Here is a 283,355-nt window from a genome sequence, read left to right as displayed (position 1 = left end):
GCCTAGACAGGTGAATATTTTCCTCCAGTTTGTTTGAAATAAAAAATTAAAAAATAAGGAGCTGCATATCTGTCTCCTATTAAAATGTAACTTCTCCATCAAAAAACCAAGAGAAATGTTTGACAGTTTTGTAAACAAAAAAACTCCGAAAACTATTTTTATTCTTTGTTTTTTTTAAATACCGGTAATGTTTTCAGTTTCTAAAGAGAAATGAAATGAAATCATGAGGATAAAGTTCTCCATGAACTGCTTTGACTCAGTAGGAAAGGAATTTTTCTGTGAAAGAACGATTCTCTTCATGAGATTAAAAAAGGCCTGACATGGAGGAGCACAGCGTGAAGCACTTTAGATTCATGTCGTGGTGAAATGTTCTTGAACCCTTTGAGGTGTCAGTCAAATGTAAAGTGCATATTTATTCAAACCTATCATTATTATTGTTGTTGTGGTTATAAAAGAGCCACAAAAAGTTATGTGTTAATTATCTTTGAAGTAACTTTGTATTTTTATAAATAAACAATACTTCCAAAACTTTATTTAAAAAAAATGGAGAGCAAAACTCTTATTAGTCCGTAAATATTTTTTCTTCTTAGTTTTGGCCAGAAAAATTGTTCGGTATTTTATAGATTCCAGCGTGTTCTTAGCTAGACACTTATTTTCCCATGGTGCACCTGTCAAAGTATGACTGGGATAAACAAGGGGCCAGGTAAATAGAAAAAGCAGAACCTTGCTGAGCTCCACCTTCAGGTTGTAGGGGTCGCTGCCGAGTTGGAAGAGGGATTTTTTGAACTTCTCAACGAGGCGCCTTTCGATGTCTGCAGACGGGGACGGCGGGAGCTGCGAATGGAGCAGACACTGTTTCACAAACATCGGCCTGCATCCACAACATCACAAACATTTCTCTAGTTTGACTGCAAAGCCTTTGATCGTAACAACAAATCTACTTGAGTGATGAAGATGACTTTGTGCAGCTGCACCAGGAGCTTCTGGATGGGGTCGTGAATCTGCCGTAGCATCTTCTGGGACACGCAGATTCCTGCAGATGCTGACATCATAAAAAAAGACATTTTATGGGAGGGGTTTCTGTATTTTCTGCAGATTTGGGTGCAGTACCTGGTCTTGGTTTTGCACAAGAATCCATCCTGTAAAATGACAAAATAAACAGATCATCAGCTCAACCTCTGCTCCTAGGAGAGAATTTCAAAGTAAAACTGCACATAAAACAGTCCCAAAAGCTCAAAAAGACGTTCACTTACGTCGCCACATTCTCGTCAGGTCGGACACAAGAACTGGACTCAACATCTTTAAAAAGAAAACAAATCCAACCAGTAAATACAAGATAAAGGATACATGAGTGACAGCGACAAACAACAAACCTGGATGTTTCTTTGTTTACTTTAAAAACATGTCAAAGATAACTTTTCCTTAGTAAGCAGAGCTTTTGAAGGCAAAGGGCAGTCTAGAAAAAGTTCAACGATGAAAAAAAAAAGGCTAAGAATAACTCAAAACTTAAAAAAACGGAACTCTGAGCAAGTCAAAATGGTAAAAAAGCTCAATTACCTGCTGAATGTTAAGCTGAACAGTATAGACAGGATGACGACTAATGCCATCAATGAACGATAGAAAAGCTAAACCAGGTACAGAGGCCAATGAATATGGAACAGAACCAGGAAAAACTACTTTAGAGCTGTGTCTGAATTCCTTCACTACTCCCCAGTGGCGGTTCTACACTAACTTATCTCTGGGCCCTGCATCATTTTTAGCAATATTTTCTTGGTTTGTGACGTCCTGTGTGAGTCTTTGTGAAACATATCAGAGGGATTGGATCGGAAAAACACTTATTGCAAATACTATTTTTAGGTCTTATAAAACATTACAAACTAAATCATAGAACTCATCAGTGGGATTAATCCAAAAATATTTTGCATTTCCCTAATTTTGTGCAACACCAACAGTAGAAATCCTCCCCAAACCCTCCCCTTCCCTCTGACACACGCGACTCCGTCTCTATGACGGGAGGCGCAGCTGCGGCCCAGAGTTGATTGTTAGAGTGAAAAAGACTCCCAATCACCTGTGAGTGTGATTCACCCAGCCACCGATGAGTTTCGCCCCCCTCTCCAATTTTTAGATTTCCAAAGACTACCGCGAAGAGGTGTGGGCGCAAGTGTCTAGCAGCAGAGGGCGGTGGTCACGTGCGCGTTGGGTCTGCTGTGTCGGAGCGGAGAATTGTGAAAAATAATCCCCATTGCCTGCTCTGGTCGAAATTGGGTTTTATGTTTTTAATAAAAAACAACTAAGAAATGCAATTTTGAGCTTAATTTTCTTAATATATCTCCTCCATCATCAGAAAAATTGAGTTACCAGCACTCAATTCTGACCCTTGACCTCTGATTTGAGTGAGGACTTCTGAGTTTATGTCTTTTAATGCAATCAATAAGCATTTAATCTTTGTTATTTGATACTATTAAGACTCATAGATTTGATACTTTGTCTGAACTTGGACTGGTAAAGTATAAATAAATCGTTTTATAATTTCTCATAACTAATATTTTGATGTTAAATTATCCTAAATTTGATATGTCTTTTTTTGACTATATAACTGCTGATCATATTGTTTTGTGCATTATTTAAGTTTTGATTGCTTGAAATAAACCATCTTAAATCAAATAAAAAAATTACAAGTTACAAATAAATATGCAAAAAGTAGGTGAAATAGTGGAAAAAAAATCGTTTTGGGAGTGGGATTGATGAAGTTTTCTTCCTCCTACTCCTTTATTATTAAGTGTTTAAGTACACATGTATTTATTTCTATAATTCTATAGAAATAGATATATAATTCTTTCGTTTGTCTTCTTTAGTATTTTTTTGCTTTGATTGCTTGAAATAAATAATTTCAGTTAAAAAAATCGAACATTTCTTGTCAGCTGCTGCAGTTTTAAGTGAAGTGAACAGATTTTCACATCAACCTGCAATTTTGGCTTCACAGGCTTTTGGTAAATTCCTCTGCTTCTGGAAACCGTTACCTGGATTTATTTCCCGCTCGCCGTGAACGGAGCTGCAAGTTACAGACGAGCTGGGAGTCAGAAGATCTGCTCTCACTGGAGGGTTTTCCTTAAAAAATAAAAAGTAAAAGAAAAACATTACATATAACAGCTTTTCAGTTCAGCTTTGTGTTTCTACATGCAGTTATACCTGACGTAAGTAACAGCAAACTGTCTCACTTGCCTGCTTTCCCATGAAACACTTCTGTGCTCGTTTCCTGTCTCGCTCGGCTCGCCGTTCTAAGGCATTGTGGGAAGTGTAGAGTCCATCCATGAGCCTCATCATCACGTCTGAGATCCTGGAGCTAACCGCTACAACATCCGGTCGCCGCTCCGCATCTGGGGCCAAACACCTGCACAGCTATTTGTCAGGTAAGAGAGTCAGAGGGACGAGCGGCCCAAATTCAAGCCTCACCATCGGATCATTTGAGGGACTCTCTCTGAAAAGGCTCCTTCCTCCACAGGCTCATACTCGGCCTCCACGATCTATCAGCACAAAAAAGGAGGAAAATTTATCATGGGATTGATGGTGTTTACAGTCAAGGGAAACCTGGAGGCTTTGGTGTGTTTCTGTCACCTTGCTGGCCAGAGAGAGCATGTTGCTGCTGTAGAACGGAGGCTTCAGAGTGGCCATTTGGTAAAGGATGCAGCCCAAAGCCCAGATGTCGGCTTTCTCTCCGTACGGCTCATTTTTTACCACCTCTGGGCTGTTCACAGGCGTCATCATCATCAAACCACAAGTCAGTTGGAAAAAGCTAATAACATCCTCAAACAGACTCGCATTAATATACATGTATATAGATATTCATTTTGTATTTTCATATTTGAAAAATGTTGGCGTTAAAGAACTACGGTACCCTGCACAGGTCAAGCTTTTGTCACACACGTTTGACCTGTACGGGTGCTGCAGGTTTTTGGGTTGTCTGGGTGGAGCGTCATAGAGAGGCGTGGCTGTGTCTAAAGGGGAGCGCAGGTGTGTTTTGCAGTTCCCTTGAGGCTAGCATGGTCACCTCAAAGGACGTCATGAAAATGGAACGGACCATTGATCTTACACGGGGTAAGTGTATCGTGATGTAATCGGAGGATAATGGAAGTTGCACGCACTCATGATGTATGGTTGATGCTGTTGTCTGGTGCCCTTATGCCGCACTCTAGTCGTCAGTAAGGTGCACACACCGACTGCACACAAATGCTGCATGCATGGGTTGTGCACGTGATACACCTGTAGGATGTCCTCACAAATGCCATCGATTGTCTAATTTCCTCATTTTTAACAGTCAGGCCGCACGTAGTGAGCGCACTTATTACGCAAACAGCCTTGACGGGCTCCCCGTGCAATCTGCAGGATTTGGGAGGTTGAAAAATGGAAAATCCGTACGACACGCCTGCGCCTCACCTACTTCACCCTCACTCTCCCTTACATGTTGTATAGGTGTTCACTATGATTTGTCGCCCGCAGCATGCCCATAGAAAAATGTGCAGGAAGGTTTTCTCTCTACGGGTTTACTGAAGCAATCTATGGCCTTGTTATTTTTCGGGTTAGCAGTGGCTCAGGCGATTGAGTTGATTGTCAGTAGTTATGCTGATGATACTCTGCTTTAGTTTGGTATTAAAACTGGTAAATGCCGTATACTTATACAGCACTTTTCTACCTTCTTAATAGGCTCAAAGTGCTTGACAGTCCCAGTCCCATTCACTCACTGACCCATTCACCCATTCACACACTGATGGTGGCTATGCTGCCGAAGACTGGCGCCAACCAGGTTGTGCAGCTTTCCTCACAATGCTCCCTTACACTCCACACAAGGATGACCTAATTACAGTACCTAAAACGTTGCCTCTTATTCTAATATCAGATTGTTTTCCCTACTAAAAGAACAGAATTAGACTAAATTTCAACTTCAATTTTTAATGATTGAATCTGTTTTCATTGATGTGTCTTTAGATGTTTGCTGCCTGTTAAAACTGCAAGTAAATTGAATTTAACCTTTCACCGACGCACTTAAAAAAAAAAAAAACACCTAAATGTTGAGAAAATCTTCTCACCAGGAGTACACGATGGTGCCGACCACAGATGTTAATTTGCTGTTCTCCTGTTTCTGCTTGGCGAGACCAAAGTCAGCTTCAGGCGGAGAAAAGGCAGAAATTCCCATCTCAGCATAAGACCGAAATGTGATGTGAAGGAGGAGGAGATGTCAAAAAGGATAAACACAGACTCACTTATGGTAACTTTGTCTTTCTCCCCCAGCATGATGTTGTTTGGTGTTAGGTCACGGTGGACGATCCTCTTCTCTTTATGCAAGTACCGCAAAGCCAGGCATATCTAAAACATTCAAGATGCAGATAATACAGCTGTGCCTATGACTTTACATACCCTGGAAGAAATTATGATTTCTTGGTCAGTTTTCACTCGTGGTTAGTGGTTGGGTGAAGTCAAAAAATTCTCTTTACCCTTTTAAAATCATAATAGACACCCCTCAAATGAGGTTTCAGTCACTAGCCCCCTAGTGGCAGCACAATGTACAGACAGCTATTTTATTATTCAAACAGGTTTCAGTTTGGAAGTCAGGAGGTTGGCCACACATCACTCGTCTGAGTAAAATGGTTTGCTGTCTTATCTTTGTCAAAGATCTAGGCTTGTGGGTTAACCTGTTTATTTTTTAAACCTGCAGCTTTCATTTTCGTCTTGTTGTTCTGAAATGCCTCTCATTTGAGAGCCTTTGGTGTTATTTAGTGTTTATTTAGATTTAGTCAGGGATCCAGCCGCCTCCCGGCGCCCTGGCTTTGCATCGTGGTGACATCAGGGGACTTTACCTGAATGAACACATTCCAGATTCTGTCCTCGGTGAACTGCAGCTGCTTCTCCTTCAGAGAGGTGAAGTGCTCAGCCAGAGAGGTTCCCTCGATCAGCTCCATCACAATGTAGAGCTTATCACCTGAAACAGAGGAGAGAGGGCTGCAGCTTTTTCTGCTCCTTCACCAGGAGTTAGTGTGGAGGAACTACACACCTTCTAAAAACGTTTTGTAATATTTGACAATGTTTGGGTGCATCATCTGGAGAGGAGACAGAACCAGCATTACTTTATTGTAAAAAGTAAAGTTTTTATTAAGAATAGAAAGACTCAGTGCCTGTTCTTTGATGATGGTGAGCTCAGAGATGATCTTCTCCACGTTACTGTCTCTAGACCTCTTGTCTTTACCAAACGCCGGGTTGTGCAGATTCACCTCCTTCAAAGCCAGGAGGTTCTGGCCGCTCTGCTTTTGGACCTAACATCAAAATAAATGTTACTGAAGCTAACGAAAGAAATCAATGGCAGTATAAACAGAGGTTTCTGCACCTTAAAGACACTCCCAAAGGCCCCAGTGCCCAGATGGTCCAGAATGGAGTAACCACTGATGACTTTGACGGGAGGCCGGCTCTGATCCACAGACCTGATGCCCTCTCTCAGACCCTCCAGCTTCTCCTCCTGCATCAAAGTCTTAGCGGTTCATTTCGGCGAGTCCAAAAACGCAGCAGTTTCAAGGCGAAGCCAACCAAACAAACATATTTGCAGCTGTTCTCTCACAGTGTAAAGCGAAACCACAGTTTGCAGCTCCTCGTAGGCCGCGAGGTCCCGCACGTAATGTCCAACATCAATAAACATCTCAAAGAGGTCTGTGGGAAAGAGCCTGAAAACGATGGATGATAATGAGGTCTGCGTCTATGCCAAACATTCAAAATAAGCCAGTTTCAGAGCATTTATGCAAAGACAGCCCCCTCCCTATTTGCTCTGGGAGGGGGTTGTGCTAAAGTTTTCATCACCTTTTAAAGAGAGGTCTGTTTCTTTCCATGCTGAACAGAAAGCGAAGAGTCCGGAAAGCGTAGCACTGCCAAACAGAAAAGCAGCATCGTAGTTTCTGGCTGTTGTTGTTTTTCTTTTTCTTTAGGCTTATTTTTGTATCAAGCACCTGAGAAGCAGCCGTAGCTCCGCCCTCCTCTGGTAAAATCAACTTTGCAATGACGTACACGCCATTCTCCTGTGAAAAGAAAAGTCACTGACGCTGTGTTTTGTCACCAGACGAGGAAGAGCATTTACCTGAAGGATGTGCAGAGCGGAGGAGTCATCCAGACTCATCTCGGTCAGAGCTGTGCAGCAGGCTGGAAAAGGGCGTAGATGTTCAGTAAATGACCGCAGACGTCCGAAAGGTCATGCTGGCCGTGCCATCGAACAGGTGGGTTCGCTCATCATGTTGGCGTTTACTGCAGGAGGCTGACAACCACTTCCCTTAAAACTGTTAAAAGTCCAACTGCTTTGCTTCAGGAAGGCTGTGTTTACTCTTTCAGGTGCTGATAAGACTCCCCTGTGGGAGGAATTATCATCAATGTCCGGTAACAACAACAAAACATTCGCTTCCAGTTTTCACCCTTTTGCCAACGATTTAAGCGGAAGAAAGCGGAGAAGCAACCGCCGTTAACAAACGGGTCCATCTAAAAGGACAAAACGCAGACGAAAAGCAGACCAATGTTGTCTGTGCTGTTCTAAATGACTGAGAATCCTCACAGACAACCCAAGAAACACGGAATACAGTCATGAACCTGATCCAAAATGTGCAGACAGAGTGATGTCTGACCTGACTTCAGGGCGGTGTTGTTGTCCAACTCCTCAGGAGGCCTCGGCTCCTCTTTGATGCTGCGGCGGTCAGAAATGTGCGACCTGTCACTGAGACAGTCAGTTAGTCCGGGTATTGCAGCGTGAAAGACTCTGCTTTCAGGGCTTTATATTGACTAAGATTTCAAAGACACAACATTTACAGTATATATTTGATGATACTGCTCTGTCGTAGTGTTGCTAGGCAGCTGCACCCCCATGACATCAGTGGCTGCATTTATACTTTGATGCACCAAAACGCATAAAAAAACAAACTTTGTGGACGTGAGCTTTGGCTGTAAAGACCCACATAGCTGAATCTGTTAGTCTACAAGTGGATGCATCAGAATGGAGCTGTATTTTCTACGTCACAAGTAAGATCTTTTTTTTGCCTGCTCCTGATTCACAACAACTTAAATAGAGAAATGCTCAGAAATGCAATTTGAGTCATAATTTTCTTTACATATGTTCTCCATCATCAGAAAAATGCCTCAAGAACATGATAAAAACACCAAAAACACCTTTTTTTTTTTTTATCGGAGTGGGTCTTTAAATCTACTGATTTCCTTCCTCTTTAGTGATCTCAATCCAGAGACATAAAATGTAAAAAGGGAATTAAATATAAAAAACTGTTTATCCATGGATCCCTCAGCAAAAATGTCAGGAAATAATAAACGTTTTGACTCTAAAACATCTGGTTAGATCAGCGAGAAAGTGAAAATATATGATGCTGTCCCATGGAAATACAAAAGCTAACATAAACATCGGTTGCTATAAGGAAATTAGAATGTGTGGAGCTGCGGTGCTTTTATGAGGAACAGTAACATTTGGTCCTTCCAAGTTCCAAGTCTGGAGCAGAAGGTGAGAACTCGGCCCTAAATGAATACTTTCTAATGAACAGAAAGGTTTCTTCCAGTAGAAAAAGTGACAGCATGGGTGGGGTATTGCGGGAGTGAACGGTGGTTCTGTTAGTTTGGCTGCTTGAATGACCTGCTGAGCAGCCGCAGGAGCTGCTGCACTCCTCCCCAGCTCCGGATCTCCACCCTGGCTTCAGGATCTTCACAGAGCTGCACCAGGACCCAGGTAACGGCCCACAGCAGCTTCACGTGCGGACCGTGCAACAGGCTCAACAGCACCGGCACCCCCCCCAGCTCTATCACCTGGCTCCTCACCTGAGGCACCGGCGACAGGAGCCTCAGCAGCTCAGCGCTCATTCTGCAGGAAAAGTTTGTTTCAAATACTTTCAAAACCTCAGTTGGGGGCGTTTCCACCAACAATACAAAGAAAACAGCTCCTAACTTTTTTGACAGTAGGTCATGCTCCTGCAGGATCACAAGAAGAGTCTCCACTACCGGCAGCTCACCGATCTCCTTCCCGCATTCTGGGCTGCGAAACAAAATTCCTGCTCTGCAAAATAATAACATTGAATTTCTTCTGTAGCTGAATCCTTTACTTACCTCTGAGCCAGAGCCGTGAGGGCCAGCAGGGCTCCCTGCACCACACTGCTGTCTCTGGTGTAGAGGAGCTTCACCAAGCTCTGCAGAGCAGAAGAGGAACTTTATCTTCTAAAAACCACAATACGGTTCCAAAAAGGTAATGTGGAAAACGTGTCTGCGCAGAAAAATGTTTACACAAATAATTGTTTTTTAATTGAGCAGAAGTGAACTGTCTCACATTAGAAGACGAGAAAGCAGAAATGTATTTTAAAAATCCTATTTGGTACAAGTTGTTTAAGAAGGTCTGCTCTTGATGAGATAGTGGTGTAGCGGTCAGCGCCTCACAGCGAAAGGTCCTGGTTCAAATCCCAGCAGTTTCTGTGTAGAGTTTGTGCATTTGAGGGTTTTCTCCAGGGTCTCCGGCTTTCTCCCACAGTACAAAAACATGCTTCATAGGTTAATTGGTGACTAAACTCCCCTTAAAGATGTCCACGTGTGTGAGTGTGTGGCCTCCAATAGACGGGAAAGCTGTTGAAGGTGAACCCCACCTTCACCCAGCACTATCTGGGATAGGCTCCAGCAACCCGGTGACCCAACAGTGGGTTCAGAAGTTGGATGGATGGATTTTTGGAAGTAAAATCTTTGAACAATGTCATGAAAATGTGATTTAAACAAAAAAAACACACAATTTGGCTCATTTATTATATTTGATTCAAGCCTTTATGTTGGAAACTAACCTGGTAAAAATAAATGGAATATTTATCAGCAACTACAAGGTTTACTTGCTGAAAGGAGGCGTCAAATGTAGAATTACCAACTAAAGTACATGGATAAGTACACAAGAGAAAGAAAAGAAAAAAAAACTTTTAACCCATAAAGTCTTTTTCAATATAGGCTTTTACTAGCATAGCTCAGATTTTGGTAAATTGATCACGTTTGAGTTTCTTCCAGCCCTAAACTACAAATCTTATTTTTAGTGTGTGCATTACTCTACATCTGTTTGCTCCTGTGCAGATCCTGTGTGTCACAGTTCGCTGCACAGCAGGTTTCCACTGAATGATTTGAACAAATGACACCTTCAGAAGGATGAAAGGTTCATATTGAAGTCCTTTGATGCAACAAATAATGAGAGGGACTTGTGAGAACCGATGAGGCTTCAGGTTGTAGAGGTGAAGAGAGGATTTTAAGTACAGGGTCGGCTGTTTAGAACAACATATTGTGTGGAAAAAAGGGTGAAGACAAGCAGGCTGGAAAGCCTCTGTGAAGGACCTCAGTCATCTAAGTCCGGTTTTCACTGGATTCTGTTCTTCGGATAAACGTTTAGAGTCCAGTTTGAAGAATAGAATTGTGTGTGACATTTGACAAGAGTCTTGGGGGAAAAACAAGAGAAAAGATGTAAAAGAACAGGAGGAGACTGGACACAGCAGAAGGTGGCAGATATGAGGATGTCAAAGATCCCTTTAGGACAAACAAAGATGGAAGGATTATAAGGTTAAATGAAAAGATTGTAAAAAAAGAAGATGACAAATGAAAAACAAGGAAGTAGAGATTGTCACAAATGGCCTCTCTGGTTTGATTTTATTTCAACTCCTCCTGAAAGATAACTGTTTTCTGTTTTTAACAGAGACTATATGCTTTGGATTCAGGTGGAGTTTTACTTTTTTTACTTTATGACGGCGAAGGAATGAAAATCAACCAGATCAAAGAAAAACAAGTTCTTCCCGCTCTTATTTTGGCTGGCACTTAGGTACAGTTTGAACACAGAGCGTTCGTCCTCACACAGCGAAATCTGAGCTCCCATTTTATTGCTGGTTGATAGTAGTCCTGACGTACGGTGGCCCTGAAGTACAAATCACACCAACGAATCACTCAAGGCAAAAAAATATTAATGATCACAATGACTATTAAAAAAGCAAAAAAAAATTATATTTTAGAAATCAAACCGAATTCCAAGAAACCAAAATGTAGAAAAACATTGGAGAAAACAATTAAATGATAGGCAAAGGTAATATGAAACAAAATAAGAAAAAGGTATTACGGAACATTGCTGATTGGATGATGACATTTGATTTTCGAAGAGGAGGGGAATTCAGAAGGAGCTTTTGCCTGAACTGGGGTAAAAAGTTGATTGATCAGTCACTGAACTTTTGCAGTGGGCGTGGCCTGAAGATTAAAGAACTATATTTTGTCAAAAGACATCGCCATGCCTAAAGATCTCATGCCGAAAGGTGAATAAAGATCATCCTCTAATCAGCAATGTCCCATCATACAGACCTTTTTGGTTTCTTATTTAGTTTTACTTTTTTCAGCATTTCATTTTTGATTTCTGGAAATTACTTTTGTTTTCCAAAACATTTCCTTTTTTTGTTTGTTTCTTTTTTTTTCATTGTATTTTTTGAAAGATACTGTTTGGTTTCTGGGATTTCGTTTTGATTTCTAAAATAAAATGTTATGTGATTTATTGATGCGATTTGAGCTTTAGGGCCACCGTAGTTTGAGAGTGTTTACAGCACAACCATTAAGAATAGAATAATCTTTATTTGTCATTGCACACTTACAGTAACTTTAAGAAAGCAATCCCTTTTTCAAGTGCAGAAGGCAATATCAATAAAATATGAAATAAGTATAAAAACAAAGTGCTAATAAGATAAAGTTATATTTCTATTGACATTTTTGTTTAATTGTTGTGTTTTGGTGGAAACAGTCATCCCACCATCAGTTGAATGTTGCAGAAGAACGTTAAAAGGCTGTAAAAAAACCACACAGCATTGGCGTCTGACTCACCCTGTGAGCGCCGCTCTCGATCACCCAGAGCCTTTGATTCTCAGCGGCGGACAGCTTCTGGAAAATATCTGAACGACGATCCACAACATTTTGGTCTAATTATGACGGATCCAGTCTGGGTTATCCGACTTTTTCTGATTACTTACAGGTCATCGTGACAAGACTCTGAGATTCCAACCCCTGCTCACCACAAGACAAATACCGAGTAGCGACAGACTCCATATACTGAGGGAGGAAGAGGAGGATGAAGTTATATGAGGATTGGTGGGACCTCGTCAACCACAGGAATGAGATATGGAGGGATTTACCCTGGCAAGGAAATCGATGCCGTGGAGCTGATGAAGAGTGATCTAAAGAATATCCAATAAAATGTTATTGTTCCCATCAAACAAAAGTAGTTTAAAGTAAATATAAACATGCTTTAATTGTTTGTACCTGATAGTTTGGATCTCTGATCAACAGCCGCAAACAGACAATAACTCGAAAGATGGACTCAGGCGGCGCGCGATCAATCCACTCACTATTTCAGGATATAATATTATCCTAAGTATGTTTTTTGTCTGAGATTACACATAAATGTATACATGTGATGGGCGTTTACCTGCAGAGTCGATTCTTGATCAAAGTAGTAAGGATGCCAGAGAACAGTTTATCCAGAGGATGGTTGCTGAAGCACCTTTGGTCTTTGTATGTTATGCTAGAAAATCAAATATTTGTGAAAAATTATGCATAAATGCCACAACTTCTGTCTTCAGAGCAGCAGGTGTGTTTTCTAAAAGTAGATAGGGCAAAGAATTGATCAATCTACCATTTCTGAAAAGGTTGTCCTGATCTCAACCCTTCACGCCGTTAGTCACTAATTCACAACGGACCAATTACTCCAGGACTCTGCTTGTTTTAGGATCATTGTGAAAAGAAAAAAGAAGTGAAGAATATTTTTTATTGTTTGAAAATAAAGTCAGTCATTAAGAGGTTAAAGATGAAAAGCAACCCCACACCATCACACTACCACTACCGTGCTTGACAGTTGCTTTGATGTTCTTTCTCTGTGAGCTCTCTTTGTGCTTTTCCTTCATTTTAGTCGAGTTCTGTTAAGAGTTGTCCTCCTGTCACACGAGAATCAAGTTAAATATCCGCAGCTGTTTTCCTTTCTGTTAACTGTCACACAAGGGTCTGATTTTCACTTCTTCATTCTCAGGTCGTTGGCTTTGTCACCTTTGTGTTTCTCCTTTAGTACATGGGTTTTGACATGTTTAACCCTTTTGCTATCTTAGATGACCCCATCCTTACATTGATGTGTTCTCCCTACCATGACAAAGGTGGATAAAGGTGGAAAGATTTCATGTAATCCATGGACACCAGTGAAGATCACAAATCATTGAAGAAAAAAGGTTCAGCAAACTGTCTTGTGGGGTCTAGATGACCCAACTCCCAATGTTAAAGTGCCTTGGATAGCACAAGGGTTATGTGTATTTACGGAACCTTTGAGTTTCTGCCACAAACCTGACCTTGTCCTTATTGGACCATTCACCACCGGTTCCTGACAATTAGTCCAGAAACTCTCTGGATCAATCAGATCTTTCTCTTTTCTTGTTGCTCAGCAGAGTCTTTCTCCTTGAACTCTCCCATGTTTGTCCAAAAGTCTCTTTCTGACTGTTGGATCATGAACTCCGACCTGAACTGAGTCCAGTTAGGCCTGGCTGTCTTATAATGTTCTCCTGCTTCTGTAATGGTAAATGGCGTATACTTATACAGTATAGCGCTTTTCTACCTACAGGGACAAAGCGCTTTACAGTCACAGACCCATTCACCCAGGCACACACTGGTGGCCGCTCCACTGCCAAACACAGGCGCCCGCCTACCACCAGAGGCAAGGTGGGGTTTCACTGTCTTGCCCAAGGACACTTCGACTCATGAGTGCAAGGCGGGATTTGAACCTGCAATCTTACGATCATGGGTCGACAGCCCTACCGCTGCACCTCGGCCGCCCCATGATTATCTTCTGGATGAACGCTTATTTTTTTGGACTCATTTTGATCGGTCAGTCCTGGAAAGGTTCTTGTGGCACAGAATCAAGCAGTCAAAGGGTCGAAGGGTCTTTGGGCTGAACTCCACATTTCCCTTGGTGGTTAGGGTTAGGTCACAGGCACCCTTATGGGGTTGACCTGCACAGGTTCTGCAGGTTTTTGTGTTGTCCCATGGAGGCTCATATAGAGAGAACTGGCTGCATCTTAAGGGGAGCACAGATGTGTCTTGCAGTTTCCTTGAGGGTCGTACGGCCACCTCATGGGACATCATGAAAATGGAACTTACCATTGTCATGCGTGTGTTAAATGCATTATGAAGTCTTCGTAAAGATTATGAAAGTTGCTCGCACTTATGACGTACGCTTGATGCTATCGCACGGTGTTCTTACACCACACTCTAGCCCAGGGGTGGGCATTGAGGGTTGCATTCCTGCTTATTTTCAAACATACCATGCTCTTCCATGACCTAACTGGCTGGAGACACCTGACCCAGGTAATCAGCCATGAGCAGGGTACAGATATCTAGAAAACATGCAGACACATCAGTGCTTTTGAGCCTGGATCTGCCCACCCCTGTGCTAGTCATTAGCAAGGTGCACGCTCTGTCTCATTATTGACCTCAGACGAGTGTCGCACACATGGGGTGTGTACCTGATACATAAGTGTCCACACAAACTACACTCTCTGATTGTCTATTTTTCCTCATTTCTAACAGTCAGGCACACAAAGAGCACACATCACGCAAACAGCACTAACTGACTCCTAGCGCAGTCCAATGGATTACTACCCCTTTTGCCCGCAGCATAAGGGAAGGTATGACTGAGACTATAGCCGCCGTCACTGTGGAAATGTTTGTGTGTATGGGTGAATGTGACTGTCACCGTAAAGAGCGTTTTGGACTTTAATGAAGGTTAAAAAAAAAGTGCTGTATAATTATTCATCATTTTCCATTGAGGCTTTTTCTTCATTTATGGATGATGGCTCCTATACTGGAGTCTTTTCACACTGATATGGGCCTTTGTGATCCATATGATTTTTAGATGGCAGCACGACAAGATCTGTGTTCACCACTCAGCTGTTCCAATTATCCAAACAGCTTGTAATGAATAGATTTGTTGAGATAAAATGAATGGCAGTGACGAACTCTTAATTAAAACAATTAAAGCTATCCATTTGGTTTTTTTTTCAGTGTGTAGGGTTATCTTTGTGTGGCTTGATACAAGGTTTTAGTGGATGTAAACAACACAAAATAGTGAAGGTAGGAAAATGCATTTTTATATACCAGAGCAAGTTAACGTTTTTATTTTAGTCTGAAGTATTTTGTGCATTATGTTGAACAACATGTTTGATGAAGAATATTTCAAATTTGGACCTATTGTGAAATAAATTAAAGGAAATGTGTGTGTGTTTTTTTTTTAAATGAAGCAACTGTAGATTTCTCCACCTCTAAGAATCCTTTAGGTGGACACACCTGAATTTCTCCAGTTCGGCTGCTTCACTGCTGGTGTTGCTCTCAGTCCTGAGTTTACCGCTGTGTTTTGGAGAAGATCTGCTGGCTCTGCTGCTGCTGCCGCCTTCACCATGACTCAGGTCTACCACCTGCAACACAGAAAGTCCAAGTCTGCAACACACCGACTGCTAGGCGTGAAGAAATGAAGCCAGTGTGTAGGTTGTCAAATCGTCTAGACAGCCAACGTGGCGTCATGTGTTGCTCTTCACCTCCCGTCTGGAGCCGCTTTTTGCAAGCAGGGACTGGAGCTTCCTGAGGTCGCTCGACGCCCTAGAAAACAGGCTTATCAACTGCATCCCTTTAAAATATATTTGCATTGTGCAAGAGATGGTTATCAGATGTAAGGGCGAGCTCGCACACTTTACCTGCTGGGAGTTCCTGCAGGTTTGAGGGGGGTTTTGTTTCCTGGTCTCACCTTAGTGCCTAAATTGGACATTTTCAGAGTTCATTTGAGTTTCCATTGAGGGTCTGTAAAACAAAACAACACAAATTTCTAATGTTTATTTAAAAAGTTCATTGAGAAAAACAGCAGCAAAAAAAGTAGGGAAACATTTTAATGGAGCTCCAAAGAAGCTCTGAAGTATGTCAATGTGTTGCCAGAAGCAATAGATGTGAAGTCTTACCTTCTTTTTTTCCCATTTGTGGTCAAGAGTAAACTATCGTCTTTCAGGAATCCAAAGGTAAACGAGGTTTTCCTGCGCAATGCAGACGATTAGCAAATAAGAAGACGCAATCTTCATTTTTCATCCTTTCTTAACCAATCCTGGGAAGTAGTGTTGTGCTGTCTCTGTTGCTATAGTTACAATAAACGCCACTCAGCTGTCAGTGACCTTGCTTTGACTAAAAATGAATTAAACAGTGGTTAAATATATATTTAAAAAAACTTACAATAAATTAAAATAAATGTTAAAGAAACGAACAATTTGTGTTCACAATATGGGTAAACTGTAATTTATTCGTGGATTGGTAGATTAATATTGGGGTTAATTACATAAATATACGATTAAAAGTGTCTTTAAGCGTATTTTAAACTCCAAATTTACTAGACACGTCTATTTTATAGATATTTCTGAGAATCGTCTGACTTCAAATTATCGCGAGTACGAGCCGCCAATAAATTGCATTCTGACGTATCGCGAGACTACAGTAGTCGAGATTCACGTACGTGTTACGTAAATTCTGCAGCGTAGCGACGTCGAGTTTGTGTGACGTTCCGTGCTTCATTGTGAGTAAGTCGAGGAAAAGTAGCCAGAAGGGGGAATGTCGGTTTGTGAATGATCTGCGTCTGAGGCGGCGGGGAGAGTTTTCGTGATGGGTGAGGTTACCGCCGTTAGCCGTTGTTACAGCTGCACGCAAACGCCTTTCACCCCCCATGTTTTAGCTAACACGGACGGAGATTTTTCAAACCATCTCGTCGCTGATTAGCTTCAGCAGTTGAGCAACCAACGCCCAGTCCGCCTCCATCTGGATGGCTAGCTAGCTGCTAGCTTCTGCTCGTTAGCATGCCGTCCAAACTAACGGGAGTGTCATTTCCTGCCGTTAGCTCTTTAGGAAAGTATTTCACATATCGCTTCTGTTTGTTTTACGAGCGGTTTCTGTTAGCTGCCATAAAACTCAGCTTCGCTCGCGCGCCTCTTTTGAGATTCGATCCTGAAAAAACAAACCGTGATAACTAGCTTCATTATTGGCGTGTGTCGTATTAAGTGCTCAGATAAAAGCTAATTTTTGTGTTTAGTTGCAAGGAAATGGCAGGAAACGTTTGTTTTAAAGTCTTAACGGCTGCTCCGCTAAAAAAGCCTTTGACGTTCTTTTGTCCTAATTTTTAGCTACCAGTAGTTTGTGTGTGTAGCCTGTTCTGGCTGTAAAATGTGGTCTGGTAGTCAAAAGGCAGACTTGAGACAGCACAGGTTAGACATAAGGAGGCTGCTTAATCTGGATTATTAGATTGGATCTGGTTGCTCACACAGATCGAGGATTCAGATCGTTGTGACCTCTAAATCTAAGCGTTGAACCATTCGCTTCCTCAACTGACACAGACTGTTTTTTTTTCTTTCAACGCCAGGGACACGTTTTACATTTACATAAACTTCCTGGTAAAATCAGTCACCTACACTTCCTTTAGCAGATTTTTTCTTTTTTTTTTCTTTTTACAGTCAGTGCAAAGGAAACACACTAACTGTGATTAGTAACTGACAGGTTTTTTTAATGGGACACAATATATAAAGTGTTTGGTTAAAAACCAGTCGGATAAAAGGTTTTCATGAAGATACACATTCTTGTACTACAGTTAAACTGCACACCCTGAGGGAGAATCAGCGTATCTGGCATGTGGGCCGGTGTTGGCAGGCAGAAGATGCTATGGCAAAAAAAAACAGAAATACTCTCCCATCCACAGGCTTTAAAAACTGCTCCAACGGTGGATGAACTTTGCTTTTTGACGCTGCTGATATTAAAAGTGGAGTAAAAACCCACAAGGTCCACTTGTCCCCTGAGGATGTTATTTGGAAAGCTGTTTTTAAATATGGAGAGTCTGAAGTTGATTTGAAATTTTGTATTGATTTCTTGTCTTTTCCAAAATTTTACGTTTTTTTTTTGTGACCGTGGAAATACTGGATGACCTCATTTTGATCATCGAAATACAGCAGTAAGTACTGACATTATTATAATTATTTGACTGTTTATTTTTTTTTACACGTTTATAACTGTTTCAAGACAAAAAAAATGGAATTCTTGTTTTAGATAAATGTGTGTGACTTCTAACAACAACCATGTCAGAATGAGAATACAAGGACATGTTTGGAGTAAAATTTAAAAAGCATCATACTGCAGCACAGGTGGTCAGAATGTCTGGACTGTTTAAGATGCTCAAATCCTCTGCAGGGGTGGGAGGGTGTTATAGAATGTATTTTATTTAAAAAAATATATTTTTTTACAGCAACAGAAAAACCTTGAGGGATATGTCGGCTTTGCAAGCCTCCCGAACCAAGTTTACAGGAAGTCTGTGAAGAGGGGGTTTGAGTTCACGCTGATGGTTGTGGGTAAGAACTCCCGCTGCTCCTCTTTCCATGTGCCGTGTTTTGCCTGAATCCTTTCATTGTGTTCGCTGCGGTTGGCATTTAGAGATCCTCCGTGTGGTTTGTTTTTGTGTGTGTGTGCAAACCCATATTTACACACAGGGGACAAGCCCCCAGCTTTGTGGTGTTAATTGCTGACTCAGAGCTCTGCATTGTCCCGCTTCTCCTCCACATTTCAGATCAGTGTCAGGCTCTGTGTGAAGGAAGAGAAACATTTGGTTTGGATTTGTGTCAAACTTCACCCAAAAAGACAGATTTGTTTTTTAAATACTTGGGTAGTGACTGTTGACTCTGGGCCAGCATCACTCTCGGCTGGTCAGACATTGTTTGGAGGGAAAACAGTACTTTCTGTGGCGGGTTCTACAAAAGTGCACGCAGCCTCTAAGCGTGGTTTGTGTAACCCATAGTTGTTAATTATTTTTATTCCGCTGTATTAATCATGAAAACCGTTTCCATCTGGGCTGACAGGATTGAGGCAAAGTCCTTGAACCTTTTCTGCATTTTTAGAATTTTTGTTTCAAACTGGAACTCCAGCGAGGACCGAGTAGACGCTCCTCTGAGAATTGTCTTTTTTTTTTCTTCACATGCTCTCACACAATATTCAGCTGTTCTTGGCTCTGATTAGCTACAGGCCCACATGTCCCCGCGGCGCCCACATGCCTCGCGTTGCTCGTGTAGATGGAGGAAGCGAGGATGGCGTCGCTGTCAGTGGCTGGCACGTCTATCCATAGAGTCCGGATCATGAGATCCAACAACCTGTTTGCACGTTACAAAGCCGCACCTTTCAGAGGCCCACATGCTCAAAGCAGGAAATAACTGAAGTTCACGTTTCCATACCTCACATGTTGCACTGCAGGAGTCACATTCTACCAGCTGACTGCAGCTCTGCTGTAAATGGTCGCCAGTTCAGTATTGACCTGTGGCTGTGGGCCAAGGTAGGCAGTGCCAGTGGTCATTTCCACTAATGATGCTTTTTAGCAGAGCTTGGAAACAGGGCACACAATGGGCATCCAAGCTTGAGAAGTGTCCCGGACCCCCAGCCAGTCAGCTGCACATAACAAGAGCCATTGTCCGCATTGTTTCCGCAGCTTTTGAGCTGTTAAACACAAACCGATTGATTTCTCTCATCCCTGAAAAGACAGCGTCGTCTTTGACCGTACAACTTCTCTTCATAAGAGCCGTGCACTGCTCTTGCTCATTCTTAGAGTTGTGTTAATCCATTTGTGATAACACTGGTATGCACTTTTACAAGTTTAAAATATTATCCTTGGATAAAAAAATGCATAATACAGTGGGTGTGTGGGACAGATTAACGAGCTGCGATGAAGAAAAGTCTAAAGCGAAGAGAGTGAAACAACTTTGTGATGATTTAGTTCCTAAAATTGAGCTTCTGACTGTGGTTTGGTTACTCAGGTCAGACAAACCACCATATAAAAACATGCAGGGCAATTGCAGCAGCTAAATCCGTTTCCTTGCTTGAAGCAAAACACCGAACAACGTAAGAAGAAGTAGAAGGTGGTTTCTGGTGACCCGAAACCCAGACTGAGCCCGGTGAAAAATCTGGATCCGGCCTAAGTCCTGAGAAAACAATGTCTTTGAGTCTAACCTGAAAATAAAGAAGACTTGCAGCAGAATCCCAAAACCTGATGCTTGACGGTTCGGCAGGTCAGCGACCGCCTTTAGATAAACGTCCCCCACCAGAGCGCACTGTTAAAATACTGCAGGTGGTTGGATGTGTGGAGGAGCTCAGCAGGTGTGAAAAGACTGTGAGACAAAGGTTAGCGCAGCGGTTAGCTCTGACTAACCTGTTTTTACATCTGCACATCAGTTCATGGTTCAAATATGTGAAGTTTGTCTGTGGGGGAAAAGGCAGCAGGTGTGTAAAAAAAAAAAAAAACATCAAATAAAGACTTCCTTTATCTGGGAAAGAAAAGTTAGCTTTCTTTCTGTCTTGTTCTATTTCTAGTTATTGAAGTTCCACTAGAGGCTCTGATCTGATCTCTTGTCTGCTGGGTTTCTCAGGTGAATCCGGTCTGGGCAAGTCGACGCTCATCAACTCGTTGTTCCTAACAGACCTTTACTCGGCAGAATATCCCGGACCTTCACATCGAATCAAAAAGACTGTACAGGTGCGTGAAGTAAAAGGTCCGAGGTTCTGCTGTGACCCGTACTGTTATGATCCAGTCTCTGTCTGCCCTCCTGTCGGTTCTGGTTTGAAGAAACGACCCTTTCTCCCGTTTGTGTTTGATCCATCGACTGTGTATGAGAATGATGTTCTTTCAGTCGCCACGTTGGAGCCAGACCTCATTAGTAAGCAGTGAATGGTCTGAGTTAATCTGAGTCAAAATCTCTATGGCAACCATTCTCTCCAATCAGAAGTCAGCTTGTTGGAAGGTCACATCCCTACCACTTGTAAGTAGGCTACACGAAATCTATCAAAGGTTTTGAACGTTGGACGTTTAACATGTTAAAAAAAAAGGTATCCAATCAAGAATGGTTCTACTGACCAATAGACCGAGGAACAGCTGCTTATTTTTCTATAGAAGTCTATAGGATTTTGGCTTCTTGGAGCCACTTCCTGTTTGGAACGCCAGCGGGGAGGGGCCTCTCAGTCCAGTTCTCATATGCAGTCATTGGTTTGGACCAAACGATCATTCTTTGGTGAAATGTCAGATGAGGATCCCTCTGCTGAACCGCACAAATGAAAGGCATGAAAAACGGCAGACAGACGGCGTTTAGCTGTGGCTGGGAACGCCATTAAATGAAATATGAACAGTTTGAGGGACACGCCAGCTCCGTATTTCGGAGACCGGTGGAGCTGGAGCTCCAGTGCCCGGCTTCACAGCCTTAATGTCCAACACAGCTGGAGTTTGATAAGCAGAGGGGGTTCGTAGATTTTGTGCAGAACTGCTTCAGTGTTTTTTGTTTTTGTTTTTTGGTGTCATGTTAGAAATTAGTCAGCTCCCATCTTTCTGTTTCCAAATATGGCTGTGAGGCTCAAAGGCCTCTGTCTGCCTTTTGAGTGACAGCAGTCTGCCTCCACTTCAGCAGCAGCAGCGTTTCAGGTGACATGTTTTGGCATGTTAAGCTCTCCCAAGTGTTTCCTTCTCTGTGGGATCTCTGGCATTCACTGACAGCAGCTCGGCTCCCTTCTTTCCTCATCCTCACTTCATTTTTTGTTTTTGTTTTGTCACCATTTGAACCAACGTCAGAAGAAAACGCCTTCTTCTTCCCTCCCGTCAGGTGGAGCAGTCCAAAGTGCTAATAAAAGAGGGCGGAGTCCAGCTGCTTCTAACAATAGTTGACACCCCAGGATTCGGAGATGCCGTCGACAACAGCAACTGGTGAGGAAGACCATCACCTCAGCCCTTGCGGCTTGATTTGAGCGCCGCATTTGTTTCCACACTGAACTGACAGCAACGTTTGTGTTGTGCAGCTGGCAACCGGTCATCGACCACATAGACAGCAAGTTTGAAGATTATCTGAACGCAGAGTCGCGGGTCAACCGACGACAGATGCCCGACAGCCGGATCCACTGCTGTCTGTACTTCATCGCTCCGTCAGGACACGGGTGAGTCTGCTGCATGAGGTGGAGGGCTCACCCCCTCCTGCTTTAGAGAGGAAATGCTGCGTTAGCAGAGGAACGCGGGGTCAGCTGGATCCCAAAGGTCGGGGGGGGTTGTGCTTTATCGTGAAGAACAGAAAAGGATGTTTAGGACCTATTTCTTTCTTTGCTGCGTGGTAACAGGTCCTGCAGCTTCCAGCTGTGCTGTTTAGAAGAGCAAAGCAGTTAAAACGCTGAAACAAGGGGAGTTCGAAGCTGGGAAAATGCTCGGCTCGTGGTCCCGATCAGGAAAAGTGTTTCATAAAAACACGGGCGTGTGGAATTTTAATTACAACGTTGAGTTTTTCACGAGCCACCAGCTCTGCCCCGTGCGTTGGCGGCTGAGACGGGCTGATGCGGCCTTTCCCGCTCAAGCACATTGGATATTCTGGGAGCAGAAAGCGTTTAAACGGACAACTTTAAGGGATTTTCTCTTAACCGTAAAAGGAAAGAAATGTTAAATAGGCACTTGAAACCCAAACTATCTGTCCTCCTAACGTGAATCCTCCTTGAGAATGAAGACACAGCTGTGTGTGCGTGCTGTGGGGCTGCACATATCTGTGGCGTGTTCACACGCCTTTTCACCAGGATGTTGTCGTCTTCTGTCCTTGTTTTTGTCCCTGAGTCTGTCTGCTTTCATGAAACTGGGTGAGGATGCAGATCTACAGAGTAACGGCCGCTCCTGCTGGGTTTTAATGACCGTTACACGCTAACGTCCGCTTCTGGGCCGGTCTGGTTTTTGTGACATGTTTACACATCAGTTTTTACCACACACAAGCTCAGAGTCCCCTTTTTAACATCAAAATCATCACAAACTCTGATGGCATCTTGGTTCTCAGTGTTTACAAGATAAGAGAAGAAGCTTTTAAAGTTTAACGTTTACATATCCAACACTCACGGTTCCTATAGTCTGCACTTATGCTGTGTAATGGTTTAAAGACCCACTCCAATGAAAGTAATGCTTTTGGTTGTTTTTCACATTTAATGTAGCATTTTTCTCTTGAAGGAGAAAATATAAAATCATGTCAGATTAAAACTGCAATTTCTTTATTCCGATGAATCAGCAGCAAATCGTTTGAAATGCTGTTTGCAAAAGCTCCCAGTTGTGTCATAGAAACTGAAATGGGCGGGCCACAAGCTCCCAGCTCCGTTCCATTCTGATGCATTCACTTTCAGACAAATGGATCCATGAACGTCTTTGTTTTCCTGGTCTGAGCTGGAATCTGGATCTGAACTGGACGGCTGGACATGTCTGATATCGCTCGCCAGTTTTGTTGCACCGTTAATGTTGGCTTGAGGTTGTGAGTGGCTGTAAGCTAGCAGGACAGCCTGTAAACAAAAGGATGATGGGATATCGGTGGAGGCTGACTTCTGTGCCAACAGTCCCGTCCACGACTTGGTGGCGAGTTTCTGATCAGCTCATGCTGCTCAGCACAATGTTTGTTCAAGAAAATGACTTTTTTTGGGGGTGCCTAAAAATGGCATGAACATAAATAAGAGCACACGGAACACTTTTACAACAGATCTAAAGATGATTGGAGTGGTATCATTCGGGCAATTTTTTCACAGACCACAACCCAATAGGAGCCACAAAGGCTATGCACACTGCAGGGCCCAATGCTCGATTCCGATTTTTTTTGAAAAAAATCGTGTTTTTTTTTTTTTGCAAGGCCGTTCACATTTCCAATTAGATGTGAACTTTTGTGATCTCCTGTGTGACCGTGAAATGACCCAGAAGTGACCCGGATGCACAGAAGAGTACACAACGGTGAATGTCACTCGTTGTTTGCGGAAGTAGCTAATGTTAACAATGGATGTCAACAACAGTGTTGTCAACAGCAGATCCTTTTTTGCATTATTACATTTATTTTCACAAAGGAGCCAGCACAATTACAATCTTCTCATTTTAAGAAGGCATTGGAGCCAGGATCGTCTGTACCCACTGTTGTGGAATGGGGATGTGTATGTGCTGGGGCCGCACACGTCTGTGTAAGAGACAGGAGAGAGCGCGTGCAGCGAGGTAGGGAATGAGGGGGGCTGTGTGGGCGCGCATTCATGTTGTCTATTAGGGAGGAAAGAGAACAGTAATAAAAGAAGGCTTCCCCCAGCAGAACTGCTATTGCCCCTTTATTAACCCGCTCTGGAGAATCTGAGGGTCCGAACGGGGAAGTGAACCCGGGAGGAGGATCCGCTTCTGACCGCGGTCGGAAAGGGGGGAAAAAAAGTCACCGCGGGGAAGGTTCAACGCCACGCTCGGCCATTTCGCTGGAAATCTTTTCAAAAACCGCCCGGTTGTGATAAGAGCCCTTGAGTTTGGCCTGAATAGAGCTGTCACCCCAAAAATTAATCCAATCGGTGACCTCGCTTCCCTTCCACTGACTGGTCTCAGCAGCATCGTCCGCCATGTTGATGTTTATGTTCTTGTTTCCGCCTACTTCAATGCAGAATGATGACGTTTGTAGCGTATCAATGACGTACGGGTCGGATTCATGTGGCCTGGCCGGTCAGACGGAGGTCGCATTTCAAGAGATCGGATACGTATCAGATTCAGCAGCACATACCCACGTGGTCTGGGTCGCATTTGAAAAGATTGGATTTGTGTCGTTCAGACTGTCATGAATCCGATACAGGTCGCATAGGGGCAAAAAAAAAAATCGGAATTGGGTCGTTTCAGCCTGCAGTGTAAACGTAGCCAAAGTCTTCTTAGTTGTCCCACACCTGGGTGGTAAATTTTTTCTCCGCATTTGACCCATCCCCTGGGGGAGCAGTGATCTGCAGACACGGGGAACCGGTGTCGGAGGTTTAGCCCCCAACCCTTTAATGCTGAGTGTCGAGCAGGGAGGCATGGGTCCTATTTTTAGTTTTTGCTAGGACTCAGGTATTTGAACTAGTGACCTTCATGTCTCAGTAGGGACACTCTACCACAAGGCCACTGAGACATGGTTATGTTATTGCTACTATGATTGTCAATATAAACAAACTGTCGTCTTTTTTTCTTTCTTGGCATACATACAAAATAAAATGAAAATAGCCTTGTATTTTTTTGAAAACTATGAAATATTTGTAAAACATTTTACAGAGGTTCATAAGACTTTCTTTCAAAATAAGACACCCTGTATCACATAGGACCATACTAAATGTAGTATTAAGTTATCTAATGTCAGCAGTGATGTAAAAAAATATGTTTATTTTGTCTTTTGTGGGACTTTTGAGCCAGAAATGAGTAAATCTGACAAAAAGTTAAATCAGAGCTAATTAATCCTTGCTGTAATAACTGGCTGAATTTTTTTACTGTGGTAAACGGCGCACAAAAATCAGTTTTAAAATGTTTGTGCATGTGCATTTTTTTTAAACTTTAAACGTACTTACTTTTTAATTTACAGTTACTTTTAAAAACTAAAAACGTTTTATTTTTTGTTAACCAGAGAGCCTCAACAGAGGGGCAAAAGCAGACCCCTGGTTTAAGGCTTTGTTTATAAATGAGCTCAGTCAAAAGGTTTTTATAAGTTTAAATAAAATTTAGTTTAAACTAGGGCTGCACGATATGAGGAAAACTCTCAATTTACGAAATTAGTGATCATTATTGCGATGACGATATAACTTGCGATGCAGGAAAAAATAGTAAAACAACCTAAAAGATCCTTGATTTAAACAGGATTTAAATCCTGGTCAACATGACTTAAATTAAAGATCTCCATCTGATTGGTCAACAACGTGAAGGCGTCCATCCGAATGGTCAAATGCATAAATGGATATATTTGTTTCATTAAATACAAGAACCTTCCATAAGATTAAATTAGCACATTTAAGGAAACCCATTTATTACAAATTTCGCCGTCTTTTGCGATATGAGTATTGGACAGCTTGATAAAACGATACATTTGCGATTATATTGTGCAGGCCTAGTTTAATCCCAAAATTACGTTGTTTTTTTTAAACTAACTAAAAAGGAGGTTTTTTAAATCAGTTTGTCATCAAATCTTGAATCTGGTTTAGTTGTAAATCACATGAATGTGTACTGAACTGGTTCGGGGTTTTTACAGAAAACAAAGCCTCTCTGTTCCAGTTTGATGCAGGAACTTATGATTCAATCAAAAACCGTGGAGGCACTGAAAGTCGGCCTGTTTTTACGTTGATGTTGTTGAAGGCGGCTTCATCTCGTGGCTCTCAGGTCTGTTTTTCCTGAAGGTTCATGTTGTGATGAGCTCAGTGTTCCTCCATGGCCGCTTATCTGCTCAGGAGAGACGGAACTGCTGCTTCTGAGGCTTTTGACTTCAAATTCCACGCTCTCGCTTCTACAAGCTTCCTCTCATTTAGAGCCGTCTGGTCTTTATCTGTGCAGTTTCCTCCTCTAACCCACACAGAGAACCACTTTACGACTAAACTTCAGGACTACTCTAATGAAACAAACCCAAAATTCTGCATAAAACAGAGAAAAACAGTCGCTCTGTAAGCACCACTGTGTTCTACTTGTTGTATTGATTTGTGCATTGATTCAGTTCAGCTGTGGACGATCAATGGGCATCATCGAACTGTGAACTGTGCTGGTTTTCCTCGTAAAACGTGGTCACATAACATGTTTGTACCTCAAATTGTGTCTTTAGTCTGCAGGGTGCCTGAAACTGTAAAGGATCCTGAAAGATTTTCACCAAAGTGTCTTTTATTTTAATACAACACTTAATGGAACTGTTAAGATGGAGAAAGCTAGCAGCAGAGCTGCAGCTCTCTTTAAATGTTGTCTTTCCTGCTTTTTCTCATGACTCTGAGGTCATTTTCTTAGACATTACCAACATGTTTGGGCCGTCGCACATTTCTATATTTAGTTCAGCCTATTTTTATCCTCTGAATCGCCGCTGCGAACGCGCAGAACAGGTGAGAACTGCCCCGCTCTGAACGTGCTGTGGTTGTCTGTCTGCAGCCTGAAGCCGCTGGACATCGAGTTCATGAAACGGCTGCATGAGAAAGTCAATGTCATCCCGCTGATTGCCAAAGCAGACACCCTCACCCCAGAGGAATGCCAGCAGTTCAAGAAGCAGGTCAGTGGTTTCCACAGCCGCAGCCAAGAGGACGTCTACATTCCTGTGGCTATCGGCGGATGAAGCAAAGCTGCCAAGACATTATCCTCCCATTATCTCTGTTGACATGAGCTACATCTTCTTCTCATTTAGCTCATGTAAATGCAGACAGGAAGTAGCACACAGCTCACTTCCTGTTTGTGTGTTTACATAGTCTGTTTAAATGTGAGCAGAGGAGCAGTGGTAGATAGGTGCTGAGACCTTAATGGTCAAAACTCTGATCTGGATTGCTGTGTTAAACCTCCAGAACCGCATTGATGTACAAACTGTTTTAATGCATCCGGCTGGTTTTTTGTCTTCAAGAAAAAAGTGAAATCCTCAGATGATCGGCAAATACGCTTAAAAATAAAAGCAAATTTAATTTCTCATTTCTTTTTTCTTTCTACCATCACTGTCCTAAACAAAAATTATATATTTAGACCAAAACCAATTAAAATGGTGTTTAAACCTATTTCTGCTGATGAAGGACAAACATATAAAATGAATCGTAAAGTAGCATTTCTGAGTATCTCTTTAAATTGTTATGAATCAGGAGCAGATGAAAAAAATGCCTTTTGAAATGGAGCTTATATGTTGTGTAGGATTTACGCTGGGCTCTGCTCCATTCTGATCCTCGCTCACACTCAGGTGTAGGTAGAGCAATGATGGAGAATGAACCCCTGTGGGCTGTAGTTCTAGGTTCTAAGAAGAAATGTACAGATGTTAGCACCTGGCTCAAAACGTTAAGGCTGTATAGCTCCAATATCAATACCGTTTTTGTTGCGCCACTAGTTGGGTTGGAATTTGAGGGGCTGACGGGCAAATGTGAGAGAGTGTGTAGACAAAGAGCTCTCTGCAACCAGGGGGGCAAGGGGGGGGCCAGGCTTACTCCATGCCAACGGCGCCGACCACTACTCAGGTGAATTTCTAATAACCTCCTGCCAACACAGAAAGGGAATTCTGTACATTTATTTAAAGGTACATGGAAACTCTCAGACTGGAACAAACTCCTGTCTTTGATTTAGACCCCCCCTGGGGAGGGCACCGTCCTCCTTCCTTCCTGTCCCGGTTCTGTTCTGTTGCCCTGCTCTCCTGTTTTCAGACGTTCACGCGCTTCTGCTGTCTGTCCAGATCATGCGGGAAATCCAGGAGCACAAAATTAAGATCTACGAATTTCCGGAGACGGACGACGAGGAGGAGAACCGGCTCGTGAAAAAAATCAAAGTTTGTGTGTTTCTTTTCATCTGCACGCCGCGAACGAAGGTGTGTTTGTGTGGGGTTTATCATGACGGCCGTTTCTGCAGGACAAGCTCCCGCTGGCTGTTGTTGGAAGTAACACCATCATCGAAGTGAACAGCAAGAGAGTCCGAGGAAGACAATACCCCTGGGGGGTTGCAGAAGGTACAGTTTCATCCTTATGAACCACGGTCAGGTTCTTGTTTGGGCCAACTGATGCCTTGTTCTGTCTCATAGTGGAGAACAGCGACCATTGTGACTTCACCATCCTCAGGGACATGCTCATCAGGTACTCCTCCTCCTCCTCCTCGTTGCTGTTTTCGGAGGGAGGTGTCCCCAGTTTCACCTGGACGATGCTCGTCTCCCCACAGAACTCATATGCAGGACCTAAAGGACGTGACCAACAACGTCCACTACGAGAACTACCGCAGCAGGAAGCTGGCCGCCGTCACCTACAACGGACTGGACAACAACAAGGGCAAAGGACAGCTCTCCACCAAGTAAGACCCAGGGGTGTGGGGGTTTTTTCTCTTTCCTCTAGAGTCTAAATGAAATCAGGCTTTTGTTTGATGTCAGATAAAGATGACAGCCGGCTTTATGGAGCTCGACTGCGGTGATTACAGCAGCAACACATTTTCTGTCTGCGCTGCTCCGAGTCGGAAAACATCTCCGGCGTTAATCATCTGAATCACAACAGTTTGACCGTTTAACACAACCAGGAGGCTAAATGACTAAGCTAACAGAGAGACGTCTGATCACTGCAGCTTCCCTCAGCCTCACCAATGTTCATCTGCATCTAAACATGTTTACCTGGTTGTATTGGAGTGCATGAGCTCACCATCGCATGCTGTCTGTCTGTCTGTCTGTGTGTGTCGCTCGTCTTTTTCTTTTGTTTTTTAGACTTGACACAGTTGAAGGAAAGTAAGTGATCTTTTTTTTTTTTTCCAAATTCGCTCCGCTCCTCTCCTCCTCCGGGGATTCCTCTCCCTTTGGGTGAATTTGGTTTTTCACGTCTTTGGGAGGAAAACCTGGTCTGCTTCCAGTCCCCCAGATTTACGAATCCTTTCCGCTCGTAATGTCGACTCCACCTGAGCAGAGACCTGTGCATGAGCTGTTTGGAGCGGTCACCGTGGCAACGCAGACAGGGAGCATAAACGACAGATGCTGGAAAAGCAGAATTTCTGCTTGCAACTCTTTTTTTAAATTTTTTTATTTTTTAGCTGAATGTATTAGGAAGAACAGGAATAGACGATTGTTCCTGTTCTGTTCAGGATTTCTGTGGAAAACATGGTCTGAAGCCGCTTTTCTTCAGTCCACAAACTTTTCATTTGAAGGAAGTTCCTGTTTGAACTCCCTGCTTCACTCAGCTGAGGAACAAAGTTTGATGTCTTCTGATGTGACTTAACTCCTCACACTTCATGACTGGTGTCTGCTCTCTGCAAAGTCTTCACTAATATTTAACCCCCCCGTATTGCTAACATTTATCCTTTCCTGCTGCCACCTTCTGGTGTTTGTAAAGGTTTCTGTTTGACGCCTGCAAGTTCAAGTTCTTAAAAAAAAAGTTTCATAATTCAGTTGTTAATCATCCAGAAACGTGTATATTTTAGAAGAGCGTTTGCTGTCAGGGGAGAGAAGCAGCTCGTTTTGCTCCGATTGTGTGTTAAGGTGCATGAAATGTGTGGTGAGCGGAGACAGGAGCATTAAAGATAGATGCGTTTCCGTAGTGCTGCAGCTGTGAGGACGAAGAGGAGGAGGATGAAGGCAGCATCAGGCAGGAACGTAGCTCCAGAGAAACAGGAAGAGACAGAAGTTTGCTGCAGCAGGCAGGAAAATCTGAGCTTCAGCTTTGAGGGAGTAGATGGTCCGAGGTGAACATTCGGAGCAGAAGAAGAGACGTTCAGCAGATCTGCTGTTCGCTGAACGCGCTTGATCTCAGAATAAAATCAAATGGTCTCGTTAGTAGCTTTCTGTGTGGAAGCGCAGAAGTTGTGGGTCCGTGTTCTAAGTGTGTACTTGCTCCGGCTTCGGCGCCTGCTCCTCCTGCAGGAGCCCCCTGGCCCAGATGGAGGAGGAGAGGCGAGAGCACGTGACCAAGATGAAGAAGATGGAGATGGAGATGGAGCAGGTGTTTGAGATGAAAGTCAAGGAGAAAGTGCAGAAGCTGAAAGACTCTGAAGCAGAGGTAACACACATGCACACACACACACACACACACACACACACTGCAGAGATGTAGAACTTCCTCCTGTGCTGGTGTGTGCCTCTGGGTAAAAGCACAGGAGCTGATTGGATGACATCAATCTGGATTCGGTTCCTGCTTCTGTGTTCGTATCGATCAATCTACTTAATTTATTTCTAAAGCCAAAGCAACCAAAGTGCTGCAGTAAAACATAACCATAGAAAATAAAAAACTAAACAATATTAATACAATAAAAGAAGAAAGTGACAATAAAAGGTGACATGCTGGTCTCACTAGAGTTGCTGGAGCTAAAATGCACAAAGATGTTTCTAAAAGTGACTTAATTCATGGAGGAATCTGACGGGCAGCAGGAGACCATTCCACAGCTCATACCAGAGTCTTTGGAACCACTAAGGGCGTCTCCAGATCTCAGGGCTCCACCAGGACTGCCGACCATTCAAGCCTTCAAAAACCTGAAGTAACATCTTAGAAACAATTCTAGAAGACACAGGCTGCCAGTGAGCAGAGCGTAGTTTAGGTGTGACACGCTCACACCGTCTTATCCCGTTAAAAGGTGGGCGGCTTCTAGTAAATATGGATCCAGTGTTCCCTCGTTTATTGCAGGAGTTGCGATATAAAATAATTTGCGATAGGTGAAATCCGCAAATAGTTATGTTTTTTCTTTTTTCAATGTTTTCAGACAAACATTTTCCCTCGTTTCTCTCTTGTTTACTTGTTTAAATTCTCTAATTTCAAACAGTCATAGAAAAATAAGTATTATGAAATGAAAACAAAGATCTGATCACGATTGAAGATTTCTTCAAATCTAATAAGTTGAATGTATTCTGTTCAGGAGGCACAACGCGGAGGAGATTGATTAAGTCTGCAGCCAATCAGGGCGCAGAACACAATCTGATAAAAATAAACAAAAAAACTCATCAGGCCGAGCTGGATTGACAAAAGAAAATCTGCGGAGACCACAAGTGAAGTGTGGTATAGCGAGGGAACACTTTTCTGAAACTATCCAAAGATCTCTGAGTTCTTTGATGGTTAAAATGAGGATTTCATGTAATGCAGGGAAATCTCGGAAGCATCTTTGAATATAAAAAAATCACTCAGAAACCGTTGAGGAACAAAGTTTCTGACGTGTTTCAGTCTGAAAGGATCACAAAGACGTTCTTACAGCTTTGAGACTTCAGAGAACCACACCTGGAGAACACCTGAAACAGGAAGAACCTTCACAAGAAAGACAGACTGACCAGGAGGAGTCCAGGAGCACAAGGACTCCTCCTCCTCCTCCTCCTCCTCCTCCTCCTCCTCCTCCTCCTCCTCCTCCTCCAGGGGGTCTTCAGAAGACCACAGGGCCTCTCTGGACTCAGCTCAGTCAGTCAGACTGTTGGACAAACTGCTGAGCAACAAGAACCCAGAGGAACATCTACATGGTCCACAAGAACTTTTAAACATCTGGACTCAAAAGCCAGTCATGCACGGAGGGGGTAGTTTGGTGGTGTGGGCTGATTTACAGCTTCAGGACCTGAATTCTGTTCCCCTGTAGAAGGTCTTCCATCACATCTGGGTTCTGCAGCAGAACAACGATCCAGGCGTCAGCAGATCAGACGTCCGTGCAGGTTCCTCCTCAAATGTCTCTGAACCCAGGCAGCTTCATGAAGAGCAGATGAGAGGAGCGCTGACAGCTTTCCCAAACTTTTAATTACACATTTTGCCGCCAAGAACCGCTCAACCAGTTATTAGGTGTTTTGTTTTTCAAGCAGAGCCAGTGGGATGTTAAAGCGGTGAAAGGTTCTCAGTGGTTTGACGTTTTCTCTGTGCCTGCAGCTTCAGCGGCGTCACGAACAGATGAAGAAGAACCTGGAGGCTCAGCACAAAGAGCTGGAGGAGAAGAGACGTGTCTTTGAGGAGGAGAGAGCCAACTGGGAGGCTCTGCAGCGCCAGGAGCAGCTGAAGCAGGAGGCCTCCAAGTACGAGCAGCTCTCACCGCTCACTCGGGGTCCGGGGTTTGACTTTAAAGCAGTTTACAGTCACTGGACTCAGGCTAAAAACACACAGTTCTCATCTTTGTGTGTTCCCCACTCAACAAATTAGCTTTCATAAAATTTTAATGAACTTTATTTCTGCTTGAAGAAAATGGATGGACTTGAAACTGTTTGTTTCCCGGTTCTTAGATTTAACTTGGTGCACAAAAATGACGACATTAGGAAAATGTTAGTTTTGTCTCACTGCAGGGCTGCTCCTCAAGATCTACCACCCTGCAATGTTTTCTGCTGTTACCTGGATCAGGCGTGTTCACCTGAGAGAACCGTAGAACAGTCAGGGTGGTAGATCTTTAAGAACGGTCTTTAAGGCATCTCTGTGAAAGACGTATAGCAGAGAGAACGTGTGAGAAATAACGACATGTCAGACTCATTGGGTTCAACATAAAAGTCAGAATGAAGTTCAGATGAAGTGTGGACAAAAGTCATTGACTGTATCAGAGAACTGGACTGAGTGACTCTTCCTCGCTCCAAGAAGCCAAAATCATATAGAGCTCTATAGAGAAATAAGCAGCTCATTCTATTGGTCAGAATAACCATTCTTGCTCTGATACCTTTTGTTTCTTTAACACGTTCTTGAAAACGTTCATATTTTTTATTCCTTCTGTAGTTATAAACTGAGTAATCAGATGCCTCAATATAAGTAGGTGGAGCCTGCTGGACCCCTACGTCCAACGTTCAAAACATTTCATTGACAGATTTCTGTTGGGGTGTGGCCTTCTATCAAGCTCACCCCTGATTGGATAGAATGGTTGCCGTAGGGATGTTGACTTGGACCAATCCCTGCTTCTCGAGGACGTCTGGCTACAACATGGCAGCGTTCGCATAGGGGAAAAGATGGCGACTGAATTGACTTCATTAGTTGGGGCTGGAGGTGAAGCATTTTGGATGGGTGACGTCACACTCGCTCAGTCCAATCCTCAGACACAGTCTATGGTTAAAAAACACCCTCCTGGAGTTCAAAAACATGTTCTTTAAACCTTTAAATCTAACAGGAGAACCTTAAGGAGGCTTCTTCACGTTTCCCTTTTTAGTTTGTGTGTGTGTGGTTTCAGACCAAAGAGCAGCAGACTTAAAACATTAGATTAAAAGACAAAAACAACAGACTAAGCTGAAAGTACAAAAGAGTTCTGTAAAACTGTGACCATTGGCTGCGGTCCCATGAGAAAAAGATCTTTGATTGGATCAACGATCGGGTTAGAATTGAACTGCGTACATGGGCCCAGAAAAACCTGATCTGATTAAAACAAACATTTACATACGTCACATTTTTGGATGAACAAATCATTTGGACACGCGTCAAACTCGCTAAAATCAAATCAAATCTACCTTTTCATTTCGGGGACATGTTGTCCTGTCCAACAGCTGGGCAGGCAGATGAGAGCTGAGGGCCTCTTGTGTTGGACATATTTTGCTTTAACAGGAGGGGTTATTAATCTTCAGACAAACCAAAGGTATGTCTGAATAAACCCCTTTTGTAATTGAGGCAAAACTTTATTAATGTTTGAAAATCTTTGGTGTTGGACCGGACGGAAAAGGAAAGAAGGGAAGAAGAGAGAGGGACGTTAGAGAGAGAGAGGGGGGGGGGGGGGTAAGAGGGTGATAATAGGAGGGGGGGGGATAAGACCATGAAGCTGCATAAAGCAACAAGTTTACTGGTTGTTTATCATTACGGTAAGGTTCAAATGTAGTACAAAAAGGGCGGAGCCTGTCCACACACACACTCAAATGTTATAAACACACCTGCTAGCTGCAAAAATGTCGACATGTACACAAAACAGATAGTGTTCACACGCATACTTATGCCCCACTCAATTTAACGGAGTACACTACCACAGGACCCCCCAGATCCGATCAAACAGTCAGACCCGGGAGATCCCACTGTAGTGACGCTGTTCACGTGATTGTTGACACTGTTTCTCAGGACTGCGCAGCATTTCTGCTTTGGGAAGCCGCCTCCATTAGCTCACACACCGTCCCAGAGCCGCTCCTCTGCTCGGAGAGACGGTTCTCCTGAGTCCGACAGCTCGCTGTCTCCGGAGCGCACAGCGTATCAAAGCACCCTCCCCTGCCCGCAAACACGAAGCTACGAGCTCCACACAGTCTAAGCATGACGTAAAACCAGAGCAGTAGTGACCCAGGATCAGATTAAACAGTTTAGATGCACCACGATCGGATCAATAACCAGCAGAACCCACAAATCTCCATCTGAAGGAAATCTTGATCCAAATGAGCCTGATCGGAGCAGAATATTCCGGACGGCATGTTTACATGACGCATTTTTGTTGTGATCAGGCGTTCTTTCTGATTACTTTTCTCCATGTAAACGCAGCTATTGTTAGTGTGGAACCACCAAACCACGGCGCCTCCAAATACTGCAGCAGTTTGTATCGGCAGGAGTTTCACTGCTTAAATATCACCCCAGTCAAAAAAGTTCTCCCACACTCTTCACAACTGATAAGCGACTACAGCTGTGTCCAAATCCGGGTGCAGCGTCCTTCCTGGGATGCAGGTGTCTGCCGCTTACATCACGGCGCCACCACAGGTGCTGTCCAAATTCAACCACTACTTTAAATGCAGCCATCTTCTCCCCGATTTCAAGGAAGCATAAAAGGTTTATCCTTCTATGCTGTCCACATCCCAAGATGCATTGCAGCCAAACTCTAAGATTCTCTAACAACAATGGCAATGTGCTACAGTTTACAAAAATGTACTTTTTAGTAAATGTTTTCTCTTCACTCACTTCCTCTTGTGCCCAAATGTAAAAGATGAATTGGTTTTGATTTGATCATTTACAACAGTGCGGTAAATGACGTTTCCATCTGCCAAACTGTGGAAAAGCTGTTAAATACTGTGAGCTGGACAGAAATGAGGAAGAGCTACCTGCAGGGGTCGGCTCTTCATCCTCAGGACCTTTCTGTTCCTCTGTACTCAGCATTTGTGTCAAATGTCGTCTTTAAGCGTTGGTGTCGCTCCGTTGCAGGACTCTGGACAAAAACAAGAAGAAAGGCAAGATCTTCTAAGCACAGCCGGCAGATCCGCCTCCAGATCGGGGTTCTGTCGCTTTTCCAACGATGTCAGGAGACGAGCGTACGGCGCCAACACTGCACCCATCTCCTCCTCTTCCATTTTCCTCCTATTTTTTTTTCCTCCCCTCTGTGCTCCTACCACCCCGTGCCAGCAGAGGGAGCTCTGTGGACAGATTTTTTTTTTGTGGGGGGAGGATTCCATCCCTGCAACGGGACTCATCATCAAAAAATGTTTACCCTAACGAAAGGAAAAATAACCCACTTTTAGAAAAGCCAAACTTATATTTTAATTATTCTTGATGTTATTATTATTATTGTTGTTGTTACTGTTATAACTGAATACTGTCCTCAACCTTCCAGCTACTGCTGCTGCCCCCCCCCTCCCACAGGGTGGCTTTGGGCACGATGAGACAAAACTATTGTACAATCAGTTTTTGGTGCAATGTCAACGTTTACCGAAAGACGACAGCGTCAGTGTTTGAACGTGAGCTGGTGTGTCAGAGAGAAGGCCTTCAGTTTTCCTGCCGCCCTCCTCACATCCAATAAAGAGAAACCCTGAAACGACCCCGCCCCCCTTTTTTTTGTATACTCCTTTTTCTGTTCTGAAACTTTCCTCTGTTTTTCTAGCTCTTTCCACTAGCATCGGATCACCATTTATGTCATAAGTGTTATACTTCACTTTAGTTTATTTTTATATATATATATAAATATATTTACCAAACCAGCTGAAGTACTGACTTCTTTTGTATGTTTGGAGAAAAAAAAACTCAGACTTGGCAGCATCTTCATGTTTAGAAAAAAATAGTTTCTGAAAGTGTTTGGAAAAACGCGGATCAGTGGAAAGGAAGAGTCAACAACACATTTTTGCTTTGGCTGTGTTACTCCATCTGTATTTTTAATTTTATTTTTCATTTGTAATGTACAAAGTCACTTAATAAACCTGTGATGGCATTCTGGGGTGAAGGTGGTCTGTGAAATCCATGAGCCTGTTTCTGTTTTCTGCCACTAGCTGTCAGTGTTGATCAGAAACTTTAGAAAGGGGCGGAGCCTCACAGATCTTCAGCGCACCCTTGAAGCTCCTGCAGGGATGACATCAGCAGTTACCAGGTAGATATAAGCAGAAAATAAGACATTGTTGGCATACCTTGATCATTTTCCCTTTTACCCATCAGGCCCACGAAAGTGTGAAATGTATGCCCTGAAAGAAAAAGAAAAAAAACGTTAATGCAAACCTTTTCTTGAATTTTTATTTTTAAAGGTGCTTTAATTTATACATAATTGTTACCAATTCGTTTTCCTGCTGTCTGTGTTTTACCTGTTTAGAAAGAAACAAAAAGTTTTTTCTTTCTTATAAAAACATGTATTACTTTTGCTGTTGGTTTCTATGAAGTCTTACTGGTTGGTTTTCTCCCGGTCTGTCCGGTAAAACACCGGCACAGTTTGGGTTTTCTGGCCACCCTCAGTAAAACTCGCTGAAGATCCTCCGAGTTTGGCCATTTCGTCTTTTGGCGTTGGAAATAATTGTAAACCAACATTACCTTAATATTTGTTTTTTGTCTTTAAATTGACTGTGCAGTGGTAGAAAGATGACCGCATGATTCGCCAGTCTCACCTCCTCTGGTTCTCTCCTCCACGGCCCCAGCTCCGTTTCTTGGCTGAAAACATGTGACAGAAGCAGCAGCAGCAGAAGACCAAGTTTATCCATCTCCATCACTGAAAGGTGCGCGGATTTCGATTCCAACACGTTCTCATACAACTTCTGTCGTTTATGCTTAAACTCCAGATGATGATTAAAACGGAGCGGAATTTCTTCCCGTGGCTCTTTGAGGCTCCTAACTGTGCGCTCTGGGGACCAATAACGCACCATTTGCGCGCTTTTACGCACAGCCGTGTGGGCTGATGTTCTAATGGGGCCGAAATTCTGAGTTCAAGTTGGTGAGTAATTCATCACTTTCTGTGCTGGTACATCTACACAAATGCTTGGCTGATGGATTTCTCCCCGTGTGCCATTCTATCAAGTTACTATTATTTGTAATTTATCTCAGGTTTAACCAAAAATAGATTAAAAAAAAAGAAGACATTACTAAGTCAACCATAAAATCACGATTTTATGGTTGACTTAGTAATGTCCAGAGGATGAAGACCAGAGTTTAATCAGGTTTATTTGATACAAAGTAATTTGTAAAAGGTGATCACATTTAAATTTTAATAGCTCGTAAAAAAAAGGGGGGGGGGTTCGTTTCTCTGCAGCGACAAAAACGTTTCAAATTAGTGAAAAAAGTAAAAGTTTTATGCAACAAACCTTATCATTTATCTGCAATAAACAACATATTTACTAATTTGTAATAACTTCTATCACTGTTCTTTAAACTTTATTTAAAAAAATATAGGTAACAGAAAACTATACTGTGCCGCCTGCAGTCATCACATTTGCTGATGATGGTTTTCTGTCGGCCGGGTGACGTCTTGAAGAAGGAATCAAGGCATCTGGACGGTTTGGTTATTTTAGAGTTTATTTTTTTGGACTAATGACAGGGCACCATGGAAGTATTATGTCTGGGGTACCTCCCCAAGAATATGTAATTAAGTCCTGGGGGGTTATTCCTCCTGTGTTGCGTAAAGGACTGACCTTTAGGAACCCATTTGTTCCCCTTTAATGAGGTCATCCAGCTGCAGGAATGTGGGTGACTCACATGGTAAGTGTGGGGCTTGAACCCACCACCACTTTAGACCAAGAACACTACTGAATAATATGTTTCAAAAAGAGAAGACATCAATTCCAGACACCATCACTCAAAAAAGTATTTTAAAATTCCAATAAAGTCATTTTTAGATTATGTAATACATTTTTTATTACATAATTGACGTCGCTAGTGACCTAGCTAGGAAAACATAACATCTACCTTTTTTGTTGTTTTCCTCTGAGATTCCTTTTAATCATCATCATGTTATCTTGATTGTTTTAACAAGCGGGATACCTCTGATTTGTTCTTTTTGACCTCCTGGGCTCGCCGTAGGCGGCCTTTCTGCCCGCCTTCCTCTTAAATGTTGGGCTGTCAGATGAACGTGAAGTTAGTTCTCCTTTTTTGTGAAAGTGAAACAGTTCTGCGCTCATTTGGGGACAAACTGCGCAGGAAAGCGGAGACTCGGTGGCCTGTGGTGCGTTCACGGCCACCGGAAACATGGCTGCGCTGCGTTCACTGCTGCTGGGCTTTGTGATTGTTGCGACGGCTTCCGCTAGAGCGCCGAGGCGGCGGGTGACCCTGAACGAGGGAGGGTCGCCGTGGGGTTTCCCTGACAACGCGGTCGGTTTGATCAACGTCCCGACCTCACAGCCGGGTCCGGAGCCCGGAGACCCCGCTGATGCGTTCACGGTCCCGACTCTGGATGGGCGGTTCTCCTACCAGCCCGGTGCTCTGGAGGGACCGGTGGTCATCCACGCCTTCACCAACAAGTCCGGGTTTCTGGAGGCTATGTGGAGCTCCGAGTCTTCGCTGCGCCGCCTGGTGGACGGTCTGCCGCAGAGCACGCGCGTGCTGTTCGTGTCTCTGGACGACTCCGCGGTCACCGACGCGCTGTGGATGAGAGAGCAGCTGCAGCGAGCCGCCGTCCGCAGGTGACCCTACAGTCAATGCATTAAAAAAACTTTATTGATAAACATGTAAAACAAAAGTGTGAATGCCAGGGAGAACGACAGAAAGAAATATCGATGCATACAGTCATAGTACAGAAGCATCACATAAAAAAAGTTTCTGCAGAGCAACTGGAGTTAATCAGAACTTCACCTCTGATTTCCCGTCACCCACAATTGAGAGCTCTTTGTTTACACTCTCTCACACTAGCTTACAGTTCTGCTCACCCCCAACCTAACATTAGGAAATCAGCAAAAATACTGAATAGCGTAGACGTTCACGTATCTGTTTGTCTGCAAGTGAACGCATCGGAATGGAGCTGAGCAGGAAGCTTGTAGTGTAGTTTCTGTGTCACAAATACGATCTTTTTCCATCTGCAATACTGCAAAAAAAAAAAAATTTGATATATATATTTGTCCTCTAACATTAAAAATGTGTTAAATTACATAAGAAAAAAAGTAATTGTAATGAGTCTTTAAAAATAACACTTAAAATTTGATTTTGATTCGATTTGAAATGGTTAATTTCTAGCAATCAAGGAATAATGCGCAAAACAATACAATAAGCATTAATACATTCATACAATGATGTATCAAACTTAGGATAATTAGATAATAAAATGAAAAAAAAACTTCATGGAATGGATACTTTCTTTGTCCCATGAGGGGAAATTAAATTGTTGCAGCGTCAACAAAAGTCTTATCATTCATAATTATTATATTCAAATCCAATTAAGTCGGATACAACTGAAGGAATCTGTTTGTTTCAGTCCACATAACAGCTTTAGACTAAAGTAAGCGCATTATTTAAAAAAAAAAAGGTTTTGCAATGTGAAGGAATGAGTGCTTGGTTTCAGGAACATCCCAGAATAGTAACAAAACAAAAAAAAAAGCAGATTTCCTGGTTTTTCTGGACGTAGACTGAAAAGAGGAAGTGGGTCCAGATCTTTCATGGGTAGATGTTCCGTCAGACGAGACGATCAGCATCTGTTTCCTGGTGGACTTCTGTCGTTTTGAAAATGTGACGCCTGCCGTCTGTCACCTCTCCAGGAAGGAGGTTCTGACCCGGCTGCATTTCTCCCCGGTGCCGGTCTTCGCTCTGGGTAACTGGATCCCCAATGTTCTGTATTACTGGGGCTGCTCAGGGCACAACTGTGGTCTGGATCAGGCCGTCTTCACGTCTCAGGGTAAAAACATCTTTCTGTTCAGTCTGTCTGAAGATGGAAAAGTGTTTCTGAAAATGACATCAAACCGCAGGATGGAGGATGCCCATCATCGTCAAGAGGCTGGATGCCAGATACGATTGGCTGATGGGACGCTGGGGCGCAGGGCCCTATAGGCTGTTGGATGCAGGAGACGCGTGCAGCCCTTCGCCTTCAATGGCGGGGGCTGTAGCCTGGGTGTCTCAGGGCAACTGCTCCTACTTTACAAAGGTCTGTTGCTCTACGTTTTTTGTTTTTTTCTTTCCTACAGATCATCAGATTCATCTTCTCCCACCTGAAGTCCCATCAGAGATGATCCGTGTCTGGTTTGACCTCTGCAGGTCCGGAACATGGCCAAAGCCGGCGCCGCAGGTGTCCTGGTCTACTCCCTCCCGGGTAACCCCATCCAGGACATGAACTGCGTCGAGGATGAATGTTTCCAGGAGCTCCGCATCCCGGCTGCCATGGTGCACCTGGAGGTCGGCGTCGATCAGGCTTTGCGGTTAGTCCAAAAAGACCTTCTTGTGCCGACCTTTTACTTTTGTCCTCATGCGCAGTGGCGTTCAAAAGGTTTCCAAAGCCCCCAGCTAGCCCAGTCCCCCTCAAAAAAAACAAAAGTAGCAAAAAATAAAACAATAATAAATAAATTTTTGAGCAACAAATTGTTTCAGACAGCTTAACAGCTAAACATTTAAACTCTTTCTTTTTTTTTTACATAGAACCCATTTTGTTGCTCATCTCGTAATTTTCCAGCAAAAATGTTTTGTTTGCCTTATTTTGTTTTGCTCCTTTTGCTCAAACTCCTCGCAGGCTGGGGAAGGCCGTGGACGTGTCCTTCCAGAACACCCCCTCTCCGAACTTCTTCGTCGGTATTGACCAGCAGGGGGCGCTGGCTGAGATGGGTTGGTTCCTGTACCCGAGCCTCAGATTCATCAACTGGCAGGCGGAGTGGTGAGGAGTCGGATCGTTTGAAGGGGTTTGCTTTCTTTGTTGCTCTAAAGTCACCGTTTGGGTCTCCAGGTTCGATTTCTCCGCCAACCTGCAGGTCAAACTTCGGCGCCCTGCCAAAGTGGTTTCTGTGTTTGCCAAAGTCCAGATGCAGGGAGAGGAAGGAGCCGTGGCCACAGTCGACCTGCCTCCCGGTAAACAAATCAACGGTATCTGGAAAGGCAGTGATTGAATCAGCTGCTGTCTGGAATGTGAACGGCTGTAGACGATCCGCTGTCGGGTTAATCTTAAATTATGCATCACAAGAACACAGACTTTGGTATTTTCCTCCTTTAGATTACAAAGATGGCAATTTTTGCTGTATTAATATTTAGAAAAATGTAAAATAATCTAATGTGACGTCTGATTCGTGAATCATCTTGTGCGTTACTATGTTGTGTGTTTGTGTGTTGTGGGGGGCTGTGAACATTGCATGGGTTTAATTAATTTAATTTGTGTGTGTCTTCTTTTTGGTTTTTGAAATTGGATTAAGTTTTTATGTAAAGCACTTTGTTGGAAAAGTGCTGTACAAAGAAAGTTTGATTTGATTTGATTGATTGCTAAAAAGGCACAGCAGGGAGCCCGTCGGGTTGGTGGTTCTGCTGCAGTGTCACATTTTTATCTGGAGACTTGTCCTGAAATCAGACCATCAGGCGGGACAAAGAAGTGTGTCAGACACTGTTTATTGGGGTCGTTATGACCCGTCGGTCTAAAGTCCGAGGATCACACCTCGATTTTTCAGACTTTTCCACATCAAGTCCCAGGACTTGATCGTCTCTCATTTAATAAAAACTCTAAATACCATTGAAATGCTTTTAGAGTCAGACTAAAAGTGTGTTTGTTTCTGCTGTGGAGAATTACATCCGTGTGTTGCAAGGCCCCTAGTGGTAACTTAGTGAACTTCACCCTTTTCTGGGTTTGAATCCGCTTCAACCTGGAAGTGAATGTTTGATCTCCAGTTGGGGGAGAGAACCTAGAATGTCTGTTAGGAGCAGAAACACAATAATCAGAAAGAATATTTGACAAAAAAGATTAAGCAAAAGGTTTTCTTTGAACATCCCTGACAATAGTTGTTGAAGTTGTGGTCTGGACTGCAGTTGTTTCACGGTTTCGGCGTGAAATCTGTTTTTGTACCGCTGATTGATGGACTCGGTTCCTTCGTCTTTCCTCCAACCCTTTCCTTTGCAGACCTCTGGGAGTTCAGGACGCTGGAGCTGGACGCCTCGCTGTCGTGTCCCGGCCGGAGAGACTCGTCCTGCCCCCCCTGGGATCACACTGTGCAGCTGTTTGTGTGCTGCGATCGCCTCAGTCCGTTCTGCAACACAGAGCTGGGCCGCTGGATCACGGCGTTCCGCAGGTTCTGCTTTTGGCTTCAGGATATCATCACGTTTGCAATAAATTGTTTACAGTTTAAATCTAAAAGAGAAAGTCGATTCAAAAATGAAATGTTTCATGGACAAAAACAGGAGTGTTTTTCTTTTTGAAGGACTGCTTTTTCCCCCTCTTATCTTAGATGTGAGGGGTAATGCCCGACGAGGTGTCCATTATCAGACATTCATGGACAACGCAGAGGCGGCAACAGTTGCTGGCGCCAAGTTTGTTCATTTCCGATGACGGACACCTCAAAGGACAATATCCCGCTTATGCAGATCACTTACGAAATAAAAATAAATACTAAATCAATTATTAGTACTTTAATGTAGTTTTGTTTCACGTTTGAAACAGTTTTCACAAAAAGTAAAGAGTTTGGTCCGTGGCCTGACTCGTTGTCATGGTAACGACTATGGATTGGCTGCTGGGTTTGCTTTAAAAGGTTTGATTTGATTTGATTTGAAATGGTTTATTTCAAGCAATTAAGTAGAAATAATACACAACAGCAATATAAACATCAGTTATACATTCATACAGTAACTAATCAAACTTAGGATAATTAGACATATTAATAAATATTGGTTGAAAGGGAGTGGGAGGAAGCGAACTTTTATAATCCCACCCCGTTATACTGTAACCATTTTATTACATGATTTATCAATATCCGGTTCCCAGTTTTTATCAGACAGAATTAAAAATCATAAGATATCGATAAAGCGCATGACAAAGATGACTTACTTAAGTATTACGTCAAAAATAACTATTTTAGAAATCAACATGGCAAATGCAGATCAGTCATCTGAAATATATGCAGCTTATGTTACTTATAAAAGCCATTCATATGAATAAAACATAATACTATATTATTAAAGCAGACAACACTGTTTCAGGAATTTTCATAGCAAAAATTTCATCAAGTATCAAAAGTTAAAAACATGTGCAAAATTATGCTACATTAGGAAAGATTTTTGAATCAATTTATCAAGTTTTGGAGAAAGTGTAGTAATATCATTAAAAGTCAATCAATTTAACAATTTTCAATAAGTGATTAATCATTTGTTTTACTTTTTTTTTAAATATTTTTTTTGTATTTTTTATTTTATTTTATTTTTTTTTATAATAAGGTAATGCCTTAGGGGGAAAGTAAAAAGGGTCCATAACTGTCGATTGTCCAAGGTTGGTATTTCTTCTTTTACTGATAACAGCTGATCTCCTGGGTTCAAAACAGAGTTTATAGTTCTCTTCGATGTTATGTCTGCAGACATTAGATTCAGGTCCATATCCTTCTTCAGCTGATATCAGCGACGGTGAAAGTTGAGGTCAAGTTGTCTGCAGGTCAGAACTCTGCTGTTATTCAGGTTACGTAAAGTGATGAATCCACGTGTCATATTTCTTGAAATTATTTGGCTCTTTGGTTTATTACTCCATGTTGTTTCAGACGACCGTGATCAAACACTTTTCAAAGTCTTTCATGGTGTTCACAACCACAACCTTGGACCGGTCCTCTGGACCGAGCGGTTTGACATAAATCCTGCAGCCTTTAACCCAAGTGTTCTCAATCTGCTTACGCTTCCTGAGAAGCCGTGCATGTTTTGAGATTTCAGCATTCCTTCTGGTCAGATGGTCGTTCAGATAAGCAGCCGAACCTTTCAGGTGTTTCCTTTGATTCATCAAAGCTAGCTTGTGTTTGTGATTCACAAACCTAATGAGGATCGCTGGTTTATCCGTCTCCTTTCTCCTGGGGAGCAGGTGGCAGGTCTCGATGGTATTGAGATCCAGGGAAATCCCTTTAGATGTGAGAAATGAATGTATTTGCTGATCCAGAGACACAGCACCGATCTCCGTATTGGCACTGCTAGCTACGCTAGCGCTAGCATTAGCAGTGCTAGCTCGAGGCTTGATTGGTACTCCAGTGAGAATGACATTATTCATCCTTACTTGCTGTTCCACATCGTCCAGTCTTTTCTCCAGAATCTCGACCTGGTTTTCTCGCTGCTCGTTTTGAGCCCGAAATCTTCGGAACTCTTCCATCATCTCCCAGAGCGGTGTTAGCTTAGCCGACACTTGTTCCATAAAACTTTTCAGCGTTTCTTGAATAATGTCAAGATTCTTTTTGAGTTCTTCATATTCCTGGGGTTTCTTCGGGGGCATGGTCAGCTCTCTTTTTTGAAAATCAACCTTTTAAGTAATTTGAAGATAGTTGTATTCGCAGAGAGGCACGCCACGCGTCCTGCCGTGTAACCCGGAACCGGAAGGTGATAATGCAGTGGTTCTCAAGCTGTGGGAGTCACCTGGTGGGACATTTTTCCTACTCCAAGGGCGGCAAGAAGAGAAAAAGTTTGAGAACGCATGCCTAAAAAAAGAAGTTCCGGTCGTTCTGTATCACTGCGCTGGCCTCTATAAAACTTTCTTCTTCATCAACCAAGCGGTGAGAGGTGAACCTTCTCTCTAAACTGATGTTTTATTTATCGTAACCATCAACAAATACATTGCTTTCCTTTGCCGCTGCAGTCTAGGTCCGCGCGTTGTCACGTTACAGTGATAACGCGCCGCACCACGTAACAACTAGTCCGCTTTTTGTGGAAAATTGATATAAGCCGAACAGATAACAAGAATAAAGAACTAAAAAACTGATTGAATATGTATTTATTTTGTACGTGACCATGGTATAAGCGGGTTAATGGCCTCTGCTTCACGTCGGATAGTTCAGGCTTCCACGGCGTGCGTTAATTTCTGATAATGCACACTCCGGCCGCTGTTAACTCTTACTTAACGCACACCCAGCAGCCAATCAGAATCGAGTATTTATCCGGATCATGAATGTTTAATCTCCATAATGATCTGAAGAGCTTTTTGAATCTTTTAGTAAACAACACTGCTTTATTTAAGTTTGTTGTTGTTTTCCTGGTATTCATGCATATATCATAGATTGATGCATAGATGGATGAAGCATAACCCTTTTATACCGTGTTTGTCTCAAAATGTCGAGCGTTTCTTTCAATTCTCGCTCAAATTTAACAAAAGTGATTTTTACCATTTTAAAGTTTATTTTAGCAAAGCCTACTTTCATTAAGATTTTATTGATTCTTTATTGATTCTTCTTATGAAGAATTGAAGTTTGAAAAGGAAAAACATAACAGAGAACAGAAACGTGGCTCAATTTTTACTTTTTAGTTTTTTCTAACAAATGTTTTGGTTATGGAGAGTTTAGGCTTTTATTACAGCAGGTGTGTTTACCTGTGATGGTCAGGTGAACCGGGTAAACCCCGCCTTCGCACCATCCCTGTGACCCCAGACGGGGTCAAAGCAGAAAACGGATGAATGCAGGTTTGCATCCAACAGGTCTCTCTCTCTCTCTCTCTCTCTCTCTCTCTCTCTCTCTCTCTCTCTCTCTTTCTCTCTCTCTTTCTCTCTCTTTCTCTCTCTCTCTCTCTCTCTCTCTCTCTCTCTCCCCAGAGGCAGCGGCCGCTGGCTGACGGACGTCTCCCCGCTGCTCCCCCTCCTGGACGGCAGATGCACCTTCACCATGAAGACGGTGCCGTGGGCCAAACCCTGGGTCGCCTCCCTCAACCTGAGATTCAGTGACAGCAACCAGACGGGTGAGTTCTGAGAAATACGCTTCCTCTGTTCTTCTGCTGGTACTAATGTGTGAGGCGCTAAAAGGTGGATTTGTTCAGAGGCGTCACCTTTCTTCCCAAACCGTGACTCTGGAGCAATTTATGTGTTTTTTCTTCTTTATTATGGATTTTTTTGGCTCCTGTTACTTATACTCTTTACACTTTTGTGACCTCAACACTGTATAGAAGGTTATTTTTTCATTCTTTTTTATTTTTCATACTGAGTCATCAAACGTTCATCATATTTTTATATTTATTGGTCTTGGTCCTGGGTGTGCAATACATTTCACTACCTATTATACTATGTGTGTGTATATGTGACAAATAACATGAAACTATATTTGAATTCACAACCATTTGAATGAAAGAAAATACTCAGAAATGCAGTTTTAATCTTAAAGTATTTTAATAATGTCCTCCATCATCAGAAATATCCTACAAGAACAACAAAAACGAAAAAGGAAAAGTTGTCTGTTTGTCTGCAGAAGAGACGGTGGAGAAGCTCCGCCCCTTCAGGGTTCTGTCTCTGTACGGCGGAGGAACGTTTGACAGAAACTACAACAAGCGGTTCCGGCCCATGAAGTTCTCGGTGCCTCCATCAACCAGAAAGGTACCGGGGATGCGGGGGCGAGGGGGATGGCGGTGGACCGCATGGTCTGAGCGCCTGCTGTTCTGCTCACAGGTGGAGCTGCTCGCCACCATCACCGGGCACGGCAGCGACGAGAACGGCTGCGGCGAGTTCTGCGTCACCTCGCATCACTTCCTGATCAACGGCGTTCACAACAACAGCCGCGTGTTCGATTCAGCAGGTGAGGCTCCAGCTGCTCACGTCCCAATCAAACAGTCAGTCAGATGTTAGAGTGCCGTAGTGGTTAGCACTCTCGCCTCACAACAAGAAGGCACGGGTTCGAATCCCTGCTGGGTTCTTTCTGTGTGCAGCTTGCACGTTCTCCTCATACATGTTGGGGTTTTCTCCGGTTCCGCCCAAAAACACGAGTTCAAAGTTCATTGGTGTCCCTAAACTGACGTGTCGCACAGCCACGACGTACATTTTGCTCACTTTCCACGTATGAAATGTCGGTTTCTTGTGATCCATGCGTGATATACGTGATTCATACGTGTTTCTTGCGTTCGTCGTTCGTCGACGTGCGCAGATGTCCGCTGAGGATTTCATCCGAAGCGTCTTTACGTGAATTCAGTTTTGAGCTTTTAAAAATGTTCGGTCAGTTAAAACCATTGAGACCAACTTTAATTACACAGTTTAAGCGTATTTTAAAGAGTTTATATGCAATTGTTTTGTAAATACTTTCACCTAAAGATAAAAACCTCACCTTTTTCCCCGTATATTCACGTGTGACCAATTTTCCTCCACGGAGCATAGACAAAATGCAGGTAGAGGCTGCGTGACACGGCCTGTAAATGTTGACGACTGCAACAGTCTGACGACCTTTCCAGGGTAAGCTCCGCCCTCAACCAAAAGCGTCCTTTGAAGATAGATGGAGGTTGGAGTCTCCAATACAAGCTTAAAGCCAGCAGAGATCAACACCATCCCTCCATGCAGCTGAAGTGAAAGACCATGAGGTCTGAGGTCCAGAAATTCTCTCTGAAGCTGAAAGTTGTGTGGAAATTTAAAAGGAAGAAAACAAAAAATTTCTGTAGTTTCAAGCGTGTCACTTTCTATTTTTGCTAAAAACAGACACATGTATTACAGAAGCAATGTTTCTTTTGAAAATTAACCCTTCATAATTAATTCGATTTGTTAGAATTTCATCTATTATTTTTAGATGATAGATAAGTGTCCAGTTTATTTTTCCTGCTAATAGTTTTCTGACTCAGATTCTCTCACAGACCTCAGTATAGAATATTTAATCTATTTTCTTTTCAGATTTAAAATGATCTCTCAAGTTTAGTTTTTTTTAAATTTTTGTCATCTTGTTGGACTTACAGGGTCCATTCTGGGCTGCGCCCTGCGGGTCAAAGAGGGGGCCGTGCCGAACGAACACGGGACGTGGCTGTACGGGCGAGGGGGCTGGTGCGACGGCCTGCAGGTCGACCCCTGGAGGACGGACGTCACCGAGCAGGTGTGTCTGCGCTCCAGAGCGTCCGCTGCCAGGGAATCTTTTGTTTTACACCTTTGTCACATCGAGAAAGGAAGAGAAATAATCTCAGAGCTTCACCTGAGCTTCACCATCAAAAAAAACTTGACTGACCTTGAGATCTTCTGTGACCTCACGTGCCCTCCACGCTCTCTCCAAATTCAGCCTGACATTAAAAGGTCATCGCCCCGGCAACAGTAGGTTCACATCAGTGGCGCTTGACAAATATTTTTCAGTTTCACTTGTCACAAAACAGCCCCCCTGTTTCGGAACAGATCCTCTAGAAGTTTTTCTGGAGAACCTGAAGAGACGAGCGTTGAAGGAGCGTTTACTGTGATGACCCTGAAGTGGGCTGTTGACCCCGAAGGCCCCTCAAACCGCGGTTGTCATCACGAGCGCTCTCATGTTGCTCAGCAGCTCACAGGAAGTTCAGCCAGACTTCCTCTGGGACTTGTCAGAAGTTCACAGCTTCACATCGCTCTTCCTTCTAAACGTCAGCTGGTGTGAGACTAGCGAGTTGAATTAACTTTTATTTTGAAAGGCGATCTTTCTCAGGCTTTTGTGCAGAAACTTCAGAGAGCTGACAATCCATTTCCACAATCGGGACACAACTTTTACAAATCAGTAACTGAATCTGTTGTCCCTGTTTAACGCTTAGATACACTTTGGAGCTGTTGTTGTTGAGATGTTTGGGTGTTTTTTTGTTTGATTACAATAAAAAAATCCCCTTTATGACCTGCTCTCATTAAAAAAATGCTTTTAGTGTTTTTAACATTTTCTTGTGGCATTTTTCTGATAATGGAGGACGTGTATATTAAGAAAATTAAGCTCAAAATTGCATTTCTTTATTCAAATCCTTGTGAATCAGGAGCAGAAGAAGAAATGCCCTTGAAAAAAAGATCAGACTTTTGACGGAAAATATTGGACCACAAGCTCCCTGCTCCGCTGCATTCTGATGCATCCACCGTCAGACAAATAGATCCATCAACGTCTTTGTTTTTCTGGTCTGAGCTGGAATCTGGATCAGAACTGGACGGCTGGATAGCTCCAAAATTGCTCGCTATTATTGTCGGACCGCTAATGCTAGGTTGGGGGTTTGAAGGTAGTGGGAGATAGTGTAAACAGAGAGCTATGTTGGGAAGGGGGGGCGGCGTTGCTTTGCCCCACAGCTCAGAGGTGATTTTCTAATGAACTAGTTGTCTTAGAAAACCATACAGATATTTTTTTATTTTGGCTCAAAACGGCTTAATCATAATGGGAACGCTACTGTATGGAAATTAACAGCCGCTTTGGAAATGTTAATTAAGAAGCCGACTTCAATGCTGCTTTACTGGGGGTTCCAAGTATTTTTACAATATATTTTTTTTACATTTCTTTAATTCAATTTAATTTAATTTTTGTTTAGTTCATTTCATTTCTTTATATTTTATTTGTAATTATTTTTATTGTTTTAAATGTATTTGATTTTATTTGTTATTTTTACCTTTTATTTTATTTCAATTTTTTAAATGTAATTTAATTTACTCAAATTTTTGGTTAATTTAAGTTGGTACCTTTTTTAACGTTATTTAATGTAATTTATTTTTATGCCGCACGTTGAGTAAATTACTCTGAACAATCCAAAACAAACTTAAAATACAGGAAAAAAATGTGTTTGTTGTTGTTTTATTTTTAGTAATGATTGTTCTCTTTCTAGATAAGGTTAGTGCCTAGCCTGTTTCTTAGAACGAAACCCCCTTTTTTTAAACAAATAATTAGAATAAAGATCACTTGTATCTTTTAATACAATACACTTCCATATTCATCTCTACATTAAATGAATTTGCATTCTTCACATAAATCCTGGATAAACTCTACATGTTGGTCATCAAATTCTTTGCCGCTTCCTTTTAGCCACTAGATGGCGCTGACAACGGGTGTTTTTTGATTTGCACACCACCGCCACGATGTTAAGTTTCTACGGAAACAGAGTCCTGTTTCCTGCGGTTAGACTTACTGACGTGACTGGAGAAAAGGAAAGCGATTAGGATCAGCGATTGGGAAGGTTTATTTGATAGTTTTGTTATTTAAATGTTTTTATGAATGGTTAAATTCTTTCAGGTGGACCTCAGCGGACTGGAGTCCAACACCATCATCTACTTTGGACTGTTTGAAGGAAAGGATCCCGATCCCGCTCAGGAGCCCGGATACATCATCATGTCTTCATTTCTAATCTTCTACAAATGACGCTGCTTCAGAATTGTCCATAAATGTTGCACTGAATGTAAATTAAACATTAAACTTCAGTTTTTTTAAATCTTTATTCAGACCATGCCGAAGCCATTTTGCTGTGTGATGAACTTTTAGAAATGCTCTGGTCAAAGCAAGAATTAGTACCTTTCTTTGGGGTTTTCTATGTTCTGATGATTAATTTTCCTGAGAGCATAATGACTCGCTCTCATGCCCACTTGACGCTGATGATGGAGGTCTTCAGGGGGTTATGTCCCTCGTGGGATTCAGTGAGGAGGTGAAGAACTGACCTCCGGCAGAGGAGCATCTGCCTTTTCCTGGATCTTAAAGGATCTGCTCGGATGGATCACATTTGTATTTTTTCTACTATAAACACTCACGTCCACTTTATTAGACACACTTGTCCAATCAGCCAATCGCATGGCAGCAATTTAATGCATTTAGACATGTAGACGTAGTCAAAATGAGCATCAAAATGGTGATTGAAGCGACTTTGAAGGTGGCATGGTTGTAAGTGTCTGAGTATCTCAGAAACGGCTGATCTACTGGGATTTTTACCCGTTACCATCTTCTACAGAGAATGGTCAGAAAAAGAGGAAATATCCAGAGAGCAGTAGTTCTGTGGCCGGAAAATGTCTCGTTGATGCCAGAAATCAGAGGAGAACAGCCAGACTGGTTCCAGCTGATAGAAAGGCAACAGGAGCTCCAAGAACCACTAGTTCCTACCAATGTCTGCAGAACAGCATCTCTGAAAGAACAACACGTCCAACCTGGACGCAGATGGGCTACAGCAGCAACGATAGAAGATTGGAAAAACCTCGTCTGGTGTCTCCATTTCTGCTGCCACATTCAGATAGCAGGGTCAGAATTTGAAGTCTTATCGTGTAAGTATGTTCTTACACTTTTGGCCCCTTAGTACCAACTGAACATGGTTCCAATGCCACATTAAATCTGCTGACCATGTCCATCACTTTCTGACCACAGTGGACCATCTTCTGATGCTACTTCCAGCAGGATAAGGCGCCGTGTCCTAAAGCTGGAATCTTCTCAGACTGGTTTCTAGAACATGACTGAGTTCACTGGACTCAAACGGCCTCCACAATCACCAGATCTCAACCCAACAGATCAGGTTTGGGATGTGGTGGAACGGGAGACCGGATGGTCAGGCGACAAATCTGCAGCAACTGTGTGATGCTGTCATGTCAGTATAGACCGGACTCTCAGAGGAATGAGTCCAAAACCTTGTTGAATCGATGCCACCAAAGATTAAGGCAGTTTTGAAGGTAAAAGGGGGTCCAACCCGGTACCAGCAAGGTGGACATAATAAAGTGGCCGGTGAGTACAGTTTCCCATTACACCTCTTTCTTTGCCTTTGAAAATCTGAGACGCCACTAAAGGTCAATGTTTGCTTTTTGCTATGAGCTCAATGTAGCTTTTAAATAAATACATTTATCAGAAAACTAAGAAATGAAAAAATCAGAGGCTTGTTAACATCCAGAATTACAGACGGAGGCTTTAGTTATATGAGGGAGGCATCAAATACCTTTATTGGTAGGTGGGAACATAGAAATGATCCTGCTCTGAAACAAGGGGCTTAGAAGAAATGTTGCTTCTGCAGTCATCATTGATGCTTCTTCGTGGTCAAGTTTAAAAAAAAAAATACTATCATATGCAGCACAGATTGTTGTTATGAAGAAAAAGTTGCATTGCTTTACATTTATTTAGAAGAAACTTAACTCTAATGTTCAGTACAATGACAGCATTATTTCAAAATGCCCCTGAAATGTTGGATTAGTTACAATTACAACAGCTGCGTTTAACAACATAAAAAAAGTTTGTATCCATCTTTATCCACAATACAAAAAAGATAAAAAACACATTTAATAGGAACTAACTTAAAACAGTTTGAAACCTAAAACTGCATTTTGGTGAGATGCTTTTCTACTAAGACAGAAGATGAAAGTCACTTTTGTTTTTTAGTTTTTTAGCATTTCCTTCCTTTGCACTGGTGTTTGAGACTAAAGGATGTGGGCGTCAGAACTTCACGCAGGTCTCTCTGCAGCTCCGCTCACTGTCAAACCGGTTCTCGTTTCCAAGGCAACCTCCGAACCAGAACTGAGCGCAGGAGTTGGCTATGGCGTCGTAGTACCACTTCACCACGTACTCCCGACACGGCCCCGGGTCCAGGGTCTGGTAGCAGCCGTCTGATGGAGAAACAGAGAGATGAAGTCACCCTGAAGTTACAGCAAAGACACAGACGACCCGTTTGGAATTTATTAGTGTGTTCCCCTATCAGATTAAGTTTTGGTCTTAATTTAACTCTGAAATGTCTTTGGCTTTTTGGATTAATCAGAATAATTACACATATTTAAATGGAACATTTAAAAAAAAGATCTCTAAAATCTGTCATAAAAATCACAATTTTTTTTTATTTAAATAAATAAAAAGAATTTGTGTTTAAGAAAAAAAAGGTGCTAAAAAAAAACATGATCTTTTTTAAGTATAAGGCTATGTTCCCATAGAATTCCCACCCTAACCCCTATATAGTGCACTATATAGTGCGGTTGCCGTTTTGTAGTGCTGTCCGAATCTACAATTCCCCAATCCAGTGCCCTAGAAATTTTCTAAAAGTCTTTGCGAAAAACCATCGATGCTCACTACATCAGCAAATATAGACCACAATGCATTGGAACAATTATTGCCAAAAATGTAATTAAATGTATTTTTTAAATAAACCATCAACTTTTTTATCTTCAAATGACCGTGGACTCATAAATAATCATCGTGAAACGCTGATATTAATTCGATTTTTAACTCCATGAAATTGATTTTGGACACAACCTAAATGATTAATAATAGATTACACAATAGATTAGAAATCCTCTAATTTTTCATTTTTTTTATTCAAAATTATGGATTTAATTTTATTTACAACTGGTATAAAGGAAAATAACAAGTGACAGGAAAAAAATGTTTTTATTTAAAAAATGTAACGATTATTCAATTCTGCAAAACTAAACAACATCTATGTAAAAAGTCTATGATATCAAAATACTTTAGTATTACATAGACTTTACATTGAAAATGGCCTAAACGCGAGGCGGCATGGCCGATGGGTTGGTACCATTGACAGTAAATAAGAACTGGACTGAGCAACCCCTCCCTCCCTTGTGTTCCAAACAGGAAGAAGTCGCTGGTTCAATAGAGAAATATACAACTATTACTCACTCATCATGTCCATTCTTCCAACATTACGGAAAAATGGCGCCTGACTGAAATGATTTCATTTGGTTGTTAAATATTATTATTATTATTGTTAAAAATACTTTATTGATCCCGAAGGAAATTACATGGGAGTCCACCGCTGCACACACCCATCAGATATCTCTCACGGATTAAAACACACATTAAAATAATAAATAAATAGGAATATGTTAAAATGTAATAAAGAACCCAAATACAACAGTTGGAACCGGAAGTAAGGCCATTTCTACGGTTGACGGCACACACGACCCATCCATTTATGATAAACAGTCAATGGTAGGCGCCTCAATGCTCAACGGTCAATGGATAATTGTTTCCTTTTGCAACCTGCCCCCAGTGGTCGTTAGAGGAACTGCAACATTTGGCACTTCTTGTTTTAAGCTGATCCAGGAACGGAAGGCGAGACTTCATTTTGGGACAAACTGGAAGACCTCCAAAGCTACGTTTTAACTCTACTTGTAAATGAACACCTGCGCTGTCGCCGGCGACACCTAAATAACACAGGCCCTTTGAGGTACCATAACTCTTCAACTGTTTCTGCGATCAACGTGAACTTGTCACTTCCCTGGTGTTGCATATCAGTGCAAGGCTGCTGGTTGGCCTCCTGGATCGCTCTGCTTCAGAACCCGTTGGAATGATGTTAATTGTGCAAAGGGTTGAAGGGATACAATAGTCAATAGAACGAATATCTGCTGGCTCCATTTCTCAGGGTTACCTGATATGTGGGTGTCTGAGGACAGAAGAGCGGAGGTGGACGAAGACGGCTCCGGGATCCCCTCATCGGGTCGGGCCCTCAGCGTGGGGCCGACTGCCTCCAGCAGTCCGTTCATGAGGGGTGCTGGATTGTTTATTTCAAACTGGGGGAGGAACTCCGTGACCGGTCTGAAGGGCTCTCTGTCGAACGAGGGCAACCTCTGGGTCTTTGAGGAGCTCCTGCCATTCTCCGTCTTTGGTCTCTGCAGAATTACAGACTTCCTGTCGGATCGGGACGCTGGAATGTCGGGCTGTGGGAGAACAGGAATGGTTTTCTAAAATAAGTTCAGGAAATAAAAAATCCCAAGCGTCAAAAGTCTATGAAAAGTTGCAAACAGTCTAATCCAAAGGCTAACATTTGTTTCTCAAGGACGTTCTTCCTGTCACAAATATGCAGAGAGAAACCACACTGTCCAGATCTTCTCACCAAGTTCCGGATAGTCCCGAAGTCCTCCATGAAGGTCGGGGTTTCTATCCTGAACGGAGGATTTCGAACAACGTCGGAGAACTCTTGAAACAGGATTGGGCTGAACAAGTTGCTCTGTCCTGGTTCCAAAATGCAGCGCATCAGATGTTTCTCCAAGACTGAAAGAACAACACACAGCTCACAACAGCTGATCAGAGTTTCTGAAGATGATGGTGCAAAGTAGAAACATTTAGACTTGTTCTCAACATTTTCCACTTTTCTCCTAGTTTATGGAATTTTTAGTTTCCTCTCAGTACATACTTTTTATTATTTATTTTATTGTAAAATGATCTCCTAATGACCCTCAAAAAGGCTCAATTATATATATTTTCCTAATGACGTTATTTTAATGGATGTTTTAAATATTAACTTAATTTTACTTTCAAATAGTTTTGTTATTTTTGTTTTTCAAACCACCAACTGTATTATGATAAATACTTAGTCTACTTTTGATGGTTTAATTTCATTTTAAGGGGAATCAGATCAGAGTCCACGTCTCCACTGAAGCCTCTCAGAAGTTGGGCTTGTCACCTTGCAGTGTCTTGAAGTCACTGATCAGGAACACGTGCTCGCTATCCGGATCCGAGGCGATGAAGTTGAGCTCCTTCTTGAACTCCTCGGACTGGGGGTCGCTCTCGTTCACCACCCCGATCACAAACCTCTCGATGTTGTCCCTTTGCGCCTCCGCCACGGCGCTCTCCAGACTCACAGAGTCTCTAGTGTCCGCCTGTCCGTCAGTGATGACGATGGCCACCTTCCTCACGCCCGCCCGCGCCGCCTTGAACATCTGGTTGGCCTCCTGGATGGCGCTGCCCGTGTAAGTGCCCTCACCCAGGTAGCTCATGGAGCGCACGGCGGACTTGACCTGGTCCTTCGTGGCTTCCTGCATGAGGCTGAGGACCACCAGGTTGATGTGGCTGTACAGAACCACGCCGATGCGCGTGCTGTTGCGCCCCACAGATGTGCGGTCCACCACGGCGTTCACAAAGTCTTTGATCAGGTTAAAGTTTTCAGGGCCGACGCTCTCGGAGCTGTCAATCACAAAGATGAGCTCCAGCGGTGTGGAGATGCATTCCCCGCAGCCTGGAGGACGAGATGGTTTTCAATCAGCTGTCAGATATGGAAACTAGTCTCAGGTTCTCCACAGAGGGAAAACTTACGGCAAACGTTCCTGACGATTTCGATGATCTCCTCCCGCTGAGAAATACAGTAAAAAGTTATTCACTCTTGAATGTTTTTTTTTTTACCCCAAACCATGATTGTCTTTACTAAAGCCTTAGTCCCACGCAGCTGTACAGGTGCTGTGGGGTTTTAGTGTTGCCAATGCCCGTGAAGGGGTCGTAGAGAGGAGCGACCGCATCTTAACGGGAGCGCGGTCTTACGGTTCCCATGAGGTTCATACGGACACCTCAAGGGATGTCACGAAAAAGGAATGTACCATTTTCGTGCAAGTGTATTGTGAAGTATTAGTAAAGCTAAAATGATGTATGGGTGATGCTGTTGTACGGTGTCCTTACCCCAAACTCTAGTCGTTAGTAAGGTGCGAGTTACTGACCACGCAGGGATCCCACATGCACGGAGTGTGCACGTGATATGGTAATGTCCATGGGACGCCCGTAGGATGTCCACAGAAACTACACTCTGTCTAATTTCCTTATTCATAAAAGTTATGCTGCAGCAAGGAGTGTGCACGTCTTACATGAACAGAACTAACAGGGTCCTTGTGCAATGGACAGGATTTGGGAGTTCAAACAATAAAAACGGAACATTTTGTCTATAGAGGTTCATATTTCCTGTGGATCATCCTTGTACAGGTTAGACCATTTTTCATCTGCAGTCAGCCCGTAACCACCGTAAAGACAGTTGTGACTAAGGCTTCAGTAAAACTTAAAAAATACTCACAAATTTAGCAAATGTTTCTACCTCCATTAAAAAAACCTTTTTTTTGCATTTTTATTGTTTATGTTTTCATCTGATTGTCAACCTCTCGATGCCTAAATTTAGTGGTGGGGCTAAAACATTTTATTTGGGAGTGGGAGGGGGCAGAGGGCTCTGGAAGAGGGAAAATGAGAACAGCACAGTGGAAGGCCATAACAATTACCTCAAGTATTTTAAATTTTACAGTATTAGAGTATTTATTACTAAAGCTTCAAGAAGCTTGTATTGATGATTTCTTAACCTTTGTCAATAATGATACTACTGACTCAAAAATGGGGGAGGGGGCCCCAGCCGCACCCCCCCTTGCAGCCCTGTAGTTCCGCCACTGCCTAAATTTATTTGCTGCTACGAAAAAAAATCACTTTACATGTTTTTGCTTTCAAGTAGATGCTGTATGAAGGTAATTTTGGAGCCAAAGTGGTTTGATGCCCATTTGTTTCTATTGGCATCAAGGGGATAAAGAAGTTAGAGTTTATTTTTGAAGACGTGAAGTTTAACCGTTTCAATTTTCTGTGAGAAGATCTTTGTACTCACTGTAAGTCCAGGCTCTCCTTTCTGTCCCGTTCTGCCCTGCCGTGCACCAAAGGAAACATTATTGTTAAATTCAACCACTGACAGATTTATGAAGCAACAATACACAAAATAAAGGAATTCAGCTTGTGAGGGGCGTATTCCAGTTTGGAAAAAGACAGGGGGTACTTCTAAAGTATTATTATTTTTAAATTAGCTATCACATGTTCTGCTTTTAAAGCCAAGCCGATAAGGTTTATTAGAAGCGGACAGAAGAGTCCAGCAGTACCGGAGGTCCGACGGGTCCCAGCAGTCCCGGTTCCCCTCTGTCCCCTTTCTTTCCTGTGTCACCCCTTAATCCTCGGTCCCCCTGCAGCAGAAAGGTGAGAGTTTTCCTTTCTTCATAACAAAAACATCGGATGACTTTTAACGTGACATCACCTTGTCTCCCTGCAGACCCTGACCCGGAAAACCTCTGGGTCCTGGAAGCCCCTGAAATCCAGGATCCCCCTGTTCAGCATAAACCAAGTTAAAAGCTGAACCGGCAATGCTTTGAAAATGGATCAAACGATGAGCGGAGTGGGTCTTGAAGTTGCTACAGAACAAGGACAGCTGCTATGCTAAAGGAGAATTGGCAAACAAGGGTACCTTTTGCCCCTGGATGCCTTCTCCAGGTAAACCTGGAGGGCCTGCAGGTCCCATCTGACCCATTGTACCCTGCGGACCGAGAATATTTAAGATGTACACCTTCGGACTTCAGACGTTTCAACACCAAACACTAAAGCACACGTTTTCTCTTTTGGGAAGCTGATTACCTTCGGACCAATCAAGCCGATCCCCGGCGGCCCGGCTGGTCCAAGAGGTCCTGGATTTCCTCGGTCTCCCTGTCAGACATTAGCAGAAGCTTTATGTTTAAACAAAAAACACAACCGTGCCACTAAGACAAATATGAAACAACAATGAAATAACGATAAAACAGGAGGTAGGATTAAAGTTGTGAGCGGCATGGTTTGGCCCGCCGGTGCTACCCCCACTAGTTGCCCTCCATAGACCTGCCCTCACTGGCTGGGCAGTTTCTACATGCCCCTCACTTTCTTCTTCTGCCTCTTGCCACCCTGGTCAGAGCTGGATGTGACAATTTTGTTTACAAAAAACTCACTTTTTCATAGCAACCATTTTATTTTTCGGTCGCCTGAGGACAACGAACAGGTCTATGTAATTTATAGATGAATCCGTAAAAGCAATTTTTTGGATTTCCTTAGCAACTGAGGTTTTTATTTAACCACGCCCACATTCCTAATATGTTTACATCTTATGTCACATGGTTTCGTCCAGAACAATGACTAATATATTAAATTTTCACAACATTCCAGTAAAAACAACTTAGCGGAAAAGTAAATTTTGTAGTTTAATGATTTTCTTTCTTACTTTCTGTCCAGGTAATCCGATACCATCTTGTCCGGTCTCTCCAGGCAGGCCTGGGGGCCCAGGAAGTCCCTGACACGAGTTTTTTTCTTAAAGTGATGTAACTAAAAACAAAAGTTGGAATGAAGGAAGCGTCTGTGTCTCTCTGTACTCACTGGAGGACCGGAGAAGCCTTCACCTTTCAGTCCAGGACGCCCGACGGGGCCTGGCAGCCCTCTGTCGCCCTACCAACCAGAAATGGACTGATTTGAATCTGTTTACTCTGAAAGCAGGTTCCTGTAAACCTGAACTGAGATCACCTTGGGTCCCATTAAACCGATCCCCGACTCCCCCATGGGTCCAGCAGGACCCGGCAGACCCACATCACCCTAAAGACAAACACGTTAGAGGCAGGGAACAGAAACTTCAGGTCCATGATCCTGGCTTACCTTGGCGCCAGGGATGCCCCTCCCTGGGGGTCCCGTTAATCCTGGGGGCCCGATATTTCCTGGCACCCCCTAAGACAGACAACACACACTTGACTGACATTTAACTATAAAAAAAAAGGGCTGGACTCAATTTTAGTTGAAATATTTTAAACTTCTTTGCTGTAAAAAGTCATTTACTAAATCTTTAATCCTAAAGTTACATTTACTGTCACATGGTGAGTTTGTTCTACTTTTATCATGTTTGTGTGCAGCTTCACCTTTTGCCCCATTGGCCCCTGTGGACCTGTTGCCCCTGGCAATCCTCTGCTCCCCCTGTCTCCTCTGTCTCCCTGCCAAGGTAAGGCAGCTGTCCAATATAGAGCAACATTTTATGGTAGAATAAAAATGAACTAAACTTTGCAGGAACTCTTACCTTCTGCCCGGGGGTCCCTTTCCCTGGAGCACCGTCAGGTCCCCTGGGCCCCGGCAGCCCGATGTCCCCCTGTGGTGATTTCAAAAGTGGTCAGAGAAGGACAGCATGGATGTACGTAAAAAGAAAATCAAAAAATGTGTTGACCTTTTGTCCTGGGATTCCATCCTCTCCTGGTTGACCTGGCAGACCCACCAAACCCGGAGCTCCAGGATCCCCCTTTAGGAGACGTTTGAGTTGAAAGTTCACCTCAGAAATAGTGACTGAAGAGGAGCGCAGCAGTTCTTACTTTAGGTCCTGCTTCTCCCTTTCCTCTTTCACCTGGCAGACCAGGCTCACCTGGAGGGCCCTGATCCCCCTGAGAAAGACACAACCACCGTCTCAGAGATTTAGACTCCACTTCACACAACAGATGCGTTAAAAAAATCCATTACTGCCTCTGAAGTTTCTTGACAAACCTCTCCGTAACATTTAGGAATTGATTTGCTGTCTTCATGTTTTAATTAGATGATATTTATCTGAATTTGCTTTAAAAAGAAATGTTAATAACCATTTAACCTTTGTGCTATCCTATGGGGTCAAGATGACCTTTGACGTGTTCTCCCTACCATGAGAAAGGTGGATAAAGGTGGAAAGATTTCATGTAATCCATGGACACCAGTGAAGATCACAAATCATTGAAGAAAAAAGTTCAGTGCACTGTCAAGTGGGTCTAGATGACCCAACTCCCAATGTTAAAGTGCCTAGGATAGCACAAGGGTTCTAACTTCAATTCTTTCATTCATCTTCTAAGCCGTTTTTGTCCCTTTTTTTAAACATATATTTTACTACATGCCATTAAAACAGTTTGTGGTAGACAAAAACTGGGACTTGTACTTTTCTTTTTTTGTTTTTGAATTGTTCTTATAGTTTGTTCGATACTGGTGAGTCCAGAATGCATAAAAACAATCCTTTAACGTTTCTCGTTGGCCTGTACGTTGCCTTCCGTCACGAGGTTTTCTTACCTTGGGTCCTGTTATTCCCACACCTGGAGAACCTCTCGGTCCCGCTGGTCCAGGTGGACCCTGGTTTCCCTAAGTGGAAGAAGAATTCAGTTTAAAAAACATCAGCAAATTAAAACCACAAAGCATGGCGGTCCTTCACTGCACTCATCTCTCTGTCACCCATCTGTGGTGAGGAATGACTGGAAAAAGGCTGCAGTCTGTGAGTAGAAATTACCTTCTACGTCTGGCGATGATGATCGTATGTAGGAATTTTTGCATTTTTGAATTAATTTTTAAGTGTGAGTTTTGAAAAAGCAACACTGGTGGTCGTTCAACACTGCAGATTATCTTTAATCCTATAAAATATCAACATTAAAACCAAATCAATCTGCCAATTAAAGAAGATGTCAAATATTTCTAAACTCAAATGATCAAAACTGTTTTCCAGCTTCTGATTTCTTTCATTTCTAATTATGAATTATAATATTTAATAAAAAACGGATGAGTTTTTCATGTGTAATGAATCAAATGTGTTTCTTTTGCCTTGTCTTTAGAAGTCAGTCAATGTTTTATTGTAAAACAGGCATTCATCCCCAGCTCCCAATTTTGAACATTTTTACTAATTCTAACTAATTTCTGCCTTTTTCCATGTATTAAAACAAACATTGTACTTTACATTATGTGATATTTTTAAATATTTTCTTCCGGTTTTGATTGAAGAGAAGCAATTTAAAAAAAAAACGTTTGAGAAAATCTTTACAAAAGATTTATTTTTGTCAACTTCAGTAAAACATTGTACATTTGAAGAAATGAAATAAATAATTTTTCCTTTTCCATGTGGTTTTGCAGTAAAACCTGTTTGCTCAGATAGAACCAAAGATTTTGTGATCATAAAATGGTCGTTCGGTTTTTCACCTTTTCTCCTTGAAGTCCAACCCCAGGTAGCCCTATTGGACCCTGAACCCCAGGTGGCCCACGGATACCCTGAGAAAAAGCAAGAGGCCCAGTTTCAATCATTTGCGATGATATAATCTACATTTCATCCTTAAAGTGAGCGGATTTCTCACCTTGTCACCCTTAACCCCAACACCTGGAATCCCACGAAGTCCTCGTGGACCTTCAAATCCTCGATCCCCCTGAAATAAAAAAGAATAAAACATTCCATCACTGGAAAAACGTCACATTTTTTGTATTTTTAAGATAAAATCCCTACATTTGAATCCAGTACTTAAAAGGTACAAACTTATTTGATACAATAATCTGTCCAAATGTTTTAGAATGGCTGGTAAACTATGAAGCATTATGGGTACTGTAGTCTGTAAACTGGCAGAGTGATATGTCCTATTCCTTAACATAAGTAAGTGAGAAGGGAAAGTTAGGTTTTTCTGTCATGTTTTTTTCTCTGCAGCTGATAATTGCAGATGAAAGAAGAACACAGCTCACTAGAAAAAACTTCCCATCATCTCCTCTGACAAATTGCCAGCCTTTTGGCCCCTTGATGCATTCTGGGTGGTGTAGTTTAACACATTGTATGACTGTTTTGATTGCTTAATGCGCCTTATGGTATGAAAAATGCAGTAAATCTTTATTCCATGAACTGTAAAAACATGGACTCTTTCCCAAACAAACTTTTTCAGTCCAACATGGAAGAGTAAATAATATTTAAAGTACAGCTGACTCACTTTAGGTCCTGGATAGCCTTCTCCTGGAGATCCAGGGCTGCCCTGTGTTCCAGGGGGTCCCGGTGGTCCCTGAAGAATGGAAGTACAGACATGAATTTTTACAGAGATCTGCATAAATAGCTGCAAGTTAAATTCGTGTTCAATGATGCTGGAACACTTTCAATTCACTTCGCCGAAAAATGCACCAACACTTACTTGTAGTCCTGGTTCTCCTGTTCCAATGGGACCTGGAGGACCAGGTCTCCCCTGAAGACCCTTTTCCCCCTGCAATCAGGAAACAGATTACAAAGCTGCATTTTTTTCTTTAAACTGTCCTGTTCATGATTACACTTTGATTTTTGTTGAACTAAATTAGCCTAAAATGTGTTTGATCTTTAAATACGGTAATGTTTGCAAGAGTTGACCATAACTCATGGAAAAAACATGAAGTAAAATTGTATTATTATTAGTGTTTGTTGTAGCTTTTATGCTATTATTGTTAAACACATTTCAGCAAAGAATTTCTGCAAATGTGATGAGCTCATTTAGTTATTATAGTGTTATTTAGCCATGTTTTCTGTCTTTTCTTCTGTTTGTTAAACTGATTTAGTAAATATAATAGTTCATTTATATTACCGCCGTGCATAATTGAATTAGTTTTAGTTTAATTCCAAGTACATTTTACCAGTATTTAGCTGAGTTAAACTACTTTAGCGCCTACTTTTTACCTTAATGATAAAAATGTATATATCAACATTAATCAATAACAATTTAAATAAATTATAAAATTATTACTCTTTAATGTTTTGGTTAATTTTGTCAGTTCTACTTTGTATATATCTGCATTCTTTAGTTAGTTTTTACATTTGAACATTTTGGTTTATTATAGTACAGCTACTTTGGACGTAATAATGTATAGTTAGCAATCACAACACTTTTGCAGCTTTTCATTGACTGTTAAACACATCATTTTAAATTTTTATAACAATATCAAACGATGAGAAAACATCTTAAGCTCTGCGACCTGTTTTTTAAACACTTTAGCAAAATACCCCAACATTTTAAGATAAAGGACAAAAACTGTTAAGGAAAAACAAAACAATAAAGTTCTGCACAAGACAAATTTCATGGGGTAAATGTCAATTTAAAATCAGAAGATAATGAATTTAAAGCAGGTTATACACCTTGTCTCCGGGGAATCCAATCCCGGCTTCTCCTGGTGGTCCGGGTGAACCATCAGGTCCTCTGTTACCCTGCAAAGACAGAGGAAGTTTCAGGGCTTTCATTATTTAGTCTTATCTGCTGGTGTGTTTTAAAAAAAAACTTCCTCATAGTTGAAGAAGCCAGAAGACAAATATCTTTTTTTGTCATAAAAGGTTTTATAGTTTTGGGATAAAGCTGCTTGAGAATCAAATATGTCAAATTAAAGTTAAAAATGTAGCAAAAGCAAAAAAAATGTCTAACAGCATCTTTAGCTTGAATTTTTTAACAGACAGTGCATATTTTCAATAAAAGAATCCCAAATTAAAAACAAAAGAAAATATATCTAGCCAAAACTAAGGTGATCAAATGAAAAAGAATCAAACTAAAGTGAAATCTTGACGGTTTTTAAACAAATGAATAGTTTTTTGTTGTAATAATGTAAGGGGTTTAATGGTTTTTACTGTATCAAACACTAGAAAATATTCCCCTTAACTATCGATATACTTATATAAAACTGCATTTAAAAAGTTGGATGTATAAGAGAGATTGAGTAGAGCCTTGAATCTAAAGCAACAAACGTGGATTTCTGCAAGGTTGCATTCTGGGTGGTGTAGTTTATCAGTTTTATGTTTTCATCATTGACTATAAAAAAGAACTGGACTGAGTGAGAGTGTTGTCATCCATAGAGAATGATTTACTTCCAGCTCCAACCAAATTAGTCAATTCAGTTGCCATTTTTTTTGATACGGACGTCGCCATGTTGGAGTCAGACGGCATCAGTAGCGATTGGTCCGAGTCGATCTGAGTCAACGTTTCTATGGCAACCACTCCTTTACCAATCCCTTCAAACCCTACCACTTGTGAGAAGGACTACACAAAATCTTCTTTTTTATTATTATTTTTTTATTTCATTCTTTTTTACTGATTTTTTATCCTTTCCTTTTTTTTCATGCTTTCTCTTCTTCAGCAGCACAATTCTGTCCAAATATCCTACATTTTACCCCACACAAAAAGTACTTATGTAGTATAAAAAACCTATTTTTTAAATATTTCTTTGACCTTTTATTCCTGATACAATAAAATATCTACAGATATTTCTCCATGGAGACGTTTGACCCCCTCAGAGCTTTGAGTTCATTCATCTCAGTTGTGTAAACATGGAAACAGTCCATGTGTGCTCCGTTGCCAAGACCTAAATGGGTTTTTCCACACGTGTTGAGTGGACACAAGGTTACCGATTATCTTTGGGCGTCATGGAGGGGGTACTGATGTGTGTCACAACATGCCTGCACTTTGTTTGACTGGAGGTGTCACCATGGAGTCTGGAGGAGCTATAAGTACAGCAGAGCTCTGCAGCAGCGGCAGATTCCTCTGCAGGTCTTCAACATCAGCGGCAGGATTTGCAATCATGGTAAGTGTCTGCATACATGAACTAGAGCGGTTCAAGAACGATCTGACTTCACCAACGCCTTTCCAGAGGGAGTGCATCTCCATTCACATTGGCCAAGCTGGTGTCCAGATGGGCAATGCATGCTGGGAGCTCTACTGCTTGGAACACGGAATCCAGCCGGATGGTCAGATGCCCAGCGATAAGACCATTTCAGGTGGAGACGACTCCTTTAATACTTTTTTCAGCGAGACCGGAGCTGGAAAACATGTTCCCAGAGCGGTGTTTGTCGATCTGGAACCATCTGTTGTCGGTAAATCCACGTAATGAAACAAAATTTTGTTGGTCTGTTTGAGTTTGTGGAGACAGCGGCTTGTATTTTCAGATGAAGTCCGTACAGGAACCTACCGCCAGCTCTTCCACCCGGAGCAACTGATCACTGGGAAGGAAGACGCAGCCAACAACTACGCCCGTGGTCACTACACCATTGGTAAGGAGATCATCGACCTGGTTCTGGACAGGATTCGTAAACTGGTACGGTCTTCCAAGTTGATTCTTTCGGTGACAGAACATCTGTGATCATGCCGGCTGAAGGAATGCTTCGTTTCCTGCAGGCTGATCAGTGCACCGGACTGCAGGGCTTCCTGATCTTTCACTCCTTTGGAGGAGGAACCGGCTCCGGCTTCACCTCTCTGCTAATGGAGCGCCTCTCTGTCGACTACGGTAAGAAGTCCAAGCTGGAGTTTGCCGTATATCCAGCTCCTCAGGTCTCCACTGCGGTGGTGGAGCCCTACAACTCCATCCTGACCACCCACACCACCCTGGAGCACTCCGACTGCGCCTTCATGGTGGACAACGAGGCCATCTACGACCTGTGCCGCAGGAACCTGGACATTGAGCGTCCATCTTACACCAACCTGAACCGGCTGATCGGGCAGATTGTGTCATCCATCACCGCCTCCCTGCGCTTCGACGGCGCCTTAAACGTAGACCTGACGGAGTTCCAGACCAACCTGGTTCCTTATCCTCGCATCCACTTCCCTTTGGTCACCTACGCCCCTGTGATCTCCGCAGAGAAGGCGTATCACGAGCAACTTTCCGTCGCGGAGATCACAAACGCCTGTTTTGAGCCGGCCAATCAGATGGTGAAGTGCGATCCTCGCCACGGCAAGTATATGGCCTGCTGTCTGCTGTACCGCGGCGACGTGGTGCCCAAAGAAGTGAATGCCGCCATCGCCACCATCAAAACCAAGCGTAGCATTCAGTTTGTGGACTGGTGTCCCACAGGGTTCAAGGTGGGCATCAACTACCAGCCCCCCACCGTGGTTCCCGGAGGGGACCTAGCCAAGGTGCAGAGGGCCGTCTGCATGCTCAGCAACACCACCGCCATCGCCGAGGCCTGGGCACGCCTGGACCACAAGTTTGACCTCATGTATGCCAAGAGGGCCTTCGTGCACTGGTATGTGGGGGAGGGCATGGAGGAAGGGGAGTTCTCCGAGGCTCGAGAGGACATGGCCGCCCTGGAGAAGGATTACGAGGAGGTGGGGACTGACAGCGTTGGAGAGGGGGAGGAAGAGGGGGCGGAACAGTGAGAAACTCCCCTAAAAGCTTTTGTATGTCATCTAGCTGCAATGTTTATGTACCTGGACACTAAATTCTATCTGATGAAGGATTCATCTGCTTTCTTTACTGTGAATCTGCTTAAAAAAAAACTCAGAAGACCTGCAACCAAATAAAAAGCCCTGAGGCTGTGACTCATTCATCACCTCGTAGGTTCCTCTGCTGTAAGGCATGCAGGAAGTCATGGTTTCAGTCTTGATGACTACCCGATGAAACCAAACAATTAATGAAAAACAGTCGTTATAATCGATGAATAAAAGCTTAGAAACATATTTTTGAAATGATTTACTCTCCTGTTTTATTTTTTTAACTTGTCCTGTCCAACAGCTGAGAGCTGAAAGCCTCGTGTTTGATAAGAGGTGCAGTACATAACCTCCCAATTCCTAACCTCTGTAACAAAAGGTGTTATAAACCAGATGTATATTTGAATTAACCCCTTTTGTAATTTAGGGATGTTAAAGAGGGGGGGCAGGAGGGGGATTTTAGAGAGGGGGGGGGGTAAATGTTTAATTATAAGTATTACGGTCAGGTTTAGAAGTAATACAAATCTAAATGGGGCGGGGCCTGTTCACACGAACACTCAAATGTTAAAAACCATACCTGCTGGGTCCAAAAATGTTCCCATACAAACATGTCAACATGTACACAACACAACTAATATTCACACACGCATTCAGACCAACACATGTGAAACATTTCCTTCAAGTCACGCAAACTATTTGTGCAAAAGTGAGATGGCACCTGTGCTCGAGTGGGTGTTGATGGCGAAATGTAAAAGGAAGGAAGGACAGTGCCCAGTCATCCCCACACCAAGACCCCCGCCGCAGCGGCAGCCAGGACCCCCCCCCATAACCCACACGGTAGCAGATAGAGAACTGTCCGCCGAGCAATCACATCCGCCACCCCAAAGCCAGACAGCAGGGAGGCAGACAGGGACAGAGAGTGCAAGCCCCAACCCAACCTGAAAAGAGGCTTACTTTAGGTCCCGCAGGCCCTTCAGGACCAATGTCTCCAGGTGGTCCCGCTGCACCCTGCAACACAAACGTCCAACTTTTCATTGCTCAAAATCAAGACAGACCTTCAAGCATCCATAATGTTCAGGATCTTACTCTAAGGACTGCCCAATTATTGGGGATCAGCTGCAGGTCACAACCGAACAAAAACAGTACAGTGGGATTAATGTCAACCTGCACGGCTGCCATTCTGCTGGGGTCTCAGGCCTTGGTGGCTGAATAACACGGGTAGCCAGACAATGTCCCACGCGCACAACAGAGGAAGAGTGGCAGCCTGTTCCCTGCACTAATCCCTGACACACAAAGTCTGGTCCTGCAAAAGAATAATATCCTGCAAGCCTGGATTCACAGCTTTGGTGTTGGGATTACCTGTAATCCAATAATCACATTCCATTAGTGCAGCGTTGAGCAACACTTCCATTTTTTTCTTTTTTTTTCATTAGACGGAGTACAGGAGTCGCTGAATTCTTCATGTCTGAAATGTTAATGTGGCTGGCGGCGGTAAAGTGTATATTCAGGGGTGTGAAGGGTCAGACGTGACGGCGATCTGATTTTAAAGAGCATGGGGGGGGGGCGTAGTTTGAAGCAATTTCATTCTAGAAAATTTGTTTTAAAAATCTGTTCAAATTCCTGTACCTTCTCTCTCTAGAAGACAAAAATTCATACTTGGTATCGGCAGAAATCAAACTTGTTCAAACTTGAACTTACGGTGGCTGTTAAATGATTTACCTGTTCTCCTTTTGGTCCCGGTGGGCCGGATGATCCCTCAGGTCCCTGCAAAGTATCATGTAGGTCATCCAACAGTACTGTAGGGAGATTTTTAATAAGAAATTAAGTTAATAATAAGCTCACAATGTCACCCTTAGCTCCAGGAGGGCCACATTCTCCTCTTTCTCCCTGCAAAATCCAACACATTTCCTCACCGACTGAAGACTTTCAGTGTCGAAAAAAGACGACAAAATTCTCACCTTGCTCCCTTTATAACCTGGAGGACCCTGGAAAAGTCTCAAAGTTAGTTTTTATATCAAAGAGAAGTTGTGCAATAACAGAGGAAGAGACTTTTACCGGCGGGCCGTCTCTTCCAGGTAGACCATCGAAGCCGGGCTCCCCCTTGGAAAAGAAAAGAGTCAAACGAGATTCATCTAAGATCTGAAGAAAGGGCCTCAGACCAAACAAAAGTATTTCTCACCATTATTCCCTTTTGACCCGAAGGCCCTCTGTCCCCAATGTCTCCCTTCGGACCCTGGATACAAAACAGGACGGCCGATGGGGAAACTGCAAACTAAACCTGATAATTCAACAGGTTCACCTTTAAAAACTCACAGGGTCTCCAGGTGAACCTCTTTCTCCTTTTTCACACAAGCATTTGGGACACTGGAGAGAGAAATAAATGCCAGTGAAGCCATTTTTTACAGTAGTTTCAGAGAAAAGACACTTAAATAGAAAAAAAGTTACCTCTTTTATGGCAACTGTACCCTAATAGAGAAAACATGGAGAAAAAACAGAGAAGCTTCAGTTATGCGTCGATGACATGGTCATTTACGTCTACAGAGCAAGCAAGAACTTAGCATAAAATGTAGAGAAATAAGTTTGTTGATTATTTATTGTTGTAAAATTGCTTTTGAGCTCCAGGTTAAAACTCTCTTTTTGTTTTGTTTTTCTTACTGGTGTTTGTCTTTGTGTATTTTATTGTGCGCGGCTAATTTAATGTATTTTATTGTACGGATAGTGGTTGGTGTTCCTCTGCATTTGTTTTTGTGTTTATGTACAGCACCTTGAGCTGTCTTTCTTGTCATGAAAGCTGCTATATAAACAAAATTAATTTGAATTTGAATTGAAATATTCTGCTGTTGTTTCCCTGTAATTGGTGTCCCATTGGAGAGGAATATGGAAAAGCAGAGTATGGAGTCTAGCTGTCAACACATTTCGTGACTGAGGAGCAGGTTGTCTCTGTATATGACCTGGCAACCTCTCCAAGGTATAAGCCGCCTTCTATGGAGTGATTTTTGTGCCATCATTCCAAGCACAGCACTCACTGTTTTGAGCGTAAGAATTAGACTATTATTTTGCACTTGAAACAGAAAAATGCGCTTGAAATTCAAAAATACGGGCATACAGAACAATTTTACTACTGAAACTCATACTGACCATTATGTCCATGTCGGTGATTGGCTGGCTTTTGTGGCACATTTGTACATGGTGCCCTGCTGTTTGAAAATTGAAGTGAAAATTGTTTTGTTTGCACCTATTTTTCTGTTTCAAGTGCAAAATACTTTTTTGAGCACACAAACTTTTAAAGTCTTACGCTCAAAACTGTCAGTGTTACCCTTGATATAATGGCACAAAACAGGGCTGTGCCCTGTGATAGCTGAGGTATAGTTTCCACTGACTGCACAGGAGAAAACAAACAGAAACAACAGCTGACTGGCTCCTCCTACTGGTCACAGACTATACCTGCAGAGAAGACGGATGTGGTCGTACGACTCATTGGTTCTGAGTTGGGTTTAACCTCACTTAATCCTGGTCGGTCGGCACATAGGCAGAGCTGAATATTTGATGATCTCTTGTCCATAACCGTTTACAAATCAAATACAGACTGAGAATAAACCCGTCTGCCCCCAGTGCAGTATCGTAAATACACAAGCTGACCTCGAAGGTCAAAAACAGATGATAAATGGGATGTTTGTCAGCCTGATTTCCAACTAACCTGTTCTTGAAGCTCCTTTTTGGCTAGACACACCTGATCTAGCAGGGTCTCCAGAGAACCAAACGGGAGGCCGGCCCTTGAGGCCTGGAGTTGGACACCCCAGACCTAGAGTTTTTCAGAGTGGGTCAGAACTTTTCCATATTTCTGGAGGCAGTTCCCGATAACCCCAGCTCTGTGGGGCCTCACACCATCATGGTGTTTGACTCCACACAGCAGAGATAAGGGATCACCTCTTATCTACGCTGGTTCTGCTTCCATTGATTGAAAGCTGTTGTGGAGATGTTCTGCATCATCCCAGCTTCTTCTTCCTGCTTTAAATTTGGCGTCTGAACCCACAGATATTGAAAAGGCTTCCTACTCAACACTCACCATCTCCCTGAGCAGCTTCTCCTCCAGCTGGGGGTCCATGAGGCTCTGCACAAACTGCTGAGCGGGCGCACTGGCGATTGCCCGGAGTTTGGCGTTATTCTGCCTCTGCTGGGCGATGCTGGACAACCCGATGGCAAAGATCTTGATGCCGTAGCCTTTGGCCTCTGCAGCAGCGGTCAGCACGTCGGGGTTGCGGGGATGATCGACCCCGTCGGTCATCAGCACCGCCACCCTGACGCTGTTCTTTGGCGTCTCCTTCACCAGCATCTGCGTGGTGTTGGTGATGGCGTAGGTGGTGTAGGTGCCGTGCCCGATGTAGTTCATGGCGCTGACCTTGCCTTGGAAGGTGTCCAGGTCTTTGAAGTCGGAGAATCTGTGCTCGATGTACACAGAGCTGCTGAACTGAACAACAGCCATCCGCACACGCAGCTCAAAATCCACCGGCAGCATGGCCAGCCGGGTGCTGAACTTCAGCACGAAGGCCTTCTGCTTCTCGAAGCAGCATTTGGAGCTCTCAGAGCTGTCCAAGATGAAGGCCACCTCCAACGAACATGTCAGTTTGGAAGAAGGAGCTGTGGAAAAGGAAGCAGGGGTGAAGATCAGAAGTGCACGAATGCTCGACAGTACAAACAGCTTCTGACTTTATCCAAAAATAGACTCATTTAGCTTTAAAGGGCCTATATCCTGCTTTTCTTAAGCCTTTCAGAGTAAAGCATATCCATATAAATGATAATATATTACCTTTACAAGCAGATCCTCAAACGACATTCATAATAAAATCAACGTTTTGAGTTTTTCAGTGTTTTATAATCTTCATCCGTCACAAAAAACAACCCCAAAACAGCAATTTTGATCCATTCACGATATTTTTCTCGTACCGTATATTTTTAGAGGCATTTTGAAGTATTAACTAAAGAACGATTTTTTTATTGCCATAAGAGTTATTTTTGCAGCTCATTTTTAACGGAAGTAAGACTTCAAATCTCTGAGGCTCCGCCTTTCTCTCCTTGTGGGTGCCGCCCATTTCATGACATCATCCTAGAGCCGGCCTCGGCAGCTAATCTGCGTTTCTCACATAAAGAACAAACAACATCTGAACTTCTGCAAAGGTGGATGTGCAGATTGGCCATATGCAGGGGCGCAACTACCTAATTTCATAGGGGCATGTGGGCACCTAAAAAAGCCCCCCCCCCCCAAGTACACACACAAACACACAGACATAAATGCACATAATAAAACGTCCCATCCACCCCTCCTAAAGCTATCTAAACATCCACACAACAACACCTTGTTTAAATGTATGAATCTCTTTACTTCTTTTCTGATTATGGATTTGACCCAGCAGAACATTTTAGTGAGGTATTTTCAACCGTATATTCCCTCAATGATTCCCCAAATTTGTGAAGTAAAGGTCATTCAGAAGGATCTTCTGAGTGTTGCCTTTGCCCCAGCCCCCTCCTCTGTACCTCTCTGTTCTTCTCCCTCTTCATCATCAGCTGATCGTCTCTCTTTCTCTCTATCATCATCATCATCATCATCATCTGAACCTCTCTCCTCGTTCTTCTCTGTTGACTGACTTGTCATGTAAGTCTGCACTTGTTTTCCCAAAATAAGTGAACAGGTGATCCGCAGAAGTTCAAACTAGAATGAGCATCTAGGTTTTTGTGGCTTTAATAGTTTAATGATTCCCCCCTGAAGTCATCACTGCTCTCTTTTCTATCAGATGCATCACCAACCTCATGTCTGTCTCCTTCACCTCTTGCCTGTGTTCTTCTCCACTAAATCGTACGGCCAAGCAACAATTATTTCATGTTTTAAATAAATTAAACATCTTGCTAATGCATGTTATTTAAAAAAAGAACAATGACTGACTTGGTATGAACTGGCTTTGCCCTGAACGTCCACCATCAGTCCTAATTCTCTCTTTTCTCGTCTTTCTCTCCATCCTCACAGCTGTGTTACATAAACTTTGTGTTAGGAAGATTTTCAAAGATTAAAAAGACTAAATGTAAAAATAGAAACATTTTATATTTTAAATTATATTTGTGTTGGATATCACTTAGTGGTGTAATAGAATAGAATGTATTTCTTTATTGTTGTCAAAAGCAAAAAAGCGGTAAACGAAATAGTCACTCAAAAAAAATAAATCCAAACTTTTAACAATATAAAAAGAAACAAAAACACCATCTAACCCACCATCACACATACTTCTCCCTACTTCTGCCCATAGGAGCAGCTTTTATCATTATTTAATGTTGTTTCAGTCAAAGGATAAAAACATTTTCTGTGTTTTGGTACATCTAGTTAAAGAAATTATTTATGTCTCTCTGAAACAATATCAGTAAAATCAAGCTCCTTTATTTTCTCTTCATGATCAGTGATGCTGTAAATCCTGCTCAGTACAGCTGCAATTCACTTGTGACCATAGTAGCTTTAGCCTGTGTTTTAACACGGCTATAGCGTACCTGCTGTCTCTCAACCATTTAGAGAAACTTTTTTTCATTCTCACCACATCTTTGTCCCCTTTACATTTCCTGTTTTGAGCCCCCATTTGTTTTTTCTTTTGCCTTTCCATTTAAAGCACGCTGTCATCGGATGATCACACAATTCAAATAAAAAACAATCAGACGCGCGCGAGGTGAGAGCGCGCTCCAGCACGTTCGATTGCGTTCTCTGTTCAAGACCCGAGAGAGGGAGGAGCGGCGGGGGCCCCCAATCAGTAACGATGTGCTTCTGATCATATCATGTAAATATGTGTGCACAAACAGCTGTGAAATTAAAAAATACAGAATTTAAATAATTTAAATAATTGTGTGTGTGTGTGTGTGGTAGCATGTGGGCGGGGCTGACAGCGCAGACTCTTCCTGGAAGGGGCTGTTCCCCACTTTTTGATGTCACCATGTGAGAACCCACTCGTTTTCATGAATTGGGAGGTGCTGGTGCTCATGGAGAAGGTTTTAAAGCAATACTCGCATGCTTCTTTCATAATGTCATTTCTCTGTGTCAGTCAGTCAAAGAGGGAGGGGCTTAAATGCTAATTAGCAGATCATTTGACATTGATTCATAAATTTGAGATGTTGATCTAAAAATCTTAGTTAATATTTAACAGCCTAAGAAGTTTCTGTTTTACAATGCTGTTTTAGTAAATGAACAAGTTCCATCCATCAAGTTTCTGAACCTGCTGTTTCCTTTTCAGGGTCATGAAGCTGCCGGAGCCTAACCTGGCTACGGTTGGGTGAGGGCGGGGTTTATCCTGAACAGGTCGCAAGACTGTCACAGGGCCACAAAACACACTCTCAGTCACACCTATAGGGACAATTTAGGGTCACCTATGAAGGATGATTGTGGACTGTGGCCGTAGAAAACCCACGCATGCGCAAGAAGAACACGAAAACTCCACACTGAAAGGACTCTGCCGAGATTTGAACCAAAACCACACAAAAAAAACTGCAAATGAAAGTAACGCTGATGGAAATAAAAGAAAAATTTCTGCAAATCAAGCAGACCGCTGTACTTGCTTTTTTTGCTGCGATGGCGGGTCTTGGCTACCGTTCTAACCACTGCACCTCTGTGCAGCCCATGTTCTTAAGGAAAAAAATTAAAAAAAGTTTTACACCAAATACATTTTTAAAATTTCTATTTAACACAAATAGTGAAGCAATTGCACAGTTTTATTCTATAAGGGTATAGCAGGTTTAACATTGTCGATTATATGGAACTTTAAACACTTTGGAGTTCCATATAACAGGTCTTTGTTTAAAATTAATGTATGCAAGACTGAACCAGACCGGTTCTGGAAAACCCGACAGACTTGATGCAACGATCATCAATTGTTACTGTTATTTCAAGAAAATGACATTTTAAAGAAACACTACTAACTGATGCGGAACAGAAACAAAGTCTGCCACTCTGCCACACTCACAGCAGCTTGAACAAAGACTTCAAAGTGGGGGCTGGACCTCAGAGGTCTTTACGATACGCCGGTATGTGCTGGAAAAACAAGTCTGGTCCACAGAGGCCCCATTTCAAAAGAAAATGCTCTGATGCTCCCAAATAAAGGATGTGATCGTCCCAGTTCTGCTCTTCACACCACACCTGTTTGGTTTCTGCATTTGGGACGAGTATTTTCACAAAACCAGAAGGAAGATTAAAAGATTTTAGGGAAAAGATGATCTTTTTTTTGTTCCAGAAAAACATGTTTGGGGTCTAAAGTGCTCAAAAACTCGATATGGATTTTTTTTAAAAAAATTAGACATTTAATGGAATTTAAAGCAAGTCAAGTGCTAATTCCTCCCCCCAAAAAAACATCTTTCTGAAATACATGTTCATTTTAGCTTACTTTAATATCTTTTTTTTTTACTATAAAGGTTCCCAAAGGACAACGTTTTCATGTAAGAATGTGTGCAGTCTGCCTATGTGAAGGTAAAAACAACAAATGGAACACAGAGGAAAACATAAACTCTTGTTTGAGCTCAATTTTATAACCAAAAACAAGACCAGGTGTTGAAAACGGAGCCTTTAGAAAAAGATATTTCCTGAAAAATTCTGAATTTACATGCTTTTTGATGTCAAAATGAGTGTCCGTTTTTAAAAGCTAAAGCCCTTTGACGCTGGTCCTCACCCACTCATTCATACAGGAAAAGGCTTACATATAAAATAATGGAAGGGGGGGTGCAGTTGAACAAGTACCTGGAATCAAACTACCAATCAGACAGGAAGCTGACGGCTCATCTCCCAAACAACGTTTGTTGAGCGAATTTTAAATTTTTCTGATGAAATATTTCAATAGCAAATCAAAACTGCTCAACTAAAACCTGTTTTTCTTTTTGTCTTTGTTTACTGAACTGATTTTTGTGCGTTCAAAGCCCGCAGCGAGGAGACATGAAGGCGTTCTGCTGGGAGTAACAAAATTTGTTATTTCAGCTGCTTTTCCTGCTTTTTCTCGTCTGTTGTTAACACGGATTAGTTCCCAATCATCACAGTCCAAGGCTTTATGCTGATAAGTCTCAGTTTATCAACCTTTTTATTTACCAATGTTTTTTTTTTAGGTTTTATTACTTCACTGTCTTGCTCCTGTTTTTTTTTTGTTGTTGTCATGTCTAGGTTTATTTTTTTAGTTTTAGCTTCCATCAACACATTCTTCTTCGCCATTTAGGTTCTCCACATCACCTATGCCCAACACTCTACACCTTCTATACCTTTTTATGAGAAAACCTTAACAGTTTGTTTCGTCACACCAAACTAAGTCACATTTGGCTGCTTGTATTTCAGTAGAATTGGGTTTAATTGACACATTTATTAGGTAAAAATAATTAAATAATAAAAAAGAAACTAATTATTTTTTTTGCAATCACTACAAAAATAATACTGAATTGTGTAACTTAACATATACACTTGTATATATTGTAAGGAAATGCTGCAAAAAAATATTTATTTTATATGACATGAGTTTGATTTTGCCAGTTTTTGGACAGACTGTGGATTTTGAACCATCAAAGTGTTCAGATTGGAAAATACCTTGTCCTTCCTCGTTTTGCAGCCTGTATTGGTTCCTGCCGGTTTTCTTCCTCCTCTGGCCTTTAACCTCATGCATGAAAGCCAGCAGCAGCAGACACAAGACCAGTCCTTTTCTTTGGGTCCTTCTCATAAAAACGTCCATCCTGATGGTGGCAAATACAAACAACAAAAACAGCGGGCGGGTAGTTAATATCTAAACACACAGAAATCCTGAGTAAATCCCAGATATTCCATCTGAGAAACATGTAAAACATTACTTTAACAAGAATCTGTGTAGATTAAAAGAAGTTGCAGGTAAATAACATCTAAAGTTCCACAGAGTTTTAGGAGTAAAGTGACTTTACCTCATTGAGTAGCAGTCCGCTGTGGGCGTCCAGTCAACTCTGGCTCTTTTGGAGGCATTTCTGTCAGCCTGACCGGTTCTCTATAAACCGGACTGAGATAAACCAGCAGATGAGCCGAAGCGCCGGGCGCGTTGCCAGAACTGCAGTTCAGGAGGGGCGACTTATCCTGTCTGAGCCTTGAAACTACAGACGTGGATGTGAGCGGGCAGCCCAGACCAGCAGTTTGCCAAACAGCTCGGACTATTCAGCGTCCATCAGGCCTGTTGAAGCTGCAGTCAAGTGCAGCACCGCATGGGGAGTTCACCGTGGCGTAGGCTGGCATGTTCCGCAAGCCGGCTGCATCCCAAAGGAGACGAAAAAGAGGCATCCCTATTGAGTGATGAGCAATAACTGGTCAAACTAAAGGCATGTCACAAAGCCATTATGTACATTTTCTTTGGGCACATATTTCATTTTCACTTGATTATCTTGAAGAAATCCAAGCAATCTGGAAAACGTTTGAGTCACACTTGTTGAAGTTTTGGCTAAAGATGTCCTGAATTGATTTTAGGTCCGTGAATCAGATCCTCAAAATGAACAATTTTAAACTACATCCTTGTTAATATGAATTGTTACAGCACTAATATAGATAAAGACTGTCAAGAATCAATCTTGACTGTAATTAAAAATGTAGATGGTGCTTTGTGGAAAAACTATTTGTATTGATGATAGTGCTAAAGAACTTGATAAAAGCAGAAAATTCACCTCCTTTCTCACTTTTCCTCTACTAATTTCAGTTTGTACATCTTCATCCTCACTTGCAGTCTTCCTCCTGAACAATCTTCCCTGCATTGTTCTTTTTTTCTATGACTTTTTCAAATTTAAATTATGGGTTGACTGCTATTAAACATTCAACCCATGGTTTTCCTGTTTCTCCTTCTTTATAGCATCTTCTGCCATTTTTTAGCGCTTAACTCCTACAATTTTTCAGCTATTTTAACCATTCAACTATTCAAATGTTCAGCTTTTTCCAGCTATAACTTCTGGTCCTTTAAATCCTTGAACTTTTTACGATATTCCAGGATTTCCAGGATTTCTGCCTCCTCCATTTCTTTATTTAATTTGTGCCAATTATTACCCTTTAAATTTCATTGATATTCAGCGATATCGCACTCAACCCTGCATTTTCTTCTGGAAATGCAGCTCCTTCTACTTTTCTTTGCTGCATGTTTCCCTTCTACCATTGCATTGGGTTTTATCTTGAACTGTCAATCACAATAGTGCTCAGAAAATGGTACAAATCGTGTATTGTTTGTTTTTTTTGTCCCCGTTGCAAACTTATCCACCTCCAGCTTGCACATAGATGAGCCTCCTTGACTGTGAATGAATTGAGCGTCCTCGCAGAACAAATGAAAAGGTACCCTATGAGTTGCACATGCTCAATGTGCTTGTTTAGAGAAGTAAGAGAATTAGCGTGAAAATAGTGTGGTCCCTGTCTGCTTCATCCCTCCTCCTCCGCTTATCTCAGTGTCAGAATTTCACTTTTGGATGTAATAATTTTTCTTTCCAGCATATCTAGCATAAATGTTACACATCTTAAAATAATAACCTTTTCAAATTAGCAACTCGGCACTTGTATCCCTTCTCCCTCCCCTTTAATAAAAAGAATATGTATATATATATATATATACTTAAAACACAAAATGTAACAAATAAATAAAAAATAATAAAAAAACAAAACAAAAAGGGGTTCACATAAATTCACACCCTGGTTACGATTCATAGCCTCTTTTTGTGATAGTAAAACCTGTCCAACTCAAAAAGCCTTCAGCTCTCATCTGTTCGCTCAGTTGTTGGACAGAAAAAGTTAAAAAAAAAAAAAGAAGTAGAGGTGGTCCCACAGCTGATATTCCAGGCGGTATGGTGTACGTCCACAAGATCTTATACCAGTACCAGTACCAGACTGTACTGGCTTACTTTCAGCCCTGGTTAGAAGATACAAACGTTTGGACTCTGCCATGTCAATGGAGGCTGAGTCAGTGACCTTCATGCAGACGTCACGGGAGGATTTAATTTATTTACTTCCTTATTTTCATGTTCATTTGTTTTTTTAACCAGTTATTTCATTCTCATGGGTGGGAGGGGGGGTTACTTTTGTTGTAAGCTCATTTGACAGCTTTGCATGGTATTTGCATATTTTTTACTTCATTGTTTTATATCAAAGTCCAAGTTTGGGACAGAAACTGAAGGCTAGGGACCTGGGAAGGACAGGGTTTGGCTCCTCTTTATTGACTTTAGGGTTAGGATCTAGTTCAGGTTAGGACATGACAAAGACAGGGGGCTAGGGAGGACAAGCTACTCCTCACTGACCCTAGGATTAGGAGTAAGTCCAAGGATAGTAGGGTCTGGTCCAGTCTAAGTAGGGCTAGATACTTAAGTCCAGGAGCCTAGGGAGGGCCCTCAAGGGTGAAAGAGCATAACATTGGGGCCAAGTGGATGAGACCTATCTTGCGTAGTCATTCAGTCCCTCATTGTCCTATGGTCTGGGTCCAGAGTGGGTTACTCTTCAGGACCGAAACTGGATGTGGGTCTCACCCGTTTGTCCAGAAATGTTGGATCACATAAGTGAGTGTTTTGAACGTTCAGGTCTTAGAATGGTCAGTGTGGCTCTGAAACCATAGACAGGTTTTTGTCAGTCACATGTCTTTGTGTTCTTGGGGAAGACGCTGAACCCTTCAGCAGCAACCTCTTCTTCATCGGTGTGTAAATGTTGGTGCAAATGTGCAGATGCGAAGCTTTACCCAAAGAAAAAAAAACACAGTATACACGTTATTTAAACATTTATGTAACATTCATTTGCATTTTTAATTTCTTCATTTCAATAAATTATAGTTAATTAAGATGTCATTTTACGCTACTTAGACTTTCTGTTCACTCCTGATGTTTGTCACAGCAAAAGAAGCGAACATCGTTGAGGCTGGAGTCATCCAGGCCAAGCTGGTACTCCTCCATCTTGGTTTCAATGCCGCAGATTCCTCCCCCCACACAGTCCTGGCTCCAGTGGCCGTACTCCCCCCAGCTCATGCCGGGAGCCTCCAACATTGGATTGCTGCTGCAGCGGAACTTGATGTTGTTGACGGCCGTGTCGTCTCCGAAAGGGCCCTGGTGGGGCTCCACGCGCAGCTGGAAGGAGGTGAGCACGCCGCTGGGGCAGTACTGAGGGTGGGACCACTCACCGAAGCTGAAGATGCATGCAGGAGGATGAAGAGTAAGACAGGACAGAGTTTAGGACAGAGCACAGCTGCTATTGAGACCCGAGCTGAATCTTACAACATTTCAGAGCAAAATGTTGCTTTTTTAACGTTATTTCTTTCTCCAGATCTTAACAAAATATCAAAATGATTTTAAAACAATAGAATAAAGCCTAATAACTTCTATTAAAGTAAAGATGAAATCCAAATAATGATAACAATCCTTCAAACCACAGCTTACTGTCCAGTGTGGGATTCGACGTAGTACAGGAAGTTGCGGTTCTCATCTTTGGAGCAGATGAGGCGGATCCCGTTCAGGGCGGTGTCGTCTCCTCCGTACTGCTTGGACTCCACCTGGAGAAAGAAACCCTCGCTTTCATGGAAAGTTCAGACTGTGGACAGGAAGCAGCACCATTTGAAGATCTGAAGACAGAACGTGTTTTTGTTGTACATTTGCTGTATTTTTTAGATGTTTTAGAAGTATGTTTGCCAAGAACAGTTCTAGAATTGTATCTCTAGATCAGTTTCTAGAGATACAATTCCATTCTCATCGCACTTCCTATGTCTAATCAGCAGAAAATGTTTTCCTCAAATATCTTAAACTAAATAAAATTAACTAAAACCTGTGGACAAACTTTTAAAAATGTGTTATGTGAGAGAAAGACATCCCCTTTTTTAAATGGCCTAAACAAAATACCAACCATTGGATTTTTATTTGAGATTTTATCAAGACTGCAACTATTTTTTTATTTTTGTATTTCGTATGATACACCAGTTACATAGGGAGAAAGAAAAAAATATAAATGTATTATTTAGGATTTATTTTACATTTCAAGAGACCTAAATGAACCGAAATAACAACAAAAATATGTTTATTTGAATAAAAAACAACAGATGAAAACATAAATACAGCAATAAAAGCAACTTTTTCCATAAAGTTTTCACAGCTTTTAGTGTTTAAAGAAACTTTATTAATCTTCCAATCTTTCAAGTTTTCATCATTAGTTTGGGTTTATGACATCAAGCTATGTATTATTTTTAAAGCTAAATAAAATGTGCATCCATCTGTTTTTCCAGTTACCCGAACACTGAATCCAACAACAAAGAAGTTTTCCGGACACATCTCCGGCCAGGTCCAGCTTCCGAAGCGTTCTCCGTTGGTCACATCCAGCACGGATCGGTACTTTCTGCCGTTGAAGGTCGTGCCCGCTCGCTGTAGGAAGACCTTCTCCCCACAAACCCCGAGGGACAGCACGGCCAGCGTGGCCACGGCGGAGAGCAGACGCCACATTCTGACTCCACAAACTGTAAGGATCAGGGCAGCACCAGTTTCGAAGCTCTTATGAGACCCTCGTTCATGAGAGTGGTTCATTTACAGAGACACGCCCCTGAAGGACATGGGAATAAACAGCTGGGGGGGGTTCGCAGAAGAAAGTGTCTGTTCTGCAGAGACCTTCACAGCGGAGCAGCAGACCTCGTCAACCCAAAGCACAAAATCTTCGACCTCAAAGATCCATGAAAGGTGTTTGATGTTGATGCTGCAAAGTGTGCTGACCTGAACATCCAGAAGGAAAGATGAGGTCTCATAATCAGAGATACACATTTCACTGTCATACAAATCAAAAAGACGATTAAACCCATAAAACAAACAAGTACCACCATCTTCCTGTAGGAAAGCTTCATGAAAAGATCAGCAGCAGCAGAAGTGCCGAATGTCCAAATCAAAAGATGTTTCGGCAGTTTTCTTAAGGATCTTTTATCTGTGCCAATGTGACCTGTGGAAGGAAACGCATCTAAAAAAGGGAGAACTTTCCAAAAGTCTGGAACTTGACAGTGCGGCAAAGCCCAACGATGCTAAGAAAGCGGGTTTAAGGGACTCTTACAAACAAGTAAAAATATCATAAATCAATCAGATTCTCCTCCATGTTGGTTTTGGCTACTGATCGGGTCACCAGCGCGTCAAAGCTGAGTTCCTGATTGGTCAAGACAAATGCTTCTCCAAATTCCAAACATTTGTTGCTGACCTTTCAGCTTCTCCGATTTGGGATTGAGCTATCCAGCTGCTCACCAAAGTTCAGATATTTAAATATCGAGCTGAAAAACTTTCGGAGTGCTGCCCAAAACACGCTTCCACTGGAGAATCGTCCCGCAGCCGACGCTCAGAACTCACAAGCTCTGATCGCATCTGCTCATTGACTTAACACTGAAAACAGACGCTGATGCTGTACAAATGGCCTTCGGTGTGAATGCATCTCAGGATTAGGGCTACAAGCTGTATTATGACACCTGTCTGGTGTTTGAGATTAAAGATAAAGAGCAGAGATTTTTCTTATTTCACAGGCAGTTTTTAGAGCATCTCAGGCCACTGAAGGGTGGAGGATTGTGTGAAACATGTGAGGTTTGTTCTCCTTGTGAGGTTTGCAGAGGAAAGTGTCTGAGTGGGTGGAATGGTGAGGAAGACCAGACCTGACAGCTACAGTTTACTGCAAGTATTCAATGTTCAGAATCCTCTCAAACAGCATCATGAGTCCTTTCAAGAACACAAACCTCATTTTATACACCTTTTCTTTCTTCCAAGATCTTGAATGAAGAGAAGCGGCGTGTCAGGAAGTGAATTTCACAGCAAGGCAACAGCATGTGACCTTCCCATGCAGCCGTTTATCTGCAGTATGTCTGACTCACTGTATGCACGGCTGAGGCTGCTGTTGCAACATCTGGACTAGTTTTTCTTACAGAATGAGAGAGGGGTAAAGAGAAAATGTTTGCAACAGCTAATTATGGCCCGCACCAGTCATAGACTGCAAGGACCATATTGTAACTGGTACAAGGGTCGAACACTCAAAAAGGTCCAAAACGTCAAAAAAACGCGTCAAAACGCCAAAAAATGGGGTCAAAAGTCGCCCAAAGCACACAACGACACGACAATTGTGTAACGCAACAAAAATACACACACACACGCACAACACCAACGCAAAAACGTAAAAATTGTAGTCGCAAAAATGACGACAAAAGCACAAAAAAGCCCCAAAAAGCCCTCAAAAGACAGGTATAAAGCCCAAAAGACATGCCCAGCCTATAGTAAAAGACAGGCCGCATTGAAATACATAGGCCACCTGACTGTAAAAACTTCTATATTGTTTCTGCTTTGTTTCATTATTATTATTCTTCTTGTCCTATAACGGCGTCTTTGAGCTTAATTTTGACCCCCGCCACATACCCGAAAACTCACCAAAATTGGCACACACCTGGGATAAATTGAAAATGAATTTTTGGCAAAGAGAACGCCACCCCCCCGAAGTCGATGACATCACGGCGAGCGATCCCGTAAAAAAAATGAATGGGCCGAAAATCGCTTATGGCGCCAAAAAAAAATATTTTGAAATACAGTTACGAAACCAAAACACGCGTGTTGGAGATATCCCAAAGAAGTTATGAAATCATTATGGGATGCCCACACGACCTACGGCTTGGCGGCCATTTTGTGGCGAACTCAGAGAAATGGCGATTTTCGTGTTTTTTGACAATATGGGAAAACTATACTTTTGTTATAGCGATTTTCACGAAATTTCATACACATGCCACAAACACGATTCTACAACTACCAAAGAAGTTTTGTTGACCTTTGACCTTGGGAAGGGGCGGCCATCTTGAATTTTCATAAAAAAGCACCTTTAGTAACGTATACAAACGAAAACTCGTCCTAGGGATTTTTATCGATCTTTTTGAAACTTCTCAGGCATCAATGGCAAGCTACTGTGGACAAAATGTTGGAATTAGAAGTTGTAGAATTTGGAACGCGTGCGCGTGGCGAATTCGCAACCGTCGCCATTCTAGCTAGCTCGCACATATTTTATCGGAATAGCCTGAAACTGAAATATGCGATACCCTGGCCCACACTGAACAAAACGATGTCACATACGACAAAATCGATAAAGGAATGTGGCCGTGGTAAACAAAAAACCGTCGCAAAAAAAAGTGCTGACTCGGCAAAAAAAAATTTTTTCGGATTTTATTTTTAAGAATCGGCTAACGAAACCCAGATAACTTTGTCGGGTATATCCAAAGAAAGTCTTGAAATCATTACGTGATGGCCACACGACCTACGGTTTGGCGGCCATTTTGTGCCAAAATCTGCCATTTTGAGTTTTTCGCGTTTTTACACGATATGGAAAAATGAACTTTTTTTCGAGCGATTTTCACGAAATTTGACTCGCATGTCCCTAGCGTAAGTCTACAATCACCTTTGGAGTTTCGTCGACCTTTGACCTCGGGAAAAGGCGGCCATCTTGAATTTTCTATAAAAAACACATTAACCACCAGATTCAAACGTAAACTTGTCGTTGGAATTTTCTTCGATCGTCTCAAAACTTTTTGGGCATCAATGGCAAGCTACTGTGGAAAAAATGTTGGAATTAGAAGTTATAGATTTTGAACGGCGTGCGCGTGGCAAGCTAGCAAAGTGGCGCACTGTTATGACTCCCATGCATTTCAATACAATACAGTGAAAATTGAATGCATGCATTAATGCCTGAAACTGAATACATTGAAAAACACTGGATATGGACATATAAGGAATGTGGGCGTGGTTAGCATAAAACCACTGTTGCTAAGGACGACAAAAAGTTTACTTTTACCGATTTGTCCGAAACTGACGTCAATCTGTTCGTCCTCCCGAGGGGACCAAAACATAAAATGGTTGCTATGGAGATAAAATCAACAGAAAAGCCGCCATTTTGGAAAAAGTGGGCTTTTTAGTAACTTATGACATATAACTCTCACCAATGGAGGAATGTGTTTTTCTGAGTCAGTTGATGATGCTGATCGCTATGCTAGCAATTTTAGCCACATTAGCATAGCTAGCATAGTTAGCATAATTAGCATTTTAGGTAATGTGTTTTTCTGAGTCAGTTGATGATGCTGATCGCTATGCTAGCACTTTTAGCTATGTTAGCATAACTAGCATAGTTAGCATAATTAGCATTTTAGGTAATGTGTTTTTCTGAGTCAGTTGATGATGCTGATCGCTATGCTAGCACTTTTAGCCACATTAGCATAGTTAGCATAGTTAGCATAATTAGCATTTTAGGAAATGGGTTTTTTTTGAGTCAGTTGAGGATGCTGATCGCTATGGTAGCACTTTTAGCTATGTTAGCATAGCTAACATAGTTAGCATAATTAGCATTTTAGGTAATGTGTTTTTCTGAGTCAATTGATGAGGCTAATCGCTATGCTAGGACTTTTAGTCACATTAGCATAGTTAGCATAGTTAGCATTATTAGCAAATCCAGCCTTGACTAGCTTTTAATTTGTGGGCGGTGAGGGCGGAGAGGGTTGACGGTGGTGCGTAGAGTTGGGCGTGGAAAGCGGGTTGCGTCTGCGGGCCATACAACGCCGCTTGCGGCTTTAATTATCATTTTAGCCCGAAGTAAATGATTCCATGCAGGAGGCTTTGTGTTTGTGCCGTAAAGTAAAATTCCTAACTTTCCTTAGCAACCAATCTTTCTGCTGGCTACACCCAAATAATTTGCATAGCAACATCAGAAAGCAGACAGATGAGTGTATAGTGCGTAGTGGTTAGCACTCTCACCTGTATGCATGTGTGGATTTTCTCTGTGCACTTCAGTTTCCTCCCACAGTCCACAACATGCTTCATTGGTTCATTGATGGGTCTAAATTGCCTCTAGGTGTGATTGTGTGACCCTGCAACAAACAAACCCTCCGTCACTTAGCACTAGCAATACGCTCCAACAACCCCGTGACCCCAAAAGAGTTTCATCCGGCTCTGAAGATGGTTGCATGGATGGATGGAATCATAGTCCTAATTAATATTCACTGAACAACCTTTTTACATCATAACTACTTGGATCATAAGGAAAATCTCCTTATGTCTCTTGTCACTGCTTTATGGGGCTGGATGTTAAAGAGAAACAAGCTTAAGGTTCCCAAAAAAATCTGGGTTATGGTAAATTTGATCCTTTTGCATTATGTAAAATGCATTTCTGTGGTCTGTAGAAGCACATTTATCATGTGATACATCACACCCTAGGCCCCTAGCCTTCGTTTGAAGTAAACGAAGGAATGAAGTAAAAATAAACAACAGTGATGTATCTGACTGACGTTTGAGCATCATAGAAGCAGACAAGTGAAGTGGTTATAATGACTCATCCCAAACTGTACATGGAGTTTATTTGTTAATTCCCTGATGTTTCTATGATTTCGTGTTTTCTAACGAGGGATGTAACGAGTATCTAAATATGTGGGCGCGGTCTGTTCCCGGAGAATCAAGTACACATTTTTATTACTAAAAATACACTTCAGGCAATGTAATTATGGCTCTTAAATTGCAAATTTACATTCATGTTGGACTTTAATTAAATTAAACCAATTAAACAAACCCAAGGTTCTTGTTTTCAAAGTGAAACGATCAGTGTTTTTTTGCAGATTGTAGCTCATGGGGCTCAGACATTAACAGAAAAAGTGACCATATGACTATTATCCACCGAGTGATTTAATGTAAACATTAACCTCCATCAGAGGAAAAAATTCAGGGTAAGCTTCCAGAAACTGCCACTGGTAGATTTTCAGACACCACACATTCAGTTCCCACATTTCTTTGTCACATTTCAAACGTCCTTGGGAAAAACAGCCCCTCTACCGCTGCTGTGTGAATATCAGTGTGGAGCATTTATCCACCTCTGGTTGTCCGCTGTTGTGTCAGAAACAGCCTCAACGTGATAGGAAACAGGCAAAGCGGCAGACGGATTTTCTCCAGAACTAACAGTTTTCTTGATTAGATTTCAGCATATTTTTACATCAGTTTTGCAGTTTTTATACTCCAGAGATTTACAGTAGTACTAGTAGTGCATTCAGTGGACTAGTGTGAGGGTAGAGTTGCCTTTTTGTGTTGTGTTATCTAGCCTTAAATTATTTCAACTAATTTCACTGCTTTTTTTTTTGTATTATATTATATTATATTATATTATATTATATTATATTATATTATATTATATTATATTATATTATATTATATTATATTATATTATATTATATTATATCTAACATTAAATATTGTGTATAATTGTGTTGTGTTTGCTTTTCTAAATATGCGACTAAAACACAAATTCTGCAATATTGTAGTGCATGTAACATGTCACAATGACACTAAAGTCTATTGTAATCTATTCTATTCTATTGAAAAAGCAGTTTTCCACATTGTCAAACAAATGTATTTTAAACTCACAACTGTTTGGAGTTTTATTCCTAAATGGTTTATTTTCCTGAGTCACATTTGTGAGCGATAGTTTGTTTTCTTGCAGTAACACAGTTGAACACTAGATGGTGCTTTTGTCCAATTTAAGTCAATATTTCAACCATCTCCTGCAGGTTATTTGTCTTTCTTTTTTTTCTGGGGATAAAACTGTGATTAGACATCCTTGTGTCTCCACAAACCAAACAACATGTGGCTCAGATTTAAGCTGTTGAATGTAATTATTGAGTCTGGAAATACTTTCCTTTGTTTAGTCTTGGTGATGAGATAACAGGGAGGAATGTTAAAGAATGACAAGTAAAGAAGGACACAAATATATTTAAACTGACTTCAAGTATTTCAAAAAATGTCAAGTTTGCCGCAAAAGTTCCAAATAAAAACTCATCAAATTGAGTTTTATTTCATTTTTAACACATCCGTAAGTTAAAAATAAAAATACACTTATCTCAGAGACCTGCTATTGTTAATCTGATAAATGTACGTATATCCAAGGGAGTCATGGAGACACCTGCCAGATTTCTCCCTCTCACTGAAACCGGAGCAGGTGCCTCCATTCTTCTCGCTGATTCATGTTTGTTTCACAATTGATCAGCAAACAGAGCAGCTTTAGGCTCAGCCACAGGTATGTCTGTGTTTTTGTGCGCTCACTTCTGAAGAGTGATCTGTTACAGCGCCACAATAACCGGTATTTAAGCACAACGGCGACGTGCCAACAATGGACGCCTAAGCTCTCTTCATCACGCTCAACTTCAGCTTCTTTGAGAACAGTGGGCAGCTTAACTAATTTAGGGTTTTTCTATAAAAGCGTCTTTTTCAGACGCATTGTGTTGCATCGAGACACTTCATCCACAGCTTTTGGCATGAAAATCTGTTTTTCACCCACCTTTTTTTCTTGTAAAATAACAAGGAGCTGTGCTCTGACACGTTAGATAGATGCGAAAAGCTTTAGGGGTTTTTGTTTTCTCTGTTTGCTTTTATGCTTCGAAAATCCAGGTTTATACTTTAATCTTTTACGTTTGTGCAGATTAACATGTTGGGCTTCTGTGTCTCATTTGCTCAGGTAACCACAGGACAACAGGTGTGGCGGCGGCTCAAGCCTTAGTCACAACCCCCCCGAACAAGTGTAGTGGGTTTTGGGTCGTCCGGGCCTGTGAAAACCCTATCCGATCATCTTTTGATCCATTGGAAATTCCCCTCTGAGACTGTTAGGGTGGACTAAGCCTGAGAGGATTTCCCATCATCCCTTTGTTGAAACTCTCTCCCACTACCTTACGGCCCACCACACCCCCAACCTAACATTAGTTTTGCAACAAAAATGGCGAGCAATATCGGAGCTATCCAGCCGTACAGTTTTGAGCCAGATTGCCATCTTAGACGAGGAAAACAAATTGTAAATTTTACGTAACAACTACAATCTTTTTCCAACTGCATTTTTTTCATCTGCTCCTGATTCACAGTGATCTTAACAGAGAAATATTCAGGAATGCTTTTTGAAGTTTAATTTTCTTTATGTGTCCTCCATCATTAGAAAATGCCACAGTGTTCTTTGGAGTGGGTCTTCAAGGTGTGACAGAGTGAAAAGACAAAACCTTCAAAAAACTGTTTTTTTCAAAAAAAAAAAGTATAGATGCGAACCCTCTGTGTATTGCAACTTTATTTTTCAGAGTGCATGTAATGTAAGAAAGTAATTTGCAACATATGATGCTATGAGGGATTGGTATGTGGGAACAACAACTTGACTATTGGTTTATTCTGTAAGGATCAGGTTTCTTACTTTTAAGACAAAGCCTTATCCTCGATCTCCTCGATTCCACCTTTCTCCCTAAAGAAACTTCCCAAGGCCCTTTTTTTATGAACTCTGAGTTTTAATTCAGTGGTCGGAGCAGCCACGTAACTAAGGTGAACAAATCAACATGCATCAAAATTGAGTCATTGACAAGATCTGGTAGTTCTCCAAATTATAACTTCTTCTGAATCAGAAAATAAACAAAACTGAATTACCAGTTATCTAAATTACTTTATTTATTTTATTGTATTTTTTTGACTGTGGCCCAGTAACAAGTGGCCAATGGACCAATACCGGTTCGCGGCCACTGCTGTAACCCTTGTGCTATCCTAGGCACTTTAGCATTGGGAGTCGGGTCATCTGGACCCACTAGACAGTGCCCTGAACCTTTTTTCTTCAATGATTTGTGATCTTCACTGGTGTCCATGGATTACATGAAATCTTTCCACCTTTATCCACCTTTGTCATAGTAGGGAGAACAAGTCAATGTGAGGGTGGGGTCATCTAAGATAGCACAAGAGGTAATGGACCAAACTGCTCAGAAGCATCACGCAGTTCCCAATGGTGCTCATTTGAGGGCGCTAGTGCTAAACCAAGATGTGGGAAAAATGGGAGGAAAAAAACTCCCACTAATCTTCTACAGATCAGGAGGTGCCTTTATCTCCTTTCCACACCCTGTTTACAGTTTTTTGTGTAACATTTGTTACCACTTTAATGGTAAAATAGTAGACAGAGGGAAATGTTTGATTCATACAAGGTTTTGGTGAGTAACCCTTGTGTTATCCTAGGCACTTTACCATTGGGAGTTGGGTCTTCTAGACCCACTAGACAGTGCTCTGAACATTTTTTCTTCAATGATTTGTGAACCTCATTGGTGTCCATGGATTACATGAAATCTTTCCACCTTTACCCACCTTTGTCATGGTAGGGAGAACACGTCAATGTAAGGGTGGGGTCATAGGATAGCACAAGGGTTAAGGACATACACGTGTATCGGCCATTTTCTGATTAGGTCAGAGAGCGATGAAGACTAACAAACAACTCAAAACAGTCTGTAACTTTGCAAAGGAAATATTATGCTCCACCCACATCACCATGGCAACCAGCTGTCCCTGAGCACCAGCAGACATCTGCAGTACAAAAACATTTGGTCCACTGAGTTCGTGTTGACTTAGCTTCGTCTTGTGTCAGACAAAAGATCTGCTGGGTGCTCTGAAAAACAATCTAGACTGAACCAAAGATTAGGAAAATGGGGGGATGCTTTCCATTGCTCTGGAGAATTCTTGTTACAAGAGGAACAAAATACCTGATCTCACATCCAGAGTTTCAGATTTCACCAAGAAGTTAATGAAAGCGTTCAATTTCCTTTACAATGATTGAACATTTTACGGTGGCAGAATCTCAGCAAAATATGGACCATGTTGTGTGGAACATGAGTGTTTTTGGGATGTTTGCTACCAACCAAAATGTGTTTTGTTCCTTAAAAGCTCTATTTGCTAATCTGTTTGAGACGTTGTGTCATGACTAGCGTCTACCAAAGGTCATTTACCTCGTTTCAACTCTTGAAAAGGAATTATGGGGTGAAATGTCCAGATTACAAAAAGTTACAACTCTCCACACAAAATTAGAATGATAGTAAACACAGTCAAGAGCGGCACACCTTGGCTTCCTATAGCTATTCTTTTTTTGTTGTTTTCTCAAACAAAAACTGCTTCCGCCGGGGTGGGTTTTTGAATAGGAGGAGCTTGTACAGGTCTCTGTCTTATTTGACCAGATACAGGGTTAAGAAAATGTGACTTTTTCCTCTCAGAATCTGCTGATTCGTGGAGGCTGAATCGAGTTTGAGGGTCAGAATATATTTCTGCAGGGCAGACGAATCTTTCGCTGTCTCGTGATGTTTTTCTGCGTTCCTGAGGTCACCTGATGGGCCGCGGTCAATGCAGGGCTGTGCTGTCGTCATTGAAAAGTAATTCCATACTGATTGAAACCATCACGTCTCCTATTCAGACGCCTCAGGTCAGATGGTCCTCTAACCCACCTGGGCGTGGACTAAGGACATCCTGGAACCCAGTTCTCAAACAGGGATGGGTGAGATTTCGTGTGGAGACTTTTTAAAGCAAAGCACCTTTCTTTGTATTTGCAGTTAGACAATATCCACAACGAAATAACCACAAAGGAGAAAACAGATGGAATGCAGCTGCAATTTAGGTAGTTTGTACAGTTCCTGAGCTGGCTTGCTTCCAAAATCCATTAGGCTATTTACACATCAGGTATTTGACCATGGTTTAGCCCATGATGTTCACACTAGACCACTGGTCCCCAACCACCGGGCCGCGGACCAGTACCGGGCCGCGGGACACTTTGCACCAGGCCGCGGACCGGTAGCGGGCCGTGGGAAATTTTGGCACCGGGACGCACAGAAAGAAAAAATAATTTCCATTTTATTATTTTTTTTCCGAAAAAAACGTTTTTTTTTTAAAAAAGTGACCGGATTCTCTCTGTTACATCCGTCACACTTAACACACGTCAAAGTCGCGACACTAAACATCACATGATACACACCTTGCTTGCACCTCAACTCCCCCCCACCGGTCCGCGGTAAACGTGCCTTGCGTTGTACCGGTCCGCAGGGACAAAAAGGTTGGGGACCACTGCACTAGACAATCAGGGAGCAGCTTATTCTGCTATTTACTTGCGCATATCCTTCACCTATGCTTGGAATAGGTTTGGTGTGAAATGTCAAAGCGGTGCAAATCTTTCACAGCTCTATTCCGATATATGACTGACATGGTCTCATAGATTTCAGGCCAGACAAAAACGGCCGTTATTCATTTCTCCTCCATGACCACTTGTCAAATTGTTTGCACTTCTGTAAATTCAAAGGGACAACCTTTTATACGTCACTACCAATTCGAGGTCCTGGTTGGACCTGGTTTAACTTTCAACACCCACTCAGTGGTCATGCCTTTTGTACGTAGAGCCCAAAAACAGTTGTAGACATTTGTGTAGCAATGCAAGTGTTTTGAATAGGGAAGCCCAAAAGTGTTTGCACACTTTTACATAGACATTTCATTGGAAGGGGCCGCTTGAACACGCTTTGTTGAGGGGGGTTAGCTTTAGCCTGAATAGCTTGATCCTTCTATTTTACACTTAAAAGCACGTTGGCGTACCAACTTAAAACTTCGAAAGACGGGTCATCAAAAAGCGGTTTAAAGGAGTTTACAAAGCACTAAAGTTCCAAATGATTTGGGCCCTCTACCAGAAGCCTGTGAGCTTGAGTGTTCTCCACAGTATCTTAGCTGTTCCCAACACTGTACCTTTCTGGATCTGTTGTAGTCAGCCATCTAGTTTAGGGGTTACTGCCCTGAGTGTCCAATCAACACAAGCACCACTGTCACGTTCACCTTCAAGGTCTTCTCCAGTTCTTCTCTGAGTCCCTGGTATTTCTCCAGTTTCTCATGTTCCTTCTTCCTGATGTTGCCATCACTTGGTACCGCTACATCCACCACAATGGCTTTCCTGTGTTCTTTATTCACAACAATGTCTGGTTGGTTCTCCGTTATCTTCCCTTCAAGTCCCACAGGATCTTCACTCTCTCATTCTCTACCACTTTGACTTTGCGGTTTCCAGTTCATATTCTGTACACATCCTCCTTTACACTATTCCAGCCATTCAGTTGTGACGCTCCATGCATGTTTCCCCTGCCATTATCTTACACCCATTGACTGTATCAGAGAACTGTGTAGCAGTGCCTGTCTGTTGGGATAATACCAAGGTTATAATAGTTTCGGATTTTTTATTAGTTTTAGTTTTTATATCGTTTTGAATTTTTGTTTTTAAATTTATTTAGTTTTTTTAGTTTTTAGAGGCTGCTTTACTAGTTTTTATTAGTTTTTATTTTTTGAAATTGCTTCGTTTTAGTTTAGTTTTTATTAGTTTTAGTGTTAGTTTTAGTTTCTTCTTTTTTTTTTTTTGTAAATTAGGATATTTGTCAGGTGCATGATTCAAAATCACCAGAATAAGTATTTTATAATAAAAACTCATTCAAAGATACATTTTGAAACACTTATTATTCAGAGGACACAAGGACAACCATCTTTAAATTAAAATACAACAGCCGATAACAGCATTACGTTATCTGCTCTCGCTTCTATTTCGGGGGAGGGCGGGCGACAGGCTAGCTTGTCTAGTTACTGTTGATTTGCGTTGTTGTGTGCGCTTTTTAAATGTACTTTTAGATTCGTAGGGTTTTTCCCTTTGAAGAGCGTTCCACAAATGTTGTCTCCTGCTTCGACTACAAGGCACTTACTTTAGTTTTCTATATTCAAAAAAGTCCCAAATAGGACTCTCCCGCTTTCTCCCAACTTTTAATGCAGCCATCACGCTCATGTAAATGTCTATGACTACGCTAGCCGGCAGTGTCTGATAGACATCATGTGACGTCACAGACTACGTGATGCCGTAAGGTTCAGAAGATACACAGTAATACTAGCAGGGTGAAGTAAATAGACTTTATTTCAACCCAAAAGACTTATGTATTAACAAAGACGAAAACGAAGTATTTTTTGGGGTTAATATTAGTTAGTTTCAGTTCGTTTTATACACACAACAAACAGTTTTAGTTAGTTTTTCGTTTTTTTTTAAAACTCTCGTTTTTATTTTTATTTCAGTTAACGAAAATGGTTTTTCAGTTCTAGTTTTAGTTTTTTCGTTCGTTTTCGTTAACTATAATAACCTTGGATAATACACAGTGAATGCATTCCATTCTGAAGCCACTAGTATTATTAACAGTCCAGTATAATTTTCTTTATCACGTACGCAAACTGTGGTTTGATTTTTATGCATTTGTGTTTAGACTGTTTATGTTGTAATTGAGTGTTTTTTGGACTACAAATATGGCAGCCAAGAGACTTCCTGCCGGTGACTTCCTGTCTCTCAGGTGTGTGGCTGATTAAAAACTAATTACAGCACAAGGAGGAGAGAAGCCAAGAGGAGGAGGAAGGAGAAGCAAACTGACTGGGGTGAGGTTTGACTGCCGCTTGAAGGATGGATTAGCAACGGATAGTTCTAAGAATTAAAAAGCTGAGGAATATACCGGAACTTCCTGCCACCCTTCCTAAGGTCTTCCTTCACCAGAAAGTCTCAAGATTTCCATCACAACTGATCCGGTAAGAAGCCGTTGACCATCAGAACGCGGACGGAGCGTCACAGGCCCCATTATATTTGAGACTGCTTTGTCCAGAGGGACAAAAGACGCCAAAGAAACTTTAAAGTACTGTGTAAATAAGAAAAAGTCGGGGTGTATTTGGGTGGTGGTTTCAACTTAGGGTGAGGTTTTTTGTATATATGTATATTTCAAAATAACAACGTAAGTGGGAGACATCATTGTGTCATGTTGGAGTTGTTTGGTGTAAAAAGAAGAAAAAGAAACAAACACAATTAAAGAAAGTAAAACCCTGATTATTTTTTGTAAATACTCATATTTAATGCTGAGTGGTATAACTGGACTGAGTGACTCCTCCTCCCTGGCATTCCAAACAGGAAGTTTGCATTGATTCCAAGAAACCAAAATACCATAGGCTCCTATAGAGAAATAAACAGCTGTTACTCAGTCATTCTATTGGTCAGAATAACCATTCCTGCTGTGCTACCTTTTATTGACATGTTCTTGATAATCCATGGTTTTTCTGTAATTTAAGTTATTCACGTTATAAACTGACCAATCAGATGCTTCAATAAAAGTAAGTGGAGCCTCCTGGGCCCCATGTCCAACGGTCAAAATATTTGACAGATTTTCAAGTGGTAGGGGTGTGGCCTTCCGACAAGCTCACTCCTGATCGGCCAGAGTGATTGCTGTAGAAATGATGACTAAAGTTAGACCAATCACTGCTGGCAGTGTCTGTATCACGAAAATTGACATCTGAATTGACTCATTTGGTTATAGCTGGAAGTAAACCCTTTGCTTCGGGTGACGTCACACCAGTTCTCACATACAGTCAATGCTTACACCCTATAGTTATGTGCTTGATTGTTTCAGGCGCCTCTTTGCACAGCCTTCACTTTTGGTCCTATTCAATTCAATTTAGTTTAAATTAATATAGCCCAATGTTACAACACTATTTTACAAAACATAAAATCGGTTTTAAAATAAACTGGGCATCCTTGCCCTTACACCCTCCTCGGTAAGAACAAACTCAAAAAAAGAAAAAAAGATTCCAGGAATACAAAGAAGAAATCTCAGGGATGTCCACATAGAGGAGGGATGTTCTCCCAGGAGGGACAGGCGATGTACCAGGACTGTTAAAGAAGGGTTAGTTTATCTAACTCTACAACTACATGTTTGAATAGTGTGGCAGATGAGCTCCATCCAGATGGAACTGGGGGAGAACTGGGGGAGGGGAGTGGGAAAGAGGTGCAACACATGATTCTGCACTGGACCAAACAGAGACATGGCGAACTTAATGATAAATGATCAAGAATTAAGGAGAGGATGTGGAGAAGTACATGAGAATAGTGGACAGAACCCCAGTGCACCATACTTTATCTAGTGTGGTGGACAGCAGAGATACTCCAGTCCCCTGAAGCTCCTGAGCCCCTCGCAGAAGTCGTCTTCTTCAGTTGCTAATTTTCCTCTTTTGTCTCATTACAGACATTGCAGTGTTTTCTAAGTTTCTCTGTCTCTTTCCTGTCTTTCCAGACCCCAAACTTTTTCGCCTGCAGACTGCCTGTATCCTATGAGAGCAGTTGTGACTATTCTCAGTATGAGGCTGTCAAGGTTATTTTTGAAAACACCACACAGTATAAAAAAACAGAGCCCAGTACGATTTCGAGCGAGGAGAGCTTGAGACCGACAACCGTTCGACACCTCTGCTCCAAAAAGCTCTGTGGATGTCTGTCCCAGCTCGCATCTTTAGTCACAATTAGGTTGCCCTGGTTACACGAGGAGTGAAATACCTAAAGGTTTCAAGGTTAGTGGTTATCAGTATTCTGTCGTATCTTCTCGCTGCACCCACGGGAGGGTCAGTCTGTTTAATCAGCTTGCGTTCCAGTCTCTCATTTCTTTCTGGTGACGTGATCTTCTTTTCTCCAGACGGCACACGGGAAAACCCCACCACAGCAAATGTAATTGTGGAAGACAAACAGAGGTTTAAAAGATGATATAGAAGATAAAGTATGTTCATCCAACAGGGGCTCACATCAGTAAACATATGATTTGGACTGAGTTTGACTTTTAGGGTCAAAAGAGTTTGGAATTACTTGGATGATAAATATTAATAGATTTGAAGTTTCTTTCTTTCTTTTTTATTAACACCTGTTCACAATTTCAGTTGCTTTCTAAATAAGGCCATTTAAGTTGGAATAAAATCCCTTGTGTCACCTTACCTGATAGGGTTCTGGCAGGGTCCTCTCATCATTGGTTCAGTTTAGACCCTTTCTGCGTTTTTATTTATTTAATTTTGCTGTTATTATGCATCAGAATGCCAAATAAATCTGATTACGTGTTCTTCAATATTGAAATATAAGAACGAGGAGAAGTTCTGACTTTTATTGATGTCAAAGAATTCTGAGAATAAAGTCAGAATTATTTAAAGACGAAAAACTCAGTTTCTCACAAACTTGAACTTGAACTTTGAACTCATTCAATAAAAATAATTAGAAGGTGAAAAGAACATCTTTTTGTCCTGTCTCGGCGTGCACATAAATGCCTGGGTTTATATATGGACAAAATATATGACTTATTTGTTTTTGTTCCGTTGCGAACTTTTTGGAAAGAAAATAAACAGTAAAAAACAACAACTGTTAAATTTTCCTGTCTTTTTACGTATTTAACGTCATAAATACAATTTATGTTCTCTCATTATGATAAAAAAAAGTCTAAAAACTCATGGTTAAATTCTAAATAAAATATGGACTCTTCTGTTGCCCCTCCTCAAACGTCTGGGGTAAACGCAGCAGGAACACAAACGTTTGTGCTCCAAAGATAGAAAAGCCACAACCACATGATTACAGAGCTGCATGGGTGTTTCCAAATGACAAGCATCCATTTCCTTTTCTGTACGGCGCTGCGTTCAGACCAGCTGTTCCGTTAGATTAGCCTTAAAGCAGCAGAACCGAAACAGATCATTTCCATCTGAAAAAAGGCGTCGGTCGCTCGAGCCTCACATGGTTCTGGTTTCCAGAACAGCTTTGGGACACAAAATTAATCAGACAATTAAGGGAATCAAGGTTCTTATTCGATAAGGCAAATTAGTAACCTTGACAAAACAGAAAAAGAAAAGATATTTTTATTTCCTGTCAAGAATTTCATAAATAAGACTTAAGAATAGATTTTTTTTTCTTATACTTTAATGGAAAATGGAAAAAAATGTAAATGAACATGAATATGAAAAAATGAAATGAGGAAACATATTTTAATCCTCTGAAGATGACCAAGTGGATTAAAATCATTAACAAAAAGACACATTTAAATATCCCAGAAGAAGGTTACTTATTACAATTGAAAAAATTAAAATTAAAGAGCAAATGTTTGGCTTCTTTTCAAGCAAAAATTCAGTTTAATGTGTAGAGAAGACCTTTGTGTTTTAACATTTGATATTTCTATTTCACAATTTGCTCTAATAATTTATCATTAAAGACATTTTTTTGGCAATGCTTGGCGAACATTTTGTCTTTTTATTTACTTCAAAATATTCACAAAAGCGTAGAGAAACATACAATTGCAGTTTGCGTCCGGCTGGAATAATACGGCACCGAATCTTTCATATATTGGAATAGAGCTGTGAACGACAAAGCCTTTTGATTCACCAGATTGACCCCAGCTTCATCATTTCCCATCAAGTCTTTTCTAACTGCAGGTGGTGAACATGCACTAGTAAATAGTAGGAAAAGGAAAAACCCCTCCCTGGTTGTCCAGTGTGAACACCATGGACTACACGTGTGTTCTTGAACGTGAGTCACATGCCCAGTGTGAGCATCAATTTAAGGCAGAATATGGAAAAATAATGGATGTTTGCAGAGTCGTTGTATTTGATTCTTTAGCAGAAAACAGGACAAAAAACAGAACCAATACAGTTCAGAACCGTTTTTTATTTGAAATCATTTTTAATAATCAATCACAGACACTTACTGGAAACAGGAAGTTTGTTCCTAAAAACAAAATTATTACATTCAAACAAATGTGGATTAGTGTTTATTTCAGTTCCTGCATTATAAAACAAAATCTGAACAAAATAACATGCAAATATTCTTATGATTTATATATATATATATTGTTTCCAATCAAATGAAGACAAACGATTAATAATAAGTAATTTGATCAAAACATCTTAAAGCAAACAGACCCATAAACTAGTAAAGAATAAAGTGACAGTTCAGTTAAAAACCATTTTCAACCTTAAGAGCAAAACAGAGATTTTGAAAGCTCCAGGGTTAAAGGAAACATTTATCTCTGGCAGAACTCCAAGAGTCTGTGTCCCAGAACCCGCTCCCCTCCCGACATATTACACTGAAACAATATAACCCCTACATGGCCGCTCATGCCAGCGTCTGTCCTGACATGTCGCCTAAAGGAATGCGTTAGTTTTAGGAAATCAGTGATGTGTGTGTGATCTTTCTCTCAGAGGAGAATAATTCCAAAGAATGTAACTGGTGTTTGTCTAAAATGTGAATTTTTCTTGTGAAGTTTAAACAACAGAAAGAGAATTATGTTTCATCTTTGTCTTTAAGCGGAGTGAACACAGACGTGCAGATTTTTATGCTCCTCCCAGTAGTGCAGGTCGTCAGTGAAGCTCCAGGAACAGACCAGATCTTTGCTGGATTTGACTGTATGAACCATGCAGTCTCCTGGTAGTTTCTCAAAGAGATTTTCAGCTACGTTCTCCACTGTGGGTTTCTTCTGACTCTGGATAAGCTCCTGGATGAGGTTCTTGTCCAAGGGCTCAGGAGAAGCGCTGTAGGACACCCAGATGTTGAGTTTCTCGTTTGACGCGGTCACCTGGAAGCGGCTCTTTCCCGTTGGACAGTCAAATTTCTTCTTGGTGGGCAGGATGCTGGATTGCGATTTGTAAACACGCACAGACCAGCCCACCCAGTCGTACTTCTTCTTCAATATCCCTATGAGGGCATCAGCCAGCTGCTTGTTGTCCAGACCCTCCTGGTCTCTGACCAGTCGTTCACAGTCAGTCTTGGCTTGATTTGGGAAGCTAACGATGCATTCTTCAACGACAGCGTTTATCTTCTCCTGGACGTTTGTCATCTTCTCGGCCCACTCTTTCAGGAGCTCTTCACCCTCATTAAAGCCGTCCACTGCAGCGTGACCCAACAGTGCAATGATCCCGATGCAGAACAGGTTCTTTAGCCGGGCGCAGTACTCCTCAATCGGACGTCTGCTTTTCTCCTCGTAGTTCAGGATGGTCACAAGCAAAGGCTCCCCAAAGAAACCATCTCCAACCACAACGCTGTAAAGGCTGTGAAGGTTTTTGTTTCCACCACTTTTGGAAAAGTGTTTAAGGAAATTCTGTTTCTTGACTTCTGTGAACTGGGGTTTGGCATTTAGGATCTCCATGTACTTCCTGAATTGATTTCTGATGTTTTCCTCAACAGAGAAAAATTCCGTATCTATCCTGCTCTTCTTGATCTCCTCGTTGATGCGCTGAATCTCCTCTGAGACCACATCCAGACGATCCCGGACCTTCTGAAACTGATCCTTCATGAACGCAGCCTCGGAGCTCTCCACGTTGTCCAGAGCCAGTTGGACAAGTGGAGCAGCGACGGAGAAAATGGGGAAAAGATCCCCAGCGATGCTGGCTACCATTTCAGCCCCTTTCTCAAACACGTCCATCATGTCTTCAACAACATCCTTCTTCTCTGAGACGATCTTCTTCAGCTGCTGATTCATCTTTGCGTGTAGATCTTTTCCACTAAAAAAGAGAAACATGTTTTAGTTCCATTTAGTGAAGAAATGCACCCTCAGCATTTGGACAACTTGTAAACATGAATTTATGATTTACATTATACACTAACGATTTGCTGTGAGGTAGTAAACGAAACTTTTGTTTGTTGCCAAAAAGTAACCGGATACTTTTCAGTGTTCGACATAAGCGGTTATCCGAGACAACCAGATTTCACGGAGGACAACCAAAATGAACCTGATGGTTGTCCGTGTGACAACCTGGTCTTTTATTTAACATTTTGGTATTTTTCGACTATTTTTCAAGTTTCAATGGTTAGTTTTTGGCAACCTCTGAATTGAGACGTATGCAGCAAATTCTTTCCACTGACAAACGAAGTGTGTGCATGCGAGCGAATCCTTTCTGTTTGTACATGTGCACTTTTCAATAAAGATTACCGATATTCAAATACGTGTTGAACAACACTACCTGGTGCGACCGCTAGAGGTCTCCAAAAACACACAAAAAGATTTAGTTTCAAGTTTTTGGCAATACTTTGTGTAACCAGATGCTTCGATATTTAGTAAAATGTTTGTTTTTAATATTTAAAGAGTTTTTTAAATGTCCATCAAGAGGCAGTTGATATTTGATGTATAGAAGAAATAAAGATGTAAGTACTGACATCTGAGTAGGTTTCGTCGCTGTTGAATATTGGTATAGAAGGAAAACCAAAAATTGGGGAGGACAACCAAATATACTTGCCAGGTTGTCCAGAGGACAACCATTTTTTTCCCCCTTATTTGTAAAGGCCTGTTCACACCGGAACGAATTTCGCGCGCGATATTCGCTGACGTTTAACGCCTCGTGACTAAACAAAGGGCACCAATGTGAGTGTGCACACCGACGCGAAAAACGCCACGTGTAAAAGCGTCATTTTTTAAAAAACACCTCGGGTTCGTTTTTTTGGTTTGACGCGCCGCTTCAAAAACTATACGACCAATGAAAATGGCGCTTTTGCACACGTGTCTGGAGCTTCTGAAGTTACAGTAAAACACAACTTGGGGGCCCTAAAACACAAAACTGTCTTGCTGAGCACCACAAATACGCAACGTAACGACGAAAAAGATATTCGCCAAGAAGCGTATATCCAAAATCATCTCTGTAACTGGAGCTGGAGCTACTGGTGCTGGAAATATTCATGTTTTCTTTGTATTATTCTGACAAGCGCGTAAATACTTGCTCTCTTCTTCTGAGTGAAAAGCGACTTTGAGAAGCGTAAAGTTGCGCAGCGCCACCTTGTGTACAGGGGTATTTCTGTTTTACATTAAGCGCCATCTAATGTCAGGGAATGAATTTGCATGTTCGCTCGGCTCATCGTCAGCGAAGATCGCTTGGGTGTGAACACAAAAAACGTGTTGAAAAACGCTGGCGAATAACGAGTGCCAATAGTAGTCCCGGTGTGTACTGCCCTTAACGCTGTTTTTTCACTCACAGACGGACAAATTTCACTGGTTGGCGGCTACATTTGCGGCCCCTGGTAATGATCAGGTTTTTACTTTGGCAAAGGAGTGATGTCATATCTAGAGTTAAAAAAAAGAAAGAAAAAAAGAAGTGAGCATGTGTTCAAACTGCATTAAAATCAGGGCGCTGGATAGTCCCGCTCTATATAGCCTTTCAAAGAGAAGTTGGGGGACATTGAGGAATAGGACTGCACGATATGAGGAAAACTCGCCATTTACGATATTAGTGATTAATATTTCGATGACGATGTAACTTGTGATACATAAACAAATAGCAAAACAACCAAAAACACAACGGTTTATTTGAATAACAGTCAACATAATTTAAATTACACTCCAAATGACCTTCGTCTACATAGGAGAGCATCTGACATATAGGGGCCCCATCCGATTGGTGAACAACGTGAAGGGGTCCATCATTCTTCAAGCTGCCATAAGATTGTTTTAGCACATTTAAGGTCACCATTTAACACAATTTTTGCCGTCTTTTGTGATATGATTTTTGTACAGCTTGATCTTGCGATAACGATACATTTATTGTGCAGGCCTAGTGAGGAACTTTAGACATAGTTAGTGACTGATAAGGCTTTTCAACTCATAAGCAAGAGGCCTTCAAGAGTTCACTACATTTATACGGTGAAAGTATAAACAGCTCGAACTATGTCCTGGACAAGTCCAGACACGTTGGTCTGGAGACCAGGAAACAGGAAATCTTTGAGGAAATGTAATTATTTTTACTAGCGCTCTGTGGCTTTGAGTCTCACTGTTCGGGCCTTCATCACAGCTCTCCAGCATTTTGATTCAGGCGAACTCAGGGAGTTCACAGGGAATCTGCAGCCGGAGGAGGAGCTGCAGCGCTCCCTCCCCATCAGCCAATACATAAGAGCAGGCGTGGGAAGTGATTAAATGGAAGAGGTTAAACTTGCTGGGTGAGGGTGCATTTTCCAGTAAAACTCAGCAAGTTTCCAAGGCAACAAGACAACGTGGAAAAAAAAAAAAAAAAAACCCCGTCAGCTCATTTGTCTGTCTGGCTCACTCCCTGTAGGTTTCTGTGCGATGCAGCTGGCAGATAACACCCATATCTCACCCTGATGCTCTGCAGTTTTTCAGACGAGTCTGCAGAGCGAAGCTTTTAATTCCATCACAAGATTAAAATGCACACAAAGCTGTTTTGATTTTTCTAAAACGTATCAGATCTGCAATTTTCATGGTGTTTTCACATTTAAAAAAACCCTCACTTTGGAAGCTGTACCTCAAAAACAGGAAGCATAGCCGTGTTTTTGAAAGAAACAAGAAAAGCAAAAGTGCATGAAATTCCATCAGGATGTATCTGATTAGATTTTCGGCTAAACATGTACGATCATATATCTCCGCCTCTCAGGGTGCAGCTAGTGCATAATAGATCTCCATTCCAACAAAAACAAAAAATATAACATTTTCTGAGGCTGCATGCATTCACTACAAAGGTAGTTTGTTTGCTCTTTTAAATTCTTTCAGGTCGAAAAAAAAAAAGATGCTTCTTTGCAAAGATTTACCTTCTGACATATTTAGCTGTAACAGTTTTAAAGGATGAGTGTAACCACAGATTTGGCTCAAACGACCACTAAAAAGTCCATTAAATTCCAATTCCACTAATAGCTGCTAGGCCACAAAACTTCCAAGAGAATTTATAATGGACCCGTATTACAAATTATCACGTTAAACATGATTTTCCCAACGATTTTTCTGTCCGCAATAAATCATAATAAAAAAAAATATATTTAGAATCATAAACTGCACAAATATAGTAAATGATCAAACATGTTTTTCAACAAACGTTAACAATAATAATTCATGTGTGTTTATTATTTCAAATCTGAGGAAGATTAAACATGTTTCAAGTTAAAATGTGTTTTCTTATTTGTTAAAATATATAAGTTAAAAACCTGACAAATGTTTTCACATATGAATAATTTCCCTGACCTACAAGCTGATCAAGGTCTTTTTTTCTGTGCGGATGGACATATCCCCCCGCCCCCTGTCAAGTTTAATTCCGCCATTGAAGTGCGGTTCATGTTACAGCCTGACCACAGCAGTGGGATTAGTCCGCGCCCAGTTAATGCGTCCTCTTAATGTCGAACACATCGATCCTTCCGCGGGCAGCGCCTCTAATCAGATCCATTTCAAGTGGAGGCCAAAATGGACGTTAATAAATAAATAAACAACCAGGAAGTTTGTTTTAACTCCGCATTTCTGTTCTGACCGACCAAGTTAAAAACTGACGGGACAAACTAAGGGGAGCAGTCTGAGAAGTCAGAGGTGCCAACCAACGCCCACCAGAAAAGTTTAGTGTTTGTATTTAACTGCTCTATTTTCTTCCTCCAGCTGTGTCAAACACAAAATAGGTTGAATTTGAGCTTTTCCATCATCGCTTTCTTACAAGCGCGTGATACTTTTTTTGTTATATCAGAAACCGACTCACCTCGAAGTTTGCGGAAGAAATCCAAACTTCCGTGAGTTGGTCTTTCCTTGATTCCGGTCACGTGACATAGGACGGACACCACCCAGCCAGACGGAAAAAATTGGGTTGTGATCGACAAAAAAAGAGAAGAACAAGGCGGATGCTGCAAACAGATCAGTCTCCACCCTTTGGGTAAACATTTCCAGCTCGCGACGATTAAAAAAAGCGTATCTAATCTAGTCCCTAGGTAGAACCAGACCTATGACTTACATTTCCCCACGATCATAAAGTATTTTTATGAACGAAAAAATAAATCCCCTTTCTGAGGATTATATTTTTTGTTATACAGGAGGTTGCAGAGATATTCAGTTCCACTTTAAGAAGATAAACTATGTGAATTTTAAAAGACCTCATTATTATTTTCATTTTTTAAATTTATTTTTAATCTGGCAGATAAGAGGGACACCTCAGGGTAAAGATCAGTCACATATAAACAAATCATGTTTGTTCTGTATTCAGAATTCTATTGTACATTAAATGTGCATAATTGTTGTATTTTCTTGTTTTGTATGTTGCAATTGTTCAATAAAAAAAAAAAAAAAAAAAAAAAAAAATCTTTCAGGCTCCTCTATTTAAGTGTGACCATAACTATTTATTTAACTCAATCAACCGGAATGTTTACTTTTTTATAACCTCCATTTAATCAGCAAAGACCTATTTAAAGGTATTTTTAAGCAAGATAAGCAAAAGCAAACTAAAACACGATAGGTTATGACTACTAAAGGTTTATGTCATATCAGGTGTGTGTGTGTATGTATATATATATACTCTTTAATAATATATTCTTTTTCATATAAAGTTGGATAAAGGTCTCCCGATCTCATGAATGGAATTTATTATTAATAATTATGATTATAATTATTCTAATTACTACTTTATTATATTATGAAAAAGAGCCCCAAAACGCCCTCAGATATTTTTTTGAGTGTAGCGTTAACCTTCTTTTTTGTAGCATTTGCACACGAAGTGGTCCCACCCAATGAGTTATAGGCTACAAATGTTACACTAGCCTGTTACCATTGCTTTATGTACGTAAGGAGTGGCAGTAAACAATGAGACACGGCTTAGCAGATACAACAAAATGACCATAAAATGCTTAATTTTGGTTTGATGTAAAAAAGAAAAAAACTGATCATCACAAAAATATGACCCAAGCTATTAATGTTTTTGTACAAGATGCAACAGACGAACAACATTTCAAATGTTTCTATAAATAACACATAATTATTTAGGAAACAGTGGATACCGGATGCAGGGTTGTGGTTATATTTTAAAATTTACATCTAAGATTTACACACATTCTTAAATTCCTTGGTCCGTGTTTCAAGATGAGTCTGGTGGGTAGTTGACATCACCGCAGAACTATTGCGTCCTGGGCGGGGCAACGGGGTTGGAGTACACTGGTAGCAGTTTGTCCCTGTCGACAGTCGCACCGGAAGTGGGGGGGCCCCATCGCTCCCGCAGACAGGAGAGAGGGCGCAGTGACCACTTAAGTCTACGTCACTGGTGCGGCAAGGTCTAGGTGGGAGGCGTTGTTACCCAACCGCACCGCCGCTACCCCTTTTGATGGTCCTGCCAGAAAATGAGGAAATAATGCGAAGTCTGATGCTTCTATTGACTTTGAATAGGCTACGGCCTAAACGTTCTTAGTTCCAATGGTAAAATCACTGAAATCTTACTAAAATGTATTCTATAAGTTCTGCTTTGTTAGCTGAAAGTAATAATTTATTTGTGGAAAGTCCCATCCTTGTTTTTACAGCTCTGTTTGTGCAACTGCAGCTTAGCAGTGAGCTGGCATCTGGGCCTTTCCTAAATGGCGTCCAACTTTGCGTATCTACAAGCTAGCTCAGCGACTGTAGCCCACATAGCTCAAACTCAAATGTCGACTTTACATCAATGCATCCACCTGCCTAAATATTTACATTTACTTGTGGTTTTCTTGCACAAAAAAAACTGCTGAAATCAGTTACAAATCTAGAGTTTGTTAGCTAGGTTTTTCTCTCTCACATAAATATTTCCAAATAAAAAAAATATTTTAAGAACAAATGCAATTGTAAATCAGTTAAAATTCTAATATGTGTTCTGTGCACTGGCCTTAGTTTGAAGAATCAAGGATCGTAACATGTTTATAACAGGAGTTGTTGCTGACCACATCAATCAATCAATCACATCAATTGACAACATTTTGTATATGATTTTTAATTATTTTAAGTATTAAAATTTTTTTAATGTAAAGTTTCTTGTCTTGTTTTCTAAATGTAATGTATCTGGATTTCTACAAACATAACCTCATTAAAAAAACACTACTTTTTCTAAATAATGTAACAGACAATTAAAAATAACATTGACAAAAATTTAATATTTGATTTATTTGAAATAAATGTAAAATACACAGGATCATTTTAATATATAAATCATGATTGTGTTTGATTGCAGATAGTTGTCTTTTATGCCCCCGGTTACCATATCACACCCAAAAGCTGAATAGTTAATACATTTCATAGTGTGGTATACCCAAATATAATCATACAGTAAATATAATGTGTAAAAGTGACTAAATAGTGTAATTGAACAGGTCCAGCTAGTTGTAAACATCTGGAACATTTGATGCATTTTTAACAATCCCTGTCAAAAAAATAGTTTATTTGCTTTGTCATTAGAGGAATATCAATGTTTCCATTATTCTTAATATGAATCGGAAATTCTGATATGGTTGTTAAAAGTCAGAATGGAAACAAAGTTAAACAACCAGCTGTAGCACTTCCAAAGCTCATCAGCTACTTGGCTGTTGAAGACAAGAAAAACCCGATTTGCAGAACGGGACAAAATGTGGTTTTTCAGGAGGTTTTGAGTAAAGACTGTTTGAAGTTGTGGTTTATATCTAAAGGTTGGACTAGTACACCATATGATCGTTTAAATCATAAGTTTTTCTGTTTCTTTCACCAGCAGTTCCAGAGTTTTACACTTGCTGGTGGGATTACTTGAGTACATTTGAGTAGTTGTGACTCTTATTTTCTGCAAAACAAGTTTTGGTAGCGCAAACCAGCAATTAAGCCATGTTAAGCCAATGCACAAATATTGCTAAGCATCTGCTAATGCAGTGAAACTGTGTTTCTCACAGAATTTTTAAATCAACCAACAGTGGGAATGTCGCTAGTAAGTCACCAGCTGCTACTTTTTTTTTTTTGTCAAATCCAGTTAACTTATCTAAAAGACAATAACCAGATGGCAGACACGTTTGGCTTTTACATTTCTAGATATCACTTAAAAAAAGACACATGTACCGTAAACACCGACAAATAGGAATAAAGATGACTAAAATGTATTTGTTTTAAGAAGCCACCCACTGCACTGATGTTATTCAGGATGGATGAACAGGTGGGCTCTTTTGTGTTTTCCAAAGTAATAACAATCCTCATTGAAGCTGTTGGACTCCACTACTGCTTTGTAATGGCTGACGGCGTGGACCAGGCAGTCAGGGAAGTCCTTTCTCAGAGAAAGAGCCACTGCCATCATGTTCCCCTTCAGCTTATGCTGCTCAATCTTCTCCTGGATCTGACCTTTGTTGATGGGCTTGGGGTTGACGCAGAATGAGATCACCACTTTTATCTTGTTCTTGGTCAAAATGTCAAACCATTTGGCTCCTCCGCTGCCATGGTACTTCTTTCCTGCCAGCCAGTTGAAAAAGAAAATGGTCTCCCTGTTTTTGAAGGCCCTGACAGACCAGCTCACCCAGTCATATTTCTTTACAAGTGACTCCAAGAGAGAGTTGGTGAAGTCCTTATCAGCTGGACCAGGATTCTCCTGAAGCAGGTGCTCCATGTCTAGTTTGGCTTGATCTGCAAAGTTTTCCGTGCAGTCGTCTACAGCTGCTTTCATCCGTTTTTCTACGTCCTCCATCCGAACTTGCCACTTTTTCACCATCTCCTCCTCGACATTTCCCTCTGTAAGGGCGGCGTAGCCCATGATGGCAATGATTCCTATCATGAAAAGCTTTTTCAGCTGAGCACAGAAGTCTTCCACTGCCCTTCTGCTTCTCTGCTCTGTGGCAACTACAACATCCAGCATCGGCTCTCCTGACATGTTCTCCCCTGTGACAGCATAATAGAGGGCTTCCACGTTCAGGTCCCCATCGGTATTCTCGTATTGTTTGAGGAACTTCTCCTTCTTCTTCTCTCTGAACTTTGGGTTGGCATTGACAAATTCCTGGAACTTTTCATACTGGCTAATCATCTGAGCCTCCTGGTCAAAGTTCTGCTTGTTCAGAGATGTCTTCTGCAGCTCCAGGGCGATCTTGTCGATTTCATCTTGAATTCCCTCAAGTTTCTGATTGACCATGTCAAACTGCTGAGTCAGGTAGCGAGCTTCTTTGCCCTCTGGGTTGCTCAGCAGCTCTGCCGAGGCCACAAACACCGCCTCCAGGATGGGGTGAAGCTGGCCCACAGTGGACGCCAGCACCTCTGCAGCCTGCCCCATAATCTCTATGCCCTTCTCAATCTTGTCCCTGTTCTGAACAATCCAGTCTGCGACGGTGGCCATCTTTGGGTTTAGTTTGTTGCAACTCAATTTGATTTCCAAACACAGAGCTTTTGATGATGTCTGAAAGGAGAAGAAATACGAAAAAACAACTCAAGTCTGTAACATGTGATTTAAGCAAATTTCAGAAACACATTTGTGCTTTTTATCTTTTACAAAGGTGATCATCTGATTCACAGTAAAGCAGCCGTAGGACATGTCAGCACATGTATCCAGTTTCATGCCGCACCCTCACAACCTCCGTTAATGATAGGGACCTTTTTTTTTTCAAGCCTTAGTGGCAATAATACCAAGTGCAAACAAAAGATCATAAAAGCACACAAACTAGGGACTCTGACAGCTATGTTGGGTAAATATTAAACACGGAATCTGTCCTGGTGAAATGTGACGTCAGTTATTTCACAACCTTCCAGCTCTGGTCTTTTGAGATGCTGTTTTGCTGCTCTAACAATTGCCAAGACCCAAAGCAAACACAGATGTTCACAACATGGGTAAAAGCGGGGCTTGCTTCCGCATTGAAAGTACGCGTTTCAGTTTGCTCTGGAGGAATGACCCAAACCCTCATTTCACTGGAGGCCGAGAAAGAAGGCACACCCAAGACTGAGGAAAGAAAACCTCCACCGCTGCACTTGTTCATAACTCACACTTCTCACTCAAACCCCATATGATTTATGTCCAACCCCTCCTAATGTCTTTTCAGGTTTTTCTAACGGTAAAAGAATTTTAAATGCACAATGACTTTTTTAACAGACATCACAATTATTGCTGCAGTGATGAGATCATTGGTGTCATTTTACAGTCCATCATAACAATGTGCTAATTACATTTGCTTCTTTAGTTTTCCACACATGAACCAACTGATGAGAGTAAATAGAGCAAAGGTTCAGCATTTAAATGTAAGCTTTAAATGACAAAACTGTTTACATTCTGATCCAGAAACGCAGAAAAGAAAAAAAAGGAACACTCACCATTAATGATTTTTGTCAAATCTTTCAAACAAAAGTCACTTAGCAAAAGAATGCTTTTTTTTTGTCCCCCCCAAACCAACCAAACCCAGCTCAGAATGATCTGCTTTGACTTTCAGCTTCAACTGAGAGCTAATATGCAAGTTTCTCACCAACCACATCCTCCTCAAGATTCATTTCCACCCCAAAAGTCACACATTTTCTTTATTGCTCAAATGATAAACCCTAAAGACAAGGAATTAGAAATGGTAACTAATATTTTAACTTTTTTGTCTTTTTTTTGGTTTTCAAAAATAACAATAATAATAATAATAAAAAGAAAGCAACAAATGGAATATAATTAAGGAAAGAAAAAAACTCACCTTTTTTTTTTCTTTTGCTGAAATTACTTCAGTCCAGTTATGGTGGAGTCCAGCGGTGCCTGTGAGAGCCAGCCTCCCCAAGATAAACGTCTAAGCACTCACTTACTCTCTCTCTCTCTCTGTCTACATGGCTCTCACTCCTCTGTCGTCACTCCCCCTTTGGAACTCCTCCATCCTGTTCCAGCATTCCATCCAAACCCTCTCAGGAGGGATGAGAAACCAGCACTGATACAGATAACATTCTGTAAGTACTCCCCCATGCAGGGACACCATGGAGGAAAAAAAAGCCTGAGTGTCTATGTGCGTGTGAGTCAGACACCCAAAGAGAGAGAGAGACAGAAAAAAATCGCCGGCCAGTGGCAGCAGAGCTTGAAGTACTTGCCCATTAGGACAAAACCCTTCTTGTTGTGGCTTGAACTTGTTGCCATGGTCACTGCTGGCCTCTGTCACTAATGTGAGGCTGTGCACCCTCCTGCACTCCAGACGTTTGAGACCGTTTCGCTAACTGTGACCCGATTCAGTGTGATTTACATTATTTGAGACCAATTTCAGAGGGATTTTCCCTGCAGCACTTTCAGAATCAGTCCTCCATGGCACAGAAAGACCGCCGTTGTGTCAGGAAATGCACCATGATAGCTTCAGCTCTCACATGAACTTTTTGCTTCGTATTCAACCATGCACTATGATGGAGGGGGAAGTGCTGTCAGATCGATCTCAACTCCAGCCATTAGATTTGAAAAAGCAGCAGAAATGGGACATGAGCTCAGGCAAACATCACCCACATCCCTGTCCACTGAAGTCCTGTCTCTATGATCCGTGAAAAGCACAATTAGTTGGAACGTTTTGGTTCTTTGTTGTTGGTGGTTTCATGCTCAGCAGGGGAAAAAGAGACTGAAATACCTGAGATAATGATAACCAGCTGAAAAGAGACAATGTGTTAGAAAAGCTAACCTGATTTGAATATCAATTATCGTATTTTCACGACCATAAAGCGCACTTAAAAGTCGTAGAACAAAATTCTGAAATGTACGGAGTGCTGTTTTGGTGCGGTGCGCGTGATGCGTTGTACCGTGACTTTGGTAAAGAGGACTTAGGAGAGGACAGCATGAGAATGGTAAGGAGGGAAGTGTGGACGTGAAGACACCCCCCCAAATAGTACAAAAAAGCAGGTATGTGCATTATGCAGAACAACGCCGTTTTGGCAACCCTATGAGCACAGTTTAAAGTGCAAGCTAACAGCTACGTGGAGAACCGTGGGAATCGAGCAGCTGCGAGAGAATTCAAGATTAATGAATCCATGATCCGCAAGTGGAGGAAGCTGGAAAACGAACTCCGACAAAAATGACTCGAGCGATGGATCAACAATGAGAGAAGAGCTGAGAGAAACATCTCTACAGTCACCATTCCTCTGAAGGCAGTAATGCTTGCAGAGGAAATGAAAATTGAAAATTTTCCTGGAGGTTCTTCTTGATGTTTTCGTTTTATGAAACGGTGTCATCTTTCCATCCGGGCAACGACTATGTGGGGCAGCAACTTCCAGTGGATTACAATGAAAAGCTGTCCATCTTTAGCTCCTATTGGAGTAAAAAGATTGCCGACAAACACCTCCAGCCCAGCCACATCACCAACATGGACGAGGTGCTGCTCACTTTTGACATCCCGGTGAGTCACACTGTCGAATGGTGGACACAGTTTTACTGAAACTGTGAGGCAGCGGAGGGCGAGTTCACAGTTTGTGAATGCATTGTAGATGCTTGGGCTAACATGTCTGCTTGCACTGTTGTTGCAAAAGCCGGCATCTTTCATGAGGAGCCGCACGGCAACGAGACAGACTCTGACGCTTACCAAAGGGAAGCTGCTGTGTTTGATAGAAATTTAGTCCGGCTGTTCATTTCAGATACAGAAGAGGGCTTTTGGATTTTTAGATGCTGATTGATGACTGAAAAAGTAAAAAATGAATCTCAACAACTCAGTTTTGCTCCCGCTGCCTTTTTTAAAACACACTAGCATGCATGTTTTACCGGTATGTGTTAACTGCCCGCGCCTTAAAACCCAGTGCCCCTTTTGTATGTGTTAAATAAAGAAAAAGCACCCATAACGGAAACTGCACCCATAGCCCAGTGCGCCCTATGGTCATGAAAATACTGTAATAAAAGTGATAAGAAATTAAAATGTAATAATTGTAAAACTTCTGATTTTCAACAAAAGTATAATTTATCATTAATTTAGTCAATCTTCTTCCTTTTTAGGACAAAGAAACAAGACATATGGATGAATAATTCATCTGAAGGAGAGAGAACAGATAAACATTGAAGTCTACAGCCTAAAAGATTCTAAAATATAAAGCTTGTCATGGTAGTTGTGTCTGTTTGGAATCTGAAAAGATAAATAAGTCCCTTGCAGGACTGTGTTTTGTCAGTTTGACCTTGATTCATGACTCGTATTTCCTTCTCACCACAACGTTTCCTCAAAGCTCACAGGAAAGACTCGTCCCATAACAGAGAAAAGAGGAAAATGACAGTTTTATGAGTTTTAAAAACAAAATCATGTAAAAAAAAAAGTAACTTAAAGAATAAAGGAATATTCGTATTTGATAAAATTTGCTATTTGATGCAACATCTCTGAAATGATTGAGTTTTAATGTTGTTTTTTACTCTCAAGAAAACAAATAATTTCTTTGTTTTTCCTCTTTACTGTTAATATATAAAAATGTTTATTGGATCAGTTTATGATGCAAACAGAAGAAAAACTAATACAATCTCTAGGTAACAGGTTTTTTTTCCTCCAGTTAAAATTTTATTGTCAACAAGAAAATAATGTTGGTCATTTGTATGTGAAATTTAAAAGCTGTTATTGAATAATTGTTAACATTTACAGTTGCTCTTGCACAAAACTATACAAAAATACCTTAACCTAATAAAAATCACAGCCGTTGTGTCAGCAAACGCACCATGACAGCTTCAGGGATCACATGAACTTTGTGCTTCACATTCAGCTATGTGTTTGTTGGAGGTGAAAGTGCCGTAAGATCGATCTCAACTGCAGCTAGTAGATAATATAAAGCAGCAGAAATAAGACTCAGACAAACATCACCCACATCCTCGTCCTCCGAAGTCCTTTCTCTATTATACATAAAAAATGCAATTAGAACGTTTTGGATCTTTGTTGTTGGTGGTTTCATGCTCAGCAGGGGAAAAAAAGAGACTGAAATACCTGAGATAATGATAGCCAGCTGAAAAGAGGCAAACAATGTGTTAGAAAAAGCTGACCTGATTTGATAAAAGGCCTCTAAATGTATATAATTTATCAAAGTAATAAATAAATGAAAATTAACTGATTATACAAGTTCTGCTTCTGAATAAAAGTACAATTTATCAGTAATTTAGTCAATCTTCTCAGTTTTTTAGGCCAAAAAATTAAGAAATCTGTATGGATGACTCAAGTTCAATATGGTATAGCCTAAAAAAATCTTGTCATGGAGTTTTTGTCTGTTTGGAATCTGGAAACATAAATGAGTCTCTTGCAGGACTGTTTTATCAGTCTGACCTTGATTCTTGACTCATGTTCCTTTTCACCACAAGGTGTCCTCAAAGCTCACAGGAAAGACTCGTCCCATAAAAAGAAAAGAGGAAACTGACAGTTTTATGATTTCTGGGATGAGTTTAAAAAAATGCAGCCTAAAGCAAAAAAAAGAGTAGTATTTAGTAGATTTTAGTATTTGATGCATCACTTCTGAAGTTATTGAATAGTTGGTTAATTTTTTTTTACTATCAAGAAGTAAAATGCCTTGTTTTATTCTTCTGCATCATCAGTTAATTAAGGAGTGTTTAACACTTTATTTACATATTTCCAAAACTGCTGGTTGCAAAGTCAGTGTCAGTGTCTGACCTCCACAACAACCTTTACTCTGGATTTGACAGATTCCGGACTGACAAGCTCTCTGATTAAATCTCAGATGTACGTGCATCTTGAATGTGAAGCCAAGGTCCTCATGCGGGGCTCAAATGCTCTTTTGCCCGGGGGGGCCACTAGTCATTGGCAACTAAGATTTTGAGCACAGACTATAATCTTGTCAATTTACAAATTTACACGCTTTTGGGCAACATGCCTCCCAAGAAACCCAGCAAGGCCCCAGCGCCTCCTGCTGTCATCCAACCACAGCAGGAGTCTTCATCGGATGAAGAGCATCAACACATCAAAGCAGCATTAATGCCGTCTACTCATTAAATGCAGGATTCACGGTGGCCGGGATCGCCAGGTCGAGGTCCGGCCCATGTCAACAGCCCTCGTCGAGGGCCCGCGCTACCACCGTATGATTTCTAACAATCGGACGGTTGCAGTGGGGCGGCAGCATGGGGGGCAGGGTGGGGTGGCAATCTAAAATCAGCTGACCATCATCTTTCTTAACCTCAACCTTAGTTTGACTTAACTATTGGCTAATTAATTTCTATAGAAACTAATAAACAAAAGCAAAAAAAAATAGATTAAGCATTATTGATTTTCCAAATTTCATGGAAAACAAAATACTTTTCAAACAAAATGTTTAGTATAATTAATAAAAAATAAAAAAAACGGTGTAACGATGTAAAATTTACTGAACAATTCAGATGATTTAAAAAAAAATATTTCTATTCTTTTATCTTAATTTTCATGTTAACAGGGTTAACCGTGTTCGTTTTCACAGAGAAAATCCTGTCGTCTGTATCAAGCAAATACATTGCAGGTAATAACTTAAGGGTCTAGTTGGTGTTCGGAGTAGAGTGGAGATTTCAGAAGACTAGGTTAGATGAAGGAAGCTGATTCTGTGTGGAGACCCCTGAAGGGAAAAGCTGAAAGGAAAAGCAGAAGAAGATCTGAATATTCAGAGCTTTTGGTGATAAAACAAATCAGCTTGAGTGATTACAATCCCAGTGAGTCAGGAAATGCTGACTGTTGTTGGCTCGCATTTTGAAGATGAAAGACAAACTAAGCTAAATGTGTCCTCAATCAATAAGCTGCCTTTTCACTAACCTTTGTCTCTTTCCTCAGATCTTACATGAGTTTGGATTGATTTACAGGAACGTCGGATGGGCTTGACTGTTAGCCTGTAAGCAGACTCCGGTCAGAGTTCTGGTGCGGATCTCAGTCTCAGCTGTGTTCTGCTGGAATAACACAAAAGTGGTACACAGACAAAACTAGGTGTGGAACTATACTATCAGTTTATTAAGCAGGATGTGACATCAGTTAACCAATTTAGGATTGTCTGCCCTCAAATTGAAAGAAGTACAAAATCCAAATGAGGCAGCGAACCTCAGAGCGTTGGTAAAAGGCCAAATGTTGACAGAAAAAATAAAGGTAGTAAATCAAACCCAATGACAGTCTGGTTTCATTTTCCATGAAACCAACTTTGCAGCAATCTCAGCACCGCTATGGCTTCATTAGAGCTAGAGATCTGCCGTAGACACTTTGTTTCCCAACAGGAGTCACTATTATTATGATGGTTACACAATACTTTACCACCAACCGTTTCTCAAAAAGAAACATTTTAAAAGAGAAAAAGTATAGTAAACTACCTATTTTGTAAAAGAAAAGTTAACTTTTTTAACTAAAACTTGCTTTGACTGAAATGTGTGTTAAAAACCTTTACAAAGGCATCAAACAGCAAATTAACATTTGATCCGTTTACAGAGCTGTGTGAAAAAAAGTTTGCTTCACTTCCAAGATGTGCTTTCATTTTCCCACCTGAGCTGTAATGACGGTGTTTTTCAGGTTCCACACAGCTTTATTTTCCCAAAGGTCTCTGCCAAATCTAGAGTGACGATTACAAAATCCTGACTTTCCCACAGACAGTTTCTCATAATGAAACCATCAATCAAACACTGCCGATACACCGGTAGTTCAGTGGAAAATAACATGAACCGCTTATTTGTCTATTTGATAATAAATTGGATTAACCATTACCTTATTTTTAAAGTTGAAAAAAACTCATCTGAGAAATAATAAAATAGTCAGCTTTAGTTTTTTCTGCTGGGAGACAAGTGATTTCTGTGATTTTTGTGGACATCTAGTGTTAAAAAGTAGGAATAAGCCGTTAGGATCAAAGTGATAAAATCTAGTTGGGGTCTCAGTTATATTTTTTAGACTCCCACCATACACAGCCTGCAGGACTATTTTAAGTTTGATTTCTGTTATGTTGAATTTCTTTTATTTATGCATATTTCTTACTTTTCTGTCCTAACAATTCAGAGAATGAATGCGAAGAATGGAAAATTTGACTTTTATTTATTTCAAAGCTTTACGGTTTTTTAATCAAATAATATACATTTAGGGACTTTTAATATATAAAAGCTGCTTTTATAAAACATTATGTTTAGCTGGTAATAACTGACTGCTGTAGGGAAAAAGATTCCTGGCAAATTTGTCTGCAATAATGTAAATCCTAGTAAAACAGGTCAGCGTTTCTGAAATTGTCTCAATAGTCGGACCTGAAGCTCCAAACAGTAAAGGATGAGTTTTTTTATTTTTTTCTGAGGATGCACAGCTTCACATTAATGACTAACGTCATGCTGGGGGTGGAAAGGAATCTTGAGGGGGATGTGGTTTTGTGAGATGCTTAAATACAAGCTCTTCAATGAATCTGAACAGCAAAGCAGATCATTTTGACCAGAGTTTGGTTGCTGAGATTTTCTCCTCTTTTATTTTTTGCCAAATAACTTTTTTGTTTAAGAGTTTTCTCTAAACAAACAAAAAAGTAAAAGCAAAATCATCACACGGTGAGTTTTCTTTCATTGTTTTTTTCTACTTCTGGAATGGAATTTAAACGGTTTTGATGATAACCTTTGTAAAATATAAAAATCACAAATGTTTTTCTGAAACTTGCTTAAATCCAACAGTTTTTTACAAATCCACATTTTATTTCTTTAAATTGTACAGTATTTTAAGCTGATTTTGATTTGACCCCACAAAAAAAGCTCTGTGTTTGTTGATTAAAATTTAATTATTTGCTGCAAAAAACAAACCCAAAGATGGCCCAGACTGGATTGTACAGAACAGGGACACGATTGAGAAGGGCGTGGAGATTATGGAGCAGGCTGCAGACTCAGAGGTGATGTCCACTGTGGGCCTGCTTCACCCTGGAGGCGGGAGTTTATTTGAAATGACAATTTTAATGATTTTGATAATGTTTATTCAAATATTCACACAACAACAGCAGTCTGTTTTAATGATAGATTTGTTTAAATCCAATAACATGGAAGCCCCACATAATCCCACAAACACCACCATGTTTTACCGCTGGTAGACAAGCACCTACCCTGGCCAGTTTATCGCTGGTACAGGGTTGAACCCCCTTCAGTCTTCAGAACTGCCTTAATCTTTGGTGACATGGATTTAACAAGGTACTAGAAACATTCCTGAGAGAGTTTGGTCCACATTGACATGACAGCGTCACACAGTTGCTGCAGATTTGTCGGCTGACCATCCATGATGCCGATCTCCCGTTCCACCACATCCCAAAAATGCTCTATAGGGTTGAGTTCTGGTGACTATGGAGGTCATTTGAGTCCATTTAACTCATTGGCATGTTTAAGAACACAGTTTGGGACTTTAGGACATGGCGCCTTATCCTGCTGGAAGTAGCCATCAGAAGATGGTACACTGTGGTCAGAAAGGGATGGACATGGTCAACAACGATAGTCAGGGAGGCTGTAGTGTTGGTAGTAATGCTCAATTGGTACTAAGGAGCCCAAAGTGTGCCAAGAAAATACCCCCCACTCCATTACACCCCCACCAGCAGCCTGAACCGTCGATACAAAGACGTGTTGTGCGTTCAGAGATGCTCTTCTGCACATCTTGGTTGGAACCAGTGGTTATTTGAGTTACTATTGCCTTTCTGTCAGCCATTCACCTTTGACCTCCAGCACCAACAAGGCATTTCTGCCCACAGAACTGTAGCTCACCGGATATTTTACCCTAGAGATGGTTGTGGGTGAAAATCCTAATTTTTGAAATTCTTAGACCAGCCCGTCTGGCACTAACAACCATGCCACGTTCATAGTAACTTCAACCACCTTTCTTCCCCGTTCTGATGTTTGGTTTGACCATGTCTACCTGCCTTAATGCAAATGTTGTTTTTCTCTTATTTAGCGTACAAGATCTACAAACAAAAAATGGAAGATCTGAAGAACTTTCTGTCAGAGAACAAAGAAGGGGTGAAGAAGATGATGGACATGCTTGAGACTGGAGCCAACAAGGCAGCCACCATCATTGGGGATTTTTCCCCTATTTTCTCAGTCGTTTCTCCCCTTGTCCAACTGGTTCTGAACGATGTGGAGAGCACAGAGGCTGTTTTCATGAGGGAGCAGTTTGAGAAGGTGGGGAATCATATTGAAAAGGTTTCAGAGGATATAAATCGCATCAATAAGGAGATTCGGAAGAAGGCAGTAGATAACAAATTATTCTCAGTTGAGGAAACAATCACACATCAGTTCAGAAAGTACATGGAATTTCTCAAAGATAATTCTGAATATAGAAAAAATGCATTCCTCGAGCACTATAAAAATAGTGGTGGTGAAGAACAAATTGAGGAGCTTTACAAGATTGTGGAAGGAAACTATTTCCATGGTGAACCTTTGCTTAAGGTCATCCTGAGTTATGAGGAGAGCAGCAGACGTCCAGTAGAAGAATACTGCAACCAGTTGAGGTGTCTGTTCTGCATGGGGATCATTGCTCTGTTGGGTCACGCTGCTTTGATGAAGTCCGATAAGCAAGAAAAGCTCGTAAAAAAGTGGAGCGAGACGATGAGAGTTGTGCAGGAGAAGATGAACGCTGTCATCACAGAATGCATCGTTAGCTTCCCAAGACACGCTAAGACTGATTGTCAACGACTGGTAAGAGACCAGAAGGAGGACCTAACCAACAAGCAGAGGGCTGATGCCCTCATAGAGATGCTAAAGAAGAAGTACGACTGGGTGGGCTGGTCAGTTCGTGTTTACAAATCTGGCTCTTCTTTCTTTTCAATCAAAAAGAACTGTGAATGTCCTACAGGAACGAGTCGCTTCCAGGTGACCACAACAGATAAGAAACTCAAAATCTGGGTGTCCTACAGCACCTCTCTTAAGCCATTGAACGAGAACCTCATCCAGCAGTTTATCCAGAGTCAGAAGAAACCCACAGTGGAGAATATAGCTGAGTATCTCTTTGAGAAACTACCAGGAGACTGGATGGTTCATACAGTCAACTCCTGCAAAGATCTGGCCTGTTCCTGGAGCTTCACGGATGAGTGTCTCTACTATGAAAAGCGTAAAAACCTCCACGTCTGGGTTCACTCTTTTTAAAACTCAAAGCAAAAAATTAGAAATGTACCAACAATGTCTGTTGTTTGATCTCAACAGGAAAAAGCCTTAAATTTCAGATGAACATCAGTTTCATTCTTTGGAATTATTCTCCTCTAAGAGAAAGATCAAACACACATTACAGGTTTCCTGAAACTGACACATTCCTTTAGGCGACATGTCAGGACATACGCTGGCATGAACTGCCATGTTTTCCGTGACAGTTGAGATTATTTTGTTTCAGTGTAATATGTCGGGAGGGGAGCGGGTTCTGGGACACAGACTCTTGGCGTTCTGCCAAAGATAAAAGTTTCATTTAACCCTGGAGCTTTCAAAATGTTTTCGATTCTCTATTTTGCTGTAAAGTTCTAAAATTGTTTTTCACTGAACTGTCACTTTATTTTTTACTGGTTTTTGGGTTTGTTTGCTTTAAGATGATTTGGTCAGATTAATGGTTATTAATCGTTTGTCATAAGAATATTGTTTATTTTTTCCAGATTCTGTTTTTAACGCAGGAACTGAAATCAACACTAAACCATATTTGTTTGAGCATAATAGTTTGTTTTTTAGGAACAAACCTCCTGTTTGCAATAAGTGTCTATGATTGTTGATTATTGAAAATGATTTAAAATCAAAGAAGGTTCTGAACTTTATTGGTTCTGTTCTTTTTTCTGTTGTTTTCTGCTAAAGAATCAAACACGACTCTGCAAACATCCATTTTTTTTTTCATATTTTGCCTTAATCTATGCTCACATTGACGCACACTTAAGAACACGTTTTTTTATGTTGTGATCAAATTACTTGTCTTCATTTCATTGCCAAAGTAAATAGGAACGTTTGTTTGTGGGTTTAGATTATTTTGTCAGGATTCTGCTTTCATGCAGGAACAGGAAGTTCCTGGTCTCGGTTCGTTTCCAATCGGACTGAGCTTCTGTTCTGTCCAAGTTTCCTCAGTCTGAATACTATCCATCCTTAGAGCAGAACAACCGTAACGTATTCAGACTCCCTTTTAACCGGACATTTCTGTTTCATATCAAAGCTTGTAAAAAAATAAATAAAAACACATGACTAAAGATGATTGCTCATTGAAGGTCTGCAGATTTCAGAGTGAATCAGCAGCCAGAGGAGGAGCTCTGTCAGGACATACGCTGCCATATGCAGCCAATCCATAAGAGCAGGCGTGGTAAGTGATTAAATGGAAAAGGTTAAACTTGTGGGTGAGGGTGCATTTTCTCGTAAAACTAAGGAAGTTTCCAAGGCAACAAGACAACGTGGCAAAAGGAAAAACCCACGTCAGCTCATTTTTCTGTGCTGAGATCGGCTCACTCGCTGTAGGTTTATGTGCAATGCAGCTGGCAGATGAGCCACTGCTGTCCTGGGGCAAACTCACAGAGGTGTGGTTGCCAGTATGCGCCTACAGCCCCAACGGCTCAACGGCTGTTGACTGGGGTGAGTGGGGATCGAGCCACCAACCCTTCGATCGTTGGCCGACCCGCTCAACCGCCTTAGCCATTCTGCACCTAAAAGTAATGATTACAATAGTAAAAATAGTGAAATTACTAGATCATTGTTTGAATTATTTCAAATCTAAGTAACATTAAATGTATTTCTAATACATTTTTTTGGTAAAAACAAAAAGATCATGGAAGATGACTAAAATACCACCAAATACCAAATTAAACCACCAAATGGTTCCCGAGAGCGGCTGTGTCTGCAGCTCACCGCTCCCTCAGGGGATGGGTCGAATGTGGAGAACAAATTTCACACACCTAGGTTTATAATGGGACTTTACTTTAACTTTGTCTTTGTAAAAAGACTGAATAGTCTCAATAGATGATGCTGTTTAAATAAAAGCTCAACAATGATTAATAAAATAAACTGTTTCATGGTTTTTTCCACTGTCTTATCAGTTTATGAGGAACTTCTGGTGGGAAAGTTGGGATTATGTAACCGTCACAATGACGGTCATCCTGGATTCAGGGGAAAGGCCCCATTAGAACAGCTCAGGTGCAAAAATGAAAGTACATCTTGAGAGTGAAATTGCAAACAGAGACAATTGTTATTTGTTTAAAGACTCAAAGTTTTTGTATGATTAACATTTTTTTTCAATGATTTAAATTTTTAAATAATAATCATCTAAATCATCATTTAAATTTGAAATAATCCAAACCGCTGTATTTTTTCGTATGTCCTGATAAATTACAGGGTAGGCAGAAGGGTAAGGTAGCACTAAACTCTGTCTCACCTTAGATTGCACAATCCCTTGCAAATCAGGTTAAGCGTAGGCCTTTTGCTTTCAAAACGAAAGTTTCAGCCAAACTGTAAGCACAATTTAAAGGTGAAAGTGTCAACTGAAGGCTAACAGACAGTGTTCCCTCATTTATCACAGGGGATACGTCACATAGATAAACCTCTATATAGATGAAATCCACAAGAAAGTATTCTAGATTTTATAATTCCTCACAAAACATTTTTCTCAAAAACAAGAACATTTTCACACTTTTCTGTCTCGTTTAAACTCTCAAAGTTCAAACCTTCATAGAAAAATAGGTCCAGGATTATAGAATGAAAGCAAAGATCTGATCACAATTAAATATTAAATACTCAGTCCAGCTGCAAGTGCAGCTCTTCTTCTCTGAATGGAAGACATCTTCTCTGCACGGAAGAAATTGATTGACAAGATCAACAGCCAATTAGGATCCAGAATTGAACTGTCAAAAGAAAAAACAACGTGAACTACGGCATATTGGGGAAACACTGAATCCTTCTAATGGAATTGTTTTGAGAAATGTCGCACAGCAGAATCTCTAGTCTATTTAAAAAACATCTTATAATCATTTTGCTGATCTGGTAAAAACATAAAGAACCAACTGCATCAAGCCAGACCGTATCACCTAAACCTACTTCCACTTGGTTTGTGAATGAACCACAAACTAGGTGGACCGCATTACGCATTTCTGATCTTTTTCTGTTACACTGATGTCACCATGGGCTCTTGTTGGGTAAGCATTGTCTCCAGTTCCAGTTAAAGAAAATTTGGAGCTGGTAAAGCCTGACTGCTGTGATTCCCTCCCCTTTTTTTCAACTCGGGACATCTGTCAATGAAACACTAAGGTGGTGGTCAGTGGGCTCCCCAGGCTTTTACTGAGGCATCTAATTGGTTCATAACTTGAACCAAGTTACCTAAATTAACAGCAGAGTTTTAAAGTTGAGTGTTGCTTCTTCGCTTCAGACCCAATTATTGGAGTACTGACATTGGGATGTCATTCTGGATCGCCACACTTTAGCCCCCTTAGTACCAACTGAGCATAGTTTGAACGCCACAGCCTACCTGAGTATTGTTGTTGACCATATACCCACCCTTTCTGACCACAGAATCTTCTGATGGCTACTTCCAACAGGATAAAGCGCCATGTCATGAAGCTGGAATCATCTCAGACTGGTAACTAGAACAGGACATTGGGTTCGCTGGACTCCAATGGCCTCCGCAGTCACCAGATCTCAACCCAATAGATCATCTTTGGGATGCGGTGGAACCAGAAAATGGATGTGCAGCTGAAAAATCTGCAGCAACTGCAATGCTGTCATGTCAACGTGGACCAAATTCTCTGAGGAATGTTTCCAGTACCTTGTTGAATCGATGCCACCAAGGATGAAGGCAGACTACGGCAAAGGAGCTCATGGTGAACAGGTGGGAATGATCACATAGGTGAGTTGCCTATGCCCTCCAGTGTACAGATGATAAATTACATCATTTTTCTATTTTCATGCTCAGGATTTACCACTAGAGGGCAGAAAAGACTCTACAAAGGGATTGATTGATTTTTTGTTTTAATCCTTGTGCTATCTTAGATGACCCCCCCCTTACAGTGACGTGTTCTCCCTACCATGACAAAGGTGGATAAAGGTGGAAAGATGTCATGTAATCCATGAACACCAGTTAAGATCACAAATCAGTGAAGAAAAAGGTAGGGTCTAGATGACCCCACTCCCAATGTTAGAGTGCCTAGGATAGCACAAGGGTTAAGGTAACTCTGTTTTTTGTAAAATGGAAAGAAAAAGAGTGTTTTGGACATTTTCGTTGCATCAATTTGTTTTAAATTCAAACCAGTAACCTGTTGTTAGTACCCCCCAAAAAGGCAAAGTTGCAGGATTTCTGAAGCAATCATGGGAGAGCCTGTCCTTTAAAATAATACCACTCTGTTTGTGCCATTATGGTTTCCCCATATTCCTGCCGGGTGAAGCCACCAGAAAACAAAAAACAAAAAAAACAAAAAAAAAAAACAGACTCTCCGACATAGGAAACCGAGGCATTCTCACAAAATATATGTTTTTTTAGCACCTGCTCCTGCAACTTAGGAGGACGAACGACAGGAGTTGCATGAGCAGCATTAACAACAAGTCTGTGATCCGGCTCAGTATTGGAGAAACTTCTGGCTGCAGTCTGCAGGCGGGGTAGTTGGACTATTCTGGCCAAATTATGCAGCCATCCAGCATCTGATGCTTTAATCAAGGCACTCATTACCATTGCTGAGGACTGTTTGATGCTATCCTCACCAATAAAACCCTGTGCTGAGCAACATTTGCAGCTTGACTCAACTTACAGGCAGTCTGAGCCTGAACTCACATTTCTTCTTCTGGTGGTTTAAATGGCAGCAAGCACTAATGACAATACCGCCACCTACTGTATAGGAGTGTGAGACTACCTAACTAGTCTATTAAAAAATATTTAACAATAATAAGAAAAATAATAATACTATAAATGATCATAATTAGAATGCATGAAGACACTTTTGTTCTATTCTATGTTAAAAACTGCAATCATTTAGTATTGATGCAACTTTTTTTAATACCCCAAATTTAAAAAGTAATGAACAACTAATGACTTCTGCTGCTTTATTTTTGGTTTCCAAATACAAAACACAGCAATTAAAGAAATATTTGAAAATGAAAAACATATAACTGCCTGTTTGCATGGTGGTTTTTGGTTCCAAGAAGAAAATATTCGACAATTATTTTTGTCAATAACTGAAAACCCTGTATCTAAAAACGAAAACAGTTCAAACCAGCTCTCTGTTTTCTAATTTGCAGTAGCATGCATAGAAGCAAACACGATGCATAAACACCATAATAAGAGGAATATAAATGAAAAAGCCTCCAAAGATTTTCCCTTAATATCTTCTGCAGCAAAATGAAACCTGGAGATCCATTCAAAGACAAATAATTATGAAACGTAAAACATTCAAAACCTGTTAAGTGTAGTAAAGCTACTGGCTCACTGAGGAATTGCTGAAAAGATGGAATGAGAAAAAAAGAAAAGAAAAAAATGATGGTTTAGATTTTCACACTTCGCTGTCATCGGCCCTTCAATGCCTCTCTGACTAGTTGCAGAAAAAGTACAACGTTTTTAGAACAGCAACATCTGAATCGTAGAGTTTATGGTATATATGTTTGTATAAAGTACAATATATGAGGCACAAAACTCAGATGCTCAATCATCACACGGAACACGACTCACTCCTGCAGTGTACTGGAAAGTAAAAAAACAAAATATTTATTTCTGTTTTTGTCTTTATGTCAGTTGGAAACGTGTTGCAAAAGTTGACAGTAAAGTTCCACCAAAGAGAGTTGGAGTCTGGAAAAAAAAGTCAGCAAGTTTTTTAGATTTGTGTCAGAAAGCCTTTGATTCATCATTTAGTGAAGCCCTGTGGAGCCAGAGCCCATTTCAAAGGGGCCTCAGGGGCCAGTGCATCCACACTTTGTTCCCAGATACCTTTGCTCTACTCATGTCTGAATAACTGGATCAGGTGTATCTGGCCAATTAGAACATGGCAGAACAGGATTTGTCACAAAACAAGCAAGAATGCAGTTTGGAGTTTTATAGCTAACAAATAACTAACAGGTGTTTCTGGTAAATGCGCACAGACCTATCAAGATGAAGAAAGCTCCCTATTTGCAACCTTCCAGAGCTTTCTCTATCTCTTTGCATGCAAGATGTAAGTTTTCCTCCCACTTTCTCTCCTCGTTTCCGCCATCAAGGTTAGCTTTGGCTATCACGGAGACACAGCCGATGCAGAGCAGGTAGAGCAGTTCGTCGCAGAGCTGGAACATGGTGTCACGTTCGTTGCCTGAGTACTCTTTGTACACCTTCAGGATGGGGTCAGAAGCCATCTTATTTTTTCCCATCACGCTCTCATACAATGTGTTCAGACGCTGGTCGCCCAGCGTTTTATTGCATACATCCTTAAACTCCTCAGCTTTGCTCTTCATCTCTTCTGGTGGGGCGTTGATCATCTCTTCGTATTTTTCGTACTGCTGCTTGATAACGTCCACCACTTCGCCGAATTGTTCGTCACTTTTCTCCTTCTTGATGTTTCTTATCACCTGGTCGGCCTGCTCTGAGAGGTCATTAAGGCCATTGTGAATCTCCTGGAAGTTCTTTTGAAGCTTCTCCAAGCTGTCGTCGTGGTCGACAAAATTCAAAATCACCCCAATCAAGGAACTGGCAATACTTAAAGCTGGGCAAGCTTTTGATGCAGACTGAGCAATGGACCGTAGAACTTTCAAGCCCTTGATGGCAACTTCTTGGAGCTTTGCTTTGTCAACTGCCATGATTCTGCTGCTGATCTGTGAAAGACAGGGGGAGAAATTTACTGCTGAAAGCCCAAAATGCAAGATACAATTCTAATGTACCGATAAAATCAGAAAAACATTTTATCACAAAAATGCAGTTTGAGTCATTTCCAGGCAAATGTTTCTGTTTTATGTAAAGAAATCTGCACTGTTTCCTGAGCTGAATTGAAGCTTCACTGAGCATGCTCAGATCTAGGCATGGGCAAAGATAGGCAATGCCCCTCCTAAATGCCAGGACTGCCCCTCCCCAAGCGTGAGGCCATGCAAACGGTCCAAATTTCAAAAATATTTAAAGAAAAACAAAACGATTTGATCACTCCTTATTTCAAGTAATTCTTGTCCTCTATCTATTAAATTCTTTGTTCTAGGCCGCTGTGGATGATGTAGATTTAGGCTTGAACACTTTAGCACTGTTAAAACCCAGAGCAAAGCTTGATGCATTGGGGGGGGGGGGGGGGGCAATGACAGAATTTTGGTTTTTACAAAACAAGGATTTACTAATTGGAAAACTGCACTGTAAAAAAATTCATGGGTCTCACAAAGCATGCATCAAGTCAATGTCACATAAAAAAAAATGCAAAAACCTGGTCCCAAAGACAGGGCCACAGGGGAAACCATTTGTAATTTATTAGGACCCAAAAACAATCATTATAAAAAGTATTGAAGACGTAGTTCAGGTCCTTGCAGTAAATGAACTTCCACTTGGTGGCAGTGTGAAAAGCTCAAGTGATGATTTTTCTGCAGGACTGTTTTAAAAAATGATTGATTACAAACTGACAAAGGACCGCAACATTAATGAAATAAACAAACATACACCACAAAATGCAAAATACACCTCTCACAACATCCAAGATGAAGTGATTGAGACATTGGCCAAAATGGTCATAAATAAAATCAAGGATAATTGTGACAAAGCAGATTCTGCTGGGTTTGCATCAAAGGTGATGGAACCATAGACAGATGCAATGTGGAGAATCAGTCAGTCAAGATTAAATTTTTCTCCAAAGGGATTCCAGAGGAACACCTGATTGGTCTGCTTGACCTCAGTCAGTTAAATGCAGAAGTTATTACCACCCAAATTCTTGAGCATCTTCCCTTTCTGCTTCTGGCTATAGAGCAGCTGAAATTGTCGGTCAGTGCTAAGATGAAGCTTCTGTCATGAGTGGGGTCACGGGTGGTGTTCAGGCCTTGCTGCAAAAGATGGTAGGGAAGAATATACCACCAGCATATTTGGCAGTGGTCCATGCAAAAAACTTTTTGGTTCTATCAGGATCCCGGCACTCAGTTTTTTCATCGCCATTATGAGCCTCAGAATCCTGATGTTCCCTCCCATTGTGATTGGTCTACTTTCTCTACCTTGTCTCGAGTTCTTACCCCCTTCTGCTGCACCGTGCTACATGAAAGAAAACTGCAAAATGTAGTCATTTCAGCTCATGAGAAGGCCATAACAAGAAGCCTGGATATGGACTTGTTTGTAAGGACTTTTGCACAAAAAACCAAACGAATAATTCTGTAATGACTGACAGAAGCAATGCTCTGTGTTCAGAACTAAATAAACTGAAGTGACAAAAAAACATAAAAAAGAAATAAAAGACAAAACACAAAAAGAGATAGACACATTTTAAAATAAGTAAATAAAAAAGTAACAACAATACATAAGAATGAGTGAAAAAGACATAAAAACGAAACCAAAGATAAACTTAAAAATAAATAAATAAAAGTGAGACAACGTATATAATTAAGAAAAATAAATAGATGTAAAAAAATAAAAGAGAGAACAGAGATGGATAAGCAGACAAACAGGCTTAAAGTAAATACTGTTAATAAAAGCAACTAAAAATCACTGACTGACTGACTGACTGACTGACTGACTGACTGACTGACTGACTGACTGACTGACTGACTGACTGACTGACTGACTGACTGACTGACTGACTGACTGACTCACTCACTCACTCACTCACTCACTCACTCACTCACTCACTCACTCACTCACTCACTCACTCACTCACTCACTCAAAAAAAATACATCGTCCCAAGCCCGTGTAAAATGGCGTAAATGGTAAATGGCGTATGCTTCTATAGCGCCTTTCTTCCTACAACGTCAAAGCGCTTTACAGTCACAGACCCATTCACCCAGTTACACACACATTCACACACTGGTGGCGGCTCCGCTGCCAAACACAGGCGCCCGCCTACCACCATGCAGGTAAATGCAGAGGGTAGTGTCAGGAATGGCATCCAATATAAAACCTTGAAAACAGTCAAGTGTTTGACAGGAGACAATAGTTACAGCTCAGTCAGCATAGTCTTTTATGCACTTTACACCCCAACCTCTCAGTAAACCCAAATTTGCAGCTTTGGTACATTCATATTGAGACTTACATCTCAAAAGCAGTTTTGCTGCTTTTGAACCAGATGACTCCTGAAAGATGGACAAATGTTAAGCTGATTAAAAGAAAACGACTCAGTGCAGCTTCTTCTGTTTGAGCTGAGCATCCTCTCTGTTCTCTATGTTCAGCTGCTTATGTCTCCACTTTTATTGTTGGAAATCCACCATTTCCCCTTGATCCTCCCTGCTCTCAACAAAACCACTAAAATAAATAAAAACCTCTATTTTCCAGCAAAATCTTAACTCCAGAGTTTCTGGCTGAGAGAGTCTCATTGGCCCTGACAGAACAAAAAAGAAGAAATGATCTCTCACCTTTTTGACAGGACTTGCTTCACCTTTCTCTCCAAAGTCTTGACTTCCGAAGCAGTCAGCCTCTTCCTTTTTATTATGAATGCCTGCAAGAAGGACACTCCCACTTGGTAAATATGTGGGGGTGGTCAAGTAGGGAGGGAAAAACACAGAAATGCACAGCACAATGGCACTTATTGTAATTAAAATGTTAATTGCTTCCTGAGAATGCAATTTGGGTTAAACTGTTGATTTAGAAACAACGTAAAATGCAAAACTCCATCTTTGTTGTTGTGGAGCAAGTGGAAAGTTAAGTGCAACAATATTCCAGCTGGCATTAACACATTTCCAAGTCCTTAAGCATCTAAGGAGCACAGATGCTGATCGATCTACCTACCGACCGACCGACCTTCCATCCATCTCTAGGGTTTACAGAGAATGGTCCAGAGAATTGTCCCAAAAAGAGAAAATATCCAGAGAGCGGCAGTTCTGTGCCTTGTTGATGCCAGAGGTCAGAAGAGTAAGCCTTCTTTAATGTGCTTTCAGTATAGGAGCTTCTTCTTCTTTTCTTTTTCTACTGTTGACTAACACGTGTACTCACAGTTAGAAGAGGCTTGGTGCGAAATGTCAAAGAAGATATATCTGGAATATTTCTTTTTCTTTCACAGTTCCGTTCCAATGTATTAAAGACTTGGTGTCAAAGAATTTCGGCCGGGCACAAACGGCAGTTATCAATTTGTCCTCCAAGATAAATTTTCTAAACAGTTGGCAATTCAGTGAATTAAAAGGGACGCTATCCATACATCACTACCAAATCTGAGGCCCTGATTGGTCAAGGGTCGACCTGGTTTAACCGTTGACGTAGATGCGGACCTAGAGCCTGAAAACAGTCTTTAAGGTCTCTTGAGTGATATGAGAATTTTGAACGCAGAATGCGCATCTGTTTCATCGGAAGTGGTCGCTTGAACGTATGCCGCCGAGGGGGCGTGAACTTAGCTTCAGTCACAGATCAGCAGCAGAATCATAGAGGAGAGGAGACAATCGAGAACCAAAGTGATGAGGAACTCTCCAAGCAGAATCAAGATGAAGCTCAGTTCAGTGAGGTGGAGCTTCAAGCTGGAGTATATAAAGTTCTGAGATGATCTTTGCCCCACCAGAGCAGATGAAGATAGAGGAATAAATACATAGATGGAGGAATGCAACAATAGCAGGGACCACCAGAATCTGTTCACGCTGTATAGAGGCGTGAAGGCAGATAGCAGGAACTTTGGCAAAGCCATCCTGGAGAATAACAAAAAGCGCTGGCACAGAAACCTGACGCCGTGACTAAGCTCAGCCAGGAGCTCTTCAACTTGGCATCAGCTGCACGCCTTGATGGTCCACGCCTTCCATATCAGAGGATGTGTGCTCAAAGAGAAAGAACGCTCTGGGCGATTGCCACTAAAGATCTTTCTACATGTTGAGAACTCTGCCCACACTTGCCAGGCATACCTGTCAGCAGAAACTAACATGAATTGTTGTACACGTTTAGCCCAGGTTCACATTCCTCCTACTTCCTGCTGTGTTCTGGTTGACCAGACACACCTGTCCCAGGTATTCGGTCATGAGTAGAGCAAGGATATTCAGAATACATAAAAACACGCCAGCCCCTGAGGCCCCTTTAAAAATGAGCTCTGACAGCGTGCTGCTTCACTAAATGATGAGTTCGATGCTTTCTGACACAAACCAGCAAACTTTCATTTTCAGACTCCAACGCTCTTTAAACGTTACTGTGGACTTCTGCAATATGCTTTGTCCATGTATGGACTGAGTATCAGTTATCTCACTGTTTAAAACATCATGTTTCTTTTTTATTTGCCTTCTGATCTGCAATTTCTCAGTGAACCAGTTGCTTTCTGAGTTTTCCATTTCTTTCATGATTTAAAGAAGATTGTTGGAAATGTCACTTCTAATTCAGAACTAGATTTTATTTGCGCATCAGATAAAAACAACAAATGCGGGTGGCGGAGCAGGTTTTGTTTCATCAGTATCTGCTTGTGTCATGAATGGATGGTTAGATCTTTGTGTTTTACTTTGCTGCATTTAGGGAAACTCTTTGGAGGCTTTTCAATCAAATCATATTTGGTTCCATGCAAACATGAAAGGGTTCAAAGTGGTATTTACCTTTTTTTTAAATCATTTGTAATCAGTTACTGAAAAAAAAAAACAATTTTCAATCTATTCTTGAAAGTTAAAACCAAAGAGATGCTAAATTTGGTCAAATAAAGTTTTTTATTGCTTCATTTCGTGTTGGAAACTAAATTGGATGATTAAAAATGTAATTTTTTTTTATATTTAAAAAAATTAAACAGTTAATGAGTTTTTTTATTTGGGGTAATGAACATATTCGCTGTCTTCGCCCACAAGTAAGTGATGCTAACTTTTCGTTGTTTCCTAATAAATGAATAAGGCAGAAGATCTTATGCATCATTATTACAGCATGTGTTCTCATCTGACACTTTATTAGCTGCACCTTGCTAGTACCGGGTTGGAGCCCTTTTTCCTTCACGTTTGCCATAATCCTATGTGGCATGGTTACAACAAGGTGGTGGAAACATTCCTTTAGAGAGTTTGGTCCATATTGGCATGACAGCATCACACATTTGCTGCACATCTATGATCTTATGAAAACACAAAGCAGATGCTAAACCAGTTCTTCTCTCTGTTGACTCAGACAGACGTTTTTCCAGCTCAGCCAGTCATGTCATCTTTCTTCTGCCACATTTTTGTACGCTGCAGATGAATATTTTCACATCCGGCTGCTCAAGATTCTCCGGAAACACAAACACCAAGAACATACTAAACCAGTTTTCCTCTGAATCTGCCTCACGGTTGACTCACTGAGAAATTTTTCCAGCTCAGTGACTAGTGTCGTCTTTCCTCTGCAATGTGTCTTGTTTTTTACACAATCATCAGTTCTGCTGGTTTGTATGAGGAGCTGTGAGGAGCTGTAAGCTCCTCCATCTTCAACTTAATATCTGTCCGTTCAGGAGAAATAAAACTCCATCTAGACATTGGTGCAAGTCTCAACATGAGTGCGGCAAAGCTGCAGGTCGGTTAAAATAGTTGTGAGTTTTCTGCTGTTCAGACTGTGACAGACTGAAGGAACGGGATGCAGTTCGAGGCCGCTCCACCACAGCTGCTGCCTATGACTTGTTTCCGCAACCTCCTCAATAAAAGCCAACCAAGTCTTAACATTTTCACAAAGAAAATGAAAGTACTCTGTTGTAAAACCTGAGATAAAAAGTTACTTTTTTTGTGAGAGTATTGGAAAAACAACATTCCTCGAAGTCCACAAACGTACAGCTGATCAGACACTTCTAACCAAACTGAGAACAGGTTAGGATTTGTTCAAGTATTTTATTAGTCAGAATAATATTCTTCTTAGTCCATTTTTTGCTGTTTGGAGTTTTTTTGCACATTACTCAGCTATTTTCACTTAACAGTTTTTATCACGTCAGTTTTGTGGATTGTTTTTAGTAGATTTATGTTCTCAAAATGAAAATGCGTTGTTTGCCATTGTTGTTCATTATTTGATTTTCGTTTTCCGTCATGAATTCCTCTTTGGTTTTGCTGCTGGCGTCTTGGCGTATTTCTCCAGAGTGGCTCCTCCCCCTGAATTCTTCTTGAGACAGATGGCTGACCTCAGGCCACGTCAGGTTTCATTATTATAGGACGGACAAGTCTTTCGTTTTCTGTTTTGGTGTGTCTCATGTGTCTTATTGGGTTTAGAAGTTTCAGTTATCGTTTTTATTAAAGACCCATCTAGTCATGTTCTGATCGAAGTTTTCTCAGTGTACTTTTAATTATGTAGGTTGTTAGCCAAAAAAAACCCCTGTGTTGTTTTCCAGCTCCCACTTATTTCCCATCATCTCTTTGTTTACACTCTCCTGCTAGCTTACAGCCCCTCACCATTAAAGTGTGTGTTTTCACACAGACAGACGAGTCCAGCTTTGTTGCTCTGGCCTAACTGGGTTGGCCTTTAACCTTGGGCATGGATTCTCACTCACAGGTGTCTCAGACTGGTCTTCAACATGTAAAAATTGTTACATGTTGTTTCAATTGTTACAATTGTCCTCTAGCGACGGATCCATTTACTCCAAACAACATATATTGTTGCATCTTTTCTCTTTTTTGGAAAGCTTATTATCTTTTCTACTGTGATTTTCCAAAAGTCACATATAGTTCCATGTAAATAAAAAATAATTACAACATATAATTTCTGAAACAGCCAAACCAGTTTACTGTGGCACATCCCCAAAGTTACAAAAACAAGAAGCTTTGTTGCTTTCTGACACATCTCTGCAAACTTTCATTTTCAGACTCCAACTATCTGAACTTTGCAGTGGACTTTTGCAAAAATTGTTCTTTGCTTTTTCTTTTCAGTACACTAGATAGAGGAGTTCCAATCCCTACATTGACGTGTTCTTCCTACCATGACAAAGGTGGATAAAGGTGGAAAGATTTCATGTAATCCATGGACACCAGTGAAGATCACAAATCAGTGAATAAAAAAGGTTCAGAGCACTGTCTAGTGGGTCTAGATGACCCAACTCCCAATGTTAAAGTGCCTAGGATATCACAAGGGTTACACAGACTTGGAAGTGTTGTCATTGTAAGACTTCATCAGAAAGAGGAAGAGGTTGTGGACAGCTTTGGAAGTAAAAAATTTAAAGAGAAAAAAAAAATTTAAAGAGAAAAGAGAAGCAAGACATGAAAGAAGAAAGGAAGGAAAGAAGAAATGTGATTTTTCTGCAGTTCAGATGGTCCTCTACACGTCTCGCTTTGCCCATTTTCTCTGAAAGCATAACCCAAAATACAGACAATCAGTTTGTAAAAGGATCTCAAAAGTGCCCCAAACAGACTTTTCCGGAATTGTAGACGATATGACATCTGCTGTCCATAGATCATCACATGACTCAAGCAACCTTCACACACTGAGATGAACGCTGCAATAATCATAAAGATGGTTTGAGAAAATGTAAAAATTATGAAGTGATAACCAGGTGAGCCAGCTTCTATCAAACATCCAAACCCAAACGAATTTAAGATTTTGGTGACATGAAGTTCTTGTTTTCCTAAATCAGATGTCTGCAAACTGAAAAGTCCAAAGTCCTGCTTTTACCTTCATGTTAGCAACCTGCCTGTGCGGACATAAAAGCTCATTTTCTTTTGCCAGAGCTTCTCTGATGTTATTCCAACATCAGCTGTGAGGATTTGTGTCTGGAGAGTTCAGAAAGTCACTCATAGTTCAGTTTCCAGCATCCAGGTGTGTTTCCATGAAGAGAAATGGATCCAAATTTAGCATTACAAACTCAGGATTTCAAGTAAATCATAATGGAAAAAACAGCCTAAAAACAGAAATGTAGGTATGTTTTCACTAACAGTACAGAGGGGGCGCTCTTTTCGGCACAACACCTGTCCTCATCTGTTGCCCCCATTAGCAGCATGGGGGGCGGGGTTTGTTGGCGCATTATCGTTATTTGAGGGTTTATTTTCCTGTTTTTTTTTTTTTATTTTTATTTTTTTTTTTATTTTCCTGATAGACGAGATCCAGACCAACTTCAAGGCTTTTAACCTGAATGTGACAAATGACTCCATAACGAGAACATTTATAATTATTTATAAATAACAACTAATCCCAAAAAACAATGAAAAGGACAAATCAGTCTCAATGCTTGCAACATGCTCGTTTTACCAGCAGGGGACAACAATGCTCAGCTAATGTTTACAATTTAACTTTAGTGTTTGTGAAAGTACCTGTAAAGTAATTGTTAGATATATGGTTCCTTTGTGTCTCTTTCCTTCTGATTGATTTTCTTTATTTTTTTATTTTTTATTTTTTTTTAACTTGTCCTGTCCAACAGCTAGGCAGACAGATGAGAGCTGAGGGCCTCTTGGGTTGGACATATTTTACTTTAACAAGAGGGGTTATTAATCTTCAGATAAACCAAAGGTATGTCTGAATAAACCCCTTTTGTAATTGAGGCCAAACTTTATTAATTTCAAACATGTCTGAAAATCTTTGGTGTTGGACCGGACGGAAAAGGAAAGAGGGGAAGAAGAGAGAGGGACGTTAGAGAGAGGGGGGGTAGGGGGTGATAATAGGAGGGGAAGGGGGATAAGACCATGAAGCAGCATAAAGCAACAAGTTTACTGGTTGTTAATCATTATGGTAAGGTTCAAATGTAAAAAAAAACAAAAAAAAAGGGCGGAGCCTGTCCACACACACACTCAAATGTTATAAACACACCTGTTAGTTGCAAAAATGTCCACCTGTCGACATGTACACAAAACAGATAGTGTTCACACGCATTCTTATGCCTTAAAACCAACTAGTGTGAAATATTTCAGTCTGTTGAGCTAACACCTGTGCTCAGGTGAGTGTTTATGTTCTTCTAAAATGGATGGTGGAACGTGAAAAGAAGGAGGGAGAGTGCCCAGCCATCCCCACCCCAAGACCCCCACCGCACCAGCAGCGGCAGCCGGATTCCCCCCAACGCCACACGGGAACCGGCAGGGAACAACCGCCGCCCGGGCGACCAAGCCCGCCACCCAGGCCAGGGCCAGCAGGGCCGCCGCAAGGCCCCCAGAGCCAGAGAGCAGGGAGGCACGGAGGGAAAGAGGGCGCCGCCCCAGCCCAACCAGGAGAGCAGCCCCCCCGCCGCGCCGGGAGAACCCAACGCAGGGCCCCACCGGAGAAGGACGCCCACAGCCCCAGACGAGCACCCCACCACCACCCAGGAGTTCCGGGCATCCCCCCGCCCCAACCCCAGGTACAGGCCAGGACCCCCCAAGGGAGACCCACTCCGCACTCCAGGCAGCCACCCGCCCGGCCCACGGTTGGTCCAGGGAGGAGCGAGGCAGGGGCCCGCCGCCCCCGCCCAGAAGGGGGGAACCCCGGGGAAAAAAGAGGGCCCACAAGGGGTGTTGTAAATATGGCCCGACCAGGCTCGGCCACAGTTGGAAATTTGGCGGGGCCCAGCACTCAGGAGCAAGGACCAGAACCCACCCCCCAGGGACACGAACACCCCCGGCTCAGATGTAATGTGAACCCCCCCACCGCGCGGAGAGAGCACCGCCGGGCCCAGGAAGCCAGCACCCCGGGGACACAGCCGCTGTTGCAAAGGGGCCCGTACCCCCCACCAGGGAAGAGGCAGGGGACAGATGGTCCTAGGTCCCACCTTCCTTGCAAAATGTGTGTGCGTGTATGTGTGTTTGAGAGAGTGTGTGTGTGCATGTGTGTGTGTTTATGTTGGGATGTATATATTGAGGGGGGAGGGGTGTGTGTACTAAGGGGGGTGCGGTTAAAATTGGAGGGTAGGGCACTAAGGGGACATCTCCTGATTACTCACAGTGACGTCCCCTCACCCTCCCCACCAAGGGACCCTAAATGTCTAAGGTGCGGTTAAAATTGGCGGGTAGGGTGCCAGGAGGACATCCGCTGCTTGCTGGCAGTGATGTCCAAGCACCCCCCCTACCAAGGGCCCTACATGTCTAAGGTGCAAATAAAACCGAAAGAGGGGGGGCCCACTCCATACGGCAACCACAGGAGGGGGGTCACTGCCTAGTAAACCCCCCCCCCCCAAGGCTCATCGCAGGCTAAGCCCCCCACCCCCTCACCCTATTATGAGGTTATATGAGGAAGGGGGTAAGTTGGGGACAGATGAAAGACTGTCCCCCGGTGGTCAAACAGCCGTCCCAAATGACTCCATAACGAGAACATTTATAATTATTTATAAATAACAACTAATCCCAAAAAACAATGAAAAGGACAAATCAGTCTCAATGCTTGCAACATGCTCGTTTTACCAGCAGGGGACAACAATGCTCAGCTAATGTTTACAATTTAACTTTAGTGTTTGTGAAAGTACCTGTAAAGTAATTGTTAGATATATGGTTCCTTTGTGTCTCTTTCCTTCTGATTGATTTTCTTTATTTTCTAAAGGTAATGTTATATTTCAAACTGAGTTTATAAGTTGTTGACCTTTTGGCACACACAGTTGGTTTGGCAGAGATTTTAACTGCGGATGCGTTTCCTGACACAGCATTGGCTACACAGTTAGGTAGTTGCTCGAAAGGTGTTGCTCAAGACTGACCCACGCTGGATGAAGCTCATTTCACCCCTGGGAATCGAATCTTGATTTCCTGTGTTCCCGTCCTGCACTTAAACCAAACTCACGACCACAATGAGGATTATGAGTGATTATTTCCTAGCCAGCAAGGTCAAGTGGGCCCCATAGGGTCAAAAAATGCAGGCCTCAAATGGGTTTATCTGCTGTTTCCATGGTGGCCCACCTGTGTTATTAGCCTTGATGATACCGTTGAACCTGGTTTTGGATTTACTTGGATTTAACAAAGCATGTTGCCCGGTCTAACTTCCATGACAAACACGTTCAACAACTGTCTGGGTTTTTAATTCTGCTTATCTCACAGTTTTTTTTAGAAAAGCTAGCAGTCACATAGTGCTTTGAAACAAGTGATCACATCCACTTTCTGTCTCTTTTGCATTTATTGTAATTACTGCAACAGGAGCATAACAGGAACCTGGAAAAGCTCCAAAGTCAAAATGAAATAGAAACACATATTTATTCCTCATAAAAACAAAACTTTAGGTCAAGTTACAAATGATAATATGAAGCAAGTGTGAGATGAATGATGTGTGACTTGGATCAGGTAAAACCAGATTTAGCAGATAATTATAATTGATGGTAACATGATGGCAACAGTTTCTCTTAACAAAACAATGTTTAAGTCTGCTGATAAACTGACAGTTTGGAGGGCAAAACATTTTTTCATTTTCATTTTCACTATTTTTTGTCTTTGGGCCCCTTGTCTTACCACCACAGGCCAAAAACTTTATGTGAATCAAATGTGTCCAGTCTGAACACACCCTTAGTCACACACACTTGTATAGTGGGTTAATGTATGGGTGCTGTGGGTTTTTGGGTTGTCCAGGTCCGTGAAGGGTCAGAGAGGAGTGTCAGCATCTCAAGGAGGAGTGCAGGTGTGTTGTGTAGTTTCCTTGAAGCACGTGTAGCCACCTTAAACAACGTAATTAAAATGGACCATAGGGTTGTTGTGAGTATATTAAGTGTATCGTGAAGTATTGGAAAGGATTATGTAAGTTGTTGTACAGGTGATACTGTCATTTGGTGCCCTCACACCCTCACTCCTTACCAACATCAGGAAAATGCTACACGCACAGGGTATGCAGGTGCTAAATAAGTGTCCGTAGGACAGCAGTAGGATTTCCACACATTTAATTTGCAGTCAAGCTCCGCCACAAAGAGCGCACACTTAACGCAAAAACAGCTCAAATGAACTTCTTGTGAAGCATACAGAATCTAGACGGGGTTGAAAAATGAAAAATCCATTTGGAATGCCTGTGTCTCACCTACTTCACCCTTACTTACCCATATGTGTTGTATACGTTTTTGCTACAACCAGTCACCCAAAACATGTCCAAAGAAAAACTATGCCAGAACAGAATCAGTCTTCGGGTTCACTGAAAGGTCCACGACCTTGATATTTTGTCCAGGTTACTTGCCTGCTCCAAACACATTTGTCCATCATTCACCGGCACACAGCTTGTATCAGGCCTGAGTTGTGGCTAAGGCTTAACACGGTGACCAGAACTAATCTAACTCTGTTTGTATGATTCAGTCCCTCCACGATTTTGCAATGTTGTGATCACATCAATTCCTGCAACTTTTTGTTGACAGTGCAACTTCGTCCATTCCCCATAACTTTGGCCAATTGCTCTCATTTTAAACAAGTATTTGTTCTACTACTCAAGAAGCCTGGTGCAGTCACACATAATCTCAATAATTTCACTCCTATTCTTTTCCAAAATTCTTGATTTCAGCTCATTGCCTATCTTCTCTCCAATAATTTGTAACAGATGTTCCAGTCTGGTTTTGGCCACTGAAATTGATTTATTGAAAATAACCAATGAGATACGTCTTTCAGGAGATTCTGTCCTCTCAATTCTAATCTGTCTTGATCCAAGTGCAGCCTTTGTTTCACATTCCATCCTTTCGGATAGACTCCTGTCTGTTACTCACACATCTCTAGTCCTTTCCCTTTAGCTGTACTCCATTCATTCAGGTTAAATATTGTAACCTCTGATGTATCCTAGGGTTCAGTTTTGGTCCCAATGCTGTTTATTCTCTACATTCTCCCTCTTGGTCTATGTTCCTACCTTTCCCACCTTTGTTATAAGGAACCAAAATCCACAAAAATCATATACACTGAATGCTGATGGATGCTGCTCATGAACCCACCAGTACTCCGTGAAGAGTCTGTTGTGTTCAGCTATTGTTATAGCACGTGACGCCACTAGGCGGAGCAGTGAGCAGGAGTTACGACTGAGGAAGGAGAAGAAGAAGGGAGTGTGGAGTTGAGCTGCTGCATGTTGTAGTGAGTTGAAGCTGAAAATAAAGTCCAGAAACAAGATCCGTTTTGTGGATGATTTCTGCCGCCGGCTACACAACAAATTGGCGACGAGGCGAACCTACAAGCATAGTCTGCAGTGAAAAAAGATGGCTTCAAATGTGCCGTTTCCAGACGTTTTTCTGCCGTGCCCGGGAGAACCGATTATGCAGTTCAAGACGTGGATTCGGATGTTTGAAAATTATCTTCTAGTCATCAATGCCGGTGGAGATGCATGGCCAGAGATAAGACTACGTGCTTTACTACTACACTGTCTGGGCTCCGAAGGACAGCGGATTTTCCACACATTACCAGAGACAGGTACCACGCTAGCTACAGCCATTGCCGCGCTTCGCGCGCATTTTACGCCTACAGTAAACGTGGTCGTGGAACGCCACACCTTCAGAAAGAGAGTGCAGGGTGCTCAAGAACCCATACTACATTACATTGCTGCCCTAAGAGAACTTGCTTCAACATGTGACTTTGCTAATGCGGATGATATGATTCGGGACCAGCTGGTGGAGCATGTTGCTGACCCCCGCATCAGAGAACGGCTCCTGCTTAAAACTAACTTGACGCTAGCAGATGCTATCACGTTAGCCACTCAAGCTGAGTCCATTAATGAACAAGCTAGGTCAATGGCGGGTATCCAGCAGGCACCTGTGCAAGTTGTAACTACACAGAAATCAGCATGCAGGCGTAGACAGCCACGCCAACATTTTCCTGCAAAGCACGTACAGAAATCTAATTCTACCCCTTCTACACGCACATGCTTCCGATGTGGATCTGAGAAACACTTGGCTAACTCAAGTGAATGCCAAGCAACCAAAGCAACCTGCAGAAACTGTAACAAAAGAGGCCATTTTGCACGAGTGTGCAGATCTTTGCAGACACATACAGTTAAAGAAGTTGAATTACCAGAGTACACACTTCTGTTGGTGGACAGATCAGTCACTTCAGGTGGAATACAAGTTACAGTGAACATCAAAGTGGCTGAAAGCTCACAGTCGATGAAACTGACTGTGGATACGGGTGCTGCCGTCTCCATCTTGCCACTCTGCATATATGAGGAAAAGTTCAAGGGCGCTCCGCTTCATCAGCCCACTGTTCAACTGGTGACCTACTCCCGAACATCTATTCCAGTGATAGGCTGCATGGAGGCAATTGTGCGCATACAGAACCTTGAAAAACCTGCAACATTTCACATTGTGGACTCTGGAACTGCACTCATGGGGAGAGACTTAATAGCTGCTTTCAATCTGCGCATTGAGGGCAACGCTGCATACTTGCCATCCACACATTTTCTGTCTTTACCCTCTGCTGCTCTAATGGAATGCTCTGTGTCTCAGCCAGCTGCCCCTGCAACCCTTGGATGTGCTGTTGGTTTCATACACAAGGTGAAGGTGCTGCAAACAGCTGTTCCGGTGCGTCAAAAATTGAGACGCCTTCCCTTTTCTGTGCGGTCTGCTGTGTCAGAGGAGCTGAACCGCCTCCTCTCAGCTGGTGTGATTGAGCGCATTGATGCTTCTCCCTGGGTCTCGCCAATAGTGGTCACACAAAGGAAAAATGGAAAAATCCGAATGTGTGTGGACCTGCGAGAGCCTAACAAAGCCATTGTGGTGGACAGTTTTCCTCTTCCTCACATGGAGGAATTACTCTCAGCGCTAACAGGTGCAACACTATTCTCAACCATCGATCTGGAGAGCGCATACCACCAAGTTTTGCTGCACCCTGACAGCAGGGATTTAACTGCTTTCATCACCCATGAGGGACTGTTCAGGTTCTGCAGGGTTCCTTATGGTCTTGCCTCAGCCCCATCAGCTTTTCAAAAGCTAATGGCGACAGTGCTGCATGGAGTGCCAAATGTACAGTTCTACCTCGATGACATAATATGCTACGGGCGCACAGCACATGAACATGATGCTGCCCTAGAGACAGTCCGACAGAAACTCAAAACAGCAGGCTTGCAGCTTAATGACAAGAAATGCCACTTTCGACAGACGAGCCTGAAGTTCCTGGGACATCTAGTAACCGCTGAGGGAATAAAACCAGACACGGAGCACCTGCAGGCCATCACACAGGCCCCAGCTCCATCAGATGCTGTGAGCCTTCGCTCATTCCTGGGAATGCTATCCTGGTATGGAAAATTTATTCCTAATTATGCTACAGTGGTGGAGCCTCTTCGAGCCTGTCTACGTCAAGGCACACAGTTTGTATGGACTGAAGAGGCACAGCGATGCTTTCTAACTGTAAAACGTCTACTCCTAGAAAGCCCTGCGCTAGCCTTGTTTAACCCTGAGCTACCAACCATAATCTCCACTGATGCATCTGATTATGGTGTGGGTGCTGTATTCTCCCAGCTGCAACCGGACAACACTGAAAGAACTGTTGCATTTGCATCAAGGACATTGTCATCCACTGAAAGGAAATACTCCACAGTGGAAAAAGAAGCTCTTGCGTGTGTCTGGGCTGTAGAAAAATGGCGGACATACCTGTGGGGACGAAAATTCACACTGCGCACAGACCATCAGGCCCTCACAACGCTTCTGACTACAAAAGGAGCTGATCGAGCAGGGATGCGCATTGCAAGATGGTCTGCATGCCTTCTCAGCTTCACATATGACGTCGTGTACAGAGCGGGGCCTCTGAACCAAACAGCTGACTGCCTTTCACGGTTACCTCTGCCAGCCGCTTCTTTTCCTCCTGAGGACTCAGAACCTGAGTTGGTGGCTTTACTAGCTACAACTCCTGTGTCCGTGACAGCCAAAGAGTTTGAAGATGCTTCATCTTCTTGCCCCGAGCTTTCCTCCTTGCGTGTGCAGGTGCAACAGCGGTGGCCACGATCTGCTAAATCAGTAAGTCCTGTTTTGCAACCCTATTTCAAAATAAGGCATGAGTTAAGTGTGCAAGACAGCCTGGTGTTTCGGGGATCCCGTTTAGTGGTGCCAATTTCCCTCCGCTCCACACTTGTGGCCCTTGCTCATGAAGGTCATCAGGGTGTGGTGCGAACAAAACAACGTCTGAGGGACCTGTATTGGTTCCCTGGTATGGATGCATTAGTGCTTTCCCAAGTGACCGAATGCTCTTTGTGCCAACAAACTGACAAATCTGCCAAAGTTTTTCAGGCCCCACTACAACCGGTGCCCCTGCCAGAGGGTCCCTGGGAAAAGCTAGGCCTGGATATTGTCGGACCCTTTGAATCTGCTACATGGGACTGTAAGTTTGCAATCACTCTTACTGACTATTATTCAAAATGGCCTGAAGTTGCCTTTGCTCCTTCCGTGAACTCTGAAACTGTGATCCAAATTCTTAGTGGACTTTTCAGTCGCTATGGCAACCCAGAGTGTTTGGTCACAGATAACGGACCGCAGTTCACATCTGCTTCATTCTCCTCTTTTCTGCGCGACAAAGGAATTAAGCACACAAGATCATCTGTGTACCACCCTTCTTCTAATGGTGCAGTAGAACGATTTAACAGAGTGTTTAAAGGTTGGATTCAAGCTGCGATCATCCAAAACAAACCTTGGAAAAGTGCAACATCCTCTTCTCTTCAAGCTTACCGTGCTACGCCACATGCCATGACTGGTGTGTCACCATTTGAGCTAATGCACGGACGCAAAATGAGGACAACACTAAACATTCTTCCTCCTCCACCACTGGAACAGCCTGCTGTCGACCTACGTCACAGAGTGTCACTCCGCCAAAGTCACGTGAGGCAGTATTGTGATGCTAAAAGAGGTGCTCGCACTCCTCTCTTCAGAGCAGGTGACAAAGTGCGTGTACGGAAACCTGTTCACGTGCAGAAAGGTCAGCGTCAATTCTCTGCTCCCATCAGGATCAAACAGCAGGTGGGCCCAAGCACTTACATCTTAGATGATGGAAGGGCCTGGCATGCTTCCCACTTGGCTTCAGTACCAAACAGGCTTCCTGTATGCCCTTCACCACCAGAGGCCGGTACTGAAAGGGTTGAAATGGAGCCTAATCAAGATCATCAAGCCCTAAATCGCCCTGTCAGATCACATAAGCCACCAGGTTGGCTTAAGGACTTTGTAATGTAAAAAAAAAAAAAAAAAAAAAAAAAAAAAAAAATCTACATATGTTCAATTGTTGTGAATTGATTCTTACTTGCTCTTTATTCTGTGAGTAATGACATTACTTGAAATATGCTGTTGATGCACAAAGGAAATTGCATTAAGAATTAAATTCAGGGATTTTTGTGACAGCACAGGTTATCCTTAAGTAAGGGGGGGATGTTGTGTTCAGCTATTGTTATAGCACGTGACGCCACTAGGCGGAGCAGTGAGCAGGAGTTACGACTGAGGAAGGAGAAGAAGAAGGGAGTGTGGAGTTGAGCTGCTGCATGTTGTAGTGAGTTGAAGCTGAAAATAAAGTCCAGAAACAAGATCCGTTTTGTGGATGATTTCTGCCGCCGGCTACACAACAGAGTCCAGTACTTGTCCACTTTTTCATGACTAGAATGGAAAACCGCAATACAGTGTCATGATGTAACTATGACAGTACTTTCTGAATCTGTGGTTCAACTATTGGCCGAACTGTCCTACCATTAAGTAGACAAATTTCTTTTTTTGTCTACTGTACTATAAGTTTATTAGTAGTGTTTAACAGATTGCTTATTTTGAGAAACTGTTGGTGGAAAATTCTGTTTTTTGTCATTGTCACAATAATCGTCACTTTGGATTTGGAAGGTTCCTGTTGGAAAACAAAGAGTTCATGACAGATCTCTGGCTGTAATGGGAGTGCTGAGATTGCTGCAAAGCTGGTAATATGAAATATTAAACCAAACTGTCAATGGTTTCGATATTCTAGCTATGTTGTGTCAACACTTTGCTCTTTGACAATACCCTACAGCAGCGGTCCCCAACCCCCGGGGGCCCGGGTTGCACAGAAAGAAAAACAACTTACATGACTTCCCTTTTACATTTTTCAGAATCTGAAAGATGTTTTATTTTGAAAAAATTGCCTGATTCTCTGTTACATCCGTCTATGTCACTCTTGACGCAGGCCAAGGCGCTCTTCTCGGTCACGTGATAGGTTACCGTGAAAAAAAAACATCTTTGGAAAGATTCTTTGCCAAGGGGAAAAAGCGCAGCCAGGAGTCAGAAGAGGAGCCTTTGACTTCTGGAAAAAAGAAAGCTATCAGTATCAGGAGTCCTGCTTAAATATAATACAGATTTATCCCAATGGGAGATTCCCACGCACCAAGCCCACTCTGCATAATATACGGCAACCGGCTGTCCTATGAGGCAATGAAGCCCTCAAAACTGCTTCACCACTTGGAGACCAAGTGAATCGGATTTTTTATGCACTTTTTATTAGCGGTGTATCTTATTTTGAAGGCATGTTTAAACGTTATCATAGCGACCAGAGAGTGTTGCGGGCAGAGAGGACGTTGTTCATATCATAATTCGTGTTTATTATTATGTTTAGAAAATACCACAGTTTTCATGCAGGTCATATCATATTATTTTATTGTATTGCAGTGGTGGTCATGTGCACGTTTGCTCCGGGAGGCAGCACAGGGAATTGTGGCATACAATCCCCTTTGCTTGCTTTGGTCAAAATAGGGTTGAGCAATGGTTGAGCAAAACTGTCCTTTCATCGGACAGTTTTGTTGTACCACCCTTAGTTATTTCTTTCTGTTGTGTTTACTTCTTTTTTGCACCATGAGTGTGGGAAGGGGAGAGGATGATGAGACCCGTGTGATGTATGTTGTTGTGCGTGTCAAAATAAAAGCACTCTGCTTCCTTCATCGTAGCATTGCAATAGTATGAATCCGCCTCATTTTAAAGACTAGTTTGTAAAAATATTGTCTGACATGGAACCAGTCCATGGCGCATGAAAGGTTGGGGCCCACTGCCCTAAAGCACAGTTGAAAAATGCACCTTATCAAGGTAATCAGCAGTAGATAGGTACAGTAAGTGTGTTTCTACATAAACTGGCAGAACGTTGGCCCTCACACATCATTCACGTCACACTTGCTTCATATTATCATTTTTAACTTGACCTAAAGTTTTGTTTTTATGAGGAATAATTATTTCTTTCTTTTTCATTTTGACTTTGGAGCTTTTCCAGTTTTCTGTTATGCTCCTGTTGCATAAATTACAATAAATGCAAAAGAGACGGAAAGTGGTGGCCCCATCCGTGTTTGCCCACAATGGCCTAAGTGGAAAGGCTCACTACATTAGCCAGCCGCTGGGTGGACAATATTTAACCATTTTAACGAACCTCCTTGCTGTGCAAGACGACCGTGGTTCTGAATCCTGGCTGCTTTCTTTCTGTGTGGAGTTTGCATTTTTGCGTAGGTTTTCTCCTGGCACCTGTCCTCCTTCCACAGGCCAAAAATGTGCTTGGTAGATTACTTGATTACTCTAAATTTTCCTTTAGGTGTGTGACCTGACCGGGGTGTGCCCTGCCTTCAATGGTAAAGTGCCTAGGATAGAACAAGGGTTACAAAAGAACTGGATGACTGCACTTGACTTGCTAGCATTAATTCTATTATTCTTTAGCTGCATTGTCACAATCTCTGGGATCACCAGCCCCCTCTGCCTTGAGGCAGGCGTACAGCAGGCCTCACCTAGTGTAATTCGTGCATATTTTTTGGATTAAAAATACTAAATGGGTCACAGACTGGAACAAAATAGCCAGACAGTTGGCAAGAAATAAAAAAAAATGAAGTCATTAAAAATGAAGCGTCTTTTATGATAGAAAGTCTGAAACAGTGAAGGGGCAGTTCCAGTCAGTGTGTGCGCAGCAGGTTGAGTGCAGGTGAGGCACGGACTTCTGGTGCCTCACCTGCCACTTTCTCGTGTATTTCAACAGGAAATTCATACATTTGCTTTTGTTTCTTTTTCCCCTTTTTTTTTACTGAAGAAATGTTGAAAACCCAAACAGAAAAAAGTAGTTAAAGAATACATACCTGACTTTTATTTTTAAATTTAAAAAAGCAAATCATATTGGTTTGAATGTTGCATGAGTAAGTCTCCTTCACACTCAAGTTGTGCTTTTATTTTTACACCTGAACCTTTTGAGAGGTCTTTCTGTTGCGCACAAAAATCTGCCAAATCCGGTTATTGCGACAGTTTCCCTTCTCCTGAATTTCCTAATGACAGTTTATCATGTTGAAACCACCTGTTAAAACATGCCAGATAAGACATAAGCCATGTCAGATAAACTGACAGTTTTAAGTAAAAATGACAAGCTGTAGGTTTTGGATTTTTTTACTTTTCTTCATGTTTTTCTTCAGAGAAATGCTAAAATCATAGAATTATTTTTTTAATCAAGTACTATACATTTACAGACATTTAATAACTTTCTGATCCCCTTCTTTAACACACTGTGTACCCCTAATCCAGTTAGTTATTATTGAGCGCTGTGGGAAAGAGGATTTCTGTCAACTTTGTCACAAAGTGTGAATCACAGTGAAGCAGGTCAGCATTTAAGAAAGAGTATCAGACTGGAAGCTCCAATCAGAAAAAAAGGGTTTGGTTTCAGAGGATGCAAAGCTTCACATAAATGACAGAAGTCCCACTGTGGGTGGAAATTGATCTTGAGGGGGATGTGGTTTTGTGAAAAGCTTAAATACAAGCAGAACAGCAAAGCTGATCATTCTGAGCTGAGTGTTTCCTGAGACCTCTCTTTGCTATACAAATATATACTTGTGCGTAGAAATTAACATCAACACATACGGTGAGTGTTCATTCATTGTTTTTAGTTTGCTTCTGGATCAGAATTTAAACAGCTTCAGGTTCAAATTTCAATGCTGGACCTTTGCTGTTGTTACTCTCATCCGTTGGTTCATGTATTTAAACTAAGAAAGCAAATGGAATCAGCCAGACTGTGACTGGCTGTACAATGATACCAGTGCAGCAGCAATTGGGGCGTCTGTCAAAAAGGTCGTTGTGCTTTTTAAAATCTTTTTCAGTTAGAACATCTGCAAAGACATTAACAGGAGTTTGACATGATTTATATGGGGGTTTGAGTGAGAGGTGTGAGTGATGAACAGGGCAGTGGTTGAGCTTTTCTTTCCTCAGACTTTATTAAGAACAACTGGATATGGTCTCTAATGAAGTAAGGCTGAAAAAAGCTGAACAAATGGATAAGAGCAGTATTTAAAAAACCCTTGTATCTGAGGATAAACCTTTTTTAAATTATATTTATATTTCTTCTTCTTTCTCTTTCGGCTTTTCCCATCAGGGGTCGCCACAGCGAATCATCCTTTTCCACCTCACTCTATCATGAACATCTTCTACCCTAACATTAGCCAACTTCATGTCCTCTGTCAAGACATCCATGTATCTCCTCTTTGGCCGTCCTCTTGCCCTCCTGCCAGGCAGCTCCATCTCCAACATCCTTCTACCAATATATCCACTATCCCTCCTCTGAACATGTCCAAACCATCTCAGTCTGGCTTCTCTGACTTTGTCGCTGACACAGGCAACATGAGCCGTCCCTCTGATGTACTCGTTCCTTATCCTGTCTAACCTGGTCACTCCTAAGGAGAACCTCAACATCTTCATCTCCCTACCTCCATCCCAGCCTCTTGTCTCTGTCTCACTGCTACCGTCTCTAACCCATAGAGCAGAGCTGGTCTCACCACTGTCTTGTACACCTTTCCTTTGAGTCTTGCTGACACTCTTCTGTCACACAACACTCCTGACACTTTCCTCCACCCGCTCCAACCTGCCTGCACTCGCCTCTTCACCTCTTTTCCACACTCCCCATCACACTGAACTGTTGACCCCAAGTACTTAAACTCCTGCACCTTCTTCACCTCAGTCCCCTGTAACCTAACGCTTCTACCTTGATCCCTCTCGTTCAGACACATGTATTCTGTCTTACTACGACTGACCTTCATGCCTCTTCTTTCCAGAGCAAACATCCACCTCTCTAGCTGTTCCTCCACCTGCTCTCTACTCTCACTGCAAATTACGATGTCATCCGCAAACATCATTGTCCAGGGAGATTCCTGTCTTACCTCGTCTGTCAGCCTGTCCATCAGCATAGCAAACAAAAAAGGACTCAAAGCTGATCCTTGGTGTAGTCCCACCTCCACCTTGAACTCCTCTGTCTGACCTACAGCACATCTCACCACCGTCATACTTTTCTCATACATGTCCTGAACTACTCTGACATACTTCTCTGCCACTCCAGACGACCTCATACAGTACCACAGCTCCTCCCTCGGCACCCTGTCATACGCCTTCTCTAAATCTACGAACACACAATGCAGCTCCTTCTGACCTTCTCTGTACTTTTCCATCAACATTCTCAAAGCAAAAATGGCATCAGTGGTGCTCTTACGGGGCATGAAACCATACTGCTGCTCACAAATCTCCACCTCTTTCCTAAGCCTGGCTTCCACTACTCTTTCCCACAGCTTCATTGTGTGGCTCATCAACTTTATTCCTCTATAGTTGCTGCAGTTCTGCGTGTCACCCTTGTTCTTAAAGATCGGAACCAGAACGCTTCTCCTCCATTCCTCAGGCATCTTCTCACTCTCTAGAATCCTATTGAAAAAACTCGTTAGAAATTCCACTGCTGTCTCTCCTAAGCACTTCCATACCTCCACAGGTACGTCATCAGGACCAACGGCCTTTCCGCTCTTCATCCTTTTCAGAGCCTTCCTAACCTCATCCTTTCCAATCTCTGCTACTTCCTGCTCCACAACAACCACATCTTCCTCCCTTCTTTCCCTGTCATTTTCCACGTTCATCAGCTCCTCAAAATACTCCTTCCATCTTTTCTGTACACTCTCCTGGGTTGTTAGCACCTTTCCATCTCTGTCCTTAATCACCCTTATCTGTTGCACGTCCTTCCCATCTCTGTCTCTCTGTCTGGCTAGCCTGTACAAGTCCTTCTCTCCTTCCTTTGTGTCTAACCTGTCATATAGCTCATCGTAAGCTTTCTGTTTGGCCTTTGCCACCTCTCTCTTCACTCTACGCTGCGCTTCCTTGTACTCCTGTCTACCTTCCTCAGTCCTTTCTACATCCCACTTCCTTTTAGCCAACCTCTTCCTCTGGACGCATTCCTGTACTTCCTCATTCCACCACCAAGTCTCTTTACCGTCTTTCCTCTTTCCAGATGACACACCTAGCACCTTCCTACCTGTTTCCCTGATAATCTCTGCTGTAGTTTCCCAGTCATCTGGAAGCTCATCCTGACCACCCAGGACCTGTCTCAACTTCTGCCTAAATTCCTCACAAGTTTCTTCATTCTGTAGCTTCCACCACTTGGTCTTCTTTTCTGTTTTCCCTCTCTTCTTCTTCCTGACCTCCAGAGTCATCTTACACACCACCATGCGGTGCTGTCTGGCTACACTCTCTCCTACCACCACCTTGCAGTCATTAACCTCTCTCAAATGACCTCGTCTACATAGGATGTAGTCCACCTGAGTACTCCTACCTCCACTTCTGTATGTCACTCTATGTTCCTCTCTCTTCTGGAAGTAAGTGTTGACTACAGCCATTTCCATCCTCTTCGCAAAGTCCACCACCATCTGTCCCTCCAGATTCCTTTCCTTCACACCAAACCTGCCCATCACCTCCTCATCACCTCTGTTGCCCTCACCAACATGCCCATTAAAGTCTGCTCCAATAACAACTCTCTCTCCTCTGGGGATACCCTCTATGACCTCATCCAACTCACTCCAGAATCTCTCCTTCACTTCTAACTCACAGCCAACCTGTGGCGCATACCCACTGACTACATTCACCATCACCCCTTCAATTTCTAACTTTAGGCTCATCATCCTGTCTGAGACTCTTTTCACCTCTAGAACACTGTTTACAAACTCCCCCTTCAGAATCACACCTACCCCGTTTCTCTTCCTATCAACACCATGATAGAACAGTTTGTATCCTCCTCCAATACTACGTGCCTTGCTGCCCTTCCACCTTGTCTCCTGCACACACAGTACATCTACCTTCCTTCTCTCCATCATGTCTGCCAGCTCTCTGCCTTTCCCTGTCATTGTGCCAACGTTAAGAGTCCCTATTCTCAAACCTATGTTCCTGCCTTTTCCCTTCTCTCTCTGGCCACGGACCCTTCTGCCTCCCCTCTTTCTTCGACCAACAGTAGTCAAATTTCCACCGACACCCTGTAGGTTAACAGCATCGGTGGCGGTCGTTGTTAACCCGGGCCTCGACCGATCCGGTATGTCAAAAGTGTTGTGGATGATTCGCATGGTTATTTTGGCAATTTTTACGCCGGATGCCCTTCCTGACGCAACCCTCTCTATTTATCCGGGCTTGGGACCGGCACAGAGGCAACTGGCTTGCAACCCCTGTGGCTAGATTAAATTATATTTATATTTACATAGTTATATTATGTTTATATATTACTAATTGAAGACTGTTATTCAGCAGATGATGGAAATTTGTTCCAAATTTGCCTAATTTGGGAAAACAATGTTAACACTGACATGAAGCATTTGCTAAAAGACAAACAATATACATATTTATAATTTTCTAAAAATTTTATTTATAAAATTCTTCACTTTTATTTATGATACATTAACAATTAATTTTACTCATAAATGCATTATTGTGTGACATGAGGATTATCAGAGAAAAGGAAAAGTACTGTTTTAAATGATTATTTTCATGATTAAATTAAAAAAGTACAAACCTGTCAGGTCCTGGTAAAAAAAAAAACAGCCTGGTCCTTCACCTCTGACCTCATATCTGCCCACAGAGAAAGTCATTGTGTTTAATTTTCTTCACATATTAAATAGGAGGTTTTCCTTAAAATGTTGTTTTCCTCTTTTTTAGCATAAAAGATGGCTGAGCTGAACAAGATTTTGTCAGACGCTAAGAACGCGGTGGAGACTGTGATGGACATTTTTGAGAAAGGATCTGACATTGTAAAACTCTTCAATGGGGAGTTATTGCCTATTTTCTCTGGCGCTGTTCAGATGGTGAAAGATTTGCTGAATGGGGTGGAGAGCACAGTGGCTGATGAGGTAAAGGGGCAGTTTGACAGGTTCTCCAAGCATCTGGATGTGATCTCAGATGATGTGAAACGCATCAACGAGGAGATCAAAAAGAGCATGCTAGATCTGGGTTTTACCTCAAAGGAAGAAAACATCAGACATCAGTTCAGAATGTACATGGAATTCGTCATTGCCAAACCTGAGTTCAGAGAAGTCAAGAAAGAGCAGTTCCTCATTCAGTTTTCCAGCAGCGAAGGGGAGAAAAACCTAAACCTCCTTTACAGCCTTTTGGTTGGAGATTACAATGGGAAACCTTTGCTAGAGACCATCCTGACCTACGAGGAGAACAGCAGGCGTTCAGTTGAGGAGTACTGCGCCCGGTTGATAAATCTGCTCTGCATCGGGATCATTGCACTGGTGGGTCACGCTGCTGTGAGTGGCAACGGCGAGGAGGAAAAACTTCTGAAAGAGTGGGGCGAGAAGACGACAACTGTCCAGAAGAGGATGAGTGCTGCCGTTGAAGAATGCATTGCTAGCTTTCCAAGTCAAGCCAAGAGTGATTGTGAGCGACTGGTGATGCAGAACGGGGACAGCAGCCCACAGCAGCTGGCTGATACCCTCATAGAGATGCTAAAGAAAAAGTACGACTGGGTGAGCTGGTCTGTTCGTGTTTACATCCTCAATGAGGGATTCTTCGAGAAGACAACATCTGAAGAAATCAAAGGGCAGCATTCCTTCCAGGTGACGGGGACAAAGGAAAATACCAAAATCTGGGTGTCCTACAGCGATTCTCCTGAGCCCTTGGACAAGAACCTCATCCAGCAGCTTATCCAGAGTCAGAAGAAAGTAGCTGAAAATCTCTTTGAGAAACTACCAGGAGGCTGCATGGTTCATACAGTCAAAAATGGTAAAGATGTGGCCTGTTCCACGAGCTTCTCAGACGAACAACACTACTGGGAGAAGCATAAAAATCTCCACGTCTGTGTTCACTCTGCCTAAAGCTTAGAGACACACTCTCTATTGTTTGATCTTCACAAAGAATTCTTCAAATTTGAGATAAAAAACAGCTTCATTACTTAGACATGTCAGGACAAACGCTGGCATGAAAGGCCATATTTTCCGTGACGGTTGGAACTGTTTTGTTATAGTGTAATATGTCGGGAAGGGAACGGGTTCTGGGACGAAGACTCTTGGAGTTCTGCCAAACATGAAAGTGTATTTTGACTCTGAGCTTGACAAATATTTAAGTTTCTCTATTCTGCTCTAAAGTGTCAAAATTGTTTTTCACTAAACTGTCAATATATTTTTTACTGGTTATTTGGTCTGTTTGCTTTAAGATGTTTTGATCAAATTATTTGTCATTCATCAGTTTTGTTAATTTAATTGGAAAAACAAAAAATATAAATCAGAAGAACATTTGTTTGTGGGTTTGGGTCGTTTTGTCCAGATTCTGTTTTTAATGCAGGAACTGAAATAAACAATAAACAAAACTTGTTTGAATGTAATAGTTTGTCTGTTTTTAAGAACAAACCTCCTGTTTGCAACAAATGTCTTTGATTGTTAATGAAAATGAATCAAAATGAAAATGTTCTGGGTTAAAATGGTTCTGTTCTTTTATTTTTAAAGTTGTCCTGGGTTTCAGAAGCTTTGCACTTTTCCTTCAGTGTAAAACGAGAAATTCCAACAGAAATTATAATTTGATGCAACGTTTTTTTTCTTTTTTTTAAAGAAATATGGGTAAGAGTCCACTTTATAGTCGTTCTCACTGCATCATAGTTTGGCGTTCTTGCAGTCATGTGTGTAAATAACAATCTGTAAACATCTAACAGTGTCAGTCAACAGAAACTTTACATGAAAGACTGAATACGGTTGTTTAAAAACATTTTACTTGTCATTTTTAAAAATGTATATCTATAAAACAAATGCAAGGATACTTAAGATCCTAAAACAGAGAGCATACCAGAAAAATGATAAAAACCTCTAAAGTTTTAACTCATATAAAAAGTTGTTGTTCTCCTTTTAGCATATCCCTTCAGGCGTCGCTACAGTTGGTGATTCTTTCCACCAAATGGCCATCCTAACCCAGACGTGGGCCCCTTTGTGGTTACATTGCTAGGCAGCGGCACAAAGGGTCTTGCCCAAGGACCCAGATTGGGTGAAGCTGGGAATCCAACCCTGATTTCCCATGTGCCAGTCCTGCACTCACGAAATGAAGAATACAACCGCTGCAGAGTCTGCCATGTTACTGCTCGTCTGGGGCCCCCGACAGGCTAAGTCTGCCACTGAGCAGCAGCAGCAGCAGCAGCTGTTACGGTTTTAGTTTCTTTGCTTTTGTGTTTTGGTTCTCTTTTTCTTCTATCATGTTTTGAGTACAGTTTCCTGTTTTATTTTGTAGTGTTGCCCTCATTGTTGTCACCCGTGTGTCGTCTCTTAGGGGCCTGTTTAAGTCCTGTCTTTACCTTCCTCCTGTACTGCTGTACTGGTCGATATCATTCTGTTCCCCTGTTCCAGTATAGTTTGATGTTTCCCCAGTTCCTGTGCCTTGTAGTTTTGAGTTTTCCTGCCTGCTGCAGTGGTGTTTTGTTTAGTTTTTGGACTTTTGGTGTTAAAGACATTTTGCCTGGATCCTCATGCCTCCTCCTCTCTGCACTTGGAAACTTCCTCATCCCCCGCCGTAACATTATGGAGCACTCAGATTCACTCGTCAGGTCCAGGTAACCTTGGAGTTGATAAACTCCATCAGATGTGCTACAAAAATTATCATGCGTAATCATTCTCTGAGGTGAACCACAGTTTCTCTAGACTTAAAGTCAGTAATGTGTTATTTACATTTAAGGTTTGAGTTTCTGTAGTGAAAACAAAAGAGAAGATGTGATAACACCCCCCCCCCCCAACTCAAAAAATAGAAGAAAGAAGAGCTAATACCCCCCAGCTAAAGCTCCAGAGCTCGATCTAGTCTAAAAGCTGAAAGCTGGCCTACCTGTGTGTTTTGTTCCACATGGTGATAGTGCCCTCTGCTGGCAGAGCAAATTCAGTGCTGCTTTCTCCTCATCATCTCTGTGTTACAAAAAACCACACTTTAGACCTCAAACCAGCCAGGATTGATGGGTTACCGCAGCCAGAGCCTTTCATGCAGGAGAAGACCTTCTTGGATCAATAGCTGTTACCTCGCTGAAGCCCACACAACCACTAATGAATCCAGCGCCTTAAGTGCAGGAAAGGATGGAGATAAACTGATGAAATGCAAAAAATAAGGTTCAAACAAACAAAAAATTGATTGATTTTGCTTTAGGATCTAAATCCATCAGAGATAAAAACTGGATTTAAACAAATCTAAGTTTTCAGCACAATTCTGTTTTTTATAATGAATAGTTAATATATTATTTAATTGCATTCACTTGTTTCCCCCAAAAATATTGTAAATGTATTCCAAGAAACTGACAAAGGCGCAGTCTCTGTGAATCAACTGAAGGAAGGATGGACGGACTTTTGTGTGATCCCACAGAAAAGATAAAAGACACAAGATCAAAATGTTAAAGCTGCATAAAAATATCTTGTTTAAACATTATCCAAAATGGTGGACATACCATTGACGTGGTCAGTTGCTGTCATTTAGGGCTATCTTTATTATTTTCTTCATTGATAAAAATGATGTTTTATCTCGTATATTATGTGTGATATTAAAAAGAGCTATTATGTATTCCATTAAAATTCAGACTATTAGTGAGCAGTAAGCAAAAGGGATATGCAAAATGGACTAAGTTTAAGTTTACTTACAGTAATTCAGTAAGTTGAAATTTAAAAATAAAATAAATGTAATATTTAATTCTCCTGACAAAATATGACCAGACGTTTCGTAGTAAGTTGTGTCTTGCTTATATATTATGGTGGCTTCTGCTGCATCATATCCCTGGTCTGTGTTTCACAGAAACACTGCATGAAACCTGACAGGCTTGAGTTATGAGTCCGAAGCCAAAGACCCTGCAGATGCACTGAGATGAGGAGCGATGAGCATCGGGACGGCAGCTCCTCAGAACATTTGGACAGATACCATCCTGCCAAGCCAAGCACTTTGCTAACGGTTATTCATGAACTCTTAAACCTGGGCTGCAGCAGAAAATGCTGACTTCTCTGTTAACTCTAATTAAATTAGTTGCAGTCTGTGTTGCCCCAGCTTTTTTTAAACACTAACAGCACTGTAGTAAATCCCATTTGTACCACCGTCATCAGATTACTCTTGTTTGCACGTCCAGTTGTGGCAATAATTATTATGGAGGATCACAGACCACTGCCTGGACTGGTTCTGCTGAAACTCACATGAAGGCAGAAGGAATCGAATCTTTTTACCCACTTCATCCACCTCAGCTTCAGCAAGCCCTGCTTCCTCAGTAGCATGAGTGTTGGATTGAAAGAGAAGCAAAAGGATGAGATGCGATTAGAGTTCCTCAAAGTCCTTTTCAGGATGTGATTAAATAAATCCCAGAGATGCACACTGCTCAGAAAATGTTAATTTTTGTCCACAGTAAAGTTTCATCAAAGAGAGTTATGAGCAGGTTTATGTCAGAAAGCATTTAATTCATCATTTAGTGAAATGATACCAGAGCATGTTTTAAAGGAGCCTCAGGTTTGTTCTGGATATCCTAGCTCCATTGTGAATCAATACCTGGATCAGGTGTATCCAGCCAATCAAAAGATACCAAACAGGATATGTTGGAAAACAAGCAGGAATGCGACCCTGAGGCTTAACGTTCACAATATTTCAAGGTTGATTTCAGCTAAAAGACATCTAACAGGTAACTGTAGACAGAGCTATGAACACAAAGTAAGATCTTCTTCTTCAAAATCCTCCAGAGCTTTCTCCATCTCTAAGGTCACACGCTTCATCTTCTCCTCCCACTCCTCCCTCCGGCCCTCCACGTCGTCCCCGATGAGGACGGCGTGGGCCATCATGGTGATGCAGCCGATGCTGAACAGGCTGAAGAGCTCCTGGGTGAGCTGGACCATGGTTTCCCGGTTGGTGCCCGAGTGCTGCTTGTACACCTGCAGGATGGGTTTGCTGAAGACTTTGGGCACACCGATCACGCTCTCGTACAGCGTGTACAGATACTGGTTGCCCTTCCCGTCTTGATATCCCTTCACAAATTTCTGGCTTCCCTTCTCTATCTCTTCTGGTGGGGCTTCGGTCAACTCCATGTACTTCTTGTACTGATTCTTAATCTCCCACCGCACTTCGTTGAACTGCTGGTCCGCCGTCTCCTTGATGATGTTCTCCATCGTTTCATGGCTCTGTTTGGAGAGCTCATCAAGGCGGTTGTGGATGAACTTGAAATCTTCCTGTAGCTCCTTGAAGCTCTTCTTCTTTTCGACAACATCCAAGACGGACTCAATCAAAGAGCTAACGATGCTAATGGGCGGGAAGAATTTGGAGGCTATATTAGCAGCGACATTTAGGACTTTCAGGCCAACGATGGCAGCATCCTGGAGCTTGGCTGCAGTCATTTCTATGATTCTGCTGCTGATCTGTGACACACAGGAGAAGAAATTTACTGCCAAACCGTGCAAGACAACATTTCAATTTAACAATAAAATAAAGAAAGCATTTTATCCCTGACATTAAGAAATAGAAAACTGCAATTTCAGTCATTTACAGGATAATTCGGGCTCTTTCTTTTTAAAGAATCTGCAGTTTCCCAGATTGAAGTAAAGCTTCTCTGAGCTTCTTCTGCAAATTTGAATTCCCATATTTATTAAAAGTTTTAAATGTTCTTTTAGCAAGTGGAAGATTGTTTTAATGAGCTGAATTGAGCAAAACCATACATAAAGTGTAGGTTAAACAGTTGAAAAAAACAAGTTTCTTAAAGCCTAAATATTAATTTTTTTTTAAATTGTAAAACGTACATTTTTGTGCTAAAACCAGCAAAAAAAATTTTTTTAAAGAAATGTGGGATTAAAAAACTGGACATAGAATGTCAGCATAAAAACTATTAATATAATTTAACAAGTCATAACCTGTTCTGAGTTCAGTTAGAATCCATGTTCCAGAGCTGTGACAGTTTAGCATCAAAGCTGGAGTAGTTTTAGTGATGAGATATTATTTATAAGTGCAGACAGATGAGAGAGGAACTGAAGGTAAAAACATTTTAGTGGATGTCTAATCTGTGCAGGGCTTTTATTGTGAAGGCACGAGCAGCAGCTGCAGTGGAGCGGCCTCACACTACTGTCTGAACTGCAGACAACTCCAAATGCACGATTGCTTCAACAAATGTGCAGCTTTGTTACATTCATGTTGAGACTTGCATCAAGTTTTGTTGCTTTTGATCCCGGCGACTCCTGAAAGAAGGTCAGATGTTTGGTAAAAATAAAAATAAAAGGTGGCTTCTTCACAAGCCTTGAGCTGAGCTTACAGCTCCTCATGCAAACCAGAAAAACTGCTGGCGAGAAACATGACAGAGGAAAGTTGTTGAGCTGGAAAAGTGTCTTTGTGAGTCAACAGTGAGGCAGATTCAGAGGAAAACTGGTTTAGCATCTGATCAAATATTAAGCAGGAAACTCAAAAACCCCACACAGAGTCTGATCATGAATCCAACTACCCTACCTCTGTGGGACTTGAAGTTTCACTTCAACAGCCATCATGTAAGCATCTTCAAAATGTAGAATAACTGACATTGAGATCAAATCTAAAGAATGATTCTGAAACGTCTAAAGTGAAAGTGTTCCTTCAGAGCTCCTAAATTTCATTGGGATTTTGTTTTCTGAGAATCTTCAGCATGATGTCCAAACATTTATCTGCAGCAAACAAAAAAGCAGCAGAGGTAAGATGATCGACTGAGTTGGCAAAACCTCTCCCTGTAAGTCAACAGGGAGGCAGATTCAGGATAGAACAGGTTTAGCATCTGGTTGCTTTTTTGTTTCCAGATGATTTTTAGCAGCAGGGATATTTTAAACAAGCTTCCATCAAACTGAAGGACAACTAAAGGTTGAGAAATTATTTCTTGATGAGATGATACTAATGATTATTAGGGTTCCTGATGCAGTCAGGGAGCATCCTGAACATTAACTCTGTTAAAGTGGTTCTGTTTGGGGAGTACCACCACATCTGAGTTGTTTCACACAGAGACCATCTTGGATCTGGGCTGAGCTCCTTCTGGCCAAATCGAAAACAAAAAGTTCATCTCCACTTTCACACAACCATGATCTTTTTTCAGAGCTTTTCTCTGCAGCTGCCTCTGGCATCTTTTACTACCCCACCCTGTTTCCTTGTTGGAGCTCCATCATTGGGCCCTGAGCCTCCCTGCTCTCAAATAGAAGAGATCCACAAAAACTTTAATTTTTCCTGCAAAATCTTAACTTCAAAGTCTCATTTAGCCTCTTATCCAACATTGGCACCATTGGAATCAAAAGAAGAGATAGTTTCTTACCTTACAGGTCTTCTTTCACCTTCCTCTTCAGTGGTTTGACTTCGAATGGCGTCTTCAGTCTCCTCCTCTTGCTTATATATTACACCAAGGAAGAGACTTCCATATTTGATTATGGGGGTGGTCAAATTATGGGGGGGGGGGGGGGGGAATAAAAGTACAGCCCATTTAAACCCATTTTAATTCAAAATGCCATTTGCTTCCCAAGAACCCCCAACATTCACTATTGGATTGGAATGTCAAGTTAACAATGCAAAAAAATTACAAAACCGTCTATGTCAACTTATTCTGTTCCAACCAATTCCAGTTTTTGCCGTTCACCAAGCGAAAGTTAAACTAAACTTTTGAGACTTCCAGCTGACATCCGAACAATCCTCTCCAAGCCCCGGAGCATCCAAGCACCACATCAGATCCTCCATTGTTAGAATTTACTGATAAGAAGTATTATTTTTGAGTGAGTGACTTCCAAAAACAGTGAAAAATTTCAACCTCTTCCCCATTAAAATGGAGGAGGAAAAAGGAGTTCTGCGTCAAATCATCAGCAGCCAGTGGTTATAGTTCTATTACACCAAACAGATGATTGTGTTGGCAGCTGTCGTACAGACCCCTGAACCACTTGTGTTTAAACGGCTGCAGGGAGGTGTGTTTTGGTTCACGATGGTGTCCGCCTCCTTATTTGTTCAATGTGGCAGCCGTCTGTCTGTGGGGTAAAAGAAAACGTATTTTCATAGACAAAGTTGTGCTCACTTTAAATGAAAAAGGAATAAACATGTACAGATGAATACGTGAAGCCAGTTGAGGTGACTCAGGCTTCTGGATCCAGGACACGTTGGAGAGACAACGTCTCTCGGTAGCCTGGGACCGCCTCGGAGTCCCCTCAGAGGAGCTGGAGGAAGTAGACCAGGGAGTGCGGGGGTATCTTTGCTTAGACTGCTGCCCTCGTGTTGAGTGGAAGAAGATGGATGGATGGATGGATATACAAATACAGTTGGTTTTTCCTTTGACATGTCTGCTTTGAATATGACTTTTCTTTTTCTACTAATAAATAAATAACGTGACTGTCATGAAAATCCAGAGGAAACAGCTACTGGAGCTTCATGTACGAGTTTCTGAGCTAATGAAAGAAAAAGGGTGACTTTGACCCCTGAATGACCAACGAGAAAACAACACTGTTATACCCAAGAATTGAATGGACGACTTGGAACAGAACTATAAGATTTGTAAGTAACAATGTACTCCTGAAAGAAATTTCTGTACAAGATTGTGTCCAAACAATACAGAAATAAAGTACATTTTTAAAATAAAGTGCTAATAAATAACTACTTGCTATGATACCTGTGTAGCTGAAAGTGATACAACTTTCATTGTTGTCGACATGAGTTTGTTTACTTTGTCAAGGAATTGGAAAACACTGGAGGCTATTCATGTTGGCACAATAAAATGGACTCTGAGAATGTGCACACAGATGCTTCATCTCCTGCAATCGATCCGTTTTCTTAACCTACTATATTCCCTTCGGGATCACTGGGTTGCCAGAGCCCATCCCGATGGGCGATGGCAGGGCTCACCCAGGAGAGGTCACCGGTCTGTAGCAGGGTCCATGGGGTTGGGGTGAACACGTCCCCCAGGAGGCTGGTTGGTGGCCAGATGGGAGACCAGCTGCAGGATGGGGAGGCCTCAGCTGCTCAGGCCTCCTGAACTTGATGATATTCTTCTTATTTTCTTATTTATTTTCTTATTTTCATGAACCCAGACATGGAGACGTGATCACCAATGCTTTTGTAAAATTCTTCAAAATAAATGAACCCGATCTCTAAACATCCTCTGTATTTTTCAGTCATTGTAAATGAGATACACAGACAACGCTCCCATGTAGCGATCAGGCTAAAATCATTTGGCGGGGTCAGCTCCTCCCACATGCGTCAGGGGTGTCAAGCTTATGAGCAAATTTTTGGACAGGCGTCGAGTAGCAAACCTCTTGCCTCTCCAGTGTATTTTTTTTTACGTCCATCACTCACAAACTTCTCAAAACCTTTTAAACTGGACGTGGATGCCTGCTCTGCGGGAGCCGGCACATCCAGGAAGTTGAGCACCCTGTTCTTCACTTCTCCTGCAAGTGTAACCCTTATGCTATCCTAGGCATTTTAACATTGCAGATGGCTTATGGATCATTGTTTTCTAAATTTCACTCTCTCTTCTGCATTTTCTGGATATGTTGTTTTTTTTTATTTCAACAGTTGAAATCCTACTCCTCTTCTGCTCTATACCTAGTGCTGGGACTGCCCTCTGCTGATTGGAAGACCCTCCTGCTGTGCTCCTGGCTCCCGTCTTGATTTTCTGTCTGTACGCGAGCCTTTAAATCCTTCATTATTTTCTACTGTTTTATTTGGTGTTACAGAAAAAAACTTTGTACTGTTTCTTGTCCGTATCTGGCCTCATGCTCTGCATCACTGCTTGACACGCGGGTCTGAATTTCTGAGTGAATTTGATTGGATATTTTTAGCACCTTTGCTGTTTTTAAGTAATTATATCTATGTACATCATCTGTCTGTAAATCAATGTATGATGGAATAAAAAAGTCTTGGGAAAATGTCTTTTTTATGGTACAACATTAGGGCTGGAAACAGCCAGTGAGTTGGCCACTGTTGCTCTTGCCCCCCTGTTGGGATTGTGTGGTAACTGAAGACACAAGCAATTTGGTTTCTGCCATCTGGTGCTGTGAATCCATAGGTAGTTGGACAGCGCCAGTAGGGCAAGCCAAATGCCTCCTATTGAATAACTCTGTTATACTGCATGATTTATTGCAGGTTTTATGGAAGGATACAATCTGTAGATGTGGACAGTCGGCTGAGGGTTTAGTTGTTCCTCTTTAGGTTTTTTTTTTTCAACATGCTTATTGTGCCTCAGACCCAGGGTGTAATTTTGTAACATGTTTTCACTGCGCTGCTCTGTTTATTGTGTCATCAGCTGAGTGGGAATTTTGTGCTGTCAGTGTTAGGATCTGGATCTGGATCTGAACCCCAAATGCAAGAGGCCAGGTTTGGTGGTAAAAGCATTTAACTTAAGCATGAAAATAACTGATAAGGAACTAAAAGGCAAAAAAAAAAGATGAGCTAAAGAAAACGGACACTAAAATAAAATGAATATGATAGACTGAAATGGAGACAGCTGTGGATGATTATATACCTGAACCCAGCATAACTGACAGGAGGACAACTAAAACCAAAACATGACCAAAACTAATATTTTGGACAAAAATGCACAATCCTCACAGTCATCTGTTAAAGGACTCCAAACATCCTGCAGGCTCCCAAATTAATGGGCTTAATGGTTTGATTTGTATTCAATTAGTTTTAGCTAGTTCATTTAAGTAAATGTGTTTAGTCATTTTACTTCAAAGATCTATTGAGAACATGTACAGTGTTGGACACTCTGTATTTTGACCCTGGTTTTGAATTAGCTGCTTTTTATGGTCACCGACAGAGTTCTGATCAGGAGAGCAGACAGACAGAGCATGACAGAGAATGCTGAATAACATGACGGGCACTTTGAGGTACAACAGATTCAGTGCTTGGGACAGTGACGTTTCCTTGTTTAATATTAAATCAAACATTCATAACTTCAGAAGAACACCCCTAGTTGTAGGTTTGGACCTGCAGCCAGCCTGAACAAGTGTTTTAAAGCTTTTTATCAGATTATTCGGCTCGCAGAGCAGCAGGTCAGTCGATCTTTCCACTCAGACTGATGGGTAACAGAGTTATCCAGCAGCAGGCGGGATTGGCAAACCGTCCTAACATTGATTGGTTCTCCCCTCTGATGCTCTTCTCCATCAAGTCTTTCGTTTGTTCATGAAATATTGATATTGGCAGCTACCTGCTCTTAGACAACAGCAGATTCAGCCTGATGGAAAGAAGGATATCAGAGGCTTCCTGCCACTATGATGTATGTTATTTATCAGCTTAAATGTTCCCTTTCTATCATGACAGCATGATCTGAAAGCTGCACCAACTGTCTCTTCAGTTCTGCATGGTGACACTGCCCTCTATTGACATAGCATTTTCAGTGCTGCTTTCTCCTAATCTCTGTTAAATAAACCACACTTTAAACCTCAAACCACAGACCACTGAAGCTCTGGCTTTTGCTCCTTGCAGTAGATCTTTGCACACACAGCGCTTAAGCATTCCAATAATAACAGCCAGGATTGATGGGTTACCGCAGCCAGAGCCTTTCATGCCGGAGAAGAGCCTCTTGGATCAATAGCTGTTACCTCGCTGAAGCCCACACAACCACTAATGAATCCAGTGCCTTAAGTGCAGGAAACGATGAAGATAAATGGCATCAAAATGATGTTAAAACTAATCAGAAAGTGATTAATTTTGCTTTAGGATCCAAATGCATGATGGAGACAAACTGGGTTAAAACAAATCTAAGGTTTAAGCATTTTTCTCTTTTCTAAATAAATAATTATTGGTTTATTTATTATATTCCAAGTTTTTTTTTGTTCTAAAAAAACTGAAAATGTTTCAAATAAGGACAAGACGCTGAGTGTCTGTGGAACAACAAGAGAAATTAAAGCAAAAAAGAGGAAAAAACAGACACAAAAGTATTTTTTAGTTTCATTTTCTTTCTTATCTCTTCCATAATATTGACATGAAAAAAAGTTCTTTAAGTCCCTGTTTAAAACATTGGAGACCTTAAAAAAGTTGAACATTAACTCTGGGAAAATATGTTTTCCCTCCTTAAATCCCCGGAAATAATTAGAAAGTTATATTTGACGCTTATTTTCCTTTAAATTCAACCCTATAACAAGTCAATCTGACCCCTGTATGATTATAATTCTAAAACCTATTGAAACCAATTTCTCCTGTTCCTTGGTAATCATCTGTACCTTCTGTAATACAACTTATTTAAAGTGTATGTCAGGATCTAGGGGCTTTTTTGGCCTTCATGGCTTGCCATACCTGCTCAGCCTCCAGGCTCCACTGATTGATCATTCAGTGCAGCTGTATTCTGGTGCATTTAAGCTCCATGCCTTAACCTACATCTGCCTGTTTGTTGTGTTCTCTATCAAGTTGAAATTCTGCCTGCTGATGTTGATCCTAGTTTTGTTTTTGGATGCTGAGTCAAGTCTGCCTCTTGTTGGTGTGTCGCGTTATTTTGGATAGAATTTCACGTGTCTGACCATGGACTGAATTTTTCACGGATTTCCTGGTGTTCCCAATTCCCCAAGTTGGTGTCTCCGGTGAGCATCTCTACACAAGAGGTAATTTTATGGAGGTGGAGTACTCCTGGCTGAGTATTGTTCTTAGCACCTGACAGACACTAGCACTTCTGTATTTCCATTACATACTCCTCTTTACATCTGGCAGTTTCGTCATTCCAATACCACCTGAGCTTCAATAAACTGCATATATCTTACCCTCATCAGTCCTTCGCTTCTGACAATATATTTTACTTGATTCTGAATTATTTTGGATCAAAGTCCAACCTTCAACAATAATTTATCCCCATAACTGTGTTTTTGTTATGGAGTTGAAACACAGGGTTGGAGGTTTTTACAAAAAGTAGCCACATTATTCTAGGACATGTCACACGTATGGCATAAGCACAACAAGAAATCAATATACAGTATATTTTCCAAGAAAACTGTTTTCCCAAACAATACTATATATTTTTTCTGTATGTAACAGAGTTGAAAGATTGAGGTTGATGGTGTCAATCTGACAATAGAAATAATGAAATACAGGTAACAAAATTTGATCTTTGTAGTGTGAGTGGGAAAATAATCAGCGTTGTTGGTACATGGACTCTAAAGAAGTTGGACTGAACCATTAAAATTAAAAAGGGGAACATCGGTTAGCTATAAGATGTTGACCAGAATTGAGAGATGTGATAAAATGCTGCCATTTTTGTAAATAGTTTGTGTATTTTTTTCAAATTACTTTTATTTAGGTGAAAGTAGATAAATCGAATGATTATATTAAGAAAAGCTTGCAGCTGCTGGCTAATATTTGTTCTATAGCCAACAAGTAACTTTGGGCATGCTTATTTGGTATATCTCTATTATTTATTTTATTTTACCCTGATGAAAGAACGTATAGTTTTTGTACAAAAATCTTGGTAAAACGTCAGCTTTGTGATTCAAAAGTTAGACTGTTGCCATAGCAGCACTATGTGACAGACACCAGGCCTGCTTTAATTTTACAGCCTTTGCCAGTAAGCATAAGCCATGAAGATGAGTAGAAAACAGATAAGGGACAAAATATGACCTCACTGTAGAGGTTCAGGCCATAGAAAATTGTGTCTTGCTTATGTATGATTGTGGCTTCTGCTGCATCATATCCCTGGTCTGTGTTTCACAGAAACACTGCATGAAACCTGACAGGCTTGAGTTATGAGTCAGAAGCTAAAGACCCTGCAGATCCACTGAGATGAGGAGCGATGAGCATCGGGGCTGCAGCTCCTCAGAACATTTGGACTGATACCATCCTGCCAAGCCAAGCACTTTGCTAACGGTTATTCATGAACTCTCAAACCTGGGCTGCAGCGGAAAACGCTGACTTCTCTGTTAACTCTAATTAAATTAGTTGCAGCCTATGTTGCTGATGCACCAGCTTGTTTTAAACCCTATGGGCACTAACAGCACTGTTGTAAATCACATTTGTACCACCGTCATCAGATTACTCTTGTTTGCACGTCCAGTTGTGGCAATAATTATTATGGAGGATCACAGACCACTGACTGGACTGGTTCTGCTGAAACTCGCATGAACGCAGAAGGAGGGAATCTTTTTACCCACTTCATCCACCTCAGCTTCAGCAAGCCCTGCTTCCTCAGTAGCATGAGTGTTGGATTGAAAGAGAAGCAAAAGGATGAGATGCGATTAGAGTTCCTCCAAGATCTGCCTGCTGTAGGAGCATTGAATGACCACACGAGTTGTTTGGACATTAGGGGTAGTTCTACCCCTAAGATGCTTTAGTAGTTTGATTATATTTATTTGTACGTTGTCCCTTTTTCAAAATACTTTCAGCTCCATCTTTTTTTTTATATGGAAGCCACGGAAATGACAACATAACGGGAAAGCAGAGGATCAAGTACTTCTTGCGCTGTGCTACGCCTCGGGTCATCTCAGCAGAATGATTGTTGGCATCACTAGACAGTGCAATCTGTCCATAGAAAAGCTGACCATGCTGGACCAATCCCTGCTTAATGACAGGTTCTGACTCAAATATGGCGGCATCCGTGTCGCGAACATATGGAGACTGAATTGGCTTTATTTCGTTTGAGCCGGAAGTGAACCATTTTCATGGGTGACGTAAACTCACTTAGTCTGGTTCTCATTCACAGTCAGTGGTTATGGTTTAAATGCTAATCACTCATTTTGTTGTATTGGTAAGTGACTTCTGTTGATTTCTCTCATTATTTTATTTTTCACATTTTGCCTTCTGGTGAGTTCTAACTTCGAGGTGATTCTGATCATATCCCCTTGTAGATTTCATGATTTCAGTGTAAAGACTGACTTGACCCTTGTGCTATCCAAGGCACTTTAACATTGGGAGTTGGGTCATCTAGACCCACTAGACAGTGCTCTGAACCTTTTTTCTTCAATGATTTGTGATCTTCACTGGTGTCCATGGATTACATGAAATCTTTCCACCTTTATCCACCTTTGTCATGGTAGGGAGAACACGTCAATGGAAGGGTGGGGTCATCTAAGATAGCACAAGGGTTAATAAACCTACAGGGAAGTTTGAACTCTAACTCTGTTACACGAAACTGTCTCAGTGTTTTACCACTTCCTTTGACTTTTTTGATGACGTTTAATTGTTTCAATCTGATTTGACAAGTCCAACTTGCCATATATGTTTTGTGAGCGCTATGCGATTATGTCCAGTTTTACCACAAGACAGATGATAGAAAAACATGGCAGTATTCCTTTTATACTTGTTACTTTAATGCACAGTTGTAGATCGTACATCACAGTCCACAAACATGAAGGTTTGGAATCATGGAGGCATTCTTACACAGATCTTCAGAACCAGCAGAACCTTCTTTTTGGAGCAGGAGGTGCAGAAGCTTCTCATGACACATCAGTTAAACACTTTCATACTAATGGATCATCTCTAAACCACCACTATAGTTATATGGTGACAGGCAGTCGTTAGTAAATGTTTCACTAAAGCATAAGGTAAAATGGAAGAACAAAAACATAAAAGCAGCATCGTAACAGTAACCTTTTATGATACCTGACTTTAAACAGTTTCTGGTGTTTTCATTCATCCAGACAGTAAATGTGATCAACTTTGATCTTGGTGTCCTCCAGCCTGAAGAGGGGCGAGAATCTTCCAGCCTGGTCTCAGCGTTCAATTCAAAAACGACATATTTGATAACATGGGGGGTGATGAGTGCATTTATTATGCATGCTGGAGAAGATATAGCATGGTTTTAACTCTATATAGCCATTCATTCCATTTTTGATACGTGAATAAATGAATGAATGAATGTATTTGAACAGGGACAGATATAAAAACAGAAACATACAGCAAAGCAGTGGTCCCATGCCCATACCATACTGCTTATGGCAGAAACTAATTTACAGCTCTTTTCCCTAGATGGGCTTTTAACACAGGGTGCATTTCTGAGACCCCTAGCTTATTGGATCTAAACTTCCTCTAAAAACCTATCGGGATAGAGCTTGGTCCATGTTTTCCTCCCTGTAGTACATAATCATTCCACTAGAGGCAGTAGTCAGGCTTTTCTACTCATTAAAGTAGAAGTTTAGCTATTTTTCAAAGGTTATTGGTGAGAAAATCTCATTGTTATTCATTTTTTAAATGACTACTTGCTGTATTGAAATAATGCAAAATGTTGATAATTCTTCATAATACAGTTACAGCATCCTTAACATTTTTGTGAACTAAGACTTAGCAAATCACCCAAAGGATCATAATTGTTACTATCTATATCACATTAAAAGAAATGTATAGATTTTTTTGTGTGGATTTCTTCAAAGAGTTTTAAAAACGTCTTAACTTCAACATTTTCTTTGATGTGGTGGATTTTACAGGGTTAAAGCAACATCTGCTCAGGTCTGTTTCAGGCGAGGTCTTCTGTGCTGCAGCTATTAATAGATTCTAGAGTCTAGATCTTTCACCTACAGAGCATCGTTGAAGGAAAAACAAAGGAGACAATCAGCTCTGCAGCAGCTAGAAATCTGTGTCGGCGCAAAACGAAGGCAAACACCACAGACCAAAACCCTGCCCTGAGACATTGAGGGGGAAAACAAGATGCTGCACCGTCGTAGCCATAGTAACAACGATCCTTGCCTAACTGATCTTAAACCTGCAGCAGCATCATGTCGTAAATGAGCTTCTTCACTGAACAGTCAAATGTCTGAGTTTGAACATCGATGTAATCTGTTCTCTGATGAATAAAAAATGCTTTTATTTGATTTATAGCTGTTCAGAATTCATTGCTGAATCGGCTAAAAAGTAGTTTTATCTTGAACTTTAGCATTAATATTTATTAACCTGGTTTTCTCAAACGTATAAATGTCGTGATAAAACAAAAGCCTGAAGGAAAATCTAATTTTCAAATTCTTGTTTTGACTTATTTTATTTTATGGAATTGTTGTTTTGATTTGAAATAAAACATTTTTAAAATTGAAATTGAAATGACTGAATAAAAGGAAAACCAAAACGATCTTAAAAAAAAAACAGTCTTTGGTTTTCAAACTGAAATATCAACAATCCTCAAACCTGCATAGTTTTTCCATGAGAAATGTATCTTTACAGCTAAAGTTTCACTCATTTTAAAGGCCATACGTTGGTTGTTTAGGGACAGAGGATAAATAGCTGTTGTTCTGTATATTTCATCTTCCTATCAGTTTAAATACACGTCAAACTACTTCTTGCATGTATCAGAAGGTCATTTCTTGCCGATGACTCACTCAGAGTGCACACACACAACCCCGTTCTTGTGCTTCTCCCAGTAGTGACAGTCTTCTGGAAAACTCCAGACACATTCAGGCTTGCTTTGACTATTGACCACATGAATGATGAAGCCGCACAGCTGCTTCTCCAGCATCTCCACCACCGCGGGGGGGCTCCCCTTCTTCCCCTGACCCTCCATCAGCTGCTGGATGACGTCTCGTGGCACAGGCTTGGGATTGGTGCTGTACGACACCACCAGGCTGATGTTCTCCTGGACAACCTCAAATTGCGTCTGTCCTGCCACGTGGTGAAAGGGCTTCCCTACAGAGTGCTTTTTGAAGAAGCCGTCAGGATGTTTAATGAGACGCACGGACCAGTAGACCCAGTCGAACTTTTTCACCAAGAATTCCAGAAGCTCCTGTGCCACGAGCTGAAGATTTCCTTCTTCCTTTTCCTGCAGCAGACGTTTGACATCCAACTGAGCCTGCTCTGGGAAAGCAGCGATGCAGGACTCAATGACCGACTTCATCTTGTATTCTATCTCTTCAATCTTTGGTCTCCACTCTTGCATGACTTCCTGCTCCTGCTCCTCCTCGCTCTCTGCGGTTAGAGCGCAGTGTCCCATCAGGGCGATCAACCCCAAGCAAATGAGCTCCTTCAGCCGAGCACAGTAATCCTCCAGGAGACGCCGGTTCCTCGCAACGTACCTGTAAACGACAGTTTTAACACTCATCTCCAAGACATTTGTAAACAACAACTACCATCAATCTGAACAGAGCCAAAGATTTACCTTTCTACAACCTCCAAAATTGAAGTTCCCATCACAGCATTATGGAGAGTCCACAGGTTCTTTTCGCCTCCACTTTTAGAAAAGTGTTTCAGAAAAATATCTTTTTTAACTTCTCTGAACTGCTCTTGTGCCTCCAAGAAGTCCACAAACTTCCGAAATTGGTTCCTAATGTTCTCCTCCACAGAGAAGTACTGGGAATCAAGGTTTGCCTTCTTGAGCTCAATGTTGATGTCTGTCTGCTGGCTGGAGAGAAGATCCAGCTTGTTCTTCACTATAAGGAACTGTTCTTTAACATATAACACCTCTTGGCTTTGAACTTTGCCCAAGGCCAGTTTGACAACTGGAAAAGTGACCTCACAAAAGGGGGAGAGGTCACCCACGTTGCTCGCCAGCACCTCAGTTCCCTTCTCAAGCATGTCAATCACTGCCTCAATGATCCCCTTCTTCTGGGCCACAGCTTTCTCCAGGGAACTGGCCATGTCCTGGAAAACATTGAGACGACAGTAAACCAGAGCTGCTCAGTACTGGTCCAAGTTTCTCATTTTCCAGCTGCTCTGCTTACAATAGATTTACGGTTCTGATTAACACCCAATTCAGGTCATCTTTACCTTGGGATTGCTGGAAAACAAACAAATAGATCTCACAATTTTGTGTTGCCCATCCCTGTCAGACCGTTTACTCAAATCCCTTCTATGCCGATGACACTCAAATTCATCTGCCATTTCTGCTGTTTGATATCACAAACGCCAAGAAATTTGAGTGGAAAACCACAAAATTTCACAATTTTTAAATTCAGCAATTTTGAACCCAAAGTCATCTGGAAAATCTGGAATTTAATTATAGATGCGTTTTTGTTAGTCCTTTTCCTGGCTGTGATCAAATGTTTTTTAGTCAAATAGCTCTTTCTACGTTGTGACGTGATTGGACGTAGATGGTGTTCTTTTCAAAAACAGTTTAAAAAATTATTTCTGCTGCTGCAACAAGAAAAAATCCTTTATTTTGAATATTATCCTGACCAGAAGGAGATCATTGTCTATTAAATATGGAGTGCATGCAAACATATTTAACGAAAATCTATTCTGGAGCCAAAAAAAAATGAATTCAGAATCAAAAAGAAATAAAAAAGGGTCAGAAAACAGTTTGAGGAAACCTGCTGCTGATCACTCCTCAGTCTTTTTTGCACTTTTTGCATCTGTATTTTGTTTCTACTCCTGCTTGATGTTTCGCTCATTCAAGTTTCCTGTCACACCTACTTTTTAATTATTATTTCTTTATTAAATATTCTTGTTGATCTTAGTGCAAAACCTGCTGAACCCAATTTCAAGGAAGGTGCAGTCATACGCATACATCTTCCATTTTATTTATTTTTTGTTCTTGATACTTTCAAAAAGACCGTCTTACACCTGGAATTTCCAGGCCAACCTCCTCAGTTAGGATCCTTATGATGTACAATTTCTAAACTCCTCCTCCATCATCTGCTCTTCTGCTGCAGCATCAAGATTTTTCAGGGCAGCAGCTTCCATGTCAGTTTTTCATTATGCATAAATGAAGCAACACAAGTGTTTATTTTTGTTTTGCATTACAAAGCAGAATCACCAAAATGTGCCTTTTCCCTGCAAAGGAATCGTCCAAATGTTACAGTTATTAGTGAAAATCTAAATATTTTTGTCAGGAACTGGTGGTGTAGGACCAAAAAAAAGGGAGACCGGTGCCAGAAACGTAAACATTTAATTTAAAAAAAACGTAAGCATGAGAAAAACACAATGGAGAAAACAAAGCAGAAGATCTGACGATAAAGAACTTAAAATCAGACACTTAAATGCAATGAGGGCAATCAACAGAAATGATAACAGCTGTGGATGATGAGTGACTGAAAGGGGAAAAGAGAAAATGACCAAAAAGCATCGCTGTTAAACCAAACGAAATCACAGAATTCTCACAGTTTTTTTGATCAAATAAAAGTTTGGCCCTTTTAAACACGAGAAAATTCTTTGGTAATAGAGAAATGCGTCTGGATTATCTTAGGTCCATTTCAAGATGAAGGACTGAGATGTTTGATAGAAATACGACACATTTTTCCTTAAATCTGGTCCTAAAGGATTTTAGAGATGGAAAAAAAACATCGAATTAAAACGGGTTTTGATCTTTTTAGTCTTTTTTTTTCGAGCCGAACTAATCAGGAATGACCGTGCGTCTCCATCAGATGCTGCGTCATCAAAAAGACAGACGGACAGTTAATTTTGTACAGAGCTAAAAACTCATTTTGATTAAGTTTATCATCTAAATTGGCTCTTCACATTTACATTTAAAAAAAATCTTTCTGGTGTTGAATTTGTATGCCCACCACAATTGCGCAATGAAGCTTTTTACGCACAGCTCCTCTGAGAGCCGCGGACACACCTAGACGTGTTCTACCTCCCTCCCGAGTGAAATTGAGACCTTACCTTAGTTCAGTTTCTGCCACAAAATGAGTTTCTGTACCTGAGTGAAGAGAGAGCTACGCTGAAAAATAGTTGTTTAGGGCTTTTTTTCCACCTCTGGTTTGATGCAGAGGAGAGGGTCCAGAGATGTCCGCAAAAACAGAAAAGGGGGGGGGGGTTGGATGAGAGGGAGGCAAAGAGCATCTGAACGACACCTCTGCGGGAGATCCATCTTTTCTTCAGGCGCTGCCACACGGACCTTTCTGTCTCCAGAGGAGAGTGAACAAACAGCGACAAAAGTCTGGATCATCATTTTCTTGGACGCACAATTTCAGCCTTTTACGGCTCCTCAGGCAGCTCTTATGCGCATTTGGCGCAACTGCATCTTCAAGATTTGGTGAAAAATGACTCATCGAGGTAAGCCAGTCTAACAGCAGCGGATTGTTTCAGTGTTTGAATGTGATCTGAGGCAAAAGCAGCATTTTAGTGATTTTTTTTTTTACATGTACATTACTTGTTATATTTTACGTGTTATATCTGACTCCGTGTTGAGAAGTATATTTCATCCAGCTTTTAAGATTTTTTATCAGACCTGAAAGAAGCGTCGGGGATTAAATGAGGATGAAGAGTTTTATTCTGATGAGGCGCCTCTTATGTGAGCGAGACGCGCCTTAAAAATGAAAGAGAAAAAAAAAGTTTATCTCAATCTTATAATTTTCCTGGTAGTGATGAAGACGATCATTTGGCTTTAATAATTTTTTAAACTGTGATTATGTATGTATATATGAGGCACATTTTTTTTTGCAGGTGATTTTCGAGGGGGAGTAGCGCCACCGCGCGAGGAGGCGCAGACTCAGGAGCTCATGCAGCGAATGGTGAGAAATCTGGTTCTGAACCTTTTTTTTTTTTACAAACTACCGCGCGCTGATCCTCACCTCCATGAGATGCTAGTCAGACCTGCTTGATCAAGATGCACCAAAAATGACTCACCCCACCTCATCACCTAACCGATTCTCCAAAATGTTTAAACCTTCTTTATTATTAATATGAGCGTGAGACGGGGGAGACACCCTCAGGGCCCCAAAGGAGCTTGTGGTGAACAGGTGGAATGAAGACACTCGTGGTGCGTTCATGCCCTCCTGTGGACAGATCATGAATTACGTCCTTTTCTAGTTTCATTCCGTCAATCCACCACTAGAGGGCAGAAAAGATTATATGATCGGATCAACATTTTTAAAGAGATACTTTATTGATGCCTTGGGCAGTCTGTTTCTCACTACTATGGAAACGATTGGGTGGCATAATTAAAAATAAAAGTCAAAACCAGAAAAGCTTTTTTATTTTCAAAATGAAAAAGCATTTTTGACTCAAAATTAAAATGAAAAAGCAATCCACCAAAATGCTTTTTCATTTCCTTCCTCAACACAGCTTATTCTGTCACTTAATTAAAATTAAAATGAAAATAGTATTTGACATTTCATTTTCAAAATGTTCTCTGCTAAATGTGTAGCATAATTCATTTAGAAATGTCTAATTTGACAATTAAATGGATTAATAGATTAAATGGATTAATTCAGTGTGCAATGCCCCCCTCCCCCGCGTTCCTCTTAACATATTTTACTGACAGAAAAAAATCTAGTTACCATCAAACCACTACTCTGTTATTAAAAACTATCAAAGGTGAACAACAGGAACCAATTCTAAGAAACGTGACCTTTTTAAAAACCACAGAGGTGATGAAGGTGTTACATGTTTTTCAGACCAAACTGAACAGATTCTACTTGATGTGTGTTTGTGGAAGAGATTTCATTACAGAAATATTTGATCTTGATTTAGATCTTCAGATTTTGCAAATAGAAAAAATGAACTTGAATGAAGACCTAATAGTGAAGTCAATGAATGAATCTACATTTCTGAAACAGATGCTGTAATAATGTAAAAGAATGAGAAAATGATCACAGTTAGACTGCAGGAAGAAGTCCCTGCTGTCCGTATAATGTTGAAGAAGAAAAAATTGTAGTCATTGAATACGGCTGCAAATATTTTTATTGAAAGGCGAACAAGTTAAATATTTATTGAACACGCTAAGGCTAATCTTTTAAAACTTTTAAACCTTTGTAACTGAACTTTTTGAACATAAACATGAATAAAAACAGACAGAAATATGAATCCAGAATAACTCAAGTTGTACAAGTTAAACCTTAAATAATGTATAATACTTTGCTCTCTATAAAAATATATTCTGTCAATGATACAAATATGAACATGCTGCAGAACAAAACAAACAAAGCCTGGAAATATTAATAATTCGAAATAACAAATCATGTCTTTCCGTTTTATGTTTGTTTGTTGCTCTTTTGTCATTTTTTTTTAGAGCAGGACTTCTGGCATCATTTTTAACAATCAGTTAATGTCTGCTTGGTGTGTGTCTTTGTGTAACACATCAGAGGGATTTCACTTTTTAAAAACCTGTTATTATAAATATCAATTTTTGGTCTTATAAAACTTCTAAACATCACTAAGTCATAGGACACTTCAGTGGGATTACTCCAAAAATATTTAGCATTTTCCTACTTTTGTGCCACAAACTCAATACTTTTATAAACAAATGATCTATTGTTTATTTCTGATCTCATAAAGCGCAGCTGTTTTACTGCATTACCTGCTGTCTTTATGTCAAATACTGACACCAACTAAACGACAGGCAGATGCAAAAAATGCATTCTTTTACGTCCCTCTACAGCACATGTGTCAAACTCAAGGCCCTGGGGCCAAATGTGGCCCTCCATGTCATTTTATGTGGCCCCCGAGAGCATGAAAGTTTTTGATTTCTTAAAATAAAAAATAAAAATTGGTGTGTATTTATTCATATCTAGGGGGAATCTGCCTTGAAATATCGAATTGGGCAACTAAACATTATGACTCAAACACTGTCCATATAACCTAACCTGACAGAATCAAATTTAAAAGGATTTATGCTAAAATAACAAGCAAACATATGTTTTCTATGCATCTGTGATTGTCACTTTCAAAAATTATAATGAATAAATAAATTAGTTGTTTAACATTAAGGAGTAGTTACATGTATGTTTCATTACATTTAGTTACATGGATAAGTTATATCCGGCCCTTTGAGGACAGCCGCTATACTGATGTGGCCCTCGGTGGAAATGAGTTTGACACCCCTGCTCTACAGGGAGGAGGGAGAAAATAGGTAACAAAAAAAATCTGATAACCGGGGGTCAAAGTTGGCCACACAGCCGTTATTTGGTAACACACATACAAATCAAAGTAAACTCACCAACAAAACACCAAAGGTGGAATAAATGATGGTATAACTTAAACTCTCAGGCTTTATAGAAGGAAAACTGACAGAAATGAAAATCACAAAATTATTCAAAATGCAAACAAAGACCAAAAGATCAATTTGAACAAAAAGACTAAACCAGAATCAACTCAGAGGGAAATCAGAGGCTTTCACAGGCTAATGCCAGGCAGACACCAGGGGCAGGCTGAAGAACAAATTCCTCTCAGGAATGCAGCCGCCACTGGAGCAGAGGATCCTGGGAGCTTTTAAAGCTTCCCTCCCAGCCAGGCGATCAATGGAAGCAGCCTCAATTAGCTCTGCAGGAAGGGAGGGGTCAGCAGCTGGGCAGGAGCTGGACTTCTGCAGGAGCTAGAATTCAAACACACACCTACAGAAAACAAGCAGACGCGGCCAGGGGTCGTGACATTTCTCCTTAAAGGTTTTCTTCATTATCAGCTGGTACTGCTTGGAGAGATCATCAAGGCCCTCTGGGATCGACTGGAACTCCTCCTTTAGTTCACAATGTTCTCATCCGCGTCAACAAATTTCATGACCACACCGATTTTAAAAAAAAGAGCCGGTGATACAGGTGATGTTGGAAGCTACAGAAGCAGCATCAAATCTTTCTTGAGCTCGTCCACCTCCATGATGCTGCTGCTGATCAGTGACAGACAGGAGGAGAGATTTAAAAACAAACAAGAAAAACAACTTTCCAATGTCCTGATACAAATCAAGAAAAAACATTTTACACTGACATTAAAATAAGCCACACAAAAAAAAGCAGTCTGCGTCATTTCCTGAAATATTTATTGATTTGAACCTTTATGCTCCACAAAAATTCCTCTTTTTTTAAGCATTCTAGCCTCCTCCTCTTTTTAAATAATCCTTGCAGGAAGGACACTCCCATGTTTGTTGAATATGTAGGGGTGGTCAAATGTTAAAAATAACAAGAATTAAATTCATTTATTAAGAAACAGCGTTAAAGAAGGGCTTTAAAAACCTTTATCCTTTTAAGCAGAAGTTTGAGGGTTTGAAATATTTTCTGGAAGAATCTCTTAACCCTTTCAAGCTGGAATTTATTTTTAATTGTATATTAAAAAATGATCAGTTTTTTCCTTTAATGTAAAACTAAATGAAGTGGATTATATTTATTTATTGGTACATTGTGATTTATCAACATACAACATAAAGAAGTTCAGGAGCTGAATTGAGTAAAAAGTTAAATAAACTGAAAGGGTTAAAAAGTAAAGTACCGTATTTTCCGGACTATAAGTTGCTGCGGAGTATAAGTCGCACCAGCCCAAAAATGCATTATAAAGTAGAAAAAACACAGATAAGTCGCATTTTGACGGGAAATTTATTTGACAAAATCTGAGACCAAGAACTAATAACTTTCACAACCTCATATGATACAATCATAGCAGACTGTTTATCTCATAATTTCACAGTAATTCTTTCTCAAACTTATTTATTTATTCCTTTCATGAAGCATCATTGGCCAACTAATACTGTTTCCATCCTGTATTTGTGGAAACAGTTGTCATTTTTATTGCATTTCTGAATCTATGAAATTGGAAAATAGAATATTATGTTTTATAACTTTATTTATTGAACATTTTCTGTATTAAACAGACAGAGTGTGTAATGAAATGTAAAAAAAAAGGCAATGTGTAAAAAAAAAAAAAAAAAAAAAAAAAAAAAAAAAAAAAAAAAAAAAAAAAAAAAAAAAAAAAAAAAAAAAAACACTCGAATGTCAACCCGTCCCACCCACCCCCGTCAACAACCCCAAGAGGCCAAGTCAGACTAAATAAATAAATAAATAAAAAACACAAACCACTTGGGCTTTTAAAAATAAGAAATGTCAAAAAAGAAGAGAAAAAATAAATAAATAAAATTAAAAAAAGGGTAATTAAATAAGTAGTAATAAGTGAGAAAACCAGGGTCACAGCAGTGGCTTTTTGTTGCACTGGTGCTCAGTCAGCCTCCAGATTGTGAGGAAATGTCAAGGAGTCCACATATTGTAGGAAAGGGCTCCAGGTCTCATGAAACACCCTGAGTGAGCCTTGAAGTGAGTACCTAAGCCTCTCAAGTTTGAGATCGTAAAGCACCTCGCGGACCCAGCGGACATGCGAAGGGGGACGGGGGAGCTTCCAGTTCAGCAGGACCAGCCTGCGTGCTAATAGGGTGGTAAATGCAATGGCCCGCTTTAGTGCACTCGGCGTGTCTGAGGTTGGGGGGAGACCAAATATTGCCGACATGGGATTTGGTGTGACGGTGTATCTGTAAGCCCTCGATAATGTATCAAATACATCTGTCCAAAGTGCTGCGAGCACTGGGCATGACCAAAACATATGGGCATGATTGGCAGGAGAGAGATCGCATCTGCTGCAGGCATCACTAATAGAAGGATAGATTTTGGCCAGTCTGGCATTGGTATAATGGACCCTGTAAACAATCTTGCATTGAATCAATCTATGGCGGGCGCAATTAGAGGACAAATGGACAAGAGACAATGCCGACCTCCATTGTTGTTCCGTCATGTTTAGGTTTAGAGTGTCTTCCCACGCAGTTTTGACAGTATTGGACGGCTTTGAGGATGCTGTCCAAATTGACTTGTAAAGGCTTGAAATGCATCCATTAACAAAAGGGTCTTTGGAAAGAAGAACATCCAGAAGAGTTTCTGGTGGGCGATTTGGAAAATGAGGAAACAGTTTTTTAACATAGTCCCTGATCTGGAAGAAACGGAAGAGATATTGATTCGGGAGGGCATATTTCTTTGACAATTGTTCAAATGAGGAAAAGAGGCAAATGGAATATTATGTTGTTAGCCTTCAAGATCTTACTGTAAAAAAAGGTTTGCTGATTCTCTGAGTCACTTAACACACTCTTAACATTTAACATACCTCATACATCAAATTGACCCAGGAACATCATCTCTGTTCCTCACAAATGAACATAACAGGAGGGTTAACAATGGATTTATTTCAATTTATTTCTAATATAAGTCGCTGCGGAGTATAAGTCGCACCCCTTGCCAAACTATGAAAAAAAGGACGACTTATAGTCCGGAAAATACGGTCAGTAAGATACATCTTTATGCTAAACTCAGCAAACAAAACAAAAGACTTAAGAAAAAAATTTAATCCAACAAATCACAACCTGTTTTGAGTTTAGTTAGAAACACCTGATCAGGGGAAAATAAGCTGCAAATTTGTTGTTTATAACTCTTTTTTTATAAAGTGGATTTTTTCTGTCTCAGGTTTTCCAGCAGAGTGATTTCTTGTCTTTCGTGTTTAATGGAAAGTATAATGTCTTTGTGGAAATCTGATCCATGGCGGGCTTTTATTGTGGAGGGTATGCATGCACAGCACAAGCAGCAGCTGCAGTTGAGTGGCCTGAGACCACATCCTGTTACATCAATCTGTCTTAGCCTGCAGAAAATTCCAAACACACAACTGCTTTAACTAAAGTGCAACTTTATGAACATCCATTTCGTGCTAGAAATTGGACAGATATTCAGATGAAGATTAGAAGGAGAATACGAGCAACTTTTTTACAAGAACTGAGCTGAGATTAAACCCCCCCATGCAAACCAGCAGAACCGTGGTGATGTAAAAAAAAAAAACTAGAAAGATGGCAGAGGAAAGATGTTCTATGATGAGAAAGGACCCCCCCCCCACACACACACACACAGATCCCAATCAGGCCTGTGCTCACCAGCAGGGGGCAGCACATGCAGCTTTCAGCACCACCACTGTGGACTTCAACACCCATCAGTGTCTCCAAAATGTAGGAAGTTTTGTTAATGAGATCAAATGAATGTTCTTTTCTTTCTATTCTTTTATAAGGTCTAAAGTGAAAGTATTCCTTCAGAACTCCTTAATCAACTGACGGCTGAAGTTCTATTACACCAAACAGACTCGGGATTGCTGCCCCTTTCCCTGCTAGCGTCACAGCCTCAAACAAAACCAGACAGGTGAATTTTGTTTTCCCGCGGTGTCCGTTCCTGCGTGTCCAACAGAATAGACAGAACCTCCTTTATCTTGTCAGGAGCGGCAGCGGTCTCCAAAGCTCCGGGCCCTTCTGCGCGTAAACATCCTGGCATTCAAACTGACACTGCAGCCAAACGCGCGCCGCCGCTAACGGAGCATCTGCAGCAGCTGCAGGGCGGATCTCTTTGTGGCGCGCAGACAGAACATGTACTGAAAGCTGATAACAGGGAGTAGACATGCGCGCCTGATCATCGAGAAATTTCGTTTGTGATGGCTATGTTGATCTGAAAACGAAATGGGAGGCTCCGCCTTCCTCTTGTCTCTATTTTTAATACACAGTCTGAGAGGATCGACATGTTATCGTTATGTATAACTATTTAAACATTTTTGGATCAATATAAAAATTTCACCCTGTTTGACATGAGAAAAATGTTTAAAGACAACAATGGGTCAGAATGACTTTTTTAAGTCTAAATTAAATGATGAAGCAAGGCAGAGATGTTGGACATGAAAAAGACCCGCTTGTCCTTTAATCTAGACCTAAATCGCTTATATGTACTTTTTTTAATTCAAGAATTTTTTTGTGGTTAATATCCATGCCTTTGCGCAACGAGGCTTTTTACGCACAGCTTTCCTGAGAGCCGTGGACACACCTGGACATGTTCTTCTCCCCTCCCGAGTCAAATAAAGACCTTAGTTCATTTCTTGTAGCAAAATGAGTTTCTGTACATAAGTGAAATGAACCCAACGCAAGTTGTTTCTGACTCTGCTGCAGCTGATCAGCCAAAATGAAGACATGACTTTTACCTGGAATCTTTCTTAATGAGTAAAAACAAGAAAATGAACATTAAAATACATAAAGCTAATATTGTATGAGGTTCCATTTGTGCCAAAAATCTGTTTTTGTGTCCACTGTCTATGTCTTTGGTCGTCTCACTTTGTCGTCAGGACTTAGCAACCGTTGCTACTGTCGATAGCTCCGGTCGTTAGCTACTGTCGATAGCTACAGTGTTTGCTACTGTCGATAGCTACTGTCGTTAGCTACGGTGTTTGCTACTGTCGTTAGCTACGACGTTTCCCCGTGTTTTGTCGTTAGATGTTCTCGTTTTTCAAATTTTGCCAAAGTCGTCAGAAAAGTCCTTTGTACGGCCGGTAAATTTTTTCCTGTACTACCACGGAACGAAAAAGAAATGTTTATCAAAGCAGACGTCAGGGTTAACCATGACAACACGTTTTTAAGATGAACTTTATTTTGATATTCCCTCAAACGCGTATTGCCAGAAAGGGTGGGGGGGGGGGGCATGCATACAACGCTTGAAACGAAAACAAAGTGGCGCATTACCGCCACCACCTGATCTGGAGGCGAACTACTTCTATTTAACGCGGAGAATGACACATAATAAATATGAACATTTTACGAAGACTATTTATGAATGTGCTGTGTTCTGATCATGAAAAACGTGGTTGATTTATTAATAATAAAATTACAAACACATTGGTGTTGATTTAATGTATTTGTTCAGAAATAAACCCTCAATCTAGCCACAGGGGTTGCAAGCCAGTAACTTCTGTGCCGGTCCCAAGCCCGGATAAATAGAGAGGGTTGCGTCAGGAAGGGCATCCGGCGTAAAAAATTGCCAAAATAACCATGCGAATCATCCACAACACTTTAGACATACCGGATCGGTCGAGGCCCGGGTTAACAACGACCGCCACCGATGCTGTTAACCTACAGGGTGTCGGTGGAAATTTGACTACTGTTGGTGGAAGAAAGAGGGGAGGCAGAAGGGTCCGTGGCCAGAGAGAGAAGGGAAAAGGCAGGAACATAGGTTTGAGAATAGGGACTCTTAACGTTGGCACAATGACAGGGAAAGGCAGAGAGCTGGCAGACATGATGGAGAGAAGGAAGGTAGATGTACTGTGTGTGCAGGAGACAAGGTGGAAGGGCAGCAAGGCACGTAGTATTGGAGGAGGATACAAACTGTTCTATCATGGTGTTGATAGGAAGAGAAACGGGGTAGGAGTGATTCTGAAGGGGGAGTTTGTAAACAGTGTTCTAGAGGTGAAAAGAGTCTCAGACAGGATGATGAGCCTAAAGTTAGAAATTGAAGGGGTGATGGTGAATGTAGTCAGTGGGTATGCGCCACAGGTTGGCTGTGAGTTAGAAGTGAAGGAGAGATTCTGGAGTGAGTTGGATGAGGTCATAGAGAGTTTTCCCAGAGGAGAGAGAGTTGTTATTGGAGCAGACTTTAATGGGCATGTTGGTGAGGGCAACAGAGGTGATGAGGTGATGGGCAGGTTTGGTGTGAAGGAAAGGAATCTGGAGGGACAGATGGTGGTGGACTTTGCGAAGAGGATGGAAATGGCTGTAGTCAACACTTACTTCCAGAAGAGAGAGGAACATAGAGTGACATACAGAAGTGGAGGTAGGAGTACTCAGGTGGACTACATCCTATGTAGACGAGGTCATTTGAGAGAGGTTAATGACTGCAAAGTGGTGGTAGGAGAGAGTGTAGCCAGACAGCACCGCATGGTGGTGTGTAAGATGACTCTGGAGGTCAGGAAGAAGAAGAGAGGGAAAACAGAAAAGAAGACCAAGTGGTGGAAGCTACAGAATGAAGAAACTTGTGAGGAATTTAGGCAGAAGTTGAGGCAGGTCCTGGGTGGTCAGGATGAGCTTCCAGAGGACTGGGAAACTACAGCAGAGATTATCAGGGAAACAGGTAGGAAGGTGCTAGGTGTGTCATCTGGAAAGAGGAAAGACGGTAAAGAGACTTGGTGGTGGAATGAGGAAGTACAGGAATGCGTCCAGAGGAAGAGGTTGGCTAAAAGGAAGTGGGATGTAGAAAGGACTGAGGAAGGTAGACAGGAGTACAAGGAAGCGCAGCGTAAAGTGAAGAGAGAGGTGGCAAAGGCCAAACAGAAAGCTTACGATGAGCTATATGACAGGTTAGACACAAAGGAAGGAGAGAAGGACTTGTACAGGCTAGCCAGACAGAGAGACAGAGATGGGAAGGACGTGCAACAGATAAGGGTGATTAAGGACAGAGATGGAAAGGTGCTAACAACCCAAGAGAGTGTACAGAAAAGATGGAAGGAGTATTTTGAGGAGCTGATGAACGAGGAAAATGACAGGGAAAGAAGGGAGGAAGATGTGGTTGTTGTGGAGCAGGAAGTAGCAGAGATTGGAAAGGATGAGGTTAGGAAGGCTCTGAAAAGGATGAAGAGCGGAAAGGCCGTTGGTCCTGATGACGTACCTGTGGAGGTATGGAAGTGCCTAGGAGAGACAGCAGTGGAATTTCTAACAAGGTTGTTCAATAGGATTTTAGAGAGTGAGAAGATGCCTGAGGAATGGAGGAGAAGCGTTCTGGTCCCAATCTTTAAGAACAAGGGTGACACGCAGAACTGCAGCAACTATAGAGGAATAAAGTTGATGAGCCACACAATGAAGCTGTGGGAAAGAGTAGTGGAAGCCAGGCTTAGGAAGAAGGTGGAGATTTGTGAGCAGCAGTATGGTTTCATGCCCCGTAAGAGCACCACTGATGCCATTTTTGCTTTGAGAATGTTGATTGAAAAGTACAGAGAAGGTCAGAAGGAGCTGCATTGTGTGTTCGTAGATTTAGAGAAGGCGTATGACAGGGTGCCGAGGGAGGAGCTGTGGTACTGTATGAGGTCGTCTGGAGTGGCAGAAAAGTATGTCAGAGTAGTTCAGGACATGTATGAGAGAAGTATGACGGTGGTGAGATGTGCTGTAGGTCAGACAGAGGAGTTCAAGGTGGAGGTGGGACTACACCAAGGATCAGCTTTGAGTCCTTTTTTGTTTGCTATGCTGATGGACAGGCTGACAGACGAGGTAAGACAGGAATCTCCCTGGACAATGATGTTTGCGGATGACATTGTAATTTGCAGTGAGAGTAGAGAGCAGGTGGAGGAACAGCTAGAGAGGTGGAGGTTTGCTCTGGAAAGAAGAGGTATGAAGGTCAGTCGTAGTAAGACAGAATACATGTGTCTGAACGAGAGGGATCAAGGTAGAAGCGTTAGGTTACAGGGGACTGAGGTGAAGAAGGTGCAGGAGTTTAAGTACTTGGGGTCAACAGTTCAGTGTGATGGGGATTGTGGAAAAGAGGTGAAGAGGCGAGTGCAGGCAGGTTGGAGCGGTTGGAGGAAAGTGTCAGGAGTGTTGTGTGACAGAAGAGTGCCAGCAAGACTCAAAGGAAAGGTGTACAAGACAGTGGTGAGACCAGCTCTGCTCTATGGGTTAGAGACGGTAGCAGTGAGACAGAGACAAGAGGCTGAGATGGAGGTAGCGGAGATGAAGATGTTGAGGTTCTCCTTAGGAGTGACCAGGTTAGACAGGATAAGGAACGAGTACATCAGAGGGACGGCTCATGTTGCCTGTGTCAGCGACAAAGTCAGAGAAGCCAGACTGAGATGGTTTGGACATGTTCAGAGGAGGGATAGTGGATATATTGGTAGAAGGATGTTGGAGATGGAGCTGCCTGGCAGGAGGGCAAGAGGACGGCCAAAGAGGAGATACATGGATGTCTTAACAGAGGACATGAAGTTGGCTAATGTTAGGGTAGAAGATGTCCATGATAGAGTGAGGTGGAAAAGGATGATTCGCTGTGGCGACCCCTGATGGGAAAAGCCGAAAGAGAAAGAAGAAGTTCAGAAATAAACCCTCAAGTCATTAGTCCATGGCAATATTTATTTTTTTGCCGCTGAACGATTTACGGGGGCCTTGCAAGGAGGCCTTTAAAATATCTTTGATGAGTTACCTTCTCAAATTTTTGTGGGTCGAGTCACTAATTATGAATATAACAGTCGAAAACTGACTGGTTTTTGAGCTTTTCTTTTTAATCTATTTATGTGACCATGAGATGGCGCATTCGGGACCACATAAGGCTCTTATTAGCCCGTCTGATCCTCGTTTATCCATCAGATTTGTAACAACATATTTTATAAAGATCAGTCATTTTTCAAAATAATTTGAAATAACAGTTTCATCACAAGATTAAATTAAAGCCATACTCTAAATAACTTTAAACGGGAACGTGAAACCGTTGTACGCTGCACCCCCCCCCCCCCTTTCTGGCAGTGCGCGTTTGCAGGATTGTCAATAAAGGTTTTTTTTTTTTTAAAGTGTTTTGTTCCGTGATAATACGGGAAACAATTTATCGACCGTACAAAAGACTTCTCTGACGACCTTTGCAAAATTTGAAATACAGCAAGATCTAAGGACACGACATGGTGAAAGAACGCAGCAAACGACACTAGCAACGGTTGCTAAGGATCTTCCTGACGACACGTGAAACGACGTAGCAGACGACATTAGCAACGGTTGCTAAGGATCTTCCTGACGACATGGTGAGACGACGTAGCAAACGACACTAGCAACGGTTGCTAAGGATCTTCCTGACGCCGTAGTTAGACGACATGGGATAAGGACAATGACAAAGATAAAGTTTAAGGATAAAGCAAGCATATACATCACAAAGTTAATACAAAGTAATAATCAAAGAATCATGGACATGCAGAAGATATTGCTTAGTAATACATAGACATGAACCAATGTAAAATGAACTCGTTCAATAGACATAGACAATGAGCCCAAAGCATAGACAGTGGACGCAAAAACACGATCAGTAGACATAGACAATGGACCAAAGACATAACAGTAGACGCAAAAACACATTTTGATATTTTTGGCACAAATGGAACCTCATAATATTGAAATTAACCGGCAATTATAGACACTGTTGTCCTTTTTATGTAGAAAAGTAAAAATACGTGAAGAAAACTGTGATCATTAATTATTGATGCAAATGTATCCAATTCCCCGAATATCTCTACTGTTTTATTGTTAAAAAGTAAACAAATCATATTTGCTGTATTCAAATTTGGTTTCCAAAATGAAAACAATCCAAAAAAAAACTTAAATTCAAAGTTAAAAAGCATCCTGATGTTTATCTGTGGTTTTAGTTTCCCAAAAGAGTTTTACGTCGTCTTTGCATTACTGAAGAAAACCTCCACATTAAACCAGATTTACTTTTCTGTGTTTATTTGCAGTAGCATGCATACAACCAGACATGATCCATAAAAAGCATGCATTTGAAAAAGCTTTCAAAGTGAAAAACATCAAACATCCATTCCAAAAAGACAAGGAGACATTAATGAAACATAAAAAAATAGAAAACCAACCCCCCAACAAACATTTCATAGTTTGGATTCTCCTAAATCTGATGCAAAAAAAAGCTCCTAAACTCTGGAACATTCTCTGTTACCATGTTCCACTGCCTCGGATGAAGCTTTTTGTCATTGGACATGCATGCCTCCCTCATGACGAAAGATCTCTACTGGCAGTCTTTCAGAGCTTTCTCCATCTCACTCCACACACGGTTCATCTTGTCCTCCCACTCCTCCCTCCGACCCTCCACGTCGTCGTCGATGAGGACGGCGTTGGCCATCAGGGTGATGCAGCCGATGCTGAACAGGTAGAAGAGCTGATGGCTGAGCTTGGTCATGGTGTCCAGGTCATTGCCTGAGTACTGCTTGTACACCTCCAGGATGGGTTTGCCAAAGACTTTGGCCCCACCGGTCACGCTGTCGTACAGCGTGTTCAGATGCTGGTCGCCCAGCTCATCCTCATAAGTCTTCTCAAACTCTAGCCTATACTCATTCACTTTTTCATTTGGGGCATTGATCATCTTCATATACTTCTCATACTGCCACTTCAGGCTCCTCTCCACTTTGCTGAACTGTTGGTCAGCCGTCTCCTTCATGATCGTCTTCATCGTCTGCTCGTTCTGCTTGGAGAGCTCATCCAGGCCCTGGTGGATCAACTGGAACTCATTCTTTAGGTTCTCAATGCTGTCATTCTTGTCGACAAATTTCAAAACCACCCCAATCAAGGAACCAGCGATACCGATGGGTGGGAAGAACACGGAGGCTACTTTACAGGCAGCTTTTAGGACATTCAGGCCCATAATGGCAGCTTTCTTGAGCTTGGCTTTGTCCACTTCCATGATGCTGCAGCTGATGCTGACAGAAAGGAAGAGAGAGATTTATTGTGAAGGCTTTTGTTCTATCATTCAAAGGAATCTGCACTGTTTGCTGGGCCAAATTAAAGCATCTCCTAGGTTCTTTCACAACTTTGAAATTCCATTTTTATTCAAATTTGACGTTTAAATGTTCTTTGAACAACTGGAAGACTGTATTTTATGCAACACATGCATAACAAAGAGAAACTGTTGACAATTACAGTTAAATAAAGCATAAAAAGGAGCAGCAGCTGCAGTGGAGCGGCCTCAAACTGAATCTTCATTCTGTCAGTCTGAACTGCAGAAAAACCCAAATGCACGACTGTTTCAGCAAATGTGCAGCTTCATTCATGTTGAAACTTACATCAATTTCACGCTGGAGTTTTGCTGCTTTTGATCCCAACAACTTCTGAAAGAAGAACAGATGTTTAGTTGAAGATGGAAAGGAGAGAAATAAGAACTGAGCCGAGCTTACAGCTCCTCATGCAAACCAGCAGAACTGCTGGCTGCTTCCAAAACAAGAAATGCGACAAAGGAAAGAAAATTCCAGCAGCTGAGCTGGAAAAGTTTCTTTCTGAGTTGACATGGATGCAGTCTCAGAGGAGAACTGGTTTAGTATCTGTTTAGATATTAAGCAGGAAACTAAAGAAACCTGACACAGAGTCTGATCATGGATCCATGGATCCATGGATCGTATGCATCTGTGTTCACCACCAGGGGCAGCACTTGCAGCTTTCAGCACCACCTCTGTGGACTTAAAGCTTCAACCACCATCATGTAAATGTCTCCAAAAATGAGATCAGATTTACAAGATTGTTTCTGGAATGTCTAAAGTGAAAGTGTTCTGTCAGAACTCCTAAATCTGTTCAACTTTACTTAGTTTCCTCTAATCTTTTACCAAAAACATTTTCATTGTGTTCTTTTTTCCAGACGATCTTCAGCAGCAGGAAGCAGTAATGTTTTTCTGCAGCTTCCATCAAACTGAAGGATAACTGCAGGTCAGAAATGATTCATTCATCTTTCACAGAGTTCATCTCCAGCGCGCCTCCACCGTGCGCCTGAACTCATCACCTGCTGTCTCCTGTCAGTTTGTTGGATCTTCCTGACTGGGTGGAGCTGCCTTCAGGAACCAAACCATAAACAAATCATTCAGCAGCAGCTGCAAGTTTGATCTTATTTATACCCTGCCTTATTTCCTTGTTGAGCCACCAAACACAACTAATCCACTAAGATACACCTGAAAGCTTTAAATTTTCTAGCAAATCCTTAACTTCAGAGTCTCTTTTTGCCTCTCATCCAACGTTGGCACCATTGGAATCAATGGAAGAGAGGATTTCTTACCTTTGTGACAGACTACAATTCCAACGTCTTGGCTTTGAAAGCAGGCTAGCCTCCTCCTCTTTTTAAAGGATCCTTGCAGAAAGGACACTCCCATGTTTGTTGAGTGTGTAGGGGTGGTCAAATGTGAAAATAACAAGAATTAAATTCATTTATTACGACACAGCGTTAAAGAAGGGCTTTTTAAAACTTTATTCTCTTGAGCAGAAGTTTGAGGCTTTGTAATATTTTCTGGAAGAATCCCTTAACACCTTTGTGCCTGAATTTATTTGTCAATATAGTTTTCAAAATCCTTTTTTCTTCTTCTTTTAACCCTGGTGCTATCCTATGGGTCAAGATGACCCCACCCTTACATTTACGTGTTCTCCCTACCATGACAAAGGTGGATAAAGGTGGAGAGGATTTCATGTAATCCATTGAACCAGTGAAGATCACAAATCATAGAAGAAAAAAGGTTCAGCGCGGTGTCTAGTGGGTCTAGATGACCCCCTCTCCCAATGTTATTGTGCCTAGGATAGAACAAGGGTTAATGTGAAACTAATTTAAGTGTAGTGTCCTTATTTATTGGTTCATTGCGATTTATCGACATTCGCCGTGAAGAAGTTCAGGAGCTGAATCGAGCAAAACTTAAAAAAAGTGGAAATAAAAAATACAACTACAAACTGCTCATGTTCATTAAAAAGATACATGTTTATGCAGAACCAGCAAACAAACAAAAGAATTATGAAAACAATAAAACAAATGACAAACTGTTTTAGGTTTAATAAGAAAACACCTGATCAGGGGAAAATAAGCTGAAAATGTGTTGTTTATATTTTTTTTATAAAGTGGATTTGTTTTTGTCTCAAGTTTTCCAGCAGAGTGATTTCTTGTCTTTCATATTTAATGGAAAGTATAATGTCTTTGTGGAAATCTGATCCATGGCGGGCTTTTATTGTGGAGGGTATGCATGCACAGCACAAGCAGCAGCCGCAGTTGAGTGGCCTGAGACCACATCCTGTTACATCAATCTGTCTTAGTCTGCAGAAAATTCCAAACACACAACTGTTTTAACCAAAGTGCAGCTTCATGAACATCCATTTCTAGCAGAAGTTTTGCTGCTTTTGATCCCGGCGACTCCTGAAAGGACAGATGTTCAGATGAAGATAAAGAGGAGACTCAGAGCAGCTTCAATACAAGAACTGAGAAGAGCTTAAAGCTCCTCATGCAAACCAGAAGAACTGCTGGTGATGTAAAAAACTAGATAGATGGCAGAGGAAAGATGATCGATGAGAAAGGACACTCAAAAACCCCACACAGATCCCAGTCAATTCAATCCGATTTTATTTATATAGCCCTATATACAGCGGCCACCAAGGCCCTGTTTTATGGAATAAACTCCCAGCTCATGGAAGAGAGGCCGACACAGTTTCTACACTCAAAGTTGGGCTCAAAACATTCCTCTTTGGACAGGCTTATTGTTAGACTAGCTAGTATTCAGAGATTACTTAACTTTCCTTTAACCTGTTTGAATTAAACTTAACAATAACAATTAGTTGCTAGAAGTTAGACGCTTGGGAAAGGATGGTGCAATGGGGTTCTGTCCTCTATTCTTATCTACTTCTACTCTATTCTCGATCATTTGTTTATCATTTTGTTCTCCATGCCTCTGTTTGGTTCAGTGCGATTCACGTAGTGTCCATTTTTTTTTTTGTGAATCCAGATTCCAGTTGTCTCATCTGTAGTCCTGTACTTGGTTGTGGACCCTACATCTGTCACGTCTCGCGACTCCAGTCGTCTCCCAATTCCATCTGGATGAAGCCCATCTGCCCGACTATTCAAACATGTAGTTGTAGAGTTAGATAAGCTAATTCTTCTCTAAGAGTTCTGGTACATCGCCTGACCGTCCTGGGGGAGGATCCCTCCTACATGTGGGCACCCCTGAGGTTTCTTCTTTCTTTCCAAATCTGCTTTTTGTTTTGTTTTTGTTGTTTTTTTTGTGTTATTTTTTGAGGGGGGGTTCCTTACCGAGGAGGGTCTAAGAGCAGGGATGCCCAGTTTAGTTTAATCGGTTTAGTTTAACCATCATCCGTTGAATTCTATGACTTTATGTTCTTTATAATTAATGTTGACTGTACAATTATAGGTATCAAGCCCATTGAGATGGCTATTGTTACAGCGGGGAAAATAAGTATTGAACACGTCAACATTTCTCTCAAAAAACACATTTCTAATCGAGCTATTGACACGAAATTTTCACCAGATGTCGGCATCAACCCAAGTAATGCACACATAGAAAGAAATCCAAACATTTATGTCCATAAATGAAGTTATGTGTAATAAAGTGAAATGGCACAGGGAATAATTATTGAACACATGAAGAAAAGGAGGGGTAAAAAGGTCTGGCAAGCCAAGAAAGCAGCTGGAGTTTGTCAGTATTCAGAAGGTTAACCTGCCCCCTATTAGTACAAAGTAATATCAGCTGGTATAGTCCTGATTGATGCCTTTTAAAAAGGTTTCTCACCAGCAAGGTGTTAGACAAGAAGCATTGCATGATGGGTAAAAGCAAAGAGCTGTCCAAAGACCTACGCAACCTTATTGTTGCAAAACACTCTGAAGGCATTGGTTACAGGCGCATTTCTAAACTTCTGAAAGTTCCAGTGAGTACCATTGGGGCCATCATCCGGAAGTGGAAAGAACACGGCATTACCATAAACCTGCCACGGCCAGGTGCTCCTCGCAAGATTTCAGACAGAGGAGTCAGAACAATCATCAGAAGGGTTCTCCAACAGCCCAGGACCACTCGTGGAGAGCTTCAGAAAGACCTGGAATCAGCAGGTACCGTTGTTTCAAAGAAAACAATAAGTAATGCACTCAACCGCCATGGCCTCCATGCACGCACACCACGCAAGACTCCATTTTTGAAAAAGAAGCATGTTGAAGCTCGTTTGGAGTTTGCGACACAACATTTGGATAAACCCATGACATTCTGGGAGAAGATACTCTGGTCAGATGAGACCAAAATTGAACTCTTCAGATGTCATAAGACACAACATGTTTAGAGAAAAAATTCAAAAAAAACAAAAAGCAGATTCGGAAAGAAAGAAGAAACCTCAGGGGTGCCCACATGTAGGAGGGATCCTCCCCCAGGACGGTCAGGCGATGTACCAGAACTCTTAGAGAAGAATTAGCTTATCTAACTCTACAACTACATGTTTGAATAGTCGGGCAGATGGGCTTCATCCAGATGGAGTTGGGAGACGACTGGAGTCGCGAGACGTGACAGATGTAGGGTCCACAACCAAGTACAGGACCACAGATGAGACAACTGGAATCTGGATTCACAAAAAAAAAATGGACACTACGTGAATCGCACTGAACCAAACAGAGGCATGGAGAACAAAATGATAAACAAATGATCGAGAATAGAGTAGAAGTAGATAAGAATAGAGGACAGAACCCCATTGCACCATCCTTTCCCAAGCGTCTAACTTCTAGCAACTAATTGTTATTGTTGTTAAGTTTAATTCAAACAGGTTAAAAGAAAGTTAAGTAATCTCTGAATACTAGCTAGTCTAACAATAAACCTGTCCAAAGAGGAATGTTTTGAGCCCAACTTTGAGTGTAGAAACTGTCGGCCTCTCTTCCATGAGCTGGGAGTTTTCTCCATAAAACAGGGCCTTGGTGGCTAAAGGCTCTACCAACTGTACTTTTACAAATTCTAAGAACAGAGTGATTTCTTGTCCTTCATATTTAATGGAAAGTATAATGTCTTTGTGGAAATCTGATCCATGGCGGGCTTTTATTGTGGAGGGTATGCATGCACAGCACAAGCAGCAGCCGCAGTTGAGTGGCCTGAGACCACATCCTGTTACATCAATCTGTCTTAGTCTGCAGAAAATTCCAAACACACAACTGTTTTAACCAAAGTGCAGCTTCATGAACATCCATTTCTAGCAGAAGTTTTGCTGCTTTTGATCCCGGCGACTCCTGTTGTTCAGATGAAGATAAAGAGGAGACTCAGAGCAGCTTAGATACAAGAACTGAGAAGAGCTTAAAGCTCCTCATGCAAACCAGCAGAACTGCTGGTGATGTAAAAAAAAAAAAACTAGAAAGATGGCAGAGGAAAGATGATCGATGAGAAAGGACACTCAAAAACCCCACACAGATCCCAATCAGGCCTGTGCTCACCAGCAGGGGGCAGCACATGCAGCTTTCAGCACCACCACTGTGGACTTCAACACCCATCAATGTCTCCAAAATGTAGGAAGTTCTATTGACGAGATCAAATGAATCTTTTCTGAAATTTCTAAAGTGAAAGTTTTCCTTCAGAACTCTTAAATCAACTTCTCCATCTTTCACACGCAAAAAACCAAATCATTCTGTTTCTGTTTCCAGAGAACCTTCAGCAGTGGAAAGCATGAACATTTTTCTGCAGCTTCGATCAAACTGAAGGAAAACTAAATGATTCAATCATCTCCATCGTGCCTCTACCTCCGTCTCGTTTATGATTTAGGAACTCCATCATGGCTAATAGTGTTCCACCCCCAAATCGTCGTAAAATTTTAAGGACACCAAGCAGCACAACAGACCACATACTCCATTCGTATTTACTTTTGCTCAATGTTTATCTCCATTGTTTAAAGTGGTGGGAGGTGTTACGGGTGTGTTGATGAGGGGGTTTATTTGAGATTAAATTCATTTTAACTGAAAAATCCTAAAGAAATGAATGGGAAAACCTAAATACGCATGAAGGGAATCCAAAAGCGCACAGGAGCTTCCACACTTAAGGGGCAGAAAGTTCTCCAAACTTTCAGTTAATGTGAACGTTCCAACTATTCCACTTAAACTGGTAGATAAATATGAAATTATCGTAACTTTCCTGGTTTACACTCAAACATAATCGGAAACGTAATGATTTTGGCACAGAGTCAGAGGATCGAACCGCGGGTTAAAGATTGCGCAGAGACTCCACAGACGAGCTTCAAGAAAAATAGTTTTTTTTAACGATGGAATTTCAAAGAAAGACCCTTAAAGTCACAGAAATGGGTTGAATTATAAGAGAAGATTGAAACAATGATTTGAGTTGCAAACGCAGCCGCAGCGCGCAGACTAAACTGCTTCCCCCGCAGGAGCAGGACGAGTTCTGCATCAAACCAGCCAGAGTTCCTGTTGAACTACGATGAATATCATTACGTGTTCTTGTTTGGGGAACTATTTTGTTTTGCGCACAGTTACCTGTCAGTATAAATAAAGGCGGAGCCACCTGCTGCGACTTCTTCGTGGTGACAAGGTTGATGGCTGCCGGAAAGCTGAAAGTGCCTCCAGTCTCGTTTGTATCAGTGAATACTCCAGAGAAATGTCTGAACCTGAGAGCACAGGTGGGAGCACGCGCGCGACTCGGGAGCTGTCCGCTGCAGGAGATTCAACAGGTTATGGGCCCAGTCGAATGTTAAGCACGGCCATACACGGACGCGGACTCCCGCCGCGGTTCGACGGAGACGAAGCACGCTACCACATATGGGAGGCCAGATTTTTAGCGTACTTGAAAACGCTCGGCCTGAAGGAGGCTATTATCGGGAGCCAGCAAGCGGGGGCTGCAGACCCAGAAGCCGGTAGGAAAAACGAGCTGGCTTATGCAGAACTATGTGGTTGCCTGGATGATAAGACGCTAATGCTAATCCTGTATGAAGCGCCAGACGATGGAAAGAAGAGTCTAGAAATATTGAGACGCCATTTTGAATCAGAAGAAAAACCGCGGATTGTTGGACTTTACACAGAATTAACCAACGTGCTGATGGCTGATCAAGAGGAGCTAGCAGATTATCTAGCACGTGTTGAGAAGATTGTGGCAGCGCTGAACAGAGCTAAAGAGACCCTCAGCGACGCACTGTTAGTGGCCATGGTGTTAAAAGGACTCACAGATGAATATGCACCATTTTCTGTGCATGTCACACAGACAAGAGAGGTTCTGACCTTCAGTGAGTTCAAGGCTAGGTTGAGGAGCTTTGAATGCTCACTTCGCTACCGCTCAAGGCCACGAGCAGACGAAGTAATGACAGTCAACTACAAAGCAAAGCAGACCAAACCAAGGAATAATGAGAAGAAATACTTCAACGGTGAATGCTTCATTTGCGAGAAAGTTGGACACAAAGCAAAAGACTGCAGAAGCAAAGCTAAGAAACCACAGCGGAACTTCAGGCCTGCTTACACTCAAAATAGCAACAAAATGGCCATCCTTACGGACACTAGGCTGAGCACCGCACAGGCCAGAGACGAGCACCCTGCTGAGCGGGAGACCTTCATACTCCGGGCGAGTGAATGGCAACCTCACTGTGCACAACCAGAGGGATTGCTTGTGGACAGTGGTGCATCTGCTCACATCATGACCAACGAAGAAGCATTCATCAGGTTTGACGAGACGTTTCGGCCCAAGGACCACGTCATGCAATTGGCAGATGGAACCCGGATTGCTGGCAGTGTACTGAAAAAGGGGGACGCCCAGATCAAACTTACTGACAGCAATGGCAGAGTGGTGAGTGTCCAGCTCACAAATGCACTTTTGATTCCTGGATATCCACAAAACATTTTGTCTGTGGAAGCTGCATCTTCAAAGGGAGCAAACTTCAACTTTGAAAAGAACAACAACAAAATGATACTTCCCAACGGTACGACATGTGAAATGAAGGTAAAAGACAGATTGTATTACCTGGATGTGGCAAAAGAGAACTGTGATGATACCTGTAATGCATGTTATGATCTCAAAACTTGGCATGAAGTAATGGGTCATTGTAATTATGATGACATAATCAAACTCGAAACAGTGGTGGATGGAATGAAAATCAAAGGTAAAAAGTGTAAGCCTAATGTGTGTGAAACATGCCTGCAGGGAAAATTCACTGAAAGCAGAAACAGGGAAGCAGATGTAAGAGCTAAAGCACCGTTAGAGCTCATCCATACAGACCTGGGTGGGCCTATAGCCCCAGAGTCACTAGAAGGGTACAAATATGCCATCACCTTTACCGATGATTTTTCTGGTGCCATTTATGTGTATTTTCTGAGGAGTAAGAACAAAACAGTTGAAGCCACAAAGCAGTTCCTAGCAGATACAGCAGTTTATGGCAAAGTAAAACGCCTAAGGTCAGACAATGGCACAGAGTTCATTTCTGAAGAGTTCCAGTCACTACTCAGAGACAATGCTATTAAGCATGAAAGATCTGCACCTTACTCCCCCCATCAGAATGGGACTGCGGAGAGGAACTGGCGCACATTGTTCGAAATGGTGCGCTGCATGTTGATAGAATCAGGCCTGCCAAAAGAGTTGTGGCCTTACGCAGCTAGGACAGCTGCAGTTGTAAGAAACAGGTGTTATTGTAAGAGGACAAGGGAAACACCATATTTTCTTTTTACTGGAAAGAGACCGAATCTGTCAAAAATGAAAAAGTTTGGTTCAGATTGTGTGGTGTATGAACAAAACAAGAAAAAGCTTGACCCAAAAGGCAAAAAGGGAATTTTTGTGGGTTTCGATCGCCATTCACCAGCTTACATGATTTATTTTCCAGAGTCAAACAAAGTTCAGAAACACAGGCTGGTCCAGTTTATAACGAGTGAAAAGACTGAGAGTCAGACACAGACTGACCAAGCGGAGGACCAGTACATGGAGTGGGTACCTACACTACCTGAACTGACAGAAACGCAGACACAAAGAGAAGAAACAGACAAGGAAGAGAGCACAAAACCAGACACTAACGAAGACACTGACACACAGACTCAATTTTCAACTGGTAGAGCTAGAAAAAAGCCTAAGTACTTGGAGGACTATGAGTGTGTGGTACATGACCGTGAGTTGACTATTGACTACTGTTACAGGGCTACAGTTGGACTGCCACAAACCTTTAAAGAGGCTCTGGCATCACCATCAGCAGAGAAATGGAAAAAGGCCATGAGAGATGAGATGGCAACATTTAAAGAGACTGACACCTTCTCACTTGTGCCGTTACCAGAGGGTAGACAAACAGTGGGGGGAAGGTGGGTGTATGCTCTTAAAGAAGATGACACAGGGAAAGAAACTTACAAAGCCAGGTATGTGGCAAAAGGATACAGTCAGGTGGAAGGACTTGACTATTCTGAGACATTTTCCCCGACAGCTGACTTGACCTCATTGCGTGTTTTGATGCAGCTGGCTGCACAGCATGACCTGACACTACACCAAATGGACGTTAAAGCAGCATACCTGCATGCACCTATTGATTGCGAAATATACATGGACCAACCAGAAGGTTTTCAGGTTAAATCAAAAAATGGGGTTAAATTGGTTTGCAAGTTAAACAAATCTATCTACGGACTCAAACAGTCTGGTAGGAATTGGAATCTCATGCTTCATGATTTTCTACTTGAGAACAATTTTGTGCAGAGTCAGACTGATCACTGTATTTACACTAAACTCTCTGAGGAGGAAAAGGTCATCCTGTTAGTGTGGGTTGATGACATAGTTGTGGCTGCAAGCAATGAGGTGTGTTTAAAGGAGGTCAAGGAAAAACTAAAAAGTAAATTTAAAATGAAAGACCTCGGGCAACTTGCTCATTTTCTAGGAGTTGATTTCTCACAGGGAAAGGATTCTGTTCGAATGAATCAAACCAGGTACATTCTAAAAATCTTGGAAAGGTTTGAAATGTCTGATTGCAAATCAAGGGCAACTCCCAGTGAAATCAAATGTGATCTAACTCCAGAAGGGGCCAAAACAGATCAGAGGAAATACAGGGGCATGTTAGGAAGCCTTATCTATATCATGACCTGTACTAGGCCGGACATAAGTTGGATTGTCAGCAGGCTGTCTCAATACATGTCTGATCCCAGGGAAAAACACATGACAGCACTGAAACATGTGTACAGATACTTACAAGGAACCAAGGATTATGGACTGTGTTATAATAAATGTGACACTGAACTTGAACTGATGGGCTACTCTGACGCTGATTGGGCTAACGACCTAGAGGACAGAAGGAGTACTACAGGCTATTGCTTCAGCCTTAGCCAAAACGGAGCCATTGTGTCATGGAAAACAAAGAAACAGCAAACTGTTGCTCTGTCAACGTGTGAAGCTGAATACATGGCATTAGCCGCCGCCATTCAAGAAGCGCTTCACCTCTCACAACTTTTGAAGGATATGGACCCCAACTTTGAACCAACAACCAAACTGTTCGAGGACAACCAAGGGACTATACGCCTAGCAAGGAACCCTGTAAATCGCCAGCGGAGCAAACATGTGGATATAAAATACCATTTCATCAGGTCCAATGTGTTGCAGGGTAAAGTTGTTTTGGAGTATTGCCCGACAGAAAACATGGTTGCAGATGTGTTCACGAAGTCTGCTCCAAGAGCCAAGATTGAAAAGTTTAGTTCTTATATGTTTGGAAATTAATACTGATGTTATGTGAAAGCCTGTGATTTCATCGAGTGGGGGTGTTGAACTACGATGAATATCATTACGTGTTCTTGTTTGGGGAACTATTTTGTTTTGCGCACAGTTACCTGTCAGTATAAATAAAGGCGGAGCCACCTGCTGCGACTTCTTCGTGGTGACAAGGTTGATGGCTGCCGGAAAGCTGAAAGTGCCTCCAGTCTCGTTTGTATCAGTGAATACTCCAGAGAAATGTCTGAACCTGAGAGCACAGGTGGGAGCACGCGCGCGACTCGGGAGCTGTCCGCTGCAGGAGATTCAACAGTTCCTTTGAGCACGGAGGGAGAGCCGCATTGTTGGGTGACGGCTGAGGTTCTATTACACCAAACAGACTCGAGCATGTTCTGGTAGGGATCGCTGCCCTTTTCCCGCTTGTGTCGCAGCCTCCAACGAAACCAGGCAGGTGTATTTGGATTTACGGCGGCGTCCGCCTTCTTGCGTGTCGGGTTCTCAGCAGCAGCTGCTCCCAGAACCTCAGACTCGACTGCAGTATGAAGGGAAAACATGTGTCTGAATTGACGAGCTTCATACTGCAGCCGCGGCATATCGCCCAATCTGCTTGCGTCCTACTTGCGGATCAATAATAACCGCTTTGTCAGAACAGGCAGAACAACCTCATTTATCTTGTCTGGAGCGGCAGCGGTCTCCAAAGCTCCGGGCCTCCTGCGCGTAAACATCCTGGCATTCAAACTGTCGCTGCAGCCGAACGCGCGCCGCCGCTAACGGAGCATCTGCAGAAGCTGCGGAGCGGATCTCTTTGTGGCGCGCAGACAGAACATTTACTGAAAGCTGATAACAGGGAGTACACATTCGCGCCTGGATCGATTAATCACGTTTGTGATGAAAGGAGAGTTTGTTGGGTCTGTTGATCTGACAGGAAAACGCGGGGGTAGTACCGGGACACGCAGGAGGCTCCGCCTTCCTCTTGTCTCTTTTTTCTTTACGCTGTCTCTAAAAGGATCGACATGATGCAGTTATGCGTAAATATATAAAAAAAATGGATACATTTTTGACATGAGAAAAATTTTTTACAGAGAAGAGCGTCAGAATTATTTTTTAAGTTTAGAAGATGAGCTCAGAAACAAGATGGACTGAGATGTTGGACGTGGAAGAGACTCGCTTGTCCTTGAATTGCTTTAGAGATTAAAGAAATCAAAACTAAACCTCATTTTAATTTGAAAATAGATTGTTTCAAGCAAATCAAAGCAGAACTAATACAAAAAACAAGACAACATGAATGTATACAGTATATCTACATATATATATTTTAATTTCCATGCCTACAGATGCGCAACGAGACTTTTTACGCAGCAGCTTTCCTGAGAGCCGTGGACAAACCTGGACGTGTTCTCCCTTCCCGCGTCAAATAAAGACCTTAGTTCATTTCTTGTAGCAAAATGAGTTTCTGTACATGAGTGAAATAAACAGAACGCAAGTTGTTTTCTGACTCTGCTGCAGCTGATCAGCCAGAATGAAGACATGACTTTTGCCTGGAATCTTTCTTCATGAGTAAAAACAAGAAAATGAACATTAAAATAAATGAAGCTAATACTTCACATTAAAATTAACCTGTAATAATACTACAGGACAAATATACTGTTGTCCTTTTTATGTAGAAATGTAAAAAAACGTGAATGCCAATGCAAATACATTGATGCAAATGTATCCAATTCCCCAAATATCTCTACTGTTTTATTGTTAAAAAGTAAACAAATCATATTTGCAGTAAAACTTAAATCCAAAATTAAAAAGCATCCTGTTGTGCATGTCTGGTTTTAGTTTCCCAAAAGAATTCACAGCATCTTTGCATAACTGAAAAAAACAAATCCACATTAAACCAGATTTAGTTTCTGTGTTTATTTGCAGTAGCATGTATACAACCAGACATGATCCATAAAAAACATGAATTTGAAAAAGCTTTCAATTATTTTTCTTAACTGTTGCTGCAACAAAGTGAAAAACAAACATCCATTCCGAAAGGACAAGGAGACATTAATGAAACATAAAAAATAGAAAAACCGTTACCCCCCAACAAACATTTCATAGTTTAGATTCCCCTAAATCTGATGCAAAAAAGCTCCTAAACTCTGGAACATTCTCTGTTACCATGTTCTACTTCCTCAGATGAAGCTTTCACCATTTTGTCAGCGGGATTTTAGCTAAAATAGGTTTTTATTTTGACAAGATTTAGTAATTTTAGGTTTATTTAATATTTAACATGTTTTATCCATTGTTGTTTTTGACCTGTTAATTTTAGGCATTTTCTTTTTCAGTGTTAAATAAACTTCAGTCACTAAATGAAAATGTACTGGCTCACTGAGGCACGGTTAGAATAAAGCTAAAAATATTTGACATGACTTCAGATGTCAACTTAAGGCGATCAGTGATTTAAAGAGCATCTCGCACACAAACTGCAAAAGCTTCAGTGGGAGCAGCTCTGGAGATGGTGTAAACAAACAAACAAACAAACAGACATTTGACTCCAAGTCTTGATTCTATAAAGTAAAAACTGTCTTTTTATTCTGACTACAAGCAGAAAAAAATAAAGTTTTCAGCACAGCAACATTGGAATATTAGTTTTACAAAAAAGGTTTGTATAAAATATAAAGCACAGATTGATGTCCCCCCTCCCCCCTCCCCCTGTAGTGTATTTTTTAAAAGAAGCAGAAACTTTCTTCACCAAAGTGCTGTTAGTTAGAAACTAAAATCCACAGTATACAGTTCCACTAAAGAGTTAGATCCTTTAAAGTTTATATGTTTATGTCAGAATTACATAATTTAGTGAAGCGCCACGATGCCAGAGATCGTTTTTACATTTACATTACGGTGATTTCAGTGAATAGATATGTATCAGGTATGCCTCCCCCATGCAGAAAGATCTCTACTGGCAGTCTTTCAGAGCTTTCTCCATCTCACTCCACACACGGTTCATCTTGTCCTCCCACTCCTCCTTCAGGCTCTCCACGTCGTCCCCGATGAGGACGGCGTTGGCCATCAGGGTGATGCAGCCGATGCTGAACAGGTAGAAGAGCTGATGGCTGAGCTTGGTCATGGTGTCCAGGTCATTGCGCGAGTGCTGCTTGTACACCTGCAGGATGGGTTTGCCAAAGACTTTGGGCACACCGATCACGCTCTCGTACAGCGTGTTCAGATGCTGGTCGCCCAGCTCATCGTCATAAGCCTCCACAAACTCTTCGCTTCTCCTCTGCACGTGCTCCGGCGGGGCACTGATCATCTTCATGTACTTCTCATACTGCCACTTAAGGCTCCTCTCCACTCTGCTGAACTGTTGGTCAGCCGTCTCCTTGATGATGGTCTTCATCGTCTGCTGGTTCTGCTTGGAGAGCTCATCCAGGCCCTGGTGGATCAACTGGAACTCCTTCTTTAGGTTGTCAATGCTGTCATTCTTGTCTACAAATTTCAAAACCACCCCAATCAAGGAACCGGCGATGCCGATGGGCGGGAAGAATACGGAGGCTGCAGAAGCAACAGCTTTTAGGACATTCAGGCCCACAATGGCAGCTTCCTGCAGCTTGGCTTTGTCCACTTCCATGATGCTGCTGCTGATCTGCGACAGACAGGAAGAGAGAGATTTATTGTGAAGGCTTTTGTTCTATCATTCAAAGGAATCTGCACTGTTTGCTGGGCCAAATTAAAGCATCCCTGAGCTTCTTTGAAATTTATTAAAAATTTTACATTTAATGTTCTTTGAACAACTGGAAGACTGTCTTTTGTGCAAAACATGCATAAAGAAGTGAAACTGTTGACAATTACAGTTAAATAAAGCATAAAAAGGAGCAGCAGCTGCAGTGGAGCGGCCTCAAACTGAATCTTCATTCTGTCAGTCTGAACTGCAGAAAAACCCAAATGTGTGACTGTTTCAGCAAATGTGCAGCTTCATTCATGTTGAAACTTACATCAATTTCACGCTGGAGTTTTGCTGCTTTTGATCCCAACAACTTCTGAAAGAAGAACAGATGTTTAGTTGAAGATGGAAAGGAGAGAAATAAGAACTGAGCCGAGCTTACAGCTCCTCATGCAAACCAGCAGAACTGCTGGCTGCTTCCAAAACAAGAAATGCGACAAAGGAAAGAAAATTCCAGCAGCTGAGCTGGAAAAGTTTCTTTCTGAGTTGACATGGATGCAGTCTCAGAGGAGAACTGGTTTAGTATCTGTTTAGATATTAAGCAGGAAACTAAAGAAACCTGACACAGAGTCTGATCATGGATCCATGGATCGTATGCATCTGTGTTCACCACCAGGGGCAGCACTTGCAGCTTTCAGCACCACCTCTGTGGACTTAAAGCTTCAACCACCATCATGTAAATGTCTCCAAAAATGAGATCAGATTTACAAGATTGTTTCTGGAATGTCTAAAGTGAAAGTGTTCTGTCAGAACTCCTAAATCTGTTCAACTTTACTTAGTTTCCTCTAATCTTTTACCAAAAACATTTTCATTGTGTTCTTGTTTCCAGACGATCTTCAGCAGCAGCAAACACTTATGTTTCTCTGCAGCTTCAATCAAACTGAAGGATAACTGCAGGTCAGAAATGATTCATCTCTAACAATCATATCAATAACATTTTTGTCATAAACACAAGTGTGTCAAATTGCATTGCAGTCAACCGTTTGAATCGGCTGTTGAATGAGTCCTGCTCAGCAGTTTGGCCCCTGCATGCACTGGGGCCCTGAACATGAACACTGCTGGGGGAGTGCTACCACCTCTGTCTTACCGGTTTCACACAGAGGCCATCTTGGATCTGAGCTCTGGATCTAAAACAAGCCTGAGAGCTTTCACAGAGTTCATCTCCAGCGCGCCTTCACCGTGCGCCTGAACTCATCACCTGCTGTCTCCTGTCAGTCTGTTGGGGCCTCCTGACTGGGTGGAGAGCTGCCTTCTTCAGGAACCAAACCAGAGCTGATAGACACCTAGCAGCTGCTATTTAAAATTATATAGTAAAAGGAAAAGTTTTCAAAGCTTTTCTGTTTATTTGTGACTCCTAAAGAGCCCAGCATCCTCTCCGCTCCCTGTGCGCAGCCGCGTCTGGTTCCCTTCTGCCACCCTCCCTTATTTCCTTGTTGAGCGCCACCGTTGGGCCCTGATCCTCCCTGCCACACCAAACACAACTAATCCACTAAAAATCCACCTTAAAACTTCAAATTTTCCAGCAAAACCTTAACTCCAGAGTCTCTTTTCGCCTCTCATCCAACGTTGGCACCAATAGAATCAATGGAAGAAAGGATTTCTTACCTTTGTGACAGACTACAACTCCAACGTCTGGACTTCGAAATCAGTCTATACTCCTCCTCTTTCCCATGAATCCCTGCAGGAAGGAAACTTCCATGTTTGTTGAATGTGTAGGGGTGGTCAAACATGAAAATAACAAGAAAATAAACCCAGTTTAAACAAATTTTTTACTTAAAATACAATTTCTTCCCAAGAAAACCCAACCTCCCATATGGGTTGAAATTCTGGGTTGAAAAATGGAATAAATTGTAAAATTCTATAATTGTAATGACAGTGTTCCACCCCCTAAAATGTCGACTTCTTCTGCTCCAACCAACAGCCTTCCAGTTGTTACTGCGGAGCAAGTGTCGGGGTGGAAGCGCAGCTGAACTCCTCAGACTTCCAGTTGACATTCATGCGTCTCCAAGCCCTGGGACATTAGAGAAGCGTGGCAGATACTCCACTGATGGAGTTTTATGGTAAGACGAGACATTTTTCTTATAAAATAGAATTTTAAAAACCCAAAAGTTTAATCTATTGAAGGGAAAATCCAAATACGCGGAAAGGGAATGCAAAAGCGCACAGGAGTTTCCAAAGGCGCAGAAGGTTCTCCAAAGGGTATAGTCCGTGAAAAAGATCCCTCTTTCACTTAAACTGGTAGATACATATAAAATTATCTTGACTTCACGCTTTTACACTCAAACATAATTGGAAATGTAACAATTTAGGCCCAGAGATACGTACAAAGAGTGAGGCGAAGCGTGTGAAGTTCAGAATTACGCAGAGACTCCACAGACACAGTTCAAGACAAAACTGTTTATTTAACAAAATAATTTATACATAAACATCCTTAAAGCCACATAAATGAGTTAAATCATAAGAGTAGATTTAAACAATGATTTGAGTTAAAAATCCAGCCGCAGCGCGCAGACTAAACTGCTCCCCGCAGGGGGAAAAACGAGTTCTGCGTCAAACCAGCCAGAGTTCCTTTGAGTACGGAGGGAGAGCTGCATTGAGTGACGGCTGAGGTTCTATTACACCAAACAGACACGTGCATGTTCTGCTGTGGAAGGAATGGGCGCCCCTTTTCCCCGCTTGTGTCGCAGCCTCCAACAAAACCAGGCAGGTGTATTTGGATTTACGGCGGCGTCCGCCTTCCTGCGTGTCGGGTTCTCAGCAGCAGCTGCTCCCAGAAACTCAGACTCGACTCCAGTATGAAGGTAAAACATATGTCTGAATGGACGAGCTTCATACTGCAGCTGCTGCTCCAGAACCTAAGAGCTGCCGCCGCATCATTTCGCACCATCTGCGCGCGCATTCATGGATCAATTACAGCTTTGTCCAACAGAACAGACAGAACACCCTTTATCTTGTCAGGAGGGGCAGCGGTCTCCAAAGATCCGGGCCTCCTGCACGTAAACATCCTGGTATCCAAACCGTCGCTCAGCTGCAGTCGAACGCGCGCCGCCGCTAACGGAGCATCGGCAGCCAGCAGCTGCGTAGCGGATCTCTTTGTAGCGCGCAGACAGGAGGGGGGTCCGCCATGCCTGAAAGCTGATATCAGGGAGTAGACATGTGTGTGGCATCAGCTGCGCCTTGACCCTCGGGTACACATGCGCGTTTGTTGAGGCTGTTGATGTGACAGGAGAGAATGCTGGGGACCCCGCCCTCCTCCGGTCTCTTTCTCAGAGCCACTGTCCCTAACAACATGGCTGCTCTTTCTTTGTGGCTGACTTTCATCCATCTCCTTAGAACAAACCACCTCTCTTGATGTACCATACTATTCTCATCAAACTCCTCATTCCCACCTTTAGGCACCTCCATCTTCCAGCCCTCATGCCCTGAAAAACTGCAACATTCTTCTCTGTCAGTCCAGACGTCCTCATCCAAACCTCAGCTCCTCTCCGCGGGTTCGGTCATAGACTTTCTCTAAATCAGGGGTTTGCAACCTGAGGCTCATGCAGCTCTTTCATGACTCCATTGTGACTCTTCAAAAAAATTATAATAATGATGGAAAAATGGGTTGTAGCATCTGCTTGATTTGTTTTAGTTTCTGTTTAGATCTTTAATAATTGAACACAATGATGGTAAAAAGGTTAATCTTGTTAGAAAAGAAACGTACGTCCCGTATTTCTAATCTTCTGGTGTATAGAACATTGTCTTGCTGCTGTTCAGAGGTATAGTTTTATATAACTGTATGTACATGTATAGATTTGTCATGTTTATATTTTATTGTCAAAAGGAGAAAAAGGATGAAAGCTCACCAAAGTCACATTGATAGAAAATTTAATGAAATTCAAGAAAATCTGTTGCAGCATAAGGATCGTATTTGACACAGGGTGCATTTTATTTTGAAAGGAAGGTTTAAATTGTCATATATAGAACACAGTTCAATAATTCAATTATTGTAACTATTTAAAGGTTTCATTTTATAAATGAGTGCCCAAAAACATGTAAATCTAAACAAATGGGACTTTGCTGCTCTCACTGGGTTTTGGTCAGCTTCCACCACTCCCACTTCAATGTGATTCCTTAGTTTTTATTTCTCTGTTATAATAAAGCTGAGTAAGAAAATTAACATTTAAACAACCCTGTTATATTTATTTTTCTCAGGGTTTTTTACATCTGAGGATTAATTAACCAAAAACATCTGTGAAGAAATGACAGTAAAACCTGGTGTGACAACCTAAAAGAACAGAACATGACCACAAACCAAGAAAAGCTCGACAAAGAAAAATAAACGCACGACTTTACACACATTTTATAACAGTCGTCCCACACTGTTTTGTCTTTTTTGGACTCTTTTTTACGTTTAGTTTACGTGCGCTTTGTTCCAAACTCTCATTTGACAGATCCACCCCAAACCCAGTTCAGAAACTCTCCTCTGTTGTCAAAAACAAAACAGTTTTTAGGTTAAATAAATAATTTAACCCTACAGGAGAACTTTGAAAGTACAAAAACACTTTTAAAGTACTTTCTCTAGATTGTTAAATGTAAGAACAGGTTAATCTGACCCAGAACACAACAGGAGAGTTAAAAAACATAAATGTTTCATGTCACATGCTAATCCCTTCAATTCAGTGATTTTAAATTAGGCCTCAAACTGTTTTGCAGATCAAACTATTTTAGAAATGTAACAATAAATATCAGTAGGTTCAGCAAATCAATAATTGCACAATATCTGCAGGAAAATAACAATCTTCTTATATTCATATGGGATTTAAAAAAATGTAATATTTTAATCTCACTGCATTCCTGAAGACCCCAGAAGAGCCATCCTCAGAAAAGGATTTGCTCCAACAGCTGCTGGTCACAGAGGCCGGTTCAGTCCGGTTTAAGGACTCAGTTTAGGTTAAACAGCAGATTGAATATTTTAAAATGTGCCTGTAAATTTGAAGTGTGGCAAGAAGATATCCCAGATGTGCTCACCCACATGGAGCTGCAGCTTCATTCCTCAGCATTTTGCTCTTTGAGTTTAATGTGTAAATTTGTTTTTGATGAATTAGAAATGTTTTACTGTCATTTATCTGATTGTTCTCATATATCCGGTTTCAGATCTAAGCGGATCAGATGAAGCTCGGATCAACGATACCATCAGAGGTAAAAGCAGCTAAAAGGAGGCTTGATGCTTACATCAATGTTGGGAATTCATCTTTTCTATGACTTGTGTGTCAATCATCATTTCTGATGCATTCCTAATAGCTTTGTTTTTTTATTAAGTCATCATTGTATAGATTTATTTCATGGGTAAATAAATTTGTTGAAACAAAATGTTTTTTATTGAACAGAGACAAAACATTTCTGAATATTTTTAATAAAAATCTTTGGGATTTTTTTTCCATAAATCCACATTTGGTCATTTTACAGAAACTGAAAACTCCTGGTTTTGATTTAGCTGCTTTATTTCTTTCTTGTACTGGATAAAAAATACATCAAGGTTGTATTAAAAGTAATGTGACACTGACAGTTACATGTGTCGAACACTGGGGGCGCTGTGCTGCTGTTCCTGCAGTCAGCATCTTTACACAAAACACAAAAAAACCCAGAAATATAGACATAACTGTCAAATGAAACCTTCAGAAAGGAGAAAAAAAGATAAATCTGAGTTGGTACATTTATAAAACGACAATAAAAAAGTTTTGATGCTCAGAAAACACGTCACAGGGTTTATTCTGCTGTTGCTTTTTCACACTGTTAAACATTTTTGAGACACATTCTGTGTTCGACTGTGTTCGAAGAACAGAGTCGTGTTTATTCCTGCCTGAAGGCAGAAACTGTGTTTCCCGGTGTCTGTGAACGCAGCATGACAGCCTCAGGTCGAACACCAGATGATTCAGCAGTTCATTTTCAGCCCTCGATCCGGATCACCTGGGTGCTTCTGGTGGCTTACTGATCAAAAACGCCATAAAAGTTTCAGGATTTCTCTGAGAAACGTCAGCTGCACATAATTCCTCCTCCACTGGTGGAGTGGGGCCCCTCTCTGTTTGGCCCCTGCGCCGATCCGTCTGGGTTAAAGCTTAGGTGTCCAAACTGGTGGCTCTGCGTCTGCAGGCGGGCGTTTTTGCGGGCGTAGTACCTGCGCGACGCGGCTCTCCACGCCTCCCTCTGCGACTCCTGCGACTGCTCGGGAAGCTGCGATATCTGCGTCCGTCTCCTCCTGTCCAGCATGAAGGGGGGCTGAGCAACCTGAGAGCTCAGGACGGGAACCAGAGGGGCGCTGCGCTGAGGCTTCACCTGCTGCCGGGCGATTTTACGGGCGTAGTAGCGCCTGGACGCCGCCCTCCAGGCTGCCCTCTTCAGCCTCTGAGCTTCCTCCGTCAGCTCGCACGTCGGCACGCTCCTCTTCTGTTTCCTGTTTGAAGACGGGGGAAGAGGATTAGGGAACCAAATGGCAGCGAATGAACTGAAAGAGCTTCCCAAAAGTCAGGACATTTATTTATTTATTCATTTTTTTTTTAACTTGTCCTGTCCAACAGCTGGGCAGACAGATGAGAGCTGAGGGCCTCTTGTGTTGGACATATTTTACTTTAACAAGAGGGGTTATTCATCTTCAGACAAACCAAAGGTATGTCTGAATAAACCCCTTTTGTAATTCAGACCAAACTTTATTAATTTCAATCATGTTTGAAAATCTTTGGTGTTGGACCGGACGGAAAAGGAAAGAAGGGAAGAAGAGAGAGGGACGTTAGAGAGAGGGGGGTGATAGTGAGAGGGGGGGGGGGGGGGGTAAGACCATGAAGCAGCATAGAGCAGACAGGTTTACTGGTTGTTTATCGTTACGGTACAGTTTAAATGTAGTACAAAAAGGGTGGGGCCTGTTCACACACACTCAAATGTTATCAACACACCTGCTAGCTGCAAAAAATGTTCACATGTCAACATGTACACAAATAAGATAGTGTCCACACACGTATACCTATGCCTTTAAACCAACTAGTGTGAAATATTTCATTCATTCAATCATGCAAACTATTAGTGCAAAGGTGAGCTAACACCTGTGCTCAGGTGAGTGTTTATGTTCTTCTAAAATGGATGGTGGAATGTGAAAAGAAGGAGGAGGAGCGCCCAGCCACCCCCACCCCAAGACCCCCGCCGCAACAGCAGCGGGTCAGGGGTAAGGACCAGGACCCACCCCCCAGGAACACCCCCGGCTCAGGTGTAATGTGAACCCCCCCGCCGTGCGGAGAGAGCACCGCCGGGCCCAGGAAGCCGGCACCCAGGGGACACGGCAGCCGCCGCCAAGGGACCCGCACCCCCCACCAGGGAAGGGGTAGGGGACAGATGGACCCAGGTCCCACCTTCCTTGCAAAATGTGTGTGCATGTGTGTTTGACAGGGTGTGTGTGTGCATGTGTGTCTGTTTATGTTGGAATGTATATATTGAAGGGGGAGGGGTGTGTGTACTAAGGGGGGTGCAGTTAAAATTGGTGGGTAGGGCACTAAGGGGACATCTCCTGATTACTCACAGTGATGTCCCCTCACCCTCCCCACCAAGGGGCCCTAAATGTCTAAGGTGCGGTTAAAATTGGCGGGTAGGGTGCCAGGAGGACATCCACTGCTTGCTGGCAGTGATGTCCAAGCACCCCCCCTACCAAGGGCCCTACATGTTTAAGGTGCAAATAAAACCAAAAGAGGGGGGGCCCACTCCATACAGCAACCATAGGAGGGGGGCCACTGCCAAGTAGCTCCCCCCCAAGGCGCATCGCAGTCTAGACCCCCCACACCCTCACCCTAATATGAGGTTATATGAGGAAAGGGGGAGGGTGGGGACAGCTGGTAGACTGTCCCCCGGTGGTCAAACAGCTGTCCCCCAGCCCCCAGCCAAGGGGCCCCACCCCTGGAGGCGCCGACACCCCAGGCCCGGCACCACCCACCCCACACAGAGAGAGAGAGGAGCCAGAAAGCGTTGCCCCCCCCGGAGCAAGCCCAGGCCCCCACCCCCAAACGCCGGCCCTAGAAGAGCTCTGGTCAGGCCTTGACGGGACCGAGGCAGCCAACCGGCCGACATTTATATCCAACAGTGGGAGAGGATGAAGCCTCACCTGAGCTGCTCCCCCTCCATGAGGTGCTGCTCTCCGCGGTCGGCCTGAGGCTTCTCTCTCATCTCATTTGTTTGGTCTGCAACAGCCAGAGACGATCCATCACAGAAAAGTCTAAGTAAAGCTGCATTTCTCACCGTTTTGCAGACTTACCCCCCTCAGCAGGTCTCTCCCCATCCCGTCGGGGGCTGCCGGCTGTCTCCTGAAGATCCCCCTCCTCCCACTTGATGGTGATGGCGCTGAAGTCGGCGGGCTCCTGTTTGAGGCTGCGAGGAGTCAGGCTTCTGTCTGCTGCCGAGGCCTCCGAAGAGTAGAAGGTGCCGGCAGGGTCCACGCTCTGTCTGCAGGGGGGGGACCAGGAGGCAGAGCCAGGGCTTTGGGAGGAGATGTCAGAGGGGGGGCAGCCAAAAACACCCACTGAAGACGAGAGATGGAATCATCAGAAATGAAAGTGAACTCCAGGATCATTTAGAGTCCTGCTTTTCAGTTCTGATGATGCTGTTTTTACCCTAAATTAAAAAAAATCTGTGTCGTTTTTTAGGACGTAGTTTCTGCAGAGCGGCAGGAGTTTATTCGTAATTTGATTCTGAGTTGTGGGCGGGACCGCTGATAAGGAATAACCCCCCACCCCCAGGTTTGTCTCTGTTTTTGTCAATTGATTACACTCTCTCCCGTTAGCTCACAGCCCCCCACACCCCCAACCTAACATTAGCGGGGCAACAAAAAGGTCCGCTAATGGCGAGCGACACCGGAGCCGAACAGTTTGGAGCCAGATGCATTAGAATGGAGCGGAGCAGCGGACTTGTGGCCCACCCAGTATATTTTCCACATATCTAAAAAACTCCTTTTCAATGAGCTTTTGTATCTGTTCCTGGTTTCTAACTATTTAAATAAACAAAAACTAAAAAATGCACCTTTGTGCTGAATTTTCTTTGTACATGTCCTCCATCATACAAGAGCATGTTAAAAAACACCAAATTACAATTTAATTTCTTTAATGGATCAGTGGATAAAACTCAACTGCACTTCATATTCTACACAAATTGCAGTTCAATGGGATATGAAGGGAGTCCATGTGTTTAAAATACAAACATCTATATGTCATTTTACTGTAGCTTTTCAAAGCCCAAAACCTTTAAAAATGACTCTAAAGAGGCTGCAGGCAATGGTTTATTGAGCATAAAGGTTTATTTCATTAAAACATTTTATAGTAAATCAAATTTTTTTTTTCATTTAAAAATACGTTTAATGTTTTGATAAATATAAAATAACTCAAAATCTTTTCGAATTGAGATCAACTTGCTTGTGTAAAGTGTCTTCATTTCAGAACTTTGAAAGGTGTGTTCTAGCATCTGTTGCCATGGTGACGCGCATGAAAAATCCGGATGGACCCTGAAGTGATCTCGGTGCTGCGTTCACTTACAGGACAGGCTCATCTCGCACTCCACCGGCCCTCCCGTCTGCTCGCCGGTTCTGGTTTGGCTCTGCTCCTCGGAGCCTCGGGGCCTCCCGAGGACGGGTTCGTCCCGCAACAGCTCGCACGTGCAGCCGCGCCGGCGCAGCACCTGAAGCTCGCGCTCGATCTCCGCGAGCCTGCGCTCGAGCCATTGGATCTCTTTGTCTCTGTCGGCCACCATCCTTCGGTACTCGTGGACTTTGGCGCCGCTGAGACCGGACAGCACGTTCAGAACCGAGTCCACCGCCAGTCGGATCGCGTTTTCGACCACCCGAGCCTCGTCCTCGTGTAGCGTTTTGTTTTGGGCCACATTCATGTTTACAAGCGGAACGCAGAGCCCTGGAACATGAATTCTGTGCTACCACCCACGCGCCCCTTTAAGATTCACACAGAAAACCAAAATCTTAACTTTACTGTTGACAAAAACCTACCGGAAACACTAAAGGGGCCTGTTTGGGTTAGTCAGCTGCGCGCGTGGACTTTTTCGTTGGTGTTTGTTTGATGTCGGTTCACATCAATTTGTAGTTTTGCTGCCTCCTAGTGGTGGAGAAATATTCTTCAGTACTCGACTCAAAAAAGTTCAGAGTTCAGTTTTTAATCTAATAAATTATATCACCAGAGGAGACATCACGTGATTCCTCATGGGAGGAGAGCACCGCCATCTTGGTGAGGTCAAGTTACAACTGCAGAGCGTGCATGTGAACACATTTTTTGCATAATACCAGTTCATTGTGCGGGTTTCAACTGCCAAAATCACAGAAATGAGTCAATGAAGGAGGAAGGTATATCATTTCACAGGTAAGTACTATAATTTTTTCTTTTAATGCTGCAGGGGCTTCATTAATCATACACATGTTGACATGCATGATGCTGCAGGGCTGTTATCAACATGCTGCATGATGTATACGTATAATTTGCAGTTGACATAAATGTACATTTTATTTTGCTAAACTTGTACACAGCACAATAGGCTATTATAGTAATATAGATTTATACATTTCTGACTCAGAGACTGAACTTTTCTTGCAGGTTTCCAATGGATTCAGACTTCAGGAAAAAGTGAGAATTAGCAATAAAAACAGCTAACCCAGATGGATCACTGTGGTACCAACTAGTAATACAGTCTGACTATGTTCAGAACATTTGTGGAAACACATTTTGATGAGAGGCCAGACTGTTTGCTTGAAAGCCGACACCATAACATCTGTGTTACACAAATTGATCACTAACATGAATCAGTAAATCTATTGTTTATCTTTGTTGTTTTTTTTTTAGGGTAAATATATAGTTCACTTTTGGACTTCTTTTGAATATATATATATTTTTATTATTAGCATTATTATTATTAATAATATTAATAGACTTATGTTTTTTTTATTATTTATTGACTTATTTATTTATCTATTTATTGTTATTATTAATTGTTTGTATTGACTTACTATTGATTTATTATTATTATTATTATTATTATTGACTTATTGTTGGGTTTTTCTAAATAATTTAAATTATATGTCAAAGAGGTCTTAAACTTCTAAATGTTTAGAAATTATTTTTAAAAATTCTTTGTAATAATTGTTTTATTTGTAAGAAGTCCTGCAACAATGCATTTTCATTAGTTTGAGCTTTTAAGGCTGACTGTTTCTCTTCTTTAACAACAACAAATGATGTATCTATATACATATTATATATATAAATATAATATATTTACCTATATGTATAAATATATATAAATCTAAAATATATATATAGTATATAAAAGCTACTTAGACACCACTAAAAGCAATATAAATCATTGTCATGTGGGCGTCGTCGACCTCACCAAGATGGCGTCGCGCTCCGCCACTGTCGGCCAGGCTTCTAAAGCGGGCGTGTCTCCTCTAGTGATATAACTCATAGTTTTAATCAATGTCGCCATTTTCTTCTTTTTTTCTTCTGATTTTTAGAATCTTTTAAAGTGAATTGTGAAATCATCTTTAAATTTCAAGTCCAACCAGTAAAAATTTGTATTACACAAAATTAAGGATAATTATCGTGGACTAAAGGAAAACACAATTAAAAAAAAAAATATGGAAAAAAATGTTTTGGAAAAAAAAGTAATTTACAGAAATCAATATGAAATGTGAAAAAAATGAAACACAAGAACAAACGGGGAAAGGCATTCACTGTTGGACATCACTGATTGGATGATGATGTTTTTCCATTTTTCCAGTTGAAGGTTATTTGGCATGTAGCAATACTAGACGTAAACCGGGGGGGGGGGGGGGGGGCATAGATTAAAACATACATAAATAAGAAGAATTTACTGTTTTGTTGTTAAAAATAAAAATCAAATAATTTTAGAGATGTTTGTTCTATGATTACTGTTTTTCTGTGCAAGTTTTCAACATTTCTTTGGTTAAAAAAAAAAGTGGCAAATTTACAAATTTCCTGTTCAAATACACGAGCAAATACACGGCAGGTGAGGCACCGGCAGCCCATGCCTCACCTGCACCCAGACTGCACCGCATTCACAGACTGGAACTGCAGCAGTCACAAGCGCTTTACTGTTTCTGTCTTCCTAACGGCATAATACATACTTTACTATTCATTTTTCTATTTCTTGATAATTGTCAGATTGGTGGTGCAGTGGTTAGCGCTCTTGCCTCACAGCAAGAAGGCCCCTGGTTCAAGTCCCAGCTGGGGGACATGAAAAACACAACATCATCATCCAGCTTCCTCTCACCATCCAAAAAAATACTTCATAGGTCAATTGGCAACTCTAAATTGTCCATAGGTGTGAGAGTGAATGTGGCCCTGCAGCAGACAACCTCTCCAGGGCATCCCCTGCCTTCACCCACAAGTGGCTGAGATAGGCTCCAGCAGCCCCATGACCCCCAAATGGGACAAAACAGGATAGAAAATGAATAGTGAATAAGCTCTGTATGTTTGTAAATCTGACTGATGACGTCAGTGCCTCACCAGCCGTAAACCTCTCCACATGATAGATATGCTGTAAGTAGTTAGTAAAAGGAGACATTCAGTGGTGTCCTTACCTTTTCCAGTTTCTGAAACTGTATTCTTTTTGTTTGTTTGTTTTGCTTGTTTAATTGTCTTTTAAATACTTTTGTGATTTGTTGGTGTCATCTGCACTTCAGGGCCACCGGAGATTCATGACTAAATTTCTTTTTTGGATGATCTGGATTTGAAAAATAGCCAATTTATGAATCCAGTGTCTTTTCGTTCTGTATTCCAGACATCTTTGGTGGTCGTTTACCAGGCTGGACTTCTGCAGACGTGCATATTTCCTCCGGTGTGATCTCAGCATCATGAACAAAGCGTCTCTGCAGCTCTTTGCTTTCTCTCCGCTCCCTTCAGTCTGACGTCCGGCTGAATTTGTGGGGTCAACTCGTTCAGGAGAAGGAAAAACAGCAGGAATTTGACTGTTTTAAAGCAAACATATTGTAACTTTTTACTGATGAACTCACTTGAACGGCTTTATAGAATGAGGTTTTCTAATGAGAGAAAGCAGAACTTTCACATCACACAGGAAACGGCAGTTCACTGTAGGACCTGCGGGGGGATGTGGTTTCTACCAGCCAGAGAGAAACTGTTCATTGAGGTTTTTAGAAATGAAGAAAAACAAATATATCCTTTACAATAAAACTTACATTTCCTGTTTTAAACAGGAGCCAAAAAGTATTTTTTTTACATTTGTGTATTTACTGAGAAATAAATTTGAATTAGATGTAAATGGAAAACAAAAATATTTTAAAAAAATCACCACAAATATAATGATAGAAAATGCATAATTCATAAAAATGTGACATTTTTTTCATTTTGTTTATCATTTTATTCTTCATTATCTTAATAAGGTCCGAAACATGTTTTTCCTTCATTTTATTCGCAATTTGAACCAAATAATATTTTGATTTGAAAAACATATTTTTTAAGGAAAATAAACTTAAATTTGAATGATATAAAAAGATAAAAACCTTTACTTTTTTCAGAGCGGAATATCTCTTATGGCCTAATTCCTGAACTGACTCAATCCAGATACACACAGATTTATTTTACACAATTCAATTTAATATTTTTACAATGGAATTCAACAGTCATTTTAGTTTGATTAAAAAAAACATGGCTCAAACTGAACAAAGTTAAAACTTAAAATTTTAATAAAAAGAAAATTGCTTCAAATGAATATCAATGTGTTTTTGTTAAATTAATCGTTGCTGATTTCTGCTTCCAAGAATGAACATTTTAATTCAGTGAGGTTAAGCATTTTTTTTTTTTAAATGGTAAACTTGGCAATGTTTTACGCCGGATGCCCTTCCTGACGCAACCCTCAGCAATCAACAAAATCAATTTAAGCATTTGACCAATGTGATGGACCCCTTGACGTTGTTGCCTAACCAGATGGAGCCATTTTACGTTGGATGTCCACCTGTGTAGATGAGGGTCATTTGGAGTTCAATTTCTAAACTATCTATATACCCAGGCTATGTCCCACCAAGGTGGGGTAGCCTAGACAGGGAACACAATTTGAACTCCCTCCTTCTCTTCCCCAAACCCTCCTCCTTCAGTGTGAGCGCGTGTGTGTGTGACTGGGTCACACACACACACACACACCTGGTCTAAGCCACACCACACTGCTCCAGGGTCAGCTGCACAGCCCAACGTGGGCACCTCCACAGTAGGGCCTCAGCCAAGGCTGGTTTCCCCTTGCCGCTTCATCCCAAGACCAGACCTCTACCACACCCATCCATTCATTCATACACAAGCTCTCTCCACCCATCCCTGTCCTGAGCAGCCTCTCTCCCCTGCACCACAGTCATCCCTCTTTCATTTAGCGCTCTTCTTACACCCTCTGTCCAATTTCTAAACTGTTGTAATGAAATGATGGTTTTGGTTGTTTTGCTATTTGTTTATATACCAGGGAGTTATCGTCATCGCAATATTGATCAGTAATGTCGCATATCGGGAGTTTTCCTCATATTGTGCAGCCCTACTTATTAGGCTTTTTTTTAAATAAATGTGGCCTTTCTTCCAAACTGTTTTCATAAAAATTTGCTCTATTATTAGAACAAAGCCACACAAAACTGTTGATATTTTCTTCTTTTAAAAGTCAATCTTCCACATAAATAAGCAGGTTTTCCTTGTAAAGACCACTGACTGACAATTTGTCAGACTGATGTTCAGGAGAGATTTCATCTGTATCTGAGTCAAGTTCATGATGTGAAACCTTCTTTGTTTTTTTACTGTAAAAGCACATTTATTCAGTTGAAAAGGTCAATTATTCAACTGTAGGGACTTTAACTGAGAGCTTATACTCACCCAGGTGACCTTTTAGGGTTTTTTCTGTAAAGTTAGGAGGCATTTCTTTGCTGTGCTCATCACTTTATCTGTTACTGAGCATTTCGGGGCTTTGAGGTTGAGTCAGGGGGGGTCGACACCATCTTCCTCCCACACCTCTGCTGTCACGAAGGTGTTTGGGTTCCTAATATTAAAATGTTTGCCAAGGACAAAAGGTGTAAATTGCATTTAGACTTTTTTTTTTGCTGTTTTAATGTGTCATTGTAATTCAACTGAACGAGCTCTTGGTCATGTGTGGGTTTCAGGAGGAAATTAAAATTTAATTCAAATACGTCTCAACTCAACGAAACATCTTAATATGATATTTATTTTAATTTTTAATTTTTTTAATTTAAGTGTGACAACAGAAAAACAAAACAACAAACTCTGGAAAAAAACAGATCTGACAAACACAGACAACTACCAATACTAACACATAAGGGCAGGAGATAAAAAATAAAGAGGAAAGGTGTGTGTGTGTGTGTGTGTGTGTGTGTGTGTTTCATACATTCTGTTAACTATACATATTTAGGGATACATTATTAGAGAATCATATAGATAGACAGGAAAGGCTCCAGACATACATAACTATGCATTCATTAAATTCTTGATACTGGAAAAATCAATAGCAGTATCCCTCCTGAAACCCACACTGTAAATTATCATCTTGTCATTATTTAAAAAATAAATAAATAGATAAAACCAATAAACAAACAAATAAACCTGAGGGTAATTACCCATAACCATCAGACGCCTGCAAATGAAGTGAATAGGGCATTATAGAGAGAAAAAGGTGGGGACACAACACCCATAGAGGCCAAGAGAGTCACATATTTGATTTTCAGATGAAACTTAATGTTCGTTTATGCTGAGCATACAGATAGTGGTTTGGTCCTGTTGGGGAGAGTAGGTAATATGAGATTTTCTGTGTTTAGTTGATTTAACATTAGACGTACAATCTTCATCTGTGTCTCCTCCTACACTCCAAAAATGTGCTTAAAAAGTTGATTGATTACTCCAAATTGCCCCAAGGTTTTTGTGTGATTGTGTGGCCCTGCAACAAACTTGTAACCCATCCAGGGTGAACCCTGCCTTCACCCAGCAGCGGCCATGTTAGTCTCAGAAAGGGATGCAGCAGGTTAAGAAGACGGATGAATGGATGGAGGAATCTTGGTGTTTAAATGTTCTAATTTTTAATCCTTTTAATTCAATTCAATTTTTCAATTCAACTTTATTTGAATAGCCCAAAATCACAACAACAGTCGTCTCGATGGGCTTCGAAGTAAAACATGAACTCAAAAGGATCACGAATACAAAGAGTTCAATAGGAAAATACTAAAATGAACTAACAAACTGACTAAGCTATACTGGCATCCCTGCCCTTAGACCCCCCTTCGCGGTAAGGAAAAACTCCCAAGAAAAACGGATTCCGGAAAAAACGAAGAAACCTCAGGGGTGCCCACATGAAGGAGGGATCCTCCCCCAGGACGGACAGGCGATTTACCAGAACTCTTAGAGAAGAATTAACTTATCTAAATCTACAACTACATATATAAAGTCCAGCAGACGAGCTTCATCCAGCTGTGGTTGGGGGGACAGTCAAAGGCGCGAGTCGAGCCGGAGACAGGAACCACAGCCAGGTGTAGGAGCAGGAGCAAAGGCGAGGTAAACGGTCAGGAACTGGAGCACGGATGAGCCAACAGGAGTCTGGAAGCGCTCCCACTCCCCAGGAGGGGAGAGGAAAAGAGGGACAATACATGAATCGCACTGCACCAAACAGAGGCATGGAGAACTAAATGATAAATTATGATCAAGAATGGAGAAGAGAGGAAGGGTAGAAGTAGAAGAGAAAAGAGGACAGAACCCCAGTGCACCATAGTTACCCCAGCTTCAACTTCTAGCAGCCTTTTAAAACAAATAGTTACTATTAAGTTTAATTTAAACAAATTAACATTAAGTTAAATAATCTCTGAATACTAACTAGTCTGATAATAAGCCTGTCCAAAGAGGAATGTTTTCAGTCTAACTTTGAATGTAGAAACTGAATCAGCCTCTCTTACATGAGCTGGGAGTTTATTCCATAAGACAGGGTCTTGGTGGCTAAACGCTCTACCTCCAACTGTACTTTTACTAATTCTAGGAACCACAAGCAGTCCTGCATTTTGCGAGCGAAGTATTCTGTTTGGGTGGTAAGGGACTATGAGGTCCTTAATATAGGACGGGGCCATTCCATGTAAGGCCTTATAGGTTAACAGGAGGATCTTGAACTTGATTCTGGAATCAACTGGGAGCCAATGGAGCGAAACAATTCATATTTATAGTCATCTTTAGGTCTATCCTCAAATAAATATGTGAATAACATTTGCAACTTAATTTGACTGAAATCCGTCACTAAACACAATTTAAGTTTTTAAATGAGTTGTGAGAAATGATTGAAGTTCTAAAAAAAACCAAAATAAGTCTATTATCAGAATAGCAGTACTTTGGTTAGACAAGATATTTTAATTAAATTAGACAAACCCACTAACTCATTTATGTTTAAACGTTATGTTTTGTTGTTCTACGGTTCCAACTTGACTCTTTTAGCCAGATGCCCCTCATGCTGACTCCCAGCATCTTCCAGCTACCACTTTCCATTTGATGATGAACTTTGGATGTTTCTTTTTATGCCTCCATCCATGCGCCTCCCGCACATCATGGTCGCGTGTGTCGGTGCCACATCTGCTGGCAGCCTGTGCGGGGACTGCACACACGCAAGCAGAAGCCTGCGTGGGTGCAAGCGGAGGCTGCGCACTCACCGTGGTCTCCGGTTTTACCTGGAGGCTGGATTTCCTGCTGTTCAATCGTCACCCCGCAGAGGAAAGTTCCTGCGGTGGAGCTGCGCCTGTGCGCGCGCAGGCGCAGCTCCCCTCTTCTCTCTCCATCCCTGCCCGCCCCCATCTTCCCGCACATCATCAGCTTCTTCAAGGTGATGCCCTCCTTGTCAATGAGGCAGCCCCACCTGGACCGACGACAGTCAAACTTGGAGCTTGCGCACCTGGTTCTGGTGTCCACTGCTGGACAAAAGCGGAACTGCAGGCTTCATAACCAATCTTGTTGGGGTCTCTTTTCTTAACCTAATACATTAAATAATACGTCCTGTGTAAAAAGGTTCCCAAAACAACCGATTGTTTCTTTTTAGAAAATAAAATATTAAGTTGTGAAGGAAATGAGATCCAGTCTGGAAGAAAACTCTGCCAGGTGTTCGTTCTATAAAAGACCACAGCAATGGGTGGAGTTTCCCCATAGACTCCAATGTTAAAAAGTCAGATAAAATGTCAAAAATAAACCCATAAGTACACATAATCGAGGTGCTGAGGATTTTTGACGGGGGCAGAACACAGATAATTTATGGACTGTCTAAAATGAAGACAGGGAGACGCTTCAGAGGCATTTAAAAAAGAATAGTTTAGTGTTTAGTTTGAAATAAAAAATATTTTTCTAGGGATTTATCAAGACTTAACAATGAAACTGAGTTTGAAAAAGAGAGATTTGTTGTTTTTAAATTGCTTTCAGACTCCAACTCCAAAGGTGGCAGTAATGAGTCTGACAGTTCAGCACCAGCAGCAAATGAACGAAGAAGAAGAGGAAGAAGGAGACAGGTGTGTCACCATCAAGACCAGGTATCTGCTGCGTTTGGAAGCAAAGGGGATGTAAGGTATGGAAAGAAAAAAACAAGGCAGGCGGGAACATAGAAAAATATCAAAACTGGAACTTTATCAAGATATTTACCAAAAACCAGCTAAACAGACCATCAAAATCAACATATTAGACCATAAACGTAGACATGTGAGTGTTCCTTTCTCATTTCACCCATAACTGTTTCCGAATCTTTTTGGATGACAAAAAGAAAATTTTATCATAAAAGACAAAAATGTGGTCACATTTGGAATCAAGTTTTCTCTAATCCTGTCTGTATGCAAGATCTGCATTTCCACATTTTGATCAATCTGGCTTTTAATCTGCCAGCATTAAATAAGATGTTTTCCCACAGATATTAGCTGCCTTTAACAGGCATCCACTCTTCCATCTCATTGTGTGCACCGGCTTCTCTCTGTACCTTTTTGTTGTGGTGAATATGGGGTCAATCTCATCTAACCTATGAAAATCTTTGCATGTGAACTCTTTTGATATAACTCACCTTTCCAAAAGGGGAAACATTTGTCAAAAAGTCTCTCTGCTGCCTGCAGTGTGTCATTCTTCCGTAAACAAGCAAACATTGCTGCGTATTAATCATCAGTGAACTTTTTTTTTAAGTCATAAATTGACCCATCAACTATTGGAACTGCTAAATCTGTATTTGCATTTTGAGTTTGCACAAACTTTCCCTGAACGCCTCATTCATTAACCCCATTTGGTAATCTCAGCAATCTTTTAAAAGTAACACTAAAGCAGAATCTCATTTTTGTAAATCACATCAGGTGCTAGACTTATAGTTTTCCTCATTTACATTTTGGACATGAATATTTTTAAGCTCCAGTGGCTGATTTTCCATGGAAAATGTCCCGTGGGTTTGATAGAATGATATAATTTTATTTGATGGATTTCCTTTGAACTTTCTTCGTGGGATTTTGGCCCCGGCGTTTCCCTTTTGGGGTCCTTTGCCGGTTTAGTCTGTGGTTGTTGCTCACCCTCACTGGGGCAGCTGGGGTTTGCTATTGCTGCCTCATGACTGTGGAGTTGATCTACCTTCAAAGTGGTGTTTTAATTATGATTATGCTGTTTTTAGCCAAAAATTCCCCAAAACCTGTGTTGTTCTGTAAGACATAGTTTCTGCAGAGCGGCAGCAGTTCATCAGAAGTTCACGTCTGAGTTGTTGGTGGAGCTGTTTGGTGCAGTGCCACCCCGCCCCTCTTCCCCTTCTCGTTTCTGAGAGCTCAGAGCAGGGAGCGTGTGGACCGCCCAGTGTGTTTTTTTATGTCACAAATAAGATCTTTTTCAAACTGTATTTTTTTTCCCCCATTCTGCTTAAATAAATAAAAAAAAATACATAGAAATGCAATTTTTAAGCTTACTTTAGTCCTCCATCATGAGAAAAATGTGGGTCTTTAAATGAATGTTTCACGTGATGACGTGACCTGACCTCCAAACGGAGAGATGGAGGTGCAGAACTCCTCAAAACATTTGGAATGAATTCAGAAAGAAGAGGATGTTTGATCAAAAAGTCAAGTGTGACTCTCATGCTGACATTTTCAGATCTAAGGCTTAAAATTTAACTAACATTCAAGATTGAGAACTGCTTTGCCGTACCAGCCTAACATCAACTTTTTGTAATTTGTCTTGTTGTTTTTCATTTTTATTTTGCAGTTTTATAAAGTTCTAAAACGCATGTAGAGATGTTAGAGGAGCTGAAGCAGCAGAGACACGACTTCAGGTTCATTCATGCATATTTTTTCAAATGACTTGATTTTCAGCTTCACAGAGATTCTTCTGATTCTGTCTCTGTCCCCATTGATTCACATACAAAACACCTGCTTTATTGTGGCAAAGACAAAAAAATAGATCATCCTTAATTATAATTTTTTTATTGTCATAATGCAAAGTTTTTTTTAAACAAAAAACTCTTTAAACATGCAGAAATACAACATTTTAATAAAAAGTAGTAAGGCAGAAGTTGTGCTGTTTGCTTAAAGAAATAAATCCAACCGTAAAGGATGCAGCTGCTGAAAACAGTCATGAGGAAGAATAAAATGTTTTGTCAAAGCCTCCTGCAGTGCTCAGTCTGATCAGCTCTGGTTTGGATCTTTTTCTTGCAGGACGTCAGAGGAAACCTGTATTTTGGACACCAGAACAGGAACAACCCCCTCGGTTGTTTTGTTAAGGATGCAGTAATCCTGGCCGAACTGCAGCGGCACACATTTACCAAAGGGGCTGCTGGGTAAACTGCAGTCTGGGCTACTGCTCAGGCCTTCACAGCTGCAGCCAGAGTCGGCGTTGCTGATCTCTAGGGGGCTTTCAGACGAAGAAGATGCTAACTCCCCTTCTGAGATGCCGAATTCCCAGGCGGGACACGGGAGCTGGGTGTATTGACCGTCCCCGGCGTTGAGCACTGGAGCCGGAGCCTCATGGAATCCAGGTAAGCCGACGTAGGAGAGCTGACCCACAGGGAAAGCCATAGGGAGCACGAAGGGGGTCACAGAGGAGTCAGGGACGATCTCCTCACGCTCCTTTGTCGTGGTTCTGGGCACAACAGTCACAGAGTCGGCCCTCAAGTCCTCTTCAGTTTTGTATGCCAGCACAAAATTTCTGTTTTTTGAGAACCACTCCTGCAAAGGATACAGCAGAGACACCTCTATTTGCTTGTCCACAAAGAACTTTTTTTGGGAGGTTTCGAACATTTAAAGGTTTACCCGCACTAAATTAGCAGCAAAAACGCAAAGTTTGAGTTTCAAATCGAAAAATGCACAAAGCCCTCAAGCTTTAATCCAATCAAATGTCTTGTAAACTTTAATCTAACAAGAATTGGAACTTAATTTGGGGAGCCTGAACAAAAATAAATGTTTTGCACAATGATATATAGACAAAAGTGTAGGTCCTATTAACTTTCTTCAACTGTTTTTTTTACTGTGAAGTCTTCATCCTTAGAGGCTTCTTCCGTTCTGCACATTGGTCAGGAGTGAGAAAAGTTAAAGTCACCTGCAGATTTTTCTTGTCCTGCTGGAACAGAGGCTGAAAGAAGGTGGCTGGGGTCGGCGTGTGGGACAGAGTTTTCAGCTTCATTCTGCAGCACAGATTAGAAAACGTCAGACACATCATCATCACCTCTGCTCAGAAAGGAAGTCAGCCTCCGGAGGAGTTACCTGGCGGTGGGACTGCAGCACACAGACAGCAGGACCACAACAGACAGACCCACCGGGCCCAAGGTTTTCACCAGAATGATCAAAAGGCCATCTTGTTCTGCGAAAGAGACCAAAGTTACCTGCTGATTCATAGTGCAGAGATCAGATCAGTTCTGTGTAAGCAGAGGGAGATGATGCCTCTAAAATTCTGACTCAGGCTGTTCAGGTGACTCGCAGGGTCACCCGGAGGGTTTTCATAAACAACTTAAAGCTCTAAAGATCTCTGAAGAGCTGGGCTTCAACAGTAAAACCCCCAAAACACCAAAAGTATTTTTGCCTAAAGCGCAAGTAAAAATTCTAGTTACCTTTGTCGACTGTCCAGCACTCGGCTCTACTCCAGTCACTCCAAACGGCTTCATAAATGTATCCCTTCTGAACCGTGAGGCGGACTTTGACGCAGTACTGAGCTCCTGGTTGCAGAGTCGATCTTTCAATCGTAAAATACGCTCCGGTCGAGTTATAGAATGCATTCTGGGGAGAGACGAAAGCAGTCAAGATAAAGCGTTTGGGACCTTTTTTTGCAGATGAGCTTCACGTCTAAACTCACTCTGATATCGCTGCTGCCAGATCTCTGAAGGGCCATTTGAAATTCCAGGAAACCCTCTAAGTAAGGGTTTTCCGATGTTCCTATAGTAGTAACTTTGATGGTCTCTGCTGCATGCTGGACCTTAATGTCAGGCGGCGTCAGCTTAACTATTCAGGGACATTCAGGAGCAAAATGTTATCTGAGGAGCTTCAAGGATCAGATAATCACATTTAATCCCACTCACTTTTTTTAGATGGAAAGAAATCATTTCGGATACATCTGCAGCTGGAACTATTACAGAGGTAGATGTCGACTTTATCCTCTGTACTGAAATAATTTCTATCTTTAAAGACCCGACAGTCGGCTCTGAATTTGTGATCCACAGCTGTGAGTGGACATTTTTCCCTAAAAATGACACAGAGGAAAATTTAAGTCAATTCTGCCAACATTTCCCCCGAGTGTTTATTCAAACTCCATTTAATACCCTTTGATGGTCAGGTAGTGGGTGCTGGGTTGGTCCAGCGCATCGAACGTGCAGCTGATGTTTTGGTAATAGTCGCTCACACATGTCAGACCTGAGGAGAACACGCAATCAGCCACTTCTCCGGTTTGAAAAACACGTTTGTCACAGAGGAGTACAATGTAAAGTACCAGCTGCTCAGTGAAATGTCAAAGGAAATTAAAGATGAGATAATGTGAGTTATTTAAGATTTTCCTGGAACTCCCACTCTACTGGAAGATCTGAGTTCTGATTACTAAAGGTTTCTCTGAACTGTGACTAGAGTGTTTTTCTTAGTGAAGCCTACCTGTGGGGCAGACCGTCCCTGCCTGGATGCTGAAGCACCAAAGCGCAAAGAGGAGCCGCCCTCTCTTCATGTCTGAAATGGAAAACATTTACTCCTTTTTAAAAAAAAAAACGAAAACCTTCACAGAGTCTCTTTTCCAAAGATGTAGACATGTAGTGGAGTTGTGGAAGCCGCTGTTGCTCAGAGGATGAAAAAGCGCTGTTACCTGAGAGCTGCGGTGCTGCGTCTGCGTCCCTCAATGAATGAAGTGCCACTGCTGAGGTTGACGTCTTATCATGTTCCATCGCAGGAAGTTCGTCTTGACGCAACAGTTTTTCTAGCTTTGGTTGGATGTGTGCCATCTGCTTCATTTTTTTTAACCTTTGATTCATTTAACTGAAGTAAAGATCACTTGAATTCAGAATACGCATCATAAAAGAATGGGGGGGGGGGGGGGTTCTGGTGGGTGTGGTCAAACATCCACTCTTTCTTACAGATGTTTTTCATTCTACAAATCCTCCAGTGTCTTTTAAAATATCTATAACAGTGTTATTTTAACAATGAAACCACAACTCAATGTTTTCTCTACAGAAAGACCATGTTGTTCCTTTAAATGAGCCATAATGATATAATCTTTGACACAGTGTTGTTTGTCATTCAAATCAACATTTGGATCCTCACTACTCGACTGCATCTCTGAAGTTGGTTCTACAAAAGCTTCAACTAAAAAAGGCAAATCAAACAGGAAATAATTAGATTTTGTTTGCTTTGTTTTAGCAATAAATTCATAATAGATCAAATAACTAACTAAACATATCAAGTCGGACTGTAAACATACAGTTTATGCTATTATTATTTATTCTAGTTATTTGAGGTTACAACTCTCTTATAACCACACAGTGGTGCAGTGGTTAGCCCTTTTTTTCTCACAGCACGACGGCAACTGGTTCAAGTCCCGGCTGGGGGACCTGAACCAGAACACCAATGGGGGACATTTCTGTGTGGAGTTTGCATGTTCTTCCTGTGCATGCGTGGGTTTTCTCCTCCCACCGTCCAAAAACATGCTTCATATGTTAATTGGTCACTCTAAATTGTCCATAGGTTGAGTGTTTTGTTGCTATAGTAGAAAATGTTATTAGATCCATCTTTGCTGAGGGAATCAACCCTCTGCTCAATCAAGGACTAAAGACGTGACACTCCAGCTGCAGACTCTCCTAAAAATTCAATTTAAGTTATAATCCTCAGGAATATGATAAAGATTTTTAAAATGAAAGTAGAATAGCTTGTTTGTCCTCCACGTCCTGTTGATTGTCTTTTAGGTTGAAGATAAGGTTAGACTTTTTTTTGTGCTAAAAGATAAAATTCTGCAGACGTGTGGTTACAGACGAAATGCAAGTGCAAGGACACAGCATCAGATTTGCATGCTGGTGTATCAGTACAATCGGCCCATGACCACAAGGTTCTGAACAGGCAGAAAAGGAAGAAAGAAATAGATAAACCCGTGGTTGAAATGTATATGAGAACAAAATGCATGTTGTCAGAAGAAGCAATTAGATCTGACCATACAAAGTTCTACAAGCAAACATTTTAGCATTATGATGTCTGCTTCACTTAAGAAAGATTTTCAGTTAGTATGTGCACCTCTGCAAAGCAGTTCTCCAGGGGGGTATTCCAGAAGGCATGTTTAAACTAGCCTGACTTTAAGCCTGAACTCTGACTGAAGTCCGCCTGAACTTGCTTACTCTGGGTATGTCGGTTCCAAAGGACCGAATATGAGTTAGGGTGATTACGCTCCACTTGGTAACCCTGGGTTAATGCACGTCGTGCAAGTACATAAAGACATTCTCAATGGATCGCCGATTTCCAGTCACCATGGAAACGCGTGGTGAAAAAAAGAGCGCTATACTTCAGTGAGACGGAGTCTGAGATTTTAATGACGGCGTATGAAGATTATACGTTCATCAAAAAAGTTACACGGCTGCATCATCAGCAAAAGAAAGAGTTTCTGCTTGGAGAAAAAAAACCGACAAAGTAAACGATTACATTGTGATGCAAAATGCTTTTGGAGAATATATATGGTATATAAAAAAAATACGCCCCTCTCACCCTTCCGCAGGTGAGAGGAAATAACTACCAATTGAGGGTTTTCTCCCATGGTTGCTCTCACAGCCAATCATCTGAAGGATGACTGCTGCTGAAGTGTAAACCAGTTCATTGGTTTCTGTGATTGTTGTGGTAGGAATTGCCCTCAATTGCCCTTCCAGGAGACTTTGAGGCGGTACATCACTAAACCATTGTAGCTGGTGACGGGGTTGCCTAGTGCTCATTCTAGACATGATCTTGTCTTTCAGGTCAGTTGCTGCCTCGCTCAGCGTATCTGTGGTTGTTGGGGCTGTGTACCCAAGCTCAGGGGGTGTGGGAGTGTGGTGTAGCCTCCTCTGTGACCTGGCCCCCCCGGGGTGATATTGTAATTGTATTGGACCAATCTCAAGGCTTGTGATAGGAGTTTGTGTATATTAGAACATTGGGCTACCGTTAGCCTTGATTGTGGGTTTCGAAGCATCCATTCATTCCACATTCTCTGCATGTAACCTCCCTGGGTGGGACAGTTTCCATGGTCCCTCAGCACCCGACGCAGATATTGTTTGGCCGGGCGACATGTGGTTCATCGTCGCACATGTTATGAGATAGGCAGTAGCACGAACGGGCTTACTGGGTGATGTTATTTGCTCACCATTGATACCATAACCATTGCTTGCCATCAATTGTTCATTCCCCCCCTAGGAATCGAACCCTGGTTTCCTGCGTATCAGTCCCTCACCTTACCAACATTTACTCTACTTTCTTTATACAAAATAGGGACATCTATCTTATGTGAAAATGTATTTTTGGCTTTAAAAAGCACAAGAAAGTTAAAAAAGAAACCTGCGGGCCACTTGATCCATAAGACGTATGACGTACCTTTTTACTACTTGGTAAAAAAGGATTTGAAGTTCAGCAGACAGTAATCTTCTAAACTAAATAAAATCTTACCTTTATAATAAGCTAAACCATTTAACCTTAAATAAAGTTTTTACTTTCTCAATGTCTACATGTAGAGTCAGTCATTTTGTTTTTTTCATCGTGAAATTGGAGCTTGGAGAAGCTGGCTTATGAACCATCTCTTGCACATGCAGATGAACTGGAATTCATTTAAAATTAGTTTAAAACAATCATGAAATCACTTAGTTTGGTTCTGTATTTGCTGAAATACCAGATCTAATGACAAAAAGGAGACATGCACACAGACAATTAAGATGATTCTGTTCTTGGTCGGATACTTTTGAATATATATATACAGCCAAACGAAAACGGTTTTATGCAAATGACACTCAGAAATTCTTGTCAGTTAAGCAGTACGTATCTCTAACTGGTTCTTGCGAATGTGTAACCGGGCTCTTTAACCAAACGTAACTGATTTCAATTGTTCTCTTCTTCTGAAGTCTGATCTGATCGAGGGTTTTGCCTTCAGACCTGATCTTTTTAGGAAATATTTAAATATATTTTAACTTCTAAATCAATCAGTTTATTGGTTTCCTTTTTATGTCTAATGTTAAAATCAGTAACATCCTGTCTCCTCCTTTGAAATGAAAAAAAAAAAAAAAGAATTAGTCATTCCATGAACGCTTCAGCCAAAACATGCAGACTAATGCAAATATCTCTGGGTTGTGTGGGAAGAATTTGGCGCTGTGGTCACGTTCTATGTCACACTCTATAAACTCAACTGAAGAAACTGATGAGATAAGGCAGGCAAACTTCAAATGTGCAGAATTTGTGTTGGTGGGGTGTCTTTGTATAATTAGATCTTTTTCAAAAGGCTTCACAGCAGTGTGACCTGCCGGTGGTTTTCATCTTCCTGATATTGGATCACGGCTGAGTCAGAACCACACAGCACCTGAACAGGCTGCAGAAATTGAAGCTTCGTGACGGGGAAATTAAAACCTCCTGCTTCAGAACATTGCCATCCTCAGATTATCTCAAAATGCATGTTTTTCTTCAAAATGCTGACTTTGAAAACAGGAGAGTTTTATCTGCATTCACCACGACGACTGCTCCGTTCTTACAGCTGAGTCACGACTATTAAAGGCCTTCTCCAATGAAAATGGTCTTGCAGCATTTTTCTGATGATGGAGGACATGCATGAAGAAAATTAAGCCTGAAATTGCATCTTGCATATTTTGTGTATTTCCAAAACAGTCCACAACAAGTTTCTAGTGAACTGTTCTAGAAAACAATAATTTGTATTTGAATTTGTATCTTTAATTTGGCTAAAAACGGCATAATCATAATTAAAAGGCCAATTGGAACACTTTGAGAATCAGATGCTGACTGGAAGGGAATCTTTAAAAGCTTTTGGACATTCAGTTTAGCTTGGCTTAAAAGAGCAAACAGAGAGTCTGCAGCAGGAGTGTCAGGTCTTTGGTCCTTGATTAAGCAGAGGGTTGATTCCCCCTGCAAAGATGCATCCCATAACCTTTTCAACTTTAGCAACAAAATCCCAAAAATTCTACTTAAATGCAAGTCCTCAGGAGTATAATGTAGATTTTTAAAAAGAAAAGTAGAACAGCTTATTTGTCCTCCACGTCCTGTTGATTGTCTTTTAGGCTGAAGATAAGGTTAGACTTTTTTTTGTGCTAAAAGATAAAATCCTGCAGACGTGTGGTCAAAGTGGTTACAGACAAAATGCAAGTGCAAGGACACAGCATCAGATTTGCATGCTGGTGTATCGGTACAATCGGCTCATTACCACGAGGTTATGAACCTTGACAGGGAGAAAATGATCAAAGAACAAAAATGTAACATTTATGAAAACAAGAAACATGTTGTTAGAATAAATAATTAGATCTGACCACGCAAAGTTCTTTCAGCAAACATTTTAGCATTAATGATGTCGACTTCACTTAAGAAAAAACTCTTCTCAGACGTATCTGAAAAAAAGATTTTGGGCTAGTGTGTGCACCTCTGCAAAGCGGGAGTTCAGCATCATCAGTGATCTTAGAGCAACAGCTGCTGCAGCAAGCTGGTGACCGTTATAGACCCACTCTGATGATTAAATGTGTTTTTTTTTGGTTTTTTAACACGTGTTTGTGGCTTTTTTCTAATGATGGAGGGCATTTAGAAGGGAAATTAAGCTTAAAATGTGCATTTCTATGTATTTTTCTATTCAAATCATTGTGGATCAGGAGCAGACACGCAAATGTTGTTAGGATTTTTTCAATGTGTGACGTGGAAGTTACTGCAGCAAGCCACAGTCTCCCTGCTCCGCTCCATTCCGATGCATCCACGTGCAGACGAATGGATCTATGAATGTCTTTGTTTTCCTCATCTGAGCTCTAAGATCTTTTAAGAAGGTCATTCACGGGTTCATGGTTTTCAGTGAGACATCCTTTTGATGAAATGATTATCGGTATAATATTGTCTTTTAAAGTTTTTTTTTTTTCGATTTAAGAAAATAAAATCAGGTTTGTTGGTTTATAGCTCAGTGCTTTCAACTTTTCTGGAAAACTTTATTCACAAGACAAACATGAATAAGCTTGATTAGTTTATTAGAAGTTTCTACAACTTATTAGCAATAAAATGATTTGGTTTTTATATTTTCCTACTGTTTTTTTGGCTCTCTTTATTTGGTGGCAAAGTTTGCAGAATGAAATTTGTGCTAAAATTTAGTTTTTTCTCTGAACTTCTTAAATCTCAAATCTTTTTGAATTCTCGTTGGTAGGATCTTCTTAATTGTGAAACCAAAATCTTTCTTTGGGCAACTCATACAACACCTAAAAGTCTTTAAGTCTTTGTTTTCCCTTTTGCTTTCAAGGTAATATCAGTATCATTGTTGACAAAAATTAAGAAACTATTAATACAAGATTATTTTAGTATTCCAAAAATAAGCTTCACAACATTAAAATAATGTTGTGCACTCTGCTCTTTGTGCCACCCCTCCAATGTCTTCTGCCCCCTTCTTGCCCGCCCCCACATATAATGTTTTTTATCTCACCCATTGCTTTGTTTTACCGAGTTCTGGTAAAAGTGCTATCTGATATCATGATGACCTTTTTGGCTGAGAGCTCATGGTGCCTTGACTTCACTGCTGGGGATAAAAACATGTAAGCAGAAGTGTAACAAGAAAAAAAACATATGATGGAGACTTTTAGCTTATTAAGAAAAAGTTCTGGATGTATATGTGCTCTGTAAAGTTGACCTTAACTTTTGCCTTTATATTTCAATTCAATTTTATTTATATAGCCCTATATTACAACAATAGTCATCTCAATGGGCTTCATACCGGTAATTGTATAGCAAACATGAATCATAAAGAACATGAAGTCATAGAACTCAATGGCTAAACTGGGCTTTTCTGCCCTTAGACCCCCCTTCTCGGTAAGGAAAATCCCCTGAAAAAGATCGGATCGGAAAGAATTGGCTTATCTAAATCTACAGCTACATGTTTAAATAGTCCAGCGGATGAGCTTCATCCCGATGAGTGGGGGGACGACTGGGGTAGCAGGACGAGGCAGAGGCAGGGTCCACAACCAAGTGTAGGAGCAGGAGCAGAGACGAGCCTGGGGTGGGGAATCTGGAAGTTCTATCAGTAGTCTGTGGGTACGGTCGAGGATAGATTGTAGTGCAGGCGGGATCTGGAGGTCCCTTGAAAATATTTGTGTGGTTGCAATGGGATCAGGTCATCCCTTGAAGTGTGTGTGGTGCAAGGGTCGGTTCAGGTCCTAGAGGCAGAATCTGAAGCAGCCTACTAGCAACTAATTGTTATTGGTATTAAGTTTAATTCAAACAGGTTAATAGTAAGTTAAATAATCTCTGATTACTAGCTAGTCTGGCAATAAGTCTTTCCAAAGAGGAATGTTTTAGCCCAACTTTGAATGGAGAAACTGTGTCGGCCTCTCTTACCTGAGCTAGGAGCTTATTCCATAAAACAGGACCTTGGTGGCTAAAGGCTCTACCTCCAACTGTACTTTTACTAATTCTAGGAACCACAAGCAGTCCTGCATTTTGGGAGTGAAGTGTTCTGTTTGGTTGGTAAGGCGCTATGAGATCAAATATACTGATAGTCCTCAACAAAAATGTGAAGAAAATAAACACCACCTCACACCTGCTTACATCATGCCAGATAAATGTTTGGCCTCATGGCGCGTTTCCTTTTGCCGTTCTGTTTTGTTCTCTGACACGATGAGCGGAACAGCGCCGAGGCCGGCTCCGGAATACAATTAGCAAGACTCTGGCCCGGACTCTGCGCCAGAGCGCAGCTCTCCGAAGATTTCAATTCAAATCCAGACAGCCTCATTTGTCCCCGAAGAGGAATTCTTCTTTTTTAGGTTGCAGAGAGTGGCTCGAAAAACACACACACAAATATATAACAAAAAAACTTTACAGTACTATGATTCCTCGATGCGAGGGGAGCCCCAACAATACACAATAAAAAAAACAAGATAACAAGCTTTGAAGTCAGTTTCCTGAAGCTCTGTGTTCTTTGAGTCCCTCAACTTGATGTAAAATCCCAAAGTGAGCTACACTGCTAACCCCACTGTGTTGAAGATTTCCCCCACAAGCCTTTCTTCTTTCGTACCAATAAACCAGGGCTGGAGACTTTGGTTCTCCAGATCTACCACCCTGCCTGTTCTCCATCTCTCTCTGTCCTGTTTGATGGTAATTACCTGACTCCGCTGGATCTGACCGACTGAACTGACCAGGTCCGGGTAAACAGCAGCAAACGGTGCGGAGAGAGCAGAAAACCTGGAGGAACAGCAGAACCAGCAGCATCCGTGCTCTGCCGTGGTTCCTTACGATGTGAGCATACTTCATGTGTAAGCCTGACTAGAACCAGAGTCCTGGCACAGTTTGGGATGGATTGCTTGGTGGCAGACACGTTTTGGCAGGTACGATGTTGAACTCAATAACATTCTGCTTAGAATCAGACTGAACTAGATAATCTGTTCTCAAATTGCTTTAACCCCTTCATTCATGAATTTATTTCCCATTCTTTAAAAATTTCTAAGTGATTTAGATCACTTTTTAAAATGTATTGAGATCTTTGGAAATATGCTTTTCGTTTATTGATTCTATAAAGGATTCTCCAGTCAGGACTGGGCCACAAAATTAATAGAAAAAGTTGAATTATTCAGTGCCGACAGTTTGTTTGCTGATGTGAACGTTAAATTTAAGATTTCATCCATTACATCATACGGCAGTGTCAGAGACACGGGCTGCAGGGGGATTCCCGGATAGATTTGTTCTATCTGAAGATCTCAAATGATCTTGGCAGCCCAGGTCTCTAGAGTCACCTTTCTCACTTTTTTTCTGAAAATCTTCACCCTTCCCTCTGCTTGGCCACACTGCCAACCCTCAGGGACCTGGCAAAACAACACTCCTTGGCGAGTCCACTCACTCATGTCATGGACTTTACTTCTGCTGCCTGCCATGCAGAACAGTGAGGCTGTGTGGTAGCTTTTACCGTCTCCACCTTCATTCACCTTTAGGGTTTTGCACATACTGTTTATTGAAATCCCCTTGCGCAGTCTTTATTTATTATATTTAATGTTTTTATTTCTATTAAATTGTCCTCACTGGCCTGCTTTGACCTGCCCATGCCCTTTTATTGCTTTTAGTGTTTTATATGTTGTCTTGTTATGGCCAGAACAATATAGGTTCGCTCTGGGGTGTCCTGCACAAATAACAATAAAAAAAAAGAGATCTAGATTCTGCTTATCTGCAATGTCTGCAGCACACTGAGCAAGGGAAAAAGACATGAAAGAGTGAATGGAAATGGAGCACACATGATGGGTCTTTTGGAATGAGGAGAGGAGTCGTGGTTTTCATTCAGTTGGGATGCGGTTTTTCTTTTTTTAAGCTTTTGTTCAATACATTTTTGTTCAAATTGCAAGTGAATTCAAATTTAACCAACAAAGCCTGGATATCTTTAGAGTCCCACTCTGATCATCTTCCGGTCTACTCACAGTGGTCTTTTAATTCTGATTATGCTGATTTAAGGCAAAATAAAAAAAAAAAAAACTGTGTCATTTTCTGGGACACAGTTTCAGGAGTTTATAGAACTGTTGGGGTGGAGCAACCTCACCCCCCCTTCCCGACCCCCATCTATTTACCTGCTCTCCTGCTTGCTTACAGCCCTTCACACCCCTAACCTAACTTTACTCGAGCAACAAAAATCTGGAGCAATATTGGAGCTACCCAGCCCTACAGTTTTGAGCCAGATACCTTAGAATAGAGCAAAGCAGGGAGCCTGTGGCCCCCCCCAAGCATATTTTCGACGTCTTTAACAGGATCTTTTTAAAATAAAATTTCGTCTCCTTTTTATTTACGACTTGAATAAACAAATACTCAGAAATTGAATTTTAAGCTTAATTTTTATCATAAAAGTCCTCCATCAAGAAAAAAAATGCCAAAACTGCACCTTGCACACCCCTGCACATCCTCATTGTTCATTATTGCTTGAGTGCCCAGAAAGGAGCCTTATAAATAAAATGTATTATTATTATTTATTATTATTATTATTATTATTACTGTTCTTGCCCATTTAGAATTTGCACGACATCTTTATTTTGCAGTTATATTTGTATTTATGTTATGTGTGAATTTTCAGTTTCCTGTATTTATCCTACTCCAATCTTTTATTTTATTTTATTTTATGTAACGTAACCTTTGTATTCGGAGCAGACAGAAAAGTAAGAATTTTATCGTGCAGGGAAACCCGTTTCTTACTGTGCATATGACAATAAACCCTCTGAATCTTGAATCGTGATAAGAAACATGTTAAAAACACCAAAAACACAACTTTCATTGGAGTTGTCACTGAGTAGACCCTAAATTTGCCTTTAGAGCACTTTGATAGGCATCAACTGTGTGAGAAACCTGAGAGTGACTTTCTGCAAATCTCAGGAAATGAACAGGTCAGGGCTAAACTTCCCTTGCATTGCAAGAGTCTGATAAAAGCCATACAGGAAACATGTCACTGCTGCAAAAAGGTGGCTCCAAAGCTGATGACTTCTGAGATTTTAACATGCTGCCTAAGCATTTTGACATGGTTTTGTTTAATAAATAAAGACATGGAGCTCATAGTTTGCAGTTAGTTAACACCCACATTTTTGGATATTGAACAGACACAGAAAAGTATTAAATTAAACAGAAAAAGGGTAAAACAGTCAGACTTTGTACATAGTGGCGTGACATTCTTTTGGGAAAATGTTAGTTATCTACACTTAAATACACATTTACAGTTGATGCATCTCCGTTGGATTATTGTTCACAACTGCCGCTCTCCTCCTGAATTGTGCTGCAGATCATCCACTGCTTGACGTAGTTGGAGTTTTTGTGCTCAAGAAACGAGTCCATCTGCGCTGCTTGGTTGGAGTCTGTGCCTCCGGGGCTGCTGCACTCTCCAAAACCACTGTCAATGGTGTCCAAGTCCACCCGGGGGTAACCGTCCTCCGACTGCTCGTTGGACGCATACGAGTTGAGAGACGCCCTCTCTGGCTCGTGAAACTCTTCCTGCGGCTCAAAGTTCTCTCGCAGTAGCTCGATGACTATTTGGTTCTCTTGTTGTGGAGGTATTTCATTGTGTCTGTCCATCATAGACAGCAGGGATTCCTGGGAACTGTAGCCAGCCCGGTCTATGTTGGGACCTTCAAATGAAGCGAAGCTTTCTCCGTCTTGGTAGCTTGTGAGTGAGCTGCGTGATGTGACTTCGTCGTCATACTCCTCTCCAGAGAGCGTCACAGTGTGGATGGAGATGTGTCCGGTGGAGTGGCCGGTGCCCTGTGAGCTGCCACTCTCTGGGAAAAAAAGCAGGCTGTTGGACGGCTGTGCGATTTGGAGGAAATCTTTCAGCTCACGGTCTTCCCTGGAGCTCCGCCTCTCGTTGTTCCACTTGAGGATGTCGTATTTCTTTGTGCTCGTTTTCTGAGCACCTGCACTGATCTTTAAGTAGTCGTGCTCGCCAAACACGGGCTTCACCCACTCCTACAACAAAAACAGAAGAAAGAGGTTAATTCTGAGTTAACGAGGTTTCAAATTTTACCAGTTCTTTAGCAGTCGAGAGGAAATGGACCCATCCAATGTTTTACTTCCAACACTGAAAAATATCTGATCTGCTGATGTTTGTCTGAAGGAACTTGACATTGGTGCCAACCCAAACGCACAGGCTATCTGAGCCTGATAATAGTTTACCAGTCAGAATCATGGTTCTGATGTGCGTATGCAGCTTTCCAGGGCTGTAAAAATGGAGTTGCAGGATATTAACTTCAAAAATTTCTGAACAGGGTGGAATATTTGTGCTGCTCAGTACTTCCTGCTTCTCTCTTCTCAAATCCACCCTTCTATCAGAAAAGAACAAAAAAATCACATCGAAATAATTTTTTCCTAACTTTTAAGGAGCTAAGTCGTTTGGATAATCAACTTTTTTGAGCTTTTACATGAATTATAATGTTCTTTCCTCCGTATTTTGATCCAGTCATGCATTTCTAGGCACCAGCCCCTCCCAATCCAAGAAAACCAGTAGGTCCTCACATTGACATCATGAAATGGGCGGCACCCACCAGGAAAGAAAGGCGGTGCCTCAGATATCGAGCTGTCTAGCTTCTGGGTAGGAGAATGAGCTGAGAAAATAACTTTTTAGTGTGCCAAAGGTAATATATTATCATATGGATATAGTTTACTCTGAAAGCCTTAGAAAAAGCAGGATATAGACCCTTCAAACTCAGAGTTAGGACTACTTCATCCACTTTCCCTGTAGCGTAGGAGGCGCCTGTACTGCTTTCTCCTGTTTGCTGGTGTTATTGCAGAGCTTACAGGACAAAAGGATAAAAGGGAATGCTTGTTTGACACAGAAGCACAAGCTCCATCACAATCTCCGTGCTCCTTTTAAGGCACGTCTGCTTGTTCCTGATCCTCAATATCTACCACCCTGCCTGTTTTCCAGCTCTCCCCGCACTGCATGGTGCTGATTACCTGGTCCACATGTGTTTATTCAATCAAAGTGTGGATACATCTGATTGGGCTAATCAGAAGCTAGCAGGGTTTGGAGATCTAGAAAAACAGTCAGGGTGGTAGATCTAGAAGACCAGGAATGAGCAGCCCCGCTCTAAGGGGTGCAATCTACCACTATAACTGAACCGACCGGCCCCAGAGTACAGTTTTTCTGTCCTATGGAGTCATTCTGCAATGTGAATAGAATGAACTAAGCACGTCCAAAGTCTGGCCCATGGGCTAAATGTGGCCCAGATTCAAATTTCCACCTGCTCACGGGTTCCTGTCAAAGAACCAATAATATCGGGCTTCCAGGACTTTGTAAAGAAATTACGATTTTTTTAAATTTATTTTTTTATTATGATTGGCTACGTTTTTAGTCGGTTAGTTAGTTAGTGTAACGCTATCGTGGGACACATCTGTGAAACTTTCCAGCGTATTTCTACAATGTTGACCGTAAATAGACTGAACAGATTTGTTTTTGCGATCGAGACCAGTATTTTGCACTTCTAAACCATTAACTATTGCTGTTATTTTCCTGTTTACATTTTAAGTTTGAAGTGAGAATTTAATAATAAATAATTTGGTTTAACATGAACCCAGATTTAATATTGAGAAAAGGTTTTTTTCTTTTCTTCAGACAGACTGTTTCTTTATTTCTGGTCCTTAAATACAAAATTTACAGTAATTTTGATAAAAATGGATGCATTTCTTTTCAGTGTGAGGAAATAAAAAAACATCCCACTGCAATAAAACTTTCATTAAAATGGTTCATTTGCCTTTAATGTCATATGGGTCCAAAGAACGCTATTTGCCCGCACACATTTTCTCCTAAAACAAATCTGACACTCGTTGCAAAACTTTTGACCCCCCATGAATGAACTAATATGAATGAATATTCTTCTTAACAAATGTTTTCTAAGCTACATGCAGACCAACAGAGACCTGTTATAAACAGGGAGCATTTGTTTTTATACTTTGAATGTACTCAAAAGCTCAGTCAAGAGACAGAAACACAATTCAGGTGGGATTCTCAGGTATGATAAACGTTATTATTCATGAAATATATCCCCTCAAAAACCACACATGCTTTCTATCCTGGAAAGAGTTAGTGTTGAATTTGATAATATGGCTTCTGCTTTGAAAGATAGATTTAGTTTTCTTTAATACTATGTTTAAAATCTACTCAAAAGACAAGTAACCAGGCTATGAACTTGGTCTTTTTTTTTTTTTTTACTTTGCTGCATAATTATTGCATGAGAATCCTCTGAATGCATATGAAAGGATTCTCACCCTAAGCAACAGGGACTTTTTCAGTCACCTTAAACCTTACTGCATCGAGATGATGTCCAGATAAAGGCGCCCAAGCCACCACATCCTGACAGTTAGAGCTGAACAAAATCACAAAATCTAGACAGTCAGACGTGAGAAATGACACAAGCAGAAAAAGGAACTTGTCAATGAAAACGTCTGTCTCCGGCTTTCTGAAGTATTTCTCTCTTTTATTCTCCACCGCTTCACGTCTGCTCACAACAAGGACAAGCTAGAGCCTCATATACTGCATAACAGTTTGGTGGCGGGTAAGGAGAGACTGCAGAGTGTTGTAGAGACAGCTCAGAGGATCATTGGACGCCCTCTCCCCACCCTGACTGACATCCACTCCGCACGCTGGCTCAGCAGGGCCCGGAACATCATTAAGCTCTCACTCAGACTTATTTGACCTGTTGCCCTCTGGGAGGCGCTACAGAGGCATCAGTACCTAAACAAACAGACTCAAATATAGCTTCTTTCCTGAGGCAACAACCATGCCCAACTCCAAAATGCACAGATAAAATCGGCCACAGCACATGGCAATGAATATTTTTATACATGTGCATATTTAAATCTGCTATTTAAGTATTTATTCCGTCTAAACTTGTCAACACTTCCCCAACTCCATGCTGTTTTTGCACATCTGATATGTTTATATCTGTACATGTCACCCTGCACATAATTACGGACATTTTTATATTTGCACATTCCATCCATCCATCCATCCATCCATCTTCCTCCGCTTATCCGGGACCGGGTCGCGAGGGCAACAGACTGAGCAGAGATGCCCAGACTTCCCTCACCCCAGCCACTTCCTCCAGCTCCTCTGGGGGGACCCCGAGGCGTTCCCAGGCCAGCCGAGAGACAAAGTCTCTCCAGCGTGTCCTGGGTCTTCCCCGGGGCCTCCGCCCAGTGGGACATGCCCGGAACACCTCTCCAGGGAGGCGTCCAGGGGGCATCCGGACTAGATGCCCGAGCCACCTCAGCTGGCTCCTTTCGATGTGGAGGAGAAGCGGTTCTACTCCGAGCTCCCCGCGGGTGACAGAGCTTCTCCCCCTATCTCTAAGGGAGCGCCCAGCCACCCTGCGGAGGAAGCTCCTTTCAGCCGCTTGTATTCGGGACCTCGTTCTTTCGGTCATGATCCATAGCTCATGACCATAGGTGAGTATTGGAACGAAGATCGACCGGTAAATTGAGAGCTTTGCTTTTCGGCTCAGCTCTCTCTTCACCACAACGGACCGATACAGCGACCGCATAACTACGGACGCCGCTCCGTTCCGCCTGTCAATCTCACGCTCCGGTCTTCCCTCACTCGTGAACAAGACCCCAAGGTATTTAAACTCCTCCACCCGGGGCAAGGACACTCCACCGACCGAGAGATGGCAAACTACCTTTCTCCGGTCAATTCCATATTTTACATATTTGCACACTTCCTAGGTACACTTTGTACATACTGATATTTTTTACATTTCATATTATACTTTAGATTTATTGTTTTTTCTTTTTTTTACACTGATGGTGACTGCTTCAATTTCATTGTCTAGTGACAATAAAGGCATTTCTTATCTTATTGCTTATCTTAAACTAAACTTAAATACTTTTTCTTTTCTTTTTAAAGGATATAAGTTTAAATTATGAATTGAACCTTCATAAAGGCAATGCAGAAAACTTCAAATGCAAATAAAAAAAGTAAACATGCCAGATGAAATTAAATGAAAACAAATCTTTGGCCCTAAATTCAAAGCTGCACCTGTCATTGAGCGACAGTGTTAAAGGTTTTGGGTGTTTGCTGCCCTCTGGTGGCAGATGTATGTAAATGCATGTTTAAGATTTGCAGCACAAACAGGTTTCAATGCAGCCAACAATTGTAATAATAAAATGATATAATAAAGGCAATAAAGACCTTTAAGCACTTGTGGTTTTAGAAACTTAATGTAAATGTCGAAATGATTTCTGATTAAAAAATATTCATATACTTATACCCCCCCCTTAAATTTTTGTGGTTGAGTAAACTTCACCTCTGTGTTAGGATCCAAAAAAGATTCTGCATATTATTTATTGAATGGTTAAAATAGCACACCTGAAAATGAAACTAAAAACAAAGATTAATTTACATGAGGGGAAAAATAAAAGGCAACGGAAGATTATAGTGATATACACACAACTGTCATTTTGTGTTCAAAAACAAAATGATGAAAGTCAGACATGGGGGGGGGGGGTATTTCCACTGGGGTGGAACACGTCTGAGTGTTATACACAGATAGCTGCCCACAGTGTGTGAAGTGGGAGGTTCTTAAAGCCCCTAAGCACTGACTCATTCACATCACAGAGTCCCTTCAGGGTGAAGAGGAGGGAAAGTCCCACAAGCGGGTCCAGATGTGCCAAAAGTCCCCCTTTAGAGCGCCACCTGCGGGGCCACTTTAGAAACTACACATCGACTGATGGTGTCCCTCACCTTGAAGTTCCCTTGGTGCTTTTGATGGAGAGGCTTGAAGAATTCGTCCGGGCTCGGGACGAACGAAATCATCTTGAGTTTCTTCAGCCAACACCTAGAAGGACAAAAAAAACAAAACAAAAAAAACCATGGTGATGAACGCTGTCAGACCGTTACAGCTGTGTGACCTTTGAGTCAAAGTCAAATCGCTGCATATGACAATTAAAAAATCCCACAGTTGACCTTTCAGAACAAAATGCATAATCAAGGCATTAAAAAATATATTTACCGCTGTTAACTGGATCAGAACTGCCTGTTATCTTTTGGACTCATGACTTCTATAACTCAGCTGCTATGAGTATGAAAGCATAATATATTTATATTTGTTTTCACTAATTACACACATGAACTACAATGGATTACCTGCACCTTAGAATTTAAAAGCGTTTATATGAATATAAAAATAATCCAAATGTTGTTCAGTTGCTTTCTTACTTTCATTTTTTTCACGCTCCAGCACAACTGTAGCTGTGGTTTAGGTCAGAGAGCGTTGTTGAGCCATCTGTTTGCCTTTCACCCAGAGAGTCAAGGCTGCTCGTTTCCTGTACAAAACCTGAACTTAGAAGCTTTTTTTTTTTTTTGGACCAAGTCAGTGGGTTTTCTGAAAAACACCCCCTGCCTCCTTTCTCTGTTGCTTTCTTTTATGCACGGCTTGATTCAGAAGCGATAGGAAAGATTTAGGAGATTTTTTTGCATTTGCAGATTTTGAATTTCTTCAAACGTGTGCGGGTGTCACAAACCTCGACTTGAGGAGAACAGGTGTGGAGTCCCTCAAAGGATTAACCTTTTCTTGATAAGGTTTTTAATTAAAAAAACGACTCCATTTACAGGAACGTCCACAGACTTTTTGGAGTTTGGGTACTCCAATCAGGAACTCCATCAGAAAGAGAATAACAGGCTGGGTGGAAGTCTGTATATTATTATTATTATTATCCAAGACATGGGATTCTCCTGTAATAAGTACATTTTGCACGGGATTCATTCTACCGGTAATCAGTTGGCTAATCCAAAAATTAATGAATCCAAATTGATTCAAAGATTTATGCTGTAACCTTTGTAGATGGATGGATAGGACGGATGCGTCACAGTTGGAGGAGAGTGCACCTCCCACCACACTAGTAAACTGTAGGCCTGCTGTGACCGGATGTGAGGGTACATGATCACGTAAGCAGCTGTCCTTTATCTCTGACACACATCTGCACCGCAGGCGCGAGCAGTCATCCTGGAACATGGCGGCCGTGAGCGGAGACACGGCCGATACCGAGACTGTCAGGGCGAGCTGCACTGCACAAATGCACAGACGTCTCCATGAGGCTTTTCATCTTCATCAATCCTTTTCTTGATTCCTTTTTTCCCCTTTAATTTATAATGCGGGAACTCAATTTGTACACAAAGTCCTATTAAAGGCCGATGAGCTCTACATTAACATTATCACAAACACCAGAATGAAATACCGGTGTAATGTATTTGGAATCCAAACTTTGACTTGTCTTTCAGTAACAGTGAGATTATCATTGAAAAATGGCTCAATTTCCTAGGAACTTCTGTTGCTAAATTATTTAAGCTAAAAATGCTTTCAACTTTCGTTAAGATAAAGACGATCAAACCTTTATTTTAGCTTTTACTTCTGGTAATTATTTAATAAAACTGAGCATTATATCAGCCTGGTGGAAAAGGGGAATTTTTGTGTGGAAAGTCCCAACAATGAGCCTTTAATATAGAAAGACACGAAGAGCAACGCAATAAATATTAAAACCAAAAAAGTATTGGTGAAAATGTTCCTATTTTATGGACAAGTATGTTGTAAAATATGGCCTGGATTTCATTGATTTATTTGGTTATGCAGCCACATTATTGTGGGTACTCCGCCCCAACTGGTGAACTGCAGAAATGACAAGAATCTAATCCTGTTTTAAAAATGGAGCCACTTAAACGATGAACCCAGGAATTGTAGCTGCAAAAAATATAAATTCAGTTCGACTCTGTGAGCAAAATGAAACGCTGAATTCTATGCTTGCTGAGCTGAAATTCCTGGTGTCCGGCAGCGGACATCTACACAACACTAAAGGTTTTTAAACAGCTTTCTCCTTACTCCTATTTTACAAAGGAAGCTAACATGTTGTCATGCATTGATCTGGTGACAGAAACATTATTGTGCAGCCCAGCCCTTAAAAAAAAGTTACATTTATTTTGGATAGTTTTGGATTCTATCCTCCCTGTGGGAGCACAGCCGCCACATGGTCAACAGGAGCCAAAGGCTTCAGAATTCATTCAATCCACTTGTCAGTTATGTTCAAAAGTTTGCAGTTAACTCTGATGGGGATTGAACAGAATCAGCTTGCTGGTGAAGTGCTGCAGAGCTGCACCAGTCTTTGCATTTAATGGGTGCAGTCCACGGATTCCCCCTCCCATCACCAGCAGAGGCAGAAGGCGTTTGGTGAAACCAAAGTGTGTTATTTTGTCTTTCATTATTTCATCATGTTTTTTATGACTTCCAGCAGCCTAACAGGAATGTAGCTTTATTTTTCTTATTTTGTTCAACTCTCTGTAATGTTACCAGCCAATATGGTGTCAGCAGCCTGCGATTAACACACTCAATACACAGAGAGACGCTATTTAATGGCTTTTTTCTGTTTGTTTCAGTATCATTTTCTTGGACATAGTTTCTGCAGAGCGGCAGTAGTTCATCAGACATTGGCCTCTGAGTTGTGGCCAGGACCCCAAGCCTGCGCTGATATCCCATCATCCCATCGTTAACGCTCTCTGCTGCTAGCTTACAGCCCCTCACAACCCCAACCTAACATTAGCGGTGCAACAAAAATGGCAGCAATATGGTAGCTTTCCAGCCGTTCAGTTTAGATCCAGATTCCAGCTCAGAAGATGGAAACAAAGGCGTTCATGGATCTATTCGTCAGAATGGAGCTGAGCGGGGAGCTTGCAGCCCGTCCAGTGTATTTTGTATGTAAAAACGTCATGTTTTTTTTAACGGCATCTTGAAAGCATTTTGCTCCCGATTCACAACAATTTGGATAAAAAACTACTCGGAAATGAATTTTTAAAGGTAATTTTCTTTTTATATGTCCACCATCGTGAGAAAAATGCTACGAGAAAATCTTAAAAACACTAAAAACAAAAGTTTTATTGGAGTGGGTCTTCAAAACTTCCACAGTGTAATGACAAGTAAATAACGAGGAGCTAAGGTTCCCTCCTGCAGCTTTTACATTATTTGTATTTTTTGTTTTGTCAGCTTATAGTGTCAAAATCTTTTGCCCAAAGAAAACATTTTTTAGTTCTGTAATATGGTAAGAAAAAAATAGCTCAGTAATGCTTCACTCCACACCTCTCGGCTCCTCTTAATGAAATGCTGTCAAGCAATGTGTTCTAAAAGACAGAAAATTAATCAAATGAAGGCTCAACAAGCACTCTTGTATGAAAAGATGTTGTTTTATCTATAGCATCCTTTGGCAGATCGATAAAGATTTAGATGATGCATGAAAACACGCTGGTATCGGAAAAAAAGCACTGGAGCTCCAAAGGCCGCAGCCTTCAACCCAAATCTAAAACTTTCTTTTTGTCTCCTGTCTTTGTCCTTGTTAGTCTGTTGTCTAATGTTGAATATATGCCTAAAGATTCATGCTATGTTTGTTTAAGTAGTTGATAGGCTTTGTTATGTTTTAGATTTTTGTTTCTACCAAGTACCTGAAATAAAAAAAGACATGGTTCAACTAAAATTAAACCATCTTCGAGCCCGGTCGTATATCTCCATCCGAATCTGAAGCTGTAAACATTTGTGGCCTCCTTTGCTCCTCTGCTGCTTCCACCATTCAGTGTTTCTAGAAGCTGTGCATTGAACCGAAACCAGAATGTGATCTCCGTTTTCTCTGTCATCACTCAGGAGCCTCATGCTGGGTTTTCATGGCCTGATGCTTTAAAGACGCCTTTCCTTCTCTGCTTTCTAAAGCTCTGTGACGTGTTGCATGACTTCCTATTGTCCCAGCCAGTTCAGTGCAGCAGCGTGCTGCACTTACGGCACTGCAGCGGTTTTTCGGTATGTGGGAGGTGATGCCAGGAAAGTCAATCAGTTACTGGAAGAGAGCGTGCTGCTGACCTTCAAGACTTCATTAATTCGAGTTCTGTTTGCCATTGCTCGGTTTTATACAAAAGCAAAGTAATAAACATTTGTAAATATTTGTAATCTTGGTTAAAAGTGAAGTGCAGAGGCTGAAGGTTGGTCAGAATCATACTCACGGTTTCTGTAAATATCCCAGAATCAGGAGGCAGAAGAAGAGAACAACAGGAACTGACAAGTACAACCAAAATATGTCTTTTCCTGGAAAGAAAAAAAAAACGAGATATAATAAGTAAACTTTGCTCTCCACGTTCTGAACGACATAAAAACCAGACGCAGAAGTTTTCTACCTTCATCTTCTCCAGGCGTTCTCCATTCTGTCCCTGAGCTCCACTCACTCCACGGGCCTAACAAGATCTCATCGGGCCGAAGTTTGGCCTGAACATCCACAACGTAGCTGACCTTTGGTTGGAGTTTATTCACCATGAGGGACAAGTTTTCTTCTTCAACTTGGAGCTCATAAACTGGAACCTGCGTGCATTAAAACAAACGGCAGGTTTATTCACTCTGACAGAAGCTGATGTTTCTGGTTTGACTTGTGATGAATCATTTTAGGCGTTACCATGAGGTTTGCAGCTTCTCTTATCCGCAGCCTGTATGTGAGGGGCTGCTCCTCCCTGGTGCTCCAGGAGATGTTGTAGAAGTCGTTGACTTTTGTCACTTTGACGTCAAACGGAGGCTCAGGTTTCACTGTGATGGCAGAACATGGCAGATGTGATTATGGAATTGAAAGCTACAAGTGGTTTTATATTTAGCTTTTGGTTGCTCTGGAGATCAACACAGGTGTGTGGAGGTTTGCTGTGAAACAAGGTGTTAGTGGAAGCTGGCTATAGACTGCTTTTGTTCCTCTTGCAGCTAAAATGTCAAACCAAAAACCTGTATTTTAAGCGACTGCTGTGAACTTACATGAATCCATCAATTCAGGGGAAAAGGGAAAGAAACAAAAATGTCAATCTGAGGCGATAATCTGCTGAACTTACCCACATCAGACAGAGAAAAGCTGTCTGACTCTGTGGCGTTCTCCATCAGCTCGTGCCGTCGCACTGATGTAGTACAGATAGTTTCAATAGAAGCTACTCTTTGTAGAGACTTGGTAATTGTGCACCAGGACTGGCTGGAATTGATGACACAGCTGCCGCTGGCTTCAGCATCTTCGGCCCTGGAACACACAAATCCTTCATGAGTGTCTTCATCAGACAAACGTCTCCGTTTGATGAACACATCTATGGTCAAGTGAAGCATTAAGCATCATTCAGTTTCCTCCGAACTCCTCCAACTGCAAACTATTCAATGCTTTCAGAGATTTCAAACCTTGTTTTTCATCGTTCTCAATATTTTATCAGGTTTAAACTTCTCTTTGCTCGACATCTTTCCAAGCTTGTCTTAAAATCGGCGCAGTGGAGATGTGTTTGTCTCATTAAGAGCAAGAAAGAATCCAGAAATAAGGATTTTTTTATATTAAAATCATCTTCTATTGTCAAACTTTTGCCAATAGAAGAACTTGATTTAAGACTCAAAAAATCTCATATATTACTATGATTTTTGGTTCAATTTTAAGGATGTGTTTTTTAAAAGTTAAATAAAGTTAGACTGGCATTCCTTGTTATTATTTTGGAAGCATAAATGTGAATATTTGTTCTAAGAATTAGTGCTCGTTTGAGATTTCATGAGGATTTATGAAGAACTTGTACTGAGATTCTCATTTTGTTCATATTTTGTTCTAAAATGAAGCGTTTCCACTTATTACTCTTGTTTTGCCTCCGTCATCAAATTGAGCAACAATAAAAGCTAAAAAAAATATAAAGCATTAGCTTAAAAAGTACTTATCAGTGTTGGGAATCTTACTTTAAAAAATAATTTGTTATAGTTACTAGTTACATTTCCCAAAAAATAATTGAGTTAGTTAATCTTTTACTGCATCTTAAAAGAAATTACTCAGCAAAGTAACTATTTCGGTTACTTTTGGCTGTTAAAATACGTCAATAAATGTAATGTTTTTTCCTAGCTGTCAGCAAACGTATCAAAAATATAAATATAAATGATATTAACTTTACATGAGGAGGAAAACTTACTCCGCATAGAAATAAAAGTAAAGGTTTCAGATGACGCCTTTAGCTTCATAGTTGATGTGCATTACGCACGTAATTCAGCAGGGAGGGGAAAGTCCGGCTCTCTAATCAAACAGTGATCAGACGGAGCACGGTTTCCACAACATACTTTATGTGCTCAGTTCTGTGAGTTACCGGGCTGAAAGATCAACATCAATGAACCGATGTGTTCAGACTAAATAATGGTGTTGAAGCAAAAGTAATTAGTTAGATTACTCTGTTACTTAACGCGTAACGCCATTGGTAACGCAGTTATACTTATAGTCCCAACACTCCTTATTTGGAGCTTATTGCTTTATTTTCGGTTTAGCAAGAAAAAATAGTTTTGCAATGACAAAACATTTCTTAGTGACTAGAATTTTTTACTCAAAATTCTTGGTAAGACCATTTTTATTACCTTATTGGCAGATATTTTGGCTTATTTAAAGAAAATCTGCCAATGGGGTAAGAAATTTTGACTTATTTCTAAGGGAACTATTTACTAAAACTTAACAGTTATATGTCAGTTTATTTAATCAGTGTTTTCTAGTTTAAAATGAAAAACAAAGTTGCTTCATCTCCATAAATAAAATTGTGAAATTGCATTATAAATATCTGTATTTTCATCACAACCTTGTTTTTGGAAAAATCTTCCCAATCGGTTTACGTGATGAGACTGAAGACGTGACGGATGTTTTTAGAAGGTAAATTCCCAAATAAAACAGGAGTAAATGAAGTCGCTTATAGGGGAATAAATGTGTTCAATCTGGAAGTGAAAATGATAAAAGGTGTAAAAAAGAAACAAACTGATGTGGGGTGACTTTAAGACAAAACAAACAATGTTTTTTTTTTGCCACAAAGGAACAAACAAAGATTTATGGCAGCTGCTGTTTAGTTAAAAAGGATTTCAGGGAGATCATAACGGTTCAACTAGATTATATTCCAGTTCTGTCTGATATCGCTGTCATTCTTTATGCTTCATCAAAAGTGCAGCTACCTGCAGACGACGGTCAGGGTGACGGGATGTTCCGGCACCGATGCCGAGCAGGAGCAGTTCAGAGTCCTAACGTAGTCCGTGGAGCAGGTGACATCACACGCAGATGCTGCAGATTAGAAGAGTGTGGTCAACTCCAAACGGTTGCAACGTTTGTGGCGCATCAGATTTTGAGGAAGAAGGTCAGGGCGGTGGCACCAAGATTAACGGATCACTGATCAGTTCGGTAAATGCAGCAGATTAGATTATAGATTGAGTTCAGATAATTTACCGAGATTCGCAGGAAGAGAGAAGACCCACAGCGCCAGAAGGAGGAAGGGTTTGAGAGCCATGCAGGCACTGGGAGACACACACAAGAGCTGGATCAATCTTCAGGGACAAACCCAGTATCATACAGCGAAGGAAAACAAAACTACAAACAGTAAAATAGCTGTAATGTGTCGTTTTGATTGAAACAGATGTGTGGTTTAAAAAGTGTGGACTTTATCCTTTTCACTGAAAATAACCGTTTCCTAAAGAATTTGATGAGCATTTTCACAAAATGACAATGATGAAATGATTCTCTAACAGCAGAAAAAGTTTTAAAATGATCCCTATTGCTCTCAAAGTCTTAATAAAGGGCCATACCTTTTCTAAAGGAGCTTCTTCGCCCGGCAGAGTCCTACTGAGCGGCTGGTGGACTGACGTGTGAACTAAGTAGAGGAATTTGTTGGTGCTGACACGTCACTGTCAGAATCGTGACTCAGGATGTGGTTTTCAGAGCGGCATACTGCGGCACCTTCCAACCACATCCACATCACTGCTTTAAGAACGCAGCAGCCAAGCCAACAGTGAAAAAAAGTCAACAGGAAACTGTAATTAGTGTGCAAAATAATTCATTCATCATGGTCGTCTCACCTACCGCCACCTAAAACGAGTGAAAGAAATATCTCAAAATGATATTTTCAGATATTTTTCTGAAAAACCAAGACATCCCTTCTCGATCATTTGTGCATTTAAGTGTATAATTTTCATTTTTTTCTTTTGAAAAAATTATTTCAAAATACATTTTGCATTTTCTTGACTTGTATTTGTGTATTTGTCTGCTTTTCCCTTCAAAAACCCAGACAATGTACGCATAAAGTAACAAAACAATATTTCTGCATTCACATTAAAATATAACTTTGAAAAGACACTAACAGTTTATAAATACTTTACCTGGAATGTGCTTAAAATGCTGCTGCATTGGATTGGTCCATAAAACATTATTTTGCAGGTTATAAATCACAATTTTTTTTCAATATATATATATATATATAAATATATATTTTTTTACATTTTAAAGCAAAATTACCAAATAATTTTTTTTCTTTTTTAACTTGTCCTGTCCAACAGCTGGGCAAACAGATGGGAGCTGAAGGCCTCTTGTGTTGGACATATTTTATTTTAACAACAGGGGTTATGAATTTTCTGACAAACCAGAGGTATGTCTGAATAAACCCCTTTTGGAATCGAGGCCAGACTCTATTCATTGGAATCATATTTGAAAGTCTTTTGTGTTGGACCGGACGGAAAAGAAAGCGGGGAAGAAGAGAGAGGGATGTTAGAGAGGGGGGTGATTATAGGGTCGGGTGGGGGGGGGGGGGGGGGGGGGGGTAAAACCTTGAAGTGGCATGAAGCAACAAGTTGCTGGATGTTTATCATTATGGTCAGGTTCAGATGTAATACATATCTAGAAGGGCGGGGCCTGTCCACACACACACTCAAATGTTATAAACACACCTGTTGGCTCCAAAAATGTTCACATGTCGACATGTACACAATACAAACACTGTTCACACACGCATATTTATGCATTCAGTAGTGTGAAATATTTCATTCAGTCACGCAAAATATTTGTGCAAAGGCGAGCTAACACCTTTGTTCAGGTGAGTGTTTATGTTCTTCTAACATGGATGATGGAATGTAAAAAAAAAAAGGAGGGAGAGTGCCCAGCCATCCCCACACCAAGACCCTCGCCGCAGCAGTAGCGGCAGCCAGAACACCCCAACACGGCAGTAGGCAGAGAACAACCGCCCCCCCGGGTGATCACATCCGCCACCCAGCCCAGGGCCAGCAGGACCGCTGCGGGGCCCCCAGAGCCAGAGAGCAGGGAGGAATGGTGGGGGTCATAGAGTGCAGCTCCACCTCAACCAGGAAAGCAGCCCCCCCGACGTGCCAGGAGGGCCCAACGCAGGGCCCCCCCCCAGAAGAGTGCCCACAGCCCCACACGAGCACCTTATCACCACCCAGGAGTTCTGGGGATCCCCCCGCCCCAACCCCAGGTCTGAGCCAGGACCCCCCAAGGGAGACCCGCCCCACGCTCCAGGCAGCCACCAACCCAGCCCACGGTTAGTCCAGGAAGGATCAAGGCAGGGGCCATATGTCCCCACCCAGGAGGAGGGCACCCAGGAGAAGAGGGGGTCCACAAGAGGTGTTGTAAACATGGTCCGACCAGGCTCGGCCACAGTTGGAAATATGGCGAGGCCCAGCACTCAGGGGCAAGGACCAGAACCCACACCACAGGGACACGGACACCTGCGGCTCAGGTGTGATGTAATCCCCGGCTCCTGGTCTTGCCAGAAAGCTCGGGGATCCTTCTCCCTGTGTGGAGAGAGGGCCGCCGGGCCCAGGAAGCCAGCACCCATGGAACACGGCCGCCGTTGCCAAGGGCCTGGTACCCCCTGCCCGGGATGCGGTAGGGGACAGATGGTCCTAGGTCCCACCATCCTTGTGAAATGCATGTGTGTGTATTTGTGAGCGCGTGTGTGTGCATGTCTGTGTGTTTATGTTTGAATGAATATTTTGAGTAGTGAATGGTGTTTGTACAAAGGGGGTGCAGTTAAAATTGGTGGGTAGAGCGCTAAAGGACATCTACTGCTTGCTGGCAGTGATGTCCAAGCACCCCCCCTACCAAGGGCCATACATGTCTAAGGTGAAAATAAAACCGAGAGGGGGGTGCCCATTCCATACGGCAACCATGGGAGGGAGACCACTGCCAAGTAGCTCCTCCCCCCAATCACCCTAATAAGAGATTATATGAGGAAGGGGGTAAGTTGGGGACAGTTGGTAGACTGGTGCCAGGGGTCCCATCCCCTAAGGCGCCGACTCCCCAGGCCCTGTCACCACCCACCCCACACAGAGAGAGAGGAGCCAGAAAGTGCCGCCCCCCCGGAGCAAGCCCAGGCCCCCACCCCCAGGTGCCACCATGGGAGAGTTCTGGTCAGGCCTCAACGGGACCGAGGCAGCCAACCAGGCAGGGCGACCGCCGATTGCCTCAGCGGAGATCCCGACCCGACAAACCTCCAAGGTCCCGTACTGATAGTGGGCCCTCCCCTTCCCCCAGGCAGCCCCCCACAGGACAGGGCCAACAGAGAGACTGAATTCTTTCAAAGTTACGCAGTTTTGCAATGCAAAGAGTTATGTTTGAAATGGATCAGCTGCAAATTTGGACTTTTTGTCAGTTTGAAGGTGTTTAGACACATTTCTGACCAGAAGCTTTCATCTCTGCTGATGCTCAAATCAGCATCCCGATTTTGTTTTCGGAAGTGAAATATTATTATCTAAATTGCATAAGAGTTTGTATATTTTAGAGAGAGTTTTATTCATTGAAAAATTAATTGGAGAGGTAACTACTTTTGGTGGCTTTAAATCGTTGTCTCTGTATTGAAACTTTTTAGTAATAATAGATTTAAGCCGCTGATAATTCAAGAAGTTTGTCTTGTAGTTCCTGGGGTGTTATGAATCTTCTATCAATAATTAAATGCTCTAGTAGTGAAACCCCCCCCAGCTTGCCAAGCTGAGAAGTGCATCATTTTTTTGTTTATGAGGACGTCTGGGTTGTTCCAGATGGATGTCATTCTGCACGGTTGAATTGATGATTTTGATATTTTGAGGTATTGCCACCAGGCTGTTAAAGTGGCGTTTATATTACGGTAATACTTTGAAAACAATCCTGTTTTTGAACTGTTTGGCTAATAAATGGTAGATCTGACAGGTTGATCTTCCCACATAACGCCTGTTACAAGTCAAGCCATGAGTTGTTTTCTGGACTTTCTTTTAACCATTTTAAGACGTATTGTAATCTATTTGCAAGAAAGTACCTGTGGAAGTTAGGTAATTCTAAGCCTCCACAGCTTCTTGCAGATTTTAAAGTTTTTAGACTAAAAAAAATTATCAAAACAATTAATGCCTATAGACCAGAAAAACACAAGATTTTCTCTTTTTGCATAATTTTTTGCTCTTACACAGTTTGTCAACTTAACCTAAGTTGCAAGACAACATGCATTTACATACTGATAATTTAGGTTTATTACAACATAATGATCTGTCTTTGCATGGCATGACTTGTGTATTACTCAATCGCATGACAGTAAAAAGACCACGTCATAAAATATGTGTAGCTTTAAGAAGAAAAATAAGGAAGTTTACAGAGAATCACACTACGTGTCATTTTGTGGAAATGCAGTGGAGGAAGAATCTGGGTTCTAGCGTTTTCTTCTAGCAAACAGCATGTGCTGCAGCCAGTGACTGGGCCTCTCCCACATCTCGAAGCACTCACACTATAGACAACGGAAGCTACATTTACACCGCTAGCGTTGGTCTTCAAATGTTTGAAATTTGGCCCCCAAAAAATTAAGTTGCGTTAAGCAATCGGGAAACTCCGCTTTGGCCCGTGAAGTGTTAGTAACCTGACCAGCAAAACCAGCACAAAAAATTACAGTGACTCGCTACTCTGCAATGCCACAACACTGTACAGTATATGAGATGTAGTTGGTGCTTCCATGATGTAGCGATGAGGCTAAAAATGATTGATGGTAACTCCTCCCACATATGGCAAGAGCGGCGGGTTTATGAGCACATTTTTTTGGATTTGACGTGCAAATCGGTGTGAACGATAGAATCAGATTTCTACAGTCACATTACCAGCTCTTCACTCTGCTTTACAACTGGATTTCTTTAGATGTTACCCTAATTGTTTGACGAAATAAAGGTCAACGCCGTGAACGGTTTGCACTTCTACAGGACTTTACTACCTTCCTATAAGGCCTAAAGGGCTTTTCAGTAACAGTCCTATTAACCGATGAATACAATGATGGCGCCAACCTATAACCACCAGCAACAGTGGAGTTCACTGTCTTGCCCGAGGCTATTTTGACACATGGGTGCCCAACCTGTGCACCACTAAAAATCTCGATGGGCTTTATGTTCTAACGTTTACTTTTAAGCATACATAGGACATGCATGGATTTGTAAACATGCCGCATAGTGGTAACCTGTTGAACTGACCTGTCGCCAGTCACTTCTCATTATTAACAATAATCGTTATCAGTCACCTCAAAAAAAAATTAAGAATGTGTTAGTTTAGGTGGTCAGCTAATCCTTAAAAAATCATTTTGAATAGGGTGCATTTTAATTGGTTAATTGGTAAAATAGTGCAGAAAAGAAAAAAAAAAATGCATTAATGGTTTGTGGAAAAATTTGTTTCTTCCTCCTTGACAGCAGAAGAAGCTTTGAAGCCCCTTAGATTAGCAAAGGTTCTACCCATTACTTCATGTAGTAAAGCCATAGTTATTATCTAGACACTTTAAATGGTAAATGGCGGATACTTATACAGCACTTTTCTACCTTCTTTCGAAGGCCCACAGCGCTTTACAATCACAGTCCCATTCAGGTTACATACATTCACACACTGCTGCTGAACACTGGCGCCAACCTTCCATCAGAGGCAAGGTGGGGTTCAGCGTCTTGCCCAAGGACATTTTGACACATGGGCGTGCAAGGCGGGAATTGAACCTGCACTCTTTCGATCATGGGTCGCCTGCCCTACCGCTGCACCACGGTGGGGCAATAGAAGATATTCTTGTTAACTAAATAATATTTTATGAAACATCAAAAATTCAGATAAAAAAAAATCATCTGAATCATTTGTGAGCAAAAATAAAAACCTTTTTCACATAAATGCATGGTAAAATAAACAGTCTGCGTCTTTCTTGAGAGAAAATGTAATCGGCTTTGGTCTAACTTCTGACGTTTTTTTTCAATGTTAAAATGATTAATGTTGCAAAAATGACCTTGAGTCACGCCAATTGATTAAGTTCTCAGGAGTTCATGTGTGGTTTTTAGATTCACTTTGAAACTTTGTGTTTTTATAATTTTTGGTGGAGCTGAATTTCACGTATTTTTGAATCACTTTTGTTTTTGAAAGTGCTGATAGGATTTTTGTGAGTTCACATCCGCGTGTATGTGTGTGCGTGCGTGCCTGTGTGCGTGTGTGTGAACTCTGATATGACTGGCTTTGTGAGACTGTTTCTTCCAGTCACAAGTCTTTCAAAATGGGTTCGTCGTCACACAGTCTGATCCATTAAGATTTTGTTAAATTGTTAAAATCCAGAAAAAGAAGAAGCGTTTTAAGGGCTGTGAAGCAGACAGACACATCGTTTTATTTCAAACAAACCACTCACAGAATAAATTAAAGTTTTGAAAGCAGACGTGTGACGCATTTTGAAAGACCCTGATCTCCCACCTTTTAACCAGAGTCTATCAGGGGGTTTTCTGTGAAAATGAGTGCAGATGAGTCATAATCGATATGCTGCAATAATAATTTAAAAAAAATTGTCATTTCTGGATTTTAGACTTTTTTAATTATGTCAATGATTTTGTATCGAAAACCATACAAAAACTACTGAACTTCTGTGGATACGAACCATTACTGCTCACGAAAATGATCAGAATTAGGTTTGATAAATTTAAAAAAAATGTCCCTTTCCTGCAGTATCTTAGCTGTTCCCAGCACTGTTCTTTTCTGGACTGAGAGGTCTGAGGTCTTTCCAGGTATCTGTTGTAGCCACTCCTCCAGCTTGGGGGTTACTGCCCCGAGTGCTCCAATTACCACAGGCACCACTGTCACCTTCACTTTCCAGGCTTTCTCCAGTTCTTCTCTGAGTCCCTGGTATTTCTCCAGTTTCTCGTGTTCCTTCTTCCTGATGTTCCCATCGCTTGGCACTGCCACATCCACCACAGCGGCTTTCCTCTGTTCTTTATCCACCACTACAATGTCTGGTTGGTTCGCCATTACCATCCTATCAGTCTGGATCTGGAAGTCCCACAGGATCTTTGCCATATCATTCTCTACCACCTTCGGAGGTGTTTCCCATTTTGACCTTGGGTTTTCCAGTTCATATTCTGCACACATGTTCCTGTATATTATTCCAGCCACTTGATTGTGGCGCTCCATGTATGCTTTACCTGCCACTATCTTACACCCTGCAGTTATGTGCTGGATTGTTTCACGCGCCTCTTTGCACAGCCTACACCTTGGGTCTTGTCTAGTGTGGTAGATCTACACCTTGGGTCTTGTCTGGTGTGGTAGATCTACACCTTGGGTCTTGTCTGGTTTGGTAGATCTGAGCCTCTATGGCTCTGGTGCTCAGGGCTTGTTCCTGAGCTGCCAGGATGAGCGATTCAGTGCTGTCCTGTAGGCCAGCCCTTTCCAGCCATTGGTAGGACTTCTTGATATCAGCCACTTCAGTTATGGTCCGGTGGTTCATCCCATGCAGGGGTTTGTCCTCCCATGACGATCTGTCCTCAAGCACTGTATCCTCTGCTCTCCATTGCCTGAAACAGTCACTGAGCACACTGTCAGTTGGTGCTTTGAGGTTGATGTATTCATGCATCTTGGATGTTTCATACTGGATAGTGGCTTCTACGCTCACTAGTCCTAATGTTTTTAATGTGAAGCACTTTGGGCTACGTTTGTCAGAAAAATGCTCAATGAATAAAGTTTAATTTCATTTGAACCTTTTAAAAAAAATCTTTAACTTTCTCTGCTGTCGGCTAAAAAAAACGGAGCAACAGCTGAGAAATTAAAAAATCAATAAAACTCAGCACCTCAGAGTCAAACTGTAATGTCTACTTCAAGTTCAGCTCTGAGCGCTCAGCGTTCGGAGACGGAAAACGACTTTATTTGAAGTGTGATTTGAGCCTAGCAGAAAAGGTTGACAACAATGGTGGTGTGGGTGCGAAAGCGAGCGTGGGCGTGCGTTATCAAGGCAAAAATCTTCATCTGATGACAGGAACTGACACACAAACAGTCAGACTGTGTTTGTTTTTGGAAACTCGAGGTAATAAAAGACTATCACAGCCTCAAACCTGCATGTTCACAGTTCAAGAGGTCTTCTTATGCTTTACCGTTTCAAAATGTTCCACCACATTAGCTTTAGAAATTTTGATTTTATATTTTACGTACCAAAAAAAAAAGCGTTTCCAAAGTGCACAACAGGCATCACTGACAGTACAAACGGCATTATGTTAGAAAATAAAGCATCAGTACTGCTAAAAGTAAGTAAAATCTCCAAACATCACAGAAAGAAAGTGTGGGCATTAAACAGACAAAGTTTGTTTTCCGGCAAACAGGTCTCTGTGTTCTTGGGTGGTGTTCCACAGGGTTCCGTTTTTAACATTTTTAACTTCTAAGTAGATTTGGAGCCCATTTGGTTCCAAACTACTTAAGGAAAAGTATAACTTCTCATTTAAACGCTGTGCAGGTTTTATTTAGACATTTAGTCTGGCTGGAAAGGACACCGAGTTCATGGTCAACAAATTTTAGTGACAAGTTTGACTTTTAACATCCAAGGAAATGTTGCATTTCTGTTTTCGGGGAAAAGAAACAATTTGTATTGTTTTTTAAGATTTGTAAACAAAATGTGGAGCCTAAAGGCCCGTTCACACCAGGACGAATTTCGCCGGCGATTTTCGACGACGTTTAACGCCTCGTGACTAAACAAAGGGCACCAATGTGAGTGTGCACACCGACGCGAAAAAACGCCACGCGCCAAAGCGTCAAAAAAAAAAAAACACGCCTCGGGTTCGTTTTTTTTTTCGACGCGTCGCGTCGAAATCTATTCGACCAATGAGAATGGCGCTTTTGCACACGTGTCTGGAACTTCTGAAGTTACAGTAAAACACAACTTGGGGGCGCTCAAACACAAAACTGCCTTGCTGAGCACACATACCAGCGAAGAAGATAGACGCCAAGTAGCGTCTACACTCCCGCGAAGAAATAATGACGGACATTCTTAAATATCCCCGAACCAAGCACCAGTTGGAGCTACTGGTGCTTGAAATATTCATGTTTTCTTTGTATGATTCTGACAAGCGCGTAAATACTTGCTCTCTTCTTCTGAGTGAAAAGCGACTTTAAGAATCGTAAAGTTGCGCAGCGCCACCTTGTGTACAGGAGTATTTCTGTTTACATTAAGCGCCATCTAATGTCAGGGAATGAAATTGCATGTTCGCTCCACTCATCGTCAGCGAAAATCGCCTGGGTGTGAACACAAAAGACGTGGCGAAAAACGCTGGCGAATAACGCCTGGCGAATATTCGTCCCGGTGTGTACGGGCCTTAAGTTTACTCCAGTATTCACTTTTGTGTTACTTCAAAACGCATTTCAAGATAATATCTCGTGGTTTTGTTTTCTTCCAAAATAAAAAAGATCCACTCTGATGGGAAATCTTGTTTTTTATTTTTTTTTCTGATATTGGAGAGCATAGTTAAAGGAAATTAAGTTTACTATTGTTCTCCTGAGTATTTTTTCCTTGTTGGAATTGGGAGCAGACAAAAATAAAACAGTTTTAAAAAGGTTTTGTGACGTGGAAAATACGTTGGGATCACTGCTCTGAGCCCTTGGCAACAAGGAAGGGAAGGGGGGCGGAGCTGCAATGCACCTCGAGTCCCACCCACAACTCAGAGGGGAATTTTAGTGAACTATCGCCACTTTGTCTAACTATGTCCTAGAAAATAACCGTTTCTTTTTATCTTTTGACTACAAATTGCATTATGATAATTAAAACAGCACTGAGAAGGTTACAGTTCACACTGCTGAATGTTCAAAAGCAGAAGTGAGGAAAGCCAGTTGGGACAAACTTCATATAATGGGGCTAAAATGCAAAAACGCCACATTTTGTCCATTTTAATTTACTGCATTCTGGTTTTTTTAAAACTTTAATACAAATAAACCTGTTTGTTTAAGTTAAAAACTCCATAAGTAGCATATATTTCATAAACTGTAGCATAATGGCAACCACATTAGGTTGTTTTTTTTTAAATTTCTTTAAGTATCCTTTACAGTTTTAAAAAGTTTTAAATTCTTGGAATTAAAAATTATGAACTTTGACTAAAAGCAAACCCTACACTGATCTATATTTAACTTTCACATGTATTTGCTAAACTTTCATTTATTTTATGGTACTTAAATTCTATGATTTCAGAATATTCATATATAAATCACAAAAATAGTTGCAGGCAACTATTTGGGGGGGGGGCAGCAGAACTGAAAATCTGCTTCCTGCAAATAGAAAGCAATGCCTTACGGCTCCGGTCCAACACCTTCCCCCTCCGGTGACTCAGCCAGAACAACAGCAGAGCTGCTGCTGGTAAACAAAAAACGAAACTGCACAAAAGATCCAGGAATGAGTCAAAAATCTGTTTTTAGAAGAAGTTTCACGCTGAAGAGTTTCTGCTCGTGCAGACTGTCGTGCATTTCAGCTTTGTTGGGTTTTTCATTTGAGATGAAGATGTGATGCTGGCCGTGCGATGGACTGGAGAAACCATCACCTTCTACCTTCGGTAGCTGGGTCGGTTAGCATTCCTGTGACCCTGAACAGGGCAGGTTTGGACAATATATGGATGGATGCGATGCTGTTAGAGGCAGCTTTATAATCAAAACATATAGAGTTCCTGTTTTTTTATATTACAAGTTCTATTTGCAGAATTCCACACTCTCACTGTCAGTTTATTGTTTTAGATCTACCTTTTCTCGGCACATATAATCCTTTTTTGTGCTCTTTTGGTCTAAAAACATTGTAATTTGAGATTTCAGTTTTAGTTTGGTCACTTAAAAAAAAATACACTTTTTATCTAGAAACGGAGGACTCTGGCAACCTTTTTAACCCTTGTGCTATCTTAGATGACCCCCCCCCCCTTACATTGAGGTGTTCCCCCTACCATGACAAAGGTGGATAAAGGTGGAAAGATTTCATGTAATCCATGGACACCAGTGAAGATCACAAATCATTGAAGAAAAAAGGTTCAGAGCACTGTCTAGTGGGTCTAGATGACCCAACTCCCAATGTTCAAGTGCCTAGGATAGCACAAGGGTTAAGTTTACTTAAAAATCCTGGACATGTTTAGGTGACTGTGACTGTGAGACAACACAGGCCTTTGTTCTGTTTTCTAACAAGCCAAACACCCTTCCAGCTTCCTATTGGATAAACACACCTGAGCCAGGTGATTGAGACTTGTTGACATCTCTGATTTTAAATGTACATTTTTTGCCTTTTTTAGCACCTATTACCTTTCTTTTTTCCCCCCCAAACATTTTGATGTTTTTATTTGGTTAATTTGACCTCTTTTATTAAAGTTTCCTTTTTTTCATGTTTCATCTTTGTTATTTTTAACTCATTTAGCCAAATTATAACAAGGTGATTTTAGAAATTACCTCAGCCTCTCAATTTTCCTTAATTCTTTGAACCATTTTTGCCTTTTTCTTCACCAGAAATGTTCTGCTTTATGATTTAGTGTATTCCGCAGTCTTTATTTCATTTAAATTATTATGACACAGACATTTCAGAAACAGTTTGATCAGAAACAGTTTGATCAGACGCAGTGACCCCCCCCAATGTGTTGTGCTCCTCTGGGTTCCCTTTCAGAGAGGACATGAAAAATAAAAAAGAAAGAGGAATTACTTTATGACTTTGATTAAAATCCAATATCAAACTAAAAAAAGAAAGAAAACCTTCCAAATTGGCTCTTTTTATTTGTTCTAGTTTTTGTAGAACAACAAAAAAGGCGGTTCGGCAGTGAAACATTTGAAACTGCTCTCTCTTCCAATAGCTGCTATGATGCTTTCCAGCCACAAGAGGTCGCTGTAAACTAGGTTTTACGAATAGAACCTGCTGTGCTTTCATCAGGTTGACTCAGAAGTCTCGGGCTACAGTTCATTTTCACACCTTACAGATTTGTTTCTTGCATACACATATCTTAATGTGGTTGGTGCATGTGAGTTCAGAAACGTGCAGTAATCAAATTGAGTAAAATGATGCAGAAATGTTGGATAATCTGAGCTGGAGTCTGCAGAAAGTGTTTTAACTGACCCGTCCTTTTAATAGAAGTGAACATATTACTTACATGGCTGCAGCTTTATGCATTTCCATGCTCTAATAAATCATACATTTCCTTTTTGATCATTACATCTATGTATGATGGGCTAAAGGTCATCTAGAAAAAACCTGTTAAGAACCAGACAGGGGGCATTTCAGCACCTATTTCCAGTGACTGCTGGGTTAAAACTAACCATGCTTACAAAGTAGGATAAATCTGTTTAAAACTGTTATTATTATCTTTAATAAAACACCTAATCTATAGTTTTGTAAAACTTTATTGACAGCTATAAATGCATTAATAAGAAGTAAACGACATCTAAAATTAAATAAGGTTTTATCTCCAAGAAATAAATATTTTCCCTCCAAATCAAAGTTATAGTATCTTTCTTGTTTTTTTTTTTAACCTAAACCGGTGCCAAACTTGTGAATAAGAAACTAGTTCAGCCTATATTTTCTCAACCAGTGAAATTTGGGAACCGAAAAACTTGAAAAAAGTAGTTTTGTGTGCATGAACATAAATGTGCAAAAACCTGCAGCATCAGTTATTTAATTTATTTTAATACAGTCACAATTTAAACAAAGTTCTGGAAGTACTCTTGGTTTTCTGCAGAAACCTTTGAGGGTTCAAATCCCTACCTTTGTTCAGGAGGTCCGGCAGCAGGTTGTTGTGGCAGAAAAATCCATTTTCACAGACAGAAACACAGAAGCTCATCCAAGCGTGTGCAGTTCTCCCTGGGGGAGTCCATAATGTTTTCATTTTTCAATTTCACTTTTGTGACTCGGTTCATCAACTCTGGGAAATGTCTTGATTTTTTTGTCCACTCGCACTTCTTTGTGATAAAAACTTCATCCGTAGCGTTCTCACAAGATTAAGTTATTTAAAGCAACTGGATTGTATTTGACGTTATGTATGGAAAGCAACATCGAACAATTGATATTATTTATTTTTACTGTGAAAATCTGAAATAATAAATTAAGAAAAAATGGTTTAAACTTAAAGCTGCTAAAGTTATTAGAATTTTCCTATTTTCTCAACAACCACAACAAAAAAACAAAAATTCTTGTTTTAACGTACAGTATTGCTGTTGGACTGTAGCATTTCGACCACTTTTCTTTCAATTTATTTCTATTTTACACGTTGATCATACGTCCATAATGGGGAAAAATTAACTTTAAGGGACCATTTTTAACTAATAAATCAAATCCTGGACTTAGAAACAGTAGTATTTATATTGTTATATTACACGATGCATGCATTGAAATGTTCTGATTGATCTAATTTGAATGAAAAATTAATGGGGGGAAAGAAAAAAATATATATAAGAAAGTACTTATTCAGATAAATTTCACAACTAAATGACTAAATAAAAAGGTAAAATACAGACATAAAAATTTTAATTTATCACAATATAAAAATAAAAATTGGTGTTTTTATTCATATCTAGGGGGAATCATACTTGAAATATTGGATTGTGCATCTATACATTAGGACTTAAACACTGTCCATTTAACCTAACCGGACAGAATCAAATTTAAAAGGATTTATGCTACAGTAACAAGCAAACAAATGCTTTCTATTCAACTGTAATTGTCACTTGAAAAAGTTATAATAAATAAATAATGAGTTGTTTAACAATAAGGAGTAGTTACGTTTATTTTTCATTACATTTAGTTACATGTATAAGTTCTATCTGGCCCTTTGAGGACAGACACTATGTTGATGTGGCCCTCGGTGAAAATGAGTTTGACACCCCCGGCCTAATGGATGAACTGGCGCCCCCATGTGGTAGTATCATGTTTTGCCAGTAAGCCAGAAAATTGCTTCTTTTTTTTAATTTAGAGGCTTAATTTAAATAAAAATAGTAAATAAATTTTTCTCTTTATTTTGCTTGTGGTGCTTAAAAAACACACAACTAAACACTCAAAGTGTCTTCAGATAATCAGAATGCTCCAATTTCCTGATCCTGCTGAGCAAAGGCTGCAGGGGGAAAAATCTCTTGACGTTCACAGAAAAAAAAATAATTACTGTAAAGGGAGCATTTAATTAATTTAGTTCTAACATGACTATACATTTAATAACGAATGCAACCAAAACTATCAAAATAAAATACTAAGTTAGAACAAAGTACATCTTTGTTAGGAATTGATAAAAGTTAATATTGACGCAAAAAAAAAAATACAAAAGAATTAAAAACATCCCATGTGTTTTGGCACTGTGAGATGAAATTGAAGTTTTACAAATGAGAACATCTTTCAGAATGACTCTGCAAATGTGGAAGCAGACCTAAAGAGAACCGACAAATGCAACAACACGTCTGCAACCTAGAGTTCAGTAACTACTTTCAGGTTAGTCATAACCAGAGACTAAGTGCAGAATACTGAATACACTGTTGCACACTATGTCTTAGCATCTATGTCAATTTTTGAGTTATAAAAAAAAAAAAAAAAGACTGGGGCTTGATTTTTTTTTTTTTTTTTTTTTTTGTGTGTGGAATTTGACTCTCAAGAAAACTGCCAGCGCATCAGTGTGAGGATGTTATCTGACAGGATGTGGTGAATTCCTGGTGTTCTGCTCGACAAGCACACGCAAAGAGCATTCATAGAAATCCTTACAGCAAACCTTAACCTTGCTGGTTCAAACAGACGTGCAGAAAATCAGGCCGGTGTGCAGCAGGCGGTTGAGGGGCGCCTCAGCAGTGTCAGCGCGCAACCATGCATCATTTAACCTGTCAAATATTATTTCTACAGTGCAGTTTCCTTTAGATCAGGGGTGACCAAACTTTTTCGATCAAAGGGCCAAAATCTAAATGTGATCCCGGTCCGTGGGCCAGATACAATATTTTTTTGCACGTCATGAAATAAAACTAGAGAATAAAAAGTAAAGTTTAGTTTATTTATTTGTATTTGGTACTTTTGACGGTAACACAGATTAGTGAGACTAAAAAGTTGGTAACATTTTTCTTTGAATCTCTCTCGATCTCCCACTCTCGGCAATTAACGCCGAACTTTGGTAGCTAGCCAATGTGGCGCTGTCCTGTGCTGCCGAGGGCATCATGAGGGCGGCTTGCTGTGACAGAAGTTTAGATTGGAACTCCCTAGAATTTGTCTTTTGCGCCTCACCTTTGTGTTTGGATAAAACTGCCTGTTTAGTCTCGTAGTGGTGGCGTATATTGTACTCTTTAAGTACAGCCACGGACTCCTGACAAAAAAGACAAACAGCCTGAGAAGAGATTTCTGGAGAAAAATAATCCTCCCATATTTGTTTAAAATGCCTCTTATCCGTTTGCCACTGCCGCTGTCGCTCCATGAATGAATGGGAAAGGTTAAGGGGTTTTCACTAAACACTCCGCGGACTCTACAGGCACGACTTAGTGGGCCAAATTTGGCCCGCGGGCCCTACTTTGGGCACCCATGCTTTAGATACTCTAAAAAAAATGTTATTTTTTACTTTTATTCCAATGTTTTTTGTTGTTAATTATTCATACAAAAAAATATAGATGATTTTCCTGTGGAAAAACCATTTTGGGAATCATAACATGAAGTAAAAAGTTTTGAATTCTTTTCATTGCATATGTTACAAATTTAAAATGTAACATATAATTAGAATAAATATAAAGGATATGAAAAACTGCCAAAATATTTAATAGACTTAACATTTAAAAAAGCCTGGAGAGAGCTGTTTAGTACAACAAACACAAAATCTCTTTTTAAATATAACTTTTTTATTGTTTGTAAAATAATTTTGATTTAGTATCAAATTATTTTTATCAAATAATTGTTAGTTCTTTTAAAAAATAGGCCATCGTTTTGAATGTGTTGGGGATCAGAATTTATTAATGTACCAATAATTCAGAATTTAATCTATGAATTAATTTTTGAGACGCTGCCATCTGGTCACAGATTAATCTGAAGATTAAAACTGCATAAAACGTTATCCGGCAGAATCTTTATTAACTGAAAAAAATATGATTTCATGACTAGTTTACATGCTGTTGTTACAGTTTTGTCAATTTATTCTGTAATTGTAGACTTTTAGTCTTTGTGCACATGGGAAAAACATGTTTCATACTTTCACACACATTCTTCTGCGTTTTAGTTTTTATTTTTCATGTTAAAGTCTATTTCCTTGCACTTGAGTTTAATTTGTAGAACAAAATCAAATATCTATATATATAGATATATATAAAAAAACGCCCCTCTCCCCCTCCGCGGGTGGTTTCTCCTCCAAGCTCGGGTCCTCTACCAGAGGCCTGGGAGCTTGAGGGTCCTGCGCAGTATCTTAGCTGTTCCTAGCACTGCGCTTTTCTGGACTGAGAGGTCTGAGGTCTTTCCAGGTATCTGTTGTAGCCACTCCTCCAGCTTGGGGGTTACTGCCTCGAGTGCTCCAATTACCACAGGCACCACTGTCACCTTCACTTTCCAGGCTTTCTCCAGTTCTTCTCTGAGTCCCTGGTATTTCTCCAGTTTCTCATGTTCCTTCTTCCTGATGTTCCCATCGCTTGGCACTGCCAAGTCCACTCTACCACCTTCAGAGGGGTTTCCCATTTTGACCTTGGGGTTTGCAGTCCATATTCTGCACACATGTTCCTGTATATTATTCCAGCCTCTTGATTGTGGCGCTCCATGTATGCTTTCCCTGCCAGCATATTCCACCCTGCAGTCATGTGCTGGATTGTTTCAGGCCTACACCTTGGGCCTTGTCTGATGTGGTGTGTGTGTACATATATATATATATATATATATATATATATATATATATATATATATATATATATATATATATATATATATATATATATATATTATATATATATATATATATATATATATATGTATATATATATATATATATGTATATATATATATATATATGTATCTAAACTTGTCATTTTGCTTTGATTAGATTTAATGCACTTCTTGACAAATGTTGTCTATTTATTTTAAAGCATTTATTTTAGTTTCTATTTCTATCCATTTTTTTCATCTACTTGGTTAAAAAAAGAAGGCATTTAGTTTTTGTTCAAAATCAATTTTATAAGTTGAAAAAAGCCTCCAGCAGAGGACGCCATAGTTGTAACTGTTCTTCATGGTCGGGAAAACTAACTTTATAGTGGAAAAAAAAGACATTTTAGTCGGTTTTCTCTTCAACAAAGCTTCAAAACCCTTTCTGCTTCTGTTCCACCGACTCAGTATTTATTCATGGCAGGGAAAGCTGGTCATCATGATCTTCTGGTGTTGCTCACAGAGTGAACGCAGAAAGCAGTGCAAAAAGGTCCTTTCAATAATTTAGGGCATGCTTGATTTTTACTGAGTGATAATAAAAAAGTTCTTTTTTTTTCTTTGAGTTATAGTCTTTAAATGGTCTCGTTTGATTTTATATTGGGAAGAGCTCAGACTTGTGGAAGTCGGGATGGGTCCCGCTCTCCCCCGGGTTGATCAGAGCAGCGTGAACGGTTCACGCTTTCTGGTGGACTCTCCGTGGAACCTGCTGCCACGGCGACATTGACTTGAAAAGCAGTTCCGGCACGTTTGTGACCTTTGCCAGTTGTCGTCGTATCTGAGGGGATGTTCCTCGGGGCACCGTGTGTGTGTGTGTGTGCCTGTGTGGGGTGGGAGTGGGCGGCGGTGGCATTGCTCTTTTAAGTGGAGGTGGCTGAACCATCTCTCCTCACCTCCAGAAGGGGTTTTTATCTGGTCGGAGGGCTGCAGGCCCTCCACCAGTTGTTGTGTCTAGTGACCCACACACTGAAGCAGAGTGGTGGAGGTGTCTTTACGGTGAGGGTGGCAAGGCCGTGGTGTTGCTTCATGCTCTGCGGTGGTTGGGGCTGTTGACTGTGCTGGGGGAAGGTGTTTGGGTTGCAGGGGCAGATGCGAGGTCTTGCAGCTGTGCGTGTGCTTGTTCATGTCTGAGTGAGTAAGAGGAGAGGGGGGGTGGAGGGGAGGGCAACTCAGGTTCAGAAGTGTTGAAGCAGAAAATGTGTCTCCCTCGCTCTCTTTTTGCCTTATCTACCCCCTCTGTTGCAGGGGCCAGACGCAAAGCAGCAGCAATTTGTGCGATTTCACAGCTCACTGGATCCCTAAAACTCTGACAGCCTTGCGCTGAGGTGGGGGGTAATGAGCGGCAGGAGGGGAAAGATGGAAGGAGCGAGGATGGATGGATGGATGGATGGATGGAGTGGCAGAAGGGGAGGATGTACAAGGGGCAATGGATGTTGCTGCAGATGAGAAGATGTGCGGTGCTTTACAGGAGTTTGCTCTCATCTCGCTACTCTGCTGTTCAGGAAACTTTATCCAAGAATGAAAGCGATCTGACCGAAGAGGCGTCCGCTCTCCATCCTAAAGGAGGCCGTCTTTAACTCCATAGTCTTTAGTCGGAGCAAAGCAGGATTCACATCAAACGGGTGCTGTGTTCTGATCAGGAAGTTTCACTAGAACACTTTAAAGTATGGGGGACAGAGAGGTGGACCACTGATCTGCTGTAGAACAACGGTATCTAGATGCTGAAGCTGCAAAGCTTCATCACACTACCAACACCGTGTCTGTCTGTTGCTCATATGTTTCTCTTCTCCCTCAGTTTGAGTTCACACGTCTTCCAGAAAGTTTCTCTTGTGTCTCATCAGAACATTAGTCCAGAAGTTTTGGAGTAATGTTTCTATGTGTTCTTCTGTTCTCTCCGTAACGAGGAATTATGGAATTGGTTATTAACGTGTTGTTTTTTTTATGTGTCTATGCAGGGACAAATAAAGATTTTTGAATTCAAATTTGTCCTTGAACTCTCCTGTGGATCAATTTCTGTCTTAAAATCTCTTTCCGACAGTTGAACTCTGACCTGAACTGAGTCGAAAGGGTCTTCTTCTTCTTTGACGACCTCCAGGATGAGTTCTCCTCGTGTTCTTGGACTCTTTCTGGCAGGTCTGGCACATTAAAGGTTCTCCAGTGGTTCTCTGGAGTGTCAAAGCTGGAGAAAAGTCTGTGTGACCCTTCCAGCCTGAGAGAACAGTTCACTTTGTCACTGTGCATGTGTGTGTGTGGCATCGCTGCTCTAGGAGCCGAAATGTTCACTTCATACCTTATTCCTGTGGTTAATACAGAAGGATCTTTGACGTCAGTGGAAGACCAAACCACCTTCCTGCTCTATTTTGATCAAGATAAAGAAAAAATTAAAAACTAAAGTTCTCCTTGTGAGATAGAAAAAAAAGTTCAGTTTCTTAGAACTTTTCCATTTCATGTCAGTTCTAATATTCCTGGAGTAAACTTCGGTCTGTAGAATCATGTAGAGTTCCCTCTGTTCATAAACAAGAGGTGCTGACAGGTTTTGTTTGCATTCTACAAGACTGACTCTGAAGAAATTTTGGATTGCCGACTCATTCAAACCTTTCTTTTCGTCTCCAATGAAGCACACTTTAATATTGAGTTCCTAAAGAAGGGTCGCAACTTAGGAGAACAACAACTAATCAGGATTCAGCCAAAAGATTTGTTCTTTTCTTTTGGTTTAAATTTCATCCTTAAGAGCTGCTTTGTGTTCCTCTTGACCTTGTATTGATCCTGAACAGTGAATACCCAAAGGGCAGCGAAGGACACATTTTTCTGCTCCGTTCATGGAGGAGTCTGACCATGCGGGTGTGCAGACAGCTGACACCAGGAGGAACCCTTTCAGGACTAGAGGGACCAAGGAGGAGAGGCAGATGTACACCAGAAGAGATGAGATACAGTGGTGCCCTGTGAGTGCTCTTTGTGATAAGCAGCGTCACCTGAGTGCTTTGTTTTGGCTGGAGGGTCGAGGGAGAGTTCGAGGAGAGGAGGCGGTGGCGGTGGTGGTGGTGGTGGGGGGGTATGGAGGGGGATCAGGACATCTGTACAGGCTTTGGAGAGGTCAGCCACGGGACAGGAACTATTCTTAATCCCCCAGCTGGGCCTGCAAGAAAGGATTTGGACCTCTGCTCACTCTCTGCCCCCACCCACAACAGTAGCTAATTGAGCTGTAGGGCTGCGGTGGGGGCGCTTCCATCTAAAGGCCTGCACGCTCTCGCAGGGTTGACCAGGAAATCCCCTTCATGTCTACCTGCTTCCATGACCTCCTGTGGCAACAGAGCTGAGAAAGAGCTGCTAATAAAACACCAGCTAACACGTTAACATGCTTTGATCGGCCACGTTTGTGTACTTTAAACACACAAAGAAAGTCCCAGACGTGATTATAACAGTTTAAAAATGATTAATAAAGGTTCTCATCAGACTGGGGAAATATATGGAGTACTTAGCGGGGCGGTTTTCTTTAAAAGAAAGCTTTGGTGGTTCAATCCCCAGTCCTGCCGTAAATGAAAACACTCAGCCAAGAAATACCATAGAATAGAATTCAACTCTGTTATTGCACGTCACGACTACACGGCAGCAAAATACAGTCTGCATCCATCCTAGAACTGCTTTAGCAATACAAACAAATACACACATGCACATCACATTATAAAAAAGTTATAACAAGTCTGAAGTATTTCTACTGTGTGCCTTTAGTTTTACAGTTTAAACTGAACCAATAAAGTCGAGGTAGTGTAAGTGGGGATTCGGTCTGTGTGTTATTGTTGTGTGTTTTTAAGGATACAGTCCATCGTTGATGCTTTTGACCATTGCGTGTGTGTGAACCTTGTAGTATTGATTGCTGGTTTATGTTGTCTGCAGCTGGGGCATGAAATAAGTCGATACTCTTTGGTGGTTGAACTCTGGGTCGATGACGTCTTGAACACTGTTGGGATCATTTCAGACCACAGGTGAATACACACCAGAGCCCAGATGCTGATGGTAGTTAGAGACCAGACCATTCCAAAGCATCCTTCCAGGTGGAGATCGGGGTGGAGGAGGGCAGGCAAAAATTTCTAGAATGGACATCCATTAATCCATTAATTTAAAAGCGATCATATAATTGGGTGATTGGTTCAGAGTGGAGACTCAATTGATGAGTGGCGTGCAGAGTGATGCAACAACGTAACGTAGTGAAACTGCACCAAAGCTTCCCTCACAGCTTGCAGTACCAATCCATGCCAGATCACGATTGTTCCACTGGTCAAACTTCTCCCTGATCAACCCTCTCATTGTTCATAATCAGAACGCTTGTCTTTGTTTCTCTCCCTAAAAGTATCTTCAATTATTTGGCTTTTAGAGCATAAAAACTGCAAGAAAGGAATTGGTTCAGAAGTTAAATCACAGATCAGAAAGTTGACAGGACCTGTAGGAAAGTGCCAATAAAAATGAAGTTTGTACGTTTGTACTATAGCAAAATGTTGTCTAGTCACTTAATATCAGCATAAGTCATCTTGACTTGGCTCACTGTTATTCAGCTTGGTCCCGTTTGTCTTTCATTAAACTTGTGTACGACAGTACGCAGTGATTCAAACTAGGATCTTCTTGCCCTTGCACACCTTCTTGAGAAGAATAAAACAAAGCAGAATGTACTGTACTGTTGTCCGAAGCAGAATGTACTGTACTGTTGTCCGAAGCGTAGTCTTTTACAGCTTGACCGACTAATGGCATTGAACAGGTTGATTTTCCTTTTCTGTAACGTTACCAAAAAGCTATTGCTAGTGGACCAAATCCAGCTTTAGTTGCCAACCAAAACTACTGTTGAGTGAAAATGAATCATTTTTCATTTTTCTTCATTTTTAAAGATCTATATTTGGCGAAATTGGCAATAAACTGAGGGGGACCTGGATGCTGACAAGATGGCGCCAGACAGTATTAGCCATAAACAGAAATTCTACCAGATTTCATTCAGAACCTTTTATTTAAACCTTTTCATATGAGTAAACGGTTCAGTGTGCAACAACAAGTAATCGTTTTAATCCTTTAAAAGGGATTTTAACCAACGCGTTCAGATTTGTAAAACTGCCACACCGCAGCTTTAGCTCCAGTGTTTACGTTCCTTCACAACTATAACTTTTTAACCCCTAACACGATCAACCAGCATATATTGTTACAGAGAAAAAGAACATGTAACTGTTCGGGTTAGTGTTTTGGCCCCCCCCAAAAAAATTGTATTTTCCGTCTAAAATGGGAAAGGGGGGAATGACACGTACACTTCCGGTTCCAGCTAATGATGTCAGGGCGCCATCTTGTTGCTTGCAATCAGATCATCTTGAATAAAGACAAATTTTGTATCTATAGGATACTTGTTAAGTGTGTCCCTGCTTTTTTTTGCTTTGGTGGCATGTTCATTCAGGCGGCCTTTTTTTTTTTTATCCATGTGGAGCAAAAATAATTCTACTAAGGTGCAAAGATGCGGAAAAGATGTTAAATCCAAAATAGAAAACTTGCATCATAATACTGGACCGGTTCAAAGACGTTTTATTGAGAAATTATGGATGAGCAGAGTGATGACTGTCTAAAATTAAAGCACATTCATAAAAAAATCATACCAGGATGGCATGAAACAGGAATGGATTTACAAACTCCTGCAGAATGTTCTCTTCCTACAACCACAAAATTACAAATTCCTGCTTTTCAAGGCTTCACTGTGGATTAAACAACAGAGAAACAGGGATTACTTGTTGATGCTTAGGTGTCCATCTTTGTGTGACAATAAACAGGCAGATTTCTGACTTTGTTTCGTGAAATGTTTTATTAGTAATATACTAGCATGATTTAGAAAATGCAAACTGGAAACGAAACAGACAACATATAAATATAAGTAGAACTAAAATGGAAAATGGAAAAAATAGAGAAATATATCTGTGGGTTTATATTCCTCACTTGGCAACAGGATTTACTTTCTTCTTTTTTAAAGTTTATTTTGTTACATTTGACAACTTGTCCTTATTTAACAGGTGTGATGATATGGGGACAGATAACTCAAATGTTTAAAAACAGTTCAGTTTAAAAAAAAAGCACAAAACTATAAATGAATAATTAATTTTAAATGGAAACAAAAATGTAAGAAGTAAAGCCAGTAAAGCCTTTAAAAAAATATTCAATCACAGCTAATCCGTGCTTTTCCAATGTAAGGTAAATTTTTTTGAAGACATTCAACCAAACCTTGATTTATTTGAATACGGCACAGATACATTTAAGGGGTCAAACCCATTTACCAGCATAGTATTTAAAAAAATAAAATAAAATCTTTAATTTAGTTAATTCTCCAAATTAAAAAATAATGAACTTAACAGAATTCCAGTTTTACTGTATTTTCCGTGATGCGCGACCGCAGCTTCTTATGTGATGCAGCACAACAGCCTGATTGGCGCCCCTCCCCCTGGTACAGGGCATCACCATACAGGCTGAGGGGGGTCAAGTAGAGGTTCTCGCTCTGATCAGTCAAGTGGAAAACTGGCTGGTTCAGAGGTCGTGGATAGGCCACCCGGGTGGGGGACTGGTCAGACAAATTAAATTAGCATTCACAGGTGATTCCCTCTTAGAGCACCACCCATGAAGACCTACATGAGGAAGATTCATCTGTGAATGCGCTCCCGGATGCTTGTAAGATGCTAAGATCCAACAGCTCATATTTGACAGAGATTTTCATGCACGAGGAGTCAAACGAACCGGGCTCTGACATAACTCTGCTGTAATATGAGATTATTTTCTAAATTAAACTCACAGCAGATTGGATTTTAGATCAAAAACCCAACAGAATGGTAATTCAGGGACTTTGGGTCAGCACATCTTTTTCTATAAATTTAAGAAATTACAATATTTATTCTTAATATGCAAAGATGAGGGTGCAGCTCTGGAATTTTTTTTTTTGTGTGTTAAAATTTAAGCTTGTGTAAATGAAGAAAATTACCAAGAGTTCTCTCAGCTGGACAGGTAAAAAGTTTCCTAGGTGTATTTTTTACCCTTTATCAGCATCTGCATGGCCCAGTTGGCTGCATGGAGGACTGGTGCGTTGAAAACCAGGGTTCGTTTCATATCCAGTGTGGATCCTTGGACAAGTGTGGGTTTCCCTGTGCCCGTCCCCAGCCCGGATAAAATACCGAATTGTGTCAGGAAGGGCGTACGGCGTAAAAATCTCTGCCAAACCACTTGTGCGAATCAGTGAAAGCTGATTCGATGTAGCGACCCCTGCAGGTATAGGGTGAAAGGTAAAAAAACAAACAGAAAGCCTTGGCTGCAACTGCCCCCAGATAAGGGCTGTGGGTATAAATGAGTAAACTTGTACGGGTAGCTTGGACTAAACATCAAGCTCAGTGAGATTGTTGAGCCAAAATGTTCATTTACATTTTTCAAAGGGCATGCTGTGGGTGACAGTGAACATTTGCAGTGAACATTTAAACAACACATGAGGGCAAGTAAGGGTGAGTGAAGGTAGGTGAGGCGCAGGCGTGTCGTATTGACTTTTTAAATGGTTTGATTCCTCAAATCTTGCACACTGTGCAAGGAATCTGTTAGTGCTGTTCATGTGACAAATGTGCCTTCATTGTGTTCAAAATTAAACCATCCCAGTGTAGTTTGTGTGGACATCCTACAAGTGTCCTACGAGCACTCACACACTCTGTGCGTTCAACATTATGGCGGTCGGTGAAGGGGCAGTACCTATGTGCAGCATACGAAAGAATCACTCACATGTCATAAGTATGAGGAACTTCCATTTTTCCTAATACTTCACAATATACTTACCACATGAATGACTGGTACGTTCCACTGTCATGATGTGCCTTGAGGTGGGGTAAGAGCCTCAAGGGAACTGCAACACTCACCTGCACTCCCTGCTCCTCTCCATGACCCTCCATGGGCGCTGACATCCATATGAGTCAACCCAATGCTTAGGCAGTCTGCACTAGCTGCTTTTCTGGATACTTTTGTGTGCTGGGCAAACCAGATTTGGTAAAGTAATGGAGAATCTAGACTTTAGGTGCATGGTTAGATTACATTTAGGTTGCTGTGGCTCTAAGGAACAGCGGTCGCCTTCTGACGACAGGGTTAGTGGTTCCATTCATGTCAAGTCATCGGGGTAAAGAATAAGACAATCTTTACATCATATATTTTGAATGTACCCAACATTAATTTAATATAAAATAATGTAAAACTGCTATTGTGTTTGAGTTGAACCACTAGACATCAGTGCTCAATAATTTCCTTTTTATCTTCCACCCTGCCAGAGTCCTTTTACTTAACTGCATTTGGTAACAGTGATTTATCTGCCAAACACATTTGTTGGTTCCATTGAAATGCATTTAAAAGTGGGGGTCACTCACTAGGTCAAAGATGGCACCTCATAAATCCTGTTGCCAAACTTTAAAAAGCGAATCATTGGGACATGGATTTGGGGTTGAAAGGACTTCAGAATGAAAAATTGAATTACTTTTCTTTTTTTTAAGTTAGAAACAATCTGGAGCATAATATGCTGCTATTTATAACTGCACGGCAGCGAGACACTGAAGATGCCGCCAATGACCAGCTTACCTTGAGTGAGATCCAGAGCTAAGACAAATCAGTCATTTTGACAGCATGAGGTTAGAGGGCTCATTAAAGAAGTGAAGGCCAGTGTCCTTCTCAGCGATGCGAGATCATGAAACTTTAGCTGCAGCTCACCTGCCTGGAAAACCTGCCCCTCTTGCAAAAGCATAAGTCTTCAGCGCAGCTGTCTGTAGTGACATTGGGTGTCAGTGAGTTGAGTGAGTGACTGCCCTCTGTTTGAAACAAAGAAGTCTGAGAACAAAAACTGCAAAAAGTGTGAACAATATTGGAATAAACGTAAATAGTAATTGTTGTTTTTTTCCCCACCAAAGTGCCGTAAATAAGGTTTTCCTCATTTCTTCAATTGAATAATGGTTTTGCCATCTGCAGGTTTATCCTCTATTTTCTGAAAAAAATTAAGTAACATCATCTTGGTCACTGCCTGCAGGGTTCTTACAAACTAATTTTCATGTTTATGATTGTGTTTCATGAGGTCGATACATCATTGGTTTATTCTCTGACTTTGCATTCTACTAATTTAAAATTTTGCAGGAGTTGCAGACACTTGCAGCCACCCTTCATGTGCTCCGATTTAAAAGCTGCTTTGCCTGGGGAAGCACAATTCCTGAATAATGCAGGAGCTTGCACATGGATTTTGCTGCCTGTGATGTTGAGCTCCATCCCAACAACAAGACAGTTCATAGTTTGAATAAAGACCTGTACGTGTAAATGTACGGGTGTTTGACTCCTACAGGTGCCCTTGGGTTTTTGGGTTGTCCAGTCCTGTGGAGACTTGCAGACAGGAGCGGCTGTATCGCAGATGTGTCTTACAATTAGTTACCTTGAGGCTTATGCAGCCCCCGTAAAGACCCACTCCGATGAAAAGGATGAGGGAGTAAGGTTGCTCCACGACAAAGGTCTTGCCAACAACTCAGAGGAGAATTTCCCATGAACTTTTGCCACTGTATAGCAATTATGTCTATACGTACAGCACTTGAACTACCTTTTTATGCTGCGTTCAGATCAGACACAATTCCAATTCGCTCTTCAAATTCTTTGTTGACGTGTGGCAATTTTGCTGCTGGACGCCTGTCCAAAAATATGTTCATAAGCTTGACGCCCGAGACATATAGCATAAGACTTAATTCCAGAAGATTTAAACAAAAATGTGGCATTAGACCACAGTTGGTTACTTAAAAAATGCTTTCTTAAAAGTCTTTGGAAAATTATTGCCTGTGATTATAAAGCTGCTCATGTAGTCAGCAATGTATCATGAGCAATAGCTGTCCTATGGGAAATTCCATTATACGTTAGCATCAAGCCAGCGGACATTGGCTTTACTGCTGTTATACGTTAGGTCACTGACTGACTGACGCTCAAATCTTTGGTTCACTTATGACTCCGAATAAAATGTGATACATTTTTTTTATAATTGTTCCATTTGTCTTCCTGTGGTCCCCAATAAGCAGGAGGCCACCTACAGTGAAATACCTTAAGCTTCCTCTGCAATCCTGAACTAATGAAGAAGCAGAAACAGATGGATAATTTCCACCCTAAAATAGCTATGATTTTAACTACAACCTCATGTTCTTGTGTTTCTGGGTGTAGAATTGTCCTTTTTTCTCTTTTTTTTCATACCCCCTTTTAATGTGCTGCTCCTGGAGCAAAAAAGGGGCTGCCTCTCCTCTTACATAATTCTTACATCACAGAGTTCAGGTTGAGTAAGGAAAGACTAAAAAGTGCAGATAATGTGACATCTTTCTAAGTTTAAACCTATTTTTGTAGTGTTGCCATTTGGGTTCCAGCATGGCTGTAAACTTGATCAAATGTCTGCATGTGACAAGCAGCTTACAGTCCTGCTTTTGCCATGAAACTTTGTTAGTAGAAAGCATACGTTTGCAACATAAGAGCCAAAGCATTTTCATTTTTTTTTTCCCCTCTGAGCATCAAGGTTGTGGCTGGAGAACAGTCGCGTTCCGCCCTTTGTTTGGTCTAATTTACCACCTGCAGCCGGCTCACATCTGAGGTGGTTAATGCTGCTGCCAGCATTTGATTCTCACAGCTCGACCCAGACTGCGTCGTTATGCCGGGAGATGTGAGAAAGTGCAAGTGGTCGGTGCTCTCAGCAGATGTTGAGTGTCCAACAGAAACAACCGCCTAATCACTAATCAGGACCGGTTCTAATGAGGGTCCAGCCAACAAGAGAGCGGGGTCTTTACCTCTGCAGGGAGGAGGACAGACTGGAAAAAAACAACCTCAATCATACATTCTCGCATGCACTCCCATTTACCATATGCAATATCCTAACAAAACAGCATGCACACACAGACACACTAATAAATGGAAGGAAACCAGGGGAAAGAAAATAACACTAATGCTCTCCATTGTTGTCTTTGGGTTGAGTCATGGGTGCAATGACTGGTGGGGATTTGAACTGTATTTGACCCGAGGGTCAGTCTCAGTGTTTGTTTGTACTGGAATATGACTGACTTTGGTCTGATGATGCATTTGCCCCGTGGACCAAACGCAGCAGGGAAATCAAAAGGGAGCGAGTGCAGGAGAAGGAGAGGACCAGATGGGAGACTGAGATGGATGGACCGGACAAACAGGCAGATGTTTATGGGCCATTATTTACAAGCTCTTTAATCTGGGCTATTTCCTCGCCCTTGGCAATGGATAGGTCTGTGGGTCATGCAGCTTGAACCCCCTCCACCAGCGGTCATCCATCTCCCACTCTAAACGACAGGGAGTTAAGGAGGGGAAAGGGGAGATGGTGGAACAGATGAAAAAATCTAAAGACTGCTGTGTCTTTTTAGGAACTGCAGTTTCTTGAAAGAACTGTTCAAACCTTTTCCTCATAAACTGATGTGATTTCAGTTTTACAAACAAAGAATATTGAGGAATTAGAGAAACTGAAGGGTGCTAATGAACCAGCACTTATACAAGTCAATAGAGGCCAAGAGAAAAAAAGGAGGAAGGATGATAGTCTATCAGCATCTCACCACTATTCCTTGCATTTCCCTAACCACTTAGTTCTATGAGTTATGTCATGACCGTTAAGGCAGACACCGCATCTCCCCATACCTCTTACAGGCAGACTTATGCCTAATTTTCCCATCTGCTCGATGAATATTAGCCCAATTGCTGTCCATATCGATTTGCACTAAGGTTAAAAGCTTGTGAGACCTTGGCTTTTAATATAGGTTGCTTGGCAACCGCTGTATTCGACCCTTTAACCCCTGTTTGTGTTTGAGTCGACCCATAGCGCTCTGCGTGGGATGTTGTGGAAGAGGGCGAGGCCTTGATGCTTAGATTTGGAGCCTCATCTGTGATTAAACGCTCCCCCGTCTGACTGACATTGTGACCTTAACCCATGGACCTCCATGCTCCAGGGTCACTTAACCTTGAACCCAATTACAAGATAAGGTTACTTAAGTGTGACCCTCACTGTGCTGCTCACTCGGTTAATAGGACAGGCTCTAGAAGAAAAAGGCCAGCGCAGCTGATACGCTTCTAGGTTAATTCTCCGGGTTGGCAAAGGTCGCGAGCAGTGGCCATAAAGAACGGGACGGCACTTCGATTTCTCATGCAAAATGAGAGTCAGCAATACGATATCGCGGTGGGAGCCAAAGAGCAGAGGCAGCACAGCCCCTGTTCTGATAAGATGCTTTCATCACCAGCTGCCATTGCTGAGCACATAGTTTAGGCAGATAGAGAGCTGTCCTCCACTTAGCCTTTCTTTCTAACAACTCTCTGCATCAATGCTCATGCATGACTGTGCAGTCATTTAAATTCATAAGGTGTATATTTTGACTAAATCAATGAAGCAGGACTTAAAAAGATCATTGGTTTCTGTTTTGACTGTTCATCTTATTGATGATTGAAGTTCATTAATGAGAAAAGAGACGTTTTGACGCAAAACTCCACATCCCAAAATAGCAGACGGGACTGGACATGGAGCTGTTAACAAAGAAAATGAGAAAAATTGTGTTTTGAACGCGTTTTTCTGATGGAGGATTTATATAAAGAAAATTAAGCTTCAAATTGCATTCATGAGTAATTCTTTATTCAAATTGTTGTGAATCAGCAGCAGATGAAAAAATGCAGTTGGAAAAAGCTTGTAGCAGTGATGTAGAAGCTGGTATGGAAGGGCATGAGCTCCCTGCTCTGCTCCACTCTCATGCATTGTAGACAAATAGATCCATGGACGCATTGGTTTTCCTTATCTGAGCAGGTATCTGGCTCTAAACTGTACGGCTGGATAGCTCCAATAATGCTTGCCATTTTTGTTGCTCCACTAATGTTAGGGTGGGTGTGTAAGGGGCTGTATGCTAGTGGGACGGATGTTGGGAAGTCCTGCCCACAACTGAAAAAGGGAATTTCTAATTAACTCCTGCCTCTCTGCAGATAGTATGTGCTAGAAAACAACACAAGTTTTTGGATTTTTGTTAAAAACAGCAGAATCATAACTAGAAGGAGCTGCTTTTTCAGAAGAAAACGCAGAGTTGAATGCTGTATTGCTAAATGAAAATGAAACTTAGATGGTAATAATTGGCACAAAAAAAAACAAAAAAAAATAAAAAAGAAATGATAAAAGTTTACCATAAATAAAGTGAAAACAGCACAATAACAGAAAGGATATTTTTGTGAAAATAATCTGATAAAATAATTAATAATAATAAAAGTATCGAACCAGCGAGCTTCTGCACTACAGAAAGAAGCAAAGGTTTTCAAGGATTCTCCATGTATTTCACTGGAGGAAAAAATCCTGGATATCCTGGAATATCTTGAAAGGTTCAAGGATTTAAAGGACCAAAAGACTATAGCTGGAAAGAGCTGAAAGAGCTGAACATTTTAATAGTTGAATGGTTAAAATAGCTGAAAAATTGTAGAAGGAGGTGAGTGCCAAAAATTAGCAGAAGATACTATAGAAAGAAAGAAATAAAGAGAAGCAGGAAAGCAATGGGTTGAATGCTTTATAGCATAATGCTTTCACATCATTCAACCAATTATAAGATCCTGTATTAAAATTGTTCTTTGAAATACTTTAACTCTTCCACGGTGTAGTTCAAAGAGCATGTTTTATTTAGGGGTCCCCTAAATGGTTAAAGAGAAATTCCAACATAATTTGCTGTAATTTTATTAAGGTTTTGTGTTCCTTATGCTCCATCTGCTTTATTTCCAGTCAAAGTAGCCCATCTAAAAGTGACCATTTGATTTTTCATAACAACAGTAGCCATCATGTTCATTTTTTTTCTCTTTTGGAATCCATCCAATGTCTGCACCCGCTTTGTCCCGAGTAGCCTCACAGGATCTCTAGCGCCCATCTCAGCTGTCTTTGGATGAAAGCAGGGTCAATCCTGGACATGTCACGTAATCTCAGAGATACAAACACAGACAGTTAATTGCACATACTCACCTGAAGAGAATATTTCAAATTTCCAGCTAATTCATAAAGAATGTTTTTGGAGTTTAGGGGGGACTACAGCACCTGAAGATATCCCACATATTCAAAATGAGAACATCCAGAAAGGACACCGCTGGGATTTGAATCAGGATCTCAGATCCTGTGAAAGGATTCACTATCCATTCAATTTTTCAATTTCTCTTCTGCATAATGTTAAGTTTAATCAAAACAATTGAACTGGCTAGAAATTGGCACAAATACTGGGAATCTGCTTTCTCCTCAACATAACGGCTTCAGACAGCAGTCCCACACACAAAGAGAGAGGCTGTTACCAAACCATTCATGGTCGCAAATACAACTGCCCCCACGCGATAGGGAATTTTCAAGATTTTTCTAAAATCGTAAGCTTGGTCATGAGACGGCATCAGTCAGGCAGGGATGACGCCGTTGGACGTCCACTGAGCGGCCACAGGGCGGTGGTGCCCAGATCCCTAGCCGGCAGCTGCTCTGATTGCACGATGTGTAGATGTTGTATATATCCATGGTAGCCATAAGTATGTAAAAAGCAGGCCATTCTGCACCACTGGTCATTTGCAACTAAGATTTTTCTTCTTCACCCTTCTTGTGCTCGTTGCTCTTCTTCTATAAATATTGCAGCATGTTCTGTCTTCTTCGTATTCTTCTCAGCATCAACTGCAATTCAATAAGACGCAGGTCTCAGAGTTGGTGTGATGGTATCAATGCCACGATGAGTTTTGTGAAGCATCAGTGCCATCTCCCCATTTGGACCCATAGAGAATGGGATCGGATAATTGACATCTGATCATCTCGGGGCCCCCAGCTCATGTCTACAGCATTTGTCGAGTGCCCGCGCTGGTATCGTATGATTTCTAACAATCTGAGGCTATGAGTAGGATGGCAGCACAGGGACAGGGGGTAGCAGTCTAAAATCAGCTGGTCATCAGTGGATTTTGGGTACCTTGGAACCCTCCTATCAATCAATTATCACGTTGCTTCCTTCCTGCAGCCCGCCTGCCACTGGACTGCCACTGTGCGACCTCCAATTGTGCCCTAGTAGAGACCAATGTCAAAAAATTGTCCGGTTGTAAAATTGTAACCTTTTCCTGTCCTTTTCCTGTCAATAGCAACTGCCACCTCACTATTACACTTGGTCACCTGCCGATTTCGCTGGCATTTTGGAATATGTGACCGTAGTCTTAGATGACGTTTCAACAAATAAAAAATCTGTTTGGAGATGGAAAATAGTCCAAGACAGCTCAAGTAAGCAGATTGCACCTGGATGGGGAGCACTCAGAGATTCTGCTCCAGGTGGGACTAGAGGTTCAGATGAGTAGTAAATATTTAGCGTGATCACAGCTGATAAGAATCTGCATTTGAATATACATCCATCCATTGGGGCATCAGACTGAAGGAGGCTCAACACACAAAAACTATTGGTTAATGCTGCAGCCAACCCAGACAAAACATACCCAAACGTCGAAGCAGAAAGTTTCCTTTGGTCCACTGCAGCAAAAGCCAGAACACGTGGTCATTCCTGCAGTAATAACTTGAATAATGACTCTTTACAACCGCTTTGATGCAAACATTCTACTAAGAGTTGAACAAAGCATCTTTGTGTTGAATCTTGCATTCATCACATTTTAAACGGCCACCTCAAAAGCCTTTGAGAGTGAGGCGTCTCATCTTAACTAAGCCAATAATGTGCTACTGGTTTGTTTTGTCCATTGTCACGTCCTGGCTGTATCATGCGGTAAACTCTTACCCTGGCTCTCACCCCTCAGATCTGGCATTATCCCTGCTGGATCAAAGCCAATGGACTGGCTTAACAAGCTGGGCCGCATCAGAGGTGAGGTGAGGGGTGAGCCCAGCGGGCAAACACTCTCAGTGGGTTATGGCACGGCCTGCTGTGATGGTGGCGGCAATTTGGCAAAGCCAGAAAAGCAGTTTTGTTTATTATAACAGGTGCGTAAAAAGCTGATTGTGAACAAATCCAGGCTGGATCAAAAAACCTGATCAAGAGGAAAACCGTTTTTTTTTTTAAAAGGAGAAGCCTAAAAGACATTTTGGATGTAGAGTTAATCTTCATTTAATACCCAAAACCTATTTCATGTTAAAACAGGAGCAATTTACATCCAACAGTCATCCAGTTTGAAGCCCACCAATAACCCGGCTGGGATTTGAACTCTGTGCATCAGTGGCTTTGCAACAGAGGGAAGTTAATTCATTTATCTGGTCAATTAAAGCAACTAAACGGCATCCTGTCCATCACATTTCAGCCTTTGTTCAGGTAAAACAAAAACCCTTCATGAAGCCCTGCCTTCAATCTATTCTAATAGGATTACACCAAAGATTTCAGGACTAACAGCTTCTGAGAAATAATTAAGCTTGTTATTGGGCAGAAATTGCGATTTACTTTGGTGCATTTTCCAGATTTGGAGTGGGTCTACTCAAATGTGACAGCATAAATAAATTTTTTTGGAGGCATAAATAGAAACATGTCTGCCTGCGAGATACTGGGGGATAAAATCAGAGATAAAGGCGTCTCCGATCGACTGTCTCAAGAGTTAAACACAATCTGACAAGCCTGAGCAGCACTTCGTTCGAGGTTTTCCGTGCAATTAAGGACAAAAGAGGTTTCTGGTTACATTTTGCCGACAATAAGGACCATGGCAACACACGCTGGTGAAGCAGAAAAGACTGTATGTCCTCATCAAAATTCCAATCATAAAACCAAAACAAAGGCTTTTCAGGTTCATTTAAATGATGAGGATAAAATATACGAATTACAAATAAAACAGATTGGTTTGTATTAAAGGCACAAAGCTACGGGCCTAAAACCCAAATGGGGGCAAATCATTTTGAACTATAGTACGAGCAACTTCGAGATGAACTTCCGACACATTGCTGCGGACAATGAAGTGTTATCTCCATGTTTGTTTGTTCTAAGAAAGGACGGTCACAAACATAAAAAGACAGCATCGTGTTTGTGGAGTCGCACTTTGCCAGCTGATTGCCCCGCAACCCGGGTCAAACTGAGGGCAAAAGATCAGCTGAGCGAAGCAGAGAGGGAAAGAATTTGAATAAAATAGAGGGCTGTATGTAAAGGAAGGGAGAAAAGAGGCTGAGTGTGTGAGTGTGGATGGGGGAGGTGGATGGGGGTGGTATTACGGAATCAGACTAGAGAGAGGGAGAGAATGAAGCTGCTCCAACAGTGGCCTGCTGACCGGCGGTTGAACCTTTAGCTGAACTGAAGATGAACTCTAAACTTGAGGATCACGGTCACGGATCTCCCTGGGAGCTACAAACTGTGGCAGCTAGCCACAGAATGGTGCTCGCCCGTGCACGAGCGCCCGCGCACGCAGACAACAGAAGCCAGCGAGCTGCGCACACACTTTGCCGACGTTACACAAAGATAATTCCATCATCATCACTGTAGCGTAAACAAATCCACTTAAAACAATTCCACTGGTGTGGTGCATGCACACAACTGCGAAAACACACACTTCGATCCTCTGCATGCTAACCTTTCCCTTCACCCCCCCCATTTTTATTTTTTTTGCCACATGTTAATCCATTGAGTTTTGCGTAGTAAACTAACACACTCTATCTAAAGGTGTGTGACATACGTGTAAAAAAAAAAAAAAATCCACAAATGCTTTTGTGAATATAACATAACACTCCAGCGGACTTGCCGGAGGTTGCGATAGCTCTTTAAACGCCTCCCCTCCCCTGAGGCACACCCTCCAGGGCGCAGCAGAATGCACTCCGGGGTCATGGACGGGTCACCACAGCATCTAACGTCCCGGTTCTGTCTGGTGCTCAGCAGATAGACAGGCGGACGGGTAGACGGACAGCAGTAGGGGGGTGATGATGGCTAAGGTTAGAGCGTCGTAACCTGTTGGTTGCATTTAAATGGATCTCGCTTGTTTTAAAGCTGGTTTAACGTCCTCGCGGGCCAATCCCTCAATGCGAGGTCAGGATAAGCTGCTAAAATGGCACAACAACAATTATGCATCGGATCCCCTGCGCCCTTCTGTGACTTTTCTGGTTCCGTCACGTATTTCTGAAAACGATCGTGGGTCACTTTGTCATCGTTTCACCTTCTCTGAACAGTCTGAGGTTAACTGTGGAGAATATCCATCAGTGCTGAAATCACCAGAAAATATATTTTGACAGGACTGCTGCTAATATGAATTATCTGCAGACATGAATGTTTTATCACTTCAAAAATCCTCCCCAGTTCTGCGTGTTCTCCTTTTTGTACGACAGACCCTACACACTGAGCAAAGGTTCACATTTTACTGCAACAGAAATGCATTATTTTCAAAAACGAAGCCTCGTCTCAACTGATTTATTTATGTCCCACAGCTCCCATTTTGTGAGGAAAGAAAGTGGAGTAGTGCGCTCAAACAAATGGATGTTAAAGGGTGAGAAAGTCGTCAGATCACAGCAGGAAATGTATATGTATTTTTTTTTCCAAAGCTCCGTTTTAGCACCCTCATTCCCCACGGTGGTACGTTTACGCACAACCTCTCCGGGGATTTGTTCGGAGCAGCCGCGGTCCGCCTGCGAGGCTGCCGAGCGGCTCCAAACAGCTGAGGGTCAAGGGCGCCTCGGCGGCATCCGTTCAGGGGCCGTCTTAGTTATAGAAACACTTCTCAGAAGCTTCTGGAAGCGGAAATAATGTCCTTGGTTTGGTTAAACCTCAAAGTGCAGATGCAGGGTGAGCGGATTAGTGTGGCAGCTTTCAGCAACAAGGAAACTCAAAAGTACTTTAGAGGGGACAGAGGTGTAGTCGTGATTTACCGACAGACAAATTGTGTTGTTTTTGGGAAGTGAAAAAAGCTAAACCATGACATCAAAAAACTGCTGATTCTTTAATATCCGGTAGATTAAAAGTAAACTGTTTTCTGAGTGAAGCAGAAGACAGGAGGAAACAGAAAATGTTTGCTCTTCTTTACAGTCTCTTTAAGAAAAATGGAGGCTTCAAAAGAAGATTTTGATGTACATCAGGAAAAATCTGCTTCAAAAACTAACAATATAAAATTAAAAAAATTTAGACGGGACACATTTTTTTTCTTTCAGCTTTATTTAAGAAAATAAAATAGAAAAGATTTTATTCTAAAAACTTCCGACAGTGAACGTCATTCATTTTTTAAAAATGTCATTCCAGTTTTTATGGACATCATCAAAAATATTCAGACTTTTAAAAATCTGTTTATTACTTGATGAGTCACTTAAGAGACAGTAAGCACTAAAAGTTCTCAAAGTTTCTTTCTTTGAGTTTTTAAAATGACTGTAACATTATAAACCTTACACTGTTGCTCCTTATATATATATATGTGTGTGTATGTGTGTGCGTGCCTGTCTGTCTGTGTGCCTGTCTGTCTGTGTGTCCGTCTGCCTGTGTGTGTGTGTGTGTGTGTGTGTGTGTGTGTGTGTGTAAATCACAATTATCTTTACATTTTCTCCGGTTTCTTTCATAAAACAAATTTCTGTAAACAAAATAAAAAATGATTTAACTAGTCAAATACATAAACAAGTTGGGCAAACTTTAATTTTTTAAATATATTTTTGTATTTCTAAGTTTTATATACTCACAAAACTTAATATAAAAAAACTTGATGTGGTCGATTTGAAACTTGTTTAAAAAAAAAAAAAAAGACCTTTAGACGCCAACTTTTTAAATGTTAAAGTGTGATCTTTATCCTAATTCTAATAATACTAATAGTATCATAAATTATTAAATACGACTAAAAGCTTTTAAAAATTGTGCAAAACAAAAGTTGCACATCACTTTTTTTTTAAAGTTAAAATTAAACAAAGTGAGAAATGTATTAAACGTTGAGAATTAAAAAAGAATTTGTTTAAAACTGAAATCTAATTCTAGCCACAGTTTTAACCCTTTTCAAATGTCTTTTCTTAGTTTTATGTTGTTTTTCTTATAGACTATTTTCTAATATTTATGATGATTAAACCAAATTTGACCTAAATAATCTCAAATATAGTTTTAAAAGGATGTCATTAATT

General features: G+C 41.4%; 18 protein-coding genes and 4 long non-coding RNA genes across 43 annotated transcripts in view; 9 read left to right on the top strand and 13 right to left on the bottom strand.

The window, feature by feature from the left end:
* Positions 1-3,603, top strand: part of LOC110016717 — a 4,152-nt gene extending 549 nt beyond the window's left edge. Inside the window, exons 1-4 of the long non-coding RNA XR_002292051.2 lie at positions 1-10; positions 2,984-3,123; positions 3,284-3,410; positions 3,503-3,603. The exon at positions 1-10 is cut by the window's left edge and continues 549 nt beyond it. This is a non-coding gene — a long non-coding RNA (uncharacterized LOC110016717). The remainder of the gene's footprint in view (positions 11-2,983; positions 3,124-3,283; positions 3,411-3,502) is intronic.
* The window catches only part of nek10 (NIMA related kinase 10), an 18,959-nt gene extending 2,466 nt beyond the window's left edge, over positions 1-16,493 (bottom strand). Inside the window, exons 1-31 of one of the 8 annotated variants that reach the window (XM_020710465.2) lie at positions 16,047-16,493; positions 15,789-15,891; positions 15,633-15,693; positions 15,385-15,512; positions 12,488-12,583; positions 12,322-12,406; positions 12,195-12,236; positions 12,033-12,111; positions 11,887-11,954; positions 9,124-9,203; positions 8,966-9,052; positions 8,657-8,881; positions 7,650-7,738; positions 7,115-7,176; positions 6,987-7,055; positions 6,841-6,905; positions 6,605-6,707; positions 6,377-6,505; positions 6,168-6,305; positions 6,047-6,092; positions 5,853-5,974; positions 5,259-5,361; positions 5,085-5,160; positions 3,616-3,745; positions 3,454-3,524; positions 3,223-3,391; positions 3,021-3,108; positions 1,254-1,299; positions 1,111-1,139; positions 942-1,042; positions 724-834 (exon numbers count right to left, since the gene is read on the bottom strand). In XM_020710465.2, coding sequence (XP_020566124.1) covers positions 724-834; positions 942-1,042; positions 1,111-1,139; positions 1,254-1,299; positions 3,021-3,108; positions 3,223-3,391; positions 3,454-3,524; positions 3,616-3,745; positions 5,085-5,160; positions 5,259-5,361; positions 5,853-5,974; positions 6,047-6,092; positions 6,168-6,305; positions 6,377-6,505; positions 6,605-6,707; positions 6,841-6,905; positions 6,987-7,055; positions 7,115-7,176; positions 7,650-7,738; positions 8,657-8,881; positions 8,966-9,052; positions 9,124-9,203; positions 11,887-11,954; positions 12,033-12,111; positions 12,195-12,236; positions 12,322-12,406; positions 12,488-12,583; positions 15,385-15,512; positions 15,633-15,693; positions 15,789-15,859 — 2,769 coding nt within the window. In that variant the 5' untranslated portion in view covers positions 15,860-15,891; positions 16,047-16,493. Of the gene's footprint in view, positions 1-723; positions 835-941; positions 1,043-1,110; positions 1,140-1,253; positions 1,300-3,020; positions 3,109-3,218; positions 3,400-3,453; positions 3,525-3,615; positions 3,746-5,084; positions 5,161-5,258; positions 5,362-5,852; positions 5,975-6,046; positions 6,093-6,167; positions 6,306-6,376; positions 6,506-6,604; positions 6,708-6,840; positions 7,056-7,114; positions 7,177-7,649; positions 7,739-8,656; positions 9,053-9,123; positions 9,204-11,886; positions 11,955-12,032; positions 12,112-12,194; positions 12,237-12,321; positions 12,407-12,487; positions 12,584-15,384; positions 15,513-15,632; positions 15,694-15,788; positions 15,892-16,046 lie in introns of those variants that run through there. The other 7 variants (XM_020710461.2, XM_020710463.2, XM_020710457.2 and 4 more) reach the window with 7 other exon arrangements.
* Positions 5,150-7,600, top strand: LOC111948944. Its single transcript, XR_002874923.1, has 3 exons — positions 5,150-5,263; positions 6,966-7,018; positions 7,097-7,600. It is a non-coding gene; the product is annotated as an uncharacterized LOC111948944 (long non-coding RNA).
* LOC110016716 lies at positions 9,048-12,642 on the top strand. Its single transcript, XR_002292050.2, has 2 exons — positions 9,048-9,259; positions 12,035-12,642. It is a non-coding gene; the product is annotated as an uncharacterized LOC110016716 (long non-coding RNA).
* Positions 16,494-16,573: 80 nt separating the features above from the next.
* On the top strand, positions 16,574-36,601 carry LOC101155717 (septin-7). Of its 3 annotated transcripts, XM_020710466.2 has the most exons (15): positions 16,574-16,738; positions 16,855-16,856; positions 18,359-18,461; positions 20,520-20,626; positions 21,741-21,841; positions 21,934-22,068; positions 27,020-27,137; positions 28,287-28,379; positions 28,460-28,556; positions 28,629-28,680; positions 28,763-28,891; positions 29,292-29,312; positions 30,438-30,573; positions 32,407-32,549; positions 35,605-36,601. In XM_020710466.2, the coding sequence occupies exons 1-15, from the start codon at positions 16,735-16,737 to the stop codon at positions 35,642-35,644; spliced, it is 1,281 nt and encodes a 426-aa protein (XP_020566125.2). In that variant the 5' UTR covers positions 16,574-16,734; the 3' UTR covers positions 35,645-36,601. The 3 variants fall into 3 exon arrangements, with proteins under 3 accessions (XP_020566125.2, XP_020566127.2, XP_020566128.2); XM_020710468.2 differs by lacking the exon at positions 16,855-16,856 and having other exon boundaries at positions 16,632-16,738; XM_020710469.2 differs by lacking the exons at positions 16,574-16,738; positions 16,855-16,856 and adding an exon at positions 16,927-18,067.
* On the bottom strand, positions 35,930-38,845 carry LOC101166416. 2 transcript variants are annotated; one of them, XM_020710470.2, is made up of 6 exons: positions 38,629-38,845; positions 37,263-37,305; positions 37,047-37,152; positions 36,936-36,965; positions 36,795-36,848; positions 35,930-36,729 (listed from the first exon to the last, which is right to left on the bottom strand). In XM_020710470.2, the coding sequence occupies exons 1-6, from the start codon at positions 38,832-38,834 to the stop codon at positions 36,710-36,712; spliced, it is 459 nt and encodes a 152-aa protein (XP_020566129.2). In that variant the 5' UTR covers positions 38,835-38,845; the 3' UTR covers positions 35,930-36,709. The 2 variants fall into 2 exon arrangements, with proteins under 2 accessions (XP_020566129.2, XP_004078566.1); XM_004078518.3 differs by lacking the exon at positions 38,629-38,845 and having other exon boundaries at positions 37,263-38,608.
* LOC101155462 lies at positions 38,718-50,856 on the top strand. Its single transcript, XM_004078389.4, has 12 exons — positions 38,718-39,266; positions 40,332-40,468; positions 40,539-40,714; positions 40,825-40,985; positions 41,294-41,434; positions 41,504-41,625; positions 42,659-42,827; positions 46,298-46,440; positions 46,944-47,068; positions 47,141-47,267; positions 48,406-48,539; positions 50,655-50,856. Exons 1-12 carry the CDS (start codon positions 38,833-38,835, stop codon positions 50,778-50,780), a joined length of 1,995 nt encoding a protein of 664 aa, XP_004078437.1. The 5' UTR covers positions 38,718-38,832; the 3' UTR covers positions 50,781-50,856.
* Positions 50,857-52,307: 1,451 nt separating this feature from the next.
* On the bottom strand, positions 52,308-77,043 carry LOC101166164 (collagen alpha-1(XXVIII) chain-like). The gene is made up of 35 exons (XM_011485917.3): positions 76,781-77,043; positions 76,437-76,579; positions 70,920-71,491; positions 69,299-69,319; positions 69,167-69,217; positions 69,033-69,086; positions 68,909-68,953; positions 68,812-68,838; positions 68,696-68,740; positions 68,573-68,617; positions 67,808-67,861; positions 63,805-63,873; positions 62,837-62,905; positions 62,642-62,710; positions 62,027-62,095; positions 61,875-61,943; positions 60,981-61,049; positions 60,266-60,334; positions 60,124-60,195; positions 59,980-60,048; positions 59,825-59,896; positions 59,568-59,636; positions 59,439-59,507; positions 59,295-59,363; positions 59,143-59,211; positions 58,530-58,598; positions 58,363-58,431; positions 58,156-58,224; positions 58,004-58,084; positions 57,739-57,774; positions 56,427-56,463; positions 55,798-56,349; positions 55,228-55,385; positions 54,763-55,051; positions 52,308-52,987 (listed from the first exon to the last, which is right to left on the bottom strand). Exons 1-35 carry the CDS (start codon positions 76,783-76,785, stop codon positions 52,818-52,820), a joined length of 3,564 nt encoding a protein of 1,187 aa, XP_011484219.2. The 5' UTR covers positions 76,786-77,043; the 3' UTR covers positions 52,308-52,817.
* Positions 64,782-67,114, top strand: LOC101155224 (tubulin alpha-1A chain-like). The gene is made up of 4 exons (XM_004078388.4): positions 64,782-65,234; positions 65,301-65,523; positions 65,596-65,744; positions 65,825-67,114. Exons 1-4 carry the CDS (start codon positions 65,106-65,108, stop codon positions 66,800-66,802), a joined length of 1,479 nt encoding a protein of 492 aa, XP_004078436.2. The 5' UTR covers positions 64,782-65,105; the 3' UTR covers positions 66,803-67,114.
* A 2,540-nt stretch (positions 77,044-79,583) lies between the features above and the next one.
* Positions 79,584-81,355, bottom strand: LOC101154977 (vitelline membrane outer layer protein 1 homolog). Its single transcript, XM_004078387.4, has 3 exons — positions 81,092-81,355; positions 80,252-80,364; positions 79,584-80,000 (listed from the first exon to the last, which is right to left on the bottom strand). Exons 1-3 carry the CDS (start codon positions 81,299-81,301, stop codon positions 79,691-79,693), a joined length of 633 nt encoding a protein of 210 aa, XP_004078435.1. The 5' UTR covers positions 81,302-81,355; the 3' UTR covers positions 79,584-79,690.
* A 16,775-nt stretch (positions 81,356-98,130) lies between these two features.
* On the bottom strand, positions 98,131-104,066 carry LOC101175680. Its single transcript, XM_004078386.4, has 2 exons — positions 103,934-104,066; positions 98,131-99,982 (listed from the first exon to the last, which is right to left on the bottom strand). Exons 1-2 carry the CDS (start codon positions 103,999-104,001, stop codon positions 98,785-98,787), a joined length of 1,266 nt encoding a protein of 421 aa, XP_004078434.3. The 5' UTR covers positions 104,002-104,066; the 3' UTR covers positions 98,131-98,784.
* A 2,245-nt stretch (positions 104,067-106,311) lies between these two features.
* LOC101165917 lies at positions 106,312-110,093 on the bottom strand. 2 transcript variants are annotated; one of them, XM_011485821.3, is made up of 2 exons: positions 109,839-110,093; positions 106,312-108,573 (listed from the first exon to the last, which is right to left on the bottom strand). In XM_011485821.3, exon 2 carries the CDS (start codon positions 108,509-108,511, stop codon positions 107,330-107,332), a length of 1,182 nt encoding a protein of 393 aa, XP_011484123.1. In that variant the 5' UTR covers positions 108,512-108,573; positions 109,839-110,093; the 3' UTR covers positions 106,312-107,329. The 2 variants fall into 2 exon arrangements, with proteins under 2 accessions (XP_011484123.1, XP_004078564.1); XM_004078516.4 differs by having other exon boundaries at positions 106,312-108,571; positions 109,836-110,092.
* A 6,353-nt stretch (positions 110,094-116,446) lies between these two features.
* LOC105356046 lies at positions 116,447-120,210 on the top strand. The gene is made up of 2 exons (XM_011485818.3): positions 116,447-116,587; positions 117,960-120,210. The coding sequence occupies exon 2, from the start codon at positions 117,983-117,985 to the stop codon at positions 119,147-119,149; it is 1,167 nt and encodes a 388-aa protein (XP_011484120.1). The 5' UTR covers positions 116,447-116,587; positions 117,960-117,982; the 3' UTR covers positions 119,150-120,210.
* A 3,818-nt stretch (positions 120,211-124,028) lies between these two features.
* Positions 124,029-128,577, bottom strand: LOC101175432. The gene is made up of 2 exons (XM_004078385.3): positions 128,484-128,577; positions 124,029-125,773 (listed from the first exon to the last, which is right to left on the bottom strand). Exon 2 carries the CDS (start codon positions 125,756-125,758, stop codon positions 125,096-125,098), a length of 663 nt encoding a protein of 220 aa, XP_004078433.1. The 5' UTR covers positions 125,759-125,773; positions 128,484-128,577; the 3' UTR covers positions 124,029-125,095.
* A 17,981-nt stretch (positions 128,578-146,558) lies between these two features.
* Positions 146,559-152,370, top strand: LOC101165669. The gene is made up of 2 exons (XM_004078515.4): positions 146,559-146,639; positions 150,722-152,370. The coding sequence occupies exon 2, from the start codon at positions 150,730-150,732 to the stop codon at positions 151,879-151,881; it is 1,152 nt and encodes a 383-aa protein (XP_004078563.1). The 5' UTR covers positions 146,559-146,639; positions 150,722-150,729; the 3' UTR covers positions 151,882-152,370.
* Positions 152,371-155,436: 3,066 nt separating this feature from the next.
* LOC105356045 lies at positions 155,437-158,352 on the bottom strand. Its single transcript, XM_011485817.3, has 2 exons — positions 158,301-158,352; positions 155,437-156,402 (listed from the first exon to the last, which is right to left on the bottom strand). The coding sequence occupies exon 2, from the start codon at positions 156,379-156,381 to the stop codon at positions 155,692-155,694; it is 690 nt and encodes a 229-aa protein (XP_011484119.1). The 5' UTR covers positions 156,382-156,402; positions 158,301-158,352; the 3' UTR covers positions 155,437-155,691.
* A 7,877-nt stretch (positions 158,353-166,229) lies between these two features.
* LOC101175191 lies at positions 166,230-171,598 on the bottom strand. 2 transcript variants are annotated; one of them, XM_020710452.2, is made up of 3 exons: positions 171,501-171,598; positions 169,020-169,501; positions 166,230-168,936 (listed from the first exon to the last, which is right to left on the bottom strand). In XM_020710452.2, the coding sequence occupies exons 2-3, from the start codon at positions 169,496-169,498 to the stop codon at positions 168,243-168,245; spliced, it is 1,173 nt and encodes a 390-aa protein (XP_020566111.1). In that variant the 5' UTR covers positions 169,499-169,501; positions 171,501-171,598; the 3' UTR covers positions 166,230-168,242. The 2 variants fall into 2 exon arrangements, with proteins under 2 accessions (XP_020566111.1, XP_004078432.1); XM_004078384.4 differs by having other exon boundaries at positions 171,464-171,571.
* Positions 171,578-205,553, top strand: LOC105356044. 3 transcript variants are annotated; one of them, XR_002875033.1, is made up of 6 exons: positions 171,578-171,856; positions 172,247-172,314; positions 186,709-186,776; positions 201,031-201,098; positions 202,123-202,261; positions 205,338-205,553. It is a non-coding gene; the product is annotated as an uncharacterized LOC105356044 (long non-coding RNA). The 3 variants fall into 3 exon arrangements; XR_002875034.1 differs by having other exon boundaries at positions 171,730-171,856; positions 203,597-205,553; XR_002875035.1 differs by lacking the exon at positions 186,709-186,776 and having other exon boundaries at positions 171,645-171,856.
* LOC101165422 lies at positions 184,778-202,096 on the bottom strand. 8 transcript variants are annotated; one of them, XM_023964713.1, is made up of 3 exons: positions 201,807-202,096; positions 200,473-200,517; positions 184,778-185,778 (listed from the first exon to the last, which is right to left on the bottom strand). In XM_023964713.1, exon 3 carries the CDS (start codon positions 185,761-185,763, stop codon positions 185,092-185,094), a length of 672 nt encoding a protein of 223 aa, XP_023820481.1. In that variant the 5' UTR covers positions 185,764-185,778; positions 200,473-200,517; positions 201,807-202,096; the 3' UTR covers positions 184,778-185,091. The 8 variants fall into 8 exon arrangements, with proteins under 8 accessions (XP_023820481.1, XP_023820482.1, XP_020566113.1 ...); XM_023964714.1 differs by having other exon boundaries at positions 200,473-200,514; XM_020710454.2 differs by lacking the exons at positions 200,473-200,517; positions 201,807-202,096 and adding exons at positions 186,143-186,187; positions 192,334-192,443 and having other exon boundaries at positions 184,778-185,779.
* Positions 205,554-205,666: 113 nt separating the features above from the next.
* LOC101174534 lies at positions 205,667-210,487 on the bottom strand. The gene is made up of 4 exons (XM_004078381.4): positions 209,744-210,487; positions 208,474-208,737; positions 208,324-208,399; positions 205,667-206,634 (listed from the first exon to the last, which is right to left on the bottom strand). The coding sequence occupies exons 1-4, from the start codon at positions 210,090-210,092 to the stop codon at positions 206,217-206,219; spliced, it is 1,107 nt and encodes a 368-aa protein (XP_004078429.1). The 5' UTR covers positions 210,093-210,487; the 3' UTR covers positions 205,667-206,216.
* Positions 210,488-220,682: 10,195 nt separating this feature from the next.
* Positions 220,683-223,387, bottom strand: LOC105356042 (interleukin-21 receptor-like). The gene is made up of 8 exons (XM_023964237.1): positions 223,318-223,387; positions 222,996-223,086; positions 222,756-222,916; positions 222,533-222,678; positions 222,291-222,456; positions 221,947-222,043; positions 221,783-221,867; positions 220,683-221,412 (listed from the first exon to the last, which is right to left on the bottom strand). Exons 1-8 carry the CDS (start codon positions 223,385-223,387, stop codon positions 220,873-220,875), a joined length of 1,356 nt encoding a protein of 451 aa, XP_023820005.1. The 3' UTR covers positions 220,683-220,872.
* Positions 223,388-233,090: 9,703 nt separating this feature from the next.
* Positions 233,091-247,072, bottom strand: LOC101165176 (interleukin-21 receptor). Its single transcript, XM_004078513.4, has 9 exons — positions 246,966-247,072; positions 246,610-246,677; positions 246,342-246,447; positions 244,238-244,416; positions 243,820-243,947; positions 243,548-243,728; positions 243,377-243,458; positions 239,090-239,183; positions 233,091-234,318 (listed from the first exon to the last, which is right to left on the bottom strand). The coding sequence occupies exons 2-9, from the start codon at positions 246,668-246,670 to the stop codon at positions 233,596-233,598; spliced, it is 1,554 nt and encodes a 517-aa protein (XP_004078561.1). The 5' UTR covers positions 246,671-246,677; positions 246,966-247,072; the 3' UTR covers positions 233,091-233,595.
* Between the last annotated feature and the right edge of the window lie 36,283 nt (positions 247,073-283,355).

Source organism: Oryzias latipes, chromosome 16, assembly GCF_002234675.1.
Source record: "Oryzias latipes chromosome 16, ASM223467v1".
Taxonomy (NCBI): domain Eukaryota; kingdom Metazoa; phylum Chordata; class Actinopteri; order Beloniformes; family Adrianichthyidae; genus Oryzias; species Oryzias latipes.
This window is presented reverse-complemented; position numbering and strand designations above follow the sequence as displayed.

Excerpts from the sequence above, each read along its gene's own strand:
- LOC101154977 (XM_004078387.4), bottom strand. The coding sequence starts at position 81,301 with ATGTGGCGTCTGCTCTCCGCCGTGGCCACGCTGGCCGTGCTGTCCCTC. Across the intron at positions 80,365-81,091 it reads TTGTTGGATTCAGTGTTCGG|GTGGAGTCCAAGCAGTACGG; the intron begins GTAACTGGAAAA and ends TTCTTTCTCCAG. Across the intron at positions 80,001-80,251 it reads GTCGAATCCCACACTGGACA|CTTCGGTGAGTGGTCCCACC; the intron begins GTAAGCTGTGGT and ends ATGCATCTTCAG.
- LOC101165176 (XM_004078513.4), bottom strand. The coding sequence starts at position 246,670 with ATGGCTCTCAAACCCTTCCTCCTTCTGGCGCTGTGGGTCTTCTCTCTT. Across the intron at positions 246,448-246,609 it reads CTCTCTTCCTGCGAATCTCG|CATCTGCGTGTGATGTCACC; the intron begins GTAAATTATCTG and ends TCTAATCTGCAG. Across the intron at positions 243,459-243,547 it reads AACGCCTGGAGAAGATGAAG|GAAAAGACATATTTTGGTTG; the intron begins GTAGAAAACTTC and ends TTTTCTTTCCAG.
- LOC101166164 (XM_011485917.3), bottom strand. Across the intron at positions 68,741-68,811 it reads CAGGTTATAAAGGGAGCAAG|GGAGAAAGAGGAGAATGTGG; the intron begins GTGAGAATTTTG and ends TGGATTTTGCAG. Across the intron at positions 67,862-68,572 it reads CGGGACCAAAAGGAGAACAG|GGTGCAGCGGGACCACCTGG; the intron begins GTAAATCATTTA and ends TTTGTGTTGCAG.
- LOC101155224 (XM_004078388.4), top strand. The coding sequence starts at position 65,106 with ATGCCTGCACTTTGTTTGACTGGAGGTGTCACCATGGAGTCTGGAGGA. Across the intron at positions 65,235-65,300 it reads CGGCAGGATTTGCAATCATG|AGGGAGTGCATCTCCATTCA; the intron begins GTAAGTGTCTGC and ends ACGCCTTTCCAG. Across the intron at positions 65,524-65,595 it reads TCTGGAACCATCTGTTGTCG|ATGAAGTCCGTACAGGAACC; the intron begins GTAAATCCACGT and ends TTGTATTTTCAG.
- LOC101175432 (XM_004078385.3), bottom strand. The coding sequence starts at position 125,758 with ATGGCAGTTGACAAAGCAAAGCTCCAAGAAGTTGCCATCAAGGGCTTG.
- LOC101155717 (XM_020710466.2), top strand. Across the intron at positions 18,462-20,519 it reads GTTCACGCTGATGGTTGTGG|GTGAATCCGGTCTGGGCAAG; the intron begins GTAAGAACTCCC and ends TGGGTTTCTCAG. Across the intron at positions 32,550-35,604 it reads CTGAAGCAGGAGGCCTCCAA|GACTCTGGACAAAAACAAGA; the intron begins GTACGAGCAGCT and ends GCTCCGTTGCAG.
- LOC105356046 (XM_011485818.3), top strand. The coding sequence starts at position 117,983 with ATGGAAGATCTGAAGAACTTTCTGTCAGAGAACAAAGAAGGGGTGAAG.
- LOC105356045 (XM_011485817.3), bottom strand. The coding sequence starts at position 156,381 with ATGACTGCAGCCAAGCTCCAGGATGCTGCCATCGTTGGCCTGAAAGTC.
- LOC101155462 (XM_004078389.4), top strand. The coding sequence starts at position 38,833 with ATGGCTGCGCTGCGTTCACTGCTGCTGGGCTTTGTGATTGTTGCGACG. Across the intron at positions 41,626-42,658 it reads CACAGTCGACCTGCCTCCCG|ACCTCTGGGAGTTCAGGACG; the intron begins GTAAACAAATCA and ends TTTCCTTTGCAG. Across the intron at positions 47,268-48,405 it reads CCGCGTGTTCGATTCAGCAG|GGTCCATTCTGGGCTGCGCC; the intron begins GTGAGGCTCCAG and ends TTGGACTTACAG.
- LOC101165422 (XM_023964713.1), bottom strand. The coding sequence starts at position 185,763 with ATGGAAGTGGACAAAGCCAAGCTCAAGAAAGCTGCCATTATGGGCCTG.
- LOC101165669 (XM_004078515.4), top strand. The coding sequence starts at position 150,730 with ATGGCTGAGCTGAACAAGATTTTGTCAGACGCTAAGAACGCGGTGGAG.
- LOC101175680 (XM_004078386.4), bottom strand. The coding sequence starts at position 104,001 with ATGTCACGTGACCGGAATCAAGGAAAGACCAACTCACGGAAGTTTGGA. Across the intron at positions 99,983-103,933 it reads TTTCTTCCGCAAACTTCGAG|TGGAAAAGATCTACACGCAA; the intron begins GTGAGTCGGTTT and ends TCTCTTTTTTAG.
- LOC105356042 (XM_023964237.1), bottom strand. The coding sequence starts at position 223,387 with ATGAAGAGAGGGCGGCTCCTCTTTGCGCTTTGGTGCTTCAGCATCCAG. Across the intron at positions 221,868-221,946 it reads TGCTGCAGTCCCACCGCCAG|AATGAAGCTGAAAACTCTGT; the intron begins GTAACTCCTCCG and ends TCTGTGCTGCAG. Across the intron at positions 221,413-221,782 it reads AGGACAAGAAAAATCTGCAG|GAGTGGTTCTCAAAAAACAG; the intron begins GTGACTTTAACT and ends TATCCTTTGCAG.
- LOC101175191 (XM_020710452.2), bottom strand. The coding sequence starts at position 169,498 with ATGGCCAGTTCCCTGGAGAAAGCTGTGGCCCAGAAGAAGGGGATCATT. Across the intron at positions 168,937-169,019 it reads ATTTTGGAGGTTGTAGAAAG|GTACGTTGCGAGGAACCGGC; the intron begins GTAAATCTTTGG and ends TGTCGTTTACAG.
- LOC101165917 (XM_011485821.3), bottom strand. The coding sequence starts at position 108,511 with ATGGCCACCGTCGCAGACTGGATTGTTCAGAACAGGGACAAGATTGAG.
- LOC101166416 (XM_004078518.3), bottom strand. The coding sequence starts at position 37,517 with ATGGTGCGTTATTGGTCCCCAGAGCGCACAGTTAGGAGCCTCAAAGAG. Across the intron at positions 36,966-37,046 it reads GACCGGGAGAAAACCAACCA|GTAAAACACAGACAGCAGGA; the intron begins GTAAGACTTCAT and ends CTTTCTAAACAG. Across the intron at positions 36,730-36,794 it reads TAAAAGGGAAAATGATCAAG|GAGCTTCAAGGGTGCGCTGA; the intron begins GTATGCCAACAA and ends TCATCCCTGCAG.
- LOC101174534 (XM_004078381.4), bottom strand. The coding sequence starts at position 210,092 with ATGAATGTGGCCCAAAACAAAACGCTACACGAGGACGAGGCTCGGGTG. Across the intron at positions 208,738-209,743 it reads GTGCGAGATGAGCCTGTCCT|TGGGTGTTTTTGGCTGCCCC; the intron begins GTAAGTGAACGC and ends TCTCGTCTTCAG. Across the intron at positions 208,400-208,473 it reads GGAGAGACCTGCTGAGGGGG|ACCAAACAAATGAGATGAGA; the intron begins GTAAGTCTGCAA and ends TGGCTGTTGCAG.